General features: G+C 41.1%; 8 protein-coding genes across 18 annotated transcripts in view; 5 read left to right on the top strand and 3 right to left on the bottom strand.

The window, feature by feature from the left end:
• bbs9 (Bardet-Biedl syndrome 9) overlaps positions 1-43,418 on the top strand; it is a 181,627-nt gene extending 138,209 nt beyond the window's left edge. For all 3 annotated transcript variants that reach the window (XM_058648536.1, XM_058648534.1, XM_058648535.1), the window contains one exon: positions 40,744-43,418. In XM_058648536.1, the coding sequence (XP_058504519.1) occupies positions 40,744-41,096 (353 nt within the window). In that variant the 3' untranslated portion in view covers positions 41,097-43,418. The remainder of the gene's footprint in view (positions 1-40,743) is intronic.
• Positions 43,419-52,016: 8,598 nt separating this feature from the next.
• On the top strand, positions 52,017-85,264 carry bmper (BMP binding endothelial regulator). Its single transcript, XM_058647077.1, has 16 exons — positions 52,017-52,727; positions 59,180-59,265; positions 69,852-69,951; positions 73,650-73,732; positions 74,080-74,170; positions 75,165-75,247; positions 75,770-75,869; positions 76,477-76,586; positions 76,718-76,852; positions 77,063-77,167; positions 79,884-79,929; positions 80,594-80,757; positions 80,951-81,152; positions 81,981-82,323; positions 82,828-82,958; positions 83,783-85,264. Exons 1-16 carry the CDS (start codon positions 52,622-52,624, stop codon positions 83,962-83,964), a joined length of 2,067 nt encoding a protein of 688 aa, XP_058503060.1. The 5' UTR covers positions 52,017-52,621; the 3' UTR covers positions 83,965-85,264.
• A 952-nt stretch (positions 85,265-86,216) lies between these two features.
• On the bottom strand, positions 86,217-91,189 carry eaf1 (ELL associated factor 1). Its single transcript, XM_058647081.1, has 6 exons — positions 91,061-91,189; positions 89,938-90,032; positions 89,189-89,325; positions 88,686-88,858; positions 88,356-88,571; positions 86,217-88,248 (listed from the first exon to the last, which is right to left on the bottom strand). Exons 1-6 carry the CDS (start codon positions 91,161-91,163, stop codon positions 88,199-88,201), a joined length of 774 nt encoding a protein of 257 aa, XP_058503064.1. The 5' UTR covers positions 91,164-91,189; the 3' UTR covers positions 86,217-88,198.
• A 280-nt stretch (positions 91,190-91,469) lies between these two features.
• mettl6 (methyltransferase 6, methylcytidine) lies at positions 91,470-94,990 on the top strand. 2 transcript variants are annotated; one of them, XM_058647080.1, is made up of 6 exons: positions 91,470-91,614; positions 91,883-92,072; positions 92,659-92,793; positions 93,202-93,372; positions 93,482-93,623; positions 94,147-94,990. In XM_058647080.1, the coding sequence occupies exons 1-6, from the start codon at positions 91,592-91,594 to the stop codon at positions 94,299-94,301; spliced, it is 816 nt and encodes a 271-aa protein (XP_058503063.1). In that variant the 5' UTR covers positions 91,470-91,591; the 3' UTR covers positions 94,302-94,990. The 2 variants fall into 2 exon arrangements, with proteins under 2 accessions (XP_058503063.1, XP_058503061.1); XM_058647078.1 differs by having other exon boundaries at positions 91,592-92,072.
• An 11,124-nt stretch (positions 94,991-106,114) lies between these two features.
• Positions 106,115-125,441, top strand: sh3bp5b (SH3-domain binding protein 5b (BTK-associated)). Its single transcript, XM_058648625.1, has 9 exons — positions 106,115-106,475; positions 107,385-107,447; positions 112,900-113,028; positions 121,167-121,331; positions 121,417-121,547; positions 122,073-122,115; positions 122,216-122,435; positions 123,480-123,839; positions 124,487-125,441. Exons 1-9 carry the CDS (start codon positions 106,398-106,400, stop codon positions 124,714-124,716), a joined length of 1,419 nt encoding a protein of 472 aa, XP_058504608.1. The 5' UTR covers positions 106,115-106,397; the 3' UTR covers positions 124,717-125,441.
• Positions 125,442-139,061: 13,620 nt separating this feature from the next.
• On the bottom strand, positions 139,062-156,135 carry capn7 (calpain 7). The gene is made up of 21 exons (XM_058647993.1): positions 155,768-156,135; positions 155,094-155,202; positions 153,749-153,906; positions 153,580-153,647; positions 152,860-153,093; positions 152,382-152,468; positions 151,936-152,062; positions 151,677-151,762; positions 151,202-151,295; positions 150,230-150,376; positions 149,724-149,830; positions 149,509-149,629; positions 148,511-148,655; positions 148,132-148,231; positions 147,717-147,852; positions 147,414-147,489; positions 146,432-146,577; positions 145,770-145,832; positions 145,542-145,672; positions 144,862-144,954; positions 139,062-143,308 (listed from the first exon to the last, which is right to left on the bottom strand). Exons 1-21 carry the CDS (start codon positions 155,867-155,869, stop codon positions 143,164-143,166), a joined length of 2,475 nt encoding a protein of 824 aa, XP_058503976.1. The 5' UTR covers positions 155,870-156,135; the 3' UTR covers positions 139,062-143,163.
• Positions 156,136-157,725: 1,590 nt separating this feature from the next.
• Positions 157,726-165,161, top strand: nes (nestin). The gene is made up of 4 exons (XM_058648444.1): positions 157,726-158,686; positions 159,415-159,539; positions 160,564-160,637; positions 161,752-165,161. The coding sequence occupies exons 1-4, from the start codon at positions 157,853-157,855 to the stop codon at positions 164,508-164,510; spliced, it is 3,792 nt and encodes a 1,263-aa protein (XP_058504427.1). The 5' UTR covers positions 157,726-157,852; the 3' UTR covers positions 164,511-165,161.
• An 8,481-nt stretch (positions 165,162-173,642) lies between these two features.
• Positions 173,643-271,098, bottom strand: mef2d (myocyte enhancer factor 2d). Of its 8 annotated transcripts, none has more exons than XM_058647202.1 (12): positions 270,882-271,098; positions 235,415-235,794; positions 226,999-227,202; positions 213,903-214,040; positions 203,974-204,199; positions 200,250-200,303; positions 193,239-193,417; positions 190,159-190,188; positions 187,686-187,803; positions 187,078-187,258; positions 185,427-185,495; positions 173,643-177,297 (listed from the first exon to the last, which is right to left on the bottom strand). In XM_058647202.1, exons 2-12 carry the CDS (start codon positions 235,466-235,468, stop codon positions 176,847-176,849), a joined length of 1,704 nt encoding a protein of 567 aa, XP_058503185.1. In that variant the 5' UTR covers positions 235,469-235,794; positions 270,882-271,098; the 3' UTR covers positions 173,643-176,846. The 8 variants fall into 8 exon arrangements, with proteins under 8 accessions (XP_058503185.1, XP_058503184.1, XP_058503187.1 ...); XM_058647201.1 differs by lacking the exon at positions 270,882-271,098 and adding an exon at positions 246,087-246,306; XM_058647204.1 differs by lacking the exon at positions 270,882-271,098 and adding an exon at positions 246,087-246,306 and having other exon boundaries at positions 190,168-190,188.
• Positions 271,099-288,358: the final 17,260 nt, after the last annotated feature.

Genomic DNA, 288,358 nt, shown 5'->3' with positions numbered 1-288,358 from the left:
ATGAAAACGACCGTAAAGTAACTCAAGTTACAGCTTTAAATATGAGACCCATCGACTGTACTGTATATAAACAGTGGACACGACCTCCTGGTTTGAATAGAGAGGTATAGGAATTGGGATAGATGTAGAAGTGAGCCACCAGGGGGCGACTTCTTTGGTGACAAAAGTCTACGGCATGTAAATTAACAACGTCAGTCAACATTTTCTTGTGGAAGTAATGGTCTCAATAACTAGTGTCGGCCCGTAGAACAAGATGTCAGTTTTGTGAATTATGTTACATAACATAATTTTCATGGATTAAAATTTTAAATTTTAATCCATAGCTCTTGCTCAGCTATCTTTGCTAAAGCTAACGAGCTGACACACATTTACGCTCTATGACATTTAACCAGTTTATTGTATAAGGCGTATTGAATGCAATGAAGCAGTGTCATTGTATGTTGGATGTGTGTACTTTCAACATCGAGTTGATTCAACCGAACATTTTATTTTTCGGATTATGGCTTTTTCATAATCGATTCATAATCGTTTAAGAGAGAATCTCGATGCACCTTTAGTTGCAAGTGAAGTCTGAACGTCTGAAAATACAAGAGTTTTAAGACTATGTTTTATAATTATAGAAATTCAAATTGTGAGTTTGAGCTTTTTAAAAATGTTTTCTTTGTTGAAATATAACGTTCTCGTGTGGTGTGGGTATAGCTTTAGCTTCTGTCTGTGTGTGTTCAGTATGTGTGTGTGTGTGTGTGTGTGTGTGTGAGAGAGAGTTTATCAGAGGAGACATGTCAATTAACTGGGGGGTACAGAAGGCAGAGCCAGAGGTCAGAGGTCAGGGCGGGGGATTCGTCAGCTGTCACTAACTATAAAAACTTACTGTGTTTCTGTGCACGTGTGTGTGTGTGTGTGTGTGTGTGTGTGATGGCGAGGTCCCAACTGAAGGTCAGTAGCCACTGAGCCGAGACTGAGAACACATGCTTTCACACGCACACGCGCACGCGCACGCACACACAGACACACAGCTCACCGTGTGTGGTGACATATTCCCCTGGTTAAACACTGACAGTGTAAAAATTATGAATAAAGCTTCTTAAGTTCAAATTTAATTCAAATGTTAAGATGACACCCTCACTTTAATAGACCCAGCGATGTGAATGTGTGAACTCGGCTAAACAAACAAACAAAAGAAAAAAAAAACCCTGAGAGGAGTTTAACGTAAACATCCTCAGTTTAACAGACAACATCAGTCAATAAAATGAGTCTGGACTCTTTCAAACAACAATAAACCACCAGCTGGTTTCAGCACAGACACGTTCTGCTAATGTGTTTCACACCAAACGCGTCGTCTAAAACAAACAGCTCAAGCATTAAATAAGCCGTTTTTTTTTTGAGAAAGCTGCCACTTTAAACCTGACCCCTGAGCCATAGCTGTAACTTTGTGAGTAATGATATTCTTTTTAGGTTAGTTGTTAAAACCATAGACCTTATTGAAAAATTTACCTTTAGTCCTCCTAACCCTTGTTGTGAATCCTCAAGATTTAGGATTTGCCCGACACAGTAGCATAAATCATGTGTTTTCCTCTAAATGATGACAACATTTACAAAACTGACATCACGTGCTGTTGAAGAGCTAAAACTAGTGATTGACACCATCAAAAAAAATGTTTGCTGACATTTTAACTCAGTTGCGAAGTTAAGGTTAGCTCTTTTTCCCCATAGACAAACAGAGGTCTTATTTTGCAACCAGTGTAGTTGCCCCCTGGTGGTTAACTGTTGTCCTGCTGTCACTTTCTTCTCTTTTCTCCCTCTGTCCGTAAAATGTACAGAATTTCTGTTTACTGCCCCCTGCAGGCAGGCAGACAAATGTGTAACATGAGTCAGTATAGTCACTATATCTCTTACACATTATACTTCACAATTGATTTTCTGCACTTAAAACTCACTTGAGTTCAGATTAGATCAGATTATACGTTCAATTGAAGCTCACGTCGTTGAGTTTCTGTGTTACTTGGTACGCACATTTTTATTTATTTTTTTAAATTCATTTCCATTTTGAATTCCAGGCAAATTCCATTTACGTCATTTCGTAATGAGAGCGCGCGCAGAATAAAAACAAGCACGTGGACAGGAAGGGAGAGCATAAAAACAAACTGAGAGGGGGAAAATAATCACATGGGGGATAAAGCTTTTGTTACAAGTGTATGAATTGTGATTTAGCAGCAGATATGTGAGGGTTGCACAGATGTCTCAGTTCAGGCTTGACCGCTCCCTCGTATTTTCATCCACGCTCTCGCTCTTTGGAAATCCTCCTCACTCTCCATGTATATTTTTTCAACTGGAAATACGTCATGGATGAAGACTTGATAAGGAGATCACGCTGTGTATCCACTGGTCTGCTCCAAGGAACCTGTCGCTAGATGTTAGAACTGCAACCTAACCATGTCTATGACGCCATACAACTGTCAGTGGAGCTCTGGAGTCTGGAGTGGATGTCCTGGATTCAGTGGAGCCTCCAGACACGAGCTTTAGTGACTAGACTATCCAACAATGCTGTCATCAGCAGAAATACAAAAAAAAAACTAGGTCCAAACTCTAATGCAACCCAATTATCCTCGAGGAAAGCTTCTGAAAACATTGAATATATAAACAAAGGAAAAGTAAAAATCCTTATAATGTCAGACCTTAAATAATTACTGTGAGGTAACGATTCTGGTCTTCCAAAGTTCTCATATAGACCTCCTAGATGTCTGGAAATAACCCGTTCCTGTGAGAGCTTAAGTGTTTTCTCTAGCAGAGCGAGAAGTGATGGGTGTCAGTAGAAGTAGTCAGGTCACTTCGCTCAGTGTTGGCCAGCGCTCAAAAACAGAGCACAGGCTTTAGACCGCAGACAGAAGCATTATGGGTACATAATCCCTCTTTTCCTCTCCATCCTCTTTACTTCTCTCCTTCTTATGTCCTCCATCCTTCAGACCATCTCTTCCTCCCTGCAGTGTTGTGTGCGTGTGTGTGTGTGCGTGTGTGTGTTAGATCACAGAGGACATGATTAGTTTCCTTCATTAGGCCGGGCTTTGCTCCACAACAAATATTGGACCATGGAAATGAGAGACATTTCCACACACACACACACACACACTCTTCTATCACTTGTCTAATTTGCGCTCACAGTCCTGGACGGGACATTCCTTATATAAAACACACACACACACACGCACACAAAAATATTTGAACCACATTCTGACACTCTTCCTCACACACCAGGTAAACACACACACACTCACAAAATCAAAACTCAGCAAACACACACTCTTACACGTCCCCACACTCACACATTTTCAAACCACACACACACTCGTGCCAAAGCAAGCGCAGGTTGTGGCTCGGCGGTGTGTTCCCGCGGCTTTAATTAATTCCAGTGACTAATGAGACGTAATCAGTTCCAGACGAGAACTGGGCCAACAGCGGCCACATGTGTGCGAGCGTGTGTGTGTGAGAGTGTGTGAGAGGCTGACAGTTAGGTCTATAAACACGTCAGACACCTTTTACTGGAGGACAGGTACATTACCTGCTGTTACCGCTGCTATTACGTTGTCTCTGAAGTTTATAGTTGCCAGGGTGGCTATGAAAACAGCTGATTATTGACTCTCATTTCCAGCTGGTTAAATACTCAGGTTTTGGGATGGAAGCCCTGTGTCCTGAGCTCCTCCCACCCGATGACCACAGACAGGCACGTGAGATTCATACGACACAGACATCTCAGTCCCTCATAGACACCGTTCACCTTAAAGGTCCAATGTTTATTGGCAAAATTTCAATATACTGTACATATGTTTGTACATGTTTGAAGGTCAGGGTTTGATTCCCAGCTCCGCCCCATGTGTGGACACAACTTCCAAATAAAATATTGATTTAATCATTCAAAAATATTGTATTTTATTTGTTTGAAAATACTCTTTTTGTTTGCAATGATCAGGATTTTGTTTGGTTTTTGTTCTTTGCGGTTCTGACGATGGGCTGGCCTTAGGAAGCTGCCTGCTGATTGGCTGCTGAGTTTTGGAGCGACAGCTCACTGGATCGGACGTAGTCACAGGCTTGGAGTCGCTGTCCGTCTGGATCTTATAATTGTGAGTATCTAACGTTTGTCAGGTTATAAACGTTAGATACTTACAAATATTTTGTCGGATGTCGACGGAGGGGGAAACTTGGGGGTTAGACGAGTTCCAGACGGATAATTCATGTTGAGCTGTTGCTTGCTTTGTGAAAAGTGTTTGAAAATATTGACACAAATCTAATTCCATTTGAGGGATCAGCAATCACTGTGAAAATGGTTTAAAAATGTTCTGGTTTTCTTGGTTTGTGTAGCCTGAGAAAAAGCTTTACAGAGGCTGCCATCTTCTATGGTAATGTTTGTATTTCAAATGTTTGGGGAAACAAACACAAACACGCTGCCGTATCTCGTACAAATACACAAAATGTGTGTATATAGATTCCCTTTCCCCGTGTTTCCCACACACACACATGCACACAGACAGCGATGTGCTGAGCTGGTGCTTCGCTGGCTGGTTGAGGAGGAAGAGGGTTTAACATGGACAAAGACAACCTGGCCCCGCCCACAGGGAGAGTGCCGAGTTGGAACACCAAACCTGACCTCCCCCCCGGCCCCCACAGTGGTGTGTGTGTGTGTAACAGAGAGAGAGAATGATGGAGGGAGGAAGACGCACCATGCAGAGAGACTCACACTGTATGTGTTCACACACTCATTTCAAGACTTTTAACTAGTGAGCATCACATTCACAAACACACAGGTTTGGAGTGTGGTTTCAGAGTGAGGGAGGGAAACTCCCACAGATAGAGGCCTTCATACTCACACACACACACATGCATGCATGCACAGGCAGACACACACAACATATATATACACACACAGCTATTTTTCCGTCATTTGCGGTGCAGGGAGCTATGTCCCGATGTTTACGACACTGCATGTCTGTCTGGAAAAGTGTATGTGTGTGTGTGTGTGCGTGTAAGTTTGTGTATGTATGTGTGTGTGGAGGAATGAAAACTCTTCTTGGAAGCACTGTGCTTTGACGTTTGTGTATACGTCTGTGTTTGTGGTGTGTGTTTGTGTGTGTGTGTGTGTGCCTTACTGGGTTTATATGTTAGCCTGTTTATCACTGTGTGCTTTGGAGAAAGTGTTTACGCAGTCAAATTGGTCGTCCCTTCTAAAAACATGTACTCACATGTAGCCGATGAGGAGGCCTGGCTCCACCACTCTTGCTTGTCTCCCTTTCATCAGCCAGCATCACTTCATATCAGCAGACATATTTGTCTCTGAAGCTATGTCCAAAACCTGTCCCTGAATTCCTTCAGTTTGCCAAACCAGAAATCTGGTGAACAATTTGTGTCTTTAGGACTTGGACCCGGATCACGACCTGGACGTTTGCATGTTCTCTGGGTTCTCTTAGGTTTCCTCCCACAGTCCAAAAACATGCAGAGGTTAATTGAACACTCTAATGTGAGAGTAGATGGTTGTTCATCTCGACCGGCAGCCTGTACACATATCGCGGACCCTTACCCGTGTGTCAGGGTCCTGTAGTATCTCACCTAACCATCGGGTGGCGGTACAAGTCTGGATTGGATGTATTCCTACTAAAGAAGAAGAGAACGATGCTACAGCTCCCTCGGACACGTCTGGTTCGAGTGGCTCACAGATAAAAGACCCGTCGGGGTGTGAGCCAGTTCGAGGGTTGCCAGGTCGAGGCTCGCATGACTATCCTTGGCGACTACGTCTTCCGTTTGTCGAAATGTGTTTTCTGCTTGATGAGGGGCTTAATACTCCGCCTAGCGGTGGGGCGAGAATTCAGTTCACACACCCAAGATGCTCTTTGCGCGTAGTTCCAAAATCAGGGCTGGGCCATGATGAGTAATAGTAGTAGACCTTGGTGGCACTGCAGCTCACCAACATCCCACATCCAAGCTACAGTCTATATGTTATTTACATTGAAGTGAGCTGTTCTGCAAAGGCTGTTCAGCTGTGATAAAGACATACTTAGGTTGCAGCAACAAAACCTCACAGCAAACACACAACAGCCGTCCTGTTGGTCTTTACCATATGTGGATCACAAAGTTGTTCACCAAACACCCAAAACATATGCAGTTTGCTTTTGTGTGTGTTTATATGTGTGTAGTGGAGGAGGAACTGGGGGGGGGGGGGGGGGGGGGGTAGTTTCATTTCACAGATTCCACATTGGTTCACGCTGCTCTGGAAGTGACTCAGACAAATGCTTGGAATCACTGAGGTAGCTGAGATAGCCGACATATAATTACACGTGTGGTTCTTTGTCAAATAACCAATCTGAGCATTCTTGCACAGTCTTTTTTTATGGCTCAACCACACACACACAAATACCCACATGCACACACATACACGCATTTGTATGTGTGCAATATCACAAATACCCACATGCACACACATACACGCATTTGTATGTGTGCAATATGTTGTCACAGTTTTGTGTTTCCTCTTCCGACGAAGACGCACACTTCAAAGTTTACAAGTGGAAATATTTGGTCAGCTGCACATTTATTAAAATGTAGTGTGTTTAGTAAACAAACAGCACACATGCTCACACAGGCGTGTTCTTTTATATCAAATCGCACTTTTGGTGCCATTTTCAAAGCAGACGAGTATTTGGGTGGAATGCAGACACACACACACACACACACACACACACGTACAGATCCCCTTGAGTACCCTGTCACTATTGGATGTACACATCAAAGCCAACAATGTGTGTTATGTGTGTGGCGACAGACAGTAATTAACAGAGAACATCCCAGAGGGACCAATACTGACTGACTCCATCAATCAAAGCCAATCAGCCTCAACCACTGGAATGTCCACAGGGAGTTTGCATGCTAACACTTTGTTAGCACTGGAGTCAAGTTTAGGGCGTGTTTGTGTTTGCGTGTGACACAGTAACGTGAAAAAGTACGTATTTTATTGATTTATTTAAGTCTCTGTATGCCATAATGTACTGACTGTGAGTTTGATATAGTTGTTTTATTATAGTTTCTGTTTTTAAGAAATAAGAAACACATGTACCACATGATTCTAATATGCAAATGAATGTGTCAGAGGTTTTGATCAGTACTGAAATAATGCATTGAGTTATACATTTCCTTTAGGGTCACCTCCTGGTCTTATCTCCACTGTGTCTTCAAGAGTGTAGATGTAGGCAAATGGACTTGCTGTAGATTGATAAAAAACAAATCCATTTAACTATTTTAACATAACTTTGTTCTGACTGCTGGTCATCTTTGCTCGGTGTTCTGTGGTCCTGACCTGTGAACCAGCTGTCCTCTGCCTTTGCCACCAACCTAATCTCCCCCAATAAAACTCATGTGGCCCCCCATCCTAATCTCTTTCATGGGACCCACCACATAACATCAAGTTAAAATGTCTGTTTTCCATATCAAAACACAGACTCATTTTGAAATTCTGTCAAATATTGGCCCTGATATCATGACGTCATTTTAAAGGTCATATCTATGACAAAAACAATATTTCAGTCCCATATAAATGTAATATTTTCATTTTACCAATAGTGGCCTTAATATCTCATTGTGTGGACCAACACTAGCCCTAAACCCCCTCGGAAAATGAGGTTCTGCCTCATGAGGACCAGGTTTTGGTGTCCTCCATGAGGACTACTGGTTCTGACAAGGTCCTAAAGAGGTTACAAATAAAAAAGTGCACACTCACTCACACAAACACATTTAACGACAACTGTAGCCATGGGTTTGTGTTTGTGTGTTTGAGAGAGACATGGGGATATGAAGGGGTTAAGCAGGGAAGTGCTGGAGCCAGAGAGATTGACCCAGACATGACCTGCCTATGAGAACATGGTTTAACTACACACACACACACACAGACACACATAGACACACATACTGAGCAGCTCATCCTGAAATGATGAAGAGATTGAGGAAGAGATAAAAGAGAGATGGCATGGCTTGTTTTTACTGCTGGAGGTGTAACATAATGGGTAATCGTATCCTCCAATTTCCTGTTATTTATTATTAAATACAGATAAAATATGAAAATGGTCCAAAACAGTTCAACTACTGCGCTTCTTTTTTCTTTTATTTTTTTGCTTTGCTTTTCAAGAATGCATCTTGTGCAATAAGACCACCTGGAAATTGAGTCCAATAAGCTGACCGTTATGAGGTATTTATGGATGGCTAGTTTGGGCTGTTTTGCAGAATTCTTCATACTGCTTTCCACACGTTAAAGGCCAAATATGCTGATTATGGTTAAATGCTAGTAAATACTTTACAGTACGTACAATAATCGATTCACTATTTTGGCAAGCAACAGATTTTCCCCTTTCTATCTAATGTGCTATAACGTCTTATTCATAATTTAAACGACAGCCTAATTATGAATGTGTATGCGATTATTTAAAGGTTTTGAAATTGAAAATAATTCCAATTGTTCCCAGGGTTGGAAGTGAAAGACTGAAGGTCATTCCTTATTTGTGTTTGCCTCGTTTTCTCATCAGTAAACTGTGTATTTTTCTAAATTGGTTCCTGCAGCAGCAGCAGCAGCAGCAGCAGCCATTAGTTCAGTCTGACCTCAGACTTACTTACTGGCGTTTGACCAATCAGATAACAAGTCATCGCCGGTTTAGGAGCACATTGGCCGTGAACGAGCTGAAATGGGGCCTATACATTATCAGCCATTAGTGTGTGGTGGTGTGTGTGAATGTTGTCTTATTCAAACAGACTTGCTACAGTTTTAGAGTCTGCTTCCTCCTGCTTATCTCTCTCGTTCCCTCGCTCTCCCTCTCTCTGTATTTAGATGATCCTCACAGATGCAGCTGAGTTGTTTATGAGCTGCGGATGAGGAGCATGTCACTGCAGTTGTTGTTGTTGTGTGTGTGTGTGTGTGCGTTTGTTGCTTTGGTTACGTCCTGGCATCGACATCAAAATAATCTGTGAACCGTGGACTCGCTCGCTCGTTGAAAAACCTCATCAAAGACGCTGTTACAGAATGTTTGCATGTTTTCTGAAAACAACATGTAACACGTATACATTCCCTCGTCAGATCGTCATGGGACGAGGAGAAACTACCGATGGCGTCACATCTCCAGCTTCTGCAGCTCCTGCGTCGGGTTCGAAAAATGAAAACAGGTGCTCACACGCTGGAAACTGTCTCGCTGTCTTTATTAAGACTAAGAGACATTTAAAGTCCCTGTGGAAAGTTTTTGTCCATCAAAATGTCAGGGGTAATTAAGACCATAAACACGTCTCCAGTCTGCAGCTGCTTACGCTGTTACTTCTGACAACAACTACAACAACAACAAGTCATATTTATACTGTACTGAGGACTTTGATCGTTATGTCCCAATGCGCGTCACATTGGTCTTCCATATGTGTGTGTGTGTGTGTGTTTGTTACCTCTTTAGGACTTTTTCTGGTATAAACACACTGTCTGAAACAGTAGTGGGAACTAAAGCTTGGTCCTAGACACAGGTTAAGATTAGAGGTAAGATGTTAAGTCTATGGCAGGGTTAATTCAACTTTATTTGTCCCAAAAAAAAATGACGGTTATTATGTTATATATTAATCATAGCAAATATATTGCTACAAGGAATGAAACATATACTTTATCTTTTCACTTTAATTTGGCATTGCAATCAAATCCATTTTCTAAGTCTACTTTGCGTCGCTTTAGCTCGGCGAATGACATCGTAGTGCACTTTGTCAGTCTAGTTCCACTAACGTGAGTGTGTCTGACCTGTCCCGCCCATGAGGAGTCCTGTTGCAGACAGTCATAGCCCCGCCCCATGTTGCATGCGTAACATAATGTACAGGCGTGAGAGCCATTGAGACTCAGTTGCTTGTCTTAAAAAAGCTCACAGGTGAGTTTGTCTGTGTATGTGTGTGTGTTTGTATTTGTTCCCTATTTAGGACCTTTTCTGACATAAACGCTGACCTTGTCAGGACTAGTATTCCTCATGGAGACCCAAACCTGGACTTGATGAGGCACCTCATTTCATAGGAATTGTGGTTGGCTTATGGTGAGTGTTAGACATGAACAGGTTAGGGTTCATGCTTTGTTTACACTGTCCAAATGAATGGAAGTTAATGCAGTGTCCTAAGAAGAATAGCTGCACAACACTGTGTGTGTGTGTGTGAGAGAGAGAGACAGAGAGAGAGAGTTTGTCTTTAAGGTCCAAGGCTAATTGGCTTGTTTGCTGTGGCAGTGGTTGACTTGTGTGTGTGTTTAGTTGAGCTCTAGCAGAATGAAATGACACTCACACACACACACACTCACACACACACACACGCATGCATGCACGCAGGGTCGTGATCAATGTTGTAGCTGTTAACGAGCAGATGTCGCCAAAACTCACATGTCATTCTGCCCACAGTGTGACACTGAGGTCATAGTAACACACACACACACACGCTCAGTCATTTTTGGGTTTGATCTCACTTGGTAAAAGTGTGAATCTCCATTTGTCATCTACTCCCTCATCCTTCCTAGTTCTCCACCTCTTTATCACTTCCTCTCTTTCTTCTCTCCTTCACTCCCCCTCCCTCCCTCAGAGCAAACACTGAGCGTGCACTGAGAACTTTTTTAAGCTTTTTACAGCGTACAGTACATAAACCTGTCGTCACGCAGTGTCATTACTTTGTCATCCAGAGCGGCAGCACGGCTGTTTTTTTAAGTCTTTGTTTTCACTTTGTTTCTTTTTTTTCTTCTTCTTTCCTTCCTCCTTTTTTTTCTTTCTTAATTCTTACTCGTTGCTTTCCATCTGTTGGTTTTTCTCTACGAAAAGTTCCTCTTGTCTGTTTTTCTTCCTCTTGTTTTTTCTCGCACATCATTATTTCCTATAGCTTGATGCTCCCTCACACACACACACACACACACGCACACACACACACGTGTGCGCTCACAAACTGCCCCGCACATGTTACGTTTGGCTCTGAAGCTCATGTATATTCTGTGCATTTGCTCTCTTTCATCTGCGAACAGTTGATTTACGCTGATTAGACACACGGAGATTCAGTCGGGGGCCTAATGACGGCCACAGATTTTTGTTTTGCTTCCATCGGCATCACCGCTTATTATCTGTAATTGTCAGGATGTGTCATGTGGCTGACTCTAATAACTCGGCATGAATGCAGGTACTGAGTCATAAAGGGATTTTGAAGAGAAGTGAAACACAGAAATGTCGCTCTCTGCTTTGTTTTAGTTTTAAAATGGGTCACTTTAACCTGCGGAAACAGGTGTCGGTGAATAGTTGTGTAATGTATTGGTGTGAAAACGTTGTTTTGGGAGCCCTGGAACTGTTTTTGTTGTTGTTGTTTTTTAACTGCTTCATGAATTGGTTCATCTTTGTCACAATCGGATGTCAACTCTGATTCATGTCCCTCACGTTTCTATTCCTGTCTGTCTGTGTAGTTGTGGAGACCTAAATCTTTTTTTACACAGTCACACAAGGTTGAATAAGAGAATAATAAAAAAGAGAATGTGTGTGTGTGTGTGTTAGCGTGCGTTGTGTGTGTTGTCTCCATGGTAACAGGAGTCATCTGCCTTGACAGCTTTTAATTAACAGGACAGCAGGTAGTTTTCTTCATCCTTCTATCTGTTTCTCTTTCCCACGAATCAGAGACAGTGAGTTGTGTTTTGTGTGTGTACCTGGTATTCCTTATGTTGTGGGGACCTAGATGTGTTTACACAGTCACATGATGGGGACTTGTCTTCCTTATGGGGACAAAAATCAAGTAAATGACTACATTTTTAAGGTGAAAACATGTTTTAAAGTCAGGTTTAGGATGAGACCAGTGGGTAGTAATCATGGTTAAAGTTAGTTAGTTAGAGTTAGTCTCCAAGAATTTAATGTTATGTCCTCTGAAGTCATGTTAAACATTGAGTGTGTGTGTGTGTACATGTGTGACCCACTGATGTTCCCACTCTGATTGCCAGGTGTCCCGCTGACACGCTGTCACTCCCAAGACAATGGGGAGATTAAAAAACGGCCCCAGACCATCACATGAACACGCCCTCGATCAAACACAGGTGACAGTGGACACTTCTGAGAGTCTTCACAAGATGATGAAGTCATCTGGTCCTTTCCTGTTTCCCTTTGTTCCCCACACACACACACACACACACGCCATAAATAATCACACATAGACATACACGCACACACACACACACAGACACGTGTTGGAGTCGAGCTGAAACGACACATGAGAGAGAAGCAAAGTGTGAGAAGCAGATGGAAGAGAAGAGGGCTGATAAGAGAGGGCGAGTCGGTGATGTCACCTCATATAAAACAAGTGAGAGACAGAGAGAGACAGAGAGAGAGACAGAGAGAGAGAGAGGGCAGATGTGGAAAGTGTCTGAGATCATTTTCTCATGATTCACTTACTGCAACATCACTTGTGTTGTCTCATTTGTTTTCCTGGCGCAGCTGAACAGACGCGGCAGAGTGAAACCTTTCAACTGTGTTTACGTCTGTTTCCCCTCTGAAACACACACACACACACACACACACACGCCGTGTTCCTCTTTACAGGGAACCACAGAGTTCTGTCCGTGGATCTCCTCGATTTGTGCAACGAAAAACGCCACATGCAGCGTTCCCCGCAGAATTAATCGATCTATGCCGGGTGGTTCTCACTAAAAAGACTGAGCTAAGTGGAAACATGGAATATCAAGCGACTGGAATCCACAGGCAACAAATTCCACTGATGTAACCATCACTTTACATCAGGTACAGAATCCAACATGAACCAACTTGATTTATTCTACACTCTTTTATTTCATTGTGTTATCAGTCGCCTCTGGAGAAGGACAGGGGACAAAGTTCATCATGAAGATGTGGGTAAACTGCAGATCTGGAATAATAAACCACTCCGGCTGTGAAAAGCACACAACTGCGTTATAAAAGTCAAATCTATTCAGTCTGTCAGGTTCTGCGATACATTGCCTGATCGCTGTATATTTAACCCTTTGAAAAGGGCTTTTGCCCATTTCTCCTGAATGACTTTCAATATCTGGCAGTTATTCACAATTTACTGCGTGTTAAAATAGTGTATGTACAATTTAAAATGAAGAAAAACAAAACGTTTTATTGAGAAATAATATTTAAAATAACATTTGGTTGAGTTTTTGTGTCAATGTGCAAAAACAGGTTAAAAAATGCATGGAAACTAAGGCGTTTTTGCAACTCTCTCCTCTCTGGTGACAGAGACGCAGATTCTCTGGCATCCTGCAACAGCGCGGGTGAAGTTACCGTAACAACCACACGTTGTGACTCACGTGCAGCTTCTCAGCTTTCAGAAACCGTTACACAAACGGTCGCGTAATTTTGGTAAAGTGTGCTTGTGCAAATGTATCGTCTGCGATGTTAAAGTGACGTTAAAGTGACACCTGGAGCTTTAGAAATGTGCATCGTATCCAACCAATCGCCCACTTCATCCCCGAGTGGTCTCACAAATATGACATTCGCCGTTCTTCTTCTTCATGATTCATGCAAGTATTTGTGTGCGTATATGTGCAGCTGCATTCAGATTCAAAACCCTTATATTTATGAATGTGAACCATCAAATCTGATCTGGTTAAATGTTTTGGCCGTGTGTGTGTGTGTGTGTGTGTGTGTGTGTGAACATCTCGGAAGAAATAAAAGAGTTCACTGAATAATCCAGTTTTTCTAATAATTGAACCAAAAGCTCAAGTAAATGACCCGAGCGTCCTGGCCGACTGTGAGGAAGAGGAAACACACACAGTTTTTCTTCTCTGTTCAGCGTCATCTAAATGTGATGCTAGAGTTAGCTCTGCAGGGTGGGAAGCCTGGGATACATTTACCACATCTCCTGCTCTTCAGGTTGCATGTGTTCTTCTCTTGTGGATCGTAATAAGCAGCATTTGTAGTACTTTATGATCCAATTCCAACCCCTTTAAAAACAAAGTTAATATTTGTTTTTCTCTTCTCTTTTTTTTTTTACCCCCTTTTTGTCCTATTGAGTAGATTCAAGACACTATGTGTTGTGTTATTTAATGTAGTATTGTAGTATTACACTCATTTCCATGTTGTAATCTGAAATAGTTCCTAGATGTCTTGGTCAAACAATTTACTGTCAAATTATTTCAAGCTCAAGGTCAAATTCCATTTATATAGCACATGTATAAACAACCCCCGTTGCCACAAAGTATTTTTCATGCTTGAATTAAGTTAAAGGAAGCAATGAAATGCAGTAAGGAACAAGGAAAGTCACCCAAAAAATAAAGTGAGCATAAACACAGCAATGGAAACAACACATAAGAACCTCACTCATTAAAATAAGCATAGAAATATTCAATATTTAAGGGAAAATACCTGAGGGGATGTCCAGAATATTTTAATCTGTAAAGGATACTTATATGGAAATTTTGAAACCAGAGAAATCTTCAATTTTGAGATTCATGTTTTGTGATTTTGATTTTGTGGTGTGACAAAAAGTAACTTAATTTATGACTGAAGCTATCAAACGGATCATTTCTGATAAGATGACGGGGAGTTTTTGTCTCGTGCCTCAGTAAAAGTTTGACCTTTAACACTTTATTGTTTGAAACAGGAAAAAGACACGGAAAACAACAGTGTTTGACACAATACCTAACACTTAACTGTGTGTGTGTGTGTGTGTGTGTGTGTGTGTGTGAGGGCACAGGGTGGAGTGTCTGTTATACTTTAGCAGATTTATGACTCGTGGAATAAAACAAAAAAGCTCAATGTAAGATAAATAAGTCAAATGTTCTCTCTCCACCTCTCGCTCGCTCTCTCTTTTCACGGCACACTGTCGTCTTTGTTCCCATTGTGCTTGATCAAATACACACTCTGTGTTTAGTCAGCGCACACACACACACACACACACATTCACACAGCCACAGGCTGCGGCGCAGGTTCATTCATTGTCATTCATTCATTCTTTAAATAATTCTCTGTCTGATTGTGATATACTGTATTTCAACAACACATATATCTACTTTTACACACACACACACAATCACACTGACACTTGTCAGTACCAACATCCTTTCACACAAGCCCTTAACAAACAATGCTAAACCACCAGCCCATAAATAATCAGCACTGCCAAAACCATGAAAGTGTGTGTATGTGTGTGTGTGTGTGTGTGTGTGTGTGTGTGTCCATCCTGGCTGGTAACCAGTGGGTACGTCCTATCAGGATTAGCTTGGAATGTACACACTTCCTCTCCAGTCTCTCTCTTACACTCTCTCTCTCTTGCACTGCAAATGTTGAATGGACTTTTTCCTACTCTGAAATATGAAAGTCACGTGTACGTGTTTATACAACACTTTTAAGAGTGATTGTTTTATTCATTTTCAGACATAAACACAAGGAAAACATAACATGAAAACCGAGAACAATTAAAAAAGTATGTGTGAGAGAGTGGTTGACAAATGTAGGGGCTGACAATCATGGAATTGGTAAGATAATAGACAATATGTCACAAAATGTCAAAGAAAATATTAATACCAATCATAGTTTTTGACTTCTGTGCACCCCAATTCAGTTCAAGTGAAGAATATATTGTTTTTTAACGAGTTGCATGCGCGTTTACTTACTTACGGCCATCGTCTTCTGTCTTTCTTTGGCCAAAAAATGTGATGTAAACAAATACAGTTGTCAGCAATCACTGTTTGTTCTCAGTAATGCAGCAAAGTTCTCAATCGACATCCCCCACACTGCATGCAGTAGAGGAAACACTCTACATCGCGACCTGAGGAGCAGAAGCTGAAGCCCAACAGCTACTGTACGTATAGCGCTAGTAAAGTGAGGCACATGCATACAGTTGGATTATAAATTCGGCTCCTGGCACGAATCTGTGTGAGGAACCTATTGTTTTCCTTCAGATTATTATTATATCTGTGGCTTTGCGGCCGTTTTTGAGGGGGTTACTGTGTATAAAACTCCATAATGTGAAATTGCCTTAGTTCCCGGACCGTGCATTGCTCAAGGGGTCTAGAGCGCCCCCTGAGGTGAAAACAGAGGCAAAATTATTGAGTTCCACCGAATTTCCCTTGAGCGAAATTCAATGTTATCGACCAAGACAAACAAAAAAGTCGACAGTAAAGTGCTTAATAAATAAAGTTGGATTGGATTGGATAAATAGGTTGAAACAAATCAGAACCCTAATGCCTACTGGGGTTAAAATGTGTTAAAGAAATGCATAGAAAGCACAAAGTCTGTCTCTTATCACACACACACACACACACACTGGACCAGTGTGTTAGTACTGTGCACACACACACGCACACACATAAATACATACAATGCAGTGTTTTTTGCATTAATGAGCCTATAACCAGGCAGTATTTACTTAGAATTTCTCATGGGGGTTAAACAAATATTAGGAGCCTGAAGCCGTTTACACACACAGGTTTGGTGTTTTAGAGGAAACTCTTCTCTTCCTCTGACTGGAGATGTGACCACAGGGAACATAACCTCTTCCCCTCACTGTGATGTAGTGTATGTGTGAGTGTGTGTGTGTGTGTGTGTGTGTGTATGTGAGAAAGAGAGTTCTCCATGAAGACTGCTGGGACGATTTCTTCTCGTCTGTAAGCACAGTCTCTCTCCCATGACCTCCTCCTCTACCAGGAGACCTCTCTGTCTCGCTGCCCGTCTGTGCTTTTGTGTTTGTGTATTTTTCCGTGTCCATCTTAAAATTTAATTTCCCTTCATACCTTTTCTGATCACAGACGGTTGTGATCTTGATTTGTTCTTCGTATGTTTGCATGTGAAGATGCGGTATGTGGTGTAGCATCCATGTAACCCCCCCCCCCCTTTAATACTGGATAATGGTTACACAGTTAGTCTGTTGTCTGTTTATAAAAAGGATGTCTTCAAAGTGTCTATGGCCACCAGGGAGCAAAATATCCCACTTCTCACTTGATTTACGATGTCAGTAAACGTCGTCATGAGATGTTTATGGTCTCACTCTCTAGTTTCAGGTCTTCAGTACAACTTAATGTCAATTATTTTTAAATTATGGTACCATTTAACGTCAAATAAACCATAAAGAAAGTGATGTATTGGGCTTAGTCATGGTTATTGACAGCAAGTAGCATCAAATTTATGCTAAGTGAGGCACAGGTTTGTGTTGAGTTATTTGTAGGTCTCTTTTTTGGCATAACATCCATTAAGCCAATCAGAGTTTTGCCTGTGATTCCTTTTAAAAGCTAGGTGCGCCATTGCTATTTAAAGGAACAGGACACTGGAGAAGTGAGTGATTCTCTGCTGAGGAGATGGATCTGCTCGTGTGTGTAAGCATCCATCCATTGTCTGCCACTTTATCCTCCACATGAGGGTTGCGATTGTCGAAGAAAGGCCAAAAGGTGGTGCACACCGTGGACATGTCGTCCAGTCAATCGCAATAACAACATATAAAGAAGAATAACCATTTACTCTCACACACACACACACACCTAGAATGTCGAATAAACCTGTTTTTGAACATGTGGTAGGAAACCAGAGAACCTGGAGAAAACCCACGCACACGTAGACAGAAACACTTGGGCCTTCTTGCTATGAGGCAACAACTGCTGGCCAGATTATTTTAAATTACAGGTACTTAGTCCCTGACTGGTAGACCCTCTGCCTCTGCCGTCTACTGATCCACTGTCCCAACTACAACTCCATTAGGCTGCACAGGATAAGTAACTGAAACAACATTCACTCTGCATTTAACTGATGAAGAAGAAGGGGAGAAGGCGGAGGAGGAGGAGGAGGAGGAGAGTGTACACACACTGTGAACCTGCCTGTGTAGACACATCTCATGAGCAGTTTAAAATAAGCTTGAAAATACTGCACCGTTGACTTTGGACCGGGGTTTTGTTGGTCAATGGCGCAGTGGCTTTCTGCTGCCTCAAGGCAACGCTGCGCCAACAATGCGCCTGACCACACCTCATTTAAAAACCAACGCACTAACGAGTGCATTGATGAGTGCAAATGCTTTCGCTACCCACACAATGTGGGCACTGGGTGTGAAAATGACAACTGTGTCGGTTGGAAAGTGGCAACGACATTGGGCTGCAGTGTGTGCCGCTTTGCTCAGGTGAAAGACGGAGCCCAGGGTTTCACTGTGTCACTGTAGCCTTACTAAGAAGCTCCTGATGCTGTTTACTTATTTATGACGTGATGTGTGCATGACCATCGTCTTAAAGTCATCTCCTTAATTCTGACATCAGGGGTTTGAGGTCATTCATGCTGTCAGACAATGCAGACAAGCAGCATCGTTGTACTCCTACAGTACTGAACACTGTACTAAGTATGGCTCAATACCACTTTTTTATCCAGGACAACACCAGTTTCACAACCTTGAGTGTCTACTGATACCAATATCAGTCTTTTGCTTCTTCTAAACAACCTTTGATGCCTTCACCACCGAGCTATAACCATTTATTTAAAAAAAATATATAATGCTCCCCAACTGTCTGTAAGACATCCACAGTTCTCACAAATGTCCTTGTCACATGATGATGGTGGCAGACAACTCTCTGTACAGCCTGTTTACAATCCAATAACAATAACAATAACAATAAACCATTTTATTGTAATATAGAAACAATATAGAGTGTCTTAGCGGCACATTCCTCGACTGAACTTGTGCTTACAGTTCACCAGCCTTCATAACTTGTGGAAAAACAGTTAACATTTTACAGGAAGGGAAATATACTATCTTAGTATCTATTGATTGAACTTCATTCCAAAATATCAGCTACATTGTAGAGGTCAGAGGTGCTCAGACATGGTCAGGGAGCAGTTAATGAAACCCTCTCCAAGCTTAAGAGTGACAAGGTTCAATCATCGTCCTTCAAAGTCATCTCGTCCTCTAGTGAACAAGTTATTTTGAGTCTTTTTTACTTTTTATTGACTCATTCATGGATTTAACCCCCATTTAAATGGTGCCTTTCCTATTCTACTCGGCACAAAGGCCTGTTTAAGTAGATTCACACACACACACACACACACACTCCAGGGTCAGAGATAAATGGTGTCATTAAACATGGGTGGTGAAGACTTCCTGGACTCTCATACACACAACCCACTGAGACCCGAGAGTGTACCTTCACATATTTAACCATGTTGGACACACACACACTCAGCACACTGTGTTTCAGTACTCATATATTTTACCATATCTCTCACACACACTCACACACACACACAGACACACAGACTGGTGGTCATCCATCACATCCATGAATGGACCATTTAGAGTCGGTGGTGAGAAACAGACGGGCTTAGAGACAGACGGACAGCAAGAGAGAGGCAGAAACCTTTTAGGGACTCACTTAGTGAGACAAAAAAAGTTTTTAATTCATCAGGAAAACTCAGGCGGAGCACATTTTGTTCTAATCAAAGCCCTAATCACGCCTTGGTTCTGCTGTAATGTGCTGGCTCTTTTGTATTAGCGTGTAGTGTAAACCCCTGTGGCTGTGACTGTTGCTAATATAACGTTAACAAAACACGTTGGGAGTCAAACTCAAGTCAGCCATGTGGAGCCTGTGAGGAGCCGGACGACCTGCACTCAGAGGAGACTCGTTCTCATTCAAATGTGTCTCATATCCAGACGACTTGATCTTATAAAAGTTGGATCTATTTGTCTCCCAAACCTGTTCTATATTTCTTTGTGCCCTAATCTGACCTAACACAAATACAGTTAATGTAAGCTGCACTGAGTTTGTATTACCCCTGTCCCTGACATGTAAGTGTTACCACAGTTACTGCTGTTTTTTATACAGACGTAGATATGAAATTAAAAATATACATGGCACTACACATACAATGTTGCCCGGCCAGCATGAACAAACCTGACCCAAACTGAAATATTGAAAGTCATTTCAAAAATATTTGTCCTGTAACTGTCCAGGCCAGAGATCTGCATTCCTTTTTATTTGACTTTATTTTACTAGGGCGTCACAGTTAGATTAGAATCTCCTTTCGCAACTGAGACCGAGACCTAGTCGATATGTTTTTGGACTGTGGGAGGAAGCTGGAACATAAATCAATCGGTAAATGGAGAACTTTGCCTTCTGGCTCAGGTCTCTCTTCACAACTCCTCCTTCTTCTTAGGGCTTCTCCCACTAGGGGTCATCACAGCGGATCATCCGCCTCCATCTTGTCCTATCCATTGTGTCCTCATGTCCTCCTTCACAGCAACCATGAACCTTTCTACGTGGTCTTCATTTTTTCCCCATCTTTGTCCAGTATAATCCCTATCCTCGCTCTGCACGTGACCAAACCATCTCGAACCTTGACTCTCTTACTGTCTCTTCTCCACACAATTATCTGATATTGTGTGTCCACACTGTGGACGCCGTCCCAGTCCATCTGTCCATCTCCCACTCTATTTTTCTGTCACTCATGAGCAAGAACTAGAGATACAGATTTGTTTTCCAACTTTGTCTTTTAGCCAAAGTTCTTAACCAACAAGGTTTGGAAACTGCAATCCGCGCAATTAGCTCAAGACTTGACTACTGTGACGCACTGTATGTTGGTCTTGGCCAGTCTTCACTATTGCGCCTCCTGCTGGTTCAAAATGCAGCTGCTCGCTTTTTAACAAACACCCCAAGGCGCCAACACATCACCCCAGTTTTTTATCAACTTCATTGGCTGCCGGTTCCTTTCAGAATTGATTTTAACCCTTAAGATGCTTTTTTTCCATTACTATGCAATATAGAGTGTCTCATATCCTTTCCAATCTGATGAAATGGGTTGTTTTTTTCATTTTAACCAACAAAATAAACACACCTGAGGTGTGAATTTGTGAAATTTGTTCAGTTGATATTTATTTTTATTGCTATCAACCTATCGTGACCTATAAACGCACGCCCCCAGGATGTCCATACATAAGGAGTTGTGTATTATTCCCATGGCAATTTACCAAGAGAGTTGGGGGTTACGTGTTTGTTTTTAAAGCCGTTATTGCTTGCTCCACCTTATATTGCAGAGATTTTGTATACGTGTAAATGACAGGGTTTTACGCTCATCAGGTCAAAGGCTACTGGCTGTCCCCCAGGTCAAGATGCAAATTGTGGGGTGACCTGACCTCTGACCTCTTGAACAAGTTACCCCCCCCCATTTGGGTTCCATCACTGAGCTGGGAGTTTTTAAAACTCAAAACATATTGATTCAGAATTACTTTTAAAATTCAGTAGCACGGTGACACTGTTTTATTGCGTGTTTTATTCCTGCAAGTGTTTTTTACATTTTCCTTTTTTACGTGAAGCATTTTGGGTACCTTACCGATATTGTAAAGTGCCATATAAATAAACATTGATCGATTCATTGATACTTGGATACTGCTCCAATTGCACCAGCAGCTTATCCCTGATTTCAAGAGGGTATTTCACTATTTTCCAGCCAAGAATAACTTCAAACCTCAAACTAAGAGATGCTGATCCTCATCCCTGCCGCTTCGCACTGTATCGTGACTCGTCCCAGTGATAGCTGGAGGTCACTGTCCGATGACGTCAATAGCGCCACATCATCTGCAAAAAAAAAAGCAGAGACGGAATCCAACGCCACCCAACCTGACACGCTCTGTCAGTTATTTATGAAAAAAAAAAAGAAAAATGTGTAAGAAAACAAAGAGGCTTAGACAATAGGATTTTCCATTCTTGTGTTCTTCAAGGCATCGCACAGCGAGAACATGGAAATCATATATATGTAAACGGATCATAAAAACCACACACTCACCACAGGTCCAGTGTGTGCGCAGTGGGTTTGATGGGGGATCAGCTTCAAAGCCACTTGCTCCTCCAACTGATCCCTGCACATATGTGAGTGTGAGGGCAGTGTACTGTAAACATGGGCTCCCTTTACACCACAGTCATGTGTCATATATGAATGTGATATTTCACATAGATTAATGTATTCCACACGAAGCACGTACATATTCATCTTCAGTTTTGTGCGCAGCTGTGACAGTGGTTTCACCCTCGGCAACGCCACATTTTCGTCTCCTGATAAGTCGGTCGTTTAAGATGTGGTGCGTTCCGATCGCAGGCGCATGATGGGAAATGTGGAAGAGTACATTTCTCTTTATTGTTTCTATTAACCACTTCTGTCAAGCTGGACCAGTGCAGTCAGGATTTAAGAGAGACCATGTGTATGTTGTATAAGAGTCAGTCACCGTTCCTTCGTTTTTATTTTAATGTGGTTAGGATGATGACAGAGAGACAGAGAAGACCACAAAGTCAAAAATGATTTCCAAAACTATAGCCCCCATACTGATACATCTCTTGAACAGAAGTACTGTTACTACTGATATGTCACAGCAGTGCTGGTGCTGTACTTTTAAACCGGGACAGGCAACATGTTTTTGTCGTTTTTGATCAATAATTTCAAAGAGAACTAGACTTTTGCACCTCCTCTCTGCTCTGGTTCCAGTTTGGAGAGAGTGCACACAGTACTGTATATGCAGGGTTTTAGGTTTGTCTGCTGCGTTTAAAGTGCACGCTCATCTGGTGCGAGGGGCCCGGGATAAAGAGCCTCCATCTAAAAAAAAACAACAAAAAAACGTTATTAATAATTGCCTGGAAATTACAGTCAACAGTTTGAAGAGCAATCCTGGAGATTATAGTTGTGAATGCTGAAATATCATATGTGATTTTTTAGATTTTAATGTCTCTTTAGTCTTCTTTTTTCCATATTGGTATCACGAAAAATAGATACATTGGTTTGGTTTTCATTGTTGATTATTCATTTTGAATTAGCTGCCAATATTTATCAATAATCTTTTTGAAACTGAATCAAATAAAATGCTATTTTACTCTAGTACTCTAGTTGGTACTGAGCCTTTATATGAGCAGTGTGATCACATGACAACACACACACACACACACACACTCTCTCTCTCTGTGTCTGTGTCTCTGAGCCGGTGGTCGGCCACTGAACTGATAGTGAATGAACAAACAGACAGTTGTTTGATTTAGAAAAAAAGTGTCACAACCATTCATTCATCTTCACAGCCCACAAACCACACACACACTCACATACACAACTTTATTTTGTTTCAGACACATGACTTGTTTTCTTTGACTTTTCACACGGATAAACATTCATTCACATGCCACATAATTCTTATTCTGCACACACACACACACAAAGGCAGCAGTATTTCCTCTCACATTCACACATAGTCATAACTCAGAATCTCCTCACACATGTGGACATGGCTACAGTCTATTTTGCTGCTGACACACACACACACACACACACACACACACACACACACACACACTCACTCACTCAGCCACACACTCTGCTGAGCTGAGTGTGTGTGATAAGTTGTGTTATGAGACTGTGTTATCTGTTGTGTCAACACTGCCTTTAACACCTCCTCACTCCCTTTTCTCCCCTCGCCACTGAACTCACCTTCCTCAGGAGACTCTGATTATCTGATATTTATATATGTAATATATGAATATGAATATATGACGCGTACGGCTCAGTTTAATGATCTAATGGCGCTTTTCCACTATATTATTCGAGCACAACTTGGCACGGCACGGCTCCATGAAGTGGTTTATATGTGACACACACAAACTAGTGACTAGTGACTTGTAAAGCAATTTTCGGTGTACTGAATCATTAGAATCAGTTAATTAAAAGGATCATTTCAGTATTTCCTGCATGACCAGAGCACAGACTCAGAAGAGACAGTGGAATGATTCGGCTCACGATCGCCAGCCGTCACTAAATTCACTCCACTGTTCGACTCCACTGTTAAATAGAGAGATTATAGACATTTCCTTGTTAAATGTTGGTTATTAACAGGACTTTTAAGTCTTTTGAACTGTTTTCTTTGTATCTACAGTTCGGCATTGTTCATGTACTAAGCAAAAAAAGTGGAAAAGTGGCATAAGTGAGTGATTTAGGTTCAGATCTGTCCTATATGTACCTACGACACCTTTGCTGCATCCCATTTGTAGTCAGAAGTCAGATTTCCAACTCGGAAACTGAAACTTGAATGATTTCTTTGTTCTATTGAGCAAAAAATCTGAGCTTATTTTAATTATTAAAAAGCAGTCAAACTGATTACACAGCCCCGCTCTGCGTGCTCTGGAGCCCAGATGCAGTCGACCGTCACTGGTTAAGATTTATTTCTGTTCCCAGTTTGACACACTTCCTGACTGTTTCCTGTTTAGATCCTGACCTTATCTGGAACTATAAATTTAGTGCGAGACTGAGGGTATTTTTGGGCCGGTTCCTCACGTGCTCAGATTAGCCGAGGGTAAGATAAATCAGTGCAAACAATGAGTTTGATTCTTGAGCCTGTGAACTGGTCCTTTAAAAACAGCCTGAACTGAGCTGCACAGCACACTCCTGTCAGGACGCTACGTGTGTGTGTGTGTGTGTGTGTGTGTGTGTGTATTTTTAGTCGAGTAATTGTGTGTGTGTGTGTGTGTCAAGTGTGTGTGAGGTGCAGTGAAATGATAGGATACACCTCTCACTGGTCGACAACCATGATGAGGAAGAGTATGTTCTGCCACAGAAAGGACAGGCTGACTGCCAGACACTTCCCTCTGCAATTAGACTAGAGCAACCGTGACACACACACACACACACACAGATGTGCTGTAGTTATTGCAGGCATCACGACAGAAGATCACAGCATATTTCCTACATAATAATAAACATACACATGAAGCATGTGTGTGTGTGTGTGTGTTCTTGTATGTTTATCTTTGTGAGGACCAAAAATGTAACTTCAAAAGTATTTTTTTGGGGGTTAAGAACTGGTTTTAAAGTTTTAGGGTTAGAATTAGGTTTCAGTTAAGGGTTTAGGGCATTTACTCGTGATGGTTCAAGTTAGGCTAGATAATGCATTATGTCTATGAGGGTCCTCACTATGAATGCTGGGCAAATATGTGTGTGTGTATGCTTTTTTTTAATACATTCATTAATTTCAACATTAAAACATCCGTCAAGGATTAACACATACGAGATAAAATAAGTCAAGTGTTTCCTAGAGAAAACCAATATAAAACTTTGTTCATGTCCTGCCCTTCATTAGCGATGAGTAATTAGATTATATATTGCATGTTTTTAGGGCCATAGGTTGGTGTAGTGATTAGCACTCTTGCCTTTGCAAACCCGGGAGAGACCCGGGTTTGTGACCCGGTCAGATAAGGGCCTTTCTGTATGGGGTTTGCACGTTCTCCCTGTGTGTCTGGGGGTTTTCTCCAGGTTCTCTGGTTTTCCTCCCTTTATATGTGTCCCTGTGATGTCCTGGCGATCTGTCCAGGGTGTACCCCGCCTATCGCCCTATGTCAGCTGGCACAGTGCCCCCTGCAACCCTCGTGTATAGGATAACGCAGTGATGGATGGATGGATGGATGGATGGTAGCTTATATGTGTAAACTGCAAGAAGCATGGTTCATTTTGGAAAAGTAAGGATATTTCACAAGTTTAAAAAAGCATTAGGTTAGGGTAAGGGATAGAAGCAAGGGAAATGTGTTTTGTTTGTATGTTTTTGTGTGTGAGTTTACCTCTTTAGGACCTTTGGCATAAACACTGACCTTGTAGTCCTCATGGAGACCAAAACTTGTTCCCAAAGAGGCAGAACCTCATTTCTAAGGAACTGGTTAAGGTTTTTCTGAATGTTTGGATGTCAGAGTATTGAAAGCGCTTGCTGTGTTTCAATAAACTGAGATATTTCCGTCTCGACACGATGAAAAACAATGCACCGTACTGGACATTTCCTAAATCCATCACTATAGTGTCCTGAGCATATAACTGTGTTCTGTTGTTGTCATTAAGATGACACCCATGCACGTCTATACCATCCAGTGTATATGTATATGTTCTCCAGAAGCAGTGATGTGTGAGTGTGTGAATGTTGGTTCTTGTTTTTATAGATGAATACTTTGGTACTTTGGTGTATTTTCTGCAGGTGTAAGCATGTGTGAATATGGCCGTGAACTGCATCCACAGGTTTAGTTTGTATAGTGTGTGTGTGTGTGTGTGTGTGTGTGTGTGGAATGCAGACTGCCACAAGCCTAGATTTACTGGCGGAAGTTCACTGCCAAGAACAGGAGTGGTCAGATTAATCACTCGTGTGTGTGTGTGTGTTTGTGCGTCTGCGTCTAAAATTCATGTCTAATGTGCAAAAGCCGTTTGACAACTATATTAAATTGTTTTTTTGTCTCCAGTGTTTTTCTCCACCGACAACAGATTTAAAAACAAGTTGTTGCCGCTCGACAGTGAAACGCGTTGTGTTCTCGACTCGTGTTCGTCATCAGCCGACGTGACAAACGCTGCCAGAGCAAATGAACTTCAGCCACTTCTGAAATGAGTGGCTGATGAACTAGTGTGGACATTTAAAAGTAATCACCATCAGTCAAAAACCTGACTGCCACCAAGTTTGTGCTCATATGTAAACATATTCTACACGTTTGCCCGTAACATGAAACACACACACACACGTGTAATAATAACATATGATGTCCTGTGACAGTAAAAAATGAAGTAGTGATTGCAGTTTAGAGTGTGATGATGACACACAGTACATTATTTATGTGTTAACCATTGACATTTCTTTGAACGTTTGTGTCTCTTTGTCTCACTGCACTGACCACACTGTGTCCTCGTCCTGTAATTTTAAATCACTTCACTTTGTCCAGTCATTCATTCACACATCATAAACACATTCTAAAAAATATGTGGATCTCACTTTCTTTAAAGTTCTTTTACATATAAATCAACGCAAGTAATCAATAATAGATTTTTTTATTAATTGATGAAAATATTGGTTCTTTCTTTTTTTCCCAAGTGTGTGTCCGTCCTTGTGTTTACATTCTGGCCGGGGTTTGCAGCGGTGGCCATGTTGGTGGCCGTGTGCAGCTGTGATTACAGGACTGAAGCTACAACTGACGTAAAACTGAGAGTTTACTGGTGATAGAGAGAGAGATTAGAGGATGTTTACTACCTCAGCTCTGCAACAGGAATGTGATTGGCTGAGCTTTGTATTAAGTTTGATCTTTTGACCTTTAGATTTTGGAACTTTAAGCAGGTTTTGGAATTCTAAATAGATTTTGGAACTATAAGTAGATTTTGGAACATTAAGTAGATTTTGGAACTTTAAGTAGATTTTGGAACTATAAGTAGATTTTGGAACTTTAAGTAGATTTTGGAACTATAAGTAGATTTTGGAACTATAAGTAGAAAAAAAAACGTGAGAATAAGCTTGCACCAGCTACTTTTACTTTATTTATAATTTACTATCCAATGTTTGTATTTATAATCATTTTTTGCTTTGTATTTTTGGGAACTTATTTCTTATATACATGTCATGTATGTTATTCTATTTTGTTTTTACATACTTTCTCCACATAACTTTATTCTCTCTACATGACTAACTCTTTTACTATCCTATTTAAACAAATAAAAACATCCATATTTTATTGGACACTCTCTTAATGCAGCTTTGAAAATGTGCCATAAATGTGAGAGAGAGTTTTTCCCTTCAGTGTGTGTGTGTGTGTGCGTGTGCATTTGTGTGTTTTGGGGTAAACGTGATTAAAATGACTGAGCAATTCAAAAATTATATTGAGCATCACTCGAAGGCTGCGTGGAATTCATTTGGCGTTGGTGAAAGAGCTGCATGTGTTTCCAGGTACAAGTTTTCCACCAGTTAGTTCAGCGGAATAAAGTGTGTTTATAGTCAATTTGGTGTGTGTGTGTCGTGTGGTTTACCAGTGATGGGTAAATCTATTAGACATAAACCTGGCACACGCACACACACACACACACACACACACACACACACACACACACACACACACGGAGAGAGAGTGTGAGGGATCAGTGAACACTTTGCACTCACACTTTGTGGTCACAGTGTGGAGTTGTGTCATCTACAAGGAACATTTGCTATGTTTTATTGCACTATTTATAAAGGAAAACATGAAGATTTTGAGTTAATTTATTAATTTCTTATGACATTTCTTTTCAGATTTTACCTTTTTGTGGCTACAATCTCCACGATTTTCATGTCTATATAATATGAAATATAATGCCAGCAGTTCATTCTTACGGCTAGTAAGACAATACAAACAAAAACAAAAGTGCACCACTTTGTTTTGTAATTTACAAAACAAAACTTTTTCTTTAACCCTTTTACACCGAGCGTATCGCTGACAACATGTTTGCACAAGCTCACTGTGTAAGCTGTTTCAAATTTCAAATTTAACTACAGTGTTTTTCTAAATAAACCATTTTGTTTTTCTTCATTTTAAATTGTTAGTACACTATTTTAACATGCAGTAAATTGTAAATAACTGCCAGATATTGAGTTAAGTTATTCTGGACAAAAACACTTAGTTACAGGACATTTTCTGGCCCTTTATGGATAAATTAAGATGGACATGTTGAGGGTTAGGTGTTAAAGGGTTGAGAAATTTACCTTTAAAATAGAATAAATGATGGCTGACCACAACTGTCAACACACACAAACATGCACATACTGTGTTTGTGTGTGTGTGTGTGTGTGTGTTGGGGGGCATCTATTTTGAAGGGACTTTGGTGGTTTTGTGTACACGTTGTAATGTACACTCTGTGGTGGCCCTCAGCTCCTCAGGGGTCTTGCTGCTCGGTTAAGAGGCTAGGGAGTGTGTGTGTGTGTGTGTGTGTGTGTGTGTGTGTGTGTGTGTGTGTGTGTGTGTCAGCAGCAGGGTGCCACGTCTGTGGCTTGCCAGCCTGGGTGTTGCCCCCTTCCTCCCTCTGCTCTGTGTGAGCGACAAGGAAAACACTCGGCCCCCTGAAATATGAAAAGGTATGAAAATATCTGCAAATATTTTTATAATTGGCTCCAGGGACGGCCAAGGTCACAGACCTGCTCCCTCTGCTCCCTCTTTTTCTTTAATATTTCATGTGTTGATGTTGTCACACAGAAGGGAGTCATGGCGCGTTCATACTGCAGCCACAATTATTTTTGCACAGTGAGTAAATTCAAAGTTCCCATCACTCACACGAAGCTCGGGCTGCAACAAAGGATTATTTTCATAATCGGTTAATCTGTCGATCATTTTCCCCGATTAGTTGAGTAATTGTTTGGGCCTTAAAAGGTGTTTTAATTATTAAAAGCTAATCAGCAGCGAGCATCTTCCAACGTTCCATTGTTCAGTCAGAAATAAGACTTTAACTGTCACATTTATTTTCATAATCAGTTTATCCATTGATTGTTTTCTTGATTAATTCTAAAAACAAGTCAGAAGATCTTGAAACTATTGATCGTTTTGGTCTCAAAGGTCTTGTTTTGTCCCCAAACCAAACTTTCTCTGGAAAAATCAGAAAACTTGAATCGATGATCAAAATAGCTGATGATTTATTTAGTTATTGATTGATTGTTTAATCTTAATCTGAAATCTAGTATCACTGATGTACGTGTAAACCTACAGTGAGTGAGAAAAGGCAAAGAGGAGAGAAAGAGAGGGAAGTTGGATTATAATCTGAAAGTATATGTTTGTGTCACTTGATTCATGCTGTAGTCGTGTCTCTGTGTTGTGTGTACGTGTGTGTTTGTGTGTCGCTCTGGATGCTGAACACTCTTGTGTGACCGGGCTCTGGGTTGGAACGCTCACTTGTTTGTCTCTGAATATTGGCCCTGAAGTCTTGCACAGGTTGACCCTGCCAGAACCCTCACACTCACACACACACACACACACACACAGGATAAACAGTCAAGAACGGGTGAATAATCCTGATAAAATGTTCTGTTGTGTTACGCCGTACGATTTAAAGTGACAACAGACAACAGGGTGTGTCACGTGTGGTTCTCCTCTGCGGTCATTAAGCACACAGGTCCTCAGCAGAAGAGACTTCACTGTTAACAGACACATCAGCATCTTGGAGAAGTCAGTGACACGGCGGCCATTTCTCCCACCGCAGCGTATTTTTACTGGGCAGCACTGGGAGAGCTCGTGTTTCATCCTCCCTCTGTTTTCACTGCGTGAATACGTATGTGTGTAAGTGATGTTGGCAGAGCGTCTGTGGCTCGGGCCAGACTGAGAATCCAGGCCTACACACACACACACAGACACACACACACACAGATGCAGGTTATATTTTTAACAAAAGCATACTGGGCATATTTGGTGGGTGTGTGTAACTCAGAGGGTCAAATCATGTTTGTGAGGCGGCTGCTTCTCATGTGTGCAGGGATGGACTGTCACTGTCCCGGAGCAGAACAACGGGGCCGACCGCAAAAGACACATTCTATGCACAGCACTTTTCACTCATGCAGTGTGTGTTCGGTTGTGCATTATTGCATTGTTGCTGTAATTGTCGTGCATGAAGGATGTCATGATTGTCATTTGTTGTACACTGTGTTTATGCTTTGAAATGAGTTCTTGGGTGTGTGCGTGTGTGTGTATGTATGTGTGTGTGTGTGTGTGTGTGTGTGTGTGTGTGTGTGTGCGCTCACCCAGTCTTGTAAATGTCCTCTCTGATGTGGCTGTCTGTATTTAGGCAGAGTGTACTATGGAAGTTGACAGAGCCACGTGTGTGTGTTTGCACGTGTGCTTGTATCTGCTGCCTCTTCAGGACCTTTTTTTTCTGGCATAAACACTGACCTCGTCGGGACCAGTAGTCCCCCGTGGAGACCAAAAAACCTGGTCCTAATGAGGCAGAATCGCTATTTCTGAGGAACTGGATGAGGTTGTGGTTAAGGTAGGGTTAGGGTTAGTCATTAACTGGTTATGGTCAAGGTTAAGGATGAGACTGGTTAGGCCCGTCGAAGTGCATGGCAAGGCCTGAGAAGGATAGCTGCGCAGACCTGTGTGTGTGTGTGTGTGTGTGTGTGTGTGTGTGTATGTGTTGGTTAGTAACAGGGCGTAGCTGAGCAGAGAGAAAATATCTTTGCTGACCGCGGGAATGAACCCACCCACTATACCACACCCAGAGAGAGAGAGAGAAGATGGTGAACCTCTCTCTCTCTCTCTTTCTCTCTCTCTTAATCTTTGTTAGTGCTATGCTCTTTTTTTCTCTTATTGTTTTTTTTATTATTATTCTTTTTGATATAAATTAGCATCTTGTGAATGTATGAGTTACTGAGACAGTAAGTAAGTGCTCTGACTCGCTCAGTATCTCATACAGCCTTCAAAAAAACCTTAATTCCTGTTCCATCTTCATGCACCTTTTGTTTTCCTTTATTCATTCCCTTCTTTTCTCATTATATTTCTCTTTAAAAAAATCTTATTGGTAGTTTTTTTCCCCTGTCCGATGTGTAGCCAACAAGCGAAGTTTATTACTATAGCATTTTTCACAGGTACAAATCACAACCGCAAATAAAATGCAAATGTAAAAAACAAGATTATAAGAAAAACATGTACTCAATAAAACTAGATTTTTAGAACCAGTGTAACTGTAGGTGTGAGAGTGGATGATTGTGTGACCCTGTGATGGACTTGTGACCTGGCCACTGTGTACCACACCTTTCACTCTCTGTCCGCTGGGATTGGCACCAGCGTCCCCCGTGATCGTCATGTGGAGGATAAAGCGGTTGAAGATGAATGTGTGAGTGAGTGTAAAGAGACCCTGAATAAAGAAAATCAGTGAGACAGTGAGAGCCATTCACCTAGAGCTAAAAACCTGTCTAAAATGATATGTTTTGAACTCTTTATTAAGAGAATCATCAGACTCAAGACAGCGTAAAAAGTGCATTCCAAAGCCTGGCAGGAACGATCACCTCGGGCTTTGAAATTGGTGTGAGGGGCCACTAAAGTCGTATTTACACCAGCCTTTCTCATTCGAATCCTAGTTTGTTTGCTCGGAAAGTCCGGTTTGTTTGTGGAGGTGTGAATGCACAACCGAACTCTGATCCACACCAAAGAAGTGAACTCTGGTCCGCCTAAAAAACGTATGTCATGGTTTCGCTTCAAGTGAACCAAATGCAAGAAGCGGCCTACAGCGCAGGGCATTGTGGGTAAACACAACCACAAATATGCACATGTAGAACGATAGCCGCAGGAAATTGCTGCAGCATATATATGTGTTGTGTGCTCACATAAAACCATAGGATTTGATGCAGCTTCATGTGTGCTGCTCATTTTCTCAGTAATGCTGTTTTCTTGTGTGACAAAGTTTCTCACATCCATCGCTTTACACACTACAGGAAAACACACTAGTACACACACACACACACTAAAGCACAGATCCAATCAGATACTTGCTCATCTCGTCTCTCCCTCTGGCAGAAACATTCACACACTCTCGGCTCAGTGGACTCTGTAAATCAGCCGCAGTCTCCTCCATGCTGATTGGGTCCTGGATGCGGGCGATCTGTGCGGCCGCCTCTATTTTGACTACGGCTGCCTGCAGATGAATGCAGCACTGCGATCCGCTGCTAAGACGCGCGCTCAGGCGGAACACGAGGCTTTGAACGCGGCACAGATAGCGTCGCTGTCCTTATCTAATCGACACGACGACTTTTGTTGCTGTGGTTTTGGTTTTTGTTCCATGAGGAACAAACAAGTGTTGCCCTCTAAACTCTGAGGCAGATGAAGAGTCGTGATATGTTGAAAAACACAGAGTCTCATTGTAGGGGTCACAGCAGCTCTGGGAAACGGTGGAGAACACTTTGGTTTCCTAAGAAGATTTAGCGAAAGGAAGCGTCAGGGGACACAATTCTTTCTTGTTCTTATTTAAAGGTTCAATGTTCTGCTTTTCTTTTACTATTTAACAGAAATACTGTATTTTTCAGTGTTAATTTCGATGTCGAAAACACTTACACTATATACACTTATACACTTTTTCACCAACGAAAAGCAAACGTTAAAGTAAATAAAAAGGATAAAAACTATGATGAAATCTATCAATCAAATGCAAATGTTGCTGTCACTAAATTTAAACTGTAGTTCAAACTGAAACAAACCACCAATGCTGCTACTTATGAATTTTAAATAGAAATACAAAGTGATATCTTGAAGATAAAAGGTCAGTGTGTAATGTTTCTATTTCAAATTTGTGCCAAAAATAAGAAACTATTTGATTTGAATTTTAATATAAATGTTTTCATATCAAAACAGTAACATCTGTGTTGTGTCTGTATTTTAGTCATAAGACTAAATTGAAACTAAAGTAGTTTGCTGTTAAAATGAACACTGGTATAAAGCAATAAATCACATTAAACCGTGTCTTTCTACATGTTAAACATGTAACTTACTAAGCATATTTGAGAAAGGAGGTTAGTTGTTTGGGAACATAACTTTTAGGAGGCTGTGCTGGAATTACTGACCTCAGCTTTAATCTTTCAGTTTGCCGTGAGAAAGATGTCAAATTCAAAATGTTATTTTGAAGGAAGATCTGGCCAAGACAGCAGCAGCAGCAGCAGCTCAGTAACTGCAGGAGAATCAATCTTAATATTTCCAGACATGGTCCGTTCAGCTTCTGCAGGATGTGCATTGTGAGTGTTGCTCATTCACCATGGGAACTGAACTGGCAACCACAAAACCAAACCTGAGTAATACAGACACACTAAAACCCTGATTCTATGACAAAACAAATAATAATCATACAGTTGAGGTGAAGTCACCACAATGGACTAATAAACCATCTCTGCTATAATGGATATGGAAACATTAAGACATTAAAAAGAAAAGGAGAGGCTGCAGTTCCACGGCTAACAGACCAAACACATGACTCCAGACAGCCTGTGCATGAGTGGCCTGATTTCTTGTGTGTGTGTGTGTGTGTTTCTGAAAATGAAACACCTCCACAGTAATTTAGGGGGAACGATGTTATAATAGTTTTATTCCCTTAAGGACCATTCACTAAAGTCAACGATGTGCAATGTCAGAAACTACATTAACCATAGTTTCCTGTCAAACGGATCCCATCCAGACGTTTGCCGTAGCAGATTCACATGGGACCAAAAATGGCTGCGGAGGGAAACAAAAAAAACCACCAGACGTTTCCAGGTAGCACTTGTCCCATGTGAGAAAGGCTTAGCGTCACTTGGTTCCCGGCTGCTCAGAAGCGATGTGCAGCACTGGCATCTGCTTTGTTTAGTCTACAGACCTTCCACTTTGTTAGTTTGTTGAATTAGCGGACTGACAAGACGTGACCTGACCCCTCTGGATTTCCATAGAGGAGGGAAGCTGCCATCTTGTCTTACAACGTCAATGTTTATCGACCCTTTGCTACCGCTCCCCCGGGGAAACTGGCTCTCACACGGCTCACTTTTATTTTCTGCTGGTGTAGTGGGAAAAAAAAGAAAAGAAAAAGAAAATCCAGGAGGGGACAGACGACGATATCTTCCCTGGGAAAATGCTCCCGACGGCTCATTCTGCTCTCATGCAGATCCAAGGTTTTAACATAAGAATGTGCTGCATCATTCCAATCAGACCTCATATTTACCGCCACTCCTTTTTCCATCAACAGCAACAGCTTCTGTGCTAAACAAAAACAAACACGGTGTCTAAGATCTAAAGTGCTGCTCTATTAAAACAGCATAAATTAAAGGATTCAACCCTGTCACACAGAAATCCCGTATATGCCACTTAGAAGTTTGAGGTGGCAGGTGATGGCAAGGAATGAAGGAGTGAGACAGAACAAACAAATGTCCTTAAAGCTTGTTTCATCAACACATTAGGACTAGGTAATTAAATGAAGTGAAAGAGAGCTGTCTCATAAATGTATTTTTGGGTCATTTTGATAGGAGCTGTCCATTCAGCACCACAAGATTAAAACATAAAACCAGAAAAGCAACAAAAATATCCCACTCTAGGGTCTGAGAATAGGCTCTGTATATCTTTAAGTATAAGCGAGATGTTTTATAATACCAGAGTACCAAATTTAAAGGTGCAGCAATGAGGATTTGTTGGGGGGGGGAATCAGTAATAAATAAATCAGTAATTCCATAATCATGTCATCTAAAAAAACAGAAAGATTTACTGTCTAGTTACAGGAGACACTGAGACACTCGATGGACAGATTGCAGCAGTGGTAATAACTGCCTACACTGCAAAGAAACCTGAACATAAGGGGCAGAAATAAAGTAAATAAAACACGTATTAACATCAGCAGAGAGTTGTAAAAACAATTCACTGTACCACACACACCCGTGTGTTGAGTGTTGATTGGTTACCAGCCACAATCACAGAGTTTGGTGTGCGTTTCCGCTCAGTGTAAGTCATTATAAACACTTATCACGACCATGATCAGGTTCAGTTCAGACTGTGTGCAGACGTGCAGTTCGTGGCCCCTCTGGAGACGATGAGGATTGAGTGATACGGTTGAAATCTCCGGCTCTCATAATGGACTGGAAGATTAACAGTGAGACTAAAAAAAACCAGCCTAGTAACCCCAAGTAACTCATAATGTATTTACGAGTATTTACCACTGTGTGTGTGTGTATTTATTACCTATTCAGGACGTTTTAGGACTGATAGGGCGACTGTGGTGTGGTTAAGGTTAGTGGAAATGTTATGGTTACGCTGTCCGAATGAATAAAAGTAATTTCGAGTCCTTAAAAGGGTAGATGCATGAACCTGTGTGTCTCTGTGTGTACATCGTTGTGAGGTCCAAAAATACATTAAAAAAACAATATTTGTGAGGACATTTTTGTCTGGGCCCCACAACTGTTACGTGCTTTTTGGGTTAGTGTAAGGGTGAAGGTTATAGGCTCTTAGTTTTGATGGTTAAGGTTAGGTTAAGGGGCTTGGGAATGCTCACCAACACGTAAATACAAGTTTGTATGTGTGTCCAAAAATGTACAAAGCTATCTTTGTGGGGACATTTTGTCTGGACCCTACAACTTTAAATGGCTTTTACAGGGTTAATACCAAGTTTTAGGATTATAGGGTTAGAAGGATGGTTGGGGTTGGGGTTATAGGTTAGGGAATGGATTATCTCTATGATGTGTCCTCACAAAGATATAAAACAAGTTTGTGCGTGTGTGTAGTGCTCAGACAGTTCAGACTGTCTCCACAGAATTAACCCATTCACATTCACTAATTTCCCGATCACATGTAAGAGCACTGATTCACACACACGTGTGGCTGTTTTTAAAACACACACACACACACACATGAAGACAGATGTGCACATGTGTGAAGTTGTACACACACTGTGTGACTTTACTGCGCGGACACGGACACACCCTCAGCTGCACGGCTTTCATGTTCTCACTGTAAAACTCTGCAGGCCTCCCTCTGGGAGAATAGCACAGATTCATTTGCATGTCAATGTGTAAATTTACACTTTTTACACAAACAGTTTGCGGTCGTCTGTTTGTGTGTTTGTGCTTGTTCTCACTCGTTCTTTTAAATCATTCACCGTTTGGCGTGTGAGTGAGATTGCTTGCGTTCTGCTTGTGTGTGTGTGTGTGTGTGTGTGGCTGTATCTATGATACTTGTTGTGAGTTGTTTGTCGTGTGTGGGGTGGGAAAACACAAGTGGATTAATGAGGCTCCTGTCAAAACGTGTGTTAAACTGGGAAACTGAAAAAATACCTCACTTTTACACCAAACGTCATCACCCATTGTGTTTTTTTTAATTAATGTTTTGAAGCGTCAAGTTTTTGGAATTTGTCCAATGCCATCTTGGTTTTCGAAAACCACAAGAAACTATATTTGGAAGAGAGGGTTAAAGGTATCTATATTTTCCCCAAGGGGCAATTTATTGTACAGCTAGCAGTAACCACAAACAACAACAGTTAGTACCATCACAAATATAAATGCAATCACAGTGAGTCATTTAAAAGGCTAATGGCTGCAGGGATAATTTGTGCTTTGAATTTGTTTGTGTTGTATCTTGGCATCCTCTGCATCTCGGGTGGAGCTGATGGCTGATTTCACACCTGCGCTGAAGTCCAGACATGTTCCTGAACATATCCAAAGGGGCTGTACGTGGGAATGCAAATGTTTTTTTTGCAAAAGTCACTCCAGATATTCTCGAGAACTTCTCCTGACGGCTTCCTGGTCAAATCTGTGTCCTGACTCTCAAACCAGGTGGCACCTTTCGTGTGAATGCTCTGGACAGTCTACCCCTGCTGTTAACACATCTGCTGCTGCTTTCTTGATATGTGAACAGTTTCTAGACCGGTGCTTCTCAATCCTGGTCCTGAAGACCCACCATCCTGGATGTTTTAGATGTTTACCTGCTCCAATCAGTGGGTCATTATCAGACTTATGCAGAGCTTGGTGACAAGCTGACCATTTGAATCAGGTGTGTTGGGGCAGGACCTGGATTGAGAAGCCCTGCTCTAGACATAATGGTCTACTGGTGTCAATCACACTATAGCCACCATCTGTTCTTTATGGTGTACTTGAAGCTCAATGGAAACTTCATGGACACCATACCGTATCAAAGAAGACTTGAAACCAGTGATTGAAGACCGTGCACTCCTCAGAGAAATGTTTAAGAATGTTCTGAATCATATATTTCCATATAAACTAGTGAAGTTGCCCCCTGGCCATTCAAGAGGATACAGGTTTGAGACACTTCCATGTCATTCATTATTTACATACAGTCTGTGGTTTACAACTGGACTTCCATACATTTGGACAGTCTAAACAAAGCATTACCCCTCAACTTAGCCATAACCCCTTAATGTCTAACCCTAACTTTAACCTAACCACAGTTCAAATATTAGCTCTAAACGGAACCATTTCCTTAAAAATGAGGTTCTGCCTCATTTGCATTCAAGCTGCTGAACCCTTTTTTAGTCTCCAAACTTTGGTTGTGTGTTTTTTTTTTCTCTGGACATGTGGACATTCTTCTTTGTTTCCTTACTGAGTCTCAGCCACGACTCGACCAGCAGTGGATTTAAACACAGATTATGAATTGTAAGAATCGCCAGTCAACACTTAGTGTCATTAACAGTTCCACCTCATTGTCGTCCCAACAAAAGAAAGGCCTCCTGCTGCTGCTGCTGCTGCTGCTTTTCACCATTCCTGTCCCTCGTTTGCAGTATTTTCTGTCATTAGGGAAATCAAAAAAACATTCAGCTTCAGTCTATTAAGGTTTTTATGTTTATATAACATTATGTGTCCATCTTTCTTTTTATTATTAATTAAACAAAATATTGCACCTTTCATACAGTGTGATGTAATGAAGTGCATCACATGCAGTTTTCAGGTGTGAGTTTGGCCACTTGACAAACTTTTACAACTCGCTCGGAAAACGTGCCTTCTCCTCCTTATGAGAATTAAATTGTCAGCCAATTACAATAAGATTTATGCTGCGGTAAAAGTGTGTGCCAACTTACTCTTTGCCACACACACGCACACACACACACACTCAGGCGCACTCTCTTTTCAAGACCTAGACAATGAGCCATCTGATTAGAGCTCTTCTGTGGAGTCTGTGAACACACACACACACACACACTTTCGTGAAGCAGTCTGTCCCCACAGACACGCAAAGGCAGATCCATGCAGACAATACTGATCTTACACTACACACACATACACACACACACACACACATAGATACCAGGCTGCAGTCTCCAGTCTCTAAACCCTATCTGTTTTCATGCAGATAAGAAGTGTGTCTCATTGTTGGCAGACGATGGTCCCGTTATCATCTTATCAGAGAGCCAGTCCAATCTGGAGGAGGCGGGGCTCCAGAATGTGTGTTTGGCAGTACTGGTGGAGTGGAGGATGGAGGGGGGTCTTTAGTTAAGTGTGTGTGTGTATGTGTGTGGGGGGGGGCTCTTTGTCATGCAACAGGTGCTGTTGTCGCTCAATTAGTGCTGATGCTTGAGACCTCAGAGAGCAGAGCTGTGTCCACATCAGGTTGTTAAAGAACAAAACACAGCTGAGCGTGCAGACATCACTTAATCCCCGCTGACGAACAGACGGCGACGTGACGACCCGTCCAAAGCTGCCCGTTGTTAACAAGGACCTGATGCTTCTTAATGCTCTGCCCCGAAAAAACCCTTCAACCATGTCAGCAGCTGACTCAGTGCAGCCTATTTTTAGGAGACGGTGGCCTTATCCACACAGAAACAGAGCTTTCCCTTAACTTTTTCCATAAACACCATAAAGAAACTCCCCAATATGACCCTAAACCCTGCAGTACATATACTAGGCCTGTATGTGGTGCTGTCGCAGAAGCATGGACATTTTCATAATTTTTGCACAAGTATACATTACAACATATATATACATATATATGTATATATATGTATATATATATACATATATATATATATGTATATATATATAATCACAATAACAGAGACATCATGAACCAAGCCGGGAGGATCAAGGAAAGACAATTTAAGTAAACATAAAGTACATAGACCAAACCACCCGAAGATGATGACAACAAATTGCAACAGCGAATGCAAGCACAGGAAAGAGGTCGGTTTTTATGAAAAAATAGCATTTCAGCGTTCCGTGTGGATAGAAAAACCAAGATGATCCAAAACTTCTGTAGATTCTCCTGAAAACTCGTTTCAGCCGTGCGACACAGACCCCCATTCAGACCTGGTATAAACATCAATTAAGTCCAGGTCTGAATGCTCCCAATTTGTCCTGAATGCGTCCTCAGATCCGATCACAGGAACCACATTCTGAGGTGATTTGAGGACATAATTTGTCCACATTCCTGAGCTGCATGAATGCAATCTGCCCTCAGGATGGATTAGAGACCAGCTCCTTATCTTACGGCACCTGACTGCTCGTCTTCTCACAGGGTTTTTACACCAGTCATTGTTGTAATAAAACTTTATTTTTGTTAATGGAGCACACACACACACACACAAACTGGTTTTATACCTTGGTGAGGACACATCATTGACATAATGCATTATCTAGCCCTTTACCCTAACCTTAACTGTCACAGCTAAGTGCTTAACCTTAACCCTTACCTTAACCCTGAAAATAGCCCAGAAAAAATGTCCTTACAAATATTGGTTTGTACGTTTTTTTGGGACCTCACAAAGATATAAATACAAGTACACACACACAGGTTTGCGCTGCTATCCTTAAAAGGACTCAAGGACAGCCTAAACCACGCATTGTACTCTAAACTCAACCAAAAATCAGTTCATGTCTAACCCTAACCATAACCACAACTCAAATCTTAGCCCGAGACTTCACCAGCTCCTCAGAAATGCAGAAGTGTTCTCCATGTTCTGTTAGTGTGGGACGGGTGTCAATACCAGGTCTAAACGGGGGCCAGTGACCCTCTTCAAACCTACTATTAACTATTATCCACCGCTCTGCGTACAGGTGGGAACTCATCCACTACGTCCTGAATGCAAATCCGGTTACAAGAACCACATTCAGATTTATTCTGGGACACATGTGGCCACATTCTTTTACATGTGTGAACGCAAATATGTCCTCGGGGACACACTAGCCACCGTCCAGACCTGGTATTAGCATCAGTCAGAAGAGATCGGATCACAAATGGCTGCCAACTACCAATTATTAGTGGGATTAGGGGGGGAATTAGTCACAACTTGCAAGAGTTGTTGGCGACAACACTGGTGCACTGACAATTGTGTGTTAGTTTCAAGAAACAACAATTGTGGAAAGTAAGAGTGTCATGATAAATCCAATGAATTGAGAAGATTCCAAACGTATAGTTTCTGCCAATCCAGACTAAAATACAGTCCTGGATTATTTAAACCAAACCAGTGTTGCTTCCAAACATCTCCACTGTTCACATGTGTTTGTATTCAGATTTATTTCTCTTTTCCCCTTCAGATAAAGACTCCAAAGAGAAGAAGGAGGTGCCATCAGAGGCCTCGCTGAAGGAAGAAGCAGCAGGGGCAGAGGATCCACTCAAGGAGGTGAAAAAGGACAAGAAGGAGAAGAAGGAGTCAAAGAAGGACTCGAGCAAAGAGCCCAAAGAGGAAGCAAAGAAGGAGTCCAAGAAGGAATCATCATCATCATCATCATCTTCCAAGGAGAAAAAGGAGTCATCGAAGGACAAGAAGGACAAAGACAAGGAAGGGAAGGAGGCCAACAAGGAAACGGGGGACAAAAAAGTGTCTAAGAAGTCTTCGGTGAGAGTGAAAGAGAAGAAGAAGGAGGAGCCCGAGGTCGAGGACGGCTGACAGGATTGATGTGATCCAGTCACATGAGTAAACAGAACACGTTCAAACACACACACACACACATTTATTTGTACATACAGAGACTCACACATGCTGGATAAATATGTGTATGTGTATATACTGTGTACATGTAAACATATACAAGGCCACATACACACACATTCACATCAGCAGTCTAAATATACAGGGTATTTGCATGTAAATACACTCAGTCAAGGGCACATTTGCAAAGCAGTTTCCTCTCAGACGCATATTTATATTACCCAGTAATAACTGATCCACACACACACACACACACACACACACTGCTGCTGCTATACTTCACCACATCCAGTAGTTTTTTGTGTGTGGGCATTGAGTGACTGTGGTCTGAGCCCAGGGAGAGCGAGGACGAAGGCAAAAATCCTCCTCCTCAGACATTCTGCTGACTCTCTTCTTCCTCCTCCTCCTCCTCGTCTTCGTCGAGCCTCAGCAGCAGTTGAACCCGCAGCCCTGCGCCTCCTCTAATCCCAGTCAGGCCCCAAACCACCTCCCCACCCACGCTCACTCCTCAATGTGATGTCAGCCCCGCCCTCTCGCCCCCTCGTGTGGCACCGGGCCTCACCAGAGCCTCCCCGCCTCGCCGTCTAAGAATAAACCCCCCCCGCTCGGCCGTGTCCAGCCGCCCGGGCTTCTTCCGGGTAAATCGAGGCCACATCCAACAGCCACCTCCGCCGCCTCCCCCCTCTGACCTCCAACAGTCAGTTTTGTGTTGTTTTCTTGCAAAATCTGGGACACTCAAGGACACGCAGCTGCTGATGGACACAAACTTGGTGCTGCGGGGTCAAACCTGAGACTGTTTTTGTACGACGAAAACCAACAGGGCGTTTCTGGAAAAAAGCACGGTGGCACCGAGGAGCAGGGGAAGCGCCAGCAGCGCCAGTCCAACACCCGAGGCCTTTTCTGCTCATCTTCAGGAACAATACGAAGCGGACGCTTGTGGCATCGTGTAACCAGCTCTGGACGACTCTGTTTAAAATGCTACTGTTAAATGACCGTTACTAGTGTCACAGGAGGAAGAGGAGGAGTCATGGACCGAACCAAAACATGTTTTCTTGCTCTTGGTGGTTTGTTTTCTTACAGGTCACTGTGTTTGTTCAGGTTGTGAGGAGCGTGTCAGGCGTCAGCACCTACAGAGTGTTACAGCGAGGCGGCTTCAAATGTGTGATTCCCCGATTTAAAGACGTAGTTTCAAAGGTTTTTTAGGCAGTGTGGATGTAAAGGATACTTTCTTTCTTGTTTTCAGCTGATAGGAGAATCAGCTGTAGCTGTAACTGTGCACTGTATTTTAAATATTTACTTAAAATACTATCATTCATACTCGCTCACTGTGAATACTTCTCACATTGTCTCACTTGGTTCTTATCCGGATAATTTGACTTCTGTGCTGTTGTGAAAAACATCGTCGGTCTCACGTACGACCTCAACATGTTCGGGTGGACGTCTGAAAGCAGCTCATGCAACATAAACCTTACGCCTGAAGCCAAAGAGGAAGTCAACAGTTTGAATGGAAGTCTAGTAGGTTTATAACGTCAGCACAGTTTCCTAAAGAGTTAATGTCTCAATCTCAAGTTTCTGGTTTTATTCGACGTACCGTGATGTCACTTTTGTAAACAATGTTTTCATTGAGAGGATAATAAAGCTCTGGTGCCACACGTGAGTGGACACCCGTGTATATGACAGCTGGTTTCGTCCAATAGGAGCCTGTCTGTTACTTCCCAACATGGCGCCGCCCAAACCGTAATTCTGCAAGCTTTAAAACGAAAGTTTCGATTCTTTTATGTGATGTCACAACGTGTTGCCACTCACTCACACACACACACACCTGCCCTCTTCTATCACTGTGTTTTTGACGTTTAGCAAAATTAATTAAGGAAAAGAGTCAGGATTTCTTATTTAAATTATTAATAACAAACTATTTAAAAATGATTTATGTCTCTTAAAGTCAGTTTAAGGGAAATAACAGTAAAAAATTAAATTGAGGTTTAATTTGGCCCTGTTTCTTTTTTGTGTGTGTTTTTAGAATGTAACTTTTACATGTACACCACAATATTCACTCACTCAGTGTATGAAAAAACTAGAATAGGTTTTGTACTGTTGTATTAGTTGTTCAGATGTGCCAGGCTCTAGTTTTGAGTTTGTGTTTTTTTTTTTTTTTTTAAATCTGCTTTTTTTGTAGCCACAGTTCATTCTAAAATGAAATTAGGAGTCATTTATGAGAATGAAATCAAGGTTATTTATGAGATATTTAGTAATTAAAGTTGTCTTCTGTAAGAAACTAAACCCTGCTGTCTGTCAGTCTGTCTGTCTGTCTGTCTGTCTGTCTGTCTGTCGTTCTGCTCGACTGCAAGGTAACAAGGTCATCAGGTAACACATTATTCTCTGATTATTGTTCAGACAAACAGGAAAATAACCTTTTGTTACCATGTTTACTTTTCTTACAGACGTCCTCTGCCTTCGTCCCTTCATCACTGAAGCTGAAGCTGTAAGTACGTAAGTTAGAACTGCGACGAAATCCACGCAGCGATGGTAAATTCTGTGCCGAAAATAAAGAAAAACTGTTGCATTTACTTTACTGCCAGTGAAATCCTGACTGAGAGCTCATGAAATCACATGACTCTCGAGTGTAATTCTGCTTTATTATAACCTGCATCGTGTCATTTTGTTGTTTGCTGATGATAGCTGCTGCAGCGACGCTCACACTGGCGTTTAAAAAAGGATTTCTCCTCCTCTCAGATGAGTGTTTTTGCAGCAGGAGGAAACTGCACTCCTGCAAACAGGCCTAAAGAAAAAAATGTAATATACTGAGAATATATGAGAAATTAAAGAAAGGGAAAGGAATCATGAGCAGTCAAACATTTAGACAAAGTGAAATGTTGCTGTGTTTTTATTATTTATTTGTTTTTAAGAAAAATTTTAAGAAAATTAATAGACAAACAGTTAAATTCACCAAAAAACGTTAAATGTGGTGCGTAATCCTGGTCCTCGGGGACCCCTGTCTTCCATGAGATTAGATTTCATCATCTTACCATCATTAGTTTTTGAGATATTATTAAGACGGAGCCACATGACCTTAGTTTTTGCCTAATCCCGGGTGTGTTACAGTGTTGCCTTTATTTACAGTGTCTCCTTTTTAATGTCAACTCACGGGACCTTTAATGTTCCCAGAGTAGCAAAATTCCCAATTTCCAAACTTTCCATCACCGCTTAAATGAAGCATGATTCCTATGTTTCCACAGAGAGTTGAGGAGCGAGTGTAGAAAGCAGCCCGAACACTTGTCACATGGGTGAAAAGGACTCACTCTGACAGCTTTTGAAGCGATTGTTTGTTTTGTTTTTTCTTTTCTTCTCTTTCGGGACTCTGGAGAGAACGGAATTGGATAACGGAGCAGCAGCAGCAGCAGCAGCAGCAGCAGCAGCAGCAGCAGCAACAGTGTTTGCCGCGTGTTTAATTTGGCAGCGGCGTTGGCTGTGTGTACATTTAGGAGCGCTGCAGATAAAGTTTCACCACCGCCGAGACAACTCAACGACTGTGTTTCTTAGGCACGCACAATATTTTCATTTGACTCTTTGGGCTGATATCTGTTTTTAATCCCACCGTCACTGTGCTTTATCAAACTGACTTGCTCTCTCCACCTGTCACCCTCCTTCCTCCTTTTCTCTTCATCATTTCTCTCATTTGTTATCATTTTTTTCCCCCGTCTGTCATTTCAAATCTCCATTTCCTCTTCCACTTGCACTCTTTTTCACCATTCTTTCATCGGCTCTTTTAACTTTCACCTTCTGCTTCCTGTCTCCCCCTCTTTTCTCTGCTCTTTCCCACCACTCAATCCCTCCATCTATCAACTCTTACCAAATTACCAGCCTTTTTTTTGTTGTTTTCTTTCCCTTTTTCCAGTTCTTTGTTGCCCCCTCGTCCACGTCTTGAACTCCTTTGTCCTCGCAGGGATCAAACTGGGTCCAACTTCACATCTCTGAATATACAATATCTCCACAAACACAGATTTCTTTTATTGTTTTGAATATTTGCAGGAAAAATAAACGTCTCTGTTACCAAAGCTACACAACCGCCGTTTGTGTCTCAACAAAGACAAAAAACCCAAATCCTACATGAAGCGATCAGAACGAGCTGAAGCGTCTCTCAGAAGATTGGCTGGTGTTCACGCCCTCGACGATGTTGTCATTCCCAGACGTTACACTTGTCAGAATCAGTTTACGACTCGGCATTTGTTTAATTTGCCCTCTGAAAAACGGCCGTATCATGTTTTGTGAAACCTCTGGATGAGCTCTGTCCAGTCAGACAAAGTCGTGTGTTTTCTTGGACATTTTTGGACGGGCATTGGGTTTGAAAGATGTTGCATTGTGGGGGGAAGTGTTTGGTCAGTGGAGGCAAACTGGGCGGTGATTTCACTTTCACTTTGAGTTGTTTAAAGCTGTGTTTCTACTGAGTTTGAACCTGTGGCTCTTTTACACTTTGATGTGGAGCTCACATAGTTTTACAGCAGCAAGAACCACCACGGTTCCTGTTTAAGTTCAAGCTCTAGTTTTATTTAGACGCTTAGTGCTTTCACCGAACCAGCCCGTGTTCACGCACGTTAAGCAGAACCAAAGTTGACTTTTTATTCATTAAAGAAAGAAAGAGAAACAAAAGAGATCAAACATTGACTTTGAAAAATGGTGAAAGAAAGATTACAGACATATATGACTGGCCTCTAAGGAGCTCAACAACTAAATGTGTCCCAGCAGCAACAGTTTCTGCTTTTGCCCAGATTACTCCAGATTAGACGCACAGTTACCATTGATCAACTAGTGTCGCGGCGAGCTGGAATCCACCGAAACATTCTGCCTCTCACCAGTTCTTTAGCACTATTCAATGTGTAAGTGGAGTAATGTCATTTTTACCACAGGACATCTGTAAGATTAATTCACTAAGTCACAGTGGGAAGGATCAAGCGATTAACGCACGGCCATCACAAAAGCTGTGAACGCCTGAAACGCAAAACTGTACCGAGGGAGGAAACGCTGGGTTTAATTTCGGTTTGGGGGAAAAACGTCGATTTCAGAGGCAGTTTGAGACCATTAGGGAAGAGATTTATTTACCTTAAGCAATCAGAGGTCCAGACAAGTGCTGTCGACCTTCTCTTGGTCCGGAATGGTTCTTCGTCGTTTGCCGAAAATGCACAAACTTGTCCGACCGCAGAGCGTGAAACTGAATGCTTCCTCCAAGCGCCTCCATGCTTGAGTTATCCGCTGAAAACTACTTGTAAACAGGATGTTTCGGAATATTTACGCACATATTTACTGCTGGACTATTCACACGGGATTAGTATTAGCTGAGGTCATTTTTCCAGAAGGTAAAGGTCACTGTAATCTTTACTGACAACGTCCGGCACATTCGGACAGGACTAAAAGCACTGAGAAGCTAAAACTAATAGGGTTTTAATCTCATCTATTAGTCCACTGATGGCGGAACGGTTCACTCCACGATTCTCACTGGGAACCAACTTTTCAGGTTGTGAAGTGATTTATTTCCAGCGTGCACACGCCTGCCTCTTACTCTTAATGTTTATTTTCCATATTTGATTTTATTTAGTCTGACTTCCTCCCGCTCACATGCCTCGGTGCAGTAAAGCAGATCTGATGTGAGGAACCGCCAAACGTGGCTGCACACACCCAGCAGTTAAAAAACATCAAAAAAACAATACAAGACAATGAGCGTGTAATAAAAGCGGCGTTTGGGCTGAGACGCTGAGAAGCAGCCCGACTCCGTGTGGGTTTTATTTTGGAGCTTATTTCTGTCTCTCGGGGTTTTAAGGCGTAAACAAACTGGATTAGATAATTGCCGCATCCTTTTACTCGCTCTGCAGATTTGTAACGTCAGCAACGTTTCACCTCTGCCATGGAGAACTTAAGTGGCTCGGGTTTCTTTTTTTGTGTGGACAATACCGATCTCACGTTTTTTCGTCCCAGGGGAAAATTACCAGAAAATATATTTAGTCGCCGTAGTAACACAACTACATTATGCTTTCCTTGGACAAAGGGGAAAGAGAAGATGTATATTAGATCACGTTGTCTTCTTCTGTCATGTGGACATTTTCCATAAAGTAGTGCGTTTGTCTAATTGTATTCACATTTATTTATACAATTTGCTTTGTGTTTACATGCCTGTTAAAAGTCTGATTTTAGTCGGACTGAGACAATAACTCAGTTGTCTTAATGTCATGCAAACACGTAAAATCAAGCTATAGTCTTAGTCGGACTAACGTACCTGGATAATGATGCGTTTCATAGTCCGATTACTCCAGCATGTGTGCGCTTAGTCGGACTGGAGTCAGACTTGGCGTCCTGCGCATGCACCAAAATGTCCTTTGACCTGGAAGTAGAAGGAGACGGCGTATAAACTACGGCAGCAGCGGCGTCTTTCTTCGGACAACACAGCAAGACTAACATGTACAGCAGGTACGAAACATACAGAACCACAGCACCATCCATCTCACCGTCCACCAAAGGTCAACAGGAGACTGATTGAATAGGCACGAGCTTATAAAGAGATACAGCACCCCCTACGGAGGCGGAGTCTGACGTAGACCGCCAGTAAATCGATTATCTTCTCGGATCAGCAAGTAGTCCGATTGCCTGTCTCAGTGGGACTACCAGTGAGCCTTCGCTCGATTAAACTGTCCATGTAAACGTGAGGGATGCAGTAATGTGCAGAGATTGCCAGAGATTAAGCAAAGAAATTAAGAAATTAGCATAGCCACTCAGAGTCTGAAGTCTGAAAAATCAGTTTAAACCCCAGTTTTTTGACAATTAGAAATGTCCAATTAACTAAGTCCTGATCTTCATGTCTTTGGAGTGTGGGAAGCAGCTGGACAACCCAGAGAAAACCCACACACACGTGTGTAGAAAGAGAGCCTCCTGCAGTTTGATGATTTTTTGTCTCCTCTGCAGTTGAGTTGTAATGAGAGCTGAGTGTGGCCCCTGAAAACCTCCACGAAAACCAAATCCTTTTCTTTCCTCGTGAAGCGGAATTTTTTTCCTCCTCAGATAACGAAACGCGGCTTCTGTCCGACCACAGATTAACTGGTCGCCCGACTTCTCTGTGAGACGCTTGTAAAAGCAGGAGAGCGTGGAGTGTGACGGAGCCCAGACCTCACACACTTAATGCTGCAGCGCTGCGAAGAAGAAAAAAAGCATTTTCAGCAATCAGGCCTCCAGCTTTACTCGAGTTTCCAGGGTGTTCATGTGAGAAAGCACAGAAAACAGCTCATTAAAGAAACTCCATAAACCGAAAATATCTGCAGTTTATGTGCGTACAACGGATGTAAAATGCAAATGATTACATGACACAATTTGTGTTTTTACTGCGTGGTTCCACTCCACCCTGATCCAGGACTTGAGTCTGTCCAGTCGCTGCAGGATCTGAGGCGTCACTGAGACGATGTGGGCTGCGTCTCTCATGTTACATCACAGGTGTCGCCAAAAAAACAGCTGATAAGAGAAGATTCAGCTTCGTCCTCCTCCTCCTCCCTTCAGGTCCCACACTGTTTTACTATTATTATAATAGGTGAAGAGACAATATCTGTCCCACAGGACAGTGATGGACGTCCACGTCTTACTAAAACTGTACATTTTAATAGTTATAGTGTTGATCTGGTGTAAAGAGACAGCTGAGCCTAACCTCGGCTCCTCCCTTTTCTCCTCCTCAGCCTCTCAGAGTCAGACCTGACAGGTGCAGGGGCCTTTAACCTCAGGGCCACCGGGGCCCGTCTCCCAGAGTGAGGACAGGAGGAGGAGACACAGATGCTCAGAAACGTCCACTGAGCACAGTGTTCAGTCCAGGTTTGCAGCAGCAGCTTCGTCCATAACGGAGGAAAATGCATGTCCAGTACATCAGGTTTACGTACACAGATATGACTAATTATTGACTTCTATATGTAGCGCCCCCTAATGGCAACAGGAAATTCTGTTATCTTTGGCTGTAACGTCAGCGTACTTTGTTCTATCTGCCTGAAAGTGAGCGTGATTGTTGAAGGTCTCGGTTCCAATATTGGCTCAAAATTCCTGGATAGCAACAGGAAAAAACACAGATTAAATCTATAGTGTTACATCTTTTTATACTGATTTATATTCATGTGAAAAGCTCCAAAATGCTCCATAAATTCACAACACTGCACATCCATCACATTTCATTGTGATTTAGCGCTCCTAATTTAATTTAGTAATGGATCAATTTGTTGCAACCAATCTGAATTTATTCATGTAATCATCCTGTCAAATTTACTATTACATTTGTCTCTTCTTTTATTTAATAATCTTTATACTGAGGTGATAGTGTGTGTGTGTGTGTGTCCTTAAAGGACTCTGATGTGTGTGTGACCCAGGTCACCACCTCACCTTTCCTCTCACTGTTGCCACCTAGTGGCTAATATTATTGAACCTCCACCTCATAACACACTCACTGAGACTCACCACAGACACACAAACACACCTCTTTTGAACACACTCCTCTCTCCTTGACTCTCTCTTACACACACGCACACACTTTTTCTTCTTTTTTTAGCTTTAAACCTCTTGTTTTTTTTGCTCTCTCATTTTCAGTTTTAACTTTCATCCTTACTCTCTATTTCACACACACAGTTTCACACACACACACCTCGGGTGTCTGTCCCTGGCCGGTGTGTGTTTCCAGCGCGCAGCAGCAAAGACAAAGATCGAGCAGCAGCTGACGCTCGGTTAAAAGCTGCTGGGTGGATCCAAATCATTTTCTTTGAAGACTTGCTTTTCTTCCCTGTCTGAGCTTCTGACGAGCGTCACTTTAAATAGGCCAGACACACACACACACTCTCACACACACACACACACACTCACACATTCATTTGTCAGATGAGACGTTAATGTCGACTCCAGGTTGCAGATTTATGGCTGTACGATGCTAAAAAGTCTGCAGAGTGAGGAATGTATTTAATTCTAGGGAGACGGAAGAGTCTTTGCATGAGACAAAGCTGAACATTAAAGGCATAGTCCAGGATTTTTGAGGTGACTGCGCTCTGTAAACCACCTTTGCTGACTGTAGTAAACTCCTACACCACAGTCTATTGCCAAAAACAACACTTTTTCGCTCATGACACGGAGGAGTTGTTGGTCTGCTCCTCCCTCCGTGTTATTTAGTGATGTTGGCGTTTGAAATACCTGCGTCACATTTATCTAAGATACACAAACGTACCAATGGATGCAGCAGGAGACCAACAACTCCTGTGTCCTGTGAGATTTATAATCACTGTTTTTTTCTATGGACTCTGGTGTGGGGGAGTGAGTCGTCAGCAAAATGACACGCGCCTCAGTTTCCTGTTGGAAAAGACTGTGTGACAGAGTGATAAAGCAGTGAAAATGGTTTTATTACATCACAGAGACAACCTAACACAGGTTTAATCAGGTGTGTATTTTGTTAAGTGGCTTAAATCAGTGTTTTCTGTCGTCCCCGCAGTCACTGTCACCGTCAGCCTCGGCTGCTTCTCTAAAACCATGATAGATATTTTTGTTTGTAAATAAGATTTTTCTTGGCAGAAAACCTTGTCAGACTTACACCAGTCTCCCCCGGAGACCCTGAACTCTGACCCCAGTAAGGGACCCATTGACCTTCGACCTTTCAGAGCCCCAAGTGAGTCCTGACCTGCACTTTGACAACAGAAAAACAAGTGAGTTAATGAAAAATGCTTTAATAATAATCAGTTTTTCATCCATATCATATACTGTTTCTCAAGGATTAAGAGGAAAGTCACCAAATGTGTATGTGGACATGTGAACATTGCACTCATAGGATTAAAGGCTCTTAACAAACTTCTGCTCTTCTGGTTTCAGACTTTCGAACCAGATTTTGTGCCTCAGCTGCAGAGATTCTGATGTCAGTGATAAGACTCAGCTCACACATGTGCTGGATGAGACTCAGGGTCAACGATGAGCTCAGGCAAGTCAGATATTATTTTATTTTGACTATTTCTGTGTGGAGAGAGAAAAGGTTCAGGATAAGTTAGTGGGGAACGCTGTCATTATTCTGCTCTATATTCTGACACTGTGTTCCCTGATTTGGAGGCAAAGAGGTTGCTCCTCTCTGCTCATAAGGTAAGATCACCTGACGGTGGATAATTGTAGAAGATTTTGCCCAAAAAGACAATATCACTTCATCACAGCAGCTTTAAATGAACTGAGATAAACAAGAAACAAGCCCAGAACAGACGTTCCCTTATCCTGAACCTTAATTTACCCACAACGTATACAACTCTTAACTGTTCTAAGTGGGTTCGGCTCAGTTTTCTCACATTTTCGAACAGTTCAGAACAACAGATTTGCTCCTAACACGTGACCTGTGTCATCCTGTAAAATGATAGAGACATGAAGCATGTGTACTGTAGCTCCCCTGGTTTCCATATCTATTCTTCACTGATCTCCATTCATTTAAACAGCCAAAAAAAAGCTTATTTTTACCTTAACTTAACCTAACCTCTATTAAAACCCCATCCATAAACTTAAACCAGTTCCTCAGAAATGAGTTTCTGCCTCTTTAGGGCCAGGTTTTGGTCTCTGCTCCTCACAAGATGAGTGTTTATGACAGAAAAGGTCCGAGTAAGTATGGTAATCATATGTGAATATAACACTTAACACACACACACACACACACACACAGGTCCAGTAGCAGCAGACACACGGAGAGAGATGAGGATTTTTAAAAACTTAAATATGTGGAGGAGAAGAGGAGAGAGGGTGGACGGGAGGAGGAGGAGGAGGAGGCAGGACTCTCTGGCTGTGTGGTGCGCTCTGACACCAGAGAGAGAGAGAGAGAGAGAGAGGGAGAGAGAGAGAGAGAGAGAGCAGTCCACTCCTCCGTCCCTGACAGTCGCGTCGAGCATCCATGTGCTAAACGGACCTTTGGATCCAGAGCGCAGATTGAGACGGACTTCCTCGTGGATCAGCTGCTCTGACTCCTTCTGCTGCAGGAAGATCACAGTCTCCAGACTCTGCGGATCTTGTAAATCAGCACGTGTGTGTATGTGTGTGTTTGATCACTTCGCACTCTTCGGTTGGAGCTGTCGGATCTGGAGAAAAATCCGCTTCCAAACCTCCTGCTTTCCCCCCGCGGGAAAACTCTCACATCTGCGGGAAAACCCTCACATCTGCGGGATAGTTGTATTTTTTTTTTTTACATCCACAAACGTCCTTTCATGAATCCTCGGACTTGTGTTTTCTGCGCGCGACATGCGCAGCCGCCGCGTCTCCTGCGCGTCGGCGCGTCTTTCTCATTCTAATGTCGCTGTGAGCGTCACTTTGCATTTGAGCACAGACTGACAGACTAAAGTGGAAATAAAAGAAAGAAGCAGACTCTGCGGGGAAGTCGCCGGACGTCTCACTTTCCTCTGGATTGATTTTTATTTTAATTCTTCAGAAACTCTTTGTTTTTGTTTGTTTGTTTTCCTGGAACAAATCTGAGGATGTTGCTCCGCTGCTTGAAGTCTCCCTCCTGGTCCACCTGTAGGCTTTTCCTCTGGTTTTTGCTGGTGCTCCAAACGCCCCGGTCCTCCTCTCCGCTAATTACAGGTAAGATTAAAGGGATCACACGGCTTCGTAATAACACATCACAGCGCCCACCGTGCGTAAAATCTACCCAAACCCCCGGTTATTTAGTCTGCTGCTGCGTCTGCGCGCTCCTCCACTCTGTTTTTACGCAGAAATCAAAGTCACTTGAGTTTTTATGTCACGAGTGATGTGGTGGTCAAGTAAATGTCCAGGAAACCTGTGATTTTAACTCCATTTGGCGCAAAATCACTGAGCAACAAAAACAACCTCTCCCCACTTTTCTTGTGTTTTATTTGAATCTTATTTTAAACAGTTTACTGGAATATTTGGTACTTAAAACTTCACTAAAGTTGAATCTGAGACGTTCACATCTCGCATACAGGGCCTGGATAATTAAATTACCCCAGATCGTTGTTCAGTTTAACCCGGGTTATCCTCAGTGTGCCACCCCGCAGAGCTGCAGCGCACAGAGGACCCATTAAAAGCTGCGCCCTGGCACGCTTGTTATTTGCAGCACAGCTTGTTATTTGCAGCAGAGCTTGTTATTTGCTAGACGCAGTTTTCTGCATGACACAAATCACGACACGAGTCATGATCACACGAGTCATTTATATCGAACTTTCGGGGGGGAATTTAAATGGAACGAGGATTTTGGGATTTTTGGGGACTTTGGGATGAAAAGTCTGCTGCAAATTATAACCGAGCTTTGCTCAAATTGTTGTTTTTGTGTCTGCACGTTATAATTAACCCGCTTTTTGAGTTAAAAGTGCGGATCACTTTCCTCCGCCGGCTCTAATTTAACAGCCTCCCTCACTGTCTCAGCGGCCGCCTGCACTTTTGACAGCCGCGTTGCATTATAGGATATCGTTTGTTTGCCCTGCGGCGACAAGAGAATAACAGAAGCGCAGTGAATGGAAGGTGGTGGAGGAGGAGGAGGAAGAGGAGGTGGTTGTCGCGCACACAGACACGCGGGGCTCCGACACCAGCTCCTCGGCCTCCACGCGCCTTATCACTGGACAAACAGCGCGAGTAGGTGACCTCACCTGACTCTGCGAGGAAACCTGTCACTGCGTTAGATAAATGTCATCTGTGGGTATTTATTTATTTCTCCTGCACAGTCTTGTATTAAGTATGGTTACTTGAGTAAAAGTGTATGTTTCATACCAGATAATGTCACTTTTTCATAATTTGACTTAAAGTCTTTATGACATTTACTGTACTTAAGTATCAAAAGTAATTTTCTGATGTAAAAAATTAAGGCATAAGAATTGAGCCATGGTGGATCAGTGGTAGGGTGAGTTGTCTTTCGACTGGAAGGTTGTAGGTTTAATTCCTGGCTCTGCGTATCTATTTGTGAATGGGTGAAAACTGTAGCAAGACTAGAAAACCTCTATATAAATACAGACCATAATACCAACTCTTCTTCTTCTGATTTTACTTGGTGGTAGTTAGAGGAAATTAAAAGTTGCTTGAAATATAAATAACGAAAAAGTAAAGTACAGATAATATGTGAATATTGTACTTAAGTGTTACAAACACTGTTTATTTATTTATTGACTCAGAGCGTTACCATAACAACAGTAGCTGAACTCCACGTTAATTGAACCAACAAAACGGAGAAAAATGTTTTCTAGAGCTGATTCAAAGCAGATGTTTGACTTTCTGCTGTGCAGGGTTTTTTTTTTTTACTTCAATGTGGACAGACCTCCACGGGAGAAGAAACATCCCTGACTGTATCCACATCTGTTCTGTCCCCGAGAAGAATCACTTCTGATTTGAAGGGTTTCCCTTCTCTTGGCTGTTATCTTCCTCCCTTTTTTTCCTCCTTTTTTTTGGCTGCAGTAAACACAGAGATGAGGATCAGATGGTCTTGCTCTTGTGACCAGATGGGTCTGTGCCGTCTTAACCGTGCATCTGTTTGACATGAAACAGTGTATGAGAGCAGAGCAGAGACTCACTGTGCATCAGGTGATGAGGCTGCAGCCGCTCTGATCCCAGCAGATCAGATTCCTCCACCTGGCATCCCACGCCGGCGTATCATCTGTCTATTGTGGGCTGAAGGTCTTACAGTGGACGGGGCCTGAATGTGTCAGAGCAGCAGGTGGAGCAGAGGGTACAGAGGTCGTGCTGTAACCGCAGCATTGCTGCGCCGCCGCTCTGAAACCCATCACATGGCATTACTACCTCCTCCTGTGTCAGTCTGGGTTTGATGACACTTCACTGATGAGGCCTTTTATAAACTTGAATCACAGGAGAGTTTGTGTCGCCGATTCGCTGCAGGGAAACATGAACTGACGTGGATTGTATATTACGTCTTAAAGGCTGTTGAAGTTGTTAGTTAGGTGTCAATGTACTGTCTTAATAGCTTCTCTCAGACATGCACCAAACTCGGGAGATTCTTCATAAGTCTCTGCTTAATATCCCAGTGAGCTGATATGAGAACGTGGCAGGAGAAACTCTGGCTAATCCACACACAATCTCCTGTCGTGTTTGTCAGATGTAAAGTTGGGGGGGAAATCATACAGAATGTCTGGGCCCAATTCTCCGAAAACATAATCCAGAGTTGGTGTCTGTATATGGCTTGTTTCTGTAAGCAGCTCTGGTTATTCTCAGACAGACAGAAGAACTCTACTTTATTTAAGCAGGACAATTAACGTGACTTGGGAGAAAGGAAAGCCTTTTGATTGTCACTGTACAAGTACAACGAAACTGGATTAACGGTGCAAGTATTTCTGTTTCATTGTCACGCCACTTAATCTGGAAATCATTTTAAGTTAAAGCTTTGGAATAATAGGGAATAACGTTGATCTGACCCAGCAGTAAAGTACTGAAAATCAACTGTTGCTCTAACTGCAGTGACATGATTGCAATGGAGTTTTTCTGTACGACAGTAAAATATGTGGAGCACTAGGGCTTCAACAATCAGTCAATTATTCATTGATTTCTTAATTTATCGGCAACAATTTTGTTTTTTAAAGAATTAAAATTTAAAAAAAATCTGAAATGTGAATATTCTCCGGGTTCTTTGCTCCATGTGACAAATAATCATTTTGGTTTGTGGACAAAATCATCATCATCATTTAATGGACTAAGAAACTCATCGATTAATCAAATAATGAATCAAAAAGATTAACCGATGCAGACTCCATGATTGGAATGACCAAAAATAAAGTAGTAAAATGTTGAAATGTCACACAAATGTCACACAAGTCAGATGTCTGTTGGGATTAGTGGGTTTCTCTTCAGAGAACAAACACCTGAGTTCTATCATGACATAATCAGATTAATCAATAGTTAAAATTCAGGTGAACCAAATGGAGAATGCACATGAGACAAGGTAGAGGAGCCGCAGGCTGACCCAGGCCCCCCACCCCCACCACCACTTACAGCCCTGCCAGTTTAATTACACTTGAAGGCTGTAAATTTTACAGCGGTGGTGGAGTCGGCAGGGTTTTGTCTGCTCTGCCCGAATCCACAAGCTGCCTTTTTTCCCCTGCTGAAGTCAAAGAGACGAAGAGCGCAGACGTCTCCACAGGCTCCGCTGTTGTAAAGACTTGATTTGATTTTCAGTCGTTTTACAGCCCCGATTCAAACTCAATCTGACTCCACCCTATTCCCACTGGTCAAAAAAACCCCATCTAATCCCAGATTTGAATGTGTTTTTTCAGCATCCACTCACGGGTCATTGCACTCCACATATCAATTTATAATAAAATAGAGAAACATGCTCTTTTTACACTTTATGTTTCCAGTGCAAAAGTATGTTGCAGCGATTATTCACTTTTTTCAAATGTATTTATTAATGGCATCATCTAAACAAGGGATTAAAAGAGAGATTGAAATAGTAACCACCATATTATTATCACTGAGAGCTACGGTGTTGGCCTTCTTTTTAGGACTTTGCGTGTGTTTTTAAAAATCCCAAGTATTGCCGCTTACTTAAGTGTGAAAGAGTGAACGTGTGAGTTTCAGCCTCACACAGACTTCAGGTGGCAGATGAATCAATGACACGGTGGCTCCTTCTTTTCACACAGGTCATAAACAGCCTTATCTAAGCTAATTAAATTCTGTCCCACACTAGAGGATAATTGGCCAGATTTCAGCCCCAATCCTGGGCTGATTTGAACAGATTATCTGGCCAAATGATTCTGTAGGGTGAGGGAACAGACGCCATTTTCACCATCTTCTCAGTTATGACTTCATCCACAGTTTTTTTTCCCCGTTTCTCAGCACAAAACATCGTGCGCACACAACCTCTCCTCTATTTACTGACGACTCTGACAGTCTGTGTACATTCTGAAGTCACGTTAAATCACGCGAGTTTCTGTGAGATCCCAAATCCCTGGAATCTCCTCCCTGAAATCAAGTGTGAGGTCATGCGTCTTCACTGGATCAGTTCTGTAATTTTGTAATTTTTCAGGATTAAAACATTGAAAATCGGTTCCAAAGGTTGTTGCGTCTGTTGTCGCCCACGTTGCGTTTCATCTCAGGGTCGTTAAGTACAATTTTACGCGACAGATGACCCGAGGCTCCGCCCATATTGCCATGTTTTTAATTGAGTTTATTTTCCTTTTTTTTAGACTATTTTTTTTAGGTTTATTTGCAGCATTGACAGTTGTTCCCAGTGCTGGAAAAGTGACCGTTTCCCCTGAAGGGAAGTGCATGTTCACCTGCTTAGTAATGTGATTAGTCTCCTGTCATGAGCCAGATTTCCCCAAAGCTGGAACCAGAGTCAAGAGGAGGAGCTGTAGTTCTCAGTTTTTTTTCTCTCATATGTAACTTGATTAACATTATGCTGAAAGGTTATTATGTAATTATTGCTCAGTGCCCACAAATATATGCTGCTAACAACCCTGAGCGTTAAGTGTCAAATTCCCCCACGCACGCTGATGTGGTTTGTGAGTCATCAGCGTTACAGAAAACCAGAATGTCAGCAGGTCTAGGGTCAAATGTCGCAGTGCAGTGATAACAGGCCGAGAAAATATCGATCACAAACACTGTCAGGCTTTTGTTGTCAGTGTTTTTCATCACTCTCATGAGACTGAGGTAAAAGTTTAATTAAATTCATACAAATGAACTTTCTCTGGCCTTGATTCACAAACCTTGCGTGAAGGAAAGTAAACGTGCTGTTTTGTGCTCGGACATCGGAGCGAGAGAGATATGTTGCTTGAAACAGGAAGTAGTTTGATGGTTTACCTTCACCTCTGGCGACCCCTGGGTCAACCTCTGCCTCACAACAATAAGTCCTCACTGGGGAGGAAGTTTTCATTTTCAGAGAGAGTCAAAACAAACGTGACACGTGAAGAGCCGGCCGAGTGTTGGCGCTGACGGGCCGTCGTCTCTGCCTGACATCTGTCTGCTTCTACCCATAAACCCTTGTGTTTGGGGTTGTTTCCTGTGCTCGGCTCGGGTTACGCTGGCGCTCGTAACGAGCGGACTGAGACGATGACGTTTTTAAGACCTCAGTTTAAGCGGCGCTGCTTTTACCTGGAAACACAAAGCGGAGGATAAAGTGGAGAGTTTAAATAACCCACTTAGAACACATCGACCTCGGACGTAACCGTAGATTTAGAATGAACGGTTGATGACTCGGGTCGGTATCATCGGCTGATGTTTTTGATTCTACATTTATGCGTTGTATATTATGTCGTTGATTGGCGCTATTTTTCACCTGTATCTGTTTTCAAAAATGTCTGGGTTCAAACTTTCAGAACTTTTTGCTGTTCACATAAGAAGAACGCAGCAGGAAACAGTCGTGGCCAGAACATTGTGGCGAGGGGGCGGAGCCTGGACATTTGTCCACTTGGGTCTTTCAATTGAGACTCTGCCTCCTAGTGTTTAACAGATGTTGCGTTGCCAATTACAGTATATGGGATGTATATTTTGTTTATCTACATTCACTTTTATGTATATTTTTTTTTGAATACGTATAGGTTATTATAGGTTCTCAAACTGTGGTATGTGTACCACCAGTGGTACACACGCTTCGTCTGCTGTTACTTGGAGAAAAATAAGAAATACTGTAGTATATAAGTACCAGTGGGCGTAGAAAATTAAACAAATAACTAATTGAATTGAATAATAATAATAATTAGAGTGAGACCTTATCTCTCGCTCCATCTTAATCTAATTTCACTGAACCAGTGTGTGCTTTGCTCGACCTATATTTACACCTCCCACAAACTTCTCTTCCTCTTGTATCTCATCAACATAGCAAATGAAAAGCACAATGTGTTAAACTGTGCCGAACATGTTTATAGTGATTATAAAATTAATGTTGAATTTTCCTAAAATGTTCTGTAAATGATGCAAACTCACAGACTCAGAGTCGTGTGGGAATAAAGCAGTCTTTGTTGGTTTATTCGTCACTTTATTCAAAAAAGAACCTGTTGATGTACGGTCATCACTGACCCTGAAGGTTTACTGTGTGTGTGTGTGTGTCTCTATCTCACCTTCTCCCTCCTCCCTCTCAGGTACTGAGGCCAGCTGTGATAACGAAGGAGAAGTTCTGCACATCCCCAACATCACCGACAACCCCTGCATCACCTGCGTCTGCCTGGTAACGACAACTCCTCCACTGTCTTTACTCTGTGCTGTGACATTGAGTCGCTGCTGCTGCTGCTGCTGCTGCTGCTGCTGCTGCTGCTGCTGCTGCTGCTGCTGCTGCTGCTGCTGCTGCTGCTGCTGCTGCTGCTCCTGCTGCTGCTGCTGCTGCTGCTGCTGCAGGTTTTCCACTGAGACTAATGATAGCATAAAAACACTGATAGTGATATTTGCTGAGCTGATTAATTGGGCTTTGTGTGGCCATTTGTTATCAGTACATTGTGAAAGAGTCCTCACACATGGACAGGACTTTAAAATACAATGGTTTTGCCGGGGATTCTAGATAAAATATGGATTCATGCTAAAAGACATTTAATTAAAAAATGAAAGTGACGTTTGAGTCCATTCGACACAGTCCGACTGTCAACCGAGAATCAACTTAGGAGCCGATCAGAGATGTGTCACCAGTGAGACTTTTTCTGATGACATGACATGTTTGTTAAAACGTTTTCAACATTTTCAGGGTCATAATCATCAGCTAATCAAATCAACCCAAAACCTAAGATTTGGTAATTCTGCATCCTCTTATAATAAAGCAAAAAGCAAGAGTTTGACATCTGCTTGAATATATCTATATATATTTTTTTATCATTGTTAATATTAAGTTATTATTTCAAAAAACAAGAATAATATGAGAGAAATGGATAGAAACGTGGCGAGAAACCAGGTTTTCTCACCTAGTGTTTACTTAATTTGATTTAACTTCATCTGTATTCTTATATTGCCAGTGATGATAATGGTGAAAACATTAACTTACGTGTTTACTTCTTTCCACTCCTTTTCGTACAGGAAATGTATATTATTTTCTATTGTTTTTGTTTCTTGTGATCACCTGTTGGCACATGCAACAGCTCCTCACACCTTTTCTTTCTCCCTGGTTTTTCAAGGTGATTTAGAGTCATCAATAATTAATACAAGTTCACTTTTACAAAAGGTTTTGATGCTCAAGTGAGTAAATGAGTGAATGAGTGAATGACTGAGTGAGTTCATGGGACTTTTTTACTGCTTTACAACAAACATTCAAGGGAAACGCGGTGTGGTGATGATCCTGTTTTAACAGACGTGCCTGTCGTCACTTTGTCTTGGCTCGACCCGGTTGTTAAAGTCAAACCCACAAAATGTTAAGAGGACGACCCTTTCCTGGAACATGTGCTCTTTGACCTCTGACCTCTGACCCCCCCCGCTGTAGAGGTCATTGTTTCTTAGGGATGAGGCTTTTCTGTGTCACTGCTTTGACATCGAACCATAAGAGTGGGGTTTGGTTTGTAAAAGGTGTCACATGACCAGGAAATGGACTTGAGCTGTGTTTGTGTACTTGTATTTATTACCTTTTTAGGACTTTTACTGACATAAACGCTGACCTTGTCAGGACCAGTAGTTCTCACGGAGACCAAAACCATTTTTGAGGAACTGGATGAGTTTAAGGCAAATATTTTAATTGTGGTTATAGGTTAAGTTAAGTGTTAGTCTTAACTGGCTATGGACCATGGTTTCTTTAGGTGTGTGTGTGCGTCTAACACATACTGTGTTAAAATTCTGTATTTCCGTATCTCCGAAATGTCTTGTCTTGTTTCTCACAGGTTAAAATTGTACATCAGGACGCAGACAATAGTGTCACGTAACCATAACAACAATGCTAATCCATAGCAGTTGTGACGTGTGTGCTAAAGTGCCGTGTTGTTGTGTTTTGGCATTTGGTGTTTCATCTCATGTGACGTCTTTTAGTTCAACCAAACTTCACTTTTTCTCTTCCATCAACTTCCTTTTTTGTTTATTTTTCGTCTTAACTTCCAGACAAAGTCGCGTTTGCTCGCTAAAGAGTGAAAGAAAAGACAGACGAATGGATGAAAGAATGTCACCGCACTGTGTCCCCTTGTGCTGTGCGTGGACACTATGTATGTGCACCATTCATGTTCACGACAGCTCTCTGTGTCCGCAGCCTCTGATTGGCTTTTTAAAAATCCTCCACCGGCTCCTGATTGGCTGCTGCGAGGCTGAACTCGACTCAGTCGCCCTCTGTGTTATCAGGCAGACATCAGCTAAAGCCCTGCTGAATGCTATCAGTCATCAGCAGGCAATGGTCGGCCTTTCATCTCTACTTTAACCCCCTTACACACACACACACACACACACACTCATGCTAATAAACTTACATACATTAAGGGCCGGATCTTTATTGAATTTAGCCTTTGTTTATCGCCTCAGAACTTTTTGTCTTTACTTAAAGGTTAAACTCAGCCACATGGAATGTTTTGACTTCAGTCAACAAATAATGACTGAATGTCACAATCTAAATATAGATTTTGCCCATTTACTTGTTTCAATATGAGAAAGTTTCCTGTAATAGTTGACAACAGTAGAGACGAATGAAGTCTAAATTCTGATTGTAAATGCAAATGTCCACGTTCTTGTAGGAGAAGCATCTTAAAAGTTTGAAGTTTGTATTTATATCTTCTGCAGCATTTAGCTTCATTTTTCTCTGCATGTCAGTTCAGCTGTTTGAATGAGTTCCAGTCACTCTCCGGAGTTTATCGTTCACATGTGACTGTGGGACATGCGCAGAACATCCAAGCGATGGGCGGAGCCTGTGTCCTATGTTATCCTTACTTTGTCAGAAATACTATCCTACTGTATAAACCAGGGTATGTGATCGGAGTGGAATTAGAGTCAATTTATCTGGTGGTACTTATTGTATAAAAGGTTTGAGAACCACTGGATTAGACTGTGTCGATCACACACAGCGAAATAGTTTAGAAATAAACACAAAGTGACACGAGAAGTACTAGAAAGGGATACAGAATAAGCAGTAGACAAATATAGGGAATAACAATACAATTTAAACACAGAAATAGAATAAGCAATGCAGTAAAAAAGTAGATTTGGTAGAATTGAAAATATGAAATGAAACACGGTCATATTGGAGAAGACTATTAGAGAACTACTGCTCTAAGTGAGACCAAAATAAAAGATGCAGTATTGTAACCATCATAAAATCGTGAGGCATGAGTGACAAGAAGGTGAAAAACCCACAGGACTGACCTGCCACTAGAAATTGGAATGGTGTTAATCACCTTTTTTATTTACCCCTTAATTTTAGTGTGAAAGAGGCTATATTCTCAAATAATACATTTCCCGAGACTCTTGTGACGCCATGCTGTCTTTATGGGGGGGGGAGGGGGGGAGCCATGGAGGCACCAGTGTCACTCATACATGGAGGCTTGACGGGGGGTTGGCTCCTCAGTCGGTCCAGAGTACCTGCTAATGGCTCTGTGGATAGAGACACACACACAGAGGAGCCATTGTGTGTGTCCGGGTGAAGCCGGGCGCTATAATGGGGCAGGAGTGGATGTGGCTGACAGACTGACTGACAGGCGGGTCGCCATGACGATCCGTTATCTCGGGGGGTCTCGGCCCATCTCCGCCACGCTCTTCATCATCCTCGTCTATCTGTCTGTCCATCTCTGTGTCTTTTTGCACTCTCTCATCGGCTCTTCCTCCTGTCACTCGCCCTCACACTGGCTCCTTTTTGTGTCGTCTCGAGATAAAACCCTCGCAGAGAGCCTGAATCCGTTTAGGGCGAGGGTTTTGTAGGAGGACATCTTGTTGTACTTCTAAGTTCAGCTCGTTATTGTGGACCACGTATGAAAATAGCAATGTTTCATGGCAGGCAAACATCTCACCTGGAATGTCGTGTTGTGTAGTTAAAGGTACAAAAACTGAAACGCCAGCATGTCTAATACTAACTAATTGTTTTCTAATCAATCTCAAACCACAAACTAGTAATCTGACCCAGGGCTTATACTTTAATATCAATAAATACATGTTGGAAGCAATTCATATCTTTAAATTATAATCCTTGCATTATAAGAAAGAAAGAGTAGTTCATACCAAATATACTATTCGTGTGGTTATCCATCAAGTTTTAAAGCTATGATCTAGTGACTACTCCCGACTGAAGCTTCACTTAAACTGTACAAAGCAAATTAAATCGCAATATCTGACAGTTAAACACCTTTTTTCTTTGGAAAAGAAAAAAAACAAACAAAGAGTGGCTTTGAAGGACTCTGTGCTGCCACAGCCCGAGTCCTTACTCACGTTGTCTATCGCTGCGTTGGAGTGGAACTTGTGAATTGCTCCTAATTGCGGCGTGTGAAGCTGTGTGCGGGTCGTAAATCTGACGGAAGTGTTCAGATAGGCTCATCTCGTAAACACGGTAAACAACTCCGTTTCCATTTATGTCCAGATTCCAGTGGTTCGGTCGGCACCTGCCAGACCAAATAAACACAGGCTTTATAATAACACATTACATTTGTTTTCTGACCTCTTGTGAAGCCAGATGTTACATACTGGATCTCGAAAAGTAGAGTACTTTACCTTGGTATAAAACACAACAAAAAAGCAGATGGAAACAGTAAAATCTAAATCATGTTCAATATACAGTATTTTCTTGTTGCTAACAAAATGCAAACAAAAAAATCGTCTTTAACTCATTTAAATTCTGGACTATCCCATTTCTCCAAATCAAAAAAAAACTCTAATAAATGTAGTTTTAGTGACTTACTTATTTACTTATTTTCTTTTATTCTTCTTATTTTTTCCCTCCGGATTGTGGTTTTCACTTTGAAATAAGTCATTAAGTTGTAATATTTATTTATGTACACAAGGAGGAAACAGTAACAGAGACAACTGTGTCAGGTCAGTGTTATCAGGTGATTAGTCGACAAGCCCCGCCTCCTCCCCCTGTATCGATCGGCTACTGTTTGAGTTGAGACTCTGTCAGGAAACGACCTTTACCTTCCTCTCAGATCAATCACTGACACACACACACACACACGTATGCCGTATCTCTTTTCAGAAATATTTGGTTGCTTAACAAGTTGCCCGTGGTGACACGTGACCTTTGAACTCTCTCTGACCTGCTGTTTTCTTGTTGTGTCGTAGTACACTGAGGAATGAGGATTTCCTCGTCCCGCACTTTGACTCATTAAATCAGAGCAGGATAAGAACTCGACAAGTGACGACAACATATCACAACTTGTGTTTGTAATTTAATGATCAATAATTCCTTATTAACCTTCCAGCATAATATAAAGCTAGCAGGGCATTGGTATTTTGATAAGCGATTATTTGTTTTTTTAATAATTAAAACATGCTTTCTGACTTTTCAGCTTCTTAAATGTGAATATTATATATTTTGTTGCTTCATTTGAAAAAAAATGAATCTTTGAAACTGAAAACGTTTGGATGTGGACACATTAAGACATCTGAGAACAACATTATTCCGAGGTTTCAACATTTTCCGACCTTTTCTGGACCAAACAGGTACTCAATTAATTGAGAAAATAACCAACAAATTAACCAATTAGTAAAATAACCAGTAATTGTAGCTCTAAAAGCAAGTAATCTGAGAGAAGACTGTCTCTCTCTCTGCAGCTCCTCCAGACTCTGGCTACATCCAAACAGTTTTTATATAAACAACAAGGATGAAACATCAGGAGAAGGATTTCTGTTATGAGACTGACTGAAAGTTCATTTTTGAACGACCTTTTTACTGAAAGCTGATAGTCGAGTTGCGGCGAGAGTTGAACTCAGTGCTGGTTTTTAAGTTAAGTTGATTTCACTGTGCACTTTAAATCCTCAGAGTTCGAGCAATAATGCGCGGAAAGTCAGCTACGGACTCTTCACAGGAGGCAGATTTATTCCCAATGAGATCATTTGCTCTCTCATCATCCTCCTCTTCCTCACATATACTTCACACACTGGTAGAGCGACATTAGATCAAGATGGCACGAGAGATAAGGTGACTCTATTTGATCTTACAGCTCCACTCCGATCACTTACCCTGGTATAAACAGTAGAGCAGTATTTATCCAAGTACCACCAGAGGAAACTCTTGTGCCACAGTTTGAGAACCACGGTCACCATCTGTCACATGGTCACATTTGCTCGTAGCCGCGTTAACGTGATGATGAAGCTGTATCTCCTCCTCTTCTGACCGGGAAACCGGTTCCCGACAGCGTTTTTTACTTTGCTCGTCTCGTCCCTAAGCTACCGTGGCTCCTGTTCTCCAGCAGGGGGTCGTGACCTGTTTGTTTTAGAGGAAGGGTTAAAGGTTGAAGGTCATGGTGGTGACGGGGGGTTAAGGTGTGTGTTTGTGTGTTTGGGTGGGTGGGGGGGGGTTCAAGAGGGGCTGGAGTCCAAGGGCTTAAGTGGGGCCTTCAAGTTTTAGAGCTCCTCTCCTGCGCTGACAGACCCCGACTGATCTCTCCATCCTTCACCATGACAGAAAGTATGAGGGGGAGGGGCTTAGGCCAGACAGAGGCTTTGATTTTTAATGAAACATCTTAAAAAGTAAGGGAATGACTGATGAGCACTGGTGAGAGAGCGATGTTACAAACAGCAAGTGTCCAGGAGAACTCGAGATCTGAAATGAGACTGAAAAAAGAGGAAAGAAAACAAGAGAAGTAAAGGAAGACAAAAGGGAAGAGAAAGTGATGGATGAGGAAGGAAGGAAGGAAGGAAGGACGGTGATGGTGAGGAGGAAGAAGAATAAAAAAAGAAGGCTGGTGAGGAGAAGCAGGGAACACTGTCGCCTCCTAGTGGTGAGCAGCATCACTGCTACAGAACTGAGGGTTTCATTTTCAATCAGCCTTTAATTATCGGTCAATTATCAGTGAAAACCTTTTTCCACATTGTGATGAAAACCTTTTATTCAGCTAAAGAAGAAAACATGAATGTGAATGTAAAAACACCATTTTAATAACAACAATGTATTATACTTTCATTTATTTAAATTTAATGAAAGAATAAGTTACAAAAAAGTGCCTTTAAAACCTTCACAAGAACATTTATGTAAGTGCTTATTTTCTTTTCAGCTTCATGGAAACATTTTTGATGGTTTATTGACCGTTGAAACATAAAAAAAAACATTAGTTTTATTAGCTGCACTCTCTCGCAATAATTTAACATTTCTAACATCATCATTAGCTGCGAAATGTTAATATCTTGGGTTTAAGGTTGAAAGATATATTCTTATTTATATATGTAAAAGGTCAGAGATATTTGTTATTTGTAAACAGCTCAGTGTGACATGCACAAATAAAGGAGAGAACCTTCACAGACAAAGCGACACATTAAAAGACTGATTTAAAACTATTAAATAGGTGAAATACATGTTTAAAATGTTTGTTTTAATGTAGAATATCTTAAATGTTTAAACAGATATTGATTCATATATAATATTTACAGTGCAAATTATAATGAATTATTTGTAAACAACAACAACACATAAACATAATCACACACACTTTCCCTTTCTCTCGTGAGTTTATGTGTGTGTGTTGGTGGCGGGGGTGGGGGGGTCGTCACCCTCGGTGACAGACAGCCGTCCAGCCGTCCAGTCTTGGTGCCGCACTGGTATGTTGAGTGTTTACAAGGCGTGGTGACCCATTATGATCTTTGACCCCCTGTGGGGTCACATGTACTAACAACACTTTGTGCTAATGGATAACATGAGAGAGAGAGAGAGGGACATGACCTTGGAAACTTAGAGGCCAATCTCTAGGTCATTAAAGGCTCATTCCAGCACTTTAAAGAAACGGTCAGTTTGAACAACAATCTGCTGCTGGTTTTTTTTCTTTGTTTTAATTAGTTTCTTGTATTTTCCTATTACTTGACAGTCCGCCTGGTTTCTCCACCATTTCTGTTAGTTGCAGTAAACAAAACAAAACAACAGAGTTGATCTAAGAAGGTGAAATGTCAGCAAAGTACATAAAAAAAGCTATAGTACAAGTATTAACATGCATGGCATTTATGTTTTTAATTTGATTAAGGGAAAAGAGAGGGAAAAAGAAAGTTCACACAGTCACAGTTTCCAGATCACAGACTAATGTGGCAGGTTTAGAGTAAGCAATTATTAAATGAATCAACATCTGTTGTTAATTACAATGTTTAATGATTTAAATAAAGACTTTTATTCTTCGCTTCTTAGATGTGATGTTTTTCCAGTGTCTTTGCTCCATAAAATCATCAAAAATGTTAATTTTTTTGTTGACAAAACAAGACAAGATTTGCAAACATCATTATTTTTGATGTTTAGAAAACACCGATCAACATTTTCTGATGTTTTTTGGACTAACCCACTGATCGATGAGATGAGAAAATAATCAACAGATGAATCAGTTAAGAAAATGTTACCATCAGTTGCAGACAAATGTAAAATAAATATATATGAGCAGAACGTTGTTTGTGACTGAGGGTCATGTTTAAGATTCATTTTTTAAAGTATTATAAGTCACTTAAAGACCATTTATTATGAAAATGCATTGTCGGTGTCAGTATTGATTATTTCTATTATTATTAAAAATCATTTGCTCTTTATTTTGAACTATTGTTGACAATGTTCCAAAGTTTAAAACAGAATCTCTGGGTTCAATTTTAGATTGTGACTCACTGGATTTTAAAAGGATGAAATGCAGCATGTGTGTGTGTGTGTGTGGGTGTGGCTTCTTCCTGCTCTCTGCTCTGTATTTGACCACAGTGGCACCTCTGTGGTTTGGTTTTATCTGAGCTCAGCGCTGAGATGAGCAGTCCTGTCTGTGGTCACATCCTCCTGTGGGTTTTCGGTTAAAACCCACAAGGGAAGAAGAGATGCAGGATCTAATCTGGTCGGACATATTGAGAGAGAGGCTACACATGTACTGTAGCTCTCTCTCACACACATATTATTCCTGTATTGTAAGATCAATTGTTCTAGAATATCAACTCTTATTCACATTTTATTTCCTCCCTCTTGCTTATTTTACATCCTCTGACCCGTCTTTCCCTCTCCTCCGCCCTCCTCCTGTCATGACATCATCTGTCCTCAGTGTGGTTGGGGTTTTAGCTGGAGCACTGCTGCTATATTAAAGTGCCCCCATTTATTTTTGCCCTCCTTTGATCCGTCCTCGTTAGAGCCGCTCGCCGCTGGACCGCGGGGGCCACGGGGGCCGCGGGACCCGCCAACCTCCACTTTGTAATCCCTCGCAGTGTGTAAAATAAAACACACACAAAGCATGTGGATAAAATCACCAATAAAGGCTGGGTGTGAAAGTCGAGCGGATTAAACGAGTGCAGATCGGGAACCGGTCCCATGCTGCAGTTGGTGGCGATGACGGATGCGGCGGTGCTGTGTTTGTGGAGGTGACAGGGTGAGTGAGGGTGAGGGGTGAAAGTTTACAGCTAACCTGTGAACTGAGTCACCTTTGGTTTAAAGTCAAATCTGATTCCATAGAAAACACGTGATGGATCAGATTAAAGTGACGTGAAAATATTTACAATTAGAACATAAAGCTGCTGATTAAGATATTTCATATTCTTTTTTTGTTTAGATTTCTTTTTTAGGTTTGTTGTTGGTTGGTTGATTGATTGTTTGGTTGGCTTGTGATTGATGGCTGGTTGGTTTCTTAAATGGTTGGTCAGCTTGCTGGGTTGTGATTGGTTGGTTGGGTGTGTGTTGGGTGGGTGGTCTCTTAAATCTTAAATGGTTGGTTAGTTACTTGGTTGGCTGGCTTGTGGTTGATTTGCTTGTAAAGAGTTGCTCTGTTGGTTGGTTGGTTGGTTGGTTGGCTTGTGATGGTTCCCTTTGATTTTTTTGGTCAGTTGGTTATTTAGTTGGAAGACTTGTGGTTGGTTTGCTTGTGATGCGTTGGTCGATCGGTTAGTTGGTTGGAAGGCTTGTTGGTTGGTTGGTTGGAAGGCTGGTGATGGTTCGCTTTTGATTCTTTGGTCAGTTGGTTATTTAGTTAGAAGACTTGTGGTGGGTTGGTTGTTTGTTTGGTTTGTGTGTTGGTTGGTTGGTCGCGTATTGTGATTCTTTGGTCGGTCAGTCTGTGGGTTGGCTGGTTGGTTGGTTGGTCGGTCGGCCGGTCGATCAGTCAGCTGGATGTTTGTTTTATCCTCAAGCTGAAAACCATCAGCAATAACATCTGCCACACAAACTCATCACAAGAAAGATACAACATTTAATTTACACTACACTATATTGTGTTCAGACTATAAGAATGGAGAGACAGTACTGAAGAAAGTGAACCAGGTGTGAATGTTCTGCTACAAACATGTTCTCACAGTCTTCACACATGTCCGTCTCACCAACACACACTGTATCTCTTGAATGTGTTTCTACATGTTAAATGCTACAGTGCATGTACAGTATAACCAGCTGTGAAGACACACATCACACATTTTCTTCCGTTGGGAAGTTTTTTTTTTTGCAGACCAGAACATAATTTTAATTATTAAATGTATGTTTTGGTGCCTCATATGTCCACGTGGACATGTATGTGCAAGACACAATAAATAAAAAGAAAAACTAATATGGATGTTACAGCTGGAAATGATTTCCTGAGGCACAAATACCCCAAGTTCACTCATAAACCTTTCCCCGTTAATCCCGTGACGATTTCTAAAGTTTGTGGTGGCTAAATTACAACTTTTCTTCCTTACAGTATGTTGGGTTTTTTTTCTAAGTCAAACTTCTCATGTTCTCTCCCTTCTCTGCTGCAGGAAGGAAAGGCCGACTGTAAACAGGAGAAGTGTCCACTTGTCTCTGAAGACTGTGCTCTGGTGGTGAAGCAGACCGGAGCTTGCTGTGAGAGGTGTAAAGGTGAGACGAGCACTTGTACGACAATATACAGTTACTATACACACACACACACACACACACACGCACACACGTTTGCGCTGCTGTTCTTCTGCATTGACTTCCATTCATTTGGTCACCCCTAAACAAAGTGTTATCCCTAACCCTAACCATAACCAGTTAATGCCTTACCCTAACTGTAACTTAACCACAACTCAAACCTTTGCCCTGAACTTAACCAGTTCCTCTGAAATGAGACCAGGTTTTGGCCTAACTTTAACCTAAATCCAATTCTAACCCTAAAACCAGGTCTTAACCTTGAAAAAACCCCTTTAAAGTTGTGCGGCCCGGACATAATGTCCCCACAAGGTCAAAGTGTCCTCACAAAGCTAGGTTTGTAATGCACAATGCATTCCCCAGCCCCTTATGACAACCTTAACCGTCATAAATAAATATAAATACCTCACCCTGACATAAACCTAATTATAATCCTAACACTAAACCAAAAGCCCTTTAAAGTTGCGAGGACCATTCGAAATGTCCTCAGTGTCCTAAAATATCCTCGCTAACCTCACAAAGATATACATACTGTATATGCACACACATACATACACATGTCAAAGTTTGTTTATTAGGTGCTGTTATAATAATATTGGAAGGTAAACTGGGAAATCACACACACACACACACACACACACACCCTCAAAAAGCACTTTACATACTGTAACTGAACAGGGAGGCTATAATATGACCTGTGGGGATAAAGCTCTATTATTTACTTCACATAGAGACATTACCTCTGTGCACACACACACACACACACACACAGCTGCAGTGTGAGGAGACAGTGGGGGAGGGAGGGTGTCATTTACAGTTGCTGTAAATTCATAGTTGCTTTTATGAGCGTGTGACACATAAATGTTTGTGTTTGTCATGTTCAAAAATGTCAAATGTAAAAATATTTATTTGACAAGCAGCATTTATTGCTGTCTAAGCCGATCTCAGTCTAAACTTAAGGTATAAAAACGTAATCATGTAAAAAAGCAGCTGGTATTCCGTCAAAAGCCTGGGCCATTGTTTGAAGTTTGCCGTTCACGTAAATTATGACGAGCACTGTGGGAGAACCTCTGGATCAGATGCCTTTAAAACAGCAGAAGATGATCCAGGTTTTGGGGGTGGAGGAGGAGGAGGAGGAGGCAGCACATACTCGTCCTGTTGTCAGACTTTCTCCTGCTGGGTTCTCACATGGGCTCATGTGGATATTATCTAGACATTTGGCAGAAGAATCACAGGAGAATATGAACTTTTGGCACTTTTCCACTGTAAAGTTCTAGGACGACTTGGCACGGCTCGGTTATTTTATTATTCCACTAGTGATAGTACCTGGTACCTGCTCTGCTGTGGTTCCAAGCGACCTGAGCTGATACTAAAATGTGGCGTCAACAGACTGCAGGAGTGTCGTCAGTGGAAGAGACATGAGCGGCGACGTCCGACACAAGAATCAAACCGAACAATGCTGAAGTGTAGAGCACTAAAAAATCCTGAAAACGTGTGTTAATCTCCGACATTTTGTAAAGAAATAATAATATTTATTTCTTGACTGTGTATTTAGCGCCAGCACTGCTGAAAGCCAGCGATCGTGAGCCGAATCACAACCCTTTCAGCCGTATTTCAGTTTAGTGTCGTGTATAAAACCCATGGTAAGGAGGTACTACTGGAAAACAACGTGCCTGATACCAAAGTGAGTAGAGTCAAGTAGAGCCGGGTTGTGGTAGAATGGAAAAGCTCCATTCAGTTTTATTGTGTTTCATCCTCTGAACTGAGCCTGCTTGATTAATTTGTGCACAATTCTAAATATTTAATTTGTTGTGTGACTTAATTTCTGCCACGCTTCAAAATTATATTTAATAACATAAAACCTTCTAAGTAGTCTCCAAAAGCAAAACCTTCTGTTGCCTTATTTAAATGACATAGTACATAGGATTTTATTTTTGTTTTATTTTGCCTTTGACTTTAATACAGTTTGAGAAATGTTGAATCAAGAGAAACTGCATCTGGCTTCAGTAATGAAGCAAAAAGTGGCTAAAAAAACAATTTTCTTTCTGTACTTATAAACGATGTGGTTAGAAATATAAAAACACACTTAGGCACCTCCCAGTGCTCAGGCAGGGCTGAGCCCTTTTGTTTTTGCGGTTGGGTTTTTTTTATGACACGGCACTTCATTAAGACAGGTGGAATGAGCTCAAGTCGGACGTGGGAAGCCCCACGTCGCCACGGCAACCCCTTGTTAGTCGTCTATTGTGTGGTCTCCTTGTCGCCACTGTGACCAACTTCAGGACCCCAGTGTGTCATATCGCTTTTATGAAATCATACACTCGTTTAATGAGAATCACAGCCAGACTGCACCGAACCACCCACTTTAGAAGTGCCGTTATTAAGCAGTTTATACACGTAGGAGTGTTAAGATCATCAGAAAAGCCTGTTTACATGTGAGGCAGAGTCCTATTCAGACTGCTGTCGTAAATCTGTAGTCGTCAGCAGCTCTAGGAAAACAAGTTGATTGTTGAGTTTAATCTCCAGGTCGTTTTCAGTCTTGTTTATTTGTTTTAATTTGCCTGCTTTTCCAATCAGACAGTTGTTACCAATGGTGGAACAGTGACCTTTCCACTAAATGGACCAACACGTTCTGCTGCTTCGTAGAACAGCCAATAGAAGACACCCTCTCTTTCTCAACTGCTCTATGTTTGGTCAAATCTACCATTTTATCCTCTATATGAGTTCTAAGTCTCAGCTGACATAGGACAAAAGGCGGGGACAGCCTTCTTCCAACCGGGTCGCGAACGTGGGTCTTCTTGCTGCAAAGGCATGGAATGGGAGATGGGCCTAAGAAATCAGAAGATAGTTGGGTTATGAAGAAACTGAAGCTGTGTGATCAGGTCTTTAATTACTGATATTTAAAATGTGCACATCTGGAAACATTAAGTGACATAAATTCACATACAAAAACAATTATCACGACAAGCTGGGTTGTTATTGTTAATATTAATAATTACAAACTAATATGAAACATTCAAATTCCCTTGTACTTTCATGTACGCTGCCATCGTTTTGTAATGTCAGACAGCTGCTTCTCTGACTGTAGGAACGCCAACTTGGAGAAGCATTCTGTATTGTTTTATTCTTCTTAACAGGAGCTCTCCAAAGATGTTGCAAAAGTCTGATGTGCCAAGAAACAGTCTAGAGGAGGCGCAGAACTCTTGTTCTCCCTCGGATCCATCGATTTACGCTATGTGGACAGGTTCTTATGGATTATTGATCAATAACGGCAGAAACATGCTGCCTGTCCCGGGTTTAATCGGGTTAATATGGGAAAGTTGTTGTGTAGTAACAGGATATGATGACGAGGAGTCTGTTACTGTCGAGTCAGATCGACCGTGCCTTGTCCTCAGCAGTGATACAGTATCGCAGGGTTTGATTTACACCGAGGAAAGCAGAGGCTCTGATCACATGTCATCATATGGAAAGTTAAACATTGATCTGAGACCACTTACTGTAAATGGGATGAAATGAATAGGCTTTTCATTTAGTGCTGAGTGGACAGAGTCTCATCCAAACACATCAATCAGGCGTCTGCAAAAAAAAGAAAAAATGTCAGGACATAAAATGCCAACAAGATTATATCTAACTTTGACTGTTCTTTTATTTATTTGTTTATTTCTCAGGCTGCATGTTGGACGGACACTCTTACAACAGTTCTGTGTCGTGGACAACGTCCGCCAAACCCTGCGTGACCCGACGGTGTCAGGTACGTGTGGATGTGCTCGAGTGTTGTTTTTCAGCTCTGACATCATGTTGACATATCTGACCTCTGAGGAGTGAAGGACACATGGGTGGAAGAAGGGACAGAGTGGGGAGGAAGGAAATAGACAATGCAAAGGAAGAGAGGATGCGAGGAAGGAAGGAGTAGCTAATGAAAGAGGAACACGGACAAATTGAAATAATAGCAAGAAAGTTTGAAAGAAATAAGGACGGAATGAAAGTTGCAGTGAAAGAGTGTAGAAGAAGTATAACGAAGGTTAGTGAGGAGGGACGATTGAAAGCATTTTAATATGCACAAACTAAAAGATTTGATTTTCTTCCTGGTTGTGACAGGAAGGTGTCGTGACAGAGGCAGAAGTGCAGTGTGTCGTCCACTGCAAGAATCCCAAAATCCACCCGAAGAAATGTTGCCCCACCTGCCCCAGTGAGTAGCATCATGATTGCACTGATGATTTCACTGCCATTTTTAAAAAAAAAGAAATGTTTTAAGTTTCCCTCAGTTCAAAAAAAATTTCAGTCCTCAGTATTTGTCCTCTGATGTGTTTTTTGACCAGCGTCACATTTAACTGAAAATGTACTTTCATGTATGTGTAATATGTTCATAAGCCCAGTTACAAAGTTAAGTTTTTATCCAACTCATTTTAACTCCTTATGCTCAAAATGGCTGCGTCAACAAAGCGTCAACAAAGTGAAAGCTGTGATTATTACTGTTTTTTTTTCAGCCCTTTTGCCTTTTCTTGTGTCCTGTAATTTGTTTAATTAGTCGTACACGCAGTATATATGTGTGTAATGTTACTACAGTCTTTTTATGTATGAACTAAAATGTCATGTGTTTATCAAATGAATGCGATAAGTGAAATTAGTAGATGCTAATCCTAAAATAGAGCTCTCTACCCTGAGTTTTAGGCTGTTTGTTAGTGAAGAAGGGGATTACTAATAGCAGCAATGGACAGGAAGTTAGACAAAAGTTAGCTAAAAGATTCAGTTTCTTACAGCAGCTTTAAGTAAAAAAACTTCTTTCTTATTTTTTTACAGAAAATACACTGAAAAACAAAAGATAAAAGTAACATTTATCAAGACTATTTGCTTGTCTGTTTTGGTAATGTATATTTTATCACAGAGCTTCAACTAACGATTATTTTCATGACAAATTGATCTGTCGATTATTTGATCTGTCGTTTATATACTTGTTTGGTCTGGAAAACGCTGAAAAATGTTGTTCTCAGATGTTTTGTCCACAAATGATTAATTTCTTTGTCATATGGCGCAAAAGAAATAGTTGTGGCCCTATTTTATCAGCTTTATTCTTTCACTAGACAACAAATAAAACATTGCCAAGCATTGATTATGATAAAGATGCATGCGTGTGTGTGTGTGTGTGTACATATAACTAATGTGTGTTTTATGTGCTTTTGCAGCTTGTATCTTTGAGGGTCGTCTGTACAAAGAGAAGGAGGAGTTTAGTCCAGAGGGAAAACCCTGCATCAAGTGCACCTGCACTGTAAGTACACACACACACACACACACACACACACTCCTCTGTGTCGCCCTTTCCCTCTAACCCAAATAAACCCTACAGGTGCGTCCATTAACACTGCAGGATTAATGTGTTGGCACTCAGCTGGCGGTGCCTGTTGGTCTGTTAACACCTTTACAGATGTACAGATGTGTGGTGGCGCTCCCTGCTGATTCTGAAATATTGTGCTTATATTAATTCATTTGTTACATCCTATGTTGTGTCTCTGAGCATACAAGGGCAGAGGGTTACCCATGTAAGAAAGGAGGACTACACTAGATTTCAGTTTTAGTCCTTAATCACACATTCGCACATTAATCAGTTCATTTTGAAGCTTGTAAAACACCTTACCAATCAAACCTTTTAAAGTTGGATCACTCAGGAAGTAAAGATACTTTAAACCTGTAGATATACTCACTTAGAATCAAAAAGACGATCATGAAGATGAGGCCAAAGGTCATAAAATGATGTTGTATGAAGAAACTGAGCCGTGATATGTTGTTCCAGGGAGGACGGACTCTGTGCATGAGAGATGTGTGTCCTGTCCTGTCATGCCCCGCCCACCTCAGCCACACCCCACCTGGACAGTGCTGTCCCAGATGTCTTGGTAATTTTTTTTTCTTCTTTTTTAAATAAATATATTGTGTGTATATATGTATATATATATATATATATATATATATATATATATATATATATATATATACTGTATATGTGTGTGTGTGTGTGTAGCATTGTAGAAGGATAGTTTTTCCCAGTTTCATGAAATAAACTCTAAATGTAAACAACCTTGCTGTGTGGTACTTTTGCCTAAAGGGATAGTTGAGAATTTTTGAAGTTGGATTGTTGCACACAGGTGACTTCACTCCTTGACTTCAGTTTTTAGCAACTTAATAAAAAAGCTTACCTAATCACATCTATATTAGTGTACACCATCTTGAGAATTAGTTCACTGCTCAAAAACATGTCGGGCAAATGCTGCCACCATCAGTAGTTTACTTTTCCAAACACAAACTCAGTGACCTAGACACAGAAGACCAACAACCCCTGTGTTCTGTGAGCTAAAATTGTTGTTTTTGTCAGTGAGTCTGGTGGATTTAAACATTGAGATAAAATGGCTGTTTCTGGTTAAACAAAAATATTCTCGTTTTAGGAAACACATCAATGACATTTACCCTCTGTCGTTTCTTACTCTGTTCCTCCTCCTCCTCCAGGTCAGAGGAAGGTGTTCGATCTGTATTTAGGCAGCTGCCTGTTCCACAGTGACGTCTATGAGAACGGCACTTCTTTCATTCATGACAACTGCACCACCTGCACCTGCAAGGTACCCGCCTGGATGCTGAACACATAACCAGCTGTGTTCACTAACAATCCAACCCATATTTTCTTATTCAAAGTATTTGTTAATAAAGAAATATATAACACTTTATTTGGTCATTTCCTTCTTTCTCCCAGGATTCCACAGTGGTGTGCAAGAGGCGGTGCTCGCGGGCAGGGAGTTGCCAGGGCAAACAGTGTTGTGAGGAGTGTTTGTCCTACGTGAAGGTGGAGGAGGTGAAGTACTGCAGAGTCCGGAACAAGATCTACAGGGTGAGAGAGAAGATACATGACGATGGATGGATGGATGGATGGATGGATGGTGGGATGCTAGACAGAAGATTTGACATGAATGTGAAGATGAATGATTGACTGTATCATGATTACGACATGATTGGATGTATGGATAGAGAGATGCATGAATGGACAACAACGGTTGAAATGGACGCATGCTGACATCTCTGCGCGTCTTCTGTCCTGCAGGAAGGAGACATGTGGTCATCCGTGAACTGCACCCTCTGCGCCTGTGTGAAAGGAAACATCGAGTGTCAGCCCAAACAGTGTGTACCAATCACCAGCTGCCCCTCGGTGAGTGACAAGGCCAGACGGCCAATCGCTACCCTCTATATTCTGTCGGTGTCTGAAACATCTTCATTAAAGGTTGAAGAGTTTTAGCACGTTTGCTCGCAAACTCTGGGAAACACAGAGGTCACTCGGGGGTCGTATGTCTGCTGCTGGGTGATGGAGTGGATTCCACACATACCGCTGGTCCCCGGCGGTCACACGGTCAATGACAGGTCCAAGTTCACACACCTCCGGTCTTAATAACAAGCCCTCACCTGTCGTTAGTGGTCGAATGACTGGAGGGATGAAAAGGGTGAAGGGTGAATTTCCCTTTTTGCTTGTTTTACTTGCACGCAGTAGCCTTTACATGTAGAATTTGGCATTTTGGCAAATTATTAAAGATCTAATATGTAATTATCAGCTTCACAGGGAAAGGAATATTAGTGATTGTTGGTCTTTTTGGCTCTAAATGGACACCATGTCGTATTGAGGAAGACCTAAAACTAGTGATTTATACCCTAAACCTCTCACGAACATATTTAATAAATCAAATGAGAAGTAAGCTCATATTATTACCAACTTGCATAGAAACCAGTGGTGCCCCCTGATGGTCATTCATAAGAATGACAGGTTTCAGACACTTCCACATTGGAATTCACTCTCAGAACCCAGATACTGTGTCCAGTTTTCTTTACGTTTGATGAAAAGTCGCCTGTCTCTGGGGACGCTGTCGCGAAAGAAACACGGGACAAAGCCGAGTGAGGCGGTGTTTAAAAATCCAGTGATGGGATGTGAACCCTGGTGTCAGCTGTCATGTCACATTTACACACTCGCTAATCACTAGCAGTTTCATCACTGATGTTTTGACGACGGCAAAAACTGTCGGAACATGGTGACGGCAGCGTGACTCCCTCTCTCAGAGAAAGGTCATCACAGCCTGTGTGGAACACACACACACACACACTGTTGTGCCGTCATCCTGCGGTCAGCGGCGGGTCAGCAGAGTGTGTTGTGGAGACAGTGTGTCTCCGAATATACCTTTGTCTGAGTGACGTTTGAGTGACAGCAAAGAAGAGTTTCCCTATATTTAGGCCCCCTGAAAACCAATATCTGTCACTGTGTGTGTGTGTGTGTGCATGTGTGTGTGTCTTCTTCAAAGAGAAAGAGGAAGAGAGAGAGAGAGAGAGAGAGAGAGTGCCCTTTGTGCAGAGGTTTAGACTCTGAAGTGTGTATTGAGTGTATGGAAACTGTCTGATGTGATGACAGACACGGTGTGTGTGTGTCTGTGTGTCTGTGTGTCTGTGTGTGTGTGTGTGTGTGTGTGTATAGCTGTTATTCCTTATGTTGTGGGAACCTCAATCTGTTTACACGGTCACATAATGGGGACTTGTTTCCCCCCCCTCCCCCCATAGTGTAAATTACTACATTTTAAGGTGAAAACATGTTTTAAAGTTAGGTCAATTAAGGTCAGGGTTAGGTTAAGGTCAGTAGTAATTATGGTTAGGGTTAGACTAAGTCAATGTAATGTCCTCTGAAGTCATGGAAACCAGTGTGTGTGTGTGTGTGTGTGTGTATGAAGGGCTTCCCTGAGGCAACAAAAAGTAGGTGTGTGAACGAGTCCTCTGATCACACACACACACACACACAGAGGGTCCTGTTACACACTCAGCGGTTGAACTTTCTTTCATTTCGATCTTTCGTTGAGTCCTGACTTCCTCTCACCAGATTCAGCAACTTATCTCATGTGTTTGTCACTTATGCAACAAATGACCCGAGGCGATACCTGAATCTCCGAAACTCCGCCCATATTGACGTGTCTTTTTTTTTCTTCTTCTTAATTTTCCTTTTGTTAGGTTGCTTTGCAGCCTCTGCAGTTGTTAGTAATACTGGAGTTTTATCAAAGGACCTGTAAGCAGAGTAGTGAAACTAATTGGAGGCGTCCAGAGCCGGCCCAAAGTATAAGCGAACTAGGCAGCTGCTTGGAGCCCCCATATTAAATAAATCTAGATATCTTTAGATGTGTTTAGATTTAAATATATGTGCAAATGTGTATTAAACTGGTTTACTTAAATAACACATTATTAATGCAATTTAGAGTGTTACATTTGTGTCAATAAGAGTCGAGCACCGGCTGATGGGAGGGGGGCCACCAAATCAAATTCTGCTTCGGGCCCCCATAAAGGCTAAGGTCGGCCCTGGAGATTATTGTGTATTTATTATAGAACCACTGTACCTTTAAACTATTTAACTAACAGTTATTTCCAAACATCCTGTTTGTCTTTGGTCAAAAGCAACCAGACTTTTTAAGTCTCAACTACATATTTAAAGAATATATACCGTATGTTATGAATAAAAAACTGATCTTGTGTCTGGAATATCAAAATGTGAAGGATGGGGACCTTTTTTGTAATGTCCATTCTGTATTTATATGTAATTTACATTTTTAATGTTACATTTTGTGGTTCTTCTGTTCGTCATCCCTGTCATGTGAACATGATATCGGAAGAACACTTTGATGTACACATGTTCTCATGAACTGATGAGGATTTGGTGGTCAAAGGTCAAGGTCACTGTGACCACGCAAAAAAACATTTCAAATTTGGCACAAAGACTCATTCGTGATCACTCAAGTGAAGTGAACATAATTTAACTGTCATAGGTGAAAGTTTAAGGCCACCGGAACGTTCTGTCACTGTGTTTGGGTTGTTTTCTAACACTCAGTGTTTCTCGTCTCCTGCAGAATAAGATCCTGAACAGAACGGGCTGCTGTCCAGTTTGCACTGAAAGTGAGTAAGTCCCTCTGAGACCTTCAGCGTCCTCCTCTCCAGAGTCTTCAATCACTAGGAAAAAGTCAAAGATTAAAGTGTCTTAAACATGTTCACACTTTAGTGTAGATCCAGCTTTGAATTCTTTTTATTCGAGGCAATGTAACGAGACAATCCCGATACACTGAAAATAGACTGGACTCTTGAAGGCAATGAAAATACATGTCGTTCCAGCTGCTGTTAGCGTTTCCCATGAAGGTCTGTCCAGACTGTGGTTTGCCCTCGGGTCATTTTTACTTGGGGTTTTGGCTGCGAAATGCAACAAAAATCCCCAAAATGGCCGTAAACGTACCATTTTATGACTTCAAAGGCTCATTGACCTCACTTCACCATAATGTAGAGTTTAGTTTGGTTAATGAAACAGAGGCTTTAGATCCTGTTTCCATTCTGGAGTCCAGCTGATAAGTACCACATACAGTATTTCTGCATTTATCATAAATGATGTCTTTGCTGCATCAGCATGTTTCCATGTTTCCTTGGAAAACCCTTCCAATGTCGGTTGTCTTCCAGGACAGGGACCCAACCACTGTCCTACCGCGGATACTTTTTTTTTTAGCCCTCTTTTTTTTTCCCTTCCATAACTTATTTCTGTTTCTTCATGCTTGCTCTTTTTAACTCACTGCAGAGCCTGGTGTGTGTACAGTGTTCGGCGACCCTCACTACAACACCTTTGACGGCAGGACGTTCAACTTTCAGGGGACTTGTCAGTATGTTTTGACTCGCGACTGCGGTAATGTCCCTGCTGGAAGTCCAGGGAATAACATCAACAGCCCCGACTCCAGCTTCACGGTAAGACAGAAGTTTAAGTTTGGAACATTCTGGAACAGTTGTTGTCCGACTGAAGCTTAGATGAATAAATCATTTTTTTTCAGTACAAATAAATATAGACTAAAGACAATAATTTGGGATTATTGAAGTGGGGTTGTACGAGGTGCTTCCCTTTAAATCATGATAACACCTTCACCTTTAATTCTACGCGCAGGTGTTGGTGAAGAACGACGCACGGCGGACTCGCTCCTTCTCCTGGACTCAGTCAGTGGAGGTGAGGTTGGGAGGTCTGACCCTCGGTCTGCACCAGCACCTCACAGTCCGGAAGAACGGAACCCGCATTGCTCTGCCCTACCACGGCCCCGGGGTGCACATCGACCTGGACGGATATCTGCTCAAACTCACCACCATCGCAGGTCAGCACTGAGATACACTTCTTATGAACGTGTCTTATCAGTTTTATGATGGAATTAAAAAAATAATCCCTTTTTCTCTTCCATTTTTTGTATGACGCCTTGAAAAATTCCCCACTTATGATGAGTTTCCTCATCATAAGTGGCCCTTGAGTTAATATTTTTGGCATTAGCTCTCATCTCAAATTAGTGTTGCTATGCATTTTCCAATCCTAAAATGGAAAATTAACGCTTAAGAGTTCCTAGGGACATTTTCTTCCATTCCGTTTTTGATTTTTGTATAAACATACTAGCCTTTGAAGGGTTAAAATGCCAAAAATATATAAAGTGGAAAAAATATTAATATATTTTATTTTTACAGCAGTTTTTGGGAAGGTGACATTTTCTGCCACTAGGAACAAATTAGTAAGTTTTTTTTAAAGGAACGCTTAAGGTTTAAAGGCTCCTTCATTCATTCACACTTAACATCTAAAGATTTGGCTGTCTGAAACGACATTGGCATTGCTGTTTAGCAGTACTTCCACATGAGGGCAGCACACACACAAACATAGGAAAGGTGAAGGAGGTTATGATCTAGTATTTATTAAAATGTAAAAGGGGCCGCATTGTTGATTATTTCACAAAGCTATTGTTAAAATGTCCATGTCATCTCAGGACAACTGGTTGGTTACACTGCCCCCAACAATTTCTGGTCATACTACTTTCTTAAGTATCTGTATGTTTTTAGAAGATGACCAAATGAACAGAGAGTATAGACAAAAGGATTTATCCAGTTTTGTTAAAACTTGTAGTGAAAATAAAAGACAAAGTTTTATTCACCTCCACTGGCAGGTCTGGAGATCACATGGGACGGCGACAGTTTCGTTGAGGTCGTAGCCGCCCCGCACCTGCGCGGACGTCTCTGCGGCCTGTGCGGCAACTACAACGGCCAGAAGCGCGACGACACCCTGGGAGGCGACGGCCAGTTCAAGTTCGACCTGGACGAGTTTGCCGAGTCGTGGCGAGTCGACGGAAACGAGGTGTGCACCCAGCAGGCTCTGCCTCGCCGGCCCACGTCCTTCCTGTGTCCCGGCAGCGTCAAAGTCAAGTTCCGCGCTCACCGGGAGTGCCAGAAGATAAAGTCGTGGGAGTTTCAGAAGTGTCACCGGGTGATTGACTTCGGCCCTTTCTACAGGTGAGGACAGAAGTGTGTGTGTGTGATGTCATGATGAAAACAAACTAATGTTTAAAAACACGCCCAGACTTCAGTGTGTGTCTAAGAGTTTGCTGGTTGGTAAAAGTTGAAGAGGAAGACGACTGTGACAATTCAAAACTTGTGTTTGATCTTATTAATGCAACATCTCAGTTAAAATTTGAGGAAATGTCTTCAAATTTGGCTCAAATGTTTATTTACACTCATGGATTAACTCATATTCTGGTAGTAAGAGGTCATTTGTGAAAGTGTTATCTTAAGAACGCCTTCAGAGAATATTTAACTGTTAGAATTATATTGTTGTTGTTTTTAAAGTAATGTCAGTGGCTGTCATACTCTATGTTCCTCGCTTCATCTTTATTATCTGGGTTTTGCAGGAGCCTCAGTAGAAACTAAGAGCTGTAGAAAGAAAACAGATATAAACTGATCAGAACCAAACTGTGCATCTCTCATCCTCATGAACAAACTAAATCCTGCCCCCTGCAGGTCGTGTGTGACGGACATGTGTGAATGCCCGGTCCATAAAAACTGCTACTGCGAGTCATTCATCGCCTACAGCCGAGCCTGTGAGAGGGAGGGAGTGCCCGTCCTCTGGAGGGCCGACACCGCCTGTATGGGTGAGTGAAAGACCAAAATACCACTTATTCTGATGATTTAATACCACTAATTCCTTTTTTTTTAACTGATTAAAACCAAACCAGCTTGTAGATCATTTCAAATAATCAATCATTGGCAGATTATCAAGAGTTCAAACCACTTTTAACTGTTCAAATTCAACATTTTTGAACATTGTATGGCTATTGGTTCTGTAGTTCATAACACTTCACAAAATGCTCACCTAATAAAAGCAAAGTGTTGTTTGCAATCCTCTCACTTCCTGCACCAACATCAGCATTTTTACATCACGGCGCACAGGTGTCGTCCATTCATCATTAAGTTCAAAGGTGTTATTTTGAGAGTTGGGTGTTTGAAATCGTCTTGATTTTCATTTACCTGAGTGACATAAACTAACCAAACATGACAGCGATGAATGCTAAAAACACTGATTTTCTCTCTGGGATTTGATACTGGAGAGTGAGTGGTTTACAAAGTCACACACACTTCAGTTTCCAGTCGGTAAAGGCTGTCTGATAAACCAGAAGCATACAGTATTCCTAAAAAAGCATACACTTTTCACTACTGTAGGTGAGCCATGTTTTCATTGAGAGTGTGCCTGTCTGTCCTAAACAGGTTCTAAGTACAGTGTTGAACTATCCCTTTAATAAAGGCAGATACACATGACAGTATTCATGTTTGTGCATGTTGTCTTTTTTTCTCGCTCTAACCCCTTCGACACTCATCAGGCCATCCTCCGATAGACGACTAACAACTCTCACACCAGATATTTCAAAGCTGACGCGCTCATTTTTAAAGTGTACGACCTTCTCTCCCCTCCCATCAGCGACCCAGTGTAAACACGGCGCCGTGTACGACACCTGCGGCCCGGGCTGCACCAAAACCTGCGACAACTGGAACGAGATCGGACCGTGCCACAAGCCCTGCGTGGCCGGCTGCCACTGTCCCGCCAACCTGGTGCTGTTCCAGGGCCGATGCATCAAACCCATTTCCTGTCCTGGCCGGTGACCCTTGTGACCTGGGTGGGAGGGGGGTTAGGTTAGGTTAGGTTAGGTTAGGTTAGGTTTAGGTAAAGGGGAGGGTCATTTAGTTTCATAAATACACGGTGCCCAACTTGCCAGGAAGAGTTTGGGTTTGGAGTCGACTCATCGAGTGCCGCAGTGGTGATCCTCAAGCACTGCGTGATTTCATGTACTGTTACGACACCAGTCGCCGCCACAGAAGGTCAATGCTAATGCTAGGCTTGGTAGAGAAAGAACTCAAGTCGTCTCAAGGGAAAACTGCTTGGAGGTTTAACGCTCTCTGCTGTCTGGGGAAGGTCCAGCGCGTGATTACAGACGCTCAGGAAACAACCAAGGCCGATGGACTCCTGTTAGAGCCAAAATGGCCGCCAGGGTTTCTCTCACAAACACTCGAGCGCGAGTCAAAGCAGAGAAACAAACTGTCTGACGCATCATATCAAACTGTCCCCGTGATCCTCGTTTCATACTGTAAGCTAACCAGATTTATATGACAGACAAAAATGCTTTTATATTGTTGTTCTAATTATTATTATTATAATTATTATAATTATTATTTGTTGTTGATATTGTTAATTTATATATTAGTCAAATGACATGTCGTAGAAGGAGCCAGAATCGCGGATATAATTGAGTTCTAATCGATTTAAAGGGAAACAGAAGCTATTTATGTATTTGTAGTGTTACTGTTGTGTTACTGTGACTCAGTTGTTGCACCATCGCAGGGAAAAAGTACTGTATTGCGTTTCTGCTCCGTGTACAGCTCGTTGTGGTTCGTATCAAACTGAAGGTGTTCATCTAAAGCATATATGTTTCACTTGACAACGATTATTTAAGACCAGCAATATAATCTTTTTATCAAAGTTACACTTTGACTTTTTTGTCTTTACTCTTTGGAGCCTTGAGATATTTTACTGAACAATCGTCTGAGGGCGCTGGTTCAAATCCCTAAAAAAAACAAAGAAAGGATGGTGATTTGCCAGACAGGAAAAAAATGAAGTCAAGTATTGATAAGGGGTGTAACAACTCATCAGTCTGAATTTACGGAATTTTATGTTCATTTAAAGTTGGTTCACCCGACAAACTGAGGCTTCCTGCAGCAGCCTGGATTTAAATCCAGTGTTTTTTTTTACTTTCTTTCAAGTTTGCCCCCTCCTTTTTCTCTCTCTCTCTCTCTGTTTCTCCTCCTTTCACACTTTTCCCATTTAATGGGCAAATGCCTGAGAATATCCTTTTTTAAAAATGAAGTTAAAGTCGAGACTGAACTGAAATAAAAGTGTAAAATCACATTTAGTTGCTTTTTGTGAGTTGGCAAATCATATAAATTCATACCAAGAGTTATTATGCTTGAAGTGAGACTGCCCCCAAAGTTTAAATTTCAGGGTTGCCATATCTTAAGGGATTTTTCAAGGACTCTCCAGGACCAATTTCTCCAAATTCAAGGATTGAATGTGCTGGGAGGGCGACTTGTAAGAGCCGCTTCGCCCATGATGGCGTCCACTTTTATTGATTTGCAGCATGCTCTGCATCTGGACAAGTGATTGTCCTTGGGATCTTGGTCAAAGTCATTATTTGTAATTTTTCTTTGGTGAGATCATGGAATTTTCATTTCATCACGTCATCGTTTGCTCTCTCTTGCTTTACGTTACTCGCTCATTGTTCTGACAGTGTCCACAACACCACTAGTACTCGATGCTTGTTCTGCGTCGGCCTCGTCTACGTACATCAAGCAATGCAGGGCATGCAACAGTAGATGGCGTTACAAACAAAGGGAGACATTTACCTAAATATAGACTGAACTTCTTTCTTGCACAAAATTCAAGCACTTTCAATGTCCCATGACATTTTCAAGGGCCTTGAGATTTTTTTTTCAAATGTACAAACCTTCAAGGATTTCATGACCCAAGGAACCTTTTTTTTTATAATTATTACAAGCCTTTTTCATAATTTCACACTCAGCAAACTCCTCATGAAAGAAAATCTCTTGACAGTGAAATACTGCACATCACTGTTGCCATAGTTACACCATGTCCCTCTTCAATACCATTTATCAGTCAAATAAAAAAAAAGAATGACACTTTTTAAACACATCGACAAACTTTTAATACACTTCAAATTTGTACAAACACATTTTTTGTAAACGTATCACTAGAACATGACCGAAAAACCTAAAGCACCAAAAACAACAACAACAACAACAACAGAGTCCATCAGACAACAGAACTGAGCTGGAGCAGTGTTTTGTTTTTCTTAACAGAAGCTTCTCACACAAACCAAACAAACAAACACATGAACGGCAAATAATCCGACAAACAGGACAAACTGTAACTGTCGTCGTCTCAAACACTAACTTACACTTATCCCTGCTCTGTACAGCCGTGATATAAAGCACCAACAAATGCCATGATGTCACATAATTCTCCCAATGTGAGGGTGCATATCGAAATAAAATATATATAGATATTATTTCCCAAATATTAAACGACAAAATCCAGTAACGAGTGATATTCGCCAATAATCACTGACCTCAGCTGTTAATAAACACATCACAGACTCCGACAGAAGCAGAATGAACCCACGGCATCAACTCTTTGGCATTTAAAAAAAGAAATGATACATTCACCTTTGTTTCCAGTCTGAGCAGCTGTATAAGGCATGAGAGGGTGCTGTATAAATATAAATGACAATCACATCTTTTTGAAAGGGAAATGTGTTTGCCCTTTTCTGGATTTAATCCTGATCGGGTTTCAAATATCATAACTAATAATAATAACTGTGATTAACTGTAGTTAACCCTGAGGTATTGTTTTCATACTGTAACTGGTTATACTGTTATTTTGTTATTGACAATTAAATTAGCTTACTGCTCTGAATGAGCAAAACAACAATGTAAAGAGTTAGTTCATGTTTTTTTTTTTTTAAGTATGATTGCGTGAGGTACTGCTCGTCTACTGCTATCTTGTTTGCTTTCCTCAATGAAATACAAACAAAGTATTTAAAACACAAAAAAATGACCTTTATGATTACTGATGGAAGCAGCAGTGGATCGACAACTCCGGTGTGTGTCGCAATGTGAAGAAAACGCACATTTTCTGTATGGACTTTGGTCCAGGGGAGTGAGCGGTTTACAGAGCAACAACAAGTTTCAGTCTCCAGTCAGGGAAGGTTGAGTAAGAGTGCGATAAAGCGGTGAATATATGCGGAATATAACATAAAGGTGTGGATTTTACCTTTTCTTAAAGGTACAGTGTGTAGCTGAATATCCCTCACCTCACCCTTCTCTTCCAAGTGTGTTGGAGAACCCATGTAGCCTTCAGTTAGCGTCAAAGCTCAAAAGATGTTTAGTTTGTCCATTGTGGGCCACTGTGAAAAAAACTTAGTGGTCTCCGTAGAGTTGACTCGGCTCCGGACGTGAATATAAAAGGCTCATTCTGGGTAAAATGAGAAACAACAATTCATACAATCAGGTGATCGTACACTTAAAAAGTAGTTTGCCCTAAATTCTGCACACTGGACCTTTAAGTGGCTAAAATCTGTTTTTCCTGCATGTCTCATATTTGTCGTAAGCACATGGGTGGCATGAATTATATTACTATTATTATCTCATTTATACAACCTCACACAAACCATCTGTGGTTAAAATGTGACTTTAATGAGACTTTTGCCTCACTGTCAACACTGCTGCATAATCTGAGCTCAACACTCAGATTGGCAGATGATAAGAATTGACGGGTTTTGTCTTTGTTTTGATGCTAATCATGCACAGGCTGCACTGTGCAAAATATGCTGTTTTTCTATTGTTATCCGATTGAAACTGAATGTCTAGATAATCCCCACAAACCTCAAACGATGTGACACAGGAAGAGACGGAGGGATGATACTCCACGTCAGTCTCCGCCTCATTTTACCGCAAACAGACCAAACAAAGACACGAGTAGGTAAAACTAGCTGCTCTAGGTACAGAAAATATGTGTGTTCACTCTCAAATATAATCTGCCAAACCTCTCACGTAAAAGTCTCTTTCTCTAAAACTTTGCTATACAAAACAAAATATACATCTAATAAAAAATACACTCTTTTAAGATCCAGGCTGATCAGCTTTGAGGAGATACGAAGAATAAAGTAAAAACCAGATATACAGCTGGAGTCAGCTACCACAGCAAACGAACCAGGCAGAGAGGAGGAGGAGGAAGAGGAGGGAGCATGAGACTGACCAGCAGAGGTCAGTCATCATCACTGTCACTGCCTGATTCACTGAGCTGGAGATCATTTCCTGTAAGGAAGAAAAGGAAGAGTGATGCAGGTTAGGAATATTGTGACTGTGCGTGTGACTGTGTGTGTACGTGCATGACCGTATCTTTGTGTCTCTCTGATACTCACTGAGCGTATTCATGAGCTGGTTGTTGCCCTGCTGCCAGTCGGCTCCTCCGTTGGCCACAGGCTGGCAGCTGGGCGAGGTCTGACTGAGCGGTCGCGGGGCGTCGTGTTCGCCGTCGCTGCTGTCGTCACCGCTCCCCGAGGCGCTCGCCGAGTCTGAGGAGCTGCTGCTGCCGCTGCTGCTCATCTCCTCAATCATGTCCACCTCTGCTCGCAGCTCTGAGAAAAAGGTGAATGTGGGTTTGTGACGACACACACACACACACACACACACACACACAAGAGAGTTTGCGTCACTCTGCTCTAACACAGGCCGTGGCTGAGCGTCCTCACCTCTTTTGATGTCATCGAGCTGCGGCTCTGGTGACGGATTATCCTTGGAAGGGGATGGCGAAGTCTTGACCCCGGTTCCGGGCTTGGTGGGGGCCCTAAACTGAGAGCTTGGCTGACTGGATCGCACCGATTGCTGTTCGATCCGGGCTTGAATCTTACTGCTGCCCTCTGCCCTAAAACACACACATTAGCAGCAGACGCACCAACTGTTGTTTAATCTTTAAATCAACCTCCGTAAAATCCCTCCTGGTGATGTGAAGACAATGGAGAAGAAAAATCATATTTGTGTCAAGGACAAGTTTTACCTAAGGACATTAAAACATGATGCATTTAAGATATAAATGTTCAGTTTTGATTCAAAATGAATGAATACTACTAGAATGAGTCAGTGTGACTTTTTTGGACACTGTTGCTGCATTTATTGTAGTAATAATCAGTGTCCATCAGGTGGAGCCAAACTATCAGGTGTCCTTATGAAATGACTTTACGTCAGTGTATCTTACCTGGTTTTCTTGACCTGGATGCTGCTGCTCAGCTTCTCCAGGACAAATTCCCCGGTGTCGTGGTTTATGATGAGCACGCAGTCCTTCTGGTACGGGCGCTTGTTTCCTTTGAACACGGTCATCGGAGGCGTGGATCCCTGGGGAAAAACAAACAGTAAAATGTTTTATCTCAGGTTCTTTTATCACTGTGCCAGCCTGCAGGTATATCTGCTTCTTCTTTTTTTTTTTTCCTGAGGAATGATTCTCAATAATCTCAGGTAAAATAACCAGAGACGTAATTTTTTTTGTGCAATTATACTCATTGATTTCTTCTTTTGTTGTCTTTGCCTAGACGGTTAAGCAAAAATGTTTTCCAAAACCTGGCATAATTATCTTTTATATTTTTTTCTAACCTTACAGAAAGTTACTGTGTTGAGAGTTCATTTCATATCAGTAATTAAACAACAGGTAAATCATCATAACAGATTTTTATTTGGTGTTTAGTGAGTTAACTAAAATTTAATTCATGTTATTTAAAACATGCACATTCACTAAATGTTTGGGAAAATTCTGTTAATTTGTTTGGTGACACTCCAAAAAAAAGATCTCCCACGACCAATCTGTGGGTCTCCAACCAGTGTTTGGGAATCACTGCTCATAATAATTGATGAAAACATTAAACATTCACATGCTTATTGTCCCTCTGTTCCCTCCTCTGGAAACATACAGGCACAGGGATAGAAAGTTGAAATAGAGAGCAGCAGTTTTACCGGAATGTGAGGTAACGTGATGGTAACTTCATCTCCTTTCCCAACTTGTAGCTCTCCCTCGCAGCTTGTGTCAATCGATGCTGGTTTAAAGTCATCTGTCAAACAACGACACAGGGTGATTCAGTCAGGTCAACAAATATTTTAAACATAAACAAAGTACACAGAGAGCGCAAACCTCTGCCAAGGCTGCTTTGTTTCTGTCATTTACTGTCAACCTGATAAATGTGGTCATAACACAACATCCTTGGCAAAGGTAATGACACCTTTTAATCCCCAAAAACACACTTATATTGATATTATTATTCCATTATCTACCCAGCACTTCGTCTGTCTATACTGACTTAAACTGTAACTGTGATATGACAGGGCTGCAACCAACAATCAATTCATCTATTGCTAATTTTCTCGATTAATGATTAGTTGTTTGGTCTACAAAGTGTCAGAGAGTGTTAAAAAATGATTAGTTATTTAGATTAAAACCTTGAAAAAGATTATTTTCTCACTATCTAATTTTGTCCACAAACCAAACTTGTAGTTTTTTGGGGTTTTTTGTTATATGGCGCAAACACACCAGTGGATATTAACATTTAAGAAGCTGTAAAAGCAAAAATATTATTTGAATTCTTTATAAAACAATTTTCAAAACAGTTGACATGTAATTTAGTTAACTATTAATTGATTCATCCTTGCAAAACAGCTTTTGTGGGGAAAAAAGACATTTACTTTAATTGTATTGTTTATTTATTCAAAACCAACTGGATACTGGAAGTAATTAGTTTAAGAGTCACTTACAGTGTTAAGAAATTTTAAGTAAAAAGTTAATACATTTTCTATAGAGCACGTCTTCCTATGTCATAATATTACACACTGTTTTTGAGTAATAGCAAATATAATATGCAAATATGATGTCATTTTTATTCAAAGAAATGCATGTGTAGCTACACGTTTGCTATGCAAATGACGTAATTTACTTATCCTCCTCATGGGCTCGGGGGTTATATAAGAGGCAGGTTCCTCGTCCGTGCGAGCGAATTAATCCCATACAACAGTTTATTCCACACATTCACACATTGACTTTTACAACTGTTTAATCTGTTCACTTCTATATTTTGTCGACGCTCACATCTGATGGTGTGAAATGAAGATTTTGGCCTCTTCTCGAAGCTTTCTCCGAGCTTCAAAACATGCTCCTCTTTGTCCAGCAGCGGGTTCGTGCTTCCGTTCATGTCTCCGATTGCTTCACAAAAAGAACCGTTGTAATGCACATCTATCTCCGAAAATCCGCTCGGGATCCGTTTAATTTAAAAAAAATAAGACTTTTAACTGTGAAACAAAGTTAGCCTGTCGTGGCTAACACTTAGCAAAACAACTCTTTCGTCACCTAACCGCGCCTCTTCCGCTTTTGGACCGTCTGTGAAATGTTACCGTCGTCTTTTTGTTTTTTACTTTATTCACCCCCATTAAATATAAAGCTGTAAAAGGTATTCAATGATAGTTAAATAACTTACACAATTAGATGATTATATGTTCACGTTCAGAAACTACTATGTGTTTTCAATTGACAGAAAACAAGCCGTGAATAAAATTGGCGCCACACCACACGGAAATGAATTTATCATAACAGCAACACGGATGGATTTCTGTAACGGACAAGATGGACACTAAACGTGCAAAGAGGTAGCCACTAGAAATGTTTTAAACAATATTTACGTTTTAATACAGTTGAGTGAATGTTAAACGTATGATTAACTCGCGTCCTAACATATTTAAGACTAAGCTGCCGAAATAAACACGGATGCTGTGAAATCCGTGTTTTTAAAGGCAACATGGAACTGACAGAAGATGCAAAATGTGACATTAAAGAAACACCATCTCGAGAAGAAGTGGAGTCGAAAGACGAAACTTCCCCTTGTCGCTCAGAACAAACAAAAACTTCCGTCGCCAGGCTTTTAACACCGGAGGAGATGGAGAAATCGAGCGGGGAGCAGACACTGGTGTCCGGCTTCAAACAGATGAAGCTGGAGAAAGAAGCGCAGAAGAACTGGGACTTGTTTTACAAAAGGAACACGACGAATTTCTTCAAGGACAGACACTGGACCACCAGAGAGTTTGAGGAGCTCAAAGCGTACAGAGAGGTGAGGAAGACATGTACAGTTAAACCTTAATTCCATAGTCTATATCGTTTTGTAGTATGTACCTTGATGTTGATGGAACCCAGGGCTGCAACTAACGATTATTTAGTTCACCAAACCTGGAAATGATGATGTTCTCGAATGTCTTGTTTTGTCCACAAACAAATTGTATTAAATGTGAATTTCTTTATTATAGGGAGCAAAGAAACCACCAAATATTCACATTTAAGAAGCTGAAAAAAATCCGACAGCTTGTTTTAACTATTGAAAAAAACCAAACACTCTAAGCGATTAATCGAGTATCAAAATAGTTGCAGATTAATTTAGTACTCAATTAACAATTGACCAATCTAATAATTGTAGCAGCCTAAATCGAGTCATAACTTGATATTGTTTAATAATGAGTGGGATTGTCATTTCAGAAATGCATGATATGCGGTAAGATATTTTGCAAACCTGCAGGATTAATCAAGAATATTTCCTTATTCCTGTCATTCAGAGCAACTTAGGGTCATCACAGCATGAATTAGATTGAAAGGTGGTGAATTAATGCCGTGGCTATGTGTTTTTTTCCCTGCTTGTTTTGCAGTTTGAATCCCAGAGGTTGGTGCTGCTGGAAGCTGGCTGTGGTGTGGGAAACTGCATCTTCCCGCTGCTTGAGGACGACCTGAACATCTTTGTTTATGCCTGTGACTTCTCACCAAGAGCTGTTGAATTTGTAAAAGTGAGATACATCTATTCATCAGTACCAATAAATAATGCTTTCCTGTTTTTTGTTGTATAGTTCTGCTGCTAGAATGCAACTTCATATCCACACACAATCCCTCAGATTAACAAACAAAACAGAATCTCTAGGAAAATTGACTAAATCCTTGATGTAGACTGGACCTTTATTTTTTTTTAGTAGCTCAGAACTGTGGTTATTCACAACAACTTTAAATAAAAAGGAAAATAGGAGAAAATATCTGACTATTTTAAAAAAGAAATTGCATGTCCTTGTCCAATCATCACACCAACATAAAAAAAGACAAACAAAAGACAATACTTAAATTTTTAGTATATAGTTTGTAGTATGTGTTAATGGATTTATTAATGCAGCTTTAATGAAGACAGCATCTTAATCCGTTTACAGCAAAATGCTCTGTACTGCCCGGAGCGTTGCTGTACCTTCCAGTGTGATTTAACTAAAGATGACCTGAGAACGAATGTGCCAGAAGACGGCGTGGACGTTGTCATGCTTATCTTTGTTCTGTCCGCCGTCCATCCTGAGAAGATGAAGCTGGCTCTGCAGAACATTAGCAGGGTGAGATCACAGATGCGAACACAAGGGTTTCTAATTTAGTAAATCTGGATTTGGCTGTAAGTGTATGTGTCCGATGGTAAATCTTAATGTGTCATTTAACATCTTTAAGGTGCTGAAGCCTGGTGGTGTTGTCTTGTTTCGGGACTACGGCCTGCACGATCACGCCATGCTCCGATTCAAATCTGGCAACAAGCTGGGGGAGAACTTCTATGTACGTCAAGACGGAACCAGGTCCTACTTCTTCTCCAAAGGTTAGGAAAGTTCTTAAGTTTGTGTCTTACAGGACTTCCAGTTTGGAAATTGTCTGTCATTTTTAATTTTGTGACGGACCATCATTTTGTAGAATTTCAATGCAGAATTTGTGTTGGTATGGATTGATCTAAAAGAGGGATGAACTCTGCTCTATCTGCTGCCCTCCACCTGTCTGGCATTTTCTTCATGTTTTTGAGTTAACCATGTATTAGCCACATCCTCTGTAGTAATAAGAGGGAGAGGGAATGAATGAGAGAGAAAAAGCAAGATGTACGACAGATGAGCACACCAAACAAAAACTTTGGCCACCATCTTTGCAAGCTTTTTATTTCAATGTTGTTTATTTGCACCGTTGTCATGGGAAATGCAAATCTCTTTATATTGAAAATACCTTTTTTTAAGATTGAGATTTTACACAGAGCTTTTCTTCACATTTCTCCTGAAACCTCTGAATTTAAACGTCACCAGTAAACACCTGGACCTTCTCCGAAATCATCAGTTTGTCCTCTCCTCTGATTCCAGAGTTCCTGGCTGAGCTCTTTGAAGACACTGGCTTCCAAACGGTTGCCAATGACTACGTCTTGAGAGAGACGGTCAACAAAAAGGAGGGGATCTGTGTTCCCAGGGTGTTTCTGCAAAGCAAATTCACAAAGCCTGGTCCATCGCATGGTTCCTGACGTCACTTTGCCTTCACCTGGCTCCTCATAAATCTACAGAGGTGTTGAGACACACGAAACTGAGACGTCCTGATGGAATTCAAGGTGATGGGGGGTTTGTGGCTGAAAACGCTGATGGTTTTGAGTTCTTTAGAACAGACAGATGCAGGTGGGTTCCTCATTTGATTTTCTCAGTGACATATTGGATCTTACCACCTCGCCAAACACGTGAAGACAATGTTCACTGGGAATAAAATGCGTGGAACTGTGCAACATTATTACAAACATTTTTTAATGCTGCCTTAATGGTGGCAAAGTGAGTAATAGAGTAAAAGCAAGGCTTACAGGGAACCAATATAGATGTTGATGGTGTTGTTTTTCTGTCACCGTTGCACTATTTAGCCAGTTTTAATTAGGGGGCTGATTATCAATTCATCTGACTGATTTTTGCCATTTGTACTAATAATCATTTTAAAATGTTTGACTGATAATTACTAATCTCTAAGTTTCTATTATTTTTGATCTGAGAAGCTGGATAAATCTTGTAAAATATTATATATTTCACCCAAAAGTTGAGACCTTTGGTTTCTTCCATTTAATAGTTCATATCTAATTTTAAATTATTAAAATGCACTGCAGTGCAGACACAAAATGCAGATTGGAGAAACGGAACACAAGTGTTGTTCAATAAATGTCTTTTTTAAAGTGAAGCTATTTAGTGTTTCATTTGTTATTATTAAACTCATATTTTAACAGATAAAGGGAAAGATGCATATATCAACGTGTGTGTATATATAAGACATATCGACCCCAAACAATCGACATCATATGTCAGGTTCAGAAAAACCAGCATCTGTTGACCTCTAGTTTTAACATGATGACAGGTTTAAGCCGCTTACTTGTCTATAATTACAGCTTTAAATATTTGTTGTTCAAATCCTGTGGGTCATTTCACACTTGGTCTAAAATTGTTTGCAAAAACTCCCCTGCTGACTGTGGTCCATTTATTCCACTGATAAGATAATAATCAGACACATTCACATGATGACGTTTTATAAAAAAAACTAAATGTTCAGGTGCCTTTTCCTGAAGTTGTCTCAGTCTGACTGAAAGTCAACCTTGATTTCGAAACTACTCATGGCTCGCTGCAGTTTCCTGTCCTGTGGTTTGGTTTATGCAGCCGAACAAAGGGGAAACAACAGCAACACAACACGACAATCTCCCTGTGTTATCACGTGAATTGGTCAACACAGCAACTGAATTAGCAATTCAAACTTTATTTGCTTTGTGCAGATGATTTTTATTTCTGAGTGTGACATGAAGAATCAGTTTTCATCGCAGCTGCACTTGCCTTTCACATAAATGGCCATAGTTTGTTCTTACTCTGCTGCGGCTTTGTCCTCTCCGCGTGTAGTCGTTTGTTCTCAGGAAGGAAACTGAACAAGAGCAGCATCTAAAAAAACAAGTAGTAGCCTCGGTTCTAATTTTAGCTGTTGATTGTGGCTTTTCAGACCTTGTTGCATTCAGTCAGCTGCAAACGGTAAAATAAAGCTGAGGTTTGTGTGTGTGCACCTCAGAAAGAATTACTGCATGGGTTGGTTGAGCATTTACTGTACAATGTCATGTCTTGTACATGTCTTGTTTTGTTAGCAGGTGTAGGCAATAAAACATATTAAATTAAGTTGTACATCCAGGAAACTCCATATATTTTCCATATTTCAACCGTTCTCTATTTTCGGTATCTCATTTCCTCACTCGTGTTTCGAAGAACAAGGGTTAATTACTTAACTTTTTTATTTTATTTTTTTAAGCATTTGTTTCAATTTGCTCATGTTTCAGAGAATCGGGGATGATCCCTTAACCTAAAATCCGCTTCTGTCAGTTGCATGTGAGACGCATCACTCTGTGTCTCCACACATGAAAACAAAACGTTGCTTTACAGAGAAACATATGGAAAGAGTCATATGGATTTACTGCATGAACTAATTTGATAATGGTTTGAATATAACACACAGTTGTTTATATTTAAAAGTTACATGCCACATTTTATTAAATTTACACATCAGTTTTCCTCATTGAATTTAAAATTGAATTGTCTTTATTTGATTTCAATTAAGAATTTAAACACGGGACAAGATGGTAATGGCAATTTTAATATAAATTTACTCTGCTGAGGTGAAGCCACAAAAGAAAGCGAGCAGCTGATGAAGTAAAAAAAAGAAAAGAAACATTTCCATCCAACTTGTGAAAACCAGTTTGATCCTCTATGAACAGTGATGTTTCAGTGATCAACCTAGAAGAGAACAGAACACATCATTGAGGTTCTTCAGTCTTAACCATCCGTTTCCTTTCCACAGAATCCAGTAACACAGAAAACAACAGTTTAACTAATTAAAATAAATGCACAGAGCTATATTTGTGAAAGCTGCTGGTTTCAAAAAAATTTAAAAATAATGATGTTTCAAAGTAAACGGCGTTACGTTGGTTTGATGCTGCTGTTCAGATGCATTTTTCTGTATTAAAACCACTTAACACATTAATACATTAAAATACAAATTAAATACAAAAATAATGAGTATAATAATGTAATATAATACAATCATGAGCTTTATTTATAGAGCATTATCCTAAAGCCATAACTCAAAGAGCTTCTCATGAGACAAACAATAACCTCATATTTATATTTTTGTCATTCTATATTTATATTATTTTTATACTTTTATACACCCTTCCTTACCTTTTGTAATATGTGTAATATGTCATTTATGATTGAAATGTATGTGAGTGTATTTAGAAGTTTAATTTTATATAGGACACAAAATACAGGGAATATATGATAATATAGGACACAAAAATATTCAATAACCAACAGGAAAATAAGAGTATTGAATGAAATGGGCGAGAAAAATAAAAACTTGCAGCAAGTAATGAATAAAATCAATTAAAAATAAGAAACTGGAAAACAAAAGGCTATAAAATATTTATAATATATAAAATAGATTTTGCCCTTTTTTTTAAATCAGGTCTTCTCTGGTGTTTTCATTCCACAATATAATATAAGTCTGTTGTGTACTTAATATTAATATTAATCTTCTCTCATTGATGACAGCAATAGTACAATATGATATGAACATATTTGGATATGTTGTAAAATCAACATGATAGTGTATTAAATTAGAGGGGTCCTTTTTGTTAACAATATACTATAGATATAGTATTATAAATACAACATAAAGTTACAAAGTTTCTCAGACAAAGTCGTTGAAATTTATTGAAGGTCCACTGTGAACAATTTAGATGGAATTATTTTCATCTCGCAGAAATTGAAGATTTTCTTTTAATAGTCTACAATAACGTGATTGTAAGGATTAGAGTAGATTTCTATAGAATTAGATTTTGTTTTTACAAAAGTCACAGTCAATGGACAAACTAAACATCTTTTATAGAGTTTTGATGTTAACTGAAGGCTGCATAGTTTCTCCAACACACTTGGATGCTACTCAGTTATAAAAAAAAATAACACACAAAAACAAATAGAATTTCCCTCCTTGATGACGTCATTACCTTGAACCTTGATCTGGATTATGTGTCCCTTCGCCGACTCTCCGGTCGTACACTTAGCCACGCATTGATAGTCTCCGCCGTCGTCCGTCCCCACCTTCAGAATCTCCGTCACCACCCGCCTCAGCCTGTTGCCGCCGCCGGAGTCTGTCTCGTTCACTGTGGTCGAGTATCTGTCGGGGTTCGTGAGCTCGGTGTGCTCCAGCTGCCACGCGGCGTGCACCTTACCGCACAGCCTCGGGCTGAACTTTGTGTGACAGAGCAATTTGACTGACGAGCCTCTTGAGACGGGGATGGTTTGCTGCCGGTAAAGAACCACGACGGTCTCTGAAAACGCAACGAAAATTCCATTTTAAAATGTACGGAAGAGGATTAAGGCCACACATGAAAAACATATTTGAGTTGTGACTTTAAACTCAGAATTTAAAATGAGAAATGCTGAGTTTAAAGTGAGAAATTCTGAGTTCAAAGTCAGAATTCTGAGAATAAAGTCAGAAATTCTGAGTTTAAAGTCAGAATTTCTGAGAATAAAGTTTTTACTTTATTTTATCTCTTCAATCACACACACAAGATTTATCAGAGGTTGCTTTACTGACCTTCCTCCTCAGAGGCTGCACACACAGTTACAACCAGCAGCTGCAGCAGCAGCAGCTGCAGCATCACACATCGAGTAGAGAGCATCTTTCTCCACACACACACACTCACTCACAGTGAGTGTCACAACCACGGTTAATAAGGGCAGGAGATAAACTGAAAGTGTTGCCACACTCATGAAGCATCAACTCTGGTGACGTGGGAGGAGGAGAAGGGCATGTATGTGTGTTCTTACACTGCTGCAGCAGCAGCAGCAGCAGCAGCAGCTTTCCCACCCACTGTCAACACTTTATTTTAAGCATGTGGGTGCTGGGGAGGGTTATATTATATTTTATTTTATTTAAAAGGCGATCGAGGTAGTCAACTTAAAATACCTGACACAAAGACATAAATAATTGTCTTGAGGTTTAAATTGCTGGGGGCAAATTGACCCGAGGATTAAAGGTGGTAGTAAAGTTGAGGATATCAGGAGGGTTAATTGTTTTGAGAAGTGATTTGGAATCAAGTTAACTTAAAACTTGAAACACGGGTGGGTGATAATCTGTCTAAATGACATGAAAAAAGACATAAAAAGTTAAGGAAACAGTCCTGAAAGGACCCAAATTATCAGTATAAATGGCAAAAAGGTCATTTTTAATCATTCATAAATGAAGATTAAGTTAATTGTACCTGTTATTTGTAAGCAGTGTCATTTAAAGGTTGTTTTTTTTACAAACTTTGAACTTTTGACTACTTCTTATTGTCAACTCTGCACGTGCACCTGTTGACGAGTAAAGGAGTGAATCTTTTGGTTGGACATACATACACCACTACTGCAATAAGTCAAATACTCCAAATCATTTATTGTTTCCTTTCATTTTAACTCAAACAGGGTACACTTTTATTTAAACACAGTTCTACTGGCCCTAAATTAAAAAAACAAAGGGAAGGATTTGTTTTAATGGGTCAGACTAAAGTAAGGTTAAAGGTGTAATATAGAATTGATTGACAATTTTTACTATTCTATGCCAGACAGGGTCATTTTTGACCCCAGAGGACAAAATGTGTATGGCAATCGGGAAGACCTCACAAGGGTTAAAGGTCAATGCCTAGGATTATGTTTAATATTTCATTAAAAGAAAAAGGAAAACTAAAATTTAGCATGAAGGAAATCTGGTAACGGTTAACTTCATATGTACAAGTAACACATCCATACATCATACAGTATTTGCATATGATTTGCATGTCTTAGCATTAACATAAACATGCAAGTGTGTACCATACAGTGTGTGTAAAATGCTGTTTGGTGTGATTTGGTGATTAAGTATTAAATTATATTTAACTGTTGTTAAAGATGAGAACTTAAATACAGTTGCAATATCAGCATGTGGCCACTAGAGGGCGATACTCCCCTTTTTTGTATCTTGGAGCCTCCACATCAGTGATGTGCAAACATTCAGCTGACTTTTTTTACATGTCATGCATCTTCTCAAATAATTTTACAGACTACACTAAACTAAACTATATGAATAAATGTATAAAACTAAAACAAAAATAAATATCTAGCTCTAGTCCCACCCCCCCAACCTTCAGATTAGAAAACAACCCACTAATCCACAGCTGCACACTAACATTGTGTATAATATCCTCGTCTGATTTCTTGATGTCTCAACTGTCACCTCATAAAAATTGAAACCCCGTCATTTAAATGTAGTATTTGTAACATCTAACAAAAACACTCACAAAATGTTGTGAACTTCCCTTATCAGCATGAATATAAATAGATAAAATTGCTCATCTTTTGCATAAATTAGTGTAGCTTACCAACATATAGCCTGTGTTTTTTTCATTTATTCATTCCAGGACATAAGGATATATAATGATCTTATCTATGATTCTTGTCTCCACTTTAAAGTAATAATGTTGAAAATATACGTCTGTAGTAACATATTTTTTTGTAAAATTATAATAACATTAGTTACATGTTTCAGAAGATACTTATGGATACAAACTTAATGAAGGTTGGTCCGGGACCGAAGGCTCCACCTGTTTAAAGACAAATAATTCAACTATAATTTCACATCTTAATCAAGAAAAAATGATGTGTTTCACTGTTTTTTATTTTAGCATTGAAAATATAAATTTGCTTCTATAAACTGGTGCATTTAACCATTACAGACACATTTTGATAATAACCAATGCTGTTATTTTAGAGCAGCTGTGGCATAAATGCTGTATATTTATTTATAGAGCAACCAAATAAAGAGGGACAGGCGTCTCCACCACTTTCAGTTTAAGAGTCTAAAAATGTATATATCAAAAGCATAGTTTTACAATTATCACAATAATACTGTGAGTCACAATCATTTTTGCTCAGCATAACTAAGTCAGGATATGTTCACATCGTCCCGGACCTCTGTAATTTGTTTAATCAGAGTAACATCAGTCTGTCTCTTAAATCTCACTGGCGTGTGAATGTCCCATCATGTCCTGAGTCTGTATCTGTCCTTAAAAAAGAACAACACGTCCCAGTTCCTCATCCTGTCATTGGGAAACAGAGAGGGAAGTGGAGGAGGTCACGTACTCACAGCTTCACGCCCAGGTCTTTCTTGTGTAACAGTGCAACCCCCAAATTATTGACAGTGTCTATGAAGCGCGTTACACCTCGTTATTCTCGCCATTAGTCAAACCCTTTGGTCCCCACTGTGTTTGACAAACAGAGACTTTAAGAAAATGGATGTCCTCAGTCATCTATTTTCATGTTTCAAACCAACCTCCCTCTTATGTTTTCTTTGTGTGTTTTGTGTAAGTGGAACTAATGGCACCAAATGCATTCATCATTAAAAAAGTAATTCGAAAAAAATCACACACTCACACTCTTCCCAGACAGACAAATGCACATAAGCATCATCAAATGCACACAACCTCTATTTATTTCTGGATTTATTTATTTCATAGATTATTTATTGAATTTTTACTTGTACTTTATTGTCTTTTTATTCTCTCTGATTAGAGGGATGAGAAGATGTCTGTCCGTCAAAATTACACTGTATTTTTAATATATATGACAATAAACTAAACCAACTGACTAGATTCTTAAAATAGAGACACATTAACCTGAAGAAAAACTGAGACAAAATGCAGTACAAATACACAAAAAGATAAGCAAAGATGTATTAAATGAAGCAAGAACCAAAGAAATTTGGGGAAAAAACACAAAGAATTACCAGTTTGAGAACCATCTCATTTTTAGCTTTTCATTTAAAAATGTGTGAATTCATCTTCACAATTCATCATTTGTCATTGTGACTAGAGCTTTCCCCCACGATGAGGCTGCAGTATATTTCTGGTTGAATAGGAAGTGAAAGAAAAAAGTGATTGTGAAGCAAACAGTCAGCTTTCTGTGTAACACCACGTACACGTGTGAATTCCTCGAGTCCCTCTCTTTCGGGCTTTCTTGGCATTTTGCTGATGCTCCAGTCCTGAACCGCTTACAACAAGGACCTCACTTGAATGCATTTAAACAGATTGTGTTCGCCTCCTCAGTGAGTACAATGTCTGGCTCACACCAACACACGGCCCCCATTGTCAGCGACTCTGCTGCACCGTGTTACCCCGGTTAGTTTTGCTGACGCTGGCGTCCAGAGTCACTCGCAAAGAATGAAGGAGTGAGTTTAATGTCTTTGATCATTAAACGTCGATAAGATAAGCATCACTGTTGTGATGTGACGAGAGGAGAGAGCAGAGGGAACTGATGGAGAACAGAAATAATGGGAAAGATTTGTCCTTCAAGGCACGGCCTCAGTGTCTGTTTCAGGAATCTGCTGACAGTGTCCTGTCCCGGCAAGTCCACAAATCCAGGCCTGGAATATTTCACATATTTGGATCAGTTGCATAACGTTGACTTGATAAGAAAGATGTTATACTTACACTGCTTTCATTTTGTAATCTCTAAATCAAATGGAATGGTATGTGTGAGGAATACCAGACTGATGCTCATGACAAATATGAGAGGCACCACAGGGACGTAAAGAACCGTGCGAATGTCTCCGGGCGCTGTTAACTGTGTTTTTTTAGGTCTGTACACGACATGTGTATGTAATGATCAAGCATGTCATGAAGAAACCTGGTGTAATAGACCTTTTTCACAGCAGATATGAAATAGTAAAAGAAACACAGGTTTTTACCAGTACTATTTATTAAGTTTTCACTCCAGGTTTAACTGTAAATGTAGGTCACAGTGAACGATGTTATATTACTGTTCATTAGGTCATCATCGCTAAAGTCATGGTTTTATAAAACTGTGACTGAATTATACAGTATTTATTTGTGTCTGTCTGTGGTTTATATAACTTAACACAGCACATTTGGCACAAGGCTAGCACAGCAAATGGAAACACTTAAATGAACTGTGATGTTAAAATGAGTCACTGATGATACAATAATCTCCTTTATTGTATTTTTTCAAATGATTTCTCGCAACTTACCTAGTTATTTTGCAGCAATACGAATAAAGTCGGGGCCATGTGGAGGTTTAGTGGGCGGATTAGGGCCTTTCTGCAGAGTTTCCATGTTCTCGCCGTGTGTGCGTGGGTTTTCTTCGAGTTCGTGGGTTTCCTCCCACAGCCCGAAACCATGCAGAGGTTAACTGGATAACTTTTTAAATTGCTCGTAGGTGTGAATGTTAAGAGTGACTGTTCGTCTTTGTTTGTGACCTGTGTGGAGTGTGACCCCACTTTTCGCCCCGTGTGTCACGTGGGTTTGGCTCCGGCGACCCTCATGTGGAGGATAAAGTGGTAGATCAACTTTTAAAAAGAACCAAGGTTGACCAAAGTGCTTTACAGAGTTAAAGGCACAGCAACGTAAAAGGTATACAACATAAAATCAATAAAAACGTTTATAGAAGCAAAACAGTTAAATAGTAACATAATGAAATAGTAAAATCTAGATAGAAGTGTCCAGGTTGACTATTCTTATCCTGAAGTCAAGGCCAAGGAGAAGATGTGGGTCTTTAAAAGTGATTTAAAATGTTCAATGTTGTGGCAGATTTAATGTCCATGGGTAAATGGTTCCAAAGTTAAGGGGCAGCTACAGAAAAAGCCTCAGATTTTTAGTTATTAGACCTCAGAGTTCTGGATGGGATGTGAAGAAAAAAAGAAGTTCAGAGAGGTAAGATGGTGCCAAACCATTAACAACATTTTAAAATCAATCCTAAAACAAATAGGATGCCAGTGGAGGGAGTGCAGTTCACACAGGTGTGATGAATAATAGAAGAAGCAACACACTGCAGCGACAGATACAGAGGTTTGTAAAGTTGGTGTCGTGATCTACAGTGGGTTTAAAAGCATTGCAAGGTCGCTGCGGTTTTCCTCTCCTTTTTGACATATCCTGTTATTCAGATAAATCACCAGCCGAGCCCGAGGAGACGGGCTCGGCTGACAGGACTGAGGATGTCCTCCAGGATCCACACAACAACATAAAGCATGGAGCTGTGGACCTGCAGAGCCTGGAGGAGGAATGTGTCAGCCTAGCTGTGTCTTTGCCTTGAGTGATGCTTTAAAGATGGCTTTTGAAAGACATAATCTGCCCTTTGGCAAACACATTGAGAGGCTTAACCAGTAGGCAGCACTACCTCTGAATGAAAAGTTGTTTTTTTATGAGAGGCTCTGGAGGACTTTCTTCACAGACTCACTGAATAATTGTTGCTATTATTTCTGGTGCAAGGCATTGCTACAATTTAGGACGGAAGATATTGAAATGCTCCTAAAACTGCTGTCTCACTATTTGGACCCACTTGAACACTGTGTTTGCCATTTATGTCAGTTATGGGTTATTCCAAAGTTTGTTTGGCTATATTTAATGCTGAAATGGGCAACTTTTTTGTCTTAATCCTGATGTTGTGATGTTAAAACTTAACCTTAATTTGCTTTTGTGTTCAACATGACCTGCAATTTAATAACATTACAAAATATGAATCCATATTATCCAACCAGACATAGATTTTTGTTTTCCTGCAGTACTAAAATGCAGCTTTGGCTTGACAAAATATGAAAAGTCTGATTGAAAGACTTTCATATTAAATTATATTCAACTATAATCATGTATTTTTTTTTTCCATATGGCCCATGAGACATCATAAAGCGGCATGCAGTGTGTCATGCTTAACATCTGAACTACATGTAGAGGCTCATAATTGAATCATTTGCCATAATTAAATCACAGCTTGTTTATCAGCATAGTTTCTTAATAAATGCCTATTATATGTGTTTCTATTATACAGACAGCCCAGCTATAGTGGTATGAATGTATCTCTTAATGCATTACATAATAGGATAATAAGACTAATGTGTGTAACAGTACATGTTGAGTCTGATATGGATCCAGTGGTCTATCATGGTAAATGTAATTTTAGAGTTTGATAGAGTGGAACAGAACATGTTCTGCAAATAGCTGCCAAGTACTAAATGCAATGTTTCTGTCGTAAAGCATGAAGAGGTAGTTTGGGGGTTTTATACATTTCCATGTGTGGCAGAAGTTGAGAAATCCTTGCATTGAGATAAGAACATCTTAACTTTACTGGAATGCAGCAAAAGTATGGAGTGAAATGTGTGTCCTTATTTTGCAACTAAAACTTTAGGATTTGCAAAAACATTTGGATTTGCTAAAAATAAATGATTGAAAATTGAAAGAAAGTGATCACAGTTTTGTTTGCAAATTGTTTTTATAAGTGCAAATGCTAAATGTTTGGTTGCAAAACAAAGCTCCATTAACAAAAAGCAAGCAGCATAATAGCTTGTAGGGGAGATGTGCTGCTGATAATCTATTGTCTTTGTTTTGATTATTTGTCTTGGTTTAATGTGTGGATTATATTCAACAATGGAGCGTGACCGGAGCTAGCTCTGCACGTGAACTGACACCTTTGTGTTTTTAACTTTTAAACTAATGTTGTTATTTAGCCTTTCTGAAACTCTTGCATGATTCATCAATTCATACAATTGTCTAACATTAGCCAGCATGAACCAGCTAACTAGGTCATGCCGACTAAAACACATTTTACAAAAACACATTTCTTCCGACTCTACCTCGACTAAGACGACGACAAAAAACAAACAAACAAAAAAAACAACACTTGCTTATACATTGCACTTATGACTAGCACTTTATAGTTTGGCTTACTTGTAGCTCTTACTTACTTCTAGCTATTGTTTGTACCCAAATGTTTAAATGCACTTATTGTAAGTCGCTTTGGATAAAAGCGTCTGCTAATGTAATGTCATGTCATGTCAGCTGGCTAGCTAATATTAGCTGGGTATGGGGCATGGGTACTTTTAATGTAATACAAAAATGTCATATTTTTGCACTGAGCACTGAGCACTTTCACATACAATGTTGAGAATACAACAGAAGAGAAGTAATAGTCATGTCATAATTATACATCCTCACCGTGTATGATATATAGTGGGGGGTCAGCAACATGTCTCTTACATTTGCCATTTTGGTACAATATTGAATAGTTTCATTAAAAGAAAACAGGTCAGGTTTTGGTCCAGTATTCAGTTATTTAGAAAAATATTGTGCCTGGGCAAATTCCCTTGCTGTCGAGTATTTAATTTTGATACATGCGTCACTACTAGGTGGCACTAGTCACCCCTCATACAGCTTCAACGAAAGGGGGCGGGCCCAGTGTGAAGCAGTGCTCGGGTCTTTCAGCAGCCAGTCCAGTGAGGAGGGAGACCTGGGCGAGTGAACGTGTAACCGCCGCTTTAGCCTCTTGCTCGACTCGGCCCTGTTGATACAAAACAGCATGTTACTCTGAAAAAAATACTGGAAAAAAGAATATAAAAAAAGCACGCCAGGGACAACTGTGGATATCAATATTATTCGGCGCCTGGAGACCGTGTGAGACACTTGAACTGCGCCGTGTGTCTGTAGGTTCGTGCTGCCTTTGTTCGGCTGTGACACCTGTCCTCCTCCACCTGCGGCATGGAGCACCCGGAGAGGGAGCACAGGTCGGACGAGGAGACAGAGTATGAAGACGAGGCGGTGGACCCCAGAATCCAGGTAACGCCAGTTTCATTGACTGTTGCTAATGTTTGTTTATGTCTTTGATTGTAGAAGCAGCAGCAGTCGTCGTCAGCACGTCTGCAGCTAACAGCAGGGACCAAAGTCCCACAAAAACATCATGTAGCCTAATGACTATTTACAAAATAATCCAGTTAACTTGATGTATTTTAAATGGTAACTTATTGATTAAACATTTCAAATGGAAAATGATGGTAATTGGGGGTATTTTTTTTGTTTTTAAATAATATTAAAGGAATAGTGATGTCAAACATTGAAATGGAATAAATTATGTCTCGGCCACATTTAGATTTTCCTTTTACATTTCCTCAGTGACTATGGGATAGGTCAGACAATAATGTAGGAAAGTTAGTTTCCTAAAGCAGATTGTTTTGAAAATGGTTTCTATGTCCAGTCAACATTCTTTAAAGTCCATTTATTGTCATATGTTCATCAGATAACACAAGTGGTACACTTGCTTCAAGAATAGCTTAAATTATGAATTGGTTGCTGTTATATTGATTATTGGCTGTTAGTTTTGCAAATTGTTAAAGAAAACAAAGGGTCAGACTCAAATAAAAGCCATATTTTATTGTTTACTGTCTTTTTTGTGTATTGTTTGCTAAATTAAAACAACAATGAACACTCAAGTGAGAGAAAAGCCAATCAAGGGGATTTCTTATTTCTCTTTGTCACTTCATTTCATAAAATCTACATTTTGGGGGATTTTCGGGGGATTTTGGTCATGGAAATAATCTGTATTAGTGTGTTTGAATATTCAGTGGTATAAATTGGGAAAATTAGAATCTTATTCTTTAATATTACCTGTGTAACTTTGATAAATTCAGAATTCAGAATGTCGGTAGTCACCAACCCCTCAAATTTCTCACGATGTGTCTACTCTTCCAGGGGGAGCTGGAGAAACTGAACCAGTCCACGGACGATATCAACAGATGTGAGACGGAGCTGGAGGTCAGTTTGCTGACGCACACTCTGCATTATCTTTGAATGTCTCTGTGCGGTTTATCTGTGGTCCCGTGGCTTGTGTCAGGTTTTGACTAATGGAGCGTGTAATCATGAATACACATGCACTCCTAAGTGTTGACTGACAGCGTGTGATATCCAACGGTCAGATTGTCTTTTCTGCCTAGCGTTATTCTGAAGGTACCCCTGTGCAGATGCAGCAGTTTTTAGCTTGACCTTTGCCCTGTCTCCAGGCCCAGCTGTTTTGTAAAGTTCTCATCATGCTCTGTGTCAGCAGATGATGTCAGTGCCAGTCAGCTGTCATAACTGATCTTTGTATCCCATTTAAACACCAGTAAAAGTGAATGGCTTACATTTATGTACGTTAGCGACATTGCACAGCTTTAAAGAGGTCAAAGTACAAAGTCTTGCTTTGCTTTGCAGTTTGAGGATTGTGCATGGTGTCAGTCAGGCAGTCAGGCAGCTCCGAGGTCAGAAGTTAAAGGCGACATAGACCGGAAGCTCCAATTAACGCTGCGTTTGTGTGTGTATCTGTGTCATTACCTCGTTTATGAAACCCTAAAGTTACAGAACAAACAGTTCAGCCACTGGTGAGAAAATAGGGTTTTATTGTTTTCCTGGGCTCTGCGAAGCGGATCGGCACTTCCGTATGTTGATGTTGTCATCAGTATACCTCACCACTCCTCTCACCACCGTAGCGCCTCCTGGTGCGGGCACTAGTCCGGGCACATCCGGTTGCGTACATTCAACCACAGAAGAAGAAGAACTACTTACTTCTTCACAGTGGACTAGATGTTACTGCAGTGAGATAAGACAGACTGACCTAAGTAAAATCAATGATATTGAATTAAATCAAAAGAATAATGCTGGGTTAGGCAACATATTTTGTGGCAAATGACCTGGGAAGACTCAACCATTCCCTGCTTTAACTTTGTGTTTCTTTAACGCACCGCCACTCTCCGTTTAATTTATGGCTGCAACTAATGATTATTTTCATAATAGTCGAGTAGAGTAATCGTTTTGTCCATAAAATGTCAGAAAAATGTTCATATTGTTTCTGTCCACAAACCAAAATGATTCAGTCTGAATGATTTCTTGGTTATATGGAGCAAAGAAACCAGACAATATTCACATTTAAGAAGCTGAAAAATCACAGAGGCTGCTATTAATTCTTTAATTAATTAATTAATTCTAAAATGTTTTAGTTATTTATGATAATGTCATTTTCTGATAAGTTGCACTAAGTATTGGTACAAATGGTAATTTAGTGATTGGTCACGTTTTAGCCCGATAATCGGCTCGCCTATTATTAAGGTCAGTTGCCACTTCATGGACACAATCTCATTTCTGAGTCGGACGGTTGAAACCTCAATGCATCAGAGACATCATGGCTTCCCTAAACATTCAACAGTGAACCTGTAGACATGTATTCCAGCTAAATTGAGCTTGTTTCCTGCATCGTTCCCAATGTTAATTTGCAAATTTGTGACCTTGTGTGTTTTTGTTTTGTCTCGTGCGTGTGATCCCCATCATCTCCACTCATTTAGTGTGAACTCAACTGACACGACAAAGACTCCAAGTTCACACTAATTGTGTGAACTTGGCTTTTCCCAATAGCTATTTTTATAGGCATCAATTATTGGCCTCTCTGCTGTGGTTTTCATATCTGTTTGATCAGTCCAACCTGTTTGCATCTCTGCAGTAGACACAAGGCCCTTGAGCATGACCCTTGTTCAGCCTCGACAAATTGAAGTAACTGCACTGCAAACTTGAAAATGAGTCTCTTTCAAGTCTGACAAAGATGTCACCTGATCAGGATCGGGACTGTCAAAAAAAGAGCAATAAAAACCCCTTGGCATCAACAAATGATGATTTTACATTGCAGAATAGTCATAGGGCTTTTTCAAGACACGCTTCAATGCTTTATCCTCCACGTGAGAGTTGCAGGGGGGCTGGAGACCATCCCAGCTGACATGGAGCAGAAAGCAGGGTGCACCCTAGACATGTTACCAGTCCATCGCTGGGTAAACATGCATACAAATGCAACACAATCTCTCATTCATGTTTATGCCCAATTTCGAGTGTCCAATTAACCCTGCATGTTTCTGGACTGTGGGAAGAAACCGGGGAAAGGTCCTCAGTTTGCGAGGACTTGAAAATAGCGACCTACTTGCTGTGAGGCAACGATGCAAGCCACTGTACCACTGTAAATGAATGAATTGACATGCTCTTTGCCAGAGACATCATAAATCACCACGATAACACCCTTGTCTTCAGTGTGTGTCCCTGGGTTCAAGCCTAGCATGAAAATCAGTTGGCTCTGATTTAAGTAATGATGGGAGACAATGTGGTGATTGTATCGTATCACTGCTTTTTTCACATTTCACAAGTAAAACAGTTCGTTATTTGAAGAATATTCATCTTGAAAGTGTAAGTATAAATGCAAACAACAGCTTTAGTTGTTTTCTTTGAAGCCAAAACTCTCTGTTTGTTGGTGAACTGATGATACATTTTTTTGACAGACTAATTTGGTTCATAACTCGTAGACAAAAAAGCCTGAGAGAGTGCAAACATATTTGATGAGGTGAAGTGCGTCACAGTGCGAGTGTCCAAGTCCTGAGTGGGAGGACGAAGACACTGCACTGCAGTCTGCTTCAGCAGCACTGAGATGCAGAGGAGATGACGGGTGGGGGGCAAGGATTCATGACTCGGCTACATTTTTTTTCTTTTTTTATGAGCTTTTTTTGTCCCATAATGTTTGACTGTGTTGCCTTGTATCCTTGTTCTACTTTTCTAGGGCAGCTTTGCAGCCCTGGAGTGGGAATAAAACAATGATTGTTAGGTTAAAATGTTGATTTCACAGCTTTCTTATCAGCTTGTTTACAACATCATTGAAAAACTGTGTGGAAACTGTCTTTTTTTTTTAAATGTAATTTTTTTCCTCTTTTCCTATTTTTCTTTCTTGTTGAACTGAAATTCTTTGACCATAAAGTTATTTGGTTCTTTCCCTAGTAATTCGTCATGCTCGAGCCAAAACTACTGTTTTCTTTTAAGTAGACGATGTTCCCGAATGCCTTGGTATTTTTCAGTTTTAATGATTTATTTTTCATAGGGAGCAAAGAAACCAGAAACTATTCACAATAAGAAGCTGAAAAATCCTCAAAATAGAAAACACATTTCATAAAAACTGAAGTGAGTCGAGAGGGTCATGAGTTTTCCAAATTAGAATGTCTTTAAAAGGACAATTTGTTGAACTTTTAAGACATTGTTTTAAATTTGATGAAATGGAATCGAGCCTCTAATCCAATACAAATCCAAAGTCGATTTATCCAAAATGGCTGAAAGTGTCAACATTTCCATGCATTCATCTGTTCACGCTCATCTGGTCACGTGTGCTTTGCAGTTTGTGCGAAACAATATTTTAGATTATTTGATTATTTTAGGTGATTAAAAGTGACCCTTACCACTTGGCCTGAGTAGTATTGCTAATTTGCAATAGCAAAATAGGTAACCAGGTCTGCTAACTAAAGCATTTCCATTTTCTATACGCAGAGTGCCACTGTAATCCTACTATAATCCTAGAAAGGTTAAAAGACCTTGGATGTTACATGTCAGCTCCTATTGTCCATGATTGCTGTATCATTGAAGAGTTACTGTGCGACTCTCAATGAATCCGATACTGTCTCGTTATCCACATTTATATGTCAGACAAGAACATGTGACCTATTGAATCCTTCTGTAATGTCTATATTTGTAAATGGTTTATTGGAAAGCCCACCCTTGTTTGAAGAATAGACGAGGCCCTTTTGGCACAAGAATGATGTCCGTTACTTAAATACCACATTTCCTTGCTGTTGTTGAGGCCCCTTAAACATGGCCTCTTAAAAGTTTATTTTTTTTATTTGTTTTTTTTATTATTAATCCCAGTATAAATGTGCAAACAAACTTTTTAGAGCCAAAAAACCCCCACTGTATTTTATTCAGAGGTCTCTTGGAACAGAGACCGCAGCGTGTTACTGGACCATGTCTGCGCTGTGTCATTAAAAATAAAAATAAAGATTCCCTGGTTTCTGTCTCAGTGTTTTCTCGGTCCATTTCTCGCTGTGTTCTCTAATCTCTTGAGGTCGGTTACATGACCGTGATGAAATGTTAGAGCCCAAATCGGTCCCAGAAAATTCCCTTTCGACGTTGAACAAGTGAACAAACAGAGCGGCCTGATGTGGAACAAATGGTTCCCTTCATACCAGATAACAAATTTATATTAGGCCTTAATTTTTCACGGGCATTTAGAAGAGATTGGCTGGAGTTGTTGTTCTTCAGTGTCTGTCGAGATGCCCTCGTTTTTTTTTTTTATTAAACTGGGTCAGTTTTCTTTGGCACATGATGCACATACTTAGCCCTGATTAGATTAAGTTTAATGGCTGGATGATGCATTTTGTTGTCCATTGTTTAGATCTACTTTTTATTGTTTTATCTTGGAGTTCTAGGCATGATTGGGTTCTCATCAGTAGTCAACTTGCAGCCTTACAAGCAGCTAGTAGGTTAAACAATTAAGAGGTACAACACGTCGTTATAAAAAAGTGTTTATTTGGAAGTGCACTGGTGAGATGGCAGTTAGATTAGATGCTCTAATGCAGTTTTAATGAAATTTGCGTTTGGCAGAGACCTTTAAATGGCCTCATTCATGTTGAGCACTTGCAAACCCGACTGTTCCCAGTGTTTTGTTTGGGATGAAATTGGGTTGATTATGCAGCACATATTTAAACATCAGAGAGAATAAAATGATTCAAATCCAATCTGGTATTCATTTTTTCCCTAAAAAAGAAAAGATAGATCTGTGATTTGCTCTGCTATGGAATTAGATTTGTGTCAATATTATCAAACAACACTTTTCACGAATCAAACACTTTTTAATAAGCAAAGAAACTATCAATTTTATCATTCAAAAATAAATATTGTACAATGCAATTGTTCATTGCGCTCCCTGGGTTGTTCTTAGCGCCGTGTTTTTTTTGTTTGTGGGCGGGCCTTGGGAAGCTGCCTGCTGATTGGCTACTGGTCTGAGTTTTGGAGCGACAGCTCAATAGACCGGAAGTCGTCACTGTCTGGAACTTGTTCCCAAGTTTTCCTCATCAACATCTGACAAAATAATTGTAAATATCTATGGTTTGTCCCATTATAAAAGTTACAATTGTTTTGTCGGATGTTGACGGAGAACGAGTTCCAGACGGACAGCAACTCCAAACCTGTGACGACTTCCGATCTATTGAGGGAGCACAAAGAATAAGTGTATTTTCAAACAATAAAATACAATATTTTTGAATGATTTAATCAATATTTTTTTTGCTTCTTAAAAAGTGTTGTTTGAAAATATTGACACAAATCTAATTCCATACTGCGTCCTGATTTGACCTAAAACTTTTTTTGTTTGTTCAAACAGGATGCGAGGCAGAAGTTCCGCTCCGTCCTGGTGGAGGCCACAGTGAAACTGGACGAATTGGTGAAGAAGATCGGCAAGGCTGTTGAGGAGTCCAAGCCGTACTGGGAGGCCCGCAGGTTGGCCAGACAGGTCAGTGTGCGCACGTTTTTTGGTTTCTAAGGCTGATTCTAGGGCCATGTGACCGGCCTCGAGTCAGATGTCCCATCATTTGTGTCAACGTGTCTTCAACGAGATTTATTCAAGACATTTCTTTGATGTGGTCTTCTTTGATCTTGCTAGATTTTATGGTCTGGTCTCTAATTTGCTCTTGGCACATGGTGAATCAGACTCGCTGATGGTGAAAACGACATATTATTTAGAGTTGGCTTCACAGACGGTAAAATTGATTTACACAATTTTTTTTTTAGAAGAGAAAATAAAATAGGTGATACGCCTTTTTGTAAACAGATTAGATTTGGAGTTAAACTTATTGACTTCACAGTCCTGTTACTATTAAATTGCTGATTTGTTTGACTTCAGCTGCTTGTTTGTGGATAAATGATAAAATAAGAGACATCTGTGCTTGAATCTTAGCCTCTGCTGAATAAAAGAGCTTTGTGTTCCCTAGTTTTGTTTTGCATAATTAAGTTCTGCTTGTTTTGGGTCAGTCATATCCCCATTTGTTGTTTTTGGTTTTGTTTGTTTTTTTCACTTGTTCAGGGATTTTAGCAAGTTTACCAGGTTGAGACTTGTTTTTGCTTTTGGGACTTAAGTGGTAGTTCTGAGTTGATGGATGCACATGATTTACAAACCTTTAAGCTAGAGAATAGAGACTGTTGGTTGTTAAGTGTGACTGGACAGCATTGTTCCAGGTCTGGACTCTTTTTTTTTTTTATCATTTCCTATTCAGCTGTTAAAACTTTAATTCATTGCTTTTTTTCTTCTTCCTCTCTGAAAACTCCCTTTTTAAACACATGTGTTTTCAGTCTATTTGCTCACTAAAAATGCAGAAAATTTTAAACAGCTTTAAAATTACATTAAAGAGGAAATGCACGGTAGTGTCAGACCTCAGTCTCAGTTCCTCTTTTTGCCTTTCCTCAGCAAAGTGTGCGCCCGTGTGTGTGTGTGTGTGTGTGTGTGTGTGCGTGTGTGTGTGTGTGTACGTACACAAAGGGCGAAGCAGCCACCTGCACATCTTGATAAGCTGTAGGAGTTCAGTCAGTGAGCAAACAACAATCCAAGAGGCTTTTTATTGTGTTGCTTTTCTCTTGTGTATATAAGACACAAATGTCTTTATATATGTGTTATATGTTGGATAAACATTCGCTGTAAGTTTGAGTGGTAATTTTGCTACTTTGTGCTGAAATAAAGGGCAATGATGCAAGAATTTCTGTGAAGTAATGCTGCAGTTAAAGTTCCTTTTTCTCAGCGGTAGTGTATCCTGTTTGAAACACGGGGAAATATACGAGGTGAAATGAACACAATTTCTAAACAGTTTTTTTGTTTGTTTTATTCACAGTTTTTCAGAACTTAATTGAAATCTAACCACACTGCACTATCCATTGAAAATATACTATATGGACAAGAGTATTGGGACATGTGACCATTACACCAAGAGGGACTGTGATGACATATTCAAATACATATACAGTACTTTAATTTACTGAGTGTGTGTCCCTGAACAGCTTCCACACTTCTTGGAAGACATTTTATGTGCGTTTGTGTCCCATTCATTCTGTAGAGCATTTATGAGGTCAGACACTGATGAGAAGGCCAGGCTCACAGTCTCTGTCCCAGTTCATCCCAAAGGTGCTCAATGAGGTTGAGGTCACACTAAACTTGTCAATTATGTTGAAATAGAAAAGGGCCTTCCTCAAAGTGTTTGATGCATAGCATTGTCCAAAATGTCTTGGTCTGAACAGGTGTGTCTAAATACTTTTGTCCATAAAGTGTTTCTCAAATGCTGCTCAAGAACTTTATAAATCAAATGAAGATGTAAGTAAAAGAAGTGCATTGACATACCATGTGGTTTTGGTGTAAAAACAAAATGTTGTGATAAGGTCCTAGCAGAACTGAAATGGGGAAGTACAGCATGTGATGATGTGGACTTCCTCTTACCTGTTGAATCACCTGCTGGCCTGACGTATTTCTGTCCCCTCCACACATTAACTTTCACTTCCTGTGCACCTGTCTGAACCAGCTTTTCCCCCACGGATGCGGCCCGAAGTTTTAAAATAGTGTTTATAGCATTGTTTACTATTAAATAAACACATTATGTTTGGTTGGTTGGTTGACTCAGAGTAAAATATCCCATCAATGATTCAATGGATTGTCTTAAAACCAGGGTTTCCCCTTCTCCATGCCCTCGTTTTGGTCTCTGGAGTCTTTTTTTTTTTTTACCTTCAACATTTAGCAGCAAGTCTGAAACTTCATTATTGCTCAAGTAACAATGCAATTTTGTTATTGTGACTGTACAAGCTTTAACTTGACTCCCTGGGAACTCTTTCCCTTGCTCTCGTGCTCAATTTGAATAGGGAAAAACTCATTATTTGCTGTAGCAGATAAGCAGCAGGCAGCGACGGGTGGAGACGAAATGACCTCAACATCAAATAAAAGATAAAAAACAGACCCAACAAATGTGAGCGCGTTGGATAAAACACATTTGCATATCAGGCATCAAGCTGGCAGCGAATGATTGGAGAGGCATTGTGTGGGAGAACAATGAGGGTTACCCACATCTTTATTTCTTTTATTGTCTATTTATCTTCAAAAATGTCACTGGAACATTAGATCTTTTTGTTGTTTGACACAATCCTTTTCCTCAAGGACACAGGAGACGTTGCATGATTTAAACCTCTGTGGAGGAACAGTGTGTAGGACCACGGGAGGACATTTACGTGGAGAAATAGGATTTTGTCACTTCTTGCTTCTTCATCTTGGGCTCTTCTTTCTCCTGGAGCGTTTCCTCTCCTCTTTTAGGCTCTGCTCACCCCCTCCCTCTCTTCGTGCAAGCGTGTTGTTTTTTTTGCCAGCTACTGCTCATCACATCAGACTTTAGCTACAGGAAATGTTGCAGGAAGGATGGATTGAAAGGTGGAGGGATTTGAGGATTTAGGGGAGGAGGAGGAGGAGGAGGAGGCAGAGACCAGGGAAAGCACAGTTGCATGGTCAAAGCCATGTGGTTGGCGTTGTGTTGCCACCGGGCCTCTACATTGTTGCATAATATTTTGACACAGTTGGGTGGGTGCATGCTTCCTTTTTATACTATTAAGTTTGACTTTTCATCACATTGTAAACAACATGGCTTAAGATTTCTAAATGTGAAAACAAGCATTTGTTGGTTTTAAAGTAGCACTATAGCAACAAGAGGAGTTTCCATTTGTTTATCTTTATTTAGCTAATTTTACACCACTTTTCTCCCGAAATGTCGTAGCTCCCTGCGTTGTTTAGTCAGGGTCATCACGACAGCAACAAGGACGCGTCGAGTGTGAGTTGAGAGACCATCAGGACCAGCAGTGAAAAGCTTTTTCTCAAACTGCTCGAGGGTTGTTTGTTGTGTTTGTCATTTGGAGTGAGCGTGTCTGTTTTGATGAGTTAAATTCAATCAACAGCCCCTGCCTTAGAGCTACAAATTTAATTTACACCAAAGTTGACTAATGAAAGTGTTTTCTAACTTTGTCTTTGAACCTAGAACCATAGCAGTTCTATATCTGAGCCTGGACTTAACTGGGTTAATTTGCCTATCGGATACTGTGATGTGGCGTCAGCAGCTGATGCTTCACTTCCTCCCCCTGCTGTGGTTTCATCTGCGTATTATTATTTTTTATTTTTTTCAACCCTAAAGCTCTCTCACACCGTATCTAGGCCAGGTGCAGTTCCTTCAAGTCTCTAATAGACGAAAAAATGCTGTTCATAGAAAAGGCCTCAGTTTTAAGAGACATTATTGTTCCTGGACATGTTTCCTCTTCACAGGAATCTAATTTGCCAAACTTAACGAACGAGGAGCTGAGATTAAAATGATAGGATTTTTCTGGGTAAAAAAAACAAAATTAGGTTAATAGGAAAACAGATGCTGTCTCTGGAGACAAACTGTTTTTTTGTCATTCCTCTTTGGCTGAATGAAGGAGAATTGGATCAGAGTTAAATTTGAAGCTTTGGTTGTTTGGTGGAGGACTTCATGTTCCACTTGGGAAACCATTACTGATTTGTATTGTTTTTATTGTCAATGTGATGATGTAAAAGTTGATCGAAAGGCTCATTTGACCAGTGAGTCTTTCCTCATCAGCCATGACCGATGAAGGGTGTGACTGAGGTTTTTCAATGTCCTTTATGAATGTTTGACTGTAATTATTGACATGTTTTCGTAGCAAAGTGGTCTTTGATGAAAAGATGATTGAACTCTGGCTCAGTCTGATCCAAACAATGTGCGGGAATGTACGTTGCTGTTCCCTTCTCTGTTATCTTTCTTCTCTAACAAGTTACCACAGCATGCATTCTTTATTTCACACTCTCCTGAATAATTGAAAGGCTTGTAGAACTAAATTATTTTTCTTCCCAGAGATGGAGAGAGAGAGAGAGAGAGAATTGCAGCTCACGGTGTTTGAAGCACACACGTGTCCCTCTGGAGACTCGTCTCTGTGAAAGTTTAACGGGCTGCATGCAGGGTGATTAAAGTGTGCAAGCATAGGGAGGGAGGGAGGGAGAGGAGAGATGAGGATGACTAGGAGGAAAGAAAAACAAATAAGAAGTGGTCTGCAGTGAAAGATGGAGGGAGGCTACAGGAAAAACTGGAGCAGTGAAAAATCTGAGCTACAACTGCTGATATTTATGATCAGAATTAGGTGACATTAATCATTTAGGCCTTCATACATACTGTATGAACTGCCTGCGATGTTTTGCAAATCTGCAATCGTTCTTTGTCTTCATTTTTCTCCCTCCTTTCAGTAATGATCGACATAACAACATGCGACGCAAACGAGAAGAAAACACAATTGTGTCTTTTCCTTCGCTCCTTCTGTTAAACTGAACAAAAAACCTGTAGAATTTACAGGGTTTCTTAAATGCATCTCGTAGCTGCTCCTTTAAGCTCAACACGCTGGGAATTCTGCAGAAATGACTGAATTTACCACAGTCATTGAATGCATCTCATAGCTGTTTCTTTTGGCAAATAATACGTAGAGAATAGAAACTTTTATTTGTCATTTATTGACTTTGAAATAGCTGTTTTTCTTGTTGCTTGTAATGCTCCTCCCTAGTCTATTGTGTAGTTATGTGACCCGTCCGTGTTTGTTTGTTTTTATCTAGTGGAAAAGGGACATAACTTGCCTCAAAGCTAACTTATCTACACCACAATATAATAAATAGGACAAAGAGAAGAGAAATTACGAGATAATTATGTGGTTAATCCTTTATTTTCATGCTGTATTTAGTCATTTGTGGAACTACTGTGCTTCATTTATCCTGCGGAGCATCTCACATGCGTTCCAGACTTTTTTGAAGTGAATGTGCCGTCTGTTCTGGAAGACATTCAAGTCAAGTGTGAAGCCATGAGTCTGGATTTTCCTTCAAGTCCCTCTCCGCAGGTTAGGTTCTCATGTGACAGAATGTGGGAGGCAGAAGGAGAGGTGGAGAGCATGTGTAGGAGATAATTCTCACGGGCAACGTGACAGAAGGGGAGGAGGTGGAGTGAGAGAGAGAGACTAAATCCCTGCAGCACACGTGGTGGTTCTGTGAGGCTGTAAATAATTTGTAGGCCTGAGTGATTTTTGCTTTTCTCGCATCTTTATCGGCAGTGGGCTTGATAAGAGTAGAGTTTGGTGTCTGGGGAACTGGTCTTGACTCAAATTTAACACCAGATCATAGGATTTAAAGGAAATGTAGAGACCTGACAAAACATTAAAACCACTTATCTGTTCACTGATGTTTTACAACCAATTATAGAGAAAAAAAACTATCTTATTTATTTATTTATTTATTTATTTCTACATAAACTTACTGAAAGATACCGAATACATGCCGTTTGTAATTAAATTAAAGTTCCAAGTCAAAATGTTGGTGAGTGTATTTTTGGTTAAATGCTTATATGAGCAACATAACGGATATAAATTTTAAATTCAGAAAATTAAAACGATACTAATTCCCGTGTAAAATCATGACATTTCGACCTCAGTGTTGGAACCAATCGGTTATATTGTCTGGAAGAATGAGCCTGTGGGGGTGAGGGTCAATATTTTGAGGCTTGTAGTGTAAACAAGACTTCTTTCACTCTATCATGTTTACAGTCTGAGGAGCAACATGACAATGGATTTTGCAACATCTACAGCTGTATTTAGTTTTTGGCTTATCTCTTGTAACAGCTGGCTGCATACGAACACAGATCGGTTAAAAAGCCAAAAGCTGATGCACATCTGTTGACGTGTTCCACCTCTTTTGCTCTCGTCGTGGACCATTTACCTGTGGCCTGCTCACATGCGATTTGTAGAAGTAGAGAAACCAGAAGGCTTCAGACCCAAAATACGCAGATTCACAGAATTACAGAATCTCTGTTTGACTCAGAAACAGGAGGCGGGTCAGGTTTCGATGATAATCAAGTCATATTATGACCTTGTGACTCGTGTATAAACACTTTTCCTCTTGTTATTAGTGTTGTGTTGATGTGACCGGGCCCCAGCACAGAAACACACACATACAGTACACTGTAAAAGACGTTACTGCAAGTAACATGTGTCTTATTTTATCGCAGTGTGCGACACAAAGCAGATCACATGACGGCAACAAAGCAGAGGTTGTATGAATCGTGCTGCAGCAGCATGTGGATGTCCCGTCGATAATGAAATTACACCGAGCATGTGGTGATGTCACAGCATCTGCAGACCAGTGGACAAGCTGAGGGGAAGACAAATACTGTCTCTGTGGCTGAGAAGTTGCATGTTTTTATAAACATATTCAGTGTATTTTAATAGTTTGTCGCATTTTATAATGTAAATAAAGCAACATCTGACAAATCTGTACGATAATTAAATAAAACAGTGGTTTAAAAAATGTATTCCAGTCCTGTTATTGTTAGTAGTACTGTCAATCATGATTAATCAAATCATTTGTCACGTGACAGCTACCTAGTCACTGTCGTGCTGTTAAACAACAACGGCAGGGAGGATACAGGGCACAAGTCACTTTATTGTGGTGTGTATTTGCTTTCCTAGGTTTTCATATGGTTTGAATTGCTTGCGGCATTTTGTTTATTATACTTTGTCAGCTGAAGCAAACCATGTTAAGTGTTTGAGAACCGCGGTCTTTTTTTACAAAGCCCTCTTGTGGGCGTTGTAAAAAACCCCGAAATGACTCAAAAAAAGATTTGTTCAATTTACTGTCTGAGAGTAAAAGATCCGAGTCAGTAAAAAGAGTCGAACTTCCCAACACTAGTGTGCAGCGTGCCTGTTGTTTTGTTTCTGGTCGAGCTAGATGCGGTGTGGTGTTGTAGTTTTTCTAACGTTACTAGAAAAACTACAACACCACAAAACATAAAGACCTCCTCTTTTTTTAGGTGAACATAAAAGAGTCAAAGCAGGTTAAGATTCTTTGTTTTGCATATTTGGATCCATACGCAGATCTTGAAGACCATGTCTGCGTCCTCACCTTTTCCCCTGGTGCCCCTTTATCCACAGACACACACACACACATGGATCAGACCGATTATTCATGCGGCGAACACAACCACGGTATTGTGTTATTGTGCGGTGTGACGAGCCTCAGCTGTGTCCTCCAGATGATGATGATGATGATGTCAGGGACATCTCGTGTGAGACGGTGCTACATCATGGCAACAAAGGGCTTTTCTGTCGCTGCTTGTTAACATTTCTAAACCCTCAGAGTCATAAATGTGTCAAAGTCAAACTCAACGTGATTGATTCAGGGAGTTTCTCACAGACGGGAGCTTACATATGGTTTGACCCCTTCTTCTCCTTCTTCTTCTAGGTGAGATTGGCCAGTGGAAAAAAAAGAATATAAATATCTGCTGTAAATCCATTTTAAAATCTCATCTCTTTTAATCTGTAGCTGCTTGTAATTGTACGTTAATTGACTTTAAATATTTAAAAATGATTGGAAAGGGCAGAGAAGTCTTAAAAATGCTACACAAACGCACAAATGGCTAGTGTAGTGTGTTCCATCCTCACCTTGCACACTGGACCTTTAAACCGACACAGCTGGTGTTTACAGCTACATACCATAATGGACCAGAGTTGAAATGACTGCATTAACATCATTAAATATCTGTGTCTGTGCTGCAGGCGCAGCTGGAGGCTCAGAAGGCCACACAGGACTTCCAGAGGGCAACGGAGGTCCTGCGGGCAGCGAAGGAGACCATCTCACTGGCCGAGAACAGGCTCCTGGAGGAGGACAACCGGCAGTTTGACTCCGCGTGGCAGGAGATGCTCAACCACGCCACGCAGAAGGTGCCTATAAAGATTTTCCACCTCATAAAATCTCGACAGAATGTTGACGAGAGTCTTTTAACGCTGATGCTTGAACCATCACCAGGTGATGGAGGCTGAGCACGGCAAGACGATGAGCGAGCTGGCGCACAAGGAGACGGCTTCGAAATACGCGGCAGCCAACAGTCGCATGAAGCAGCTGGAGAAGAAACTCAAACGCACCATCAGCAAGTCAAAGTAAGAGTCTCAAAGATAGACTTTGAGATAACTTGGATAAAACAGTGTCCTGGAGTTTCTGGAATTGTCTGACTGTAAACTGTTAAAACCCAAATTTAAAGATGGCAAACTGTCGTGACCCAAATCACAATCTAAATCATGACGAGAGCAATTTTGTGCATAATTTTCCAGCCATAACTGTAACGCCTAATATCATTTTGAATGGATAAATAAATCATTTCCCATAGATGTTTGGTGAATTCATTAAAACGTAATGTTTTGCCTGTGATTTAAAACACGTCAACATAAATCTTGACTAAGAGAAGGTTGGAAGAATTCAGCAAATTTAGCTTTGGTGTTTTTATAAATGTGTGATACCTGGTTCTGTGTTGACTCAGAAGGGTGTGCTCTAGCATCTCCCTCTCTGCCACCAGGTTGCTATGGTGATAGTGTGGAAACTGCTCTTTTCTGGGTTAGCCTGTATTTTTCCCCCTCTGATCTAATATCTTCCTCTCGTCTCTTTCCTGACCTCCTCCTCCTCCACAGGCCCTACTTTGAGATGAAGGCAAAGTTCTATCTGCAGCTGGAGGTACGTAGTCGCCTCAAACTTTCATCCCTTTTGTGTCATTTTCAAAGAGTGTTTTTGAGGCTGTCGCTCACACGGCCGCCGTCCTTGTGTCCCCGTCCAGAACCTGAAGAAGAATGTTGACGAGCGTCAGGCCAAACTGTCTCGGGCCAAAGGCGACTACAGGACGGCCCTGCAGAACCTGGAGATGATCTCCGACGAGATCCACGAGCGGCGGCGGAACTCCGCCATGGGCCCGCGGGGGAGGGGCGTCGGCGCAGAGGTCGACGGCGTTTCTGGGGACGACATCTCCAACTTCAAAATGGAGTCTGACGGCATATCCAGTGAGTCACAGCGCGACACACTTACATCACCATCGTCTCTAACTGTCGCCACTGCTCTGTTGCCGTTGGAGACTGAAAACGTTATATTAACAGAGACTGAAAAGGTTTCTATTCAGAGGTAATTGAATGAGATGAGCTTTATGAGGCACTTTCTTAAGTTCATCTGTTGGTCTGTTCCTCTGAATCCCTGGAAAGTCTCATCATGGAATCAAATTAAAGGTTTCAGGGAAAATTAGGTTAAGAGCCGATCACATCCTCCAGAGTGAAAGAAGGCATTTTCCTGTTTAACGGCTTCAACTTTACTTGAGAACAAATTCTGACTTGATCTGAAAGAAATGGATCAGTTCTTTGGTCTATAAATCGGTGTAAGATATCGTTAATAAAGTGTCCATTTAAACCCCATTATGATTTATGAAACATTTATAGTTCACCGTCACAGAGAGAAGGAATCGTGGCTCCTGATTGGATACAAAGAGTCTAAGAGACCAATGTGATGGAACGTGGAGCTATTTTAAGTATAAATGAAGGATTTTATTGACGGCAGAACCTTTACAACCAGTGTGTACTTGTATTAATGACTTAATGTTTTTAAATGTCACCATTATTTTGTTGTAACATTGACACCATAAAGACTTATCAAATATTCAAATATTCATAAACATTATGCAAAATGATCAAAAGTCGCTCGTGCCTCGTCTACTCGACCTTTTTACGCCTCATCTTTACTGGCCTTGACTGTGTAGTGGATTGATGGCGTTACCGTGGTAACCACAGTAAGAGTGGAGGTATGACTGCGTTATAAATAACACGTTTGGTCTCATACAGATGTCTGTGATGTGTTTGGGTGACAGTTTAAAGTCAGTCTCTGTTCTATTCTTATCAGCACTCACGCTTCTTTTCTTCTCTGCCTTTTATCTCGTCATCCCTTCTTTTCTTTTTTCCCCGTCCCTCCTTGTGTCCTCTGTCCACCACTTTCCCTCGTCCGTCCTCCCTTTCTTGTCTCTCCATCTCCACCCTCTTGTTCTCCCTTTACCTCCCTTGCAGTGGCCTCGGTGAGTTTCGACGACGACACGTGCGGCGGCAGCGGCAGCATCATGTCCGAGGAAGACTCGGAAACTCGCTCCACCTGCAGCCTGAGTTCACCTCCCTGCAGCCCACAGGACCTCATGTCGCCCTGCCCCTTCGGCAGCTCCTCCTCTTCATCATACATTTCCTCCTCGTCCTCTCCATCGCCGACTCCCTCCTCCTCTTCATCCTCATCTTCCCCCGATCCACCGTCCAGGCCCCACAGTCTGGATCTTCCCTCCACCGCGTCGTTGTCAGACTTCAGCCTCATCTCACCGGTGCTCGGCCCGCGCAGCGAGTGCAGCGGAGCGTCGTCGCCTGAATGTGACCGAGAGAGAGGTGAGCAAATGGAAAATATGCTTAAACAGATATGATGTTGGAACTCAAAGCTTTAAAGGTCCTTCATAAAGTTCAGACAAGTTTTCCTCCTGCTCTGAGATGACTTTGCTCAATGAGCTGTTGTATGCAAAAAAAAATTACAGTTGTCATTCAGTGCGTTTACATACATGTTAAAATTCTGATTTTAGTCGGACTAAGACATTGATACCTTAGTCCGACTAAGTGCGAGCTAGTCTTAATCGGACTACCTGGATAATGTATACGCTTCATCAGACCGGAGTCGGACTTGGCGTGAAGGTCAACAGGAAACTGATTCAACACGCACTAACTTATAGCGAGAGCGCCACCTAGAGGCAGAGTCTATGGAAGCCCAAAATTATGAGATAACCTGTCATAATTATGGGATAGAAAGACAAAATTATATTTTTTTTTTTCGAGGAATTTATTATATATATATATATATATATATACATATATATTATATACAGATATTTTTATTATCACGTCTTAAGTTTCACCTCTTTCTTTTGTTTTTTTTCTGGAGGAAATGGGAGTCAGATGTACAAGGACAAAAAATAGTATCTGGGTCACACACACACACAAACATAACAACATGAACGTCTCACTGACCTTCTTGTCTGCTGTAGGTGACCGTGCAGAAGGTGCAGAGGTGGAGCTGGACAATGCTGCCTCCATCACCACAAACACCATCACAAACATCAGCAGCAGCTCCACTGCATCGATGAAGAGGACCTTCAGTCTGGAGGCTCGCTTCAGCTTCCTGAACTTGCGGCGACCTCGACCCGACACCGCCAAGAAAACGGACGGCTGTTCCCGGAAGACAGAGTCGGGACTGTCTGGAGTCTTGGTCAAATGAGTCTGATGGACTCAAAAAACTCTGAACTCACAAAAACTCACAAACTCTGACTCTGTATTGACTGCACTCCACTGTTGAGCATGTGTTTTTCGGTGAACTGCGATGGAAGGAAAATACGGTGGAGAAGGACGTGAACTCACTCCCCGAGCACCGTCACTGTCGTAAAAGCTGCTGTTATTGTTAAATAATTTGTATTTCTGTCAAAACAAAATGGAGAATTGTCTTACTTTTAAAATAGCACTGGGCTTGTTGTTGTAAACCACACACAGAGGTGAACAGAAAGTGTGACTCTTATTTCTTTCTCTTCTGTATTTGGTAGAAGACCATGTGGTATTTGTATCGTGTAGTTCAGACTCTCTGGACCTTCAAATGTTTAGTCTCTTCACTTTTATTTAGGTTACTTGATACATCTCTCATATCAATACAATAACATCATAGAAATTTACAGTAAATGCACATAAATAAAAGAATGTGATCAGGTAACATTTACTTTAAGTCCCTTTTTATTAGCATCGTTGCTAAGACGTAGAAAAAACTGCTGATAACCACTTAGTCTTTAATAATATGCTTAAAAAGGGACTTAAAGTAAAGTCGTCTCTTTATAATGTGCTGTAATATAAAGCCAGGCGATGTAAATTGTATTATGTTTCTTGAAACTATGTTTCTCTTAAAGATGAAATGTTGAATTTATAATAAATAAATAAAAAAGCACTTGTCTAAATGAACACACTGGTGTTTTGGTCTGGTGACACGCGGTGGATGAGTGATAGTAAAGACGTTAAGCTAAGTACATTTTTAGGAAATTAAATTAGAACAACTTAAAGTTAAAGATACATTAATAAAAATAAAACACCCTGGTTTGGTCTTTGTCGTGGTACAGGGTGTCTGCGGGGTCTTAAAAAGTATTAAAAGTTGATAAATCAATTTTAGGAATATGAAGGCCCTTAAAAAGTATTAAAAAGTCTTAATGGCGATTTCATAGAGTTTGACTGCAAAATGTATGCATGAATGTATTTATTTTCCTCCTCGCACAGACATGCTCACTCTGCAAGATCGGCTCAGGGCAGCGCGCGTACACATGATGCTACGCATCTTGCGACAGCGAATGCGCTCCTACTCGCGGTGCGAAATAATATGCAAAATTGCAGAAAAAAAAATCCAAAATCGCCAGAGATGGAAAAATGTAAGTTTGCGGACTCTATACTATACTATGACTTCTTTGGTGATTTTGAACGACATACATCACTATGACTTTTTCGACTCATTTTGGACGACATACTATACTATGACTTTTTCGACTCATTTTGGACGACATACTATACTATGACTTTTTCGACTCATTTTGGACGACATACTATACTATGACTTTTCCAACTCATTTTGGACGACATACTATACAATGACTTTTCCAACTCATTTTGGACGACATACTATACAATGACTTTTAAGTGAAATTGGACGACACACTATACTATGACTTTTTCAACTCATTTTGGACGACATGCTATACTATGACTTTTTTGAGTGATTTTGGACGACATGCTATACTATGACTTTTTTTGGTGATTTTGAACGACATACTATACTATGACTTTTTCGATTCCAGAATGAGACGAAAAAGTCATAGTATAGTATGTCGTCCAAAACGGTGGTGTAGTGGTTAGCACTCTCGCCTTGCAGCGAGAAGACCCGGGTTCGAGCCCCGGTTGGAACAAGGGCCTTTTGCATGTTCTCCCCGTGTGTGCGTGGGTTCTCTCCGGGTTCTCCGGCTTCCTCCCACAGTCCAAAAACATGCAATGTGGGGATAGGTAAATTGAACACTCTAAATTGACCATAGGAGTGAGTGTGAGAGTGAATGGTTGTTTGTCTCTATCTGTGTGTGGCCCTGTGATGGACTGGCGAACTGTCCAGGGTGTACCCCGCCTATCGCCCGATGTAGCTGAGATTGGCACAGCACCCCCCGCGACCCTCTGGCAGAGGATGAAGCGGTAGATGATGACTGACTGACTGACTATACTATGACTTTTTTGACTCATTTTGGACGACATACTATACTATGACTTTTTCGACTCATTTTGGACGACATACTATACTATGACTTTTTCGTCTCATTCTGGACGACATACTATACTATGACTTTTCCGACTCATTTTGGACGACATACTATACTATGACTTTTTTTGGTGATTTTGACGACATACTATACTATGACTTTTTTTGGTGATTTTGACGACATACTATACTATGACTTTTTCGACTCATTTTTAAACGACATACTATACTATGACTTTTTCGACTAATTTTGGACGACATACTATACTATGACTTTTTCGACTCATTTTGGACGACATACTATACTATGACTTTTTTGAGTGATTTTGGACGACATGCTATACTATGACTTTTTTTGGTGATTTTGAACGACATACTATACTATGACTTTTTCGACTGATTTTGGACGACATACTACACTATGACGTTTTTGACTGATTTTGGACGACATACTAAACTATGACGTTTTTGACTGATTTTGGACGACATACTATACTATGACGCTTTTGACTGATTTTGGACGACATACTATACTATGACTTTTTTGACTGATTTTGGACGACATACTAAACTATGACATTTTTGACTGATTTTAAACGACATACTATACTATGACTTTTTTGACTGATTTTGGACGACATACTAAACTATGACATTTTTGACTGATTTTGGACGACATACTATACTATGACGTTTTTGACTGATTTTGGACGACATACTATACTATGACGTTTTTGACTGATGTTGGACGACATACTATACTATGACTTTTTTGACTGATTTTGGACGACATACTAAACTATGACGTTTTTGACTGATTTTGGACGACATACTATACTATGACTTTTTGACTGATTTTGGACGACATACTATACTATGACTTTTTTGACTGATTTTGGACGACATACTAAACTATGACATTTTTGACTGATTTTGGACGACATACTATACTATGACGTTTTTGACTGATGTTGGACGACATACTAAACTATGACGTTTTTGACTGATTTTGGACGACATACTAAACTATGACGTTTTTGACTGATTTTGGACAACATGCTATACTATGACTTTCTTTGGTGATTTTGAACGACATACTATACTATGACTTTTTCGATTCATTTTGGACACCGTACTATAATATGACTTTTTCGACTGATTTTGGACAACATGCTAAACTATGACTTTTTCGACTGATTTTGGACGACATGCTATATTATGACTTTTTTTGGTGATTTTGGACGACATACTATACTATGACTTTTTCGATTCATTTTGGACGACATTCTATACTATGACTTTTCCGACTCATTTTGGACGACATACTATACTATGACTTTTTTGACTCATTTTGGATGACATACTATACTATGACTTTTTCGACTCATTTTGGACGACATACTATACTATGACTTTTTCGACTGATTTTGGACGACATACTAAACTATGACTTTTTCGACTGATTTTGGACGACATGCTATACTATGACTTTTTTTGGTGATTTTGGACGACATACTATACTATGACTTTTTTGATTCATTTTGGACGACATACTATACTATGACTTTTTCGACTCATTTTGGACGACATACTATACTATGACTTTTTTTGGTGATTTTGGACGACATACTATACTATGACTTTTTTGATTCATTTTGGACGACATACTATACTATGACTTTTTCGACTCATTTTGGACGACATACTATGCTATGACTTTTTCGACTCATTTTGGACGACATACTATACTATGACTTTTTTGAGTGATTTTGGACGACATGCTATACTATGACTTTTTTTGGTGATTTTGAACGACATACTATACAAGACTTATTCGAGTCATTCATGACGACATACTATACTATGACTTTTTCGACTACTTTTAGCCGACATACTATGCTATGACTTTTTTGGTGATTTTTAAACGACATACTATTCTATGACTTTTTTGAGTGATTTTGGACGACATGCTATACTATGACTTTTTTGACTCATTTTGGACGACATGCTATACTATGACTTTTTTTGGTGATTTTGACGACATACTATACTATGACTTTTTCGACTCATTTTTAAACGACATACTATACTATGACTTTTTCGACTCATTTTGGACGACATACTATACTATGACTTTTTTGAGTGATTTTGGACGACATGCTATACTATGACTTTTTTTGGTGATTTTGAACGACATACTATACTATGACTTTTTCGACTCATTTTGGACGACATGCTATACTATGACGTTTTTGACAAATTTTGGACGACATACTAAACTATGAATTTTTCGACTGATTTTGGATGACATACTACACTATGACATTTTTGACTGATTTTGGACGACATACTAAACTATGACGTTTTTGACTGATTTTGGACGACATACTATACTATGACGCTTTTGACTGATTTTGGACGACATACTATACTATGACTTTTTTGACTGATTTTGGACGACATACTAAACTATGACATTTTTGACTGATTTTAAACGACATACTATACTATGACTTTTTTGACTGATTTTGGACGTCATACTAAACTATGACGTTTTTGACTGATTTTGGACGACATACTATACTATGACTTTTTTGACTGATTTTGGACGACATACTAACCTATTACATTTTTGACTGATTTTGGACGACATACTATACTATGACTTTTTTGACTGATTTTGGACGACATACTAAACTATGACGTTTTTGACTGATTTTGGACGACATACTATACTATGACGTTTTTGACTGATGTTGGACGACATACTATACTATGACTTTTTTGACTGATTTTGGACGGCATACTATACTATGACGTTTTTGACTGATTATGGACGACATACTATACTATGACTTTTTTGACTCATTTTGGACGACATACTATACTATGACTTTTTCGACTGATTTTGGACGACATACTAAACTATGACTTTTTCGACTGATTTTGGACGACATGCTATACTATGACTTTTTTTGGTGATTTTGGACGACATACTATACTATGACTTTTTTGATTCATTTTGGACGACATACTATACTATGACTTTTCCGACTCATTTTGGACGACATACTATACTATGACTTTTTTTGGTGATTTTGGACGACATACTATACTATGACTTTTTTGATTCATTTTGGACGACATACTATACTATGACTTTTTGAGTGATTTTGGACGACATGCTATACTATGACTTTTTTTGGTGATTTTGAACGACATACTATACTATGACTTTTTCGAGTCATTCATGACGACATACTATACTATGACTTTTTCGACTATTTTTAGGCGACATACTATGCTATGACTTTTTTGGTGATTTTTAAACGACATACTATGCTATGACTTTTTTTGGTGATTTTGGACGACATGCTATACTATGACTTTTTTGACTCATTTTGGACGACATGCTATACTATGACTTTTTTTGGTGATTTTGACGACATACTATACTATGACTTTTTCGACTCATTTTTAAACAACATACTATACTATGACTTTTTTGAGTGATTTTGGACTACATGCTATACTATGACTTTTTTGACTCATTTTGGACGACATGCTATACTATGACTTTTTTTGGTGATTTTGACGACATACTATACTATGACTTTTTCGACTCATTTTTAAACGACATACTATACTATGACTTTTTCGACTAATTTTGGACGACATACTATACTATGACTTTTTCGACTCATTTTGGACAACATACTATACTATGACTTTTTTGAGTGATTTTGGACGACATGCTATACTATGACTTTTTTGGTGATTTTGAACGTCATACTATACTATGACTTTTTCGACTCATTTTGGACGACATGCTATACTATGACGTTTTTGACTGATTTTGGACGACATACTAAACTATGACTTTTTCGACTGATTTTGGACGACATACTACACTATGACTTTTTCGACTGATTTTGGACAACATGCTAAACTATGACTTTTTTTGACTGATTTTGGACGACATGCTATATTATGACTTTTTTTGGTGATTTTGGACGACATACTATACTATGACTTTTTCGATTCATTTTGAACGACATACTATACTATGACTTTTTCGACTCATTTTGGACGACATACTATACTATGACTTTTTCGTCTCATTCTGGACGACATACTATACTATGACTTTTTTGATTCATTTTGGACGACATACTATACTATGACTTTTTTGAGTGATTTTGGACGACATGCTATATTATGACTTTTTTTGGTGATTTTGGACGACATACTATACTATGACTTTTTCGATTCATTTTGAACGACATACTATACTATGACTTTTTCGACTCATTTTGGACGACATACTATACTATGACTTTTTCGTCTCATTCTGGACGACATACTATACTATGACTTTTTTGATTCATTTTGGACGACATACTATACTATGACTTTTTTGAGTGATTTTGGACGACATGCTATACTATGACTTTTTTTGGTGATTTTGAACGACATACTATACTATGACTTTTTCGAGTCATTCATGACGACATACTATACTATGACTTTTTCGACTATTTTTAGGCGACATACTATGCTATGACTTTTTTGGTGATTTTTAAACGACATACTATACTATGACTTTTTTGAGTGATTTTGGACGACATGCTATACTATGACTTTTTTGACTCATTTTGGACGACATGCTATACTATGACTTTTTTTGGTGATTTTGACGACATACTATACTATGACTTTTTCGACTCATTTTTAAACGACATACTATACTATGACTTTTTCGACTAATTTTGGACGACATACTATACTATGACTTTTTCGACTGATTTTGGACGACATACTATACTATTACTTTTTTGACTGATTTTGGACGACATACTAAACTATGACGTTTTTGACTGATTTTGGACGACATACTAACCTATGACATTTTTGACTGATTTTGGACGACATACTAAACTATGACGTTTTTGACTGATTTTGGACGACATACTATACTATGACTTTTTGACTGATTTTGGACGACATACTAAACTATGACGTTTTTGACTGATTTTGGACGACATACTATACTATGACTTTTTTGACTGATTTTGGACGACATACTAAACTATGACATTTTTGACTGATTTTGGACGACATACTATACTATGACGTTTTTGACTGATGTTGGACGACATACTAAACTATGACATTTTTGACTGATTTTGGACGACATACTAAACTATGACGTTTTTGACTGATTTTGGACGACATACTATACTATGACTTTTTCGACTGATTTTGGACGACATACTAAACTATGACGTTTTTGACTCATTTTGGACGACATACTATACTATGACTTTTTCGACTGATTTTGGACGACATGCTATACTATGACTTTTTTGAGTGATTTTGGACGACATACTAAACTGACATTTTTGACTGATTTTGGACGACATACTATACTATGACGTTTTTGACTGATGTTGGACGACATACTAAACTATGACGTTTTTGACTGATTTTGGACGACATACTAAACTATGACGTTTTTGACTGATTTTGGACGACATACTATACTATGACTTTTTTGACTGATTTTGGACGACATACTAACCTATGACATTTTTGACTGATTTTGGACGACATACTATACTATGACTTTTTTGACTGATTTTGGACGACATACTAACCTATGACATTTTTGACAGATTTTGGACGACATACTATCCTATGACTTTTTGACTGATCTTGGACGACAAACTATACTATGACTTTTTTGACTGATTTTGGACGACATACTAAACTATGACGTTTTTGACAGTTTTTGGACGACATACTATACTATGACGTTTTTGACTGATGTTGGACGACATACTAAACTATGACATTTGTGACTGATTTTGGACGTCATACTAAACTATGACGTTTTTGACTGATTTTGGACGACATACTATACTATGACTTTTTTGACTGATTTTGGACGACATACTAACCTATGACATTTTTGACTGATTTTGGACGACATACTATACTATGACTATTTTGACTGATTTTGGACGACATACTAAACTATGACGTTTTTGACTGATTTTGGACGACATACTATACTATGACTTTTTGACTGATTTTGGACGACATACTATACTATGACTTTTTTGACTGATTTTGGAAGACATACTATACTATGACTTTTTTTGGACAAATACTAAACTGACTTTTTTGACGATAGTATACTTTGTTTTCAAATAAGACTGTAAGAGTGTTGGTCTAGGTTGGTCTTGAACTCACAAGCCTTAATGTAGGAAACCAGTGTCTTATCCATTAGGCCAGCGGGTATAAGTTCTGTTACATCTCGTATCTGTCACTATTTGGATGACATACTAAACTATGACGTTTTTGACTGATTTTGGACGACATACTAAACTATGACGTTTTTGACTGATTTTGGACGACATACTAAACTATGACTTTTTCAACTCATTTTGGATGACATACTAAACTATGACATTTTTGACTGATTTTGGACGACATACTATACTATGACTTTTTCGACTGATTTTGGACGACATGCTATACTATGACTTTTTTGAGTGATTTTGGACAACATGCTATACTATGACTTTTTGACTGATTTTGGACGACATACTATACTATGACTTTTTTGACTGATTTTGGACGACATACTAAACTATGACGTTTTTGACAGATTTTGGACGACATACTATACTATGACATTTGTGACTGATTTTGTACGTCATACTAAACTATGACGTTTTTGACTGATTTTGGACGACATACTATACTATGATTTTTTTGACTGATTTTGGACGACATACTAAATTATGACGTTTTTGACAGATTTTGGACGACATACTATACTATGACATTTGTGACTGATTTTGTACGTCATACTAAACTATGACTTTTTTGACTGATTTTGGACGACATACTAAACTATGACGTTTTTGACAGATTTTGGACGACATACTATACTATGACATTTGTGACTGATTTTGTACGTCATACTAAACTATGACGTTTTTGACTGATTTTGGACGACATACTATACTATGATTTTTTTGACTGATTTTGGACGACATACTAAATTATGACGTTTTTGACAGATTTTGGACGACATACTATACTATGACATTTGTGACTGATTTTGGACGACATACTATACTATGACTTTTTTGACTGATTTTGGACGACATACTAACCTATGACATTTTTGACTGATTTTGGACGACATACTATCCTATGACTTTTTGACTGATTTTGGACGACATACTATACTATGACTTTTTTGACTGATTTTGGACGACATACTAAACTATGACGTTTTTGACAGTTTTTGGACGACATACTATCCTATGACTTTTTGACTGATTTTGGACGACATACTAACCTATGACGTTTTTGACTGATTTTGGACGACATACTATACTATGACTTTTTGACTGATTTTGGACGACATACTATACTATGACTTTTTTGACTGATTTTGGACGACATACTAAACTATGACTTTTTTGACTGATTTTGGAAGACATACTATACTATGACTTTTTTTGGACAAATACTAAACTGACTTTTTTGACGATACTATACTTTGTTTTCAAATAAGACTGTAAGAGTGTTGGTCCAGGTTGGTCTTGAACTCACAGTCCTTGATGTAGGAAACCAGTGTCTTAACCATTAGGCCAGCGGGTATAAGTGTTCTTTGTTACATCTCGTATCTGTCACTATTTGGATGACATACTAAACTATGACGTTTTTGGCTGATTTTGGACGACATACTATACTATGACGTTTTTGACTGATTTTGGACGACATACTAAACTATGACTTTTTCAACTCATTTTGGATGACATACTAAACTATGACATTTTTGACTGATTTTGGACGACATACTATACTATGACTTTTTCGACTGATTTTGGACAACATGCTATACTATGACTTTTTTGAGTGATTTTGGACAACATGCTATACTATGACTTTTTGACTGATTTTGGACGACATACTATACTATGACTTTTTTGACTGATTTTGGACGACATACTAAACTATGACGTTTTTGACAGATTTTGGACGACATACTATACTATGACATTTGTGACTGATTTTGGATGTCATACTAAACTATGACGTTTTTGACTGATTTTGGACGACATACTATACTATGACTTTTTTGACTGATTTTGGACGACATACTAACCTATGACATTTTTGACTGATTTTGGACGTATACTATACTATGACTTTTTTGACTGATTTTGGACGACATACTATACTATGACTTTTTTGACTGATTTTGGACGACATAATAAACTATGACGTTTTTGACTGATTTTGGACGACATACTATACTATGACTTTTTTGACTGATTTTGGACGACATACTAACCTATGACATTTTTGACAGATTTTGGACGACATACTATCCTATGACTTTTTGACTGATTTTGGACGACATACTATACTATGACTTTTTTAACTGATTTTGGACGACATACTAAACTATGACGTTTTTGACAGTTTTTGGACGACATACTATCCTATGACTTTTTGACTGATTTTGGACGACATACTATACTATGACTTTTTTGACTGATTTTGGACGACATACTATACTATGACTTTTTTGACTGATTTTGGACGACATACTATACTATGACTTTTTTGACTGATTTTGGACGACATACTATACTATGACTTTTTTGACTGATGTTGGACGACATACTATACTATGACGTTTTTGACTGATGTTGGACGACATACTATACTATGACTTTTTTGACTGATTTTGGACGACATACTAAACTATGACGTTTTTGACAGTTTTTGGACGACATACTATCCTATGACTTTTTGACTGATTTTGGACGACATACTATACTATGACTTTTTTGACTGATTTTGGACGACATACTAAACTATGACAATAGTGACTGATTTTGGACGACATACTAAACTATGACGTTTTTGACAGTTTTTGGACGACATACTATACTATGACTTTTTGACTGATTTTGGACGACATACTATACTATGACTTTTTTGACTGATTTTGGACGACATACTAAACTATGACTTTTTTGACTGATTTTGGAAGACATACTATACTATGACTTTTTTTGGACAAATACTAAACTGACTTTTTTGACGATACTATACTTTGTTTTCAAATAAGACTGTAAGAGTGTTGGTCCAGGTTGGTCTTGAACTCACAATACTTGATGTAGGAAACCAGTGTCTTATCCATTGGACAGCGGGTATAAGTGTTCTTCTGTTACATCTCGTATCTGTCACATTTTGGATGACATACTAAACTATGACGTTTTTGACTGATTTTGGACGTCATACTAACCTATGACGTTTTTGACTGATTTTGGACGACGTACTAAACTATGACTTTTTCAACTCATTTTGGATGACATACTAAACTATGACATTTTTGACTGATTTTGGACGACATGCTATACTATGACGTTTTTGACTGATTTTGGACGACATACTAACCTATGACGTTTTTGACTGATTTTGGACGACATACTAAACTATGACTTTTTCAACTCATTTTGGATGACATACTAAACTATGACATTTTTGACTGATTTTGGACGACATGCTATACTATGACTTTTTGACTGATTTTGGACGACATACTATACTATGACTTTTTTGACTGATTTTGGACGACATACTATACAATGACGTTTTTGACTGATTTTGGACGACATACTATACTATGACTTTTTGACTGATTTTGGACGACATACTAAACTATGACTTTTTTGACTGATTTTGGAAGACATACTATACTATGACTTTTTTTGGACAAATACTAAACTGACTTTTTTGACGATACTATACTTTGTTTTCAAATAAGACTGTAAGAGTGTTGGTCCAGGTTGGTCTTGAACTCACAATACTTGATGTAGGAAACCAGTGTCTTATCCATTGGACAGCGGGTATAAGTGTTCTTCTGTTACATCTCGTATCTGTCACATTTTGGATGACATATTAAACTATGACGTTTTTGACCGATTTTGGACGTCATACTAACCTATGACGTTTTTGACTGATTTTGGACGACGTACTAAACTATGACTTTTTCAACTCATTTTGGATGACATACTAAACTATGACATTTTTGACTGATTTTGGACGGCATGCTATACTATGACTTTTTGACTGATTTTGGACGACATACTATACTATGACTTTTTTGACTGATTTTGGACGACATACTATCCTATGACTTTTTGACTGATTTTGGACGACATACTATACTATGACTCTTTTGACTGATATTGGAAGACATACTAACCTATGACATTTTTGACTGATTTTGGACGACATACTATACTATGACTTTTTTGACTGATTTAGGACGACATACTAAACTATGACGTTTTTGACAGATTTTGGACGACATACTATACTATGACATTTGTGACTGATTTTGGACGTCATACTAAACTATGACGTTTTTGACTGATTTTGGACAACATACTATACTATGACTTTTTTGACTGATTTTGTACGACATACTAACCTATGACATTTTTGACTGATTTTGGACGACATACTATACTATGACGTTTTTGACTGATGTTGGACGACATACTATACTATGACGTTTTTGACTGATGTTGGACGACATACTATACAATGACTTTTTTGACTGATTTTGGACGGCATACTATACTATGACGTTTTTGACTTATTTTGGACGACATACTATACTATGACTTTTTTGACTGATTTTGGACAACATACTAAACTATGACGTTTTTGACAGATTTTGGACGACATACTAAACTATGACGTTTTTGACTGATTTTGGACAACATACTATACTATGACTTTTTTGACTGATTTTGGACGACATACTAACCTATGACATTTTTGACTGATTTTGGACGACATACTATACTATGACGTTTTTGACTGATTTTGGACGACATACTATACAATGACTTTTTTGACTGATTTTGGACGGCATACTATACTATGACTTTTTTGACTGATTTTGGACAACATACTAAACTATGATGTTTTTGACTGATTTTGGACGACATACTATACTATGACTTTTTTGACTGATTTTGGACGACATACTAAACTATGACGTTTTTGACTGATTTTGGACGACATACTACACTATGACTTTTTTGACTCATTTTGGACAACATACTATACTATGACTTTTTCGACTCATTTTGGACGACATACTATACTATGACTTTTTTTGGTGATTTTGAACGACATACTATACTATGACTTTTTTTGGTGATTTTGAACGACATACTATACTATGACTGATTTTGGACAGCACACTACATACGTTACAGAGTTGAAAAAAACAACAAAAAATTTACTTAACAGGTTATAAAACGTTGATGTTCCACAGCACCAAAGTGACAGATATGGTCCAGGAGTGACATGGAAATGGATTAATTCTGTTCTATTTCTCCACTGAAAAAATATTTATGACAAGGATCAGTGGATACTGAAGTTAAGTTGCTCTCTATTTTTTTCCTGCTTTAAAGCTGTAATAAATAAGGTTCAAATTTGTTGTATTCAAACCATTGTTGAGTGGTGGTCAGGAAAGCTCCCGGTTTGAGTTTGTGAAAAAGCAAATGACACATAAAAGTGACTGTAAAAGCAAATTCTGTAAATCCAGTCTGATTGACGTCTTCCCTTCAAACACCACAAAGGAATAAAAAAAGAGCAGAGACAAGCAGATTTCCTTTTATGTATTCATCGACTCTACAGGTCAGTTAGCTCATAAATTAGTGCAAGTTCTGCAAACTGGAGGACACTGGATAAGCTGATTAAATTAATCCATTAATCCTTTCACACCTTTGTGAGAAACTCTTTAAGGCCTTAATCACACAGGTTTTCTGTAAACACGGCACTGTTTCAAGAAATGTCTTCATACACAAGAAATCCCTCAAAACAACATATATATAGTGTGTATTTCTGGCCTGTAAGTGGTGCTGTAACGCTGCCACAGCAACATACCAAAAATGAAGATGTGGAGCATGTGCATAAAGCTAGCAGTGACATCATCGTTTTCTCAAAGTTGTGTATTAATTGTATACATATAAATGCAAGGGTTGCATTTGGACAAGACAATCTCCCTTTACCTTTGTCAGATTTAAATAACAAACTCCACATTCCTGTTTCCCATGTGGCCCCCCCGAAATCTCTTGAAACAGCTGTGCTGAAACATTCTCTTTCCTGCTAAATCATTAAAATGAATCGACTTGTTGGCGGTAAAACATAAACACAACTCAAAACGATGACAAAAATAGGATATTTAAAGCAGATTTTAATCTGAAAGGAACATTAAAACTCTTCCTGCTCAACGTTGCATTACTCTCTTGATTTTAAAATGACTGTTACACAGCAAGAACAATAATAAAAATAAAACTCTGGGTGCTATAAATGTTCAATTTCATTGCACAGCCTCCGAATGATACAGTCAGCACTGAAATAACACAGATATCTACCTTCTACAATCGAAGCTTGGACAAGGTAAGCAGTGAGAAATAGCAAGATAGATGAGGTGTTTTTTGAGGTGTGGTTGTATAAAGTAATGACAGTGTGAAAACATGGTTGTCACAAAGCTGGGAAGCCAGGAAAACCGATTAAAAAAAAAAGAAAAGCATTTGACCCAATAGCCTTTTTAAAATGTTCATTCTCAAGCACCAAAGTCCTCAGAGAATATCAGGGATTTTACATCACAGCACAGAGAATTGTTGATCCACTGCTGCCTCCATTATTACAGTAAACATGTGTTTTTTTAGAACCTTTGAGATTCTTCCTGCAGATTTACCTACAAGTTATAAAGAAGGCGGCAGCAGACCGGGAACTAGAGTTTTCGGACCTTTTGTATTGGAGAGTGACTGGTGGGTCACAACAGACCTCAGTTTCCTGTTGGAAAAGTGACAAATATAAACATATACACACACATACATACACATATATGCCAACTATGCGTCACTACCTCAGAGAACCACACTTAAAAAAGCCTGAAATTTCACTTTAATCAACTTTAATCAAAGTATAGATGAATCACTAATAATTACTCTCATTATCAGTATATTATTTTGAGTGTCTCTTTAACGTATACTTTTTAAAAGTGACGTGATGATCTGGTTAATTTAGGTCCTCTATGACAGTAAACTGAGTATCTTTAGCTTGTGGATAAGACTAATGCGTCATTTACAAGTTTGGGAAGCTCAGTCTGACACTTTTCACCATATTCTAACATTTTAAGAACCAAACAAGTCATTGAATAATCAAGAAAATAAGCAACAAACCAGTCTATAATAGAAAAAAGAAAATCTTTTTCTGGCAAATTAGTCAATTTAAATAAATAAACTCAAGTTGCAGCCTGTCACTGCAGCGACATAAAACTGTGTGACATTTGCACGCATCAACAATCTCACGCCTTATGTAACGCGGTGTGATGTCACACACTGAACTGAACGCTGTGTTCGGTCTCGCTTCACTAACACACAGAAAGGTTTGTGAGTGGACGTCTCTGCACTGAGGTTCACCATCACAGAGTAAAAACAAGCATCTCACAGCCTTCGCTCTTGTGAGGAAACTCCACAGAAAACACAGGGTTCCCACACCTTGGTTGACATCAAATTCAAGGACTTTTCAAGGACTTTCCAGGACCAATTCCCTCAAATGTAGGGGTCGAATGTGCTTTGCCCCTGGTGTCCACATTCACTCATTTGCAGCACGCTCTGCTCTGCATCTGGACAAGGGATCTTGGTCAAAGTCGGTGTTTGTCATATTTCTTTGGTGAGACAGAGATCTTGGAATTTTAATTTCCCAGACATCACGTCGACATTTGCTCTCTCTTGCTTAACGTTACACAGAATCTCACATCACAACACTGCTGGTAAATTATTCTGCGTAGGCCGAGACTATGTACATCAAGTGATGCAGGGCATGCAACAGAAGGTCCCTTCTTTCTTTTAAATCACCACTTAAAACTGTGTTGTTGTACATATTTAGATCATATTAGACTTTGTTCATCCCACACTAGTAAAATTATCTTCATACATTGTTCTTATGTATCTCCATTGGGTTTTTGTTTCTGACTTTTTATCCACTGATTTTAACCATTAAGCACTTATAACTGACTAACTAAAGTGCTGTATATATAAATTACTTTTATTATTATTATTGTTATTATCAATATATTATTAATTTCTAGTCTAGAAAGATTGTGACAGATCTGGTTTTTATCGTCTTCACTGTGCGAGAGACACTTATAAATATTAATATTTGTGGGACAACTCATTACGATACATTATGATAACAAACCCCACAGGTAACCGGGTCAGTTAGCGACAGGTTAACGACTGTGAATTATTCCATTCAGTCCAAATGAAATTACTGGTGGTGTTTGTTACAGTATTGTGAAGGCTATAGTCCTGCCGTCTTTACTTTACTCTGTTTCTGTCTTGTGTTGTTATTGTGTTACTTGTCTTTGACTACAAACATTGTGGCTTGACTCCTGTTGCTTTTAATGTGCTTTACAAATTACATTTTTAAACACAAAACTGAAGAGGCAACATGATTTCAGACGAGTGGATCTGCCGTAAATGTTCAAACTGAGAAATGATTTTAAAAAAAGTGCAATTCTGTAACTTATAAGTAAATAGATGATGCGTACTTGGCAATACATTTAAATTTTTCCTGTAAAAACACACACACACACACATGCTCTCTCCAACTCTCACACACACACACACACAGACAAACAGGTTCATCACATGATACCTGTTTCAAGCAGTGCTGACGTGAAACCAGGCAGATCATGCGTCACTCAGCCGTCACATCCACAGACAACATGAAGTGACATCATTCAACCGCTGCCATACTGGATTCCCTGTGGTGCTGCTCTGCTGCACTGCTCCTGAGAAGTTAAACAACAACAACAACAACAACAACAACAACAACAACATACATACAACCACCTTCAAGGTCACATGAAGAAACTAACTTTCCCTTCATCCTGGTTTCACTTTATAAATGAAGAGCTTTTACAATTTTGGCAGAGACAAACTCTTGGATGTTTTGTTTTGTATCGTGGCTGTCGCACACAGCAACGGCGTCGTTTTCAGGTAGTTTTGCAGTAATGAGCATCTCAAAGACGACCATTGCTGTCCTCCTCAAGGGGGCACTGATTGTGTATTTCAGTGATACTCGGTGGTCATAATCTCCTACTTACGTGTAGGATTTTTCAACTGAAAAACAGTGAACAACAGTAAGTGAAATCTGTAGTTATTACTGTTTTTTGAAATCACAACAGTAACTTTTTTATTTTCTATTTCTGATGACTCCATTAAATAAAAACAAACCCGACACTGACCGTGAAATACTTGGGATTCCATGCGTGTTTCCATTCAGGATTTCTAGGACGCACATTTAAAATGTACATAAATATTAGGGGAAATATCGCGATATCTTATGTGGCGATATCATGTTTGAGACACGTAATCCATTTTTTTTTTTTTAGCATATTATTTTTTTAAAATAAAATGGGAGTATGTCTCAATATATGACTTCACAGATACCCAGTATTTTGCAGTATCGAGATTTAAATATCATGATAATACCATATCGTGGCGTCTCTGGTGATTTCCACCACTGCTACATACAGATGGATGGAAACACAGAGTCAAGTAGCATGATCTTGAATGCGTGTCTGACATATCCTCTCAATGCTGAAGGTTCAAACCTTTTACCACTGAAATTCAGGGGCTCAAACTATGAAAGAAATGCCTCCAGACCATACATTCACTTGACAACAACTCCCTCACCCGAGACACTCATTCATCGACAAAACAGAACCTGAAACGACTTGGTTGCTTTCAACGGCCATGATGCATAACTCAACACCTTGTGACTGGCGTATGTTATAATGTACATGTTCAACCCTGTCCAGGATGTGGTCATAAGACTCGTCACCGTCTCATGAAATCATGTCAGATTTGGTTGATTTATCAGAGCGAAGTCGATGCCGTTTCATCCACGTGGTAGAGGAACCTACAGTACAGAGGATGCGATAAGTTAAAGTCAAAATTTCCAATGGTTACTTCTCCATATTAAAAGATCCTCTTTGTGTCTCTTTAGCAAGAGAGTTATTCCTTGTTGACATAATTTATCTGTGTTGAAGGTCCAAGTCCACAAAACGTCTGTTAACATCAGCAATAGGAGACAAGGAAAGGCTGTGGGAGATGAGGTCAATAGTCACATTCTCTTTGGGCTTCATGGAGGTCTTGATCACTTTATCACATTCAAACTGAAAAATCAGGACTATCCATCGAAGCCCTGGTAAGTACCGTCCTCTTGATCCCTGCGTCATCCACTCCTCCAGCTCCATCTTCATTGGAGCTGGGAGACCTTGAGGGGCAAGGTGCTGGCAAAGTCCAAGAAGAAAGGTCCTTCCTGTTTGGGGAGGAAAGTGGTGGGTATGACGTTGTAGATGCCCGCTGGGACATGGTCTGCCTCCATGTAGCAGAAACCACATCTGAGGAAAAGAGAAGAGGAGGAAAAACAAAGTGAAACAAAGGTGTGTTCATGCAGAGAGATCGCAAACAGGGTCAGAGATGCAAGTAAATGTGAACTTCATGTCAGTTGTACCAGGGCACACAAATTGAGAGAATCCTGTAAAATGCAGATTATTTGCTTCATTTACTTGAGTTTAAATATTCCTCTTTGAGTCTTTGAGGCCTTTGTACTGTACTCAAAAAGAAAAGATATTGGGGCAGAGGGGAGAAAGAACAGCACGCGTTAAAGGAAAATAGTGTATGTTGGATGCTAAGCATGATGTGACACATTAGATCTTAAACGGTCTTGACAATGGACGATCATGTAAGTATTTCTGTTTGTGGTTAATCAATTTTATAAAAGAAATGTGGTCATGTCTATTTTTACCATTAATCCATCACAGTCCAGATTTGTCACGAGTGGCAGGAGCTGATCAACATGGAAAATGATTTCATGACCCAAACACACAGTGTGCTTTCATATTGATGTCATGTAAATTACTGGGATATTTTGAAATTATGACACTTATTTAGGTTTCTCTACAAGCATTCAAGTCTTGTTGTACATGACCGTGTCCGTAAATTGAGGTTGAAAAATGAATTTTACATTATTGTTGTGTAATGATGATGATGATGATGATGATGATGATGATGACAGACCACTGATCAGACTGTGAACCTCAGTGTGTCTGACAGACATAATGCTGATGTTTCTGTGCTAATGACTCGGCTTTCTCGGTGTGATTGATTCTCTGTTGTGCTGAAGAAAACTTCAAATGTTCACTTGTACCAACATCTTTTAAGGCGAGTTTTACTAGAGTTTTAAAGACTTACAATAACTCTCTGTAACTCTCTGTAACAAAAAAAAATAAATAAAAAAAATAAACAAATAAATAAAAAAGACTGCTCATTTGCACAATGCACATTTTCTCTTCGCGACATACAGTATGCCATTGCACTCCTTCATGCCATTCCTTTATTATTGCACTATTTTTTTTCTCACTGTTGCACATTTTACATTTTATGTTAACATTACATTTTATGTTTATAATATTTGTTTGAATTGCTGCTATGTTGAAACAATTTCCCCTTGGGGATGAATAAAGTATTTCTCTATTCTATTTTGCAACTCTGCAGCCATTTTGGAAACGCGTTCAGGCAGCTATTTTACTCTCTAAAGCCGTTTTCAGACAAGAACTCAGGAAAATGGCAACAGATCTGGGGCCAGACATCCTTTGGAGAACGTGCAGACTTCAGTGCAGGTCTGAAAGCAACTTAAATTAATTTGGACAGAGACATCCCTTTATCAAAAATGGTAAACAAAAGGTAATCGAAACAAGCTTCTTAAATGTGAATATTTTATGATTTCACTGCTACATACAACAAAGAAATCATTAAAACTGAATAATTTTGGTTTGTGGACTAAATGATATGGCTTCATTTACTTTGTTCTTATCAGTTGATATTGTTCATTCTATGTTCAAATAACAATACATTTCTTTTTTCCCCCCAGTGCAACAATGTTGGAATGTACCTGTAATCTCCACTGCTCTTCTTCTGGAAAGCTGCTGGACCTGGATCTCCCACCATCGACACAGTCACCATCTCAAAGCCGACACTGTACTGCCTGCACAGACAAACAAATACACTTTAAGAACAGTTGATAAAGCTCAAAATGATCCCAAATCATCTTTATTATTAATGGCAAGTGTTACAAATGAAACTTGCAACTGATATTAATGTTTTTATTGTGACATGAATTCTAAATTTTGCAAATTTTTGACATTTCTGTAACAACTTTAACTGAACTGAACCAGAAGTGCAAAGTTTACCACCAGTCATAAAAATTAAAGTCAGTGTGAGAGGCTATATAACTCATTTTACAATCTGCCATCACATGATTTGTCTGGGTCAACTACTGTTTGTACTGTATAATATTATTCCATCAGTATGTAAAGCACAGTAAAGTAGTTTTGCATAATACTCTGCTTTACAAACAAATGTGAATTTGAACTTTGGATACAGATATTTTGCAAAACAACCTTTTTCCCTCTGCTTTAGAACCTCATGTCTCGTCTACATGAAAGTGGCATTTTACGTCACAGAGACTTGGTTTGGCAGAGATAGCTTTTTTGGAAATGATCCATTGTAAAAAATATCTGGCATAAGGCATAAAAACTACACTGGCTAATCACTCCCGGGCGTTAGACTGACCTGGATCCTCGGAGCTCGATGAGCAGCGGTCCCGGGCGCTCCAGGTTAATCTGATAGATTGGATTGTGTTTGTATGAATCCTTATAGTTCCCACAACCTCCAGCACTGATCCCTTTCCACTGGCCGTTGAACTATCAACAGATGCAAGAGACACAAACTCAACGACTGATGAAAACAGATCTATTATGCTGCACCCGGATGTAGCATCAACATGAGATGATAACGTACCCTTTTTGTGTGAGTGAAGGGATTCGGGATTTTGGAGAAGGAGAATTTGCATCCAGAGTACACCTGGTAAAAAGAAATGATAATTATGAGCTGGTTTGACAAAGGAACATGAACAGATTCTTATCAGTCAGTCAGACAGTGAATTTAATAACCAAAACGCCACGCACACACAATAAACATGTAATGGCCGATGTTCTGAGGGATCAGGTGAATACAAGAACAATACACCCAAGATTACAAGATTACTATCATCAGCAATTATGTAACATGTTCCTAAATGTCATTCCTGACTTTGAAACAAAGATGTTCATTTATTTGTGACTACTCAGTTTTCAAGTAAATATTTCACAGCAGAGACGTCTGTAAACTTCTTTCTACTTTGATCTCTGGTGAGAGAGTTGAATTCTGAGCTCGGCAGAGAGAGCTGTTCAGTTCAGTTTAAATGAGTCATTTCAGTAAACAGCCCTTTTTACTTACAGCTCGTTATGGAATTGCAACTGATAGGAAACAATGTGGAAGTTAATGTTTCCAAAGGGCCTGTTTCTGCCTGTCCAAACATCTGTGTTTTAGTTGCTAAGGGTAGTGTGAATGGTGGATGTGACAGCACCAGGTGTTGGAGCATTAAATGCACAAACAAACACCAAACACAAAAGACTTCTCACCCGTAGTGTGTAGTTTATGGTGTTCTGCTTCTCGTATTGGGATACCACCAGCGTAAAGGTGTGTGTACCGGCACTGGTCAGCCTCATCTTGGTCAGGTAGTGTGGGCTGTTGATTCGGATGCCGTCGATGAAAGGAGGAGGGTCGGCTGTGGAAAGAGCAGGGGTGGGGGGGGGGTTTGTTTATTCACAGGAGAAGTGAACACTGTGGAACATTTTGCAGTGATGTGGGTTAGGGTGTGATTAGTCATCTTCGGTCGTGTGAGGGACAGAAAATAAAAGGAGAAGAATAAAGTAGTGCTGTTGCAGAAAGTGCAAAGCTCCCTGCTAGAAGGAACGATAAAGTCAGCGTGACAGGCTGTATTATTTCATAACTATAAGGTTTTATAGACAAACATTGTATGATTTGCTACAGCTGGAGTGATCTTTGGTTGTGTGGTGGAAAAAAAGGTGCACCATAAAATAGTGCTGCTGTCAAACAACATCTACAGAACATATCTCACAGACGTGAGTGATGCTAGGAACTCCAATAAGAAGGGACATTATCGCATATTTCTTTCTCTCTAACCTTGACATGCACATATGGAATTTGAAAATGTGGTGCAGGATAATATCAACACTATAAAGCATACTCTCGCATCGCTCATGTTACAGGAAGCAGATGAAAACAAAAAGGGCAACAGTGTTTTTGCTGTATTTGCTGTGATGTTCATGAATAAAAAGACAGGGTTAAAAGTATGGATAATAAAAAAAAAGTATTGTAGACATGCAATAGTAGCCTGCTAGCTGACAAAAAGTCAAAAAGTGTATCATCAAAAAGTGTATCATTGTTTGATTGGCTGTTGCTGTTCTTTCAGCTCAGTGGTACCAGCATAAACTCTGTGTGCACTATTAGATAATCTGATTCTTGGAAGGACCAAATCAAGGTTTAATCTGTAAGGAATTCCTGTAGTCTGAGTCCAGCTACAGGCATCGAACACCTCACCTGGGTAGTAAACTTTCTTTCCATCCGTCTTATAAACGACCAGCGTGATAAACTCCCGGTTCTGTGCAAAGTCATCCTGGACAAACAAGCACACAGATTAGAAAGGTGAGATATTTAACTATCATGTCAAAGTCAAAATACAAAAATAATAATGTGAATGAAATAAATCTGTATTTATAGTGTATTTCAAAGTACCCAAGGACACTTTACAGAGTAAGAAAATAAAATGGTCACAACATAATAGTGATTAAAGCATTAGTGAATGTATAGAGGAGTTCAAATAACATGGATCTGTATTTATACCTTGTCAGTGATGTGTCTGGTGAGCAGTACCCAAACAGCAGCGCCACCTGTTGGACACTGGACCTCCAGCTTGAACTGAGGATTGTTGGCCAGACTGTAGACATCTTTGACTGGGCCCTGCTTCCCATCCCAGCTGCTGCAGAGGGAACACACAAAGCACATCACACACTTCAGAGAGGGCTTTGTTTTTCTGAATTGTACATGCAGGCACAATCACATTTTCATCTCAAATCGAAGACAAAAGTAGGATTATAGACACAAAATTTGAAGTTCTTTGTCAATTTACTGATTTGTTAGATCGTTCGAATCAAACATTACAGTCTCCAGCCCACAAAGTGACACACACAGGATACTGATTTCAGCTACTGCCTGCGCACAGCCCTACTTTGCACTGATTCCTGTAATCAACACACACCTGTGAATACAGGAGGACTGTTGGAATAGGGCGGGGTTCCAACTCAGGTAGATGACATCATAATATTGACAGAGGTCCTCCCATGCAATCCAGAAAACACCTGATGAGCAAAACAGGACAGCAAAAATGAAATGAATCTCATTGATGTAATAAAATTGAACATTGAGTGATAACTGGACGACTCCTGTGAGAGTAAATATGTCAGCATGACATAACTGACCGGGCAACAGTCTTCTGGCCCCTACTTCAGTGATCAAGCATCGTCCCCACAATGTCTTGAATCAGATTATTCTGAAGTGTCTCTGCTTCACGTACTCTACTAATTGCCAAATATACACATACTAATAGTAACATCAAGAGAGGAAAAGCATGGAGATACCATTATCAAACTTCTGTGCTGTCTTGGGGTCAAAGTTGAGGTATTTGAGGAGTTTGGGCGTCCAGTTCTTATCGTCTCGCTCACTGTAGCGTCCCTTCCACCGCAAGTGACTCCAGGGATTCTTCAGCTGCAGGAAACGCATCCCCTACAAGAACAATCACTCAATCAATCAATCAATGAATCAATCAATCTACCAAACATTCTGTGTTCATTTTTTTGGTTCATGAAAAGTGTTGTAAAAAGTCAAAGTGCTTCACATAAAAACAGAAAGAACCCAACACACACATACAACAACACATATACAAACAAAGTTCATATTAAAAAACTTGCAACACAAAAAGGGCAGCAGAAACACTATTTTTCTATTTTTTTTTTTAAATAATGAGAAAGTCAATAAGCAAGTATCAAATGATGCAAGTGTTTAAGATACATAAATACAAAGTAGATAAATAAAGCAATCAAATTCAGTTTTACGGGAGGTAAAATCTAAACAGTACCGGTGACAAAACTAATACATTGGATAAATTAGCAAAATTTAAAATGAGATAGAAATAAAGATTAAAAGTAACAAAATTAAATAGATATATACATAGTATATCTGAATAAATTGCAGCGGGATTGCTGCCCTTTGCCTAAGTTGAAGGCAATCGGACATGCTGTATTGAATTGGTATGAATGAGAAGTTGAAATGATGATTGAATATCTCAGTGTTTAGAAAGAAGTTTACAATTTGTGCAAAACGAGGAATTAAATGTAGGAAATAAATCCACAACATTGTGCTGCTGACAAATAATCAGACTCTCTGTCCTCCAACTCTTACGACTGAACTCACCCTCCAAACTCCACGCTTATTTTTCCAAATTGATTAATGACTTATTGATTTACAACACACAACTTTATACAAGCAGCTGTGATTTCATTATTTCTCCTTTGCATAACGATAATGAAATAAAATCTTGTAAAGTCATATTTAAGAAAGTAAATATGATTACGCCAACCTTGTATTCCCTGATGTCAAGAACAGCGTAGGCGTGTGTTGGCACTAAACCCCATCTCTCCCCTTCCTCCTCTGTCATCACCCCCGTTGCCGTGGTGACGAGAACGTCCCCTCTGTGAAACCTGCCGACAAAAAGAGACGGAAGAAGTGAGACATTTCAAACTTAAAAATGTACGCGACATAAAAGTGTCCACAAAGAGTTGTGTGAGTGTCCACCTCTGGAAGAGCATTCGGAAGCTGTCGTCTTTGCTGAATGACTGATTGTCAGAGTGCATAGCGATGCGTTCAGGGATCCAGCCGGTGAGCGCGTGCAAGTCGATGTTCTGCAAAACACGTATAGTATCAGTACGATGTCTGCACAGAGTGACCCTTAATCCCAACTGCTCACATACACAATGACAGACATTAGGGCTGCAAATAATGACTATTTTCATAGTTAATTGAGCACTTGTTTGGTCAGTAAAATTTCAGAAAATGTTCAGTTCCAGTGTTTACCAAACCTGGAAAATAATGATGTTCTTAAATGTATTGTTTTGTCCACAAACCAAAAATGATTCAGTTTTAATGATTTATTTGTTATATACAAGCAAAGAAACCAGGAAATATTCAGATTTAAGGAGCTGTTAATGGAATAATAGTTGCAGCCCTTGGACTGAGCAGTTATAAGTCAAATCAGAAGAATTAAATTAGCTAAATCTCATGGCTTGGCAACCATCACTCACCGAGTTGGATCCAGGGAAGTCGTAGCCTCCCATCACCTTCATGTAGGCTTTCTCAATCAGGGACACCCACAGCTCGTTCCTGTTGCTGGAGTAGGAGCACAGCATCTCTCCGTTACGATCCACCGGCAGGTAGTCGTCTATTATCACCTGCACCAGAGACATTGAAAAATTGAGTTTGGTTGATTTTGAAGCAATAGCTCTGGTTATTTTTATGTGCAGTTACATGAAGAAGTGGCACAAAGTAGTCAGATGTAATGTGTACGCCCCCTACGGCTAGAAACAGGCATACGAGTGGAAAAAAAAGAAGAAGCTGCCAACAGATTGAGCCACTTTATAAAAGATATCTTTAGAATATGTTCACCGTTACTGGCGAACTGTCCAGGGTGTACCCCGCCTATCCCCCTATGTCAGCTGAGATTGGCACAGCACCCCCGCGACCCTCCTGTGGAGGATAAAGCGGTAGAAAATGGATGGATGGATGTTCACCACGAAAGTTTGTGTTTCTATATAAACGACTCACTGACTGCACCAAATTCCATGAAGAAAATTAGCAACTTTACGTCATACCCAGGGGTTGTTGATCCACTGATTTTTTACAACGGATTTATGCATAAAATTGGAAAAAGTAATGTTGTCACACTTGGCCCTGCAGCCTAACAAAACAAAAAGGCAGGCTTTACAGCTCTAAACCTCTGGCATGGGCTTTTACGCCTCCTCATCAAAAAAATAAAGCAAAGGCAAGAGTTTGACGTATGCATAAATCGAATTTTTCCTGCTGTTTTGATTTAAATGCCTGCTTGTGGGCACAGCCAAGCTCCACTGGAGCACAAGATGCACCATGATATTCTCTTCTCAGGCTTTTCCAGGCATTCTGGAAGCAGCCGTGCCAGCTGTACTGTGCTGAATGTGATGCGTCTTGAACTGTCCTCATCAGTACAGAGAGAGTGACTGTGGTGATTTGTCTTAAATTACCTTCCTGGGAACACCATTGATGTGAAGCTTGACCATGTACTTCCCACAGGGGTTGTACTCTGGTTCTCCTCGTCTGTTCTGAGGGTAGATGATGCTGTGACAGACACACAGAAACACAATCTGAGAGAATTTTTAAATCACGTATTCATCACACTAGCACAGCGAGTAGGTAGAGTCCATGAAGTTTAAGGTCACATCATCCCCATAAATAGCACAGTGCCGTTTGTTGTTTTCCAGATGTCTGTGCGATTTGTCTGTGCTTCTCTGCTTGTCAACACAAACACTTTAATCTGAACTGAGCGTCATGCCACATTACACTGTGACGAAATTAGACGGGAGTTTTTCATGGAAATGTAGTGTCTTATTGAATTAAAAAAGACATTTCTTGTGCATTTCATCCCTGGTGAGAATAACACTGTGAGAGAAAAACAGGATTTATGTAATATTTGGCACAAACAAAAACACTGTACAGTACCTGGTGATAAGTTTCTTGTTGTAGCGCCTCTCATAGGCTGCGCTGATGGCGAGGGACGCCACAAAAGAACAGTCAGACACAACCGTCTGGACAAAAGGAACAAAGGTCACTTTTAGGCTATGTGACAAAAAGACATGTATAAACAGAATAGGTGTGGGAATGAAGATACTTTTCTGGCCTATTTAGATGAAAATGAAAAGACTGAGATCATTTCACTACTACATTAGCTGAATCGTTCCACTCCAGTAGGCACACTGACCTGTTTGATACTGAAGCTGGACACAGACATGATCATGGTCGGGTTATTGCAGATCTCGTCTGGACGCACCCAGCGGGAGAAGATGGCTTTCTGTTTGGGTGACAACGCCAGTTTCCCTAGTTTGTCCCTGATAAGGAGAAGAAAAAAACAAACACACACTGAAGTAAGGAGTGTGATGAAGCTTTGCGTATAAAAATAGCAGTGTTGATTTACAACATCTGACACTTGACACTAAAAATTAACATTGACAATGATAACACCTCAGGTTTAAGAATTTTCTCTATTAACATGTTAGATAATCCTAATAAAAATCTTGTATAAAATATCCAAGAGAGAAATGATTCACAAAGCTAAATCTGACTGGTTTGTCCTGGCATTTATTGTCTCTGCTATTGTACTTCAAATATTTAAAGAAACTGCCATTAAATAATTAGGCTCATACTCACGAGAAAGGGACAGGGAAGGCAAAGCGTTCCTTCAGGTCCACACTCATAAAGGGAACATAGGCGATCCCATTGACTGTAGATGTGCTCCTGAAAATGAACAAGGACAAGATGAGTCCTAAACACCAAAAATATAAACTAAAACTAGATTTTAAAGATGAAAAACAAAGAAACATTTGTGAGGGTTTGGTTGCTCAGTGTTTCCAAACACCTATTTCTATTTCATGTGATTTATTTACATATTTGTTAGTATTTCATGCTAATAATGCCAACAGCACAGTACATCTAAAGATGGGAAAAGGACTTCCTGCACAGTTCATTTTGCCACTGTAGTTTCACAGCTGATTCAAAACATTTCCAGGAACTGCTTTCTTCCACATTCTAGTAAACTCTGTCTTTTTCCTGGACTTCTCCGGGTATGCTGGTATCTATGAGTCACTCATCTTCCCCCAGAACATCATTGTCCCCCATGCCAGCTCACCTGAGCACCTCGATCTCCTCAGACGTGTAGCGTTGACCCTGAGGATCACTGGACTGGACCGCCCGAACCGGCTGGGGATGAGGTCGGTCGTGGAGGCTGAATTCTTGGCCGAGGGGGAAAAACTGGCGGACTGGTGCCCCAGAACTGCTGCCACCGACATTCCTGTTCGCAGAGATCCCTGTCCTGTCCTGAGCTGCAGTTGATCTGGACTGGGACTCTTTAAGACCCTCCGCTCTGAAACAACATTGTGCAGGCGTTTTATTAATTAAAGCTACAAAACAAGTATCTTGATATAAAGGTGGACAGCAATTCAAAAATGAGCACCCATGTGGCTCAGAGGCTATAATGATGATAATGACCAGAAAATTGACAAATATCTGTTTTGCTGACCTGGTTACATAAATGACCATGAATTAAATTAAGACATTATCTCCCATTATCTATAATCTGCTACATTTTGTAGAACTTTTCAAACGTTATTGAGTAATGGTTTGTTTTTGTGAGGCAGTAATTCAAAGAATTCAAAGAAAGACCATGAGATGTGCAGAACTAAAAGGTCAAATGTAAGAAAAATGAACAACACAACAAACCTGAGAGCAGGGTGCATGAACACACACTGCCTCTGAAACTCTTGCAGTTCACACAGCAATGTACAAACAGCCTGGTCCTACAGAGGTTCTGACCTTTGACATGGGTGACTACATTAAATGTCACAATTACCTCTCTAACGCTTGGCGAGCCAGCTGCTTCAACTTGGTCTGCAGCACCTGGTCAGATGTCTCACTGGACTGTCGGAAAAACAGGACAAGAGAAAAAAAATGTAAAACAAGTTGAAATAATGTGTGACAGACAAAAAAAGAGTGAGAGAGTGAGAGTGAGAGAGAGGCACCGTCTTAATGCAGAGCTCCACAGCCTGAGTGTACAGTTCAACGGCTTCGTCTTCATTTCCCTTCTCATCTTCCTCAAAGGCCTGGGTGACCAGGAAGTGGGCACGCTCCATGTCCACCTGCTGGCGGGACTTCAGCGGGTCGCTCGTCTGTGCCTGGACTGGGGTCAAAGGTCCAGGGAAGTGATCAGAGCAAACAACATACACAATGTAAATAAAGAACATATGTGACTGAGGAGCAGGAAAAGTTGTCACTCAAATTTTTGCAACCCTCTGACTGTTAATGTTAACTGTTTTTATGCTTTCTCTTTCGACTGAGATTCTCATGATAAGGCTGGTTGAACTGGTATCCAGTTAAAGATATGGGCAAAATACCACAACTGTTTCTCTTTGACTTACCAGTATTGATACATAAATGGATATAGTTTAGTGATTTAAAGTGTCTGTCACAGCATCATGTCAGTAAAAACAAGGCTGCCAGCAGCAACAGCAGGTAAAGGTAAGTTTGTGTCAGAGCTAAATCCAACCAAGAGATTTCAAATGCCGAAGTCACAAAACAGCACTCTTTAACTTACTTAAGACAGCTGTGGATCAACTAGCTCCTATGTGTCATAATAAAAAAAATATACAGATGGGGATGGACTGAATAAAGAAATAACACGTAAACAAATACTAGAAAGGGTCTTTAAATATTACACAGTTACTTTAGTTTTTTTATTTGTAAGAAAACATTCAGTAGCTCCACACAACACTGAATTTTTCCAGTCTCTGTGGTCACACCCATGTACGGTGCGTGCAAACACACACACACCCTTAGTGGGAGGAGAGTCATGGAAACAAGCGGTCAGACTGCAACAGAGAAAGTATGTCTTCAGGGTGCAGTTTCTAACACACAACTAACATTCTCATATCTATTACTACTCACAGCAGATATTGGATTAGACTAACTGTAGGTAGAGAGGTGAAGTTATAAAAGAAATCCTTATTAGACAAGACCAGTTTAATCTAAGTGTGTTATTTGTCTTCTTTGATTTGTTTTTTTATAATTTTCCAATCATTTATTTAGTCTTACTTTTTGCTAAAAAAAATGAATAATGGAAAAGAGGAAGTTGTTGTCAGAATATTAATTAAAATGCAGAAATATGACATCTCAGTCTGACAATATGTGCAGGTGGCTTGATATAAAGCAACACGACTCTGAAAAACAACATCAAACAAACAAAAGAAGTCTGAGCACATGTAACCAATAATGTTTGATGCCACCTTTTAACAGGAAGTACTTCATTCAAAAACGGTAAACTAAACTAAAACAGTTTAATTAAGTGTGTATCTGCTCGGGTGAGCTTACCGGCATTATGGAGAGCCTGGACCCGATCCGTGTATTCACTCACTTTGTCCTGGATTCCCTCCAGTTTGGACCCTGCCATGCTAGCATATATCAGGGCCTGTGCTGCCTCCTATTGCAAACAAATGCAAAATAAACAGGGGGTTAGGAATGTATGGATTTTTGTGAGATTTACATATTTGCTAAAAAAAAAACAACTAGATACAACTATAGGAGACCACTCCTTCCAAGTAGTAGCACCTAGACTTTGGAAGGCTTTACCGCTCACATTGCCCTGCCTAACTTGTGTCCACTCTGTTTTGTGATTTATGTTTTGTAGTGTGTTTATTGTGTTCTGTACTTTGGTTGTTTGTATTATTTTATTATATTGTTATTGTGAATCACTTTGTGATTTTATATCTGTGAAAGGTGGTATATAAATAATGTACTTAGTTACTTACTTACCAAGTTTGATATCCTGAGATGTGAAAATGAATGACATCCTAATAATAATAATAATTATAATTAAAAAACCCGAAAGCAAAAAACGTTGACATAATTCTGGGGTATAAGGGTGCGTTCTTTTAGACACACCTTTACATGGTAAGCTGCGTTATGAAAGTCCACGTTAACTTGTTTGTAAGTGAGATAAGCTCACTGCTAATGTTGACAGGCAGCAGCCACAGTCTCTCACTTACCTTGTAGTAAAATACAGCCTCGTTGTATTTGCCCTTTTGGTCATAAGTAACGGCTGTTTTGGCGAATTTAAAGGCGTCGACCTCCAGTGCAGTGTAGTCCATCCTGAACTCAAGCTGTTGACACAGGCTGCGAGTTTACTAGCTAGCTACTTAGCATGCTACGACTAGCCACTGTGATTCGCCAATTTATCAAAAATGTCCGTCTTTCACAAGCAGCACAGCTCGTTTTGTCAACTCGAGTGGAACATACTGACACTAACCCTGAAGTTTATCAATATTTCGGCAGTTTTAAGTGCCCCTTTAAGGCTTTAAATCAGCTCAGGACAGGGAACAAGTGTAAAGCAGCTGATTCCAAAACAACCTTCCAATTTCCGGGAAACACATGTTGCGCAGGCGCAGAACAGGTAGCGCGCTGTCATTACACAGCGCTGTTCAAAGGTTATTTTTTAGAACTTTTTGTCAATTTAAGGGCGATATAGTGTTGCAGTGGCTAGTATTGTTGCCTCATAGCAAGAAGGTTCTCAGTTTGGACCCGGGTTTCGGGGGTTAAATTAATCGAAAACTCTAAATTAGGGGTCTTAAACTCAAATGACCATGGGGCCACTAAGCATTTAATCTGGTCAGTAAGGGGCCATTATTGACCATGTACAGAAAATGTTAATAGTAAAAATGATTGTAGTAGGTATATTCTGTCAAATATAATCCTCACATTAAAGTAATTTCGATGGGAAAACAGCCAACAAGGTAAAAACAATAATCAATTCTCAGCAACTGCAATATTGTTTGTCAAAAATTGCATTTTGGAGTTTGTATTGGCTTCTCAGTGAAAATGTCAATAGTAAAAGACACTGAGTTTGCTATAATATAATCTTTATTCTATAGTCACACAACAACATATTGGACATATGCTGTGAACTGATTGTTTTAGTGCAACTACAAATCACAAATAATAATAAATGACATAATATGCACTGCAAATTATTGATGCCTTTTGCAATAAAATGTGCAGTTTCTGCAGTGTTAGAAGATGTCCACTAGATGGCGATGTGGAAATCTAACATGAGCTCTCCATGTCATCACTGACAGCATCCTCACAGTTGGGCCTGCAAAAACCAAAGTATTTGTGTATGGGAATTTAATCAATTCCTGCTAAAATTTCAGATTTTCTCAGGTTTTTATTTCTTTTGAAATCTTTAAAACATTTCTGTAACCGTTTCTCCAGTGGGAAATGAATTAAGGCAAAGGTGAATTTTGAGACTGCAGGTCAAAGGTGACATGAATTGAATAAACCCTTGCCTTCTTTATCTGAATCTATACCTTTACTACAAATCTCTAAAGATTTTAGGATCACCATTTTTAAATGGCATTTCATAACATTTCTAAAGATATGATGCAGTATCCACCAACCTTGAGGAGGACTTTAAAATGTTAAAGTGCTGAGACAACAAGAATATAAAAGTCTGAAAGGTCAGTGAACATATCAAGCTTCTCCCTTTTCATTTTTATTGGTTGGTTTTTATCCTCTTGATTTGCATCTTAATGTCTGATGTGGTAATTTGATTTTGATATAAAGCACTTATATCACAATGTACGTAACATTTCATCTGTTGCTGATCACTATAATTGTAACCTTTGTTGTTTCTGAATTTTAGTGACAAACTGTGAGTCTTTTATTGATTATTTTTACTACATGATTTGATACTGTGTGTAGAAAAATGAGTCAGTAATGAAAGCGTTAACCTCGGAAATCACATCACTCTCTGTCCTTTCACATCTCTTTCAGCTGTTCTACTCCACCCACCCCTTCATGTCATCTCATCTCCCCCTCTCTATCCCTCCATGTCTCCTCTCTCCTCCTTCTCTGGCCCCCAGTCTCCTCCCTTTCCATCCCTCCTCCCCTCTTGTCCATGTGTCCAGCCCCTTCATTAATTCCCATATGAAAGGGAAGCTTCTTGCTGGCAGTCTCACAGCCAGTTCCTCACAGGAGCCACACACACTCACATTGTGACCCAGGCCTGGACACAGAGTCACTACCAAATAAGAATCAGTGTACCTCCGTGGGAGGCATTTGTTTGTAACGGTGACATGGAGCTTCACAGAGTTCATAAAACCTTCCACCACAGTCACCTGGGTGAAGAAAAGCAGCAGATGCTGGACCTGAACAGACGCCTGGAGACCTATCTGAATCGGGTCAAACTCCTGGAAGACGAAAATGGCCTGCTTGCAGAGGAGATTGGAGCTCTGAGACGCAGCAGTCATGGAACTTCAACACGCAAGAAGGGCATGGAGGAAGAGTTGCGGCAGACAAGGCTGGAGCTGGAGGCAGCCTGGAGGGACAAGCTCTACACTGAGATAGAGATTGGCAAATTGGCCGAGGAGTTCCAAGCTCTGGACCAACAGAGACAGGTGGAGGCTCAGGCTCATGTGAAAGCGAAGAAGATGGTGGAGCAAAGCAAGAAGGAGCTGGAGGAGGAGCAGAGGGCACAGATGTGGCTGAGAGAGAAGGTCAGTCAGCTGGAGCACGAGATGAGGCTCCTGATTCAAAACCATCAAGAGGACGTGAACCACTTAGAGGCCACACTCACCCATTCGAGAGCAACAGCGCCACCCATGATGGCTCAAAGAGGCAAAGACCAGACCCTAACCCTCCAGCAGCTAGGACAGGAGTACTCCCAGAGGGCCACCAGAGCATGGCAGGAGGCAGCAGAGTCATATGAGGGCCAGTTAGCTCAGCTGGAGGAATCACTTGATCAGGCCAGGAGTCGTTTGACCCAGGTCAACCAGGAGAAGAGTGAAAGCCAACTGAAGCTCCGAGCCCTGGAGAAGGAGATCACTTCAGCTCAGGACGTCAGAGTGCACCTTGAGAAGAGTGCAACCCAACAGTGGAACAAACACAGCCAGGAGATCCAGCGACTGCAGGTAAGCCCAGAGCAGCTACACCTGCTCTTTGGATGCTACATATTATTTTTGTAATGCCAGTAAACAAACTGCTATAAACCACAGGCTTCATGCCCAATAAACAAAGGCTGAAACTAACTAATATTTTCACAAAATGTTTAGAATGAAATCATTATGAGGTCCATCCATCAGGTGTCAGGCCAAGACTGTGAATCTGTGAAGAACTGTGAGAATCTCACCATGTTGCCATTGTTGAATATGAGGCTAAACATCATGGTGTCATCTGCAAATGCGATGATCCAGTTTTTTCTGTGTATATTTGTATGGTCAGAGTTGGGGTTAGAGAGATTACTGGCTGTGCAAATGCAGCTCTGTTGAGAACCTGAGTGGAGGTAATTAAGATCAGTTGTAGAAATAGATTGGGTCTTTTAGTTCAGGGTCACAGGGAAGTCAAACACCCATATTAAACACTTTTAATGACAATAATGCTAATTTCTCATGGTTGAATGGACAAGAATAATTTTCAAGTCTCAAACCATTGAGGCAAGTCACAACTGTATGTTTTCTTACAGCATTAATGTAATGTAATTTTTCGACCTATCTAATCTCATCTGAGGACTTTATCTTCTCTCCAACTCCAAGAACAACTTTATTTTGTTTATTTTGACTCAACATATGACGATGTAGGAATTCTTTTGAGCCTTTTTTTAAACCCTTTCCTCTTCCTGCCTCCCTTCCTGTTTTTGCAGACACACTTGGAGGGCCTTGAGTCAGAGCGAGAGGAGCTGGGTGAGCAGATTGAGCATCTGATCCAGGAGAACCGAGGCCTGCTGCAGATGAAGATGTCTCTGAGCCTGGAGGTGGCGACGTACAGGTACAAGGCGCTGTCGGCTGCTTTTACACATCGAGGGAATTTCAATTGAACCACACCACTGCATCATACATATATACATATTTGCAAAACAGTAATCTGAATTAGGGATAAAAGCCAGGTTCAGAATTCTTGTAACATTTATTGTCAAATTTCTTTCCTTTTTCCTTTTTTTTTACATTAAAGATTTTATTTTATTCTATTTTGAGCAGATGTTTGTGTAATATACCTGAAATTAAGCTCCCTGTGCATCCCGCTAAGCTATCATCATAACCACTGCATCAACTCTCATTTACTGTAGATGGCTAGTTGAATTCATTCAAAGGCAGCAGCTAAGAAATGACGTAGACTGCATGAATCAAAACCACCAGTGGGAGAATTTGACAAATAAAGTGTCGTACAGCCCTCTGGATTAAAGGTCACCTCTTTGAAGCAACAGCAGCAGCAGCAGCAGCCTCTGTTGTCTCGGTCAGAGTAACTTTGGAGCTCCATTCTCCTCCTCCCCCCACCTCCTCGGATTATTGACCCTCACCCTGCAGTGAAAAGCTACCCATTAATGAGCAGTGGGAGTCTAGAATAACAGCAGAGGGGAATGGGAGGAGCACAACTAGAGGACACATTTCAATGTCATCTACTGCACATTAAACTGTTCATACACTTCAAATTGTAAGCAGGTTTTTGTAAAGGTGTGCAGATAAAAAAATGTGTTGGAATGGTGACTGATGTGGAGACAGTGGTATTAATGCTGCATGAGCTGCTCATCTGTGGTCACTGTGTGTGTGTGTGTGGGTTTGTGTGCTGCAGATGGCTCCTCAAAGGCGAGGCCTTTCTGTCATTACCATAACAACAGTCTTCAGTCTGTTCCTCAAAAAAAGTTGCCTTTCCTCAGACTTTCTCAGCCACAGCTCTGTGTGTAGCTTCATCTATGGCTCAATTAAAAAGAAAATCTGAATCTCACAGCATTCTTACATCTCCAGAAACCACAAATAAATAACCTCTGTATTTCTGCTGTTGTCTGTCTCTGTAGAGCTTTACTGGACAGTGAGAGCCTCGGGGGAAACATTTCCCTTTCAAATCCATCAAGACGCATCTCCAACACAGGTAATTATCTAAATAAACAGCATCCATACATCAGCACCATGTCAGCGATTCCACCTGCTGTGGTGTTTAGTGCCTCAGCATAAATTCTCTCCCTCGATTTCCCTCTCACATCAATGCTCACCCTTTGTAAAGGTATAACTTCACTCAGTCTAACTAAAGGCCTTCAGAGTGTAGTGTAGTGGTGGGTGCATGTTTGATATCATATTAGATTAAGTGGCGAGTGCAGACTGGGGGAGGGGGTCGGCCACGGAGGCTGAGCTCGACAATTTTGGTCCTGTAATGTAAGCCACCAATGGCAGTCCCCGAAGGTTACTGAGCCATATGGCTTTAGTTTCCAGTAACACAGACGGCAGTGAAAGGAAATGACAATCAATATCTGGCCATTAGTGTCCAAACTCCTCTTAGAGCATATGTTTTAATCATGCTTTGGGGAAGCAGGATATCCAACATGTCTCCGTCACATAGATTTCGAGGGATTAGTTGAAGAACTAGTTAGCTCTATATATTAAATAGGATGCAGTGTATTTAGCAGAAGAGGAGAAAAATATTCCGTTAGTTGGTTAGTTCTCTCCGTCTCTTGACGGGCAGAAGGCATTGACGATCTGCTTTAATAAAAAAGTAAATATTTGATGCCATGTTTCTTGGAACGATGGCTAGTATCTAGTAATGGTGTCTCACAACTTTTTTCCCGGGGGAGCTCCATGGAGCAAGTATCTTAAAATGGAAGCAACAGCTGAATCGAAAGACAGCTGCTCTTTGATGGCCGCCATGTTGGATGAATACAAAAGCTGTTCAACATCTCTTTCCCTCCGTCATCTTGTTAAACCCTCCTCTAGTGCGTCAGGAGTTTGTGATTCGTTCCCTTTTCTTCGGAGATTCTGTAATTGGCCAAAACGGCGTCCGTGCCAGACGTGTGTGCAGAGGGAAATCTAATCACTGGTAGATTCAGCTGGGTTCACCCAGGCTACCTGTGCATACTGTGACATTACTGTGAATATATATAAATAATATTGCTGTCTGTTAGACAACTTTTTGTGGGTTATCCGCAGGTATCAGACCTCAACAGCAGATAAACTCAATGTGTATTTATGAGCTTTGCTCTTCTCCTCCACAGACGCAGTGTTTTCTCCTCAAGGGATAAAAACAAGTTACCGAACCCATCTGTCGGCGAGTCACAGGACCACTTCAGTTTCACCTCGCACTGCTCTAACAAGAGCAACACCAAGAGCTTCAAAAACAATAACACCACTCTGCAGCAGAAATCCCACAACATTCAATGAAACCCCAAATATTTCAAGGGAACCTCCAGATGCAGCAAAGTCAGCAAAACTGGAAAGCCCTTATCCAAACATTCTGCAGGATGGGGCTGTTGAAAGTTTCAGACCCCAGGAGGTTCATGAGAAAGTCACCTATGCTGAGCCTCTATCGCCACCTAATGAGCAGGAGGCTGAAATTATATTGCAGGACAAAGAAGCTCAAGAAGACAGGAAGGGCGTGGCTGATGAATCTCCTGAAGAAACGCCAATCATGGAGTGTGCTGTCAGTCAACATGTTGAGTCAACCCTCAGCAGTGAGCCGCTCCTCATCAATGATGAAGTTAGTCTCCATCAGTTTGCAGAACCCAATCTGGCCCTGCACCATGTCGGGATGACGGAGAATCTGCATGTTTTCTCAGATGAATTTAATGAGGAAGCGATTGCCGAAGGTCCTGCTGAAAAGGAAGATACGCAACAGCTACATAGTCCAGTTGAAGTACTGGAGCAAAAGGAGTGTCCAGAAAAAGAAATACAGTATGAGGAAAGGGAGTCTTCGGATTCTGAAACCGAGGCAGTACTTGAACCAACATTTGAATCCAGGACAAGCAGCCCAGTGTCTGAATGTGAGCCAGGAGAAAGTGAGTTTAATCAACTGACAGACTTAAGCCGAGACGAAAACATCTTTGATGACCACGCAGTTGAGATAAAACAGGAAGACATTTCAGCAGTAGGAACAGATGAGGCAGATGTTGAGGATAAGTTGTACCCTGATGGAGAAGAAATGGATACATGGGATAGTGTAATAGAAAGGAAGGTAGACCCGAACACAGATGATGCCATAAAAAGGGATGAAGCAAAAACACAACATGCCGAACCAGAGGAGGACATATCAGCAAGAGAACAAAAGCAGGAAAAGAAAGAAACTTGCCCAGACTTAGGTTTAGCGTTAGGTGACATTGCTGCTTCGGTGACAGAAGAACAAGCAGATGATGATGGGCAGGGTGTTTTGTTACACCAAGAGAACGGACCGCCTCCTGATGAGAAAGAAGACATCGAAGAGGAGGACTCCCAAAATGTCTCAGTATCATGGAAGACCGAGATAGAGAGTGACAGCTATGCTCAGGATAACACTCTAGCGGACACTCGTCCTTTGATTCGATACAAAAGTGATGAAACTGATGCTAACACGCAGGTATCTCATGTGGACGAGAGTGAATCCAGTGAAGGTGAGCTGGAAAAGAGGATGATTGGAGAGATGGAAAGTGGAATGTGGAGCGAAGGCAAGACAAAGAGGTTTGGAACTATGGAAGATCTGTGTGAAGAAGGGGAAATATTGGATGAGGAATATGACCTGGGTTACACTCATATTGAGGACAGGGATGTCAGCCACAGTATGGCTGTTAGCGAACATAATATGAATGATACAGAAAGTGCAGGAGAAGTGATTGAGGAAGTCCGTGAGGAATATGTGGATGAAGACACAGAAGAATGTACCGAACCCAAGGCAACCACAAAGGAAGACTACGATGAAGAGATAGAGACAGACAAACTTGTGGAGCAGGAATTAGAAGACCTCTCTACAGACAGCTTCTGCACTCACTTTGCACAGCAGCAGATCAGTGAGAGTGAGGATATGCTACATCTGCAGGACAAGCCTGTTCAGATAATGGCAAATGAGCAAGAAGACGATCCTGCAGTCACAGTAATCAGCCAACTTACATCTGCCACTACAATTATAGATCAGTCTTATGAAAACCCAAATGTCAAAGATTTGAAGCCTCTAGCTGATGTGGTGGTTGAAAATATAGATCCAGCAGATATGTGTGCTCCAGAGACAAGAGAAGAAGATGATGAACAGTATGTGTCTATGGTCAAACATGTAACAGAAGAACTCCTTGGCCACAGTGACTGTGAGCCTGATTTGGATGAAGTAGAAGATCTAGACTCAGTGCCTCAGGAGGAACACCTGCAGGATGTGGCTGCCCCCACTGATGTGAAAGAAGTTACATCTACAGAAGCACCCGAGTCTCAGAGACATCTAGATGATGATGTTGTGGACTGCCCTGATCCAGAAAAACCTGAATGGGAAGTGCTGAAGACCCCAAGTGAGGAACATGATCAAAGATTCGATAAAGTGCCTGACTCGTCTGAAAGTCACCTCTTCAGTGACAGAGGCTCTGATGAGGGTGTTATGGTGCATGAAGAGGAACCCATTGAATCCTCCCCCGACAGCATCCCAGGAGAAAGTGATATATTTGTGATGAAAGACTCAACACAACTCCTGAGCACTCATGGGAACGACAACAGCCTCCCTGGTGACTTCACCTCTGGTATGAAGAATGAATTCTGGGCATCCTCCTTGGAGACTGGTGCAACTTATCAACCAGATGATGCCTTTAATCAACAAGCCAATCAGAATCTCCTGTTTAGCGAGAACCTTGTTTGGGGGAATGCAGACGACCCAAATTTGGTTAACGGGAACCGTCTGGTGGCTAAAAAAGAGCAGGAAGTGACACATTCCGAGGTGAAGCAGGTGTTGAGTCGGATTGTTGTTGACCATTCTGAGGAGTCCGAGGTTGAAGCTGAATCCTGGTCATCTGGGGAAGAACCAGTTTAAAACAGTATTAAAAAAAGTTTGAGTTAAACCAGTTTTAAACTTGATCTGTTTTAGTGAGTGGACAATTATGTTTTTGGTAAAATGCATTTACTAAAAAAACCAAAGTTGTGCCTTGGTGCACATCTAAGTGACACTAACCACCAATGTGCCAATTTAATTTTCTCTTGCCTTGCTTCATAGACATTTTCTTCTTCTTCGTAATTGTTCAGTCTTTCAGGGTGCATGTTGCGGAGGGAGATTAGGAGTTACTGCATGAGGGAACAGCATAAAGACAGAACAAAGAATGTCATTTGGAAGTCAACAAGTTTATTGATCGTTGCCTAATCTGATTGTACTCACTGATGAAAATCAATGAGACAAGGAGGGTAGGATTCCTTGTATCAGACAAACAGGCAGTGTCTTCTGCCAGTGAGTTCTCTCATTTCGCTGGGCAACAATTGATCACCTTCACATGTAACAGAATGAATGGATGGTTCATATTCAAGATTAGCGACATGAACAAGCAAACAATGTTATTTATTAGATCGCGTACCCAACTGGTTTATCCTTTTACTTCCATGCAACTTTTTTTTCTTTTCCTTTTTTTTTTGCTTTCAGTACATTGACAGTCCAAAATAAACTGCAGTGATACGCCCCAGTCTCCTCACTTGATTATTTTGTGAATTTTTTCATTCAGAATGTTCACTTTTCTGGTAAATTTGTTTAAGCATCCTGTTAGCAGATCAGAGCCTGAATCCATCTGTTTCATGACCAAAGACAACACCTTTGATGCACCTTTAGGTCAAATATGGTCAACAGTTACTCATACTGTGTGTAGATAAGCAGAGAAAACAAACGTAACACCCGGGAAACTCAAGACAGCTTGTTTTTTTTAATGGAATTTTCAATTTAATTCTCAAAATTATGCTTGAAAACTTGAATATACTGTTGGATTCAAAGCTCTAAGATAGCTTGTGCCAGTTAGCATGAATCACGTGTAGTTGCTATATTTACTAGTTTGCTTACACACACTTAAGCCTTTAACCCTAAGTAAGCTGGCATGTTTTTTGCGATATGTGGGTTTAATTGCTTGGTGTTGTAACTGTGTTTGCTTGCAGTTAAACGGTTGTTATAAGCATTTGGCAGAGCTCATGCCCATTCTGACAAAAATGTATTTGCAGCATTAAAACTTAATGTTTCGTGAAAGAAAAAACATCAGAATGACAATGAGATTCGGTGGCGGTGTCCTGGAAAGACCTACAGTATCTTCATTGTACGAAAAGACGGACTTTGTAGATCATTTATGGAGAAATAAGTATAAATATTGGGTTTAAATGGATCAAGAAATCCCATTTTCCCTACAAATCGTATTTTCAGGACAATTTTAATTTGTCAGTTAATACAGTGTTGGAAACCGGACAAAACCCTGTTATGGAGAGGACGACACTGGTTAGCACTGACTGATTTGTGAGGCTTCTAAAACTGTGAACCTTGTCATAACCTGTGACATGGTTTCGTCTTCACAACAAAGGTCAACAAACACAGCTGCGTGCTGCCTTCCAGCAACATCCATACCCTGTTTCCTTTGGGCTTTACACTGGCAAAGGCTCTGAAGCTGTGTGTGTTTGTTATGTGTGTGTGTTTGTTAAGTGTGTGCCCGGACTTGGCCTCTTCCCAGCTTCACTGATCCCAAAGCAGGAGAGCTAACAAAGCAGCCCCGGGGCCCTGCACAAATAATAGCCATCCCATCATTCCATGGGGTGGTCAAGGAAAAAGAATGAAGGCGGGAACAATGTTTCACCACCACTACCACCGCCACCCACACCCACTGTCATTCATTAGTCAGTTTACCAAACAATGACGGCTATTTTTGCTTGTGCTCAAATTCTGGGAGGAAGGAAAGCGCAGATGTCCTTGTTCACTACGGGACTGCTGAAGTGCGGGTGTGGTATAATGGCATTACGGCAGCTGTCTGGCATGTCTCTATTCTCCATCCATCAATAGAGCTTCTTACCAAAGACTCCCACTCTCACTAATCATGATAAGAGGGAACATTACTGCTTCCAGAACAGCAGCAATGTACTCATTCACTTGGAAATGCTTCTTCTCCATGTTGAGGGAATGAATGTTTATCTACTGCCACTGTTGTTTTAGTTCTTGTTTCAGTGCCAACATTTTAAAACAGGCTTCTTCAGTTAACATATCTCTACTCTATCTTTTTCTTTTTGACCATCTTGTTGTGCAGTTACGTCATCTGACTGGATAAAGCCAGGGTTCCCAAACTGTGGTACATGTACCACCAGTGGTACTTGAGCTTCCTTTTGGAGGAAAATCGGAAATATTTTTCTACTGTATATAAAAATAAAAGAAAATAAAATGAATTAAGTCATCCTCCTCTTCCTCACATATACTTCATATGTGAGGAAGAGGAGGATGATGAGAGAACAAATAATCTGATTGGGAATAAATCTGCCTACTGTGAAGGTCCGTAGCTGACTTTGCTCGACCTATTTACACTACTGTATTTTAACTTTGGTGATAATCAGAGATCAATATTCTCTCAGGTGGTACTTGGTATAAATAGTTTGGGAACCTCTGGGATAAAGGATACTGGAATAGTTTCCTTTACTCTTAGTGTTTTTACTTAAATCAACTTTAAAAAGCATTTTTTTGTTACGTAAGGATCTCAAGAAATTAACAAAAAATAATGATCTTTTCACTGACAGGAGTGACCTCTCTCTCTGGAATCATATGATTAACATTACAGAAAAGGATTATTATGGAATCATTAATACATTCTCACTTATGGTGTATTGGTGAAAACACTAATTTTAATATATTAAAATATGGAAACATTTGGCCTTGACTCAGTTCTCACAAATGAACTGTGATACAAAAAACTGTTTATGTTTGAGTGAATTTTCTTATGAAGGTTAAAGTTTGTCTTGAGTTAATGTAGTTTTATAAAGCGTGTGATCATCAGGGACAGCAGTGTACCAGTATATGTGTGGTTGAAGTTATTCTGGCACGCTGCATCGAATCTGAAGACGTTTGGCTCAAAGCAGCAGTCGCCACTGAATTATCCTGGAGGTTGGATTCTTCTCTTCTTTACGGCATGAATCCGTTTATGTTTCTTGGCAACCTGATGCAGGAAAACCCCGCGACTGAAGGTCAGAGCAACTGACAACAACACGCGTTCACCGCTCGCCAAGTTTCACTAACAAGCTCCCTGGTTACCAGCAAACTTGGCAGAGCTGCTAATCAAGATGCAGTGACATATCGACGCGGTGAGAGAATGATTTTTTGGAGAATGACGGGTGCTCGAATGTTCACGTGCTTCTTTTTCTCAAGTATTTTCTTCAGGTTTTAATAATTCTGATGTTACTGATGATTTTCGTACAAAGAAACGACAACACGGACACATCCTGAGGTCTGGACACCAACATTTTGTGCATTTAAAAGCATCAGTCTCATGGAAATAAGTAGAAGGGACATATTTTCTCCCAGAATATGTTTGTTTTTGATGTTTCAAAGACACAACTTCTTATGTACAGTATTTCCCTGTCTTGAGCAGGTGCTTTTTGAGTGGAAGACTAACCACATTTTACTCACTGTAAAACATTTCTAACCAGGAAATGGTTATCATCTCCCACTCATTTCCTCATTTCAGCCTCAAGGGCCACAAGCCGTTAAAACGCGATTCATTTGTTTTGCATGCCTGTCGTCATTTAAATAAGTAACAGATTCCATTCTAACGTGGAACATGCTTCGAATGTAATATTTAGAAGCCTGACGCGTTCCACTGCTCCCGTCTTGGCCAATGGCTGTGAGCGATTGATTACTACATGAGGAGGAGTGTGAGTTCAGTCCATTAGGAGAGAAGTCAACCCCTTTCAGCTCTTTGTGGTGGAGTCTGTGCACATATGTGACCTGTCATCGGTCATCCTGTCTCCATTGATCAACTGTGTGAATGATGGAGGAGGAGGAGGAGGAGGAGGAGGAGGAAGAGGAGTCTCCCCACTTCAAATGTCCTTTACATCACTTGTGTCTATATGTGAGCTGCAACAGTACAAGCAAACGCACACAAGCAATAAATCGATATCTCAACTGGAAGCTGGATTAAACCCCAATTAACATGATGCTTTCAGGAGTTTAAAAGTGGGGCAGGAAATACATGATGATTGTTGTACAGATAATAAACAAACTCTATTTACTACACGATAAATCTTAAATGTTAAATTGAATGCTAAGGTGTTTTCTGCACAGGATATATACAGTGTATACTGTAAATTGTATGTGACTAAAATCTTGTTAATATTGATTCAGTGCAGGCATCAATCAATCGATCAATAGAGTATGTCAATACATCCGATGACTAGTGCAACGTCTCTTGTTCACCAATGCATTTTTTATGAGCTGGACAGCATTAGCTGACAACATGTTTTCACACACACACACACACACACACACTCACACACACACACACACAAGTGTACAGGAACATCTGTGGTAAGTATGGACTGAAGGTCCCAGGAACAAGATGGAAGACGCCTGCAAAGGTGGTTGAGAAGGACAGGGGTAAGAACCTGTGGGACTTCTAGATAGAGGCTAATCAACAGGACATAGTGGTTGTCGATAAGCAGCAGAAGAGGTCAGTAGTGATAGATGTGGCGATCCCAAGCGACATCGAGAAGAAGGAAGACGAGAAACTTGAGAAATATCAAAGGCTGAGAGGGGAGCTATAGAAGACGCGGGGAGTAAAGGCAACTTTGGCCCCACTGGTGACAGGAACACTAGGAGCTGTGACTAGGAACAGGAACAGCTAAGATAGGCCCTCAGGCTCCCAGGCCTCTGGTGAAGGACCTGATTGTGTCACTAAGTCAGCTAAACCAATGTCATGAGTCATTATTAAGAGTGCGCAGACTGAGACGTCAAGTTGAGTTTAGTTATAAAGTGCAAAAATAATATTAAAAAAAATAATGTTTTCAATTTAAACACCCTTCACATTTATATATACATATATGTATATATTTTACTTCTAGGTAAATCTGGAGTAAGCGACATGTATTTTTGATAATTAATCAATAATTGAACTATGATCTGAGAACCGAACTTCTGTTTCAAGCCTTAGCAGAAATCTGGCCTGAGATGGAGGCTTTAACCAATCACAGGGCAGTTCGGAGAGAGCGACAGTTCTACTAAGCAGCAACATTTACACGTGGAAAGAAGGTCGCTATTCCAGCATTTTAGTAACAACTGCAGCAAATAAAGCTAAAAAAAAAAGAAGCGGACAATAAACGCAATAAAACACAAGTTGAGGTGGGCGGAGCCTTTCAGAGATGGAAAGATTACCTGAGGTTATCTGCCGTGTGTGATGTGCACATCTGTACGGGAACATCTGGTGGGAGGAGCTCAGAGGGAAAGAGTGTTCAATGATCTATGGGATGAGAAGCAACGACAAACAAATGCTCCTGATGACTCCAGATTTAAAGATGATGAAAGTTCTTTCTCGTTTAGACCCATGCGGCCACGCCCCAAACAGTGATGTCATGGTGTAATGACACGCCCCACCCAATCAAAATTGTGCGTCCCAACCTCAGTTTTTGTTTCTGTTAGCGTAACTGTTAGCAAAGATGGCCGACACTGTTTACATTCTGGGAATGAGGTGCCGTCTCCCTACGAGTGGGTCTAAAAAGTGCGGAATTAGCGTTGCAGTTTCAAGCCTTGGACCAAGTGTCACTGGTGGGCGCATAACAAAAAATTACGATATTTCTCGACTCAGGGGAAACTGAGGTTGGGAAGCACAATTCTTCAAAAATACTACCCTTATTCTAGTAATACAAAGCTTAATGCAAATCAGTGAAGCGTTCCTTTAACTTTTGTCATTAGTGTGTGTGTGTCTGACAACAGCGTCATCCCCTCATGAGTCACTGGTCTTTATTAAAATAGCAGAGGTTGCACCGGGGACTGAAATCTGTCAGTGACAGCTGCAGAGCAACTCGTGGACACAAAATAATCCCTCATGAGGACAACGCTAGCAAAGGTCGCGATCTGAACGTTTGACTTCACAGTCATGTGCTTTGTCACGGACGAGCGGCGTTGCCAAGTCACCGTTATTACCGTGACTCAGATCTCCACTTGTTCTAAAGATTAAAAGAATCATTTGGCTCCAGATTTGACCTTTTGTCATGCATGTGTGTGTGTGTGTGTGTGTGTTTGTGTGTGTACTCACATACCAACATAAAATATCTTTGTGGGGACATTTTGTCTGGGCTTTTACGGTTAGGGTTCGGTTAGGGTAAAGGTCTATGGAATCCATTGTCTCTGAGTGTCCTCAATAAGAGATAAAGATAAGTAATGAATTTCTATGCGTTATATTATTTTGTTTTTTACTAACGCGATAAATGGGTATTATTTCACATTAAGTGGCATGAAGTATAATTGGTAAATGTTATAAAGACAAAATATAGAATATACAGAATAAAATTCAGTAAATACACATAATGTGAGGAAAAGAGAAATCATCACCATCTTTTTGGCCACCCTGGCTCAGTGGTTGTCGTCAAACTAGAAGGTTGTCGGTTTGATTCCCAGCTCCACTAGCCGAGATGCTGATATGTCCTTGGGCAAGACTCTTAACCCCAGCCTGACGACTGCGTGTGAATGACGGATTTAGATTTATGATGGAAAATGTGCTGTATGAATGTGTGAGTGAACTAGAAAAACACTGTAATAAAGACAGAAGACATGTTGAAGTGATGGAGGGGACGACTCTGTGGTGACTGTGCAGCAGTCAGCTGGCAGGAGCAGCTGCTTTTGACACACACTTTTGCATTGACAGGATGCTAATAATAAACGCACGCACGCACACACACACACACTGTGTTTCCAGATGGTGATCTGATCTCTCGTGCCTCCCCATATATGAGTGAAAATCAATACAGTCTCACTTTTACATGGAATTTATAATGTTATTTACATAGATTTATAGATGTATATAGATATACTGTATAGTCTTTCAAAGTCTAGAGTTAGTGTTGTCCGTCCTCAGAAAGGCCATGTGTGTTTATGGGTGTGGCCCGATGCATAGCTAACTTCATTTGCACAGACTGATTAGATTTGTGCGGCAGACACACACAAAGAGACACACACACACACACACACACAGTCATTTAAACAGATATAAGGAAACTCTGTTTTGTGATGAGTTTGGTGTCTTCAGTATTCCACATCTTTCATATTATTGATATATATCTTTCACATGTGAAAATGTCTGTAATTTATTTATTCATTCATTTTTTTTGAACTGCAGATTTGGGCTTCGTGCCTTTGGTCGTCCATTTCAAGACGTCTATAAAACCCTAAATCCTAGAGTTCTCTGATTAAAACAACGTTGACACAATATCCCAATTGTATAATTTAAGGATCAATTATATTTCATTTTATATGAAGAAAAAAATAATAATTAAAAAACATAGCAGAGAACTTGAATCTATGAGAGATTAAAATAATATGAACGTTCCATTTTGTACAAATTTGAGGTCTTAATCATAATATTTGTTTTTTTGTGAACATATCAGTCAAGTCAACAATAAACTAAAATTACCTTCATTAAATCACTTGTGGGCCTTTGGCAGCATCATTGCATCACTGCAGCTCCTGATCTGAAACAAACACAAACCACCGACAGCAAACATTAGAGTGACCTCTTGTGGCAGAAGCACGACATGTCACCATGAAGGAAACAAGACTCACATGTATCTGAAGGTCAACTTGTCTATTTAATATATAAAATACGGGAAAACATACGCAAAAAAGGGGAAGCGGAGGAAGGAGGAGGAGGAGGAGGAGGAGGAGTTGGAGGAGAAGGAGGAGGAGGTGGGACCAATGATACTTTGGTACAATAACAAACACTTGTTCTGTAAAAGCAGTATAGAATTTGTAATAACATATCAGTGCATACTTTATTTATGAAAATATACACAAATTGTATATCATTCTCCAAAAACAACAACAAAAGAAAATTATCTTTACAACAAAAGAGCAGACTAGCCGAAAAAACACAATATATTAGCTATAATTTATTTTAAACTTCTTTTTTTTCTTCAATTTCAGGTTTTTTTTCTTTTATTCTTATTTTCTGTGTGATGTATATTTGTGTCGATATTACATTGTTTATTTCCTAAAGCATGTTTCACTTCGCCTCTTGCCCATGCAATGACATCATCGTGGTCAGAAATAAGTTAGACGTGTCACACTGTCGACCCCCGAAACCCCGCCCTCCACCCGCCCCGCCCATCCACTTCCTGTGACCATATATGGACTAAAAGTTTTTGTACATTTAACTTAGAAAAGTTGCAGCATTGAAGCGTTTCCGTTCGTCTCGGCGTCTCTGTCTGTCGCGACATTACAAATCGTGCAACGTTAGTAACACACACCTCTTTTTTTCGAAGAGAGGAAAAAAACAAAACAGAAAGCAAATCCCTAAGAGAGAACAGAAAAAACAAAAAAATATATATATTTATAGAATATTTTATATAATAAAATAAAATCAAATTCCAAATGAAACAAACAATGCCTAACCTACACAACAAAACAAACAGGAAAAAAAGCCGATTTCTATATCATCCTGCAGCTCAGTGAAAGCTGCCATCATCATGATGATAATGATAATAATAATAATAATAATAATATTAAACGTCAGAGAACAATTAAAACAAACTGTCACCAGCACAAAATAACACTGGAAAATGAGTGCGACTCCTAAACATCATCATTATACAGGAGCAACATTGTTTTTTTTCTTTTATTATTGTTACAATTTCAATTTTTTCTGGGAGGAGTTTTAGGTTCTTTTTAAAACATTTTTCTCAGCACGATTGTCTTTGTGTTTTTTTAGAGATCACAGCGACCCCTAGTGTTTCATCACCTGCAGCAGCTCTCGGAGAAAAGGACGTCATTTTGGTTGCTTATTTGGACAAACGAGTATGGCTTTCAGCCGCAAAACAGGAACATTCACACTTTTTTTCACAACTCTGCCGTTGTTTTGGTGCACAATGGCCTGTACGGTTTTATCTTTTTAAAAATGTATAAAGAGGATTTTGATTGGTTAGTGCGTGCGCTGGAATATTTGCATAACGCAATTTCTTGGGCTGGTTTTTTTTTACGCGAGTAAAGCAAAAAGTGTGTTAATCTGTTATTGAAGCCAAACTGGATATGAAAGATTAAGACGTAAAGTCGTCCGGTTGCAAAACAAAACGTCAAGATTGTGTCAAGTTTTTGAAACCGGACATAACCAGGCTCCTCCTACTGGCTGATAACATAAAACATGTTTTAACGAAAACATGTTTGCCAACTGAGAAGTGGCTACCAGTGGAGGCGCCCCCTAGTGTACAGTCTTTGTTTTAAACCTCTCCAGCATTATGTTTTATGAGTGCTCTGTGAATGTATGGGTCATGGTAATATTGTTTTTGTTCGAAGCTCAGGGCACAACAGTCGTAACAGTCAAAGTGTTTACATTTCAGAGTTTTTTTTTTTTATGAGAGTGAGCGACAGATGCACGGAAGCAAAAACTGAAGTCGTGACGCGCGAGAGAGGGCGACGGGGGGCTTAGTGTGTCGTGAGGTTCGGGTGGACGGGGGTCGTTATACCACGGATTATCTGTGGTCATTTTGGCGCTGATGTCTGGACGGTTGAGCAGAAATGAGAGCGTAAATGTGTGTATAAGTGCAAGTGTGTGTGTGTGAGTGTCGTCTTGAGATTAGGAGTAAAGTTAAAAGGGGTGAGAGGTGACAGGCCGATGATGAGGGCCTGTGTGGTTTAGGGCGAGGACTCGTTCTGAAAAACTCCAGCTTAACAAATAAAAAACCTCCGCAGCTTTTAACAAGCGACTAGGCGACGCTCGGAAAAATAAACACATCCATTTTCACTCTTCACCACTATATGTTCAGAAAATCGACCCGCTGAAGCCTCCCTGACTCAAAAAAAGGACATCCTTCACAGCTCCTCTGCCTTTTAAATTAAAAAAATCAGCCAACCAGTGACAGGCGAGAGAGGAAACCTTTAAATACACACACGGCTTTAAAAAAAGAGGAAAAACCAACATCCTTGGCTCTCGTTCTCGTAGATTAACTCACTTCTGGACGTTCACCGACGCTGCAAAAAAATGTAAATCTTTGATAAACTGTAAAATAAATGACTTGATAATAAAATAAATTACTATGATAATTCAACAAGTAGTGATTGTAGAACAGAAACAAGGGGGTTTACTGGCTTTAGAGTGTGAAACAATCACATTTGGACTTTTAAGTTGTTTAAAAATGATAAATTAATAAATAAATGATCCTATTATTATTCTAATTTGTGAAAGGGTTACTTTTTCTTTGGCTCGTCATGTCACAATTACTTCATATCATTTCATATCACACTTTTGTGCGGTTTCATTTAAACGGCATTAAGTTAAATTAAATTAAATCATAATTTAAACGGGGTCGATGAGGAGGCCGGAACAGAAGCCACGTTAGGATTGAAATTATTTTAAATTAACAATTTGGAAGTTAGAATAAAAAAAAAAAAAAAACAAAGTGCACAATTTTGTCTTTTGTTGATTGTATCAGTCTAACTGTAGCACATGTGTGTGTGTGTGTGTGGGGGGGGGGGGGGTCTCAGGTAAAGTGCGCTCAATCAATCAGTGACAAGAGTCTGAAGCAACGCTCGCTCAGAACAGTCCAAGTCACCCACACGGCTACGACTTTTCCCTTTCCGCCTCTACAGCGCCCTCTCGTGGACTTAAAACACTTTATATACACGCATAAATAATTAGAAAACAAAGAGAGCGCTCCACTGAGAATCAACGCTTGTGTTTTTTTTGTTGTTTTTCCGTTGAGGGACGTCCTGCCAAATAAACGTATATACAATCCCTGTCGTCTGTCGTCGTCGTCTCCTAACCCCCCAGCAGCTGCCTTTTCCACCGCCTCAAGCTCTTTAAATATAGATATTTATATATATATATATATATATATGTATGTATGTATACTGATATATATGATCTACTTTTTAAACCTTCAAGACACCGCCCCCCCCCGCCCCGTCACACAGACAGAAGCCACAAAGGTTACAGATTGCTTATTTACACCAGCGTTCCTGTTCATAAACACGAGTCGCTTCACAAAAATAACTTCTGCTGCTGCTGCTGCTGCTGCTGCTGCTGCTGTGCATCGCGTGTGTGTCGATGACGAGACTGAAAATTTGTCCAAATTGCTTTGTGTGTTTTTTAAAAAAAAAAGAAAAAAAACAGAAAAAGAAAATTGAGGTAACAATCCCATTTACACACACACACACACACACACGCACACACACACACACACATAGTAACACACACACATTGTTCTCAGCATCTGTCGTTGACACGGCGAGGGCGGAGCGAGGAGTGTCTGTGTCATGTGTCGCCGAGCTGTCGCAGCTCGTCCCTGATTCAAAGCAAAGTCTGTACCTCGGAAAACAAATCACGTTCCTCGTTTGTGTTTTTCTTTTACAGCAAAATCTTCACAGTTCAGGTTTTAAGAAAAAACTAAAAAACCTGGGGGGCGGGGGTGGGGCGGGGCGGGCGGGGGCTGATGGCGCCATCTGTCCTCTGCAGGGCCGAAGTGGGTCAAAGTGAGTTGTTTTTTTTGTTTTTTTTTTCCTTTTAGTGTCTTCATATTCAAAACCAAATCCAAACTCTAAAAGATCAACAGTCGAGACAAAACGAACAAAAACTCCACACTTTAAAAAAAGAAGAAGAAAAAAGAAAAGAAAAGCTGAGGCTCTTCAAAAAGAAGCAACAACGGAGAGCGACAACAGCCACGACCTCGTCGGGGGCCAACGAGTGCGGAGATGTGGACGGGTTTTCTTGGCGCCGATTCCATGGCGGCGCCGTCGTGTTCAACCGAACCTACTGTGGATACATGGACAGTGAGGACAGTGAGGACAGTGAGGACAGTGAGGACAGTGAGGACGTCGTCCCCGGCTGCTGCTGATGTGTTTGCTGACAAAAAGTCCAAGTGGCCAAATTTAGAGTTTTAATTTCCACAGATGGGGGAAAAATTAGGATTAAAGTTTTTTATGATCATGTGACAAACTGTCCTTGGTTTTTCCATTAGTGTGTGTGTGTGTGTGGGGGAGTTGAAGTGTGTTCATTCAAACATGTATGTCATACACGTGCATGGACAGTGTGTGTGTGTGTGTGCATGTGTGTGCAGGAAGTGAGACCGAGGGTCACTGGGGCTGGTAAGGGCATGTACACAAGCCACAAGTAAGTACACATCCTCCATCTGTCCATCCATCCGTCCGTCTGTCCGTCCCTCTGCCGGCGTCCCTTTATGTCACCCAGGTGTCCAGTCTCATTCTCTTGACGTTGGTCCCGTCCTGGTCCTGCGGCTCGGCCGACGAGGGTCGCAGGAGGACCATGGTGGGCTGCTGGACCCCGGCGCCGGCCTGGTGGAAGTCCGCGGCCCCGGCTCGTCCCAGGGTGCCGTCGTCCCGGTCGCTGCCGTCATACGAGCTGCCGTTGCTACTGAGGCTGTCGACGGGCGAGCGACCTTGGCCTCCGGGCTCCAGGCGCAGGTTACCGGGATACGCGATGGACACCAGACCTTGACCCTGCCCTCCTCCTCCTCCTCCTCCTCCACCACCTCCACCTCCTACTCCCCCGATACCGCAGGTGGAGCTGGGAGTGCTGCGGTCGCGGTTGGGTGAAACAGGTTCGGACTTGATGTTGATGTTGTTGGTGTTGACTGTGAGAGCACCCTGAGGTATGTTCCCCACCGGCCTGGAGAGACGGAGAAGGAAGACAAGGAAATGAGTGAGAATCCAAACAGTTAACTCAGTTAACTCACAGTTCACGAAAGCCACCGTACAAAAGGGTCTAGACCAGCGGTTCTCAAAGTGGTGTACGTGTACCACCAGTGGTACGCGAGCTTCCTGTGGTGGTACTTGGAGGACAATCAGAAATAGTGTATATGACCAGGGTATGTGATCAAAATAACAATAAACTAATAATTAATCTTAATCTAATTTCACTATACCAGTGTCTGAGGATGATGAAAGACAAATTATCTTATTGGGAATAAATCTGCTTCCTGTGAAACTGTAACTGACTTTGATCGACCTCTTTACATCACTGTATTTTAACGTTACGGTGATAATGGTGTTACTTTGAGAGCTCAGTATCTTCTCAGGTGGTAACTTGGTTTAGAAAGTTTGAGAATCGTGGCCTAGACAATTCTTCCAGTCACATAAATGCATCATGAACTCTGCTTTTATCATGATTGCAAAATACGACGCAGGGCGACACACCAGGCGAATGTCGGCTCTGGTCGACAAAGACAGACACAAACACGACCCTAATATTTCAGGTCACACACATGCACGATCCAGAAGCCATGCAGCCCATACAGTGTCACTGCACAGCAGGGATGGAGCGATGAACACTTTTATCACTCATCGCCATAAAAAGAGCTCAAAATAAGTTGGTTAAAGGGAGATAACATTAAAAAAAACAAAGTCTTTATGATTTATTTTGAATCTCCCCATAGCAACTAATGACAGAATGACACGTGTCGATTGTTTTAACCTCAGGACAGCGAGAAAAAGAGATACTGTACGTGGCCTCTGATGATGCACAGAGACATGAAGCCTCTGGCCACTAGGTGGAGTGGTTTGTCCAGTTTAATGGAGTCAGACTGAGAGGATTATTATTTATTTAAGTTCAAACATCCACCAGCCACCAGCCACTTCAGCTTCTAATACATGAAACTATAGACAGTTTTCATGAACATAACACAGACCTCACAATTTGTATTTGCCATCAGTCGATTCAGAAGTTATGTTTGTTTGTTTTTACCCAAAATGGGGCAAGAACATGAAGTGGAGACGAAGATCGCAGGTCGGTTATTCCAGTCCCCCGTGATTTATTATGATCTTGTGATGCAAAACCAAAATATTATTCCTTTCTAACCTAAATCTGAGGTAAAGATTGAAGCAGATTTTTTACAGTTTTACACTTATTTTGGGTGAGAATAATCTTCAGATTGTTAAACTCCTGCTTCACATTCACAAGCTTCTAAAATCACCTGCTTTACACACCACACGATGTTTGTTTATGTCACATAACAAACAAACGAACCGCGTCGTATCTCAACTGGAACAGGATCACAACTCCGATTACTCATTATTATCTGTGGCAGTAACTTTACATACAGACTATAAACGGCGACGGCTGTGAGCAAACACAACTTTTTCTCACGGTCAAAACAAGAAACTTGAGATTTGCAGCTCTGGAAAGCACCATTAACGCTGAAATGAACAACTTTTCATTTTAAACTTGTCATTATGGCGTTGAAAGTGACTGCGGCAAGAGTAATGGTGATGGAAAAACAACAACAACACCTCCCGTGTTTATATTGATCCCCCTATAATTCTTGCTTTCACTTTATTGTCTTTGCCACAGGGACGCAGTTTTCACGGAAAAGTTATGGCTCGATTTGCAGCACAAAAAAAAAAACATATTTTCAAAGTCTGTTGGCGTGGTCAGAGCAACCAAAGAAATAACGTTACATAAGTCATGTTATTACAATGCAACGCACTCTCCTGCAGTCGTTTCTGCTGATTTGGTGTGTGAGTGGTTGTTTTTTTTCCATGTGTCGTAAACAACAACAAAATAGAGACAGAAAGTGAAACAGCACTGCAGCCAGAGAACAGAACGCTGTGTGTTTCCATCAGCACAGGTTTATACAACATGTGAATGTGAGAATACGCAAAACCAGACTCAATTTAGATTTCTATCCTGTTTTTTGATGTTTTATTGTCTCGACTCGAGACTTCCGATCACCCGCTGTTTGGCGACTCGATTTAAAGCAGAACTATGCAAGATTTTTACCCTAATTTAACATCTTTTGAGTCATAGTGATGGTTCACCCTTCTGTTACCGTCACCGACAGGATTTGGCATGTGTATGTCTCATTGCCGTAACTCCTAGACTGTCTGCGATATCTAGAAAATCAAAAAACTATGGACTGGCGATGTGTCCACACCCTATGTCAGCTGAGATTGCCACAGCACCCCCGTGCGACCCTCATGTGGAGGATAAAGTGGTAGAAGATGCATGGATGGATATCGGAATGCAGAGAAATAGAGCTTTGTGCTCATATACTTGTCATTACGGTAGAACCGTCCAATCACAGACAAGATTCACCACACGCACACGTCTGTGATGTCAGCTTCTCAGTACTGTAATTCCTAAACGGTTTAATTACTGCCAGATATTGAAAGTGAAAGCAATCTTGGAAAAAAGGAGCAGAACCACTAATTTTTTGACAATTCTACAGCCATAAAAGGGTTAAATGTCTTATTGTGGGGAGTATGGCGGCATTTTATTAGACGTTCATCGCAACACAAAAAAAAACTAGGAAAACGAGCAAACATTTGTACTCACTGTGCTCTGAGCGTCAGTGAGTTTTTACAACAGTGAGGATAAAGTGCTAGATAACTGATGGGCGTTTATATCTTCCTCCGAAACTGTAGGGGGAGCTCAGAGGAGGAAAAAGGTGAAAATGCGAACAGACTTCCGCTTTAACAACAAAGGTTTGTAGAACTTTTCTAAGAACTAAATTTCAAGGAACGATGCGAGACGTGAGAAGCGCGAGACAAAGATGATGCGCGGCGAAGCCATGTCTGTGTCACGGTCTGTGTCCCTGCCTGCCAGTGCTCTTTGATCAAACCCTCTACCATCCCAGTCACTCTCCTCCTTCTCCTCCTCCTTCCCCTCGCTCTCCTCCTCTTCTGGCTCCAGGCTGATTCAAATCTGTCACTGATCCAAACCTGCCTGTTGACGCTGCACTATGGCTCATTCCTCTGACGGTGTTGGCAGGATTTTTCAGCATGTGCTCCTCTTTCTCTTTCCCTCTCTGCGTGTGTGTGTGTGTGTGTGTGTGTGTGTGTGTGTGTTTCCAGCGTGACTTGGTCGATCTGAATGTGATGCCCCCCCAATTACTGTGTTTTTCCCCCTCGGGTGTGTTCTAATATGTCATATCATGAGCCATCTGCAGCACTGTATCTCTAATACTCCCTCAATTACTGGCAGACTGAGAGGAGTTAAGATAAGTCTCCTTCAGGCGATCTGGGTCTGTGACACACACACACACACGCACACGTACGCACACACGTCTTCCCGCCGTGCCCACTTCATCAAACCTGCGAGTCATGGCTCGAGCCAGTGCAGGTAGATGGATGAAGGTGCCAAGGGGGGCGCCGTCGTTATGGCGAGTGAAAATGGCAGAGTCAGCGGGCCGGTGACAGTGATGAAGGCGAGGAGAGAGGCAGTCTGAACACCCCCGCCTCCCTCCCTCCCTCACCCGCCCGCCTGCCTCCCTGAGCGCTAACAAAACAGCGAGCACAGCCAGAAGCACACACTGAGTTACAGAAGCCGTGTGTGCTGAGATACGGCCTCGTTTCCCCCTAAAATGCTTTGTTTTTGCTTCTCTGAGGAACAACAAGCAGTAATTAAAAAAAAAACTATTTAATTAAAATCCAACAGATTTATTGACACATTAGTGAAGCTCGACTCGTTACTCGTCAGTTAATAAATGGCCGCGCTCACCACACGTGGTTTCATGTGGTGACGTCACGAGGAGGGAGGGATGAACTGGATTTTGTTTTTACCCTATATATAATATGTATGTACATATATATATATATATATATGTATATATATGTATATACATATGAAGTATATGAACACTTTTTAATACATAGCTTTCCAGTCATAATACTTGGCATTTCTACTGTAATCTACACTTTTAGCGACGCATTACTGAGGATTTGTGCACATGTAACTGTTCTAACCTGCATGAGAGGTGCTTTACAAGTAAAGTTTGATTAACTTTGCACATTAAATCAAAATAAAGTTCCATCTCATGCTGCTACACACTTGCGGTATAAAATGTATTAAAATATCAATTATTTATTTAATTTTTCTTTTCTTTTTTTTTTCCTCACTTTATTTTATTATACGTCCTACAGTTTATCCGGTGTCCTGATCTTGTGTGTGAGACGTGAATTAGCAATTTTAACATCCTTTGGACATAAAATGACATTCTTGATTAATAATTAGAGTTTAGTTATTTAATCTACTGCAGTACTTCTGAATTATTGTTGTTTAAATAAGTTTAACACCACAATTAACTTGTTTCTTGAACTTTCACTCTTTGTTTTCTAAAGTTTGGATGCTGCGCTGGAGTTTCCTGTGAGCAGCAGGAGCAGATATTTTTTTTTGGGGGGGGGGCAGCATTTGCTGCAGCTGCTGAGTGACTGAAGTGCAGAGAGTTCAGTACCAGCAGAGGCCGTCGTCTCTGCCAAACAGCAGGTTGGACTGCGAGGCCAAGCTGTGGAAGGAGGTGAGGGGGGGGAGAGAGAGAGAGAGAGAGAGGCAGACATGTTTGAAAAAGCCAGAACAGCAGAGGAAACAGCAGGACGGAGCCGGTCACGGTCAGTCCACACACAGCTGCTTCAGTCACACTGAGACACCGCTGTCAGGAGCCATGTACGGCAGGAAGTGTTTAAGCCTCCGCTGACACGAGTTTGACAGTCGTCCATGCGAGATGTGTTTTTCACAGTCAGCTCTGATAAAGCTGAAATCTATGGCTTCCTCTAAAACTGGACCGGGCAATGTTGGAATTGCCACTACAGAGACGGGAAACCATTGTTTCCATAATCGATGGATTAATAGAGCAACAGTTTGCTCCACAAAGTGTCAGAAAATCATTTTATGGAGCAAAGAAACTTAAAATATTCACATTTAAAGGAATATTCTGGGGTTTCTCTTCTTATACATGACAACCTATTAGTTAATACAATTTTCCTGGTTTATTTTTGCTTTTATGATGTAAATTTAATAAAATACAGAGGTCAGAGTCTGTTCCGACTTCAAATTCACTTGGTGAAACATTTGGTCACATTTTACTATACATCTAGTATTATTACCAGGTTTGGGTAAAAGAGCTTTTTGCCATTTTTCTGACAGATTGTTTTTTAAAGTAAAGCTTCAAACAGCACTTCAATTTAATATTAGTGAGTTTAAATTTTAAAACACAATGGTGGATTTAATCCAACATTGTCCTGCCGCTGACGACACACCGCAACTCAGCGAGGAAAACAACGTCAACAACAAACAACAAACGGCATCCAGACTCATGTGCAGCGAGCGTTAAAAGCCGGAAGCATGGCTCAGCGGCAGCTGCAACATTAACATTCAGATTGGGGCGTGAAGGGCAAGATAAGAGTCAACAGGTGAGAGCTGATTTAAACTGAGCAGGAAACAAACAGAGTGGTGGACGTAGTGGAAGGAGAATGATTAAAAAGAGGATGAGAGGGGGTTGGTGGGGGGGGGACGGAGGATGACAGAAATCATTGCTGCGCAGAGTCTGCTGCGAGCAAAAGTGTGGACGACAGCGAAGGCGACGCCCGCTGCCAAACCGTCAATCACCATTTGATTGGAAGGGGCTCGCTCGCATCGCTCGCTCGCTGTGAGGAAATCAAAAACATGCTGGAAGCAGCCCGGGCTGCACAAGCACCCACGTCTGCCCATGCTGTCCAAGGACGACACACTTTTTTTTTTTATTCCGCTCTGCAGAGAGAACAGTTTGGTGTGCTGGGAAAGATTCCCGCTTTTCTGCGGCGCTTGCTTGTTTTAAGTGACAGTGATTCTGTCATTCCGTTCCCACACACAACACAGAGAAGCTGCCTGGTGCTCCTTCCAGTGTCAGGCATGACGGTGCCACAGGAATGACAGGCTGCACCGTGACGGCTAAATTTAAAAAGCCCTGCTCCTTCGCGGAAATCACGACCACTGTTTCTCGAGTTTTAAGGAAAGTCAAAGCCGAGCAGTGACATTTATTTATCCCAAGGGATGTAAAAAATAAAAATAATAATAACCCTGCTGCCTACGCTGACCGACTCACATGCAAGTCTGTGCGATCCAGACTCATATAAATAACACCAGCTTCTGGACTTAACTTTAACATTCGTGCATAACATCCGCGTGACCGTGACCCCGTGACCTTGAACTTTGACAACCCACATGACAGTTCCACTAAGTCGTAAAAGGAGCTGGGAATGGAATGGCCAACCTTCTGGTTAGGGGACGAACCGCTTTACACTTTAGACATTCACAGCGACCTTTACGTGACGTAATTCTACCACGTGAATGTTCGTGACATATGTACGTACATTTACTTGAGGTCATGTGAAATTTGACCAGCAAAATCCTCACATTTGTGTCACATTTAAAAGGATTCCCTGAAGGTGTTTGAAGGTCCCGTTGTTGTGGAACATTTAGAGCATTTAGGCTCAAATGCTTTAGGCTATATACAGAGGCTATAAGAATGTGCAATATAGAGTGTCATATATACTTTTTTTTTCATTTTCACCAACTATGTACACACACCTAAACAAAAGTTTTTTTTTTAAATTAAATTTGTGAAATTTGAAAATAAGTCAAAGTTCACTTGACTTAATTCAAAAACAAAATAAAAAAACGGTCTATTTTGTGACTTCTGTGACATTAAAAAAGATATGCGATATAAACATCATCATTAGTATCTTGTTAGTGTCTCCAGGTCACGGAAAATGTCCAAATATGTCGACAAAAGTCACTCCAGACATTTTCCCTGCCAACTTCTCCTGCCAGCTACCTCGTCAAATGTCCGGAAAAACGGGAAAATGAGTGTCTTGCCTCCTGCATATTCTTCTCAAGCTCCACCCTTCTGGACCTTCCCTGACTCCGATTGTCTCAGACTGAGACAATCTCCAGACACATTCATCACACGTGAATGGCTGGACCTGATCTCTGAGACATTTTCCAAACGCTTGTATCTGAAAATGTCTTCAAACTCTAGCTGTTGTGCTTTAACGCACCTGTCTGGATTTCACGAGGCCCTAACGGCCGCTTCCTCACACTTTTAAGGTGACGAGGAGTTGTGTTGTGTTTTCCGTCGTCTGAAGTCTCTGCCGCTGTTAACAATAACAAACAAGCCATTATCATATTTTTATATTTTCACATTGTGACACGGGGAAACAAATAAGTGTCTCGCCGCTGACAGGCCAGTTATTTCGAATCTTCTTTAATGTGAAGGGAGACGGCGAGCGGCTCTTTATCTTTGTTCCGAGACAAATGAGAAGGAGGCTGTGACTGTGCTCTGAACTAAAGGATATCAGCATTAAACGGGCTCGTAGTCAAATGTTTTAATGCATATTTCAAATAATCACGAGAGCGTGACAAGTTACTAACTGATAATCAAATACCAAACTGGGTTTTATTTAATGTGAGCTGAATCTAAATAAGTGGCGCTGACAGCAAAGCCACAGCTAAATGATTCTTTTTTAGCGCCGTGTGCTTTGGACGACACGTGCCGGAGGAATTGAAGCTTATGTGCGGCTGTCACGCGGGAGTGACAGCTAAATGGATGAAAGGTAAAATTTTAATGCGGTGAGCGTGTTGCTGGTTCACAGCTGTGCAGTGGCACAGTGTCTGGGACTCAAAAGGCCTGCACAGAGAGACACTCTCTTTCATTCCGGGCTTTAACGAGAAGCTGTCACCACCGCGCTGATGCATCTTTGTTGGTTTTGATGCTTCTGAAGAGAATCAGATCTGAGCCTAAGGGTGGCGTGACAACTCTTACAACCACGTGAGCGGGAGAAGAAAGGAGAGAGAGAGAGAGAGAGAGCTTCAAGTGAACTGAAAGAGCAATGAGGTACAGACACAGCGAAGCAACAACCAGCACGGAGATGGAAAGACACAGCGGTTTGATATCGTGTTTGTCATTTTTCTCTGTTCTGGCTCGTGACTGAGCCCCGAGAGCAGCTCGGTGACTGCTCTTGTCGGATGCTTATCGTGTCATTCACCTCAGGTTAGCAGCAAAATTGGAGATGCAGTTAACCATGTCTGCATTCTGTTTCTCTGCACCCCACATGCTGTGGAGAGAAGAAGGCGGGGGGGGAGAGAGAGGGGGAGGGAGGGACAAAACGAGAGGCGGTTACAAGCGGCTCCCTCAACCACAGGTGAGCCTAGCGTAAGTGAAAGGCTGCTCACACCCATGTTGAGGTGAGGATGCTACAGCCCTCACTGACACAGGAAACATCTTTTTCTTTTTTTAATCAATAATCATCAAGAATTTATCAGAAAACTACATCCACACACACACAGCCACCTCCACCTTCAATCACCACATTCTAGAGACATGCTAGCATAACAGTAACACAGGAAACCTACAGCAGGAGAAGCTCTGGATAAATCACACTCAGTACATTTACATGCTACTGCATGTTTATGTTCAAATAGACCTGAACTGGCCTACACTCGGCGCTCTGCGCATGTGCCACAGTTGGGAAGACAAGAGTTTGGTTTTTATGCTCTGTCGGTGTTAAAAATGTAATATTTAAAAGTTCATATAAATGGTAGGAAGACTGAAAGGTGTCACCAGCTAAACAGGAAAGCATTAACAAGCTGAAACAGGGGCATATCACCACCTAGCATAACGGGGGTGGACACACTTTCCATGCTAGTGTTTGTAGAGTGGGACAAGGACAGGTGTCTAACGGCACTTTTCCACTACACAGTTCCAGCACAACGCGCGGCTCTAATATGTCGTTTTTAAACACGACACAAACTAGTGACGAGCAAAGCGGTTGTTTTCGGTGTAACTGAATCATTAGACTCAGTTAATTAAAAAAAGATTAGTTCAGTACTTCCTGCATGACCGGGGCACAGACCAGGAATAAACCAGATTCCTCTGTTAAATACTGAGATTTTAGAAATGTCCTTTGCTAAATGTTGTAGATTAACGCATGTTTTCAGGATTTTTAAGTATTTTTAACTGATCTACAGTTCGCCATTGTTCGGTTCGACTCCTGTGTCGGGCGTCGCGCTCATGATTCCTCCAGTGACGACACTCTCTGACCAATCAGATTGGTTTTAGTATCGGCTCAGCTCGCTTGAAACCTCGACCAGAGCAGGTGCTAAAAAAAAAGTACCAGGTACTATCGCAAAACTAACAGTAGAGTTACGGCGAGCCATGCTGAGTCGTGCTGGAACTGCGTAGTGAAAAGGCTCCACCCCCTCACCTGGACGTTCTGAACAATCTCCTGGAACGTCTATGTCCAGATCCATAACTGAGGACATTCTCTAGAGTTCACGACTAAAAACAGTGTGCTCTTTACTTAGAAGGAGCAGAGGAGAACCTGAGCTGACTGACCGGTTTGAACAGTTTGAACAGTTTCATATGACGGAAAACACAGTTGGCAGGCTGGCTTCTCTTCCAGTAGCTAAATGATAGAGGGACTCCAGTGGGATTCAGAGTCAGTGGGTGGGTGGGGGTGGAAGGGTATAACTAGGTCACCGTGAAGATGAATCAACCGCAGCTGGGCTGACGCTACAGCTACAGCCTCATATACAGTATGAGAGGCTACGTGAAGTCTACACTGCACACATAACTAGTCACCTGTTTAAGTGGAAAGGACAAAGGTCAGGACGTTTACGATGTATGAAATGACTTACACCAAGTTACTGAGCGACGCCAGGTTCAGCTGCTGCTGATGCTGCTGCTGCTGCTGCTGCTGCTGCTGCTGATGCTGGGAGACTGCCGGTTGCTGTTGCCAGGCAGCCATGTTGCCAGGCACCAGCCCCGGCGGTGTGAACGTCTGGAGCGCCGTGAGATCTGCACTCATCAGATGGTACTCTGAGAACGAGGGATGGGAGAGGGTGGCACACGGGGGAGAGAGAGAGAGAGAGAGAATTAGAAAGGAGGAGAAGGCGAGTGAGGGAGGGGAGGGATTGTTTTACATCATACAACTTTCTGGGGCATCAATATTAATCACAGCTAATCCATATTAATGGAGACCTTTGAAGTGGAATCATTCCAGAAGCTCTCACACAATGAACAAAGTGAATATTCATAGTGGTTTATGGCATCACATGGGGGAGCTTTTCAAGTTTTTCCACATGACACTTAACATTTTCCTGACATACAGTAAAGCGGACTGTACCCTTCACTCTGCTTCATGTAAGCACTTTTACATTTCTTTTTTAAAATGTTTCTGAGCTCTCTGCCAACCTAATGCAAACAGACACATTCAGTTTGAGTGCTGCCGCCACCGCTGTCTTACCGGTGTTGTAGGCCGTCTGCATGCCAGAGAAGGGCGCAAGGAGGCTGGGCGTTGCCACGGAGACCACAGGCGTGGTGAGCGGCTGGGCCACCTGGGACAACCCTAGCCGCTGAGCATTCTGGGAGGACACAAGAGATGGAAAGAGGATGTTGAACAAAGGGAAAAGGGAGACTGAAAGTGAAAGAGGCTCAGGGAGGAAAAGGGAGAGTGTTGTTCTGGATCTACAGTCATACGAGGAACTGTCTAATATTGAAATCTAATAATCTAATGTAACGTCTGATATCTTTAAATTTTAAACCACATGCATACTTTGACTTTTTTGTTTTGAGTCAGCTTCTTCTGTGTCCAGATTCATCAGAAATAACCTGCCGACACACTGATGCATGATGAAAACCACCGTCTACCATGTGACATTCACACAGATTGGAACATGCACATGCCGGTGAGAACAGCAAATGGATCTTCTCCTCTGCAGACGTTTCAGAAACAACAATGGCAAATAAAGAGCAGGGATTGTTTTAATTTGAACGACTGATCGGAGCGAGTCAACGTACGTTTCCAAACGGGTCCATTTTCCGGGCTCTGAAATGCCAAGTGCGGATGGCAGGCGTAACCGCAGCAACAACAGCTGCGATTATTACAGATGTAGCCTGGGAAAACGCAATGGATACACAACAGATTCCTTTTTCTGTAGTGCTGGAAAAAAAGCACTATCTGTCTATCTATTCTTATTGTCGTCAAATACCAGATGTTTGTGGTTGTGAGTGGGGTTTTTGCAGGGTGGAAAAAGGCCCAAAGTGCAGCCCAACACTTCAGGACTCAATCCTTCAATCCTAAAACCATATCTGGTCTGTTTTTGAGAGCCTACATGTTTTAAGAAACATTTGTTTCACATATTCAGGCATTTTCTGCAGGAACCGTCCATGTGAGCACGACTGCAGCGCGACCCAAATCTTTCCAGGATCTCATGTGTTGTGAGAGAAAGACTTGGTCTGGTTCCACGGGCTGAAATGTGTCTTTCCCTCCTTATAAGGGGCTCAGAGTAGGAGAGTTCATGACTTCATCCTGTTTCAAGCGGCCGTAATGATAATTGTTAACATGTGCTTTCCACTGTGCAGCAGAGTGGATGCAGGGACCTTGTATTGTGGTCGATGACAACTTAATTATACTTTTACTACTGAAATATTTCACTGTAAACAAAAGCTGCTTTGATTGCAGTTAAAATTAAAACAAAATTAATCATCCGTGACTCCACTGTACCCGGCAAATCAGTAGTGCGTAACTCAGATGAACTTTTCCTGCCTTATATGAAGTTTTTTGGGCAGCTGAAGCGAAAACAATAAGCCAAAACAAACCCAACCTTAATAACTAACATCTGACATAATAAACATATTATTTTCATTCTGTGTGTGTGTGTGTGTATATGTAGGGGAGAGAGCGTTTCTGGACGCTGCGAGAACATCCAAGTGCCGCACTAAACTTTTCAGCGACACTTGGGGAAGTGTCTCGCGTCTTAAGGTGGCGTTGGCACGGCAACGTTGTCGCCAGGACCGGGTGCTCATGTGATGCAGCGTCGCAGGGGAAGGTGTGATGAGACACGTCGCTGCCGTGCTGGAGAATCATGCGGATAGGAACACATGCATCGACAAGGGTGATGGAGGAGTGAGGATTGTGTGTGTGTATATAAGAATGTGTTTATATAGAAATGTATATGCATGAGTGTGTGCAGGAAGGTATGTTAGAAATGAAAACACAACCAGAGGCGTGTGTTTGTCCTAAAGAATGTGTGTAGTTATGCAGTTTAAGTTTGTGTGTGTGTTCCAAGCGGGAAACTTTGCGATGTTTCTTCTTCACTTTGACCCTCAGAGCATCGACACTCACACACGAAAACCCAACATGCACATGCTGAGCAACTTCCACGCAGCGGAGAGTCAGCTGGTCACTCTGGTTCTCTTCTCTGGTGTTATTTAATCCTCTGTTGTTTGGACAGAACCAGGTAGAACGTGAATTTCAGAAGTCATATTTTGCCAATTGCGTAATTTAACGAGGGGCTTCTACATATTTTACAATAAAAACAACAAACTAATTATAGCAGCTTAACTAAAGACTCACCTAGTAAATTCTATGCCAGGTTAAGTGTACACTCGCGTAAGAATATGATCTGTTTGACAGCGTTTTATAACAAGAAATTTTAAGTTTGGGTCCATTTCTGGACTCATTGAATTTGAATTTGAATCTCGCAGGAACCAGAATGCCCCAGCTGATTTGTCCGCAGCAGGAGAGTTGCTCTGATGCTCCGAGTTCACCGCGGACGCTGACGCCTTCGCCGCTTCTCCTCTCAAACGCGTCGCAGCGCTGGCGCGGCTGAGTCAACCCCCTTTGTGGGATGCACTTTGCCGATGGCGTCACACTCATGCTCAGTGAGATCACACAGAGATCAACAGCACATCCTCGAGGCTACAAGTCTATTCACCTCACTCACCAACTCCAGCTCGTCCTCTGTCTGCCACGGGCCGGGCGAAGGGGGCAGGAGGGGGGGGAGAAACAAGAGGGCGGTTACGTTTCCATAACAACTGAACTAACTTTAGTAAAACATGAACATGTGTTGTAATGCTCTCTCTGAGGAGAGTCGAGCTCTGAGGTTCATGTTAGATGGCCGACGGACAGAGAACCACTGGATCCAGATGTTGAAATATTCACATCTGTACAACGTTTGCATGCGAAATGTTTCTTTAAAATACTACAAGTATACTACTGAAGTTTAACTCCTGAGCCAGTTATATTCTGGATGACGACAGATCTTACGCCTGGTTCACACCGGACGTCTTTTTAATTTCGGCAGATTAAAGCGCGAACATCGCAGATCTGTGACAAACAAATATGTTCTCTTCACTGTGTAGAAGAAGGTGTGAATAGATCCAGACAATAGTTAATCTGAAATGATATTAAATTCCTCTCAGCTCACATACCCTGGTATCAGAGGTGGGTAGTAACGCACTATTTATTTAATACTTGAGTAACTTTTTGGATGAATTGTAATTTTAGGAGTAGTTTTATTCCAACATACGTTTACTTTTACTTGAGTATATATTTGAAGAAAGAACGGTACTTTTACGCCGTTCCATTTGGCTAAGTGACGTTTATTGTTTTATATCATATTTTTTTTATTACATGCGCAATCTATTTCTCTCCCCGAGGGCCGTCTTCAGCCAACATTTTTATAACTATTTTAACTCATAATAACATAATGTTGACAAAATCAAATGCAGCCAGTTGAGTCACATGGCTCCAAGTTGACTTAAAACACACCAGCGGCTCGTTGTTTACTGTGTCCGACACCGAGGCTCTGGTCTCCGGGTTTCAGCTCTCAGTTGTCAGCTGAGCGGCCAACCAATACTTTTACCGTACCGATGTATCTGAATTGGATAATCCTAATTTATTATATTTTTGTTAAAGAATGATGTATTTAATTTCCCAAAGAAGTAATGTATTATTGTTTTAGTTCAAGGGTTATTTATTATATTATAAAGACCGTATTTATTGTTTTATTTAAAGGCGACATAGAATGCTTGTATCACACATATATGTTAGTTATGGAGGTCTACTTACATATATTAACTTGTTTTCATGATTAAAAACCTCCTAATCGCTGCAAACGAGCCGATCAAAATATCTCCTCGCTGACGCTCTCGTCAGCCGCGCTGTTTCAGACCAAACAGTTGCTGTGATTGGCCAGCCAACGAGAGCTTTCCTACTGTCCTGTGATTGGCCAGGTACCTGGAAGTGACGTAATAGATAGGCCAGCGCTCAGATACACAGCTCCCCCTCTGGCACGGTGGATGCTCTGCATCTCAGCAGCTACAACGATACTAGTTCTTCTTCTTCTTCTGCGGTTGAATGTACGCAACCGGATGTGCCCGGACTAGTGCCCGCACCGGGAGGCTCTACGGTGGTGAGGATTTCTGATGACGACATCAAATTAAGGAAGTGTCGATCCGCTTCGCAGAGCCCAGGAAAACAATACAACACTATTTTCTCAGCAGTGGCTGAACTGTTTGTTCTGAAACTTTAGGGTTTCATAAACGAGGTAATGACGCAGATACACACAAAAACGCAGCGTTAATTGGAGCTTCCGGTCTATGTCACCTTTAAAATATTATTATCTAACATATCTTCATTTGAACATTGCTGTTTTATATTATGTTGTTATTATTATTTCAAAAATAAATACGGAGAAACTCAGTACTTCAGTGGTCTTTTCACTGCATATTTTTTTACTCTTACTCGAGTAATTATTTTCATGAGTACTTTTACTTCTACTTGAGTAACTATTATCTTAAAGTGACAGTACTTGAGTAAATAGTCTGGCTACTCTACCCACCTCTGCCTGGTATATACAGCAGAACTGTATTTCTGAGTTTCCTCCAAGCACCACCAGAGGAAGCTTGCGTGCCACAGATTGAGAACCATGGTTTTAAACTATTTTAGCAGCAGATGCTCTCTCTTTCGATGTTTTTTGTCAGAAAAAATCACAAAGTGAGGTCAACAGCAGCCGTGTGAACACACACACGTGAGAGATAGACGCGAACGAGACTCGGCACATCCGCGACGCACACACTACGCGTCGAGTGTGAACCAGGCGTCAGCCTTGGGGTTTAGACACTTGAGGTGTTTAGATTCTTATCCATCATGCAGGCATTTGCCTGGTTCTTCTGTCACTTCTTCTAAAAGTGGTTGTTATTTGTTTGCAGAGCCACACGCGCGTAACTTGGCCCCTGATGGAGTAGTTTTTGAGGTGAAGTGAAATGTAACGTGGGTCCAGAAGATGAAGAAGTATCTTCTTTTCTCGGTTCTAAGCTGAAGTCATTAAATTCTCCACCTGCACAAACTATTGTTTGTGGGATGTTTTTTTTCAGCATCATCATAGCTACTGAACTGAAGAGTGAACAAAACTGAGCTATATATACCCGTCGGTCAAGGTGAGGTCTCACTTGTGGAAATGCTGAACGTGTATGAAAATACCACAGTATTTGATTCCATAAGCTGATTTTTGACATAAAAAATGTGCCAGATATTTTCTACGATTTGCTGTCGACATTTTAAGAACACAGCAGGAGACTGTCTGAGTCACACTACTCTGACAGTAGTGAGAACATTTCCAGTAAATTCACAGACAAGCGAGTGGGTCACTTGGATGCCACCGCTCACTCTAATGATCCCAAAGTAAGGGAAAGCTGACTTGAAGCCTGGCAGGGAAGGGTCCAGGAAAGGCCTGAAGTAACATTTATGTCCACACTTCAGCTGCAGCAGCATTTAAGTCAAAAAATAGAGACAGACTACCAGCAAATAACCTGCGTGACCTGAGAATGAATTGAGAATCAGGATCTTTAAACCACCCGAGCATCTGAGAGTTGCTCTCTCATGAGCGTCACTTGATATATTGAGTTACACTAATCCTGCATTTTCCCCTGTGAGTCTAGACCACACAGAATGGTGTGTTTTTGTTTTTTTTTCTTTGTCTTTGTTTGCGTTGTTGCTCCTGCTCTTGCTCACCGGCTGCATGAGGCTCTTGCTGCTCTGCGAGGTGATGACCCTCAGGTCCGGCTTGCGGCTGTTAACCATCTGTGGGTTGGACGGCGGTGGAGACTTCGCCGGGACAACTTTGCCCAGGCTGTTGCCGTTGGATACAGAGAGGAGGCCTGGGGAGGCTCTGGCACTGATGTAGCCATTAGCTGGAGAGACACATAGAGAAAGAAGAGTGAGACAGACATCAAGGAACAGAGGAAGTTGTGTTGTTTTTAGTGACTGTGTTTACCTGCAAACTCAATGTGTAACTGCCTGCCTGGGTGTGTATGTCCAGCTCTTTGTGTGTGTGTGTGTGTGTTCTCATTAGCGAGTTGAGTCGCTCCAATACACCACACGCTCCTCCACATTTTCCGCAGCTCAAACAGTGTTTACTGGCGGCGCTCTGATTTCTCTGCAGCTCCTCAACATCAAAACCACGTCATGCTTTCTGCAAAACTACCTTATTCACACTCTCTCTCGTTACAGTTTCCCGCTTTTGTTTCAGTCGTCATGAAAACAAAAAACACACACAGAAAAGTGTCACTGGACTTCTTCCAAAACAGTTTCTCTCAGCACGCTTTTATGCACACGCAGTAGAAAAAAAACAGTTGTTTGTCTCATCTCATCTCCAGGTGGTTAAATACTAGAATGAGGCTCTTTGTCCTGAGCCACCTCCACCAGAATGAACAGACCCACATGTTTCATACGTCATAGATTACACAAGGCAATCGCTCAATTACTGTTGTTTTTTTTAATTGAGCTTATTGTTCACATCACTATTAGACTCTTTAGTCTGTTTTTTTTTAGGTTACTTTGCAGCAAATGCAGATGTTACCAATGCTGGAAAAACAACCTTTGCACTGAAGAGCCGTGACTGGTCTAAATCTCCTCTTATGGGCATTGACTGTATATATAAAAAAAGGACATAGTTACTTTACCCCACGGAGTGGGAGTGAAGTATTGTTTTTGGTGGCTCTGTCTGTGTGTGTGTGTGTGTGTGCGCAAGTGCACTGAGTCTGAAGTCTGCCATCTCTGACTGCCTTGTTTCAAAAGTGAAGCCCAGGTAGTGAGACATTAGTAGCAGTTACCCACTAGGGGGCGACTCTGTTGGAATCAAAAAAGGTTTGAATGGAAGTCTATGGGAAAATAAGCCTCTTGATTTATTATGACTGATTTTCTGATTTGTGTGATGAGTTGATAATCACAATTGCTAGTTTCAGGTCAATTTTGTAAATTAAGTTCCAATTATGCTACAATTAAAGTCGATATCAGTATAATTCTTTAGCTGCTTTTTTTGTTGTTGTGTATCTGCTCCTGGTCTCTTTCTTCATGTCTCTACCTCACCTCCCTCTTGTCCATTGTCTCTCCCCCCTTTCTGTCCCCCATTTCTCCTGTGTCCCCCATTTTTCCTTTCACCCCAACCGGTCGAGGCAGATGCTGCACATCTGTGAGTCTGGTTCTGTCAGAGATTTGCACCTTGAGATAATGTATGTTATGCTTTGGCGCTATACAAATAAAATTGAATTGAATTGAATTGAATTTTGAGGAAAAAAAGATGTGATCGCAGATTATGTCTGTGTTAATCAAAGTGCAAACCCAGAGGCTTCACAACAGGAGTATGTTTTACAGCTATATGTTATTCATGTTTGTTGATTTTTATTTATTTATTTTTTTACTTCTGTTTGTATAAAGTTATGAAGATTCCTGGACAGTGAAGCTTAGTGACCGGTCAGGGGACGCGGCGATGTCGGTGTCATGACAACAAGGCTCCGGCAGACAGCGGCCCGGTCCTGCTGCTTATAGGTTAAAATAAGACCTAGATTCAAACGGTGACTCAGTCACTGAAAGGGGGGGACAGCAGGGACTTTCCCAGCCACATACACTCACACACACATGATAACAGATAGCAGTCCTCCGTGATGCCACCTCCAGGCGACAGAGGCATGTGACTCTGTTTCATCTCAGTCACACACACACACACACAAACCTGACAACAACAACAACAAGCAAACCCTACCTCTGCTATCAGTAAAGTGGGAAGGAGAGAGGGAAGAGTGACGGGAAGGAGAAAGTGAGAAGGGGCTGATGGAGGCGGCGGAGGTGGGTGAGGGGGGAGGAGGGAGGCGGGGGAGGATTGAGGGTGTAGTGATGGAGGGAAAAAAGAAAAACAGACTAAGAAAAGAAAACATGAGGAGGTTTAAGACGTATTTGCTTGAAGTTAATGAACTTATTTGTCTTTACTCGTAAAAAGACACCAAAGAAACACAGATTATTCACACAAAAAACTAAATAAAATGAACAAAAACAAATAACTGAGACGGCAGAAAGAGGTTGAGAACAAAAGAAAAGGAGGATGACAGAAGGAGCAGCAGTGGCGTGCAGAGGAAAGGTAGAGAAGGCAAGGTGGGAGGAATCAGAGTGAAGAAGATGAGAGAGAAAAGGAGCAGATGCTGAGATACGAAGAGGTGAGGAAAGAGGTTCATAACCAAAGGAGACGGCGAGTAGGAGACGACTGAACAGAGACGGGAATTATCAGAGGACGAATGAAATGTAGGATGCAGGGAAGGAGGCGAGAACTAAGGCGCAGAACAAGGAGTTTAAAAAAAGGAGAGAACGCAGAGGAGGAGAGGTTGGCAAAGAAGCTAGGAACGGAGAGTGCACATCGACGAGCGTGAATGACTACGTCGGGAGGAGAAGTGTTGAAACACATCATTAACTCAATGTGATGAGAACTGAGCTGGTGCTGTTTAAAGGGCCAATTCACCCAAATTAAAAAAAACAAATCAGTGCTTCCTCAGAGTGGTGTTTTGGGTTTTTTTAGTGCTCAGAGCAGTGGAGTTACGGCGGACGATTTAAACACAACTACTTCTAAGATAAAAATCTGTGTCGGCAGTGAGGGGATGTAAACAAAACACGGTTTGTGGACGCAACAGAAAATGTTACAAGTTATAAGTTATTCTTACACGCTGAGCACAGAGAAACATCCATTATTCAAAAATAATTCTTAAGAAAAACAGACTATGCAAGGAAAATGATTTGCATAAAGAGATCCAACTCAAAAACAAGGGAAAATTGTTTTTTTTAAAGTAAAACTACAGTCCTGTGCAAAAGTCTTCAGGCACCGCCAACTTTGTTGTTTTGTCTGTCAATGAATTCATCTCAAACGCTCAAGCATGTGTCTTGAATAAACCTGATGTAAAAATACCTTTTTTACACCTCACAGCAGATGTTTGTCGCCATGAAAAAACACAGTTATTGTAAAATGTTTACCATGTTTTGTGCATGTGCTCAAATAAAGTGACTGACATATACTAATATAATTATACTGTTAAAGCTATATCGTATTATAGCTTTGCACAGTCATGTGAGTCAAATAGAAATGTCCCTCGGAACAATAGATTTGAGTGAATATTTCCCATGATGCAGTAGCACAAAAGCCAATCCCACACAGAGTTTGGGACAAATATCCTCTTTTCTGATAGAGAGCGGAGAAAATACTTGCAAATTGCGTTATACACACGTTGCCTTTGGTGTGAACGCACCATTAGTCTTGAATCTGTTATATTTTCCCAGTTAAGAGTTTGTAGTTTTTGTATTTTGGACAAAGACCATTAAGAAAGTTATCAGGCTTAAGTGCTATCTCTAAAAACCTTAACTTGAGTGTTTTTGTAATCATTTCCAGCAAAAACGATTAGTGTCAACACAGCCTGAGTAATAGAAACATGTTTATTGTTGTGTATGTTAGTTCTTTGTGTGTCCTTTACATGTTTCTTACTCTCTTACTGTCTCTCGGTGTGTGTGTGTGTGAGAGCGCGTGTGCGTGATGTCTCCTATTACACCGGGCTGGGCGTGGGAATGTGTGGAATGCCGAGTGACGTCAATTGTGACATTCCCAGAGCCCCGGGTCCCTGGACAACAGCTGAGAATGACAGATCCATGAGAGGAGGAGGGCAGAGAGAACAGGGGAGGGCAGCAGAGGAGAAAAGATGGAAGACATGATGAATGGGAGAGGAGAGGGAAGGAAGGAGGAAGAGGGGGAGGAATGGAAGGCAAACACGAACGGATGAAGATCGGGAAGAGGTATGAGAAGAAAGTGTGGTACACTGAGGTGGGGGTAAGCAAAAATGTGGAAAATGAAAAGAACAAGCGGAAGGGGAACTTGGAGAAGAAGCAAAGAAGTAGACACATATAAGGCAGAGAGAGAGAAAGAGGATGGAGGGATTAAGGCCAAAGTAAGAGGAACAGACGGCCGAGTGGATCCAGTCATCTGAGCTGTGTTTTTGGAGCTGAGGAAATATCGAGTTTCAACGTGCGAAAGAGTCATGACTCTGTCGTGAGCAAACTGCAGGAACCCTAAATTTGACTGAAGCAACAACTCCAAGAGTCAGTCACAGCACAACACACACGACCACGCCACTTGTCACTCTTATAAATAGGCACTGTTTTTAGTGTTCTTGATGACGACAAACGTTATTATGGTGCTGTATGTGACAGTCAGCATTTTTCCACGTGAAAACTACCAGCATCTGCATCACAGAGGAAAGAGAAATTAATCTGCTTTCAAATGAACAAACAATGCCAAAGAAAAAAGTACTGACTCCGGACCCAGGATTCCCTCAAGATGTGCATAAGATAATGCATTTACCCTTAAGTCTAAGTCAATGTTTGTGCCAGAGACAGATTTGTGTCAAATTTGAAAGGATTCCTCACAACGCTCCTAAAATATTACGTTCACAAAGCAGAAAACGGTCATTTCTGAAGTCACAGTGACATTGACCTTTGCTTCCAAATCTAATCACACGTTCACTTAGCCTCATCCGTGAGAACAATATTTATGCAACGGATTCCCAAAAGTTATGTGTATGTAAGTATGGGTATGAACAAGTGACTCTGTGGCGGTTGTCATTGGCAGAAAAGTCAGTTCTTGAAACGGCACTAGCACCAAGTCGCCTTTTATGCCGCCCTAACAGAAGTAAATTCACTATTAATTATGTTTGAAATGCCAAACAAGCAAAAATTCACTAGATCCCATTAAAGCGAGTTGGAATTTCTCCAGCTGAAGACGTTTCTCACAGACCGTCGTCTTGAGGCGTGAGCTGCAGAATCAACACAGAGAGAGAAATGGAAAACTGCCAAGGAACTCTCCTTAAACAAATAAACACACTTGATATTTACTCTTCTATTCATTCTCAACACAGATTGATGCACTAAACTGGTCTTTCAGCAGCAGCCGTGTCTTTGAAACTAATATCATTATTGAAACTTGGCTTTTTTCCCTGATACCAAGCAGGAAAGTTAATGAAAATATGCTGATTGAAAAGAGAATGTTAGAGTGAATGTGGAAAGAAAAAAAAAAGCCTCTATTACTAAAGGCAGGCTGGCACTATCAGTCTGAGCTAATGGGATTTAAAGGGAGAGCTCTGGCCAGTGTCAAAGTCACCTCTGAGGAAAACCTGTGCCAAGACAAGGGACAGTTGGACAGGGGGGTAGGGTGGGGCCTTAGATTATTCCTGAGAGGAGACGAGGGGGAACAGCTGATGGAGACAGGATGAAAGGTGGGGGGGGTGGGGAGGGCGTTAGTGGGTGGAGCCAGGGAGAGTGAAAACTGACTGTTGTCAGGAGGGTTTAAAACCGTTTAAATCATCACAGTGCAGGCAAAACCTGACATTAGTGACGTAATATCCTGGTTCAGCGTGTGACCGGCTGTTCAAAGTTCCCAGGCTGCGTTCACACCGACATGAGATGACATACAAAGTCAATGTAAAGATGTAATAATGCCGGGAGCAGACTACATGATTTCAGGCCGATTTTCAAGCGTTTTGGTCGTCAAATGTGTCGGACCGTTCATGAACGTCGGGGACGATGAACAGAAGTGTAGTGTAACATAAGTGAAGCACAGAGATTTGGCGTCGGGGACCCTCTGTGACGAGAAGTCTGGTGTATATAGACCTGGTTCTGTACCTGTCAACTAAACTAATAAACATGTTAGATTTTTTTCTATTTCCCTGCCTAGTCTGAAATCTCCTACGACGTTGACCAATAGGATAACAGAGTGCTCTGATGTGTCTGCCTCTCTGACGTCTCCTCCAGGGACTACCAAGTTGGCAAGAAACAGCAACCCAGTAGGCTATGATTGACAGCTTCTTGCCCCGCCTCCCCCGATGAACTCACACAGTGTCGTAAACGATGATCGTTTGGGTCGCGAAAGACAAAAATGCCGCCTGATCCCAGCATAAGTGGACAAGTGGATGTAAAAGTCAATAATCAGCATTTAAATGACTTCAAAAGCCTGGTGTTTTATCAAAAATGAAGGACAGTTGCTGTAAGTACTCCGCACACTCCAAGCAATTCCTAGTATGTTCTGTATGTTTCTTCAACCTGTGGTCGCACTGACTTCTGAAAGTATTAAGCTGTACCATTATCCCCAAATGAGCAGTCACAGTATAGTGTGAATATGTGCGACTTGTCCAGGGTGTACCCCTGACGTCTTTCACCTAATATCAGCTGGGATTGGCACCGATAAAACCTTTCAAGTCAGTCAATTTCAATGATTTCATGATACATATACGATCATTTATTACTGATTTTATACAGAACGTATATAAAATAACAGCCGCTTTGCCTGTATGCGTGTTTGTTCAGCCTGCTTCTCGTTACCAACGCTCTCTCCAGTTCTCTCCCTCACAACTTGAAACCCATTCTGTTCTTTGGACTGTTTACAAGCAGCTTGCACCGTGACCGCCAGCTGTCGTCAGCCAACAGGTGTTTTTGTGCTTGTGTGTGTGTGTTGTGTGCACAAAAACCGAGCCTGTTGCAACAAACAAAATACCCTGCGAAGCTCCTTCACTGTGTCAAATTAACAAGTCATTTCTTCCTTAAAGTTCAGCGAATGTACAGAAAACAGAGAGGATGAGTTGATGTAGCATACTGCGAGTGTGTTTGTACCAGCAAACAAACCCACTTAACGAAGCATGTGAAAAGTAAATGAGGTTTACTTACGGACTGGACTTGGGCACGCTCCATTTGAATTCCCCAGATCTCCTAACAGAGCACCTGAGAAGAGAGAGAGAGCGCCGCGATCATGAAATAAAACACAACTATACTGATTTCACATCAAGCAGTTCAGCTGAGCACAGTTTCACTCTAACGGAGCATATTCCTTTTTAGTGAGTAAAATACCATTTAATCAAGGGGATAATTTAAAAAGCTCCACTGCAAACGAGACTCACTTCACTTGGAAAACAATCATAATTGGTTTTAGTGTGCATTTCCAGTTAATTTTGTAAGAGCCACTTTCACCACTTCTCAAAGGTAATTGTCTCACATTTGAAAAGGGGGAAGAAAAAGAATCACCACACTCATTTAAAACGCTGGAATAAAAACATGAAACAGAGGACGAATAAGTATTCAAATGGAGGATTGTTTTAAGTACATGATTAGTCCTAAGAGTCAAAACAACAGCCAGTAGATTTCCAAGTCTTTTTTTTTTACATGCACAAAATAACCCACACACCACTGTCTTGACAATGGTTGTAAGGGACTGAACAGATTGATTGTAGAATCCATAAATTGAAGTGTGCAGGATATTTGGTTCCTGAAAACATTAGTTTGGCCAAAGACAGTTGTTTTAGTGAATGAACCATTTCCTCATTCACGCCAATTGTCACCCCCATTTTGATTTGTGAATTCCTATTTCAACATTTTAGCCAGGTCAGTCTTGTTTTTAGCAAAACAGAGGTAAGGCTGTTAGATTATGCAAAAAACTATCGGGTCAAAATTGAAATCATGATTATTTCAAAAGATTTCCCATTGCATTGAACTTCAAACATGATTTTACCTTAAAATAACTATAAATTATTGCATATATCTTAACTCACGCTGCGGGACAGGAACTTAGACACCGTAATGTAGAAGAAATTAAATGTAAGAATGAAGAATTTACTTTAATGAGACCTGGTGATTGAAACTCCTCAGGAAAAAAATTATACTGGTGTTATTAATCAAGTGAGAAGTAGGTTCATTTTCTCATGTAATGACATAAAAACCAGTGGAAATCCAGACAACTACAGACTATAAATCAGAGGATGCTTTTGGGAAATGGCTGTGGTGTGTTTGACAGATAATGGCCAGAATTTATACTTCTGGTTTCAAAAACACCCCAAAACCTAGCTGTCGCTAACCACAGTGCGTAAAAAAGGCAGTGAATTAGCTTTTTAGCTTTAACATACTACATTTAAAAAGACACTTTTATGTTTGTGCTGATGAACGATTTTACATTACCACTGAATTTGCACTCCTCCCTTGGTTTTAGGAAGCATGTTAGCATATTTTAGCTAATTGTTTTGATTTCTGAAGCTAGCACTAGCATGCTACACTTTGACAAAATGCTACCAATGTCGTCATCATCAAAGCTCCACACTCAGAGCTAGGCGTGGGTTAAAATATAGATTTAGTGATGGCCAAATATCTATATTTCAATAAAGAAATGAAGGCGCTCTAAAGTAAACAGTCCCTGCCAGTTTCACTCTCTGCTTTTCAGCTGCTTTGTTTTCCATGACTCATTCGCTAACTGCTAGCTATCCTCTCAGCATCAGCAGAGTAAATCTCCCTGGCTTGTCGCCAGCATGTGACAAACGGCTAAATCGTTCCACGTGAAGAAAATGATTGGTGTTTATTACATTGTTGTGAGAGGGACAGACACCTGCTTTTTTTCTTTTTAACATAAACTACTTTATTTATTGATGGCTTTCAGGACCTAAAGAGCATTTAAACAAATAAGTGAAAAAGTGTTTCACAAACAAATTACGGACCTAAGGCATGAAGGAGAGTAAATATTTGTTTTGTATTTTTCAGGTTGCCACAGAAATGACTCAAAGTATATGAGGTAATATTGTGATGTTTATGCGAGCCACTATGAAATATCTTTCCTTATGAACCTTAACAAAAATCATGACGTGTTTACAACTTGTAAACAAATAAATATCACTCACTACTGCTTGAAAATGTCAACGCAGATTAAATAGCTCTGTCTTGACACAACACCATTTGTGTGCACTTTTATGTTCATTCAAACCTTATTCTAACATTTCCCCACATGGCAGGCTGCATTTTTAACTGCTGACACTTATTTTCCCTGTTGTGGTACAGATTTGGTTTTTGGCTCAAAAGCTCCTTTCAGGGACCTTAAGGGCAAATATCTGGCTGGACCGAAACATTGGAAAAACACCAATTAAGCAAACGCGATAAATCTAATATGTCTCCGGTAATATGGGACCCATTACTGCCACATGAAACCTCCCTGCATTGGAGAATGGCACGTTATGAAAGATGTTGTAATGCATTTGTTGCATGTTACATCACCTAATTCTGACTTACAATGAGATTATACTGGTCAGAACAAAGCTTGATAAGTAACCTTGTCTGAGACGCAGAAATGGGACACAAATCCTTTTAGTCAGAGGGTGAAGGATTGGTTTGCCGCACAGGCAGCAGGTGCACACAGGAGAGTAGAGTACCAGCCTCGGCCAGAGACGAGATGAGATTTCTGTCATTATTAGTCAGTGCAGTCTGACTGCAGTGACCCAGACTGACAGGAGGACAGAACGTCAATACACCAACCCACACTTGGTCACTTTGCTGCTTTGCGACCTGAAAAATCTTCTACAAACCATCAACAGAAAAAAAATAAAGACAACAAAGTGCTATATCACCTTGACAACAGTGTCTTTCAAGCAGCGCTATGCTCCTTTTTAAAAAAAATAATATATGCAAAATGATTTTTGATGAGTCACTGTCTGCACCCTGAGTAAGCCTCATAAGTGAATACTAATCCTGTGGGAAGTATGTAACTTAAAGCTGCTGTAGGCAGGTTTGCTAGAAGAATTAAACTCCTGCATGCACTTCTTATGCGACTGATGACCCAAGAAAATCTCTACATCATGACAGGTGATCTATTGGCTTCAGTGTCTAACTTTTAGACTCTTTTTCTTTTTCTTTTTTGTAGGAGTAGCAACATTTCCACCAAATGAATCTGTATACAATATAACTGTAGTGGAACAGCCAATAACATCACCTTCTCTCTCTCTCTCTCTGAACATTATGCTGAAAGGTGATAATGGTATTTTTCAGGCCCGTACTGAAGTCCAGACACAAATGTTGTGATAAATGATAAAAAAACACAACAAAGTTAAGCTTATTAGTGACATTCATTGCTTGTCAGCCTGAGTGTTTCTGCGGTGGTTTTGGATCCGTTTATCGACTGAATTTGGTTGGAACGTCCAGCCTTGTATGGATATGGCTCCATCGCTTCACAGCTTGTAGTATGTACTTACTTTCTGAAATTGACTTTCAACACCGTTGGCTTTAGCTCCTGAATATGTGTCAATACCTGCTTTCAGACCGGCAATGAACTTTAGACATTCCAAATTTTCCACTTCCTTGTCAAAAACGAATGGATTTTGCTCTGTTTCCGTTTGGTGCAGTCGTAGCTATAGTCAAGATGTTTTAACTGTTTTAACCTCTTAAGACTGACTTAAAATCGCCTAAAAGTTGGCTCCTTTTTCATATATAGAATAGAATATAATATAGAAAACTATTATTCAGGTTGGACCTATATGATCTATATGTCATGCGTTTGTATGAAAGCACACGAGATTGTCAGTTACACTACGAACCTGTCGTGGAGCCACATGAAAACACAGTTTTAAGCAGAGCAGCCTCTTACCTGCGCTGGCAGGTCGCTGTGGTAACCCTGGCGACACTGGGTTCCTCTGCAGAGCTGGTTGCTGTGGTGACAGGAGGCGAGGGTCTGTGAGGGTGGAGGTGACGAAGGACGTGGTGGTGACCAGGGCACCGCCGGGGTTATTACTGAACTGGAGGGCTGCTGCTGCGTTCTGATTGGACACCGGCACGGTCACTGGCATGGAGAAGGTCGGCTGTGGGACTGTAGACTGGTGGAGAGACAGGAAGAGGGGCGGAGCTTAGAGTGTGTCGCATTAATGTTACTACACACACATATACACACAGTCATGGACAGCAGCCCACAGGTAAAATCACACAGTCACACAGACCAATCACACAAGAAGAGTCTTTCCAGAACCACGTTTACTTTTGAATTTTAAGTGAATCATAACTTTATTTATATGTAACTAACTTTTATCCACTAAAATTAGTTTCAGATTTAGGGTTTTAACGATTATTCTCATAATCGATTAATCTGTCGATTATTTTCTTGATTAATCGATTCTTCGTTTGGTCCATAAAATATCAGAAAACCTTAAAAAATGTTGATCGGTGTTTGTCAAACCTGGAAATGATGATGTTCTCAAATGTGTTGTTTTGTCCACAAACCAAAATGATTGACTTTTAATGAGAGCAAAGAAATTAAGAAAATACTCACATTTAAGAAGTTTAAACAATCGGAAATCTTGTTTTAATCATGAAAAAATATTCCAACCGATTAATCGATTATCAAAATCCTTGTCGATTAATTTAGTAAGCGATTAATAATCGATTCATCGATTAATCGCTTCAGCTCTAGATGCATTATCCAGTTTGTGTTTATATTATTCTTATTATTAGGCTCTCCTGTTTTTTGAGGAACCCATAGAGTCGATGGATGTATAAAAAAAAGCCCTTAATTGATTTTATAGAGATATTGTTTGAATGTTAATGTCAATTCTCGAATATCAGTGACGGTATTTGACATCATTTCAAAATAAACGTTTTATAAGTAAAAATAGACGTATTAACTCTATATTGTGTGGCAGGTCACATGAAATAGATTGCAACTTTGAGTTTTAATTCATCATTTGCTGTCATCACGGTGTTTTCCTAAATGAGTCGAGATGGGTCCGCCGTCAATCAGAGCGAATGATGCGTCGCCTTTTTGTCTTCCTGCTGAAGTTTATGGAGGAAATCAATCTTGAGAAGTCAAAGTGACAGTTTGTATCAGGTGGGATCAACAGGTACTTAATAACAAAAAAGAATAAAGAAAAAAAGACGTGAAAGGATTTTGTTCAGAATGTAAACAGAGGGTTTAGGAAATAAACTCTTCAAATGCCTGAACACACACACACGCGCACACACGCACACACACACATACACATACACACACACACCCTCAGTTTTGGCATGCAAGGTGACTTGGTGGAAAGCTGTGTCGCCTTTCACGCCACATGCCGGGTTAAAACTCTTGTTGCAGCAACAGCAGCAGGTTATTGGTGACATTTTCCAAGCGTGCATGTCACATTCCAGCTGCATCCCAACACCCCCACTGACATGTGCTGTTCACCGGGAACGTTCCGGAATGTCCCGCCGACTGTGATAGATCACGCTCCGTGTGCCTCAACAGCTCGGGCTCATGTTAAACGTCCAGTGGGTTAAAAAATAAATAAATAAATAAATAAAATAAGTGAAGTTTTTTTCATTTGGCAGAAATTGAGGATAAATAGTTCAGATTGTATGAATTGTTGTTGTTTTTTTTCCATTACCACAGAAGTCCATGTTTTTACAGTCGCCCACTAAATATCTTAAATTTTTTGGGAGAACAATATCGGACTAACATCGGCATCGGTAGCTACTTGAGTTTCTAATATCGGTATCTGACACACACAAAAAGTGGTATTGTCTCATCCCTTACGTACATTTAAGGCCCTGAAAACCTAATCAGACTTAATTAAAGCCATTTTTCCTCTTTTTATCCTTTTAAAGTGTTCAAAGGTTTGACCTTGTTAATTCCAGACTGCACAGAGTGACAAAAAAAAAAAGAAAAAACAATTTTGGGTTGTCCTGCCATTTGACCCATTTCACCCTGTTCCATCTCAATCTGAAAGAAGGACTTCTAAACATAGAATATGGGTCAGTGCTGTACGCAAAGTGCCCGGGACCCAGTTTAACACAGAGGAGGATGAGGGCACCTTCCTTCCCTTCCTCCCTCCCTCCCTCCCTCCTTCCTTCCTGCCCTTCATCTGCACTCCTTTTACAGGAAACAATGAGTGCAAATATGAAAACGAGAGAGAAACAGGTGTAAATGTGGATTTTTTGTTACCCACTGGGACATTTTCCCCCACATACTGTTGTATAATGTTGAATTTAAGTGGACAAATGACGTTATTGATCGTAGTGTTGATTAAATCCCATCCGAAATTGAAATCTTCAGCCGTCAGTGTGGAGCAGGACGTTCAGCAGAGTGCACACACTGAGCTGTAAGTGGTGAAGTTAGCCTCTAACATCACTGCACCACTGCACACCGGCCAAGCAGAGGGGAAGGGGTGGATGAATGAAGGGGTGAAGGGGTGAACGGGTTAGTGCGGAGGGGACGGAGGTGTTTCATCCTCACGGTAGCTAAAGGATGGGGTGGGGGGGTATATTCTGCAGCTATACTTTTTCACTATTTGTCTATTTATGTTATATCGAGAGATGTTGAACAAAGGGGGCGGCGTCGCTGCTGAAGGACGAAGGAAAACTTAGTTTATTTTACATATATTTTATGTGACAAAACTAAAAAATAAACATTAAAGATATAATATGAAGCATTAGTGCATGAAAATATCTCATTGGCTTTACCGTACTCTGCAAACTTGAGGAAGGAAGGTCATTTTCGGGGGTCAGTGTGGTTTCATTTTGTATATTTGTCACTAATTGATCAAAGTTCTCCGTGTAAAGCGCAAACACACTCACTTTTTAGTTATTATTTAGACTCATGAGAGACTCGTAGTGACAGAAATTAAAATCCTGTGAATTTAAGGATGGATTTAATAGATGTTAAATTACATATAAGATTACATAGAAACGACAGAATAATGTCATTAAAGCCATGATAAGTGACTGCAGTTTTGCTAAGGCTTTAAGTCTCATCATAAGGTGCCTTTAAGTATTTATTCGGGATATTTTTATCCTCAACGGCAAATTAAGTTTTCCTTTTTTTGTTCCCCTTGAAAGAAAATCAACGTCTGCTGTTGAGAATCACGCAGCACGAGCAAAGGGCGAGATTGTTTTCTCTGCCGTTGCTATGGGGACGCGGTGACTAACGATGTATCAAGCAGTATTAATGAAAAAACCTGCACATTTTCGACAGTCAGAGTTAAACGACGACGTAACTTGATGGATCAGTTTTATTTCAGTTATACTGTAGTTCTGAAACTAACTTTAGTTTTCTAACCGGACAAGCTCTGAGTTTAGTTAGAACGGTTGTTAAATTAAGAAATATTGACAACTGCACAAATCAAATATCTGAAAACATTATATATTTGATGGAAAGATTAATGTTCATGTATTTTGGTGAACTTTATATCCAATATTTGTATGTTTTCCATGTTCTGTACACAACAACCCTCTTCATAACGCGCCCTCGGCCTCTCCTCCTCCTCAGGACGTCCATGATGGCGCCCGCTCCGCGGTTGCTAGGTGATCGGTGACATAACTACACGACCTCTCAGTAAGATATTTGAAATGTCTCCTCAACCTGCTCTCGTCACTCTGCTCCACTGAGCATCAATCTGGCAAATTACACTCCCGCTCCGTTCACGGGCGACGGCGCTAATCACAGGCGGGAGGGTTAATTTGACACCAGTCATCTTTAAGGAAGGGAACCATTGCAAATAAATCAATAACCAGAAAGCCATTGACTCGCAGCTTGACTGGAGGATGGTGCGAGGCAGCTCGAGGACTCTTGTGTGTGAAGACGCTCAGCGGAACCACTTGACAAGGTTGTTTTTCCCTGAATGCTCAGGTAAATGAGACGATATTCAGCTCATGTCCTGTCTCTCTCTCTCTCTCTGTCTCATCCTTGAAGCTTTTAAAAGTTTTTGTTTTGCTTCACATCTGCAGGCCGCGGTGAATGGGAACACTTAGCGTCAGGTGTTGGCCGTGAGCAATTATCACACGGTCGTCTGATTGTGATCATTTCACATTTGTTGTTTTTGCCCACTTTTCATTTAAAAAAAAAAACAGCTGAATAAAAGCAGAAATATCACATTTCCACTTCATTTACCAGCATTGTTTGTTTGACTGACACGGAATTCATCCTTCTTTTATAGTCTAACAGAATATAAGTATATAAGAAAATAAGCGCCACAGACTGATCGATCTGAGATACAAGGAGGTGCTTTATAAAATGAGCAGGGAATAAAAAAAAAAACATCTTTGTATTTTATCTTCATTAAACTGAAAGAATGGTTGATAAAATTTAAAATATGACTTCAGTTAGTGACACAGCTGCAACGATTATTCCATTCATCAATTATTTATCAATTACTAAATTACTCGTCAGCTATATCGATAATCAATTAATCGGTTTGAAGTTTTTTGAGTTTTTTTTTTATTAAAACAAGCTCTATTTACTGGTTTCTTTTCTCCATATTAACAAAGACATCATTCAAACTGAATAGTTTTTGGTTTTTGGATAAAACAAGACATTCAAGAACATCGTTCAGGTTTGATGAACACTGATCAACATTTTCTGACATTTTCTGGACCAAACGATTACTCGGTTAATTGAGAAAATAATCGACAGATTGACTGATTATGAAAACACTTGTTAGTTGCAGCCCTAAAACTGAATCATTTTCGAGAACGTCATTATTTCCAGGTTTGATAAACACCGATCAACATTTTTCAATATTTTTAACATTGTCCCGAACCAAACAAGTAATCCATAAAAGTAATTGAACGATAAATCGATTATGAAAATAATCGTTAGTTGCAAATAACATAAGTTATTTCACATGACAGTTGGCAAGTTTCAGTTTCATATAGTTGATATAAACCTAGTGTGTTAGCAGTCGCCTCTACCGTCACTTTTTGACTTTCTTAATATCTAAATAAAGATTAAAAAAAAAAATCACGTGTTTTTTCCCTTTTCTTTGAAATCCGAGTCTAATTCACTACTTTTAATCGGCACCTTCAGACACACATTATTAACAGGAAGGTTCATATTTCCAACGCTTCCCATGGTGTGAAACTACAACATGTGTTGTGAACACACACAGTGCACAGGCGCCAGGGTCACCTGAGAGAAGCAGCACCACAAACGATCACATCACACTCGTCTTCTCAGGTTGTTCATGTTTACTGATGAAAACATATTCATGTGCAGGTGTTTTCAGTCTCCTCACAGAAGACATTCAAGCCAAATTAGAGTTAAATAGAACATTTCATTGGTTCTGTTCCTGTCGCTATGTGCTTTCACATTTTATCTTATCACGGGGAAATGACATTACATGAGTTGTTTTTGTGAAGGAAAACATCTTTTATGAATAATGACGACAAATTACATCATAACACGTTCTTTTAAAACACAACTGCAGCAAGGATTTTAGTTTATGGTACCATTATTGAATATTTGCTTATTATATTAAGAGGTCTGCAACGAACGATTATTTTCAGATTCAATTAATCTGTTGATTGTTTTCTTGATACATCGACTACTTGTTCGGTCCATAAAATGTCAGAAAAGGTCGATCATTGTTTACGAAAGCCTGGAAATGATGAGGCTTGTTTTGTCCACAAAGCAAAATGATTCAGTTTTAATGATTTATTTGTTACCTGAGAGCAAAGAAACTACAGAAAATATTCACATTTAAGAAGCTGAAAAATCTGAAAACTTGTTTTAATGATTGAAGAAAACGCAGATGAATCAATTATCAAAGTAGCTGACGATTAATTTAGTCACTGATGAATCAAAATAGTTGCTGCCGCCCTAATTGCTATGTTTCTTGAAAGGCGCCTTTGTAAATAAAATATTGTATAATAATAATGTTTAATTTATTAATGTATTTTAATCAGACGTAATGTACTGCATAAACACATAAGACCAGTGGGAATTAAGAGTTAAAAATAGTTTATGTATAGTGAAATTATATGCTGCAGACAAGATGCAAAGGCTCAATATTAATTATGGAAGCCAAAAACTATCAACTATATTTGATGTGCAGCTCAAGCAAGGGTTATTAGTAATGCTGTGTTTGATTTTTTTTTAATATTTTTTTTTTTTTTAATCCACAGTCCACAGCCTCTGTGGGAGATGCATAGGTCATTGTTAAAGGAGGAAAATCCTATTCCTCGTCCCCCAAAATCTCCAGCCGCAGAACAAAATCAAACCAAAAAAAAACCTCCAGTACAAAAAAAGATAAATATATATATCTTTTTTTTTCTTTGACCCAGAGTAACAGGGAGAGATCCAGGAGCTCGGGGCTCCTCCAGTGTCCTGCTGTCCTCCCTTACTCTCTCCCTACCTCAGGTGGTATTTCAGTACAAGTAGGATTAAGCTTGTATATCCCGGCCCCTAGATGTCATGCTGGGGATTATGATGCCGTTGGGAGGAGTGCTGTGTGTGTGTGTGTGTGTGTGTATGCTTCACTTTGCTGGTTCCCTATGAAACGTGCGCTGGGTGAACCAGGCAGTCATCTGGCCCGCGGGACGCAGGGGGCAGTCGTAGTAACGAGGTGGGGGGTGGATGGGGGTGTGGGGGTGTGGGGGCTAAAGATGGCATGAGCGCCAAGAGCCGCGGCTCTTCAGGGAAGGAAGATTGAATTCTATTCTTTTTTTTCGGAGCTGAGTTTCTTTTCTGTTTCTTTTATTATTATTTTAACTGGGAGCTCACACAGCAGCGAGAGACTGACAGTCACAGAAGTGATTACATGGAAAGGACAGTGCAAAAAAAAGTTTAAAGTCCATCTATTTTTCCTCCCCCACGCATCATTTATTTATTTATTTATTTTTTACTTGGGAATGCTGAGTCAGCATTTCAAACTACGGTTGTTCCTGTATTTTCATACGGCTGATTTTTATCTTTTTTTTTAAATAATAGTTATCCCGAGGCCGTGCTGTTGTATTTTGTTGGTTAAAAGCCAAGAGAAGAGAAAAATTGTGACGATTTTTTTTATTATCAATAGACTGATGTTTGCTTTCAAAGTCCTCTCTTTTTAAACTGTTACGTAGTGTGCTGTCTTGTAGAAGAGATTTCTATAAATGACAGTTGAACAGGCCAATAATCAACAGTTGGTCATTCATTTACAATTAATAAATGATAGAAACCATCATGAGTTTAAATTTTTTAAACGCACGTTATGTGATTTAAGGACTTAATGACCAACAAAAATAAAAGCCTAAAAAAACAATGTTGTGAAAAGCTGTTTGTGTTGGTTTGTCGTTATTCAGTTATTCTAGTTAGTAACAAAAGTTACCTAATTAATTAACTAATTAACTTAGCATTAACATTTCACCTTGTTAGTATTAGGTGGTTTCCCGTTTAGCTAGCGGCTAGTTGTTAGCACGTCCAGTGTCATTTGAAAGTCTTCTACCGTACATGAGCTTAAAAATATCCAGTTCTCTTGTTTGTTTTGCCATGTTTTTGTCACTAGTGTCTCATTCTTCTGTGGACAGACTTCTCGTGTTATTTCATGGTCGAAGTCACGGGTAGAAACTGTAGAAACTGTAGAAACACCCAGGCGAGTAGTTCTACTCCCAATCACATTATCTGAATGAGTTAGTCCAACGTAGTGAAATTGGATTTAGTACATTAGAATTTTGTACGGAATAACACATTTACATGTATTTTAAAAGTCTGGTTTTAATTGAACTTACATATTTAATTAATTTTTTCCTTCATGTCATGTGAACGTGCCAATATGAGGAGAGAGTTTGGTGTCAAGGAGGTGTGTTGTTTTTTTGTGTTTCTATACTGTTAGAACACTAACATATTGTGAAAGTTCACCTTTTTATTGTACTCGCAGTTTGTTATAAAGTTCTACATCGAGCTTGTGTCCCATGGGCAAAGCAGTTGCTGGTGAAAGGCCAAAAACAGGCCTGTGTTCTCTGACTGTGTCCCCTAATTAATGTCATCAAGTGACATATGACTAACTATTAAAATAAGAAAAACACCATAAACAGAAGGGGGGAAAAAAAGCCCAGACCTTTCCTTTAAGGCATAACAACACGTGTTAAAATGCAAGGAGTCTGACTCTCCTGCAGCGCCTCAATGTGACTGTCCCATCCCTGGTGACCAATCCGAAAAGGCGGCAGGCAGTAAATCGAGCGCTGCTCATTAAAGTGACATTAATGGCATTATTGAGCATGGAGGGAAAAAATGAATCATGGGGAAATTGGCACAGGAGTGCAGCGGTAAAAGGGCTTTGGCTGGACGCCAGTCAGGAGGCAGAACCGGGATAATGTGAGAGGAGGCAGCACTGACCTCGGTCATAGCGTGAGCTGCTGCGTTACCTGGGCTGGAGGTCAGCAGCAGCGCTGGTGCACGCAGATATCTAATTCAATTGCACTCGTGTTTCTCCAGTGTTGCTCAGTGTTACACAACGGGTGCTTGCAGCTAAGTTATCCGACTGCTTAAAGGCATCCTCTACATGTGTTGATTATTCTCATAAAGCATAATTTCCCCTTTGCAAAAGCAGTTGCTATGCCAACTTTTGTGAGAAGTAAAGACCTACTTAACAGTCCTCTGCCTCTCTTGTTTATAAATGAACTTGCAGCGGCATCAGAAACAAAGTATTAAAGCTTTAATTCTCCTGAGGATGCACTTCATTGTGATGACTAAAAGGTCTTAAACAGCCTTTTCTAACGACTTTTTTTTTTTTTTTTTTACTCCCACAAAGTTGAACATCTGCAAAGAAGACGTTATATTAATATTTTATGTGCCTTTCTTAAGACTATAAGTCTCTCTTTTTTAATAAGAACTTGATACGATGTCTGCCAGTCTCGAGTTTATCTCACAGTTGTTGGATTCGGCAATAAAAGATGAAACTGACATGACAATGTAACATTTTCCAACTGAAGGACGTTTTCCAAAAACATGAACTGCAAAAGAGTTTCATAAATTAAGTATTAAATTTAAGTTTGAATAGAAAACTGATCACCACACTTTTTTCATAGTCGATTAAATCAGTTGCAGAGTCTGATTCTGTGATTTAAGCTTCTTAAATGTTATTATTTTCTGGTTTATCTGCTCCTCTATGACTATGGTTTTATGAATAAAATAAGACAGACATTCGTGGCTGTCGTCACTTTAAGGTTTTGGGCAACAACAACAATTTATGGACCAAAGAAAAGAATCCACAGACACACTAATCAGTGTTATTGGTGATGCCACCATTTGATTTCCTTTAGAGAAAGAACACTGTTCATTTTTGTGTGTCATAAATTGTTAGAAAGAGAAAGTGTGTTGTGTTTACAGCAGAACCAGCTCTAAATACAACGTGGACACACTGAGTTATTAGAAAACAGCTGCTTATTTACAAATATTATATTTTTTTTCATTATTTTATAGATCAAGCTCAAGCTACTTGATTAATCGCAGACATTACAGACACTAACTCCGCCGTGATTCACAATTTTATGACCTTTTATGGACCAAACTTTTTTGCCCTCATGTCCTTCAGCGCGACTTCTCGGCCCTGCCCTCCCTACTCAGTCACATATCATCAGTGGAGATGGTGGGTGGTGATATGGCAGGTGTGTGTGGGGGGGGGGGATTGTGGGGGGTGAGAGGTGAAGGAGTGAGGGAGAGTGAAGGCGAGTGCTCTGTGAGTAATCAGGCCGCCATCAGGTTGTCTGGTCGGAGGCAGCAGCAGGGAACCAACATGAGGAGGAGGAGGAGGGGCAGGGGGGCGGTGTTACACAGGAATGGGGCGGTGTACTCACTGACAGCCTATAGTTCTGCATCATTTTATCAAACTCCTCGTCAATTTTTTTGTATTTCTCCTCAGTGCGGGGGGTGAGGGAGAAGGGCTCCTCGGGGTCTGGGCTCTCAGAGTCCCGGTGCTCTTTCTTGTTCAGAGCCTTCGTTTCCCCGAACAACAGACGAGGAAGGAAAAGACAGAGAGAGGTGGATAGAGGAGAGAAGAAGAAGAAGAAGAAGAAGAAGGAGGAGAGAAAGAGTGGGTTAGATAAAGTGACAAACGTGTGATGGTACTCACGCCGTAGCGTTTGAAGAGACTGTCCAGATCCTCAGTCTTGCGGTACTTGTCGTCGTTTAGGGGGCTTTGGTCGATGGAGTCGTCGCCGTCGGGCTCGGGGCTGTTGCAGCCGTTAAAGCCTTTCTTTCGCAACGTCTGAAGCGGCCAGAGAGGAGTAGAGGAGAAGGAGGAGGCACATTTACATTTCATTTTTCATGCACATGAAGGGATCAGACACATTCTGTGTAGACATTTTTCTCAAACACACACACACACACACACACAGATTCCACTCCGTGAGTCGACTCCAACACTGAATCACTGCAACAGTCAGATGGAAGAGTTTGACCCTCGCGATGACATTTTGTACACCAAAAAAAAAAAGGTTCTAGCAGGATTTTCAAGGAGCAGAGAGAAAAGAAAACCACTCTCAGTCACCAGATAACTCTAAATCGATCAGTGAGGTCAGTGTTCATACCGGCGCGGCACACGTGAAAGCAAGTTATTATCGCTGAATGTGCACCTCATCGTGGGGCAGGTGCTTTCAAGAGGTCATGGATTAAAAGGGTGCAAAAAACCCTTTAACTTTAAAGTCGCGCAAGCAAGAAACTCTGTGTAAACTCTGCATGTCAGAAAGCGCGCCGCGGTGTCACGCCTCGGCACACACCGGCTAATCAACAGTGTTGGTAATTGGTGTGAATCTTTGCACTGAACCAAGCAAAAGGGTAAAGGGTGAGTCGGGAAGCACGCGGCGGCAGTGTCGGTGCAGCGGCTAACGCCCGTCAGGATGTGTCAGTGTTAGCACAATCTGCAGAGTGTGAGAGAGAGAGACGAGACAGACGAAGACGAAGAGGAGCAGTGCGAAGAGAGAGAGGCTCTTATTTTGAGAGGATTCTGCTAAACAAGATTTGCCCTTAAGTAGCTTTGCCTGGTGGGCACTTGACCGCACAGCCGGGCAGAGAGAGAGAGAGATCCTCACTGCAAAACGGATCTTAAACTAAAGCTGGAGCTTTAGGCTGGAAGGAGGCAAAGAGAAGGAAATCCCTCGCCTTGAAATTTATCAACAAAGCGGAAATGAGAAATCATCTTCCGTCTTTCTGTCTGCCTGTTTTCTTTTGTGCTGAATCAGCATTTCCCAACTAACAAAACACAACTTGTATCCAACTCCTGACGACAGCCACCACTGATGTTACTGATTAATATAACTACTACGTTTTTTGATCATCGATTTCCGTGACTTCTTAGACGTGAATAAGTTGTAGTTTCTCTAAATCCTGCTCCCTTTAAAAAGGAGGGAGACCACGGACACAACGAACCATGTCACCCATGTTCAATGTTTCAATCCTAGTCCAGTCCAGACGCAGGAGCACACACATGGCGTTTAATCAAACGATTTCAGGGAGGAGATTCCTGGGATTTGGGATCTCACAGGAACTCGCGTGATTCAAACGTGACTGTGGATGAAGTCATGGCTGAGAACTTGGTTTGTACATGTAACGGTCAACTCGCTCACGCCTCAATCCCTGCTCAGTCGTAAATATCAACATGTTCAATACTTTACGATTTTAAATTGTGAAGACTCGGACGCGTAATTTGGCCAGATTATCTGTTCACACCGGCCTAAAATCAGAAGGCACCCACACTAGTCATCAGAAGGGTCAGATTGGGACTGAAATCTGGCCAATTATCCTCTAAAGTGGGATGGGCATAAGACCCGTGTAAGAACCCTCCCCCCCCACAAGGACGTTACATGTCTCACAAACTGCTTGAGAAACTTCTTGCGATTGCTCCAGAGTGCAGTTGGATCAAAGCCTCTCCCACCAAAATGTCACCCTCTGGAAGCAGGAGAGTTTTAATACTCTGCCCCATAAAAAGTTACAGGCTGTTCTTCAGGGGGAAGATGAAATATTGATGAATGTTTGGGTCCCCATGTCCTTGATTATCTACCTGCAGACGACAGAAACTTACTGCTGCTCTGCTGAACTTTCTTGAGTGGAAGATTCTGTCTGAGGCGACATGGCCGCATCACGGGAGAAGAAGTTCAGACGAAAGTGCAGAGGTTTTGTATCACATTTGGGTTTGTAGTGTAGTAAGACATGTCTTTAGACATTACCGTGGTTACGGAAAACTTTTTAAGAATGAAAATAGAAAAGATTCTAAAGGGAAAGTTCTGTTTCCGTGTGGACAAGGCCACAGGTGAATGGCTACTCAGGAGCAATGTTTTGTCCAATAAAACTTTAAGTTTCTTCTTTATTGTCTTGTTTTCCCGCTTCTTTGTTGTGTGTCACTCCTACACTTATTATTGTTGTGATTATTACTTCATAATCTCTACGCGCTTCACTCTGTTCAGCTGCTGGAGGGTTGCTTCTGTGTGTTGTCTTGTTTATTAAAATTCAATTCAATAAAAAGTTAATTCAAAAAGAAAGTGCAAGTGTGTGTGGGGGGAGGGGGGGGGAGAAGTGGCTGTAAATACAACTTTGACACATTATTGCTAACACTGATGCAGTTTTATTGGCAAACCGCTTCCTGTTTACAAATCATGGACTACATTAGAATTAATTGAGAAACATATTTCAGACATCCTTGTGAATATAAAGCCGATATTTACTTCCCGCTCAGCTCTGGTTTGGTCTCCAATAAAACTAGAGTAAATATAAGGCTTGAGTTAAAGAAGCAGTCGGGGGGTAGGGCAACATTTATCTGTGGTGGTTATTGACTAATGATTTCAAAATAACGTTTAATCAACTCATATCAGAGAGAACTGGACCTCTGCATCTCCTCTAGACTCTGTTTGGAGTAGTTTCTAAACTCCATCATGTTTATCCAACAGATGGAAAACCACAACTCCATTAAATGTCATTATTAAAAGGAAAAACAACAGCTGTAAAGTAAGCTAAATCAAAAAAGCCTTAAGGAGAATAAAACATGTCATTGGGCGGAGCCTCGGGTGAACTGTCACATATCAAATGCTAGGGGGTGTCACATTTTCCAAAAATGGAAAGGTTCCAAATAAATAATACGTGACAAGCTTTTCCTTCAGAAGATAACATAACACCGCATTATTTATTTACATCATTCGCTGCACTGCTAATCTGTGAAGTCACTCCATAGCAGATTTGTCATTAACTTCGTCTCCGTCGTGGAACCTGGAACGTGCTCTGGTGTCGTAAGTGTCCTCTCAGGAGTTTATAGGACACACAAAACTTCAGGGTTAAGATATTAAACCCCGGGTTTTGAGAACAATGGCATGACCCTGTGTTATTTTTCTCTCCGATGGATTCAAAGTGGATCCAAGCGGCCACGCTGAACTCCCAGAGACCTTTGCTGGGCCATGAGGTCATTATTTCAAAAACTTCAAATGACATTGTGGCCAAAGAGCATCTGATGCGACTCCATAGCCCTAGCAAAAAGTCGGGGATGGCAATATGAGCTTAAAATTATATCAGTATATCATCATAAGTGGTGGAGCACATGAAATGAAAAGTCTGATGAGCTTCTAGGCTTTATATTTCCAACTCAAACAGGTTTTAAAGATTAGAATTTGAACTGAATTTCAGGTAAAAACCTCCAACCCAAAGTGTTATCAGTTCACCAGTTTAAGGTGAAGACAGACTTCCATACAGTGAAACCTGAATACATTATCCATAAGGCAACAAAACCACTCGGAGATCATTTTCAATATTTCGCAAACCCCATTTTCCCTTTAATTAACAACCACCCGCGGTGTACAGTCTGACTACAGGCGTGCTGCTCTGATTAAAACACGGGCACATTTTTCACGACTCCCCCTGCGCACAATCACTGCTAAGTGAGGATGATTCAACTCGTGTGTAATTCAGCCTCGGAAGTGGCGCCGGTGGTAAATCATACCTGCAAGAGCTCGTGACTGAACCCCAAGGAGGTGGAGACGTCTTTTAGTTTGGGATGAATTAGCCTTAAAGCCTCAAAATTAGACGAGGGCAGGAGGGCAATGATGCCACGAGGATGTCACAGTGGAGAAGCTCTCGGTTCGAATAAATCCAGCCCCTCTTTGATAAGAATCTCATTAAATCTCAAACCCCCATTATATTATTATCATTATCATTATTATGGTGGTGTCAAAGCAGGGTTTTATCTATGGACAGGAATTGGTTATGACACAGATTTGTTCCACCCAGTGTCACGACAACAAGTCGACACTCTTGATCTGCGGCTTAATGCAAATTTAACGCACAGGAGACTTTGTTGTCTGCACTTGACGAGAGAACACAAAAACATCCGCAGCACAGTGTGTTCTGTGTGCTCTGACCTCAAAAAACAGAGAAGAAGACGGAAATCAAAAGGGAACAAAAGAAACACAGCTTAAGTAGACAGTATATCACAATAAAACAATTTCCTACATGTTGATGACTGTGCACGGAGGACGTGATTGAGGCGTGGACGGCCGGCCCCCTGACTGTCAGGACACAAAGACATAAAAGAGTCCGGAGACAAAACTGGGACAATGTTGGTGCATCGTTCACATGGACAAGCTCACGCAACACACACACACTCACACACACTCACACACACACACAGGCTGATATTTTTTCATGCACTACATACATTCTTTTTATATATGCTTAAAGGGATATTTCATTTAAACAGGCATCTACTTCACCAGGAACCCGGCAAGATCACTCTCAGGGAAATCACTGCAGCCACTTTGTAAACAGCTCACCTAATTAAAACCTTCACCACTTTATTTATACAGTATTTTAAGAATGGCTTTCCTGCTGTTTCTTGGCATTAGGGTCTACGCTTGTTTTCGCTTTGTAAACCACTCGCTCCCCAACGCCAAATTCCAAAGAGGACAAACCAGCATTTCTATATCACAGGACTCAGGAGTTCATTCCTGATATTTTGTGATTTAAGTGTTTGAAATCCTTTGTTCAGATTTAACTCAGTGACACAAACTGAAAAAGCCCAAGTGTATATACATTTATCATTCATACATCACATTTACACACTGCATCTCAGGGTTCAGTGTCTTTTCACTGTAGAGGCCTGGAATCAAACTACTGGAGTTATGAACCCTAACCTTAACCACCACAACTAAAGGCCTAACCCTAACCATACAACATGTCTTCACCTTAAAATGTGATAACTTATGTTACAGGGACTCGATTTCTGTCCCTATCATGTGACTGTGTGATCAGGTTTAGGTCCCCACAACATGAGAAATACCTGAAACACACACACACACACACACATACACATACAGTACCCTAGAGTGCAAATATGGACATCTTTCCTCTCTCTCTCTCTCTCTCCTGCTGTTTCTCTGCTCTACTGTCACAGTGAAAATTTTGTGACACCACAAACACACACACACACACACGCACACACGCACACGCACACACACACACACACACACACACACACAAACACACACCGCTCTGTAGTCCACTGATCAGCTTGTCCCTCAGTCAGTGAGCCATCTGTTCACCTGTCCACCGTGTCTCTCTCTCTCTCTCTCTCTCTCCCTCTCTCTCACACTCTATTATGTTGCCAGGGTAAGATTCACCCTGCAGAGAATCACGCCAGCCTCTGACTGGCTGCAGCTGCTGGCAAGCCCCGCCTCCACCCCCCTCACCCTCCCTCCCGCTTTTGCTTCCCCTCTGGCTCGCTTGCTCGCCCACCTGCTTGTCCGCCCGCCCTCCGTTTCCAGCTCTCTGTGAAACGCTGCTGCTCACCCCCCCCCACCCCACCTCCCTCTCTCTCTCTGTCTCTCTCTCATCTCGCTGCCCACCACCTTTATTGCAGTTCTCGCTCTCGCACAGAAAAAGTGCAAAGTCTCTCGTTTATCCTTCTGTGTTTTTCACCCTTTAAATTATCTCTCTTTTTCTTCTAAAGCCTCCATATGTGACTCTGTCCCTGGTCATTTCCTCTAATCCTTTTCCTCTCTTTTATTCTTTTTCCTCTCTCTCTCACTCCCTCTTTGTCTGTGTGTCCTCTTTTGCCCTGTCTCTCTCTCTCTCTCTACCTGTTCCCATCATAACCTCTCTCTCTCTCTCGCTCTTCCTCTCGAGCTCCTCACAGCTTCATCATCATCCCACATGAAACGCTGTCGGACGGTGAAAGTCAACAACGAACGTCTGGACAAATTATTCATGTCTTCAACTTATCCTGGAAACAGATAATTCAATCAAAGCCCACTGTTTGATTTAGGCCACGTTCCAGTGCGACGGCTAACGCTGAGGCAGCGTTTATCATTCCATCACTCCTGCATCTGCATGACAATGATAAGTTTCAAACTCACAAAGCCCAGCGTTGTCTTCCTTCTCTCTCTCTCTCTCTCTCTCTCTCTTGTTGGCTTCTCTTTGATTCTTTTCGTTAAACTTTGTGTCTGTGTCGTTGTCCTCTGTAATTGGTGTTTTTTGAGACTAAAGCCTTTTTTTAAAAGGACTTTGTGAGCCTCACAAACATCTCCTCACGCAAAGAGATGACATTTGCTTCAGTCACAATGAAATATACATAGACATTCTTCCCACATCGCAATCAGCACGAATAATCGTGTTAGTCGGACTAAAAGTGGACTTTTAAAATACACTGGAACATGTTCATCCAACATAAATGATACTCAGGGTTCCCACACCGTGGTTTACATCAAATTCAAGCACTTTCCAGCACCAATTCCCTCAAATTCATGGACTAAAATGTAGGGCAATGCAGGGCATAAAACAGTACTACCCTTCAAACAAGGGAGGCATTTACCAAAATATCTTCATACACTTTCAATGACCCATGTCTATTTTTTCTCACACTCAATCAATCAGAGACCAAGGCCGAGTTTATGCTCTGTCTGCACAAAGAATTGAATATTTAAAGGTTGATGAACGGTAGGAAGACTTGGAATGGCGTCCAACAAGTTAAAAAACGAGCCTCCAACTATCCTGGAAAACACCTAAAACTAACGAGCTGGAAAGGGCGGAACGTCCCCAGCTAGTGTCGTGAAGGCAAACACACTAAATAAAGTGATTTCCTGCTATTGCTATTGTATCCTGGGACAAGGACAGTCGTGTAAGTAAGCAGCAGCTTCAGTGCACTGAAACAGGGATATTATCGGCACTGTATTGGTCGGCTTTAAAATGTTTCATCCGACATTGGCAAACACACCAGGATCTGCCGATGTGTGCCGACTTCTATGCTTTTTACGTTTCTTTATTTTGCTCAATGACAAAATGTGAGACATACATCTGCTACGACATGAGAAGGCAACATATATTATTATTATGTCAATAAGAGACTAAATGACCTCTGCATTTGGACGCACGTATCAGTGACCTCATCTGGTCCAGATTATGACCTCTACAATACTGAGATTACATAGAGATTTTAGGAGGGACTAACAGAGGCATCACCTCCAGCCTGAGCATCCAGCTTAAGATTGATTTCCACAAAACAACACCGATTTGTGTGTTTTAGTGCAGCAGAGTTTTAGTTTGAAGTCTGTGCGTGTGTGTGTGTGTGTGTGTGGGGGGGGCGATGCAGCTAACAGATCAGTTACTTGAGGGGCGAATCCCGTCAAGTGGTATTTTGTGATACATGAGGCTCCGCCTGGCCGCGGCCCAGCAGGACGGAGGATTGAGGCGGTGCCCAAAGTCCTTAAGCTCCTGCAGAGCATCTCGCTATAGAGGGCTGTCTTTCCTCGAGCCGCTCTAAAAAAAAAAAAAAGGGCAACCCCATTCTCTGACCATGTTGCTTTCCCCTCCTTTCGTTATTCATCACCACTCTTTTAGCTTTCCACATGCTTGCGTTCCCTCTGTCCCCTCGCACTCTTCCTTCCTCTGCCCTGATTGGAATCTGCAGTCGAGCGGATTAACACATTCTGGCAGGAGCGGCAGGCCACACACACACACACACACACACACATAAAAACACACTCTCTTTGCAGCAGCATGTGCATCTCAGAGAGATGATGCTGCGTGTGTGTGTGTGTGTGTGTGTGTAGTGACTCAAAGACTTGCACTCTGAAGGAAGGAGTGAAGGAATGTCTAAGAGTGTGATAGATGCCGAGTCCACACACACATACACACGCACGCACATGCACACACAGTGAGTAAGAGCTGCAAGGGACATTGACACACACACAAGAACAGTATGTGCAGAAAACACAACACACACGTGTGTGTATGCACGCATATCTGTGTGTGTGTGTGTGTGTGTGTGTGTGTGTGACTAAATCCACACTTCATAATTTATACTCGGAAGCACTTGGCTTGGAGAGACTCACAGAGGCAGGAGCAGCAAATGGGCACATTTTGTGACTATCCAATTATGCCCCCCCCCCCCCTCAGCTCTGTACTCAACCAGTGATACGGCACCATGTGTGACAACAGATTATCTTTGGACTTTTAATATTATTTCTTCCTTGCATCACTGTCCAAACACGTCCTCTCTTACGTTGGACGTGATGTAAGAAATCTTTATACGATGAAGAGAATCAAAGGTCACGAGGAACGGCGGTGCGTACATGATGTACTATTAGTAGTCTATTAAGGGATTAGTCTGTCAAACGATCTCACACACACACACACACATAACAATGACTGTCGACTACTGTGTGTGCGTGTGTGTGTGTGTGTATCAAAGCCATATAACGCTATATTTGTGTGACGGAGCTCAATTATTGTGCAAACAACATTAAATCCACATCAGTGAACTACACTAGTGCTCCATGAATGCACACACACACACACACACGCAAACCCACACACACACACACAGTCCTGCTGCCCCACATTCCAGCTCTCCATAGTCGGTTTAATCCAACACTGAAACTAGTTCCTAACTCGTGCACCATTTCCATCTGTTAGGTTGATAATACCTGTGATAACAACAATAACAATGATATTATTAATAATTAAGGATGAAAATGTATGAAAAATGAAAATATAAAGATAACTAAAAAATGATTTTGAAAGATAGACGTTATTCCTTTAAAATGCCACCGCAGACACGCAGAAACAAACCGTCTGAGCAGATGAAGCTGACACCTGCTCAACAAGGAAGTGTGCGCTGTAGCACATCTGGCAAAGAGGACAGCTGAGGACACACACGCCGGAGAATGTTGCTTAATGCCTGGCAGCCTATAGGGAGTGCGGGTGAGGCAGAGTGTGTGTGTGTGTGTGTGCGTGTGAGTGGGGTGAGCAGTATCGAGGCCGGTACACTCGAGAACTTCCCATGCAAGCCTGAATATTGTATGAGGTGTTCTCGCAAACACACTCACATTCTTGCACAGCAACCTTAGTGAGGAGCCCCACAGCTAAATGTAAAATCTAAACCTAATTCTAACCCTAAGACCAAGTCTTTACCCTGAAGAAGCCTTTCAGAGTTATGAGGAGCAGACGGACATGTCCTCACAGCCTACGACAGACGTGTACACACACACACACATTAAGAGAAAGAAAGCGACACACTTGAAAACACAAACACATACGCACACAAACAGTGCCACTGAAGCTTGAGCTGATGCGGCCTGGAGCAGCTATACACACACACACGCGCACATACACACATACACACACGCACACTTTAGGGCCATCTGCAGCTGGAGATACAGCCCACAGAAAAGCTTTAGTGCTGACACTCTGAGACAGACAGAAAGAGAAAGGAAAGTGGAAAAACTGTCGTGACTGTGCAAATCGTGAGATTTGGTGGAAGGAGAGAGTGGGAGAGGGGTGAAAGGAAGACAGCGAGAGACAGCGATAAAAAGAGAGAGTGAGAGAGATTGGAAAAGTGGAGGTGCAAAAATGTGGCACCAAACTGTGCTGCTCCACTGACACTTTAAATGAGAGTTCACCAGTTTATTGGGCCTGAACCTTGATGGAGTGAAATCAAATTGGACGGATTGTGCTTTTGATTTCAAGTCCTTAAAAAAAGGTTCACAATTACAATTCTTCAAGGATCCAAGTATGTTGTGCCTAAACCCAAAAAAGACCCATCAATTATATACTTTTATAGACCTCGATCCATGCAGAAGTGAGAAATACTGGACCTGTGATGTCTGAGTTTTCCGCCAGCAGTTTGCTTGTGGTTATTTAGACTTTTACACACGCAAATATTTTACTATTTTTCATTTTTACTGCCTAACTCTGACCTTTTTTTGCCCTGACCCTAACCTCACTGACACCTGTGCGTAGTTGAGTTGGAAAATTCCCATGGTTATGTTTCGGTTGGAGGACAGGTTGTGTTAAACAGACCTGGGACCAATAATAAAAGAATAGAACCCGACCTGGCGGCTCTGACCGACAGTGTAAAACATGTACAGGTCCCAGATCAGGCTTTAAAAACACTTTACACATCTAGCCACATAGTAACACTACGTTTAACCCACAATCTTACACTCACACCAGCAACAGCTCGACTCAGAGGTGACATGCTTTGCTCAAACCTGCCTCTCAGGGGAAAAGTGTGTCCTATATAAGGGTCATTACGGTATCGGCTCTCTCCAGAGATCAGCATGTTTCCATTCATTCAGGTGAGGGCATAAATAAAAGTGTTTGGATGGAGAGGAACTTGGCACATTATCTGTCTGAACATGAAACCCTGCATATTAGCACATTTACACACATTAGATCATTAACTGTGTTCAAAAGTGAGGGTCGCTACGGTACTAACTTTTTAAAAGTTGGTGACAACCAGTCAAAATGAACTGGGAACTCGACTTTAATTAAAACATTCACACACACACACACACACACACACAGATCTACAGGAGGTGTGTGTTGTGTTTTTGAGGTATCTGTGTGTGTGTGTGTGTGTGTGTGTGTGTTGATGGCTTCACACGACGTGGGGAAAAAAAGGGAACGATGCCTTACAGCAGCAGTTAAAGGTCGAAGTAACCTCCCAGGAGTTCATGAGATGAATCAAACAGTCTTTGCCTCTGGGCATCTTCCAGGGTTATTGGTAGAAGATGGAAACTACACTCATCATTTGGAGTCAAAGATCACCTCACCTGGGACACGGGTAGCAGTTATTGCCTTGTTCTTAGAAAGTGTGATTAAAGAAACCCTGGTAAAGAATGAAAGGTTAAAACCGATGTTTAATATTCTCACTGTTTCATGTAAGAGTTTTCTCCTCCAGTGCTCGTCTGACTTTACATTCTTGCAACACCACCGTGGGCGCTGGCAACACAGGAAAACAACAGTTTGTCTAAGTCATAAACACACAATTCTTCCTGACTTCATGTTTGTGGCTGACTGATCGTGAACTCTTGCAGCTGTGTGAGTAAATACAGCGTTAAGTTGACGCTCCGCATGAAGGCTGCAGTGCTGTACTGCAGGATGCACAGCGCGCTGAATCATACCTAACCATCTCGTGTTCAATTCATGAGAGGGCCATTATGTATAAAAGGGTCAGCAAGGCGTGTGAATGTGCTCCGCGTTTGCCTGACGAGCTCCACGGAAGCTTTTTCCCACAGGGAGTTAAGACGCCAGGAGAAAAATGTATTCCTATTACAGCAACATAAAAGCAGAACTAAATGATTGGCCTCACAGCTTTTCTTCTAACCTCACCAACGACCTCTCTGCTAGTCAATATGCAAAACAAACAAACTTCAGTTCCCTACCCAGCTGCTTGGGAGGCTCTCCGTCTATCTAGTGGCCATTTTGTGCCGAGGTTCAATCGGATCTAGGCTTCATAATTCAAATGTGTTGTTATTGTTGTTGTTGTTGTTGTAGAGGTTGCTGGGTAACAACAAGGGCTGATGCCAGAGGGGTGAGGAGAGGTGAAGCCCAGCTGTCCTCACCTCTGCCCTTTCTTTAAGCTGACAGGCACTGAGCCAGAGGGCAGCCATGAACGACACCGGGATGAACGGGATTCACAAACTCCAAACTGGACTAATCTGGACAAGAGTGCAAAACAAACTCAAACCAACAGTTCAGCCTGATTTATGTCTTGAGTGATGGAAATGAAGTACAGCTGCCAAACTCAAACACCTCAACGTAAATTCAAGAATCTCTTCCTCCTCCAGGGTTCCCACACCTTGGGTGACATCAAAAGTAAGGACTTTTCAAGGACTCTCCAGAACCAACTCAAGGATCAAATGTGCTGACATAGCTTAAGATTGGAGGGTAAATTGTAAGAGCCGTTTCGCTGATCATGATGGCGTCCACTTTTATTGATTCGCAGCACGCTCTGCATCTGGACAAGTGATTGTCCTTGGGATCTTGGTCAAAGTCAGTGTTTGTCATTTTCTTTGGTGAGACAGAGATCTTGGAATTTGAATTTCTCAGGCATCACGTCGTCCTTTGCTCACTCTTGGTGAAAATGCTGCTCTGTCTTAGAGCAACCTCTACAAACCAGCGATAATGTTTAAATGAGTGAATTTAAGATGTGATGATGTTTCCGGTCATTATGCTAAGCTAAGCTAATTACCCCAGGGCTCTACCTCCCTAATAACCATTCGGAGAAGAGAGCGACATTACTCATGTGATCCGAAACTCTTACATTTCTCCTCGTAGCAGGAAACATGTCGGGTCGACGGCTGAATTAAACAAAACCAGAGTGGGATTAACAGCTCCTCACATCACCCGGGACCAATGACACTGAAGACCAGTCACTTAGACTAGACTGCAATGAACTGGACTTGACCTGATTACGGCTGAGAGAACCAGATTAGATTAGAGCTGATTAAATCTCAATGGTCCCACTGGGAAAGATAAATATAATTGTTAGAGAACGAGAAAGTACTGGTCAGACTCACAAACAAAGACCAGGATGAACAGCAGCTAAATGATCTTTCAACATGTGGAACATGAGTGTCACGAGAATGAAGCCTTTACCCCGCCGTGTGTCCCCCCCAGCCCCCCCCGCTTTACCTCGATGATGTCGGCGTTGGTCCGGCTCTCGTGCGGCTCGTTGTACTCGGTGTACTTGAGCAGGACCTTGTCCATGTCGGTGCTGGCGTACTGGAACAGCTTGTTGGTGTGGTTGAAGATGATGAGGGCAATCTCGCAGTCGCACAGGACGCTCAGCTCGTACGCCTTCTTCATCAGGCCAAACTTTCGCTTGGTGAACGTGACCTGGTGGACGGAGGCAGAGAGGGGAAGGGGAAGAGGGTGGAGACATTGGAGTTAACATAAGGTTTGGCCAGTTTAGCCTCACAGAATGTAAATAATGGCAGATATTGAGAAGAATTAACATCTCCAGATCCTTTTTAAAGGGTATTTTCTTTATTATTCAGTTAGATCTTGTAATATAACATTGAATAATTGTGTTACAACACAGTGATAGTTCTCTTTTCTTTCTCTACCTAGAACCACCGGAGAAAATATTGAGCACAGCTACAGACTTTTCAGAGGAGGCAGATTTATTCCCAATAAGATAATCATCTCTCATCATCATCATCCTCTTCCTCACATATACTTCACACACTGATTTAATGACAAAATAGTGATACAATTCCTTAGCTCCACTCCGATCACATACCCTGGTATATACAGTAAAACAGTATTTCTGATTTTCCTCCAAGTACCACCAGAAAAGCTGGCGTACCACAGTTTGAGAACCATGGGGGGTAGGGCTGAACAATGAATCTAAATTTCAGCACAAATCGTAATTTTTGTTTAAGCTAAAATATCATTTTAGATGAATTATTATTACACATCTTATTCTACAGACTCACAGAACCGCACACATATCACACATTAAACCTTTTAAATATGTTTTTTCGAATGAAAATGAGAATGACTTAAAATTACCATTCCGTCTGATATCGTGAATCATATCGTATTTCCTGTCAAAATAATCGCAATTAGATATTTATTCAAAATCATTCAGCCCTACATCGGGCAATTACTTCTAGTCTGAGCAGAGAGAACAGCGTGTTAAACACACACGACAGAGACATTTTTAGGAAACAGACTTCTAGACAGTGTCCAAACACACTCTCTTTAAAGTACTGCGCGCACACACACACACACACACACACACTCGTCACGTTCACTCTCCTCGTCATTTTCACACTCTGTCCTGCTCTTTTCCATGCTCTCCATCTACGTCGCTTACGCTCTCCCGCTCTTTTCCACACTCTCCTTCTGTCACACGTTATTTCCATGTTTCTTTCACTCTCTCACACACACACACACACACACACAGATTTGCACAGCTATTCTTCTTAGGACACTGCATCGAGGCAGAAACTCATTTGGACCAGGCTTTATTCTGTTACTGGTCCTGACAAGGTAAGTGTTTGTACCAGAGAAGGTTCTAGTGTGGTAATAAAAGCCAGCACACACACACACACACACACACACACCAGTGGCGGTTGTCGGTCTTTGAAAACAGGAGAAGCTGATTTCAGGCCCAGTTATTCATACATAAATTCTTACATAAATTATGCAAACGAACAACTAGAACAAGGAAACGTGATAATTATGTAAAACTGAAATGCTATTTTTTTTTTTTTTCATACATACAAAAGAAACTGCTCTATATCGCCGAGCAATTAACAACTAGCAAAATCCACACAGGACAGAGACGATGTCACGTTTGTTTCTGCAACGCTGTCAATAGAAAAACTTCCTCCAATCCTCATGCAGAAGACCAGCGTCCACCCCACTGCGCCATCGACTCCCAGAGAAGCTGAGCTTCCACGGAAGTGACGTTTTTGCCACATTTTGTCAAATCAGCGTTGAGCGGTTTTAAATCACGATCTGCGATAAACAGCTGATTCTGAACTAACTAGGGCACGTTTATGTACATATGTGACCACATTTTGGAGGAAGCTGAGCTTCACTTGCTGTCTGAGAGAAATCACCACTGAAACACACGCAGAGCACAGCAGGGAGAGATAATACTAAAGTGCAGGGTCCCCTCGCTGTCGGATGGTTGGCTTTCATATCACTTCCCTGTTATAACCCAAGTGCTATTTACAATCCACACAGATTTGGCTCCGTTTGGATTAAATACACACACATGCGGAGGGCAACAGGGTGTCAGGATACAGGAGTGATGGAGAGTAAATGTGTGCACAGATGAGATGCAGGAGTTAACTAAAGGTCTGACGGACTACGCCACTTTTTACAATATGTGACATAAAAAAACATATTTGACATCATTTTGAGGGAATATTATTGTCAGAAAATTGATGTCAAGGCACGTTAAAGTTGCTCCGGTCGCTTCTGGCGGTTCATCCCCCGTCTAAACCTTTAAATGCACTAATATATGGTATATATATGGTAATATTTCTACTTAAAAAAACAAACAAAACAAACACAGGTCAAATCTTCAACAGGAAATCATCCATCAAGGCCACATTCACACTTCCCCTCGTGGTCAAATAAGCTTCACAGCAAAAAATAATAAATAAGCAATGAAATGACGGCTGACTCCAATTTTAGTGTGATTATCTTTTAAAGAAGACACAAACACAACACTTCCTGTTCCTGTTTCAAAGCTCGTCATGTTAAAATCATTTGCAGGAGCAGAAAATGCAGCACTTCTTGAATGCATGAATACTTAAGCCATAATAATCAGAAATGATATCATTCAGGTCCACATGTAAAACACAGCAGACATCACCGCAGACATCACCGCATGCTCCCAGCGTCTACACCTGAAGTCACGTGTCAGATCGCCTACTTTTGAGCCGGTTGCTAAGTCACAGAAGAATTAAATCATCGAATAAACCAATAAATAAACGGCAGAGTTTTAGACACTAGTGGACGCAGACAATGTTTTTCCTGATCATAATAAAAATAATAATAATTACAGTGTCCGCAAATCAACGCCGTCGTTATATAATGATACACTGATGTGTTGACATAACCTCCGAGGTGTGAAGTGACTGAGACAGCGAGGAGGAGGAGCCGGAGAACAGATAGAGACAGAGTGAATAAAAATAAATAATAAAAAATCATGTGACATCGTTCATATCTCTTGATCCTCTCTGCTCCGGTGCCCGACATGTTTATGCCTCTCTTATCCCTCTTCTCTCTATCTTCCTCCATCGCCTCTTGTTTTCTCGCCCTCCTTTTCTTTCTTGCTCTCTCCCACATCCTCCCCTTCTCTCCCCTCCACCTCCCACTCTTCCTTCGCACTCATTGCTTCCTGCTGCCACAAATCAAATTATATCGGGGTCGTATCCATGGGCAACAGACTCCCCTCCTCCCCTCTGACCCCCCCCATTTCCCACCTCATCACACACTGCTACCATCGTCTTACCTCCCGTCACCCCCCCCCCCCCATCTTTATCTCTCTGCTCATCTACATATCTCCCCCTCCTTCTCTCTCTCTCTCCCTCACACACGCGCACAAAATGAGCAAATAAATTATGTGGCGACGTTGGAAAGGGAGGAAATTACGGCTGTGCAGGATGACAAGAGGGGCGGGTGATGAAGAGACGAGACGCTGCAAACAACAACTGCTCTCCTGACAAATTATAAGGTCATTATTTAGAGCAGGAAAATCCGTCCAAATGTCCCAGACAAACATCTCCGCTCCTGAGAAAAAGTACTCGTCGTAACAGCGACTTTGGGGCCCCCGACTTTTTCGATCCTCCCGTCTGCCGCAAAGCATAAACAAGCTGAGGGTAATTGACATTAAGAGCGGAATGGCCAGGTAACCAATGGCAACTGAAGAGTGAGACATCCATAAGGAGAGGAGGAAAGAAAGGAAGAAAGAAAGGGGGTGAGTGTGAGGGTGTGTGTGTGTGTGTGTCTTGGCAGGGTTGTGGTTGTGTGGCAGATGGACGAGCGAACTTTGATTCGCTGGATATGAGTCAAGTCAGATCATCAGCACACAGGCTTCGTGGGGTCATGGTCAACTTTAAGCTCAGGCCAAAAACATGTGGAACTGTGACTGAAAACTGCCGTTAAAAACACTTGTTTGCATCAAGTTAATAACAGTAAGAGTCCAGGAGGAGACAGACTTTCTTCATCCAGCTGACACGGTTACTCACCGTGGTGATTGTTGCTTTCAAAAGTGAAACTCAGAATGATGGCGTCGGAGGACGTCCTTTTCCAGAAAACTTAACAGGTCGTTAATATATCGGCGGGGAAGCGATAAAATGTGACTGTGTCTTTAAAAGAAAAAATCACTTGAATGGAGACTATTCAAATACAGAAGAGTGTCCCAGCATCGGACAAAGGCCAGTGGTTTCTCAATGCTGAGAAGTCATGCGTCAAAGCCAACGTGTGGTTATTACTTATTATTAGTAATTTCACTAGACGGCAAATATCAGTGTATTATATTTTACTATTTTAACATGCAGAAAATTGTGAATAACTGCCTGATATTGAAGGTAAAAATCAACTTATTAACAGTTCATTTTCTGGTTCTTTTTATGGTTAAAATAAGCAAAAAATACACTGGTATAGTGAAATAAGGTGACTCTTATTATTATTTAAATTATTATAATGTTGTTGTTATTTGTTTCAGTTTCTATGCACTGCGGTCATAATTCCTCAGCTCCACTCTTTCTAACAGAGGAACGCTCGGGTTTTCAACATCACTATTTCAATATATGAAATAAGATCAATTCTTTGACGGACTGAAACCTGATTTATGTCTCAGACATTAAAGGTTGTGGTCGGAGACATATTTTTGTTGTTATTGATCAGTAGACACAATAAAAACGTGTCAATATGAGTCAGATATTGTGTTGCGCATCCGTTGGTCAGGGCTCAGGCAGGACACACAGCGTCCATCCCATAATATTAGCGTTCAACCGCCGAGGTGACACTCAATCAATCACAATCAATTATTTTAAGGGCTATTTTCATAATCGATGAATGAAGTGTCCATTCATTTTCTCGATTGTTTACTTGTTTTAGTCCATGAAATGTTGAAGAATATCGATCGTTTTTTCTTTTTTGTTCAGTCGACAAATCAGAGTTATTCACTTTTAATGATTTTATTTTTTATTGTTATGTGGAGTTCTTTTAAGAAACCAGGACATATTTGCGTTCAAGAACATTTGACATTTAATTAAGGAAATGTTTAATCGCGTAATATTCGCAGCCCTATAACGATGTATTGGATCATGTGATGACGACACGTTTTAATCTACAGTCTTGTACCTGGACGTCCAGATATCTTCCCACACAGTCGCTAATCCCTCACTGTGATGATACAACCTGGTGTTTTCGTGGCCATGATTCATGTTCCTCTCTGTATTATATACTTAATCCATTCTGCCTGATGTCAAACAGCCCACGATCTGGCATGAAATTAATTAGAGTTCTGTGGTTCCTGTGGACGCTTTCTGCTGAAATGCATCAACAAGCCTCTTTGATTTGAAAAACCGTCCAAAAGAAAACCGGGTCCAACATTTCCAGTCCTGTTCTTTCTCTTGTGGTGTTGGTGATGCTGTCATGTTTCCAGCCGGGGCCCACACTCTGAACGCTGTTTGTTTTTGCTGAGCTTATGGCAGCATCTCCGAATCAACATGTAGGAGGGTGACGGGCTGTGTGTGCTCCAAGGAAAAAATAAATAAAGAAATAAATAAAGAAATAAAGGAAGGAAGGCAAAAAAAAAATAATTTGATCCTCTTTCAGATGCCACAGTGTTCATTAGCTGCAGCAACACAGAGCAAGCGTGTAAAAACCACTTATTTCTCTACAGACTCCAGACTCAGCTCCACTTCAAACATGTCATCCTGCTCCGGATGAAAGAAGCCGATTCTTTTTTCTTTTTCCTCTCTACGTTCAATTATTGTGCAGATAAGCAGAGAAGAGGATATTTATTGTGCAGTCTTGGTTCAATGCAAGCATCTGAAATGTCATCACCTCCCCCCCCCCCAATCGTAATTAAATCACTTCCTGCGCGTTGATTACCTGATCGGTGAGTAATCTTTAATCTACGGCCACGTTTGACCACCGAGCGCGTCACCTTATTGACAAACAGTTTGACACCTGACGCAGACGGCGGCTCCATCAGAGCGATCGCGGCCGACCTCCGTCCCCACCCTCCTTTACGTCCAATTGTGTACTGATGAATAACAAGCCATCATACTCCTCTGACAACCTGCAGGCTGTGTTCTCCATCCCTCCCTGCCCCCCCCCCCCTCATGGAGATGCAACCTGCTGCTAAGATTGATGAGGAGAAAACCCAGGATGATTCTCCAGACCCCGCAGCCACCTCTCGCTCAGGTCCTGATTCAGCCCCGGCACCTACGTCTTGTTTTTTCATCTCTCCATCTGCTCAATGGAGCGGAGACCATTTACCAGTTGACTCATTTTGGATGGATCATTTAGCCTTTCATCCTCTGTGACAATGCGCCTGATCGTAACTAAAGGGACTTCAGGTTTGGGGAGGATGTTGGGGGGTGGGTTATCATGATTTCTTGTACTTTTTTCACTGTAGGCAGTACTTTTCTGGTTCGTCGGAGCAGCACAACGATAGCTCTGCAGAGTCATGAGCCTCATAAAACATGATGCTACTGTACTGTTCTCATGTGGCACTGCTCAGAGAGAAGCTTATTTGTTGTTATGTGTTCAAGGCGCTGCTGTGCAATACCAAACGTCTTACAGTTGTGTATTCAAGTGAAAATCAGAGACATTACAGAGAGGAGACAGACCACTCACATCACTTTAAACACAGATTTCCGTAATGCCAAAGATAGCATGTGCCGCCCCCGCCCCCCTCTCTCTCGCTCGCTCATCGACTTAATAATGATTGAAACGGCAATCGACCAAACGAGACGACATTTTCAACTGATTTGTGACCAATTGATGGGACTTGAGGAGGAGGAGGAGGAGGAGGATATGAAGCGACGGAGACGCGATTGCATCTTATTTCGTTCTAGTGCTGCGGTGAGAGGAGCAACAGACGAGAGGCTAGAGGTGAAGCCATCACACGTCGAGAGTGAGACACAAACGAGGAGGATGTCACGGAACCTTGTGCGCGTGAGGTAGAGAAGAAACACGTGGGAAAACCATCGTTTCAAACCTTCATTTGGGACTAAACCACGTTGTTTTTGTATCAGATTCAAGTGACACACCATTAAAAGTCAAGTTAAGGAGCCTGGTATCAAAGATGGAACCATCTCACCCCCTTCTTGTCGAAACTCTGCCCTGAAAACACTTGAAGCGACAGTTTACTGTGGAACTGTGAAGTTTGGCTGCACTTTCTTTGCCATTTTTTTTTCCTGTGACTCAGTTGCTGATTTCTCACCATCGTCTCTGCTTCAGCAGCGTATGTTTCTCTGGATTGTTGTGAAGACTTCAGTTAGAGCAGGGGGTCGGGGGTCGGGGGTCGGGGGCCGGCCAAGTGACAAAAAGAAAGTTGAACTTTTTGGGAAAAAGCTAATTATATCAAGATTAGCGATGGAATTTCACATAATTTCAAAATAAAAGTCTTTGTTTTGACATGGAACAATATATAGCTCATAATAAATAAATATATTCAAAAATCTACAGAAAATAACTCCTTATAGGTTTATAAGTTACACCAAATGAAGTCCATTGTAGGGTCACATGGGGCGGTCCAGTGTGGAGGACGACAGCCACAGCATTAAAGGCTTATGGCAAGTGTGATGTGCACCGTCTGAAAAGTTTAAATATACGCCAGCAAGCAATTATCGTGGGTTGACGGTAACTCGACTGCACCTCCTCCGATCTGTCACGAGTTGAAATGATATGCATTGAAATGTTGCTGTAGGAGCCACATCTGTTTATTTGTCTGTCTTATGGGGTTTGTCAGGTCTCCACTGGGGGCAGTATAGTGTTTTCTGTATAGTTACAGGTGTAGGCAATCAGGAGGGCATGGGGTGGAGGTTTTTTATCGCTCGCTCACTCACGCACCTCACTCAATCACTTTATTAGTTTCCTTTTTTGCATTAATCCAGTCATGTTTTTTGTCTTTTAAATGGGAACGTCACCCAAACATGGACAAACGCATGGACAATTGTGTCCCACTCCCATAGCCGCTGTCAGTGATATTCTTTAGTTTACTCCGTCACATACTGGAGGTCTGACAGTAGTGTGACATCTCTGCCCAAGACAATAGTAAAACACTGTATATGTACATACATATAAATAATATTTAGTAATATTGTTCCTGAAAATGTCTCAGGCAGAATGTTTCATTGCACCTTTAACACAGTTAAAGTGATAAGATGCTATCAGCTGCTGTGAATCTGACATTTACACTCCCGCGTTACCTCGCGTCACCCCAGCCTGCACAAGGCGGTCTAAAACCAAATATTGAGGGTGCGACACAAAGCCCCGCCCACTTTCCTATTGTGGGCGCAGCTGCACAAATACAAACATCACCTCGAGTGACTTCACTGACCTGTTTGTTGCGTTCATCCGTGATCCTCTGAATCTGAATCTTTTTCCTCCCCATGATGCCGGTGTGGTGGTGGGAGGAGCAGCGGCGAGTGGCGTGGGGTCAGAGGTCAAATGTAGTTGATGAAGTCTCTCGGGTAGACTTTGCTGGAGTGGCCCAGCAGGAAGGATGTCACCGTGTAGTTTTTGGTTTGTTTGTTTAAAAAATAAAATAAAAGAAAATAAAATAAAAAAGAGGGAGGAGGAGGAGGAGAAGAGGAAGAATGGGTTTCAGTGTGTGTGGCACCCTCTTCAGATCATGGTCCTGTTTCTGGGAGCCAGGTCGTCCACACTCAGGCTGAACTGGGATGCTCTGCCCTCCCCTTCACCTAAGCTGGGCAGCTCCTGGAAAACAACACACAAGAGGCAATTTATGTATAAAAAAAGGAGGAAGAGGAGCTTTTATTTGTATTTACCGTGACCCACTTTTACTAATAAAAACACCATCTTTGCCTTGACCACTCATACATGAGAGAATAAATGATGCAGCCGAGCATCGGCGGCGCCATCAAATCAAAAGCACTTTAGGCTGGAACATGGAGGGGGGGGGGGTTGTTTGTGGTGCTCCATGCAGAGCAGGAGGCCCTCGGGCCCCATGAGGAGGGAGGCTGTGCTGTGTCAGCTTCATTAGAGGCATCACCGCCACATCACTGATCTGCTGGTCGCCCGCGGCAACCGGCTGCCCAGCCGGGGCTGCTTAACGTGCCGAATGTGAATTTTCCCAATCAAAGACAGGGCAGAGAGGAGTCGCCGAGTCTGTGGATTTTACATATTTTCCGTTTCCAAACACCGTCCCACTCAGGGTGCATTTCCACTTTCTTCTGACAGGACGCAGATTTTTCGTCTGCGCTTAATGTGACGCGTGGGCACAGCGGCAGCAGGACCGCACGACACGAGACGGAAACTTTTCCACATTCAAAAAAAAAAACAAAAAAACCTCCAAAGACGTGAAGGATTTAAAGCAATTTTCCACACGTGTCCTATTCACATTTTCCAAACTACCAGGACAGACGTGGGACATGTCTGCAAAGCAGGTATGAGTGGGCAGATTTCCACAGATGACACATGAAAGACAGACTGGCCTCTGCTGTTCTGTGTGCAGTAATAACATTATGCCTTATTAACTAAACTGAACACTGGCCTAATTCCCCGTGACAGAGATATAGAGTGTAAAAATGTGTGTCTGATTCAGCCATGTGGCTAACTAACCGTGAAATAACTGTGGTCTGCAAATCTATGCGATGATTAAAGATCCGACAATGGGAACACAGAGAATTTCAGATTTCAAAAGGAGCGAAGCACAGAAGTTTAATGTTTCTGCAAATACATACAAACTCATGAATGAATGAATGAATGAATGAATGCGGGCGGCCGCAGCAGTAGCTCAGGAATGGCAACAGAAGCAAAGGCTGTTTTCGGCCCTGTCGCTACTATTTGTGGTTCAGCTGTAAAAATAGCACTCTGGCTAAATATATACTGTATATACATGTACAGACTCCCTGTGCACACAGACGACAGTGGGAGCCAAGTGGTGGAATTACAGAGCTGAAGTATCTGGAAAGCCGTGAGTTTACATTTTTTATATCATTGTAATTTTTTTTTTTATCACAAATAATTAAATCTATGTCCAAATGTATGTTTTTTTTGTTTATTAAAAAAAAAGTTATCTGATTTTGCATCTTCTTAAATGGGAATATTTTCTGGTTTCTTTTCTCCATGCAACAAAGAAATCATTAAAAATGAATATTGTTCTTACATTTTATGGCCCAAATGACAAATTGATTCATGGATTATGAAAACAATTGCCAGTCACCGCCCTAGTAATGATTATTGCGGAGCTGCTGTGTTGTGACGCTCTCACTGTTGTGGGCCGCGTGTCCAATATCACACTCTTGAGTTCCCGTGCGATTCCCAACCAACAGCACAGAAAATGAAGTTTGACCCGACCACTGACAGTTCAATCATAACGCCAGTGTATCTCCTCTCCTCTGACGTCCTGAGAGGTGCAGCAGCTCGTCACGACGGCCGTTGTAAGGTGCAGGTATGGGTGGTTTGCCGAGCCCGACCCACGCTGTTCCACAACAAACTTCAGGCGCGCTTGTGAACGTCACTTCTGCATCTGAACATCCCCAGTTTGAGCCCATACAAAAACAGACTTCACACCCGCTCCTCGGCATTGTTTGCATTCCAGCTACCTGGGAGAGCAGCACAAGAAGAACGCCCTCCATTTACGTCCATTCTAATGAAACAAAGAATGCAAAATAGTCTGTCATGGGACTGACGAGCCTTTTGTGCTGCTGTGAGCGCTGAACAACACACTGGCTAAGGAGTGGATGCATCCGACTTAGCTTTGGCGACAATTTGCTCATGAATTATGCACCGGATGATGACAAGACGGATGATGGAGGAGAGCGGGGGGGGGGGGGGGGGGGGGGGGGGTTTAAGAAAAGAGGGAGTTATGAGTGTCATAATCGCTTTGTTAACAGGCTTGATGAAGAACTGGAGGCTGTCTGAGCCTGGTTTCAGCAGCGCACTGCAGGAACTGATTGTACAAACTACTGGCAACATCAATCTAATATTTGGTTCCAGCCCCTTTGGCACAATTGTTTTCTGTGGAAATCTGTCTTAAACTCCTCTGCTTCTCTTCACCTCCTGTTTGACTGGCACAAATTTAATAAGCGGTATGAGTAAGGGATAATGTATTCCACCTGTATCACCTCATTAGTGCATGTCAGAGAGAAAAGAACAGGTGTCTCCAGTATGTTGAACATTCATTAAGTTTCAAATTACACGAGTAAAGAGGTGTCGGCAATGTATTTTAACTAAATAATAACAACGTGTGCACGCTCATAGCCTTCATTAGCCTGCGCGGAGCGGGGATTCGCTCCAGTTGTGGTGAAGTTCAAAGGCAGAGAGCACTGTGGGATTTGTCTATAGGCTGCGGGCTGATCGCACATGAAAAGGCTGCTTTATCTGCCCGCGGTGGACAAGTCTCAACCTTTTACCCTTCATGCTGCCGGAGCTCACTTCCCATGTCTGATGTCAGGCAGAATCTCTGCTCTCTCACATGGGAAGCGGAGGGCCTGGAGTGTGTCTGCTGCCTCGCCGAGCTTACGAGGGTGACAGAGAGGCTCTGGACAACGAAAAGATAAACGCTGATAATTAGGATTCTACAGCAGGCCGAGATTAGAACCCTGGGGAACGCCTAAAACAGTGAATTCACATGGGGCCAATAACATACTCTCTTTCTGGGGTAAAGGGAAGTCAGAGCTTTTGAGGAAATTGCACAAACTTCAAAAGAAGAGCTGCAACATATGCTATATTTCATCAGTTTTTAAGTAAAGATGCTAGAATATTACTGCTCTATTAAAATCAGCTGTGGATAAGCAGGATAAATACAGACTGCATTTTGAATCATTTAGCTTTACATGAGCTCCAAAGCCTTTAGAAAGCTGGTGCTACACAAGGAAGCTTTACACTGACAAAAGGTCTAAAGACACTGAAATAAACACCTTGACCATATATATATATGGCTTCACAAATCATTCATCATTCAAGAAAGAGAAAGCAGTAAACACATCACAGAGCATTAGAAAAGGATCTTAAAAACGAAACCTGAATGCCATTTCCGAGTGTTCACTAAGCTTAAGAGAGGGCAAATCAGGTCATAACCTCGGGGCAGCCTGCAACAAAGATTAGTCTGTAAAAGAACAGTTAGGAAATGTAGCATTGCATCGTTATCCCCGACATCTGTTGCAGCGGCCATTAAAAATTTCAAAGCTTCAATCTCTTATTCCAACTGTGTGGGTGGAAAGACATGAGCTGTGAGGGAAATATTCTGATTTTAACATTAATTCACGAGGAGAAAGTTAATGGGAGATATCTCTCTTTTTTTCCCAGCTACAAAAAACGCTTTAACGTTTGTTTCCTCGTCTCCCAGTGCGACCACAGTCATCCCCAGCTGGAAAATAAGAGGCTTCCCATGAGCATTAAGAGGTCAACTGACTTGGTAAAGAGCATGTCCACCAGATTTTTCCCAGCCGGATTGTGAACCGTTGACCTTCCACCAGACAACCTGCCCTGCCGTCCTCTCCAACACCGCTCTCCTTGATATTACTGATACATCGACACCAGCGTCGCTGCCGCGGGGCTGAATGTGTCACAACCTGCAGGAAAGCAGTGACTGTGCCATGACTCACAAACAACAGGTAACCCATGCTCTTTTAAATCATAACGTGTGCTGCATGTGACTGCCAGCGCTATCATGTAACATAAAGAGGTCCTGAATGATCACATCTGTCCTGAAACAGGAAATGGAAGCAGCTGATGCATCCATACAAGACTGTATTAGAAGAAATGCTAATTAAAACGCCATTGTGAAACAAAAACAAAAAAAACCCTGAACTCGCCTCACACTCAAACTAATTAAAGGAAATAACCGAAGCAATTGATCTTATTTAGTCTTATTTGTGAGGAAAACGCCGCCCAATACAGTTGGCCACAGAAAGCGAGCGATAATCATGACCCAAGAGTGAGGATCACAATTATCTGTGTGCTTCAGTGTAAACGCTTCCCTCTTACATTTGCTCCATGAATCACTGGTCGTTGATTGCCGACGTTGACGTGGCAGGAGACATTTTGGGGTCATCTGGCTTTTGGGTAACATTTATAGTTGCCAAACAAATCAGGAAATATTGAGTTTTCTCTTTGCAAAATCATCTATATCATAATATCCAATGTGCAATACCCACTGCACTGTGACAAAACACCATTGTGGTGAAATTCCCAAAAAGCTACATTTTTGTTTTTATCTTCATGAACATGAGTTGCATAATTTTGCAAATCATATCACAACTGCATTATTTGCAGCTCGGGGCAAACACAGTGAATCATCTGTGTCTCAGTCGCTTAAAAAGCAAAGCGTGCAAACATATTTGTCATGAGAGCTTTTACTAATTACATAAACATTTGATAAGACACACTCACGGATATGTGAGCGAGTTCTTGTATTGCCAAATATCAGAGGAGTCAACAGAGACGACCCCCGAAGGATTTGAAGGCATCAGGTTTCAGTAAGAGTGCAAACCCGCCTGCATGTTGCAGTCATGACCTCTGTGGCAGCGTATCAAAGTGACTGATCGGTCTCTCAGTTTGAAGCCCAGGTGGATCAATAGCTCACCAATATCCATTTGTCACTCAAACCGGCCTGTCTGGGACATGAGAATAAACGAGAAATCACATCAGCGGGTGTCTGTGATTGTGGCAGCGTGCACCGTCACAGTCTCAAAGAGTTTTGGACCAAAGGAAGTTTCCAGGTTCCAGTTCAGCTTTAATAAACAAACAGGTTACACGTGAAAATGAATCATCACACTGATGACACTTAAAATGATCTTTGGTTTTTAATACTGGGCTTTGGGCAACGTCTCATTTAACTCGACACACTCACCTCTTCGAAATGTGTGCTAACAATAACAACTGCTGTTTAACTGTCGTAATATAAATAGATATCACACTCTCTCATGAATGTACTATATTTGCCACTTAAGTTTGTGTTGCTTCGTAAAGCACTCACTCCCACACCAAAGTCCATTAAGAAAATCTGCTCGGCTACTGCTGGGCTTGAAATTCTTACTGCAGATAAACGTGAGTAACACAAACCAAATGAGGCAACAGTAGCCCAGCATTTCGCATGTGTGTCCCCAAGAGCTAGAAACACTGATTTTCTCTATAAATAAAGCTCCAGGCGTCACGTGACTCAGTCCCTCTGAACCGCCGTGTTGGCAGCCTAAGATGTGGCAAAAATGAACAGAACTGGAGCTCAAAATCCACGGAGATCGACCGATATATCACAGAAATTGACAAGAGTGAATACATCTGATCCTCGTAAAGCCCCCACCGGTGTGCTTTTTTACGAGTTTGTAAACAGGCGTAGAGGACATTATTCCAGACCTGCAGTATCCTGACATCTTCAGCTTTACCTTCATCTTACTCCAGAGAGTCGCTGAGAGTTTACAAGAACCTGGAGGGACGGACAAACGGGACGCAATCTGACATTGTGACAACTGTTCCACTCTGCAGTTTACCGGCTAAAGACAGCGTTGTTGTCACTGGAAGGGTAAGGGTGTGGCGTTAGCATTAGCATCGGGCGGTGTGATGTAAATAATTGCAGAGTCCATTATTTACCCAGAGTTCACCACGAAATCGGTTGCTTGTTAGTGTGAGTGTTTCTACTGTTGCCCGTGCTGGCAGCTTCACTGGACTTACGCTCACCTGCCGCCAGCTGCTTCTCAGCACAGGGAGCGCACAGGTATGCAACACACTGACTACACCTGATACAACACTACTTAAATAATCCAGAGCTACCAGATTAACTCCAATGATCAAACACACCTGCCAGTATTGAGAGCCATGATCATCATGAATTGAGTTATATATATATATATAAGGGAGGGTGTGTGAGGAAGAATCTTAAAGGCTGGCTCCTCATTGGGGCACCAATGGGCTGGTGGGAGTTTGGCGTCTAACTGGGCCGCTGAATTTCCTCATGTGATCCAGCCAGCAAAGCTCGGTTTGCAGCCCAACCTTGAGGGTGTTCTGCCAGCACCAACTGTGTGATATTTACAGCCTGTTGCCTCATGTTCCTGGGAAACCATTGGACACAGATCCCACCACACCCCAGCTTCAGTCCCCCAGCATATCAACAAAAACCCTACGGTTGATATTGTGGTGGCGGTTTAAGCAGGTGGAGTGAAGACTGGAGGAGGGGGATGGCGGATGGAGCTGCTGGCCTTGTAACTGAAGTCTGGCAAGCAATTGTTATTGTGGCTGCGCATGTGAGCTGCCAACCCTGGCAGTGGAATATGACCCCCCCCCCCCCCCTCCTCCTCTTAACCAATCATGGGCGAGACTTTGGAGAGGTGGGGGTGAGAGGGGAGGGTTGATGCAGTGCAAGGGCAGCACTTCTAAGGTGGTACTTCAGGGGAAGGGAGGGGCTGGAAAGAGAGATCCCTCATGGCTCATGAATCACGCCTCCACTGACGGGGCCACTGTCAATACCACAATCTACCCGAGCGCGCACAAATACATAAAAACAAACACACTCACAAAGAAAACACACCCACGCACTTAACACAGTGTGCCCTGTCTGTCACTGATGCACCGTTTGCACTCACAGCCTCTGGCACAAATACAGCAATAACAGCCATAATACAACAATGTATGTGCATCTCATCATAAACACACATGCTCACATAATGATGCCTTTTGTGCCACCACTCAGAAAGCATGCGGAGCACAGCGGACTTGTTGGCAGGTCTCACAAAAAACGTTGAGCGTGGTTCGTTGTTGACTCGGGAGGCTTGTCCCTGTCATCGCATCGCCGACGCGGACTATGTGGTTTGACCTGTCGCGTTACATCACCGCCGGCTGCACACGCAGTTAATTCAACTGACAGGACACACCCCCTTCCTGTGAAAGGTGCCGGTGGAACAATGCGTCCGTTGGCACCAAGCGTTTCTACAATTTCCATTTCCACCAGCGCCAAGATCATGAGCACAGTCATGGTGCCGGGATGAAACGCGGGGAAGAAGGTTTCATGCAGTTGCTGATCATTCTGTAAAACTTCATACATTACATTTAAGGGATGTGTTGCTAAAACGTCGTAAAGTCAGACTGTAAAGACTCTCCCTCTGACGACACAGATGTCCATTACGTGTCTAATTTGGCACATTTGCATTCCGAGGACAGAAAGTTGGCTGGTGTGCTGTCGCCGTCACTGCCCTGATTCATACCATTTGGTCTATGCATGTGAAAAGCGAGGCTACTTCCTGTCCAAACAATTTGTAAAGTGTGATATTTTGTCGTTAATTTTAGTTATAAAATAAACACACATGGCGGTGAGGTTCACTTCTTTTGTTCGATGCCAGTGGAAGTGGACAGGAAGTGGCCATGTGCGTAGGTCAAATCTGATCGTATGTAAGGTCCAGAGAAATGAGCCACATATAAAAACAGGTGTTAATTAAGTAATGCAATCTTAATCAGTAAAGATAATGAATGGCAATAAATAGACTAATGGTTAATCACGAACACCTCTTACAGGGGAAATTAAATATTGTTTTAGTCGTCAGTGGTTTTATGAGGCACTAACTGAAGGCCCAGTTCATTTGGTGTTTTACTGTAGTGATCACCTGCACTGTTATTGTTTGACTGATCTTATTCGGCTGTATAGAGCTGGTGGAGTGGTGGAAGTGTTAAACATTAAGCAGACATGTCCTGAGGCGAGAGAGGGAGAAAACAGACGGATGCTCCTAAAGGATCGCTATTTCATTCCATTACATTAACCTGGAAGACACAATGGGGAAGGTTTTTGTACTTATAAATAACAAAACACAGGGAATATCTGGCAGCAACATCTTCTTTTCTTTCTTTTGAATGCAGAGTAATGGCTGGCTCACTATTGTGTTGTTGGGAGGCCGTCCTTTTCAAGGTCACAAGGTACAGTGTATATGTACACTGTACAGATGTGAATCTATCTACAGAAATGAAAACAATTCATTTATTAGTAACTAAAAATGTCTCCAAATTGACACAAGTTTCAGGTTATAATTAGGTAAGCCGTTTCTAATCGTCCATAATAATGATACTATACTCATCATTTGGCCAACCACTAAATACTTTGTACAATAATCCATGTGCAACGTGCTCTTTTAATGCTCTTATATATGAAGCTGAAGGGTCAAGTTTCTCGTCCGTATCATTTTGTAGACACTAACTTCCATACGCAGTAAATTGATAGTGTAAATGATCATTAGCTGCAGCTGCGAACAAATTGACTTGAGTATTAAATGTCAACTGCACCTATGTCTCATTATGCTAATAAGAGTCGAGTGTGAGGTGTTTATTTCCACGGCAGCGTTTCCTGTAAACTACAGGTTTGCTTTGGTTTGTCTGATGATCGGTACGGCGCGATTCCTCCGAGTTTTAGGAATGCACCTATTGAGATAAAGGCAGGTTTTCTCCCACACACAGTTTCCCTTTGTCAACAACAAAAGGTCTGTAAACGAGAAAAATGCCCTCGAGACAAAACACGATGACATCAACGTGACACTCGAGGACACGGGGCGTGTGTGTGTGTGTGTGTGTGTATTTAAAGGTTTGCCATCACCGGTCCAACATGTTCTCACAGACGAGCGAGTCAAATGCCACGCCATTCATTACACATGCTGTGCTATGCAGTTTATTTTCAAGCGCGCAGGTGAGTGGGAGGAGGAATGCCGTTGTTTGAAGAAGAATAATACCTGCCTATATTTAGTGCACGCAACAAAATGTTTGGTTTGGTGAGATTCACCCCGTCACTGACTTTGGGCATTTGGGCACCGCAAGTATGCCGACAGCACTCGATAACAATAAACACTCAGCCGAGAGTCTGGCACGCACACACACACACACACACACACACTCACTGCTGCAATCCTTTCAACAGATAATCCCTCCCTGAAGAAAACAGGTCTTCTGCAGCGACGCTTAACAAACTAACTGTTTATACATGTGGTCATTTAGAAGCATGAGCTCAGAGAGGCATCCTTCAATCCGGCCACATGAGACTGAGCCGGGGGGGCTTTGTTGTCAAGATACCCTTCAAAACAAGTGGTGAGCAGCTGCTCGGAGACCTGCGAGTCCGTCACCTCGTCTTCTGAGGCACTTTAAAACGACGCAGGGCCAATAAACTTGTAGAAACAGGCACGCGGAGCAATTGACGCTCCCCTTGATTGAGCCGTGTTTAGCCAACACCTTAATAATTGTATAGGCCGGCGTCGACTGAAGACTCGCGCGATCATCTCGCACACGTCTGTAAGGAGGGGAACAGGAGACACTGAGGTGGACAAACAGTTTTCTTATGTACACAAATGAAGATGAAGCAGCGATGGCCTGCGCTCTACAGAAACGTCCCCAGGCCACTGAACGCTTATTTTCCTTGGCTTTGAAAAAACACGAGGTGTGAGAGACGATGAAACACCAAAGTCACAGTAAAGCCACAGTTACACAGCTTCAAAGTGTTTGATAGACGATTGGAAGTGCACTCCGTGGTTCCAACAGGTGTGAAGGGCACTCACTCGACACATTAATGGCCACATAAGCCTCCGATTGAAGAAAGAAAGAGAAGGAACAGGTGTGATGTCATTAGCCCCACAACAACACAAGCTAACCACCATAAATCTTAACAACAGCTCCCCCCCCCCTCAAGCCTCGATCCTCTTTCAGACAGTTCTGGAGCTGGGGGGTTGGGAAGGTATCAGCCTTGGCGGCTGATGACGGAGAACAGGCCACACAGAAAGTCGCCTCGCACTCCTTACTATCTGACTCGGTAAGTCCTCAGAGGCGCCAGTGGGGTAACCCACTCATGGCTAACTGGACTGATTAGAAGGAGCCAACAGCGTGTTAGAGACCATCTCCTCATCTTAAACCAAGCATGAAACATTTGGCGAGAGGTTAGTTCAACCCAGGCAGAGCAAACACTTAGAAACAGCCACTGAGTTTGACTTTTTCCTCTTTAAGCAAAGCTGAGCTCATATCAGTTCAGACACAATTACAGAAACACACACACACACACACACATTTTCTCGATTCATCGCTCTCACCGTCAAAGGTTAAAGATACCGAACGGTGTTGTGGACGCGCTCTGACACAGCGTCTTGAATCTGGACGAAGGCCAGTCGATTTTGAAAGGACGTCCAAGTACAAGATAGTCCAAGTCCCCGATCGCGGAGGGAAAGAGTCCTGAAGAGACAAGAGGGTCCAACTCAGAGCAGGACATGTGCCACTCGACCATCGACTGCTCAAGTGACAACTGCTGCTGGAACGCCTCACTCTGGACGCCCCAAATTACCCTCCTCACTGGACACCCCCCCCTCCCTCCCCAGTGCTGCTGCTGTTGCTGCTGCTGCTTCTCGTCACCCCCCACCACCCTTTGCCAAACACTCACACAGTCCACTCACGGCCAGCAAACCCCTCCCAGGTCACCCTTTGCCCTAATATGCCTTCAACAACTGCCACCAATTCATCAGTGTCCCTGCTGAGGCAGTTGAGGCCCTTGTCGGTTGTTTGTTGTATGAACGTCACAGTGCATCACTTTACAAACTTTTAGTATTTACTAAATAATAAATGCCATATTTGTCATGGACCTAATGGATAATGAAGCAAATACTAAAATAATCACATAAGTAAATGCGGGTACTATTTACATTTGAGTTGATACTGGTGCCTTGAGTTCATTATCAGTAACACCTGCATCTTTTAGTCTTTCTGTCATGTACAGTACATTAGAAACACACACAGACAGGACAGAGGGAGGTGCAACGGTTAAGAGCTGTTCATTCACACCCTTTTCTGCTTTAATCTGTCCTTTATAAAGATGGGTTCATACAAAGACAGTCCCTGTCACCGGCTCAGCAGACGGGTTGGTTCACTTGCGGCGCCTGATGGCACCGGTGGTGAAGCCGACTGAAATCTCCCGAAGATCCTGAACATTACAAATTAATTTGTGCTTGAGTTTGACTGTTTTAACGTGTGTTTTCTGTCAGACCCAAGATCAGTTCACAAGTCTCTGTGACGCAGAGGCAGCTGCTCTACTCTCCTTCTCTCTCTATAAACTCTTGAAGTTTATATTCTTCAATGAGATGAACCACCAGGTACTAAAATGTGTACCAAACTCAGTACACATCCCTACTGAACTCGAGTACTTGAGGCAACTACTCCAGATTGTCATTATTAATCTGTAGATTGCCCCCTCCATTAACTGATTATGTTTTTGGGTCCAAAGAAATGTCAGAAACGGTGAAAAATGACAACATGTCTTGGTTTGTGCACAAACTTAAAGAAACATAAACAGAAAATGTAAGAACACATGTAAGAAAGACCCGTACTGATTCATCAACATGACAAAACCAGCTGACAGCGACTCATTCAGTATGACATTAATAATCAGATTATAGCAGCAGCCTGACTTCACACTAGAAACAGGTTAAATATGGTGAAGTGAAGCCCGATCCCTGAAGGAGATTGATTTGTGTTAGAAAATGCATGGAAACAGGAAACAGGAAAATATTCAACAATGATGTGGTGTGAATGCGTGTGTGTGTGTGTGTGTGTGTGTGTGTGTGTGTGTGTGTGTGTGTGTGCGCGTGACACGTCGTTGTTGTACATTTGGATGGTGAGCTGCCGGCAGAGGGACGGCAGCTGCCGACATACCTTCTGTTGCAGTGGACCCTTTAAGGCCCCCCCCCCCCACAAATGTACACACACACACACACACACACACACACACACACACACAGACACACAACCCCACACATATACACTTGCATGCTCAGCTGTCGGAGAGTTAAACGCACCGGTAATGTCTCGTGCCACTCAGCCCTAAAGTCTGTGCACTTGAGTTTGTCGGTCGCTCCTCTGCTCTCTGACTTTTGCCGCCTGCTCGTTCACCACGTCTCCCATCACCGCCGGCTCCGACGGAGACTGTCGCCGACGCTACAATCGAGGCTTTGAAATCCCAAATGCTCGCTGATCTGAATTTGGCGAGGCGACTACCGGGAGGGCTGTAAAAGGAGACATTCGCTGGCCATGACCAATTGCACTAGTCGCTCCGCTTCCCAAGGAATGATTCTCAGCCCCGTGCCCTTTCCTGACCTTGAAATCTCCAAGGGGGCCGTGGGGCGGAGGGGTGTGTGTGTGGGAAACGGGAGGCCAGGAGTCTGCCTAAACAGTTGTGTCATTGAGTTTCCACATAACACAGTGACTGTACAGTACACTGTGGCATGTGTGGGGCGCAAACGTGTCTCCGACCGGACACCGACGGGTTAAACATGGGCCGAAAAATCCACTTTGGTCCTGAAACAGCAACTTATATGGATAAATCTGCGAGGGGAGTGACAAAAAACACTCAACTCCCTTTGACTATCTGGAGCAGGAAATCTGCCCAAGAATGGGGGGGAAAATACACAATACCACCAATCAAAACAATCCTCATGTCAGAGCAGTGAAGGCAAAATGACTTCCACAATAAACAAAAGCCTTATCTCGCTGCCTCTTCTCCAGGTTTCCCCCTCTGCTCGCTATAAACATTTGTGGTCCATGTGAGCGGCTGCCCGCGGGCCCTCCATGTCGAAACACACAGCGTTGGCCCTCCGCCTAAAACGGGGATCTATGCAACCTACCTCCGTTTTTCCCTGAGACAAACGCAAGCGCCGGCCAAGACTGTGTGGTGCTGGCTACATGCGGTGGGGATCCGGCACTGAGGAGAAGTGGGGGAGGCACAAACACTGAGGAACAGAGTACTATATATCATCCTTTCTCTCTCGGTGAAGAGGAAGCAGCTACTTTGCCCCGAGGCAAGTGTATTTATGTTGAAAGAAATAAACAAGAGCACATCAACCCCAGCTCTCGCAGGGATAAGCCTCCATCCGTGTCAATGCAAATACTTTGGGAAGAGTTGTTAAAGATGCGTGTTAGTGTTGCGCGTGAACGGTGTACTACATGACGGCCGTGACCTTACAAAAGGAAAACGCAGAGAGGTTTTGTGGAGGACGAGCTTGTTTATAGGAATAGGTTTGCGAATAAACACGCTACGCTTTCAACGGTTTGACAGTGAATACCCTGCTTATGTAAATGTGCCTGCCTCCAGAGGACAGGGGAAATTAAAAAAGTGACAAAGCTTTTCTCCGGCGTGGCACCAGTGTAAGCGTTTGGCTTGCAGTGTGACCTACATTATCGAGAAACTCTCCACTTTTTTTTTTTTGACAAATCTCCGAGCACAATGAAGCTCACGAGACGAAGAGGAAATAAGCATCGACACAAATCTGTGACGGGAGTTGTTTGAACCGGCTCAGGCTTCTCTTTAATCAACACTAACACTGCGCTACCTGCCGTCAAATCTGAAGAGGTCACTTCAAATGCTGCAAAATAAGAAAGTCCAAAGTAAGAATTCAGATTTTCTTTAAATCACAACGCACCCCCTGTGCCAGGACACAGACGTTCGCTCTCACTGAAAACACGGCTGCCAGCATCTTAAAGAATTTAAGAAGGATGTTCTAGTTTTATCTTATTGTTAGACTGTGTGTTAGTCTTTGTAAACCGCTCATTCCCCGCACCAAAGTCCATGAAGGAAATCAGTGATTCCACATCACAGCACACTGGAGATGTGGATCCACTGCTGCCAGAGTCCCCGGTCTCTGGCTTTCATTTCAGTCTGTATTTTCAAAGGTAAACAAAGTAACTTGTTAATAATAGCAACAAGGTTTGTTTTCGCACAGTTTCAGTCACTGCACATTCAACTCTGTGTGAAAACACTTAGTTTGAAGGATCTCGATGAAACACAAACAGTTTGTATACCATGCTCATGTTTCCATTCACCATCACAGTAACGTACAGGGGGAAACCGAGTCTTGCTCATTACACAGGACAGTACACTTAAGTTTGCTGCAGCCATGGTTTGAGACACTGATCTGCTGAACACAGCATTGTTACTGTAGACTGGCCCAAATATTATGTAGGAGTGAGGGAGAATAATGACACTAGAGGTCGACCTATATGGGTTTTCAGGGCACCTGATGACGTAACTTGGTGGATATATTAAGTTAGATTTTCTTTTCTCCTCAATCTGATCTGAAAAAATACAAAAACTGCAACAATTATTCAATTATTCTGTTTTTTTTTTCATAATTAAAACACATTATCTGATTTTTCAGCTTCTTAAATGTGAATATTTTCTTTGCTCCATTTGACAAAGAAATCATTAAAACTGAATTGTACATATCTGAGAACATCACATTTTCTTTGACATTTAATTGAGCAAACTAATACTAAACGAATCCAGAAAAGGATTAGTTGCAGCTCTCATCGGGATTTGTATCATATCGGCAGATTCTTGCCAATACACTGCCCAAATCTTCTTTTATAGGTAGCTGGTAAGAGACTAAGCTTAATATAATACCTAGGTTACACTTTATTTCACCACGTTCATGTAAATAAGTTAAAAGAAAGTCTTAAGACAACTTTAAAGAAAGTCTACAACATTTGTTCTCACTAAGCGGACGACACAAGAACAAAAGAGCATGATATGTTTGTTCATATAATCGCAGCAAATCGCTGCAATTAACCATTATTTTCTTAATCGATTAATCTGTCGATTATTTTCTCGATTAATCTTTTGGTCCATAAAATATCAGAAAACCTTAAAAAATGTTGATTGGTGTTCGTCAAACCTGGAAATGATGATGTTCTCAAATGTCAAAATGATTGACTTTTAATGATTTCTTTGTTATCCAGAGCAAAGAAATGAAGAAAATATTCACATTTAAAAAGCTTAAACAATCGGAAATCTTGTTTTAATCATGAAAAAAGCTACAAAGCGATTAATCGATTATCAAAATAGTTATCGATTAATTATCGATCAATTGTTTCAGCTCTAAATCGCAGTAACCGGAATTGTGCTTCTCTGTCTCACATCCCCAATCCTGACTCTCCAAAACCAGGGACTCATCTAACAGCCCCCCCACCCCCAGAGGTGTCACAGCTAAAGGTCAAAGGCCAAGAGCAGCAAGACGAGCCTGAGGAGTCGCAGCAGTCAGAGTGTGTCGCTCAGCTGTCACCAACCTGTGTCGCTCCCTCCCGGCCTCCTGCTTTTTTGTTTTTACACAAACACATTTCAGGGAGCGATTATGAAAGTCCAACGACATGATTTAACACGAGTTTACAGTAAAAGGGGTCGTTTCACACCGATGTGTCCACTTCAACATGCGGTGAGACACACACACACACACACACACACACACACACACACACACACACACACACACACACACACACACACACACACACACACACGCACACACACACACACACACACACATGTTCTATTTTAATGTGTAGTAAGCGCTTTCCCTGCTCCTGCCAAACCACTGAAGGTAAACAGCACATCAGCGCTGTGTTCTAATTAATGCTCTGTGCTTGATACTTTATTATATTACAATCCATCAAATAAATTAAAGCCATAAATCACTCAACACCTGTGGCTCCCATGCCAGCATGACCAACCAGAGAGTGGAGAGACAGCAGATATTTAGCTTACGCTCTGAAAAAATAACCAAGAGCAGACTTTATTTAACGCCGCTGTTTGAGTTAAGTCGGTTTGATCATTGAAAATGTTTGATTTTGATTTCTTTCTTAGTAAGTAAAGGTTTTTAGTGTAACCCCTTTGTCAGATTTACCTCGCCACCGACATAGCGTTTCAGAGGCGTTGTTGCTATGGTTACCTGCAGTTTTACAGAGTGTGACTTCCGATTTAGAAAAATGCTGCGTTTAAAGTGTGTCTTGTTAGACAGCTGGTTTCTCACCCTGGGGGGTCAGGACACAAGCTCAGAGGATGATCGCAGGGAGAAAGACGGGGGAAGCAATGTTTCCTCTGACAAAACATGAATAAAAAAAGGATTATTTCATTTCAAGCCAAATTTAACTAATACAAGTACAGTGTTTGGGACCATGACACAGAAAACAGTTACACAATTTACACATTTTCCACTTCACCTTGTTTTATACAAGAGTTAATTAATTTTATGGACTAAAACAATACAGCTATTAAAAGACGAATAGAGATGATATGGCTAACTTCCTGTCCCTATGTCCTCTCATGAACATCTCTGATGAGTGAGCATCAATTTACCGGCAAACGGTGACATCACGCGCAGAAAGCACCACCTCTACGTGGAGTTCTGGCTCCTGGATTAGATCAAGTGTTGGATCGTGGAAAAGTTTCTCCCAGATTTCCTATCAGAGCCCTGACACTGAGAGACCCATCCCGCCTACTGCAGCTTTAAATGTACTTAAAGAAATATTTTGACAGAATGATTTTTTTTTTTTTGTCAATAATGATGCAGCTCGAGTATAGGATACTTTGTAGAACAGGAAAAAAGAGCGGAGTTCAGCCGATACGGAGCGTTATTTTGTCTCCGGGTCAGAAGAAAACGGCTCTAAACACACACACACACACACACACACACACACACACACACACACACACACACAAACAAACCCACATCAAATCTTCAAACTAAAATCTCAGGCCACTGAACCTTTCAACAGAAGCGGTGCCACGACGAGTCAAACTCTCCTCACCAGATCTGCAAATGTTGCTGCCAAACTGTCCAGCTGTCTGTTCTCATTCCCAGAAACAAGAAACCAAAGTTTCCATTGAAGCAAACTGTCCACCGCTGACAGCTGCTCCCGCTCACTTCATCAGATAGTTTCTGATTCAAATTGACGTTGATTTGTTAAATGATTTTTTTTTTTATTATTATTATTATTTTAGAATCCTCTCTTATCTTATTTATTGGTGTTTTTTCATGTTTCCGCAAAGTTCTGGCACAGGCACGTCTGGGTTATGAAGACACGGTGTAATCTCTGTAGAATAAATAAATAAATAAGGAGACAAGACTCTTCTATTGCCCTGACAGGAATCAAAATCTGAATCTTTATAGGTCACGGGGGGGGAGAGAGACTTAAAGAGCCAACAAAACATGATAAACACTTTCTTTTTGGAATCACAAGTTCCAGGGCTGAGCTTAGTTTGACACAAGAAGGAAAGAGGCAGAGGATGAATGATTGTATGATATTTACTTTGTCTCATATTCAGCAGACAAAAGAAATGTGAAAACATTATTACAGTATTAACACGTCTCACCTATGAGATCAAATCACCGCAAAAACCTGCTCATACTGTATCAGCAAGAAAAGACAATTGATGTTGCCGTTAATGTCAGTCTGACTCATAACAGACATCCATTACCTCCACTGTAGAGTCTCTCTCTCTCTCTCTCTCTCTCTATATATATATATATGTATATATATATATATATATATATATACATATATATATATATATATATATATAGATATTGCCAGACTGAAATGTTCTTGTAAAGTTTTGTGAGCCCGTGTCCGTGCGCTTGCATGTCGTTGAACATTCGCAGGCATGAGGCGCTCAGTCGTGCGCGGACAAATCCCCAAAGGCGACGAGGCGTTTGATGTGATACGGCGGCGAGGGCCGCGCGGAGACGGCCCCTCCCCCTCCCCACCCATAACCCTTCACCAGCTCCCTGACATTGACTAACACACACACACACACACACACACACACTTCTCCTCAGAAACAGCTGACGTTTTAACAGGCTTACAACAGCTGACAGGCTACAGGTGGGGCAGAGGGGACCCTTCATAAGCCCTCCAAACCCCCTCCTCCTTTTAGTGCCCCCAGCTCATAATTCTCCACAGCCACACACACACACACACACACACACACCTGTTGTGACTCCAGAGGAATTGTCCTCTGTTTAAAGCCTTCCTTCATACTGTATCACCCACCTCCTCCCCGTCGGTGCATTAAAACCGGGGCTTTATGACCCTCCAGCATGTGTTTGAGAGGCTCAGGAGTGTGTTCCCTGTGTCCGACTGCAACAACAGATGCAGAGCGGGGAGTGAAGGGCTAAAAGCACTAAGCTCCTTTTGCTTTTGCTTCACTGTGAAGCAAAAAAAAAAAAAAATCATGTTAATCCATAATCATTTTAACCCACAAAAGCAACATTTTCACTCCCATCACCACCGCGTACAATCCCGGCAACACTGTGGATGTTATAATCCAGGGGTCGCGCTGGAGTCAGAGGATAATTGACCTCTCAGTGGACTTGTTTTATCGCCACAGGGTCTTTAGTTCCTTTGATATGTGGAGGGCTAAACTTTTTTAGCTGCCACCCCTCATGAACGTCCCCCGTCTCCTCCCCTCCTCCCCTCCTCCCCGCCCCACGCTTTTGTCTGTTGACAAAGTTTCCTGCAAAGTGAACTGTGGCAGAGCGTCGGCGGGATATTTAGGACGACAACTATCAGTTTGAGAGAGAAAAGAAAAGCGCGGATTTAAAAGCACAGCACTTCTTAGTGTTGGAGGAGAAAACCATAAAGAGGGGGAGAAAAAAACAACAACAACACATTTTTGGATTATTAAATCCTGCTGCGTGTGCAAAAGGAGACAAAAAAAGTGCAGTTTTTTTCTGTGTTGTCTTCCATTCGCTCGTCATTCACAGGACAGTTGCACAACAACACTGAAAAACAAAAACTAAATCTGATTTATAACAGTGAAGGTGCAGAAGGGAGAGGAGTTTGGGGGGAATTATTGATCAATAACTCTTATGCCCTCCTGTGGGACAGGGGGCAGCACCTGCAGAGTGTTTACAGTTCCAGTGACAGACTGTAGGTGAACTCAGTCTGTTTGACCTTGCTTGATGAATGTCTTGTTCTGTAAACACCTGAGAGAGTCGGCCGTGAGTTGTGCTGCTTTTCCTGATCCACCTGTTGGTGTAAATATCAATCATGGCAAGAGAGAAGCGCCGAGGCGATCCAGCTCCCCACGGGCATTCTGGGTTTTTTTGGATTAAATTGATGCCAATCTTTGGCAATTCAGATGATTTTCTATTTTACCTCCAAATACTATAAAAAGACAGTTATTAAATCACACAAATGCAGATGACAAAGACAATGGACAAATTAACAGGTTGAACCCATTTGAACCCGGCCTGGTGCCATTGCAGTCACGTCCTCCATCTTAAAAGTCATTGTAAGGTAACAAATAGCTTCAGTGTTGAGACAAAGTAACAAATAACTACAACCTGTTCAAAGCACCGGACACAGCGCTGCCAAAGCGATGACTCAGGACGTAGTGGAGCCGCTGATTTACGAGTGCCATATTTAGTTAAATTAAAACATCGATGTTTGGCACTAGTATATGTCGGGATTCTTGATACTTCAGTTTGTTATATTTCTTTGTGTAATATTCTTCTATGTTCATACGTGTATGGTGTCGTGCGCCTCATGTCTAACACAGAAAGCTCATTAGTTTCTTATAAAAATGGCCCTGTTCTGTAATTACTAACTTTAATATTCAAATTGGTGCTTTTCCTCTCGCCGCGCTGGTGAAATGTCCCGTACTGTACACTAATGAAGATATACATGATGTCACTGCATTGTATTTGCTTGAACCCACTTACGGCTATTTTTAGACGAAGCACAAAGACGACCGTTGTTGGTCAAAGCTGCTCCGGTACAGATGAGGCTGTGTGTGTGTGTGTGTGTGTGAAATGAATAAGTAAAGAAGTGTAATGATCCAGATCAATACTGTGCAAACACATCTCGGCTCGTTCTCTTCCTCCCTCTGCTCTCGTTTTCTCCCTCTGCACTCGCTCTGCCTTCACTTCCTCTCTTGAAAAAAGAAGGAGAAAAAAAACACAAGAGGACTCTTTCTCTCTGATCGCGATGCTGTTCCAGCTGTAATGTGATAACCAGTTCAATAACATAAACAACTGCCAGAATCCTCCAGAGGAAGGATGCAGAGAGTGTGTGTGTGTGTGTGTGTGAATGTGCACACACACACACACACACAGACACACACACGAGTCAGTGGGTGGACGTCTGTGTGCGTTTCGGTTTTTACATGGGAGTGTGTGTGGGCTGGAGAGCAGAAGAGGCCCGGGCGAGAGGTGAGGACGAGTCAGCCACGGAACACCATCAAATAAAACGTTATCTAATGCCTGCGCTGACACGGCCTGCCACAAAACAAGTACACTCCGTATCGACTGAAAGCGCAGCTGTGCTTTTGCCCGCGAAAAAACACGTCTATCCTGACGGGTTCGTACATCAGAGCAGAGAGAGATGTATTTCAGCAGCACTTTAAAGAGCCATCGGGGGGGGGATCTGCGCGCTCTCTGAGCGTAAATATGTCGACTTAAAAGACCTTCTTCAGAGCCTGAAAAGAAAGAAACGCCTGGGTTTTCACAGAAGGTCTGAAGCAGAGTTAGTCTCTGCTCAGAGACGAGGTAAACCTGCGTCAGTGCAGCAGCAGCAGCAGCAGCAGCAGCAGCAGCAGCAGCGCGAGGCCCGCAGTCCACGGGTTTACGGAAAACACGACGTGACCAAAAAGGTCGCTCCGTTCACCAACAGTAAATCCGGTCCAGAACATGCAGATGTTTTCACGCATTATTTAAGGTCAAACTATTTATTCCAAGGTCAAATGTTTGGAAAGGCAAGCAGGAGCAGGCCATTATTCACTATTCAAAAAACAACAACATACAGTAACGATGAATGACAGCAAGGAAACTCGGCCTGCGACTAACAATTATTCGAAAATTAATAAAACATAATGTTAAAAAATATTGATCGGTATCTCTCAAACCTGGAAATGATGTTCTCAAATGTCTTATTGGTTACACGGAGCAAAGAAAACCTGAAAATATTTACGTTTAAGAAGTTGAAAAACCAGAGAAACTTGTTTTAAGTCTTTAAAAATACACTTAAACTGATTAATTGATGAGTTGACAGTTCATTTAGTCAGCAATTAATAATCAATTAAAAGTTTCAGCGCTAAAGGAAACAAAACATTTGAGATGACACTGTGGCCTTTCATTCACGGCTCATCGGCTGCACGTCACATTACAATATTGTTTTTGCCAAAGTAATTATTGCTTTTGAGAGTTTTTGGAATCTGTGCACAAATATGAACGAATGTCTGCAATTTTCATGCGACTCACTTGCTCATTTCACCTCTGCTTAAGCGACTTCAGTCATTTTTTTTTAATGAAAAGCATGTTTATAATGCTCGATATAAAGAATATCAAGAACAAAAAACAAATATTGCAGCTTTCATTCCTATAATAAACTGAAAAAACTTCACATTTGACGCTGGAATCTTCTGTAATACTTGCACACATAAACAGATTCATAGTGAGTGCGCCTACGTGCACACACACACACACACACGCCTACAGTCATAGCAACGCGAACACAACTACACAAGGATACGGAAGTGTGGAAAGGGATTTTTTCTCCCACGTCTTTCTCTTCCTCTCTCTCTGGAACCACTCCCATTTATTAGCTACTCTTCAACTGAGGAAGAATAAAAAAAAAAGAAGAAAGTTACCTCCCTTCCATCACCTCGCCTCAACACACACACACACACACACACACACACACACTCTATGTTAGCTCCTGGCTAACTTAATGAGCCCTGTGCAGATGGTCCCATAACACCGCCACAGCTGCGCGACCATAAAACGATGCCACGCCCCAGTGAGGAGAAGGTTGATATACGTTCAGATATTCAAATGAGGCCGTAACCTCCTCTCCACTGGAGGTGTGGGAGGAATCAGACGGGAGACAGAGCTGGGAGGGAGCAGCAGAGGGGTGGATGGATGGATGGATGGAGGCTTGATAATGAATGATGAAGATGAAGAGAGAGAAAACACCAGGACCTCAGATCAAAGAGAGGTAGGGTGAGGGAGAGAGAGAGAGGATTGGGGAGACATGGAGTATGAGAAGCCTGGCTGGGTGTAGTGTTTCAGCTCCTGGCTCTGCTGCTTGCTATTTCAGCTGTGCTGAAGCACGGGCCAGCAGCCCCTGCTCTCACGGCATTGTAACCCCGTCAGTATGGTGGCACGGCAGCACTTGGGTTGCAGCTGAACATTTCCCAAATTTTTTCCCTGCGTCAACACATCACAGCGATCTAGATTTGCATTCTACTCTGTGTGCTTTGTGAACAACGTGGACTAGCAGCACGGAGCCAAAAGCATTCGTCGCCCCTTAATGAGGAGTTTTTATCCCAAGGATCGAAAGTGAAAACTGTGATTGAGCTCGCCGCGCGTCATTTGTCTCATGATCGTTGGCGAGGCCGTGCGGCGGGGACAGAAGCCAAGGAGCAAGTTGTTGGTATATAATGAGACATATCACGGCGGAATGTGTTACAGTCGATTGGAATTCAAGCTGACATGACAGTCGAGTGTTTTCACTGATTACGCAAATGCTGCAGCAACATCGAAATCTAAACATAAAGAAAACTTTTCCAGAAAATTTACAATTTTTTAAGCAATATTAACGCTGGCATGGCCCAACTAGACCAAAAAAACATTTTTATAATTTGCTATATTTGTTAGGGTCCATCAGCTCAGTTCTGTGTAGGACTGTTAGAGAATCTTTGTATAAATGCACCAGCCACTGCTGCTACTCTGTCTCTGCCTCTCCCTCCCTCTCTTCATCAACAGCACCAGGAGGAATTCCACCCTCCGGCGCGCTGTCAAATCCTCCATTAAGTTTTTTTTTTGTTTTAACTGTACTCACAGGAAGGCTTGTGTTTATCAGGCAGAGTGCACCCAACAACAGCAGACAACACAAAGCCATCGCCTTAGCAACAGTTAGTTCCTCTTGTGGCAAAGACAGCCGTCTTAAAGCGACCTCATGCACCAGAGGTCAGACACAGGGAAGACTTCCATGGCAAAATGATGTTGTTTTTTTGTTATTTTTGCAAAAGGTCATTCATCGCGCTCATTAAATGTTTTTTTTTCCTGTAAAGCAGATTTCGGAGCTGCAATTAAGTCAAGACATGTTTTTGAGAAAAGTGTGTGAGAACACAAACGTCTGCAAAAGTCAGTTTAGACACTTTCCACGACGTCTCTCGCTCAGGTCAGAGTGAGCCCATGTTCCGGATTATTCTCCCAGACAATCTCGTGTTGTTTTCTTCATACATGAGCGGTTCAGTCCAGAAAATGTCCCCCCCGCCCAACTTCCCAGACGTTTTCTGGAGTTCACGTCTGAAAACAGCCTCATTATTCTCACAGAGTAAAAAAGGCTCTCTTTTTTTTTGCTCACTGTTTTTTGTGTTTCTAGGCACCTCATGTTTTCCTGCTTTTTCACCTCGCAATTTGAGGTTTTTACTTTGTGTGAGCACCACCAGGCCTGAATATAAAAATCTATGGGAAAGTCTGATGAGCAATTTCTTCTTTTCCTGCCTTTTCAGAACTTCCCTAACCCACAGGAACAAAACAATATTCAGCAAAACCCAGCATAGATATGTGCCAATGTTCAAGTTCTCGTGCGGAAAGTGCTTTTGATTATGAAACACTTGTGCTTCTGGAGGCAGAATGATCTGTGTTTTCTGGATCTGAGGCAGAAACACTTTTTTTGAATCAGATATATGGGATCTTGCTCTCCTGCATTTCCTCTCTCTCTCTTGAAGCTGCTTCCAGTCTCATAGGTGTGCGGTGCTCCTTGATCCTCGTCTCAGCTTAATTTTTTTTTTGGAGCGCCTTTCTTCCTTTGCAGTCTTTTTTTGTGAGGCATTGTTCTCTGAGCTCCTTGGCAACAATATCAGCGAGACCTCCGCTGAACCCTCAGTGTTCACAGCGGCGTCGGCAGCTTGACTCATTGGACAGAGAAGCCGTAATCCGAGCGGAGTACGGAGCTGCCGATTGCTCCCTGATGTTGATTCTGATTCTCAATAATCCTCCTGGTTTACGCTGCTCTTACTGGATCTCTGGTGGAATAAGTCCCCGTCAGGTCCAGCGGATACATTGAGTTTGGAGAAATTAAATATTTCATATCCTGTGCGTGTGATGCAATGATTAAAATGTCACCGCGATGACAGGCAGGGGAAGTTCTGGGTTTCTATCAAACACCAGGTGCACATGGTTCAAAGAAAAACCTTAAACCATAGAGTCACAAAGATCTGTCTCACCGAGAGACACGCCGTCTCTCAAAAATTATGTTCTAACCGCTCTCTGTTTGCACTGCAAGTATCGACTGATTATCAATTGACTTCCAAATTAGGTCAAGTATGCCACATTCACAGGGTGGACATCAAATTCAAGGACTTTCCAGGTCTAATTCCCTCAAATTCAAGCACCGAATATGAAGACACAATGGCAAATTGCCATGGGAATAATACACAACTCCTTATATGGACCTCCTGGGGGTGTGTGTCACAGGTCACATATTCAGGCTTTAAAAAATTTGTTTTTTTGGTCTTCTTATGTGTTGTTGAGTCAAAGTTAGGATTTATTTTATATCACATTTTTAGTGGTGATATAAAGTACTGATAATTGTGCAGAAGTCACAAAATTAGAGCGTTTGTCTTTTTTTTTTGTTCATAAAAACGAGCCAAGTGAACTTTGAACTGTGACGTATTTCACAAATTTCACAAATTCAATCCGTTTATAAACATTTTGAGCACTTTTTTGCTCAGGTGTGTTGCTATAGTTGGTGAAAATGTAATTGTGCTGAAAAAAAGGATATAAGACACTCTATATTGCACATTCTTATACTGTACGTTTAAACATAGGAATGGAAAAAAGCAGCCAATATGCTCCGTGTTCTAAGGGTTTATTACAATATCTCCTGGCTTAGTTTATAAGTTCCCAACACGAGACATCCACCATGCAGTAGACCACAATTCAATGTGTTGGTTTTTTTTGACTAATTCCAACTACAGATTGCTCAGTGTCCCTAAACTCAACCAGGAATCACATTGGTAACCAGGAAACACTCATCACCACCCTCAGTTCCTCAAAACTGCAAAAGCACCACAAGCTATTGAAACACTCTCACACTGATATACTGTAAACGTGAAAACTAGACACATATACTACATATATATACACATATATGTATATGTATATATATATGTCTATATACACACACATATATGTGTATATATATACATATATATTTGCATTTGCAGCATTTGATGAATTTGAGCAGATATTGCATTTATATTGGAGAAATATTTAAAAAGGACCAGCCTTTACAACTGTTTCTCCTTTTCCTTTTACTTTTACTGCTGCTCATTTGGTTTATCGCTTTTCTTCTTCTCGTTCCCTTAAAAGCTTGGAGACTACTGAGAGTTTAATGGAATTTTAAATAAAAGGCCATATTGCTGAGGGTTGCCAGAAGCTGAACTAAATGGATTTGAATTGGATATAAGTGGATTTTGACACCGCGGCCCATTCAGGGTCAAGCCATGCTGGGTTTTGTGCAGCGGTGCAGAGTTCTGCTTCTCAACACTCACACACTTGGCTTCACGTCCATTTGTTTGACAAAGAGTATATTAAATAAAAGGAAAAAACAACTTCAGCCGGATATAACGTGCTAATAGCAAGATTCCGTAATCCCAGATCAAAATAAACGTTGCATGTACTCGTTGTTTTCATTCGCTCATCTGTGTCTACTTCAGAGCAAAAATTAGGTCAGCACAGATTTCCACTTTGGCTCCATAGCTGGTTATTTTAAGCAATTTATTCTGAGGCAGGCTGGATAAATTTAGCTGCCTGTGCAGGGTATTTTTAGCAAAAATCAACAACCGAGTGGGGATTCACCTTCCTGTTCCTCATTTCCGTGTTACTTTTATATAACAGATGTTCATGGACCGGTCACAGTGAAAACAGACCTGGTGAGACGTGTGGAAGGAAAGAAGGAAATGATTCCATAACTACATCATCATGGGTGGTGCACTTTTCAGTCGGAGCAAGCTTGTAAGACCTTCAGCGTCCAGCTCAAGGGCACTTTGGCAGAACATTCAGCTCCCGCAACCTTTTCGTGTAATAGGACATTCTCTCGACTCTGCTGCCCTACTTCTCCCGACTCTGTCATACACAGAATTCTCTGCTGCTCTCTTGTTTATCTGGGAGATGAATGGAAAAGTCTGCGGTCGACCACAGAGAGCTGATCATAATTTAGGCCGTGCTCGACGTTCGCTGGTCTGGGACCTGTCTTTGGCCTCAAGCTGCGAGTGCCGTTCAGGCTGAAAGCCGAGAGCAGCAGTCGCCAATCTGTCCGGAAAAAGCCACAACATATCGGGTGTTCTTCACAGCACAACCACTTCCTGATGTTTCACATCATATTTCACAGATTTATCCAAACAACAGAGTATTGGCTGATGGTGTGTGAGCAGAGGGGATAGAGTAACAGAGGTTACAGGGACAATAATGACCTTTAGCCTGAATTGTCCCAGTATTTGGAAACTGTAATATTTACACACCATCTTCATCTGCCCCTGGTCTCTTTCTTCTGTCTCTACCTCACCTCCCTCTTGTCCTTTCTCTCCTCCCTTTCTGTCCCCCATTTTTCCTTTCACCCCAACCTGTCTTGGCAGATGGCCACACATCTTTGAGTCTGATTCTGTCAGAGATTTCTTCTTCTGTTAAAAGGGAGTTTTTTTCTCTCCACTGATGCCTTGAGATAATGTATGTTGTGATTTGGCGCTATACAAATAAAATTGAATTAAATATGATTTTACTGTGCATATAGTGACTAAAAGTGATTTTTATATCATCCCATGTCTCATGCTATGTAGGAAAATTTACCAATGATGCAGAAAATAGTGTTAAGATTTTTGTGGGAATGTATGGTATACTAGTAACAATCAGTCTTGTGTAAAGGATACTTAAGTATCTTACCAGAAAATGACTTTGGTATCAGTTGAAGTCACATTTTTATAACGTTACTTATGTAAAGGTCTTAAAGTTTAGGACATTTACTGTACTTAAGTATCAAAAAGTCATTTTCTGATATAAAATGTACTTAAGTTTTAGCAGTAAAAGTATTAAAAAAAAGTGAGGAGTGAAGGATAGAGCCCTGGTGGCTTTCAACTGGAACGTTGTGGGTTCAATTCCTGACTCTGCTAGACTATGTGTGTCCTTGGGTAAGACATTGAACCCAATGGTGAATGAGTGAAAACTGTAGTGTAAAGCAGCTTATCAAGACCTAGAAAAGCTCTACATAAATACAGACCATAATACCAACTCCTTCTTCTGATTTTCTTTGGTAGTAACGAGTAACAAAGATAGTTAGAGGAAATGTAGTGGAGTAAAAGTTGCTCGAAATTAAGGCAGTAAAGAACCTTCAATTTAAAAGAAGTGGATGCTGTCATAAATTACAGGATGAGTGATTGGGTATTGATTTGCTTTTGAAGGGTGAGAGGACCAGTGTAACTCGCCTGGCCAGTGAGCGTCTGAGTCCTGTAGTGATTTTGTACAGAAATCTTCAGTTTTACAAGAGTTTGGTTCGTCCAGTTTGACCTGCAGGATTTACAACAGGCATGTGTAACATGTTCAGCAGCCACAGAGGAGATAAGGGGTAAAAGAAAATCAGCGTGAAAGTCCTCAAATCCTTGTAAAGAGTCATCTGGATTCAATTCACTGAATAAACAATTCATTAATTTAGGAGAGGAGGAAAGAAAATCCATCTCTAATGAACCCATTGTGGTCATTCTTTATCGAAGAGCTCCACTCGATTGAATCATCCGTGTCTGTTAATTATTGAACGACGGATTTCACGTCCACGACTTTGACATTTCCCTGACCCTTCAGAAGCGGAAACAACGGCATCATCGCGAGATAAAACAAGAGAGAGAGAGAGAGACAAATTGCAGTGCATTGCAGCATCGACACCCCGAGGAGTTTCCTCTAATGATGATATGAAATAATTATGAAGTGATATTATCGAATGGTGGCTTCCGCCATCACAACAGAAACATACCAGGGGCCGCCTGACGAGTCCCTGTCCGACCGTCACTACGCGTTAGTTAAATAAACTGAACGCAGTAACGACACTCTCGGAGGACGCATGACTTTCTTTAACTGCACACAAATGAGATTTGTTTGCACAAATGGATTTTAAGACTTAATTATTCACGTCGTCAAATGCGCACAGCAAAACCAGCTGTGGTTGAAAATTCTTAGTTATGTGGAGCAAAGAAATCAGACAATATTCACATTTTAAGAAGCTGAAAATATCACAGAAACTGGTTTTAAAAAACACTCAAACCGAATAATCGACTATCAAAATAGTTGACGATACATTTAGTAATCGTTTAATCGAGTAATCCTTTCAGCCCTATTCTTCACTTATTTAAAAAACACAGTCACAGCTCAGTGAAGTGATTTAATTATATGACATCATCATTTGCCAAGATGGAACAAGAACATGCAGGATTGAAAACAGTGCTCATGATTCCTCTTCAGTTTCAACATCAACCTTCAAATTTGATTTGTTTCAATTTAAAAAAAAAACAAAACAATTATTTAAACCACTTCATATTTTTCTAAAGTGTGTAGCCTCAGCTGAGGAGCATCACAAGGCTACAACCTTTCCAAAACAACCAACAATTTGTTTGAAGTACTGTGTCGTCCAATCCTGCGTCATCACCATAATCAATATGACATAACAGACAAACACACGCTCAGTTTCTTCCTTCCTGCATCTATCTGCTCATTTGCTTAATTGATGTTTAACCTGTAGATCAGCAGCCGATGATGGCTCAATTAAGAGCTTGCTGGAGGACGGGGATTAGTCCTGTGTAAGTAAGGCGGTTTGTTGCCTTGCAGCCACGACCTCTTTGGATCCTAATCCTTTACTCCGGCCCCAGGAGTCAGAGCATTGATGTCATGTGGGCAAATACGTCTGGTATATGGATGTGGTCCTCCATATTTCGATGGGAAACGACCATGCATGTATTCATGAACAGATTGTTTTCAAACTAAAGGGAGAGGTGGTTGTATTAGGTACTCGGGCAGCTATTTTTGATCATCGATTAACCCTTTAACACAGAGTGTATCGCAGACGACACGTTTGCGCAAGAGTTTCTGAAAGCTGCGAAACTTACAAGTCAAGAAAGAAGTTGCAAGTCAAAGCCAACACGTGGTTATTACGGTAATTTCACTCTCGCTGTTTCGGGGAGACGGCGAATCAGTGTCTTTGTCACCAGAGGAGAGAGTTGGAAAAACGCCTGTACATAGTTTCCATTTTAAGCCTGTTTTTGCACATGGAGGCAAAAACTCTACTTTAAATATGTTTTATACTGTATACAGTTCAAATTTAACACGCAAAATCAACTGTGGTGTTTGTTAATAAACTATTTTAACATGCAGTAAATTTGTAAAAAACTGCCAATTTTTCAGCTTCATAAATGTGAACATTTCCTGGGTTCTTGGTCCACGTCACAAAGAAATTATTCAAACTGAATCATTTGGCAACATCGTCATTTCCAGGTTTGACAAAAACTGATCAACATTTCTCTCTCATTTTCTGACATTTTATGGACCAAACAAGTGCTGGATTAATCTGACTAATCTGTTCTGTGCCTAGAACCTTCATGAGAACGTTAAACACTCTCACAAGGCAAAACTGATTTCAGCCATTTAACAAAAGGCTGAGCTGATTAATATTTAGGCCACTGTAAGTGTAAACTAACATAAGAATATGTTGTATCTGCTGTATCTGGCCATTTCACAGCATCTTCCTATGGGAAACCGCTCACTCTACCAAAGTCCATTGAAAAAAAGAAAAAGAAGAAGAAGCCATTTTTCAATCATGACACACAGAAGATTTTCATCACCATCACGTCTACATCAGTGAGTTCAAATGTGTTGATTTGTGGCTCTGGCTTTAAAATCCCTCCACCAGAAAAACATTGATTTTCTCTACGACACAGGTTTTCTTGAAACTGGGACACTGGGGAAGAGAAGAACCAGTTCACCTTTAGATTGGATCTGATTTAGGGCTGTGAATACAGGACGTATTTTTTATTTTTCTTCCACTTCCTTTAAGATTTCGAGATAGGGCTTCTTTTTTTACATTATACAAATTCCCCAGGAAATGACACACAGATCAAATCCAGCATATGTAAACGTGGAAATGTCTATGCAGAGGTCAGATCTGGTGTGCATCCAAATACCGATCCACATTTCATTGCCGCACCTTTGGATAACTTTGAGTTTTGTCCGCTGATCATTCAAAATCAAACTGCAGCCAATTCGTTTTCCTGCCACTGGACGAGTAGAAGCGAAGAAGCTTTAACTCTACTTTCTAACGTGGGCATGGCAAAGTGAAAATGAATCAAATTCAAAAGTGGAGCACGTTGAATGCGTCCACTCCGGGTCAGACCAAAGAAAACATGCAGGAGGCAGCTGAAGGAGACGCGAGTCTCACCCTGCATGGTGCTTCTCTGGCTTCATGCACACAAGGGAGGCCATTTTGAAATCACAGTAGGGGGGAGAGTGGACTGTGAGGTGAGGCTGGCTGGTGCTACTTCCCACATTAAGTGGCTGAAGGCCTCCACTTTGTCGGCAAAAACACTTTTGACTTAGACTTCCATTAAGAAGAAGAAGCGAGGACATTTCTCTCCCTCTTTCAGTGAGCCGAGGTGAAGCACTGCCCTGCAATAATTGAATCATAGCCATAATAGCAGAAGGCAGAGGCCTGCTGTGCAACTGAGTTCTTCCTGTTCTCCTCACTCAGCGTGGGAACAGCCGTGGACAAAATCTGCCTTAGAACAAGCACACAAAAGAGGCCACGGAAGCAACACGACCAGAGCAGGTAGTAATTGCTTCTTTCTGCAGAAAAGATCCATCCATTTCAAAAAAGGAGTTCAGCCCGTGGTGCTGCACTTTCAGTGAGCAGGGCATGCTCGTCTAAATGAGCTTAGTAGGAGTTTTTATTGCTGCCATCGCAGGACAAGCGCGTGGGTCAGCTTCAGGCGAGCACGCGGAAAACACATGTCCCGCCGGCACCGAGGTCGCTCTGTCGTACAAGGCTGAATTGAGCCAGTCAAATCATCGCGGCCGCAGAAGAGGAGACAGGTTGCGTTGGCACAGCTCGGCTCTGCTCAGCACCAGAACTCACCAGACTTGTCTTCTTGGTGCTGGAATGTAAAACAAACAGACTCTGCTCTTCTCTTCTCTTCTGTGCTCTTACTCACTGATGCAGTGACGACAGCCAGAGAATTCTCAGCCTGGGCCAACAGGCACATTGATTAGTGAAAATTAGACCCAAGTTAAAATCTCAGCGTACGCCAAATGTCTTGAGTTTCACTCTGAAAGTGTGGAGGTCCCTGACTAATGAGAGCGCCAGAGAATCTGCCAGGGGAATTAATGCTGCGTCCACAGACGCCAACCGAACAGTACGACGTGTACAACTGACTGCATGTGACACAAATATGACAGAAGTGTAATTTAGAGTAAAAGAAGTCGCGTTTGTGCGAGTGGCAGCCGTCGTGGACTACCATGTCTCGGGTGTTGGCGGAAGTCAGATTTCCACCTTGGAACGTGGGAGAAAAACCTCGCCGGATTCAAACACTGCGACTTAAACAGCTCTGTCTCTGCGTTCACTCAAGATACAGTTGTTTTTACGAGTGTGGATGAATTCACCACATCATTCTAAGCAGCCACTTCAAAAACCATAACGTTCAAGCTGTATAACAAACACTCTGCTCCTTTAAAGAAGAAATAAAACTACCCACAAGTTTAAAGACTGCGATAAGTTAAGCATTTATGTGAAATTCAAGGTTAGTTGGATAAATATGTGGGGCCCAATCGACTGCACCGTCGACAGTTGCTGCTTCCTTTCAGTGAGGATTTACAGGCCAGTAAGTATAAAAATAAAGGTTGGTGAGACAAATCTAGCGCGACAAACTAAAGATTATTTCCATAATTGACTAATCTGTCCATTATTTTCTCAATGAATCCCTTATTTAATCAGTTTCAATGATTTCTCTGTTCTACTGAGCAAAGAAATTAAACGATATTCACATTAAAGAATCAGAAAACTGACAAAAAAACCCACAATCAATTAATCGATGAGTTGCTGCAGTTCTAGACAAATAATCAAACATCCCCGTGGACCGTGTTCTGACACAGGAAAATACAATGATGAGTCGAGTAAGAAAAACAATCAGCAGAATAAGAGGCAGTCGCTAAACTTGTGCACACGAGCAGCTCCAGGGCTGTGCACTCAGACGCTCTCTCTCTCCGTCACTTCATCACACCTCTGACAGACTCTGTGATGTCTGGAGAGCGCGGCGACTCACTGTCGGTGTTTGCAGTTCAGCAGGAAGCTGCAGAAGGAGAGGATGATTGTACTTCCTCAAATCAGCAGACGCAAGGAGGGAGGGAGGGAGGGAGGGAGGAGGGGAGTAGGGGAAAGGGGAGGTTGTTGTTGTTTTTTTCCCCTCTTCCCCTTTGCTGTGTTTTGACTGAGACCGACCGAGCACACGATGCAGCACATGGCTTAGCAAGAGTTTTTTTCAAGCCCCGTTTCCCCCACAAACCTTGAAACTCCCGAGGCTCAGCAGAAATAAACCCAAAGACGATCTTTCACTATTAAAAATTGACTCCTTAAGTTTTGTCCTGGTGCAGGGCTTTGACTCTGTAGAGGCCAGCAGTGTGTGCAGCTTCAGCTTCTGTCACGCTTCTCAGGGACACAAGAGCCCATTGCTGGAGCTGAGCCCATAAGTGATCTAGAGCTTAATCCCCTTCTCCTCTGAACAAGTCCAGTGACAATATTTCTGCTCAGTTTATGGATCGTGTTCGTACGTGAGCACAGGAGGAGGCAGAGTTCTTACAAGACACTGTGTGTGTGTGTGTGTGTGTGTGTGTGCAGCACGGATAAGACGTATAAAAAAAAGAAAAAGAAACTGCACTCCTTCTCCTGGACTCGTAGGTAACTTGGCAGCATAAACGACGTTGTACGTCCTCTGCCATCTCCATAGGGTTCTGTTTTTAATTATCCGACATGCTGGTGCTCAGTTTAGCAATTTGCACCTTTAAAGTCACATTCAGTTCTCGTCATAGTTATGAGATTCAGCATCTGAGAAACAGATTTTTCCCCTCAAGAGCACAAATGTGTCCAACATGACATTAAACTGAGGCAAATATTCTTCAAAATCAAATAAATATGGACGCACTGCATCTGGCGCCTGGCTCGACAGCACTTTTGTAAGTTTGGTTCGACATCAATTATGCATGTGCTGTAATATTTGTGTATGTCTCCGCGTGTTAATTCAGTGGAATTGAACATTTCACCTCGATCTTGAATCTTGAATCTGGTTTATGGACCAAACAACTAGATAAAAAGAGGTTTTGTTGAAAGAAAATGACACTGCGATGATTAAAGATTTTTCATAATTAGCCCTAAATGTAAATAAACCTCAGCTCCATTGACTCGATTCAAACAACACAGGGCTTATATTGTACAAACATTCAATTTGAATAGTTTGAGATTGAAACCAAAGAAAACCAAAATGATGAGACTAGAAAGTCAACTGTTTGGCAGTTATGACTCTTTAAAGTCCTGGCTTCACTTCTGTGCTTGTGTTTTCCTTCCAGGGACAAACGCACAGTTGTTTCGGTGGATTATAATCTTGTAATTCTTCAGTAGATACTAGTGCTACTTGAACTGGAGGATTGGGGGACACATTCTGCACCTGTATGTCCCTCTCGTGCCCAGACTGTCTATCCCATCAGCCACTTCTCTGCTGCCTGCATCTCCATGTTAGCCTTCTTATCTGGACAAACACTCATCCCTGAGCCTCTGAGGCAAACTCGTCCTTCTGCCAAAGACTCACGAAGAACCTCTAATCTGCTCACCATGAGCACTGCTCAGCACCTTTATCTGGACTGTGTCCCGCAGGACACCGTGACATCTTTTTTTGGGGGGGCAAACCTGGATTTTTACCTGCAGGGCAGTCCCTGCTGAGGCGCACATCCCTCCGCTGCACCAGATAATGATGTAATAGATAACAGTTCCTGCTGCCTGATGACATGTGAGGCTTCTCTCCAGAGACACATTCTCATTGTCTCGCTGCCCCTCTAATCCCAGTCACCTGCCTCTGTTAGGCGCTGCCAAAAAAAACTCCAAAGATGGATGTGGAAAAAAACTGACAGGAGGAAAGAGGACATTTCTCATCCCACAAGAAAAAAAATAAAATAGGAGCTGACTTGACATGCGTTTGATTGATATCATCGTCATTACATGAGCAAAATGGTTTCTGGGTTCGAGGAGGAAATTAGAAGTTTCATGGCGCGCGCCCGCACGCACGCACGCACGCGCGCACACACACACACACACACAGTCTCTCTCTCTCCCGGGAGAAAAGCAATTACGCACAGGCAGGAGAGCACAATTGTCGGAAATGGGCTCATGAAAGAGACATAAAATTATTCGACTGACACAACAGCTTAGAGGAGACGAGGAAAGTCACACATGCACTGTATATACAATGTGTGTGTGTGTGTGTGTAACCAATCACTGTGCGCTCCTCTCTGGCTGCAGAGTATAAACCTGTCATTTAACGCGTGAACCAAATTGAGGAGGAGGTAAAAGTTGTCAAAAAATATGATCATTTATTTAAAAAGTGAAAAAAATAAATAGAGAAATTGTCTCGGGAACAACTGTGTCCTGACAGCTGAGGTGAAAGGTTGGTGACAGCTCCTCCTAATGCAAGGAGCCCAAACCGTGTCATGCGTGTATATGGTGCGTTGTTTACGTTGTGTTACGAGCGCCAGGTCTTGGTGCAGCGATCCTGTCAACTTGAAGCGGCGTCTCCTCGACACAAACACGGACCGAGAGGCACCGACGCTTCCTTCCTCCTCCTCCTCCTCCTCACTGAGTTCATGTCTCAACTCCGACTCAAACGCAGCAGCGTCTGGACTCCGCTGTCAGCGCAGCGCCCGAACACAGGAAGCGGCGTGAAGGGACGCGAAATGCGGACACAAGCTGAGGAAGAAGAAGTGACTTACCCGAGCGGCGAATCCACATCTGTTTCCTGAGACGACGCGGAACCAACACAAAAACGCGTTGTCACTTTGTTGCACTCACAGGTTTCATCAACTACTCTCCGCGGAGAGCGGTGAGGCGCCAATTTGAAAAAAAAAAAGAATCTTCCTACTTGACATACAATGTAACTATTTAGTTGTAGCAAATGGTGCCTAATCTATCCTGAGTGGCACCCGCTCCGTGACTGACAGCAGCGCGGGCCAATGGGAGCAGGGAGTGCGCGGCGCGCTGACCAATCGCGTCGCTCGTGCCGAGTTGGTGGAAGGTGAGCGGCGCGGTGGGCGGGGCGGATGGCGACATCATGTGTGAACGCACCGTATCCCTCCGCCTGTCGTGTTTTGACAGCGAAGAGTCCACTTTCACAGTAAATCAGAGCTCGCGCTCTCCGTCTTGTAGTTAGAAGTAAAATTAAATGTTATTTTTAAATCATATAATCACTTAATACTCTTACATGCAAGAGTCAATGTAGATGTCGCAGCCTGGTTTATGTTACTTGCAGAGCACACGTTATTTGTTTTAAACGTTGCATTACATTCTTCACTTTATTTACAGCATGTATTTAGTTTATTATTTTTATTTAAGTGTGGTATTTGTGGTCGCAGCTCTGTTATAACTTTGTGCCAAAAAAAAGAAAAACCCACACCGGTTCTACTTTCTTTATCCTATGCGGAGGAACACGATATTTACAGTGAGGAAGAGAGTAGTGACGCTGCAGTGACGGGGGAGGAGTGACAGAGCAGCACATGTTGGAAAATGTACACACAACGAGTCTGAGCTCCACTGTTGACAAGGACTACTCCACTCAGGAGACGTTTGAACACTCTTATTCATTATTTATTACACTTTTCCTGACATTAAACAACAAGAAAACAAAACCAAACAACACAAAATGGCGGTGAAGACAAATAAAACTGAATAAAGTGTGATGACTTGGAAACATGGAACACATACCGGGTATACCTATTATTTTGGAGCCTCTAATTCACACAGTGCAGCCACCACCTCTCCCCCATGAGCCATGTATTATTATATATTATTAGATTGTACCATTAACTGTAACTGCCTGTGGTCCAGTGGGGCCTCACTCAAGGTCAAGAAATAGTCTCAAAGGGGTCATGATATGATTATTCAAAGAAAAAACTACACATAAATCTAATGTTTGAGCTTTATTGTTTAGTGAATAAATTGATCGGAGCACAACAGCTCAAGTCAAAAAAGAAGCAGCGACCACTGCGAGGTAGTTGAGTGTCAGATCTGTACAAACATACAGTCTATTGTCCTCTGAGGTTTAATGCTATAGTACAGAAGTATAAAAACACAGCACGTGCATCACTGTCTAAAGCATTCGACCTCAGCTGCTTCCTGTCCCCGTGCAGAATTTGACCTTGGGTCAAACAGGAACTGAAAGACAATATGAGTGGTTTTGGAAACACAGAAAACCAGTTGGTTAAAGTGTTTAAATGTATACATTTAAATATAAATACACATCACAGGGTGAGACCTGTACCTTCTCCTTGTTGTGGTGTGTCTTTCATTTTTGAATGACCTTTAATTTAATACCTTTTGTGTAATTCAGGAATGAGATGTTGGTGGGTTATGTCAAGAATATGAAGAATAATCCCGGCTACTTTGTCAGTATGATTAAAAGAGGGCGTTTTTTAATCATCATATGAACTATTTTATACTTTGATGTCCAAATATTTACGATTTAAAGGCAGAAATTGGACCCTAACTCGTTGATAGGAGACTTTGACAAATCGGAGGAAACTCAGAGAGAGAGAAGGAAAAACTTCTACTATATGCAGAGACGAGGCAAAGCTTAGGCAACGGAAAAGAGTCAGAGGTCTCAAAATCACGGCCCATGGGCCACATGTGGTCCTCTGATGGATTTAATTTGGCTGCAACATAATATCAACTGATAATGAGTTATTTCTGTATGTTCTTTTATGAATAGATTCGTTATGCGAGGTTTGACTTTTCTTTTCCACTTGACTGGTCCCTGACTTATCAGACTAGATGCTCAGTGGCCCCCAGGTCATTTGAGTTTGAGACTCAATTTGAGTTGGAGACCCCTGGTCTCAGAGAAAGCATGACTAATTAAAAACATATGGGTCAAGATAAGATCCTAAAAATGAGTATGAAACAACTATTTTTCTATAGTAATCCTGCCAGTTACTGCTTTAAATCTATAATAAATGCAAAGTCAGGTCAAGGGTTGCAATAAAATACACAAAACCTTGGTGGGACAGTAAAAGAACACGACACAGGATGAGGACAAACAAAATACTTGAACGGTTAAAACATCAAACACAAGAGTTGACCTGTGAAGTGACACACGGCTGATTGTGATGTGCGGTCATCAGATGGTAAGAGAGAATGTGCCGGGCTGAGTGTGTGTGTGTGTGTGTGTGTGTGTGTGTGTGTGTGTGTGCGCTGTCAAACTTTGAAGTCATGCAACACATGCAAACAGCAGCAGGGACACACAGGGACAGCTGACTCCTCTCGTCCCACAGACTCACACAACCACAATCTGAAAAACACGGCACTCGCCGATGACATTAAGACAGGAATCCACTGGTTAAGAGACTGAAATCAGATCCAGGATCAGGATCAGATGCGAACATGACCTGCTTATGGTGAAGAGGCCAAACGTTTCCTGCTGTAAGGGACAAAAACACCATTCACAGTGATATATACTCAGTACAGTCACTCGTGGTGTCGTAGTCGTTTTGACAACAGCTCAGACACTGAGACAGGGACCAGCAGAGGCAGAGATTACACTGTGTGTTTTCTGCTTTACATAAGAGGCTTACTGTACGCCACAGGGTTTATTCACCAGAGAACTGCAGCAGCACTCAGATGGACGTTTCCTCTCACACCGTCCGGCACATACAGCTGGGTAGGCCAGCGGTCGGCCACTACTGGGCCCTCGGGTCAGGGAAATGCCACGGGAAACGTTACGACAACAAAAACAAGCTCAGTTTGTTCAGAGTTTGGAGTCAATTACACTTGATTCCAAGTTATTTACACCAGTGGGCCACAACAACACAGCAAAGTAACCGGCTCAGAGGTGACAGCAGAGAAGTCTGTTTTAAACTGAGTTCTGTTCTTGAACTTTAAACAAACCTGTTTCCTTGGTGCGTGTTTGTCATTATTGCAGAGCACAGATGCCACTGCAATGACACCAAAAGAGCAATGTACGTCTGCACTCATTTTCATTCAGCCACATTAATAACTACTGAACAACAAAGACACTCTCAGGTAGAAAAATATAAGGAAAAAAATCACTCCAACTCGACATGTAAATAGCAACACAAGTGAGAAATAAATCATATCAAGTGATGAGGTCACACAGATGAATGCCTCTGTAGAAATGGTGCGAAAATCCTCAATAAATAAACCTTAAGGACCTTCCAAGGAGAAAAGACTAAGAAAGTGACATCAGTATATAAAAGGTAAACTTGCGTATGGTATAAAATATGACAAAGGCTCAGTAATATTAGAGTGAAAAAGAAATCAAAGATGTACTGAGTTAATAACTACCGTTTGGCGCCCCCTGTTGAAGGCATGCAGAATAATCAGCAGTTCATCAGCTACAAAGACACTGTTTTCATCACATCATAATTTCATGATTCCAAGCGGAAGAGATGCAGAGAGTAATACCTCTACACCTGTAATACAGCGGAGAAAATGTGTTTGTCAAATATTGTATTTATTGTAGGTTAAAGAAAAAGGCTAAATAAATGTGTCTCTTCCTTATTTTTTTTATTATTTTTTTTTAAAATGTATCTTAAACATTGTAAGTAGGGAAAAAAAACACAAAAATAAAAATACAAAATGATTTAAACACATCCAGAATAGTCACAAATATATGGATTGAGTTGTTGTTCCATTGCTGCCTCGTCAGTCAGTTAACATGTGATTTCAGTGCTTGAAATACTTGGTTTGCTTTTGTTACCTTAGAAACACAAACTTGAACAAACAAGGCGGCAGCAGAGCAGCTCATCCTGTTTTTCCTCCTGAGCTCAAATCACTGATTTTCTCTGTGGTGTCACTTTGGTGAGTGACAGAGTGTGGTTAATAAAAGCTGACACAAATAACGCAGCAAAAGGATATTCTTCAGATTACGTGGTGAGGTGAGGATTTTATTCTCGGTTTCTCTGTGTGTAAAGAAGTTTAAAAATCACAAAAACACCTCTTTAGTTATCTGACATTAATCACAATAATTATTGATAGACTGAAATGTCTTCACATGATAAAAATACTCTGAAAACAGGAAGTATAGTTATATTATATTATAGTTATATATACTTTTTGTTATCAAACGTCATTCAAACAGGCATCAGAGGCTAAAGTCATTGCTCTCTCTGAGTGTTTCCCTGCAGCAGGACAGAACACAGGGAAGGAGTCCAAATAAACCACTGTGGTGGTTTCACTGTAATAAAGTTCCAGGTCACACATGGATCATTAATGTGTTTTTGGACAACAGTGTAACTCATGCGGCACAGAGGAATATTGTAAAATGGTCCCAGACTTAATTCTCACTTCATGTAAACCATTTTAACTGCTGTTTTTTTTCTATTTTTTATTCACCCATCTGCGCACTGAATAGCTCCTGCGACATCATACACACATATGCACATAACAAACTCCATAAGCTGAAATCCTCCGGCTCTTTGATAATTGTACAATATTACTTTCCAAATGGTCTAAACAATAAAACATCTGCTGTTACTCTAAAGTTTCCACATATGCAGAACATTGGAGTACATTTATTTATCCAAATATGAGGCTGAAGGCATGAGGAATCCACGTCGGTGGCAACACGAGGGTCACGACCTTGGCGTCCAGCTGCGAGACAAATGGTTTTATCTGGACACAAGGACGAAACACAAGTGTGCGGCTTCACAGAGTGACCTGACTCTGTGTCCACATATATGATTTTATTTTATCGAACATTAGAGGCTTGTTTTTCAAATTTCCAGTAGTCCGTGCAATGTTTTATTATGTTTTATTGTATAGCCGTTACTTTTTACCCATGTTTCTATGCCTTTTAATTAATTTAACCAAGGCCAAGGCAGGGATTTCTTTCCACCACTTTATTAGGTACACGTGCCAAGGTAGCAGCTCAAAACGAGCTGCTCAAAACGAGCTGCTAGAAAAGATGATTTAAGTGACTTTAAATGTAGCATTGCTGCTAATCTACAGGGATTTGCACACATAATACACTCTAGATTTTAAAGAATGGTCAACAAAAGAGAAAATATCCGCTGAGCGGCAACACTCTCAGAGGAGAATGAGGTCAGAGGAAAACGATCAGACTGGTTTGAAATCATAGAAATGCAACCGCTACTGAAATAACCTCTTTTCTGAAGCAAAAATCCACAGTGGGTGCCCTTAATTTATTGATTGTGTACTTTGGTTGTGACTCGTCTCACCCTGCTTTGGTCTTGGTCCTGGTACAAGTCTTCTCTGATCTTCAGAGTGTCTAGTCATGACTACGTCAGTGTTTGGTGAACCACAGGGAACCGTCACGGGCCCTGTTTCGAGGTCTCACCATATACATGTGGAGAGTACTCTAAATTATATTATTTTTTTATATACATATTTTAGTGGTGACAACAGCCGGAGGAAATGACAATTCCAACACCAGCATAAGTTCAATATACTGTTTTAAATCTCTTCACCACGTTTAAGAGAACCACCATGTCCTGGTTAATTCTGCAACAAACATTCTCTCTTTTCTCGCCTGTATCATTTTTTTTATGGATTATCTACTTGTCACCTCTTATATTCCTTGTTCTCAGTTGTGTGAACATTAAATGAGACGTCTGTACACAGTCTGTATGATGTTCACTGCGTCCGTCACCGGTGTCTGTAAAACAGTGTTTCTCCCAATCTTTTGTTTATTTATGGGGGACCCACTTTTAAAGGATTGTGATCCAAATGTCAATATCAGTCATGATTGCAAGAGCACATTTGTTCTGTAACACCTATTATCACATGTCTGAAAGAGTTTTGGTAAATTAATAACAACATTACTGTAGATTATTGCTTACTTCTTGGTACTTTACCTCGTTCCTTGGTGGAAAAGTCTCAGAGGAGTTTTGATGAGAAAGTGATATTGTCGACAGAAAATGTCTCTCCCCCCCCCCCTCAATATTCACTTTCATTTGTGGCTTTCGCTGTAATCTATTTTTATTTTCCAAGGAGAAAATCATTCCAAAATAAAAGAAGCATTGAGATTAAAAAGGAGTAGAAATGTCTTAGATCACTTTCTTTTTCTTTTAGCTCTTATCTTGTTTCCTATTTCCTGTCTTTCTTTCTTTATCTACTTTTATCTTCTGACAGTTCCTCTCTTCACTCATACTGTACCTCCCCCCCATGTTTTCTCAGGGTCTTTGTTTTTTTACCACTTGATGAAATGTGTTGCTTTATGTTTAGAGGTTTTTTTGGAACCAGCAAAATGTTTGAATTCAGTGATTTGTATTTCACATTTTTCCCTCTGTTGACATTTCTCTTCTCGCCATTACAGAATATTAAACATTCTAAAAGACAGCGGTCATATCATCCTGCTCAGGACACGTATCTTGTGGCTCCAGCTAAGAAAACTGTCTTTTTTTTTTATTTAAAGACAAGTTTCTCGGTCCCAGTGTTTCCAACAGCAGCAGGTTTTCAGCTTAAAGTGATGGCTCAAGATTTTTATTTTATTTTTTTTTAATGTAGCTGTACGAGATATTTATACATATTCAGTGTGTGACAAACAGACGACTGTGCGCTCCGTGCTCTCCGTGTGTCGGGAAGTGCCTGGGGACAGATGAGTGCTTACTCAGTGAAACATGGCAGAGGGACAACAGGAAAAAAAACAGATTTTTTTGTCACTTAACAGAAACTCTCCTCCGATGACAGCTGGTGAGATTTTTTTTATGTGTGTTAAAGTCAGTTTTCAGAGCGCGCTGTAACCATGTGTCACCGGTGGGATGCCCCAAAGCAATGTACAGGTGTCTAACACCAGTGTATTTATGTCAATTAAGACTCTCTGCCTGGAAATAATGTTTGCCTGATATTTATTTTCCTACACATAACTTCCACGTTAAAAAATTAAATTTAAAAAATAGAAATCGAGACAAAAGTCAATTTGTACATAATGTAACAGTTCTGACTCTTAATACCTCATATTGTTTTGAATTTGTAAACCACATGGGTAGCATGGTAGTGCAGTGGCTGCAACTGTTACCTCACAGCAAGAAGGTCACCGGTTTGAATCCCAGTTAGACTTGGCACAGGTGCATGTTCTCCCTGTGTGTGTCAGCTTCCTCCCACAGCCTTAAAACATGCAGATGATGCAGTGCTGTGATGGAAAAGGTGATTTTCTGGGCATGTACTTGTACTTTTACACAAGTATTCATTTTAGATACTTTATACAAGAGTGAGATGAAGTAAACTGGACTCTCTAAATTGACTGTGGGTGTTTTGTTGGCCCAGCAATGGACTGGTGACCTGGGAATGGCAACCCCTCATGTGGAGGATAAGAGTTAGCTTCGTATCTTATCCTGTCATGTCTTATCCCGGGACAGGATAAGACAGGACGGAATAGGATATAGGACAGGATAAGACAGACAGGACAGGACAGGACAGAGTATAGGATATAAGCTTGACTAGTGGTTCTCAAACTTTTTATACCAAGAACCATCTGAGAAAATACTGAGATCTCAAAGTAACACCATTATCACCAACATTAAAATACAGCTCCACTCCGCTCACATACTCTGGTAAATCCAGTAGAACAGTGTTTTTCCTGTGATGTGCTGCACCTCCTCTTGGGTAACATCAGAGGTTTGAAGTGTCAGAAGGTGAACGACCTGTATTGTTTCACCTAACAAGTCTCTAGACCAGTTTCCTGCCCTCAGAGGCTAAATACCTGGATTTTCCTCCCTCCAGGTATAGTCAGAAGTTACTGAAGAAGCTTCTAGGACAAGGAGGTTAAACTTCTTCAACTTTACTCAAGCAAGTCCAGTTTCCTACAGCTACACTATAAGGACAAAAGGTTTTAGTCTTGGATTCAGGTGTTTCAATCAGGCTTTGGTTTAGGCCCCTTATCTCCAGTGAAGGATAATCTTAACGCTTCAGCAAACCAAGACATTTTGGACAATACTATGACTAGGACGATAAAGACATGCTTTGACTGAGTTTGGTGTGGAAGGACGTGGCTGCCCCGCATAGAGCCGTGACCTTTAACCCCATCGAGCACCTTTGGGATGAACTGAAACAGAGTTGTGAGCCAGGTCTTCTCGTCCAACATCAGTGCCTGACCTCATCACTGCTCTACAGCACATGTCTAACTCGGCACATTCGGCCCACAATTCAATTGCATTTGGCCCATAAGATATTGATGCTATGTCTTTTCTGCTCCTCCATTGACACACTTATCAAGTTACCTCACCCATAAAAAAGAATTAAACAAATTAAATGTGGGCTTTGGAAACACAGAGCCCCTCATTTGTATTTTTGCTCCCAGTTTACCAGCTTTAGACATCGATTAAAACCTGAGTGCGAAGATCCATGTGACTCCAGGCCTGTATGTGCTGTTATACTGGAATACAAGTAAGATTACATTACTATACTGCAGATTTGAATGGAAAAATCATTGATAGAATTCCACAATATTTCCTGCTCTTCTACAGTTATGTTTTGCGAGTACTAATGTAAGTTTGAAACAGTAGTCCAATGTTGATATTTAGCCCTTCCAAGGCTATTCCATTGGTAAATCAATTCATTTTAGTTTCCTCAGGTATCAGTACAGGAGGCAACCTTGTGTTTGATCATATTGTTTGATGATAGTCTTTTAAATGCCAAGACGCAAACATCGTTCATCCGTCTCCACCTCTCTGTTGCAGAGCGACGTGTGGGAGCACTTCCCTCTCTCTCTCTGTGCACAGTGACCCCACTGCTCCTCTGCAAACCACTTCCATGGCATCTGGCCGGCTGCCTAGCAACGCTCAGTGTCCATGACAACGGAGCCAACAAACGCCCCCGCTCCTCCTCAGCGTGCACCCCTCAATTAGGGCTTGAAGTGTGGCAATCAGGAGAGCAGAGTCACCGAGTGGATTAACGGGGGAAGGTCAGGAGCAGCCTGCGTGTGCAGGTCGGAACTGACACGTTCAGGTTATCTGTGATTTGTGCTGCTGCTGTTCTCAGCGAGGTCGTGCTATTTTGAATCTGAGCAGGAGACGGAGAAGAGGGTAGTTACAAGTGTAAGATTGCTTGTGCCGGCTTTGCAGAGTGTGTTTGTTTTCATAATTCTGACTGACGCAGGTCTTGGTCTTCAAACTGAGGGAGGTTTGAAGTTCCAGAAGGTTCTTACAGTTCTTTCACAGGCTCTATGGTTTATTAAAGAGACCCTCGGTTTGGGGAGGTTAGCAGTCCTTCAGGTTTTTCTGTGGATTGTTTACAAGGTTATAAAAGGTTTTTTGAAATGTTGTCAATACTCCTCCTTTAGCCTAGTGAGCGTGGAGGTCATTAGAGGTTGTAGGGGTCAGTGAGGATGCTGTGGAGATCAAGGAGTTCCTCTGATCGTCGTGGTGGATCTAATGATCATGTATTGATCAGTAGGGAGACTGAAGAGCTTACATAGAATGGACTTTAAGGATTATCTGAGGTTTAAGTTCATTTTAATCAACAATCAAAGCTACTGCTCTTATAAATTACATCGTAGTACTAATGTCATGACAGATAACAACTAACCTATAACCTTTACATATCTTGCTCCTGGTCTCTCTCTTCTGTCTCTATCTCCCATCCCTCTTTCTTTTTCTCTCCCCCACCTCTTCTCTGTCCCCCATTTTTCCTTTCACCCCAACCCGTCGAGACAGATGCTGCACATTTATAAATCTAGTTATTTCAGAGATTTCTTCCTGTTTTTCCTCTCTCCTCTTTTCTCTCTATGATATTGTAAAGGTTCCTGCGTTACTGCACTGCCTTCAGATAATGTATGTTGTGATTTAGTGCTATAATTGAATAACATTAAGTGGCCTTTACAAATATAGTCATGTCATAGTCCTGCCAGATGTTTCTAGTATGAAGACTGGTTCAAATCACTGGAGTGAATATCGGAAAACGAGAACTCTCAGTATAAGCACAGGCGGTGTAAGCAGAGTGAGGCCATACAGCAATAATCCTGTCAATCCCACGTAGGACGTGATAAATGCATCGGCACAAATGTGTTAATAAGAACTTGATGCTGGAATCAGTAGATATTTAAGATGAGTTGTGATTTTGAAAACTGACCTAAATCAAAAGTAGCACTGAGCTTCTCCTCCAGGGTTTAGCAACAGTGGCTGCTGCAGATATTAAAGTTCAAAATGAAGTTGTACTTTTGTTGTGACGTTAACAGTAAAATAACAACAACATTCATTTATTTAATAATTTATCATTTATTTAGCCAGGAAGATTCTGTTGTGATATGAGATCTCTTCTTCCTGGTTAAGACAGCAGCACAAATAGTACAAATATTTAAAAAAATAGTCAAAAATTCACAACGGAATATAAAAGCTGCAGTGGAGTAAAGAAAGAGAGACATAATAGAGTAAAGTGCAACTAAATTGGAGCAGCAATGATCAATCAGTTAATTGATTACTGAAATAGTCAAGCTCTCTGACTTTCCAGCTTCTTAAATGTGAATATTTTCTCGTTTCTTTGCTTCAAAAAACAAATAAAATCAGTAAAACTGAATCAAGTGGACAAAACAAGAAATCATCATTTCACTATGGAGCAAAACAACTGATCAATTAACTGAGAAAATAGTCGACTGATTCATCAATTATGAAAACATAAGTAACTTCAAATCAAGTCAAATCCTCTACATGATGTTACAAGACATGGTTCAGTACAATCAAAGAGCCACTAGATGGAGACATCTATCCAAAAATGAGTATTATTAACAGACACTGTGTGTCCTGTAGGTGGTGCTATACACCCACTATAGCTCTGTCTCTGCAGGTCTGACTTATGAAACACTTATTCAACATATTGAATTTATCTGACATGAGAAACTAAATAATAATAATAACAATTTTGAGATGTGATGAAACACTGGTTTTTAAAAAACCCTAAACTAATGATGTCAGAGTGCTGTGACCCCTGACCTTTCATGGAGGTGTGGACTTAAGGGCACCAAGGATCTTCAGACAAAGTGTAATGTGTGTTAATTAGTTCTGACAGGAACCAATCGGGAAAATTGATAAATTACAATTAAAGGAGCAAATCTGAGTGATGACTGCACATCGACTGTAACACGATCTAATTTAAACTGTTTTTAAACGTGTAAAAGACTTTAACCACAATCAGCATATACGTCACACTGTGTGTTGCATTGTGTGACAGGAATGTGTTGAGGTCAAAGTATCAAACCTGCTCAGGGCATAGATGTGGACTCAGGTTTGAGACTCGGACTCGAGTCACACAAACAGAGACTTGAGACTCGACTTGCCACTCCAACTCTAAAGACTTGAGACTTGACTCGGACTCAAGTTCAAAGACTTGAGACTTGACTCGAGACTTAATAACTTGTGAACATCTCTGGATCAGAGTCACGACTCAAAGCAAAAAACATTTCACAAAGATTCATCACAAATTATAATAAATCACAAGTTCACAAATTCACAAATATTAGCCCTGAACACTTCTACCTCATTTGGACCAGGTTTTGGTCTCTATGAGGACCACTGGTCCTGACAAGGACCATGCCAGAAAAAGGTCCTAAAGTAAAGAGGTAACACACACACACACACACACACACACACACACACACATTGTGGGATAATTACAGGTCTGCACTGACAGGAAGTGACAGACTGCAGTGGAGGATGAGTCTATGACGTCATCACCAGGGTGATCAGGATTCTGAGGTCATTATTGATCAGATTGTCCTCCTCCACCTTCCCTCCTACTCATCCTCCCTCTCTGTCTGTTCTTTTCTTCTAATATTGCCACCTCCTCTTTATCTCTTCCTCCTTCTGTTATGTTCCCATCTTCCTCTTCCTCTCCCACTCTTTATATTTTAATTTTCTCCTCGCCTTCTTTAGATTTTTATCTATCTTTCTTCTCTGTTTCCTGCTAATTTTCTTTCCAATATGTTCTCCTTTTGTTCTTATGTTTCCTTCAGCTCCTCTTCCTATTCTTTCCTCCCAAAATGTCCTCCTTCTCTTTCTTTCTTTCTTTCCTCTCCTATGGCCTCGTTTTCTCCTCTCCTCTCCATAATCTCCTCTTTCTCCTCTTCCATCTCTCCTCTCATTCATTGTCTTCCTCCCGCTCCTCTCTTTCCTCCCTCTCCTCCTCCTCCTCCCTCTGTTCCGTGTGAACAGAGCCTCCTTTCTCTCCTCCTCCTCCTCCTCTTCCTTGGATGACCGCCTGTTCCTGGAATTCACAAACCCCTCTCACTTTTAATTTATGCGCATATTAATTGTTCTCCATTGTAATTTCCACCGTGGGATACAACATGCAAATGCGCCATTTGCGCGCGTGTGTGTGCGCGCGTGCGTGCGTGAGACCATACATCTCCGCCTGTCAACGTTCACCTATCACTTCACTTAAATTACACCTGATTTATTTCAACGGCCTGTGGATTATTTGGAACTTAAAAAAAATGTAAATAAGGCAGATTTATTTTTAATGAGTTTGTTTATTTTTTTAATTTAAAATGTCCCATTTGAATAGTTTTCTTTTTGAAACAACATAAAATGAGAGTGAACAGCTGTAAAAGGTTAAGGAAATTAAATCTGCAGTGATTAAACCACTATGAATTAGTTTTTTTATGATAACTTAGAGAGGCAACAATATATTCTGACATTTATTAAAATAAATATTATATTCTTTTTGTATTCTTTTTTTTTCTTGTTAAAACAAAAAGTGGTATTTAATGTTCTGAAATGAAGGTAACATGTTTTAAAACATCTCTTGAAAGACTGATTTACATACGTGATTGATTTACTCAGTTCATTTAATCGTGACCTTTGAGAGATGAACATCTTTGTCACACCCGCGGATATAATTCCTCTCTGATTTCATCTTTATTTAAATTTTAAAATGTCTCCGTTTATCTAAAAAAAAACCCGATTAAATCTGGTGTGTGTAAAACTTAACCTATTATTAATTAAATAGGTTATTGAAGATTTTTTTTTTTAAAAATATTCCCAGCTTGGATTCCGCCTCAGCTAAGAATCAAACAACCTTAACAATCACTTAAATTGAATAAAACATCGATCAACAGGTTATTTCAAAGACTTTTACATCTAGTAATATAGAGGAATTGTCCCTTAAATCGCCTGGTTTTTAAAGCCTCCCGTCTTTTAAATTAAATACTGTGAATGATGAAAAAGAAAGTCCCGTTTCATGAGAAATTAACCTTTAACTTTTTACTTCTGATATAAGAAAGAAACAAAGTGAAGCCATCAGTGGCCTATATATTAGCCTTTGTGGCTAAATAATTTATAAAAAAAAAACCAAGCAATTAAATAAGCTTTTCCATCATTTTCATCCATCACTATGAACAGAAGAGCCACAAATTAAACAGATTTATACAAAACAAGAGATAGTATGTATATATACGTTTTTAAATATTAAGATGCTACATAAACAGACACTCCCCCGCCTCCTGCCTGCACGTGCACGCACAGATTCACTGCGCATGTGCGCAACATTAACGAATTATTAATCCATTAATTTCACACAAGGTGCCACCTCATCACTAAACATGAATATGAAGGAGGAAGGCGCATTATTGATCATCACTGATGTCTGATCAACACTAAAATAAAAAAATAAACAACTCAACATGCGTCACCACACGTAGTGACGTCACAAAACCAGTGGTGTTAATTATGAGAGAGATTAGTCTTCACGTTTATGTGTGTGTGTGTGTGTGTGTGTGTGTGTGTGTGTGTGTGTGTGTGTGTGTGTGTGTGTGAATAGAGCTGTGTGTAAAAATGTTGGTTTATAAAAAATGGGGTAAATTATCCTTCATAGGAATGGTTTTATTTATTTTATTTTTGTTATTTTATTTAAGTTATTTAACTGATGAGAATATTAAACCGATTATTTTATTTTTATTATTATAAAAATAAAAAAACTTGTGACCAAAGGCGTTTAATGCACGTTTTAAGAATTGCTTAGAATTTAAAAGCTGCTGATTGATTAATTAATGGCTTTCAACTAAAGTATAATTACACGTCACTTTCATTCACATTCTCTTTTTTTTTTTTTTTTTACAATTAAAATCATTAAATCTATCAGAGAAGGATGTCAAAGGTTGAATTAAAAATAAATAAACGGAGCGCTCAATGTGTCATTATGTCTGTCAACCATACAATGTTGATTTATTTATTTATTTCTATATTTATTTATTTATTTTTGGGATGTGTGTAAACGCAGTGTGTTTAAAGGGTCTCTTTATTGTTCCCCAGGGTCAGTGTGGTTTACAGCAGTCACACACATAAACAACAACAAGCACAACAAAATAAATAAATAAATAAAGCAAAAAGATCATGCGGAATGAAATGAAGGAGTCATTTATAACATACAGTAAATTGTTATATTTACGTTATAAATGTGATCACGTATGGCAAATGTGTGTTAAAAAATATATATATTTTTTTATTTACTTTTAATCCCCTTAATTTAATTTCAAATTTAATTTGCTGGATTTTCTGAGAACACAGAATATTATATTCAAGTTCTGCAGCAGAAATCATTTAAGGATTAAATCAGCTGCGCGTGCGTGACGACGGGCGTTAAAAAATAATAAAATAAAAAGTGATGAATTTACGTGTGAATCAGTGACTTAAACACCGCGATTTCATCATAATCATCAGTTTTCAGGCCTCAAACACACACAGACACACACACACAGCCGGCACGCACTCCTGGCTCATTAGCATTTATGCAAATGAGTTTCTAATTGCAGGCGTAATGACTCTGGCGTGGGAGATTTCTCAGTCCGCCATGTTTTTTTTTTGTTGTTGTTACAGCGTAGAAGCTTCTCTTCTTTTTTCTCTCTGATCATTTGAATAAACAAAAGCGAGCGTTTCTCTTTTTTGTCCTCAGCGACAGTTACAAACTGTGCGGGGACACTTTTTTGTTCTCCTTTTGCTTCCTGAAGGCCGCGGCTTTCCTCTCCTTTCTTTTCCTTTCATTTTTCCTTCTCTTTCTTCTCTCTCTCTCTCCTGCGCCACAGTGAAGCCTCTGCTTTTCTCGGGCTGTGTGTGTGTGTGTGTGTGTATGTTTGAAACAGAAGATGCAGCATCAGGAGAAGAAGAAGAAGAAGAAGAAGAGTCTCTAAGTTCAGGTGAGGGATGCATGTCTCTGCTGGAATGTGTGCGAAATACAACAGGGAAATGCAAAATGGCAGCAGATGAAGATGAGGATGACGATGATCTGAGGAGGGAGCAGTGATGACCTCTGACTGAAAGATCTCACATTCAGTGTTCTTAGGGTTTGATGCAGCAGTGAGAGAAAAGTCTCAGCTCGTCATTTTTGTTCATTTTAAAAACACCCTGCTTAATGAATTCTACCCGAGCTTCCTCTCGTGGTGCTTGCAAGGAAAATCAGAAATACTGTTCTACTGAATATACCAGGGTATGTGATGCTGAGGAACCTGTGAAAAATGATCTAATGTCACTATACCAGTGTGTACAATATATGTGAGGAAGAGGATGAGCAAATGATCTTATTGGGAATAAATGTGCCTCCTGTGAAAAGTCTGTAGCTGACTTTGCGTGACCTATTTTACACACGGTGTCACTTCAAGAACTCACTATTTTCTCAGGCGGTTCTTGGTAAAAAAAGATTGACAAACACAGTTTTCCACGTGTCAACACCCCCCCCCCAAACAAATAAAATAACGTCACGTCTGGTGCAATCCTCCAGCCGTTTGAATCCTAGTTTTGAATAATTGATGAAAGAGGGACCGGAGTAGAAAAGCAGGGTTCTCACGGGTCCTTGAAACCCCTTCAAAAACTGTGAATTTAAATTTTTTTTTTCAAAAGTGCCCCTTTCTGAAAACTGTGCTAGATAGACATGGGTAATTGAAAGAACTTAAATTCAGTTGTGTTGATATTTAGGTAAATGTCTGTCTTTGTTTCATGCCTTGCGTTGCTAGACTAGGCCTACGCAGGACTAACGTGAAGTCCGAAGTCTGACGTGAGATTCTGTGCAGAACAATGAGCGAGTAAAGTTAAAGCAAGAGAGAGCAAATGACAACGTGATGTCTGGGAAAAACTCCCAAGATCTCCATCTCACCAAAGACAAATGACACTTTTTGGGATCTTGAGACCAAGATCCCAAAAAGAACAATCACTTCCAGATGCAGAAATCAAGGGAATTTAAAGGGAATTGGTCCTGGAATATCCTTGAATTTGATGTCAAGGTCAAGGTGTGGCGAACGCCATGGTAATTTAGTTTTTTGAGCTCAGTGATGTTCTTGTATCTTTTACTTCGGTCTGTTCAACGTTAAGTGAACGATTTTATGATAATACCAGGAAATAAGATGACACATAAAAATAATACTGAGCACTGTCCATCGTTGTCAAAAGTAAGGTTTGCTAAAAACATTCATGTCTAACGAAACTAAACAGTGAAGTCCTGCAGGGTTCAGATGGATTATTGACCCGTGTTTAATTGGCAAACTTTACTTTAGCACTATTCAGACGCGATTAGTAAAGTTATTATTACCAGAGCTTCTCAGGGATTTTAGTCTGAATGTCAGTAAACATTAAAGCAACTTTTAACCTGAAAGGGTAAAAAAAAAAGGTCCAGAGAAATAACCCCAGCTAATACTAATCCCGGGTGAAGACACCAGCAGTAAATATGTTTCGTAAATAATCCGTCATATCGTAGTTTTTCAAGCATGGAGGCGTCTGAAGAAGCATTCGTTTGGACAAGTCTGTGGCAAACCTCGCCAAACGACGAACACCATTGTGAACGTTTGGAGATTTATCAACAACTGTTCGATTGATCTCTTCCCTAATGTTGTGGTTCTGAAACCGTGGTTCTCTCCAAACTGAAATTAAACGCAGTGTTTCCTCCCTGGTCCAGTTTTTGTGCTTTAGGCGTTTTAGCTTTGGTCGGCGCCGTGTCGTCATACGATGGCAGTGACTCCTCCCACTGTTGGTAGTTTTGTTGAGATTTCTAATCCCGTGTGAATTGTTATATTACACTTTATTATATTTCTCCACCAACACATCCCATCTGAATAGTACTTTAGTCGCCGTTCACGGATGACAGGTGGAAACAAAAGAGTGGTGTCAACCAACCATTTTTTTAGCAGCTACAGCCAGGTTAGAAAACAATCCTGCGTCACATGATCACAGACTTTTTTGTACAATGAGTTTCCTAAAATAAACTAACCTAATCATGGTGAAATAGATCATTATGAGATTATTGGCTC

Source organism: Solea solea, chromosome 13, assembly GCF_958295425.1.
Source record: "Solea solea chromosome 13, fSolSol10.1, whole genome shotgun sequence".
In the NCBI taxonomy this organism is placed as follows: Eukaryota; Metazoa; Chordata; class Actinopteri; order Pleuronectiformes; family Soleidae; genus Solea; species Solea solea.
This window is presented reverse-complemented; position numbering and strand designations above follow the sequence as displayed.

Coding starts and splice junctions, on each gene's coding strand:
- bmper (XM_058647077.1), top strand. CDS start 52,622: ATGTTGCTCCGCTGCTTGAAGTCTCCCTCCTGGTCCACCTGTAGGCTT. Junction 75,248..75,769: donor GCATCAAGTGCACCTGCACT/GTAAGTACACAC, acceptor ATGTTGTTCCAG/GGAGGACGGACTCTGTGCAT. Junction 79,930..80,593: donor CTGTCCAGTTTGCACTGAAA/GTGAGTAAGTCC, acceptor AACTCACTGCAG/AGCCTGGTGTGTGTACAGTG.
- eaf1 (XM_058647081.1), bottom strand. CDS start 91,163: ATGAACGGAAGCACGAACCCGCTGCTGGACAAAGAGGAGCATGTTTTG. Junction 90,033..91,060: donor TTCATTTCACACCATCAGAT/GTGAGCGTCGAC, acceptor GTTGTTTGACAG/ATGACTTTAAACCAGCATCG. Junction 88,572..88,685: donor GCTCGATGACATCAAAAGAG/GTGAGGACGCTC, acceptor CCTTTTTCTCAG/AGCTGCGAGCAGAGGTGGAC.
- mettl6 (XM_058647078.1), top strand. CDS start 91,764: ATGGAACTGACAGAAGATGCAAAATGTGACATTAAAGAAACACCATCT. Junction 92,073..92,658: donor AGCTCAAAGCGTACAGAGAG/GTGAGGAAGACA, acceptor CTTGTTTTGCAG/TTTGAATCCCAGAGGTTGGT. Junction 93,624..94,146: donor GTCCTACTTCTTCTCCAAAG/GTTAGGAAAGTT, acceptor CTCTGATTCCAG/AGTTCCTGGCTGAGCTCTTT.
- sh3bp5b (XM_058648625.1), top strand. CDS start 106,398: ATGGAGCACCCGGAGAGGGAGCACAGGTCGGACGAGGAGACAGAGTAT. Junction 121,332..121,416: donor TCAACCACGCCACGCAGAAG/GTGCCTATAAAG, acceptor AACCATCACCAG/GTGATGGAGGCTGAGCACGG. Junction 123,840..124,486: donor TGAATGTGACCGAGAGAGAG/GTGAGCAAATGG, acceptor TGTCTGCTGTAG/GTGACCGTGCAGAAGGTGCA.
- capn7 (XM_058647993.1), bottom strand. CDS start 155,869: ATGGACTACACTGCACTGGAGGTCGACGCCTTTAAATTCGCCAAAACA. Junction 152,063..152,381: donor GCCTTCCCTGTCCCTTTCTC/GTGAGTATGAGC, acceptor TCTCCTTATCAG/GGACAAACTAGGGAAACTGG. Junction 149,831..150,229: donor ACTTCCCTGGATCCAACTCG/GTGAGTGATGGT, acceptor CGTGTTTTGCAG/AACATCGACTTGCACGCGCT.
- nes (XM_058648444.1), top strand. CDS start 157,853: ATGGAGCTTCACAGAGTTCATAAAACCTTCCACCACAGTCACCTGGGT. Junction 158,687..159,414: donor AGGAGATCCAGCGACTGCAG/GTAAGCCCAGAG, acceptor CTGTTTTTGCAG/ACACACTTGGAGGGCCTTGA. Junction 160,638..161,751: donor AAGACGCATCTCCAACACAG/GTAATTATCTAA, acceptor TCTCCTCCACAG/ACGCAGTGTTTTCTCCTCAA.
- mef2d (XM_058647202.1), bottom strand. CDS start 235,468: ATGGGGAGGAAAAAGATTCAGATTCAGAGGATCACGGATGAACGCAAC. Junction 214,041..226,998: donor CCAACGCCGACATCATCGAG/GTAAAGCGGGGG, acceptor GGGGAAACGAAG/GCTCTGAACAAGAAAGAGCA. Junction 185,496..187,077: donor GCGTCGCTCAGTAACTTGGT/GTAAGTCATTTC, acceptor TTCTCTCCACAG/CATGTGGGGTGCAGAGAAAC.